The sequence below is a fragment of the Alosa sapidissima genome, chromosome 5 (genome assembly GCF_018492685.1).
Source record: "Alosa sapidissima isolate fAloSap1 chromosome 5, fAloSap1.pri, whole genome shotgun sequence".
Classification (NCBI taxonomy): Eukaryota; Metazoa; Chordata; class Actinopteri; order Clupeiformes; family Clupeidae; genus Alosa; species Alosa sapidissima.
This window is the reverse complement of record NC_055961.1, coordinates 30,788,703-31,077,060: the sequence shown is the minus strand read 5'-3', so window position 1 is coordinate 31,077,060 and position 288,358 is coordinate 30,788,703. Positions and strand designations below refer to the sequence as shown.

Sequence of the window (288,358 nt, the reverse complement as noted above, 5' to 3'; positions counted from 1 at the left end):
ATCTGCCAGAGTCAGCTGGGAGGAGCTCGTAACTCAGGCATAGGGACTCACGGCAGATATTGTGCAAAATTTTGGTTTATGGCTATGGTTTAAATGTCCTTCCTATTCATTAACATTAACATGATGACTGACGAAATACATTGCTATGATGTTCAATAAACCATTGTAGGCATACATTTAACAAGATATCATTATATCACATCAATCAAGTGTTTTCTGTAGGCTAGGCTACTGTGTGACATGCTTTACACTAGCATAAAAATCAACAATAGGCTATCAACACGTTTGCAGTATCACTGTTGCAGAAATCACATACAAGAAAGCATTCTCTTGATTGTACATTTTTGCACATTCCAACATAAGGAAGCAACATGAGGAAACTTGTCTTTTTTCTGCCTTATTTTACAAGCCTGCAGTATCACTGAGTACAGCTGTTACACGAGGGTCAGGTATCCCTTTATTATGACGCACTTCCTGCGATGGTCATTCCGTCTCAAAATAGACCTCTCCGGAATAAGTCCCGCATCCGAAACAGCCGTGTCCACCCAACTTCCGGGCGGCGAATGTCTATGGGAAATAACATGGCGTTTCGAAATATCATACCTGTCAAACATCTGTAGGTGGCGAAGTAGAAAAAAATGGTGGGCCAATTGGCCTACACATTTCTGCCATCAAGTTTCCACTGGATTTTTTGATTGTCGGTGCCGTTAAAGTAGAAATATATCAGTAAGAAGCACTAAGCTAACGCACGCTTCAGACGCCGCGACTCCCCGAGTCAAGGTTGCATAGCAACAGCAATGTTTCATAGTTTGTCTTCACCGAAATGGAGTTCGTGGCACCAGAGCCTGTCTACGGAGGTGGCACTAACCCTGCATGAAATCGTCATGTTTGATAGGTTGTTATACATTCTGAAAATGTTACTGTTCTGATAAAGGTCATGCAAAATAAAGCTATTGACTCAATACGACTCTTCCTCTGATTCCTAGACTGCTTATCATAATCTGTTTTTCATGAAAAAAAAAATCTTCTCATCATGTCTTTAGTGTCTTTGTCAGCGATTTCTTTCTTTTTCAAATATCTCAATAAGAGCCAACAAACTCTCATCACAGTCAAACCAAAGAGGTTGAACCTTGCAAACGATTTACTTTTATAGACCACTGAAATCACGCGTGAATCACACGTGAAAATGACCATCACGTTAGGTTGTGACTGGTTGTGAGCAAGATATAACGCCCTCCTCCGCCCGTGTACATCGGAACTAGCTCCCGGTTAGCATTAATAATCGTTTACTACTTTAAAAGCACCGACAATCAAAAATTCCAGTGGAAACTAGATGGCAGAAGTATGTAGGCAAATCGGCCCACCAGCTTTTTCTACTTTGCCACCTACAGTTTGACAGGTACGATATTTCAAAACGCCGAGACACGCCGCTCCGTCTGGCATCATGTTTTTGTATGTTTTTATGTAATGTTCGTAATTTTATGTAATGTCATGTTCATTTTTGTATTGATTTGTGTAGTTAAATGTATTCTCTCTTTATTTACATTATTTTTGATAGTTTTCGTGTTATTCTTAGTCCCTTTTAACGTTACTGCTTCCAAGTCCGGCTGATGTCGTTAACGTTGGTCCATTGGGAGCTTGCAATGGCTAACGTTAGCTTTTGCCCTGAACTGACATCCTTCCATCCATCCATCCATCCATCCGTGAGCGGTGCTGCACTTCACTGTCTGGTCGGGACAGCTGGACCTATGCTACTCTGCGAAAGATCTACCGCGGCCGCCGAACTGCTGCAGACCTGCAAGCTGCCATCTGCCTTGCCTGGAGTCTGGATTGTGCAGACTAGCTTCTAACGTTTGAAACTACGTTGAAGAACTGCAATCTCTCGGATTGAAACTCATCAAACTGTCGCTCTCTCATCAAACTCTCGCTGTCATAAGTCCACCGAGTTGCTGATCTGCAAGATCGCCCACGACTTCAGACGGTTATGCCAGAGAGGGTTAAAGCGGAGCATCAAGGATCTTTGGTTATGCTTCCAGTGATCTAGACTGTAGTCTAACTGTTACAAGTAGGGCCTACTAACGTCACTTACTGAAGGCCTGTTAACGTTAAATCCTCCGGGTTGGTCTGAAGACACAGCTGTAGCTACGCCATATCATTGCCATTGGACTGAGTTGGACTAAGTTAACATTGGCGCAAGGTAAAGCGACCTTGGGTGCTTTGAAAGGCGCTATGTAACAAATAAAATGTATTATTATTATTATTATTTCCCATAGACATTTGACGACCGGAAGTTGCGTGGACACGGATGTTTCGGAGGCGGGACTTATTCCGGAGAGGTCTATGACTTAAAGGAATACGCCACCCCTAGGTGAAATTGGGTCACTCCCCGCAGTCCCTAGAGTTGGATGAGTCGACCCAGCCATTGTCCTAATCTAGAAACGGCCCGGTTAGCTTTAGCTTAGTGTAGTCGCTGTAACGCGATATCAGATAGCATGTCATTGCAAAAGTGAATCAAATAACTCAAGATTTTTTATCATTATTTCTTGTAACCTGTACATTCACATCGAGTACAAATATCAATGCAAATTAACACGAAGGGATTTACTAGACCAATTTAGATTTGGAACTATTTTCGGGCATAGCACCGGCAAAGCACCGCTGCCAGGCGCAAAGACATCACGCAGCATCTGTAAACCCTCAACGTCCGGGCAATACACCAGCGTGACTACCAAGTTCTCTGCTACTAGGCTGACACTGACAGGTGGGCTTTCTCTAAGAGTTCTAATGGCGATGAATATGGAAGATTACACGATAGACGAAGATGATGACTTCGACTACCAAGATCCGAGACCCTACCTTTTCGAACCGGAGTTCACTGAAGAGGAGTTGCGAGCTTTGGATCTGGGAAGGGAGGACATTGCGGCTAGTCAAGGTGAGTCGGATGAGAGAACGGGAGCAAACACGAACTGGTGGTGTGAGTGTGGAGTGTGTGTGCCAACTAGGGCTGGGATAAACGATTATTTTTTAAACGATTAATCTAGCGATTATTTTTTCGATGCATCGATTAATCTAACAATTCATTTTTTCAGTCCGATTTGATTTCGATTCGATTATCGATTATCTCCCCATTAATTCACTAATAGCAACTTATACATGTTTATTTACATATCTGAATGAAAAAACATGAATTCTTTAACATTGCAATATATGTGTTTTGCTGTTAAGATTCCAAAATAAAAGACTATACAAGTGCAAAGTAATGCATTCTTAGTCAGAGGTAGCATTCAATAAAGTTCAGTAGTGTAGGCCTATGTCTAATTGAGTGCCTGTCATTTTAAGACGTTCGTGTGGGAATCCTTGCAATTAACATGAACACATAGTTAAAAGGCTGCTGATGTGTGGATGCAATTCATAACGTAGTTAGTTCAAATAAAGGTTCGTACTTCTCCTTTGGACAAGCACTTTTGAGTCTTGGAAAACACTTTTCCATTTACATTGGGATTTTGCAAACATTCAGAGTCAATAAAATGAGCCCTGCATGAATAACGAATACAAGCAGCTGCAAGTAAGCATGCTAAACTTGACATCCAAACAGTATTCTAACGTTAGCTCTGAGATACTGCTTGATTGCATACTGTAACTTAACTTAGTCTCCTCAATGTACTATGTTGCAGAGTTTACTTTAACTTTAATGCAGCAGTTTTGAACAAGCGCAGCATGGTCACGATGCTAAGCGGATTTAATAGCAATTTAGCCCACTGTGTTCTATGCAGTGCTTCTATGTGGTAACAACAATCGTGAATATTTTGTTAAATGCCCATGCAGAGGAGGAGCAGCGGGCTCGTTACGAGAGAGAGCGGGCGGGGCGAGGAAAGGCTGTGTGAGTAACAAGTGCAGCTCAATGAAATTATTTTATCTTATCTTTAATAAGAAAACACTGAAGGTGTAAAATTAAAAATATTTAGCACACGTTATGCTTGATGAATCGACGCTCATATTTTGCGTCGACGTATTTTTTGCGACGACGTCATCGATTACGTTGACGCGTTGTCCCAGCCCTAGTGCCAACCCATGCCGACTGAAATGGAGTGTTTATGCTGTGCAGAGTGGGATAAAATACTGCCATCGATGGTGGGCAACGCTCCCGAAGAGGAGCGTGACCGCACTTGTGTCACTGCTACCGACGACTTCTCAGCAATGATCCATCCTGCAGTCCTCAGTTTTTTTTTCCACATTCCACACTCACACCACCAGTTCGTGTTTGCTCTCGTTCTCTCATCCGACTCGCCTTGACTAGTCGCAATGTCCTCTCTTCCCAGATCCAAAGCTTGCAACTCCTCTTCAGTGAACTCAGGTTCGAAAAGGTAGGGTCTTGAATCTTGGTCATCATCTTCGTCTATCGTGTAATCTTCCATATTCATCGCCATTAGAACTCTCACGGCTCGTGTCCATTATCGCGGCAAAGCCCACCGCGCCGCACATAGCCCATTGATTTCCTATGGAGAGCGGCAAGGCGTGGTTTATGCTTCCGCAATGCACCTTGGGAAGGCGGCGCGTCAAGAAGTTGGGCTCGGCTGAACTTTATGCAAATGAGAGCGGTTAACGCGAGGCGGTTAGCCAATGAAAGTACATCTTCGGTAAACAAGTTCTGTCCTTTGCTCTAGTCTTCCGGTCCGGAACAATAGCCTGCCAGAAAGATTTGTTCCGCCTGATAATCGTGTAGGTTTTATGAAAATATATTAAGCTATATAGTGGCGAAGAAGTTAAGTTTAGAACAAGTTCGCTACTGCACCCTATCAAAAAGACCTTGTTGGCGACTTGAACCAAGACAGAATGTGCTTTGGAGGAACATGTCAGTGATATTTGTGAGTGTTTCAATAAAATATGTTAACAGTAGTAGGCTACCTCCACTTTAGTAGCCTAGGTTAGCTGGCATTGTGTAATTACAAAAAATAAAACATTACACCATACACTTTAGCCTATACACGCCCACAAGCGGCGACGGGCGGCGCCGCAATAATGGACACGAGCCGTTAGAGAAAGCCCACCTGTCAGTGTCAGCCTAGTAGCAGAGAACTTGGTAGTCACGCTGGTGTATTGCCCGGACGTTGAGGGTTTACAGATGCTGCGTGATGTCTTTGCGCCTGGCAGCGGTGCTTTGCCGGTGCTATGCCCGAAAATAGTTCCAAATCTAAATTGGTCTAGTAAATCCCTTTGTGTTAATTTGCATTGATATTTGTACTCAATGTGAATGTACAGGTTACAAGAAATAATTATAAAAAATCTTGAGTTATTTGATTCACTTTTGCAACGACATGCTAGCTGATATCGCCGGATTACAGCGACTACACTAAGCTAAAGCTAACCGGGTCGTTTCTAGATTAGGACAATGGCTGGGTCGGCTATAAAACGCTTTGGCTCACTCATCCAACTCTAGGGACTGCGGGGAGACTCAATTTCACCTAGGGGTGGCGTATTCCTTTAACTCCCTCTCGGGGATTGGGTGACCGCTGTTACGTCATCCGGAGAAATAATCTTTGGTCACCGCTATTGCCCGATTTCCGGCTCCCATTGACTTAAATTGAACACATATAAACAAAACAAAACGTCAATTATGTGCTCAAACTAACGCCGCTGACTTGCCAGCAACCATTCCATGTTGATAAGAAACTACATGTACAGCAAAAATAACAAAATTTGGATCAAGCAACGTGGAGAAATCTCAGGAGGAAGAAAATTGGTGTTGCGTGACGGGAAGTGCTTTGCATTTCCCCTTGTCCATGAGTCACGTATAACAGGTTACTCTGGTGGCCGTTATCCCTTACTTGTCCGAGTAATTACAGTACATTCAAAAACATACCTTCATATTACATCACAATTTATAAATGAACAAATTTAAAAAGACAAACACAATATATTAGACGGATTACACAAATAATTAGTAAGAAAAACAAGATTTCTACCATAATTTCCTGTTAAATTAAATATTTTATGGCGCTATTGCCCTGTACAGCCACCAGATGACGCCATTTCACTGCTAGGTTTTCCATTCAAAAAAGCCCCGAAGTGCAGTGAAATGCTGCCATCTAGTGGCCTGAAATATGTAATTTAGCCCATTACATTTATTAGAAAAGAAGCGACCGTCGAACTTCCTTGTCAATTATTCGTGTAATCCAGTGGTCCTCAAACTTTTTTTTTCCGAGGGCCAGCTCACTATGCCTGGCTTTAAGGGCCAGAGACTTGAAGTATATCAGTAACAATAAATAGCTTAGTGCTGTGAACAGCAGCAATCTACCTTAGTTGAATATTCCATTACATTTAATCATAGGCTACTGCAATTTAATACCATTGTTAGCTGTGTTTATATTGCCATCATGCCATATCAGTGTAAAATGTAGCTCAAATGAAATATAAAAAATGTGTAAACTCTGAACTCTGTGTCTTCGCATACACAGCTTAAGTTGTGAACAAGCAATATCCTACAAATAATTTAAAGTTCTCAAACTATGAGTTTTATGAAGTGCTGGCAAAAACATCTGAAATGACCACTTTCACTCACCCGATGAGAACTTTGTGAACAGTGAATTTGTACCATTTGAACAAGTGAATAAAAAATAGAAATAACTAGAAAATGTAATTTCGGGGAAATTACCAGTGCATGAAAGTATAAACATACTGTATATTAACATAAAATGCAAAACAAACTTTTATTTGGAAACAGTTGGCAGGAGTCATAGTTGATAACAACTGACAGTTAAAATGGCTGAACAGTTAAATAGTTGAGTAGTTTAAATAGTTATATTATTTAATAGTGAATTATTGTAGTGAGGACATTTATTTTGAAACAGTTGTGGGCAGAGGGAATAGTTGAACAGAATCTGTAGTCTTAAGAGAGCCAGATTGTATGCTTAAAGCCTGAGACAGAGTATATAGTTTAAAAGTTGAATGTAGATAGTGTAATGGATGTTGATAGACAGATTGTTTAATGGATGTAGATGGATGGGTGGATGAGTGAATGGTTTGAAGAGGATGAATGGATAAAAAGTTGAATGGAATGTGCCGTATATCCTTGTAGAATGGAGAGACACAGAGCGAGTTGGCCTAGTTGAGCAGAAAGCAGTTGATACAGGTGCAATCCGTTTAACTGGCCCTTTGATGGATCCTAGTTGAGCAGCTGGAAGTTGATACAGGTGCAAATCAAGTTAATTAGCCGATTATGATATCATAGTGCCAATGCAAAGTCTATGGGGAAAAATAAGCTTGTTGTTGAATGGTTGTTGTTTTTGTTGTGTGGTGGTTGTTTGTGGTTGTTGTTATTATTATTGTTGTTGTTGTTGTGTGGATGTTTGTAATTGTTGTTGTGTGGTGGTTTGTTATTGTTGTTGTGTGGATGTTTGTAGTTGTTGTTGTATGTCTGTTGTGCATGTTTGTGTGAATGTTTGTTGTTGTTTTGGTTGTTATGTGGTGGCGCTTGTTGTTGTTGTGTGGTGGTGGTGGTTGTTGTTGTGGAATTGTTGTTGTTTTTGTTGTATGGTTGTTGTTGTGTGGCGGTAGTTGTTGTTATTGTGTGGTGGTTGTTTGTTGTTGTGTGGTGGTTGTTTGTTATTGTTGTTGTGTGGTGGTTGTTGTTGTTGTTGTGGGATTGGTGTTGTTGTAATGCTGTTGTGTGGTGGTTGTTAATATTATTGTTGTTGTGTGGATGGTTTGTTGTTTTTGTTGTGCGGTGGTTGTTGTTGTGTGATGTTTGTTGTTGTTGTGTGGTGGTTAATCCTGTTTTCTAGTCCTATATTAAATCTGTCCCTTTACTTGTGTTTTACAGGGCCTTGCTCCTGACCTCAACAGAACACACACAAAAATAAGTGTTACTACATAAGCCATACTTATGTCAGCTTATCTGTGGTTTTCCTGACTGATGTTTGGAGAGCAAGGAATCCAATGTTTGACTGCTCTTCAGTTCCACCTTTAATCTGTGGGGAGAGGGCAGTGTGCAATAGAGTGGTGAAGTCCCGCCCCTTCTACTTCCGGTCCATGGGACCTATCTTTCAAAAAATTATGAACGGGAGTTAATGGAGAGATAACAATTTATTTTTTGGTCCAGTTTGAATTGTGCCACAAATTTCACATATGATGTGTGTGAATTTAAAAGATAATTTTTCACGTCAAGAAAGTACTGTTGTTCGATAGACTTCAAAAGTTATGTTGGTTTTGTGCGAATCCACTCAGTGGACTACATCTCTCATCTCGAACGATGTACGTCACCAACGTAATGAAACGATAAGAGCTGTTATGCTAGTTAACGGTTGCATCTTGCTGCCTGCTATGTCACTTAACAGTATGTAATGTACAGTCTATGGACGAATACAACTTACCTGATGTGTTTAATCCTCTGACTCATGGTATTTTCTTCGGCAAGGAAAGCCCAATTAAGACCAGTTACTGGTATGCTTGTACAATCTAGTGTGGCTGTGAATGAGCTAACGTCACTAGCGCGACTGATGGGTTTGTAGTCGTTGGAATTACGATCTTTCACAATGTTGTAATTCAATAGTTACGAAACAAACTGCAAATGTCTTTACATGAAAAATTGTCTTTAAAATTGACAAACATCATATGGGTAATTCAAGGCACAAGTCAACCGGGACCAGAAAATAATTTATTTTTCGCCATAGACTGCCGTTCAAATTTTTTTGAAAGATAGGTCCCATGGAGGCAAACGGAAGGGGCGGGACTTCACCACTCTTGTGTGTTGGAGAAGCTTCCTCATGAGACAATGTGCTGTGTATTGGGGGGGGGGGGGGGGGGGGGCAGTGAACTGCAAGTATGTAGAGGAGGCTTACTGTAGCAAGCAGAAAGGCTACAATCAAGGACATGGGTAGATAGATGGAGGAGAAAACAAAAATAATAAATAAAAAGTTCTATGGAGATGTGCAAAAGTTGGAGAAAGTCAGATATGTGTGTGTGTGTGTGTGTGTCAATTCAATTTCAATTTATTGTGCTTATATAGCGCCAAAACATTACACATGTATCATGGCGCTTTACAGAATGTAGGCAATCAGAGAAAAAGAAAAGAGGGAGAAAAGAAAAGGAAGAAAGAAAGAAGGAAGGAAGGAAGGCCCATGGGTAACAGGGGCGAGGAAAAACTCCCTAGAATTGGAGATACATATACACTGTGTGCAAAATTATTAGGCAAGTTGTATATCTGAGGATTAATCAGTCAATCAAAAATGTTAATAAACCTCAAACCTGAATATTTAAGAAAGGGAAAGGGAGAGTTTTGGCTTTCTCAGGAGAAAATATATGTGTGCAGAATTATTAGGCAACTATTGGTGTGCAGAATTATTATGCAACTAAATAAAAAACTAAAATTTTCCCACTCCACTTGTTTATTTTCATTTCCTAGAGTAAGAATAAAAAATAAACAACTCAAAATGTACAAATAAACACTTCATGAAATATTCAGTGACCAATATAGCCACCCTTCTTTTCAATAACTGTCATGAGCCTTCCATCCATGGAGTCTGTTAATTTCTTGATCTGTTGATGATGAACATTTTGTCCAGCAACAACCACAGCCTCCCAAATGCTGTTCAAAGGGGTGTATTGTCTTCCCTCACTGTAAATCTCACATTTAAGAAGGGTCTACAAGTTCTCAATGGGTTTAGGTCAGGTGAAGAAGGGGGCCATGTCATTATTCTGTCATCTTTAAAGCCTTTGCTGGCTAGCCATGCAGTGGAGTACTTGGATGCATGTGATGGAGAATTGTCCTGCATAAAAATCATGGCCTTCTTGAAGGATGTAGATTTTTCTGTACCACTGCTTGAAGAAAGTATCTTCTAAAAACTGGCAGTAGCTTTGGGAGTTGATTTTAAGTCCATCTTTAACCCGAAAAGGTCCAACTAGCTCATCCTTAACAATAGCAGCCCATACCAGTACCCCACCTCCACGTTGCTGGCGTCTGACTAAGTGGAGCTCTGTACCCATTAGTGATCCAGCCACGGGTCCATCCGTCTTGTCCGTCAAGAATCACTCTTATCTCATCTGTCTATAAAACCGTTGAAAAATCTGTCTTCAGATATTTCTTGGCCCAGTCTTGACGTTAAACTTATGAGTCTTAAGTGGTGGTCGTGTTTCAGCCTTCCTCACCTGGGCCATGTCTCTGAGCACTGAACACCTTGTACTTCTGGACACTCTAGGTAGGTTGCATTTCTGGAATAAGGCCGCACTGGATGTCAATGGGTTCCTGGTAACTTCATGTTTAATTATTCTCACGTCTCTAGCAGTTATTCTGCGCCTTTTTTTCTCCACATGTTTCTTGCAACCCTTTTGACTATTTGCAACAAAACGTTTGATTATTCGGTGATCACGCCTCAATATCTTTGCTTCTTCAAGAGTGCTGCATCCCTGTGAAAGGCATTTTAAGTTTTTTTGCTTTTCAGAGTCTGTTAAATCTCTTTTTTGGCCCATTTTGTCTGAGGTAAAGAAGCTGCCTAATAATTATGCACACCTTGATTGTAGGGTGTTGATCACTTTAGGCCACACCCTCCCTCATTACACAAATACACATCAACTGATAATGCATAAATCCAATTAGCAGTCAGGTTTATATAGGTTGGAGTTAGAAATATGCATAAAAATTATGATAAGGTAAAAATACTCACTTGCCTAATAATTGTGCACACGGTGTAGGAAGAAACCTCGAGCAGATCCACGACTCAAGGGCCTGGCCCATCTGCCTAGGGTCAATAAGGATAGTAAGGTCTATAAACAATGACAAATGCATATGACAGTCAGGTGTGGAGAGAAGGACATGGTGTTTAAAGCACCTGAGGTGAAGGTTACAGAAGGTGGGATGATTACGTGTCCGGTATGATAAAGCATAATCATGATTTAGTGAGAGAAAGTGCAATAGTCCGGCGTCGGAATTGTCCAGGAAAGAAAGTTGTGATGGGGCCAGTGGTGGGTCAGCAGACAGGCCAGAATCTGGGCAGAGTTGTCATAGGCAGGTGATGGGGCTGTACGGGCCAGGAATCCAGGTAGGGGGACAGTAATACAGCAGTCAAGGATGGGACTTCAGGTGGGATGGGTAAGAGGAGGGCCAGGCACACGGATGGTTGATGACTGGTGATGATATACCTCACAAGTGAGGTACAGTAAGGGAGAAGAAAGAGAAATGTAGAATGTGTTAGTATTACTTGAAATCAATGTGGTTAATGTCAAGAAGTGATCAGTAGTGCTATATATTGTTACAGTAAATCATAGTGAGAATGGGCAAGAGAGGGAGAGTTGAGAGAAAGAGGGTAGGAGAGAGAGGAGAGGGGAGGGGGTTGTACGGCATGGCACATGAGAAGTCCATGACAGCACTATGCTATAGCAGCATAACTAAGGCATGGTGAGGGGTAGTCAACACCAGCGCAGGTATGGTCAATGACCACCATCTCACGCGCGACTGGGGTGCCAGTCACACGAGGACTCAGCAGGGTGGTCCATTCCAAAATCCCCGAGATGGGTGAAGTTCCACACCGCACCATACCTAACTATGGGAGGCAGTAAAGAGGTATGGTTTAAGTCTAGACTTAAAAATAGGGAGGGTGTCAGCTAATCGAATTGAGGAGGGTAGATTATTCCAGAGGAGGGGTGCGCGATAGCTAAAAGCTCTGCCACCTACTGTCGTTTTTGAGATTCTTGGAATTACAAGAAGGCCAGTATTCTGTGATCGTAACGGTCTGGGTGGGTTATATGAGACTAGGAGATCTTTAATATATTCTGGTGCCTGGCCATTAATGGCTTTGTACGTTAGAAGTAATACTTTGAAGTCAATGCGACTTTTAACAGGCAGCCAATGTAGAGATGCCAGGATAGGGGAAATATGTTCATATTGTTTAGTTCTAGTGAGTGTGCGAGCAGCTGCATTTTGTATAAGCTGTAAGCTCTTTAGACAGGTGTTATTGCAGCCAGCATACAAAGCGTTGCAATAATCAATCCTTGAGGTTACAAAAGCATGGATTAATTTTTCAGCATCTGGTAAGGATAAGGACTTCCTTATCTTTGAAATGTTCCTTAAGTGATGGAATGAAGTTTTGGTAATCTGTTTTATGTGATTACTTAGTGATAGGTCTTGGTCAATGTAACTCCTAAATTTTTAACACTTGTGGATAAGGATAGTCGAAGATCAGTAAATGTAGCCTGTGATGAGGATAGGATGTCCCTCATCTTTTTAGGACCTACAACCATGACTTCTGTTTTATCGGAGTTCAAAAGCAGGAAATTATTTGTCATCCATGTCTTTATATCTCTTATACATGTGTCAAGTTTGGCTAACGGAGTTAATTCGTCAGGTTTTACGGAGAGGTATAGTTGTGTATCGTGTGTGTGTTTTGACGTGTGAGGAAATAAGAAAATAAAGTAAATAAAAGTAAATAAAACTTTTACGTCAATATAAAAATATATACAAAATAAATCGCCTAAACGAAAAATAAATAAATTACTGTTTGTGTAGTGTTCAATGTTGATATCTTTCTTATTAGTCTTTATAAATAGGGGAAAGACCAAACAGGATACAACAAGCTAATCGAGGATTTGAAAGTGCTTTATCCACAATATTGGCCATGTGACGCGCTGTTTGGGGAGAGAGAAGTTGAGACGCTCTGCCAGCAGTTTTGCATCGATAGCCCGCAAATGTCATCAGGGCTTTCAGGGAATACCACCTCTACCATCTCCTCCCTACTCTTCATTTGCCTTGTCGGCCCGCCACTTGCCCGGTTCAACCCCTTTCCTTACGTGAGGTCATGGATTTCTAAAGGACATAGGTGTAGAGAAAGAAGCAGGGTAATGGAGGCCGGGGGTCTGGATGCTGTATGGGCCACTTTGGACGATACGATAGGAAGAAATTGCGCTTCCACGCTACTTTAGCGCCGAGGCTATTAGCCCCTTGTTGGACTGTTTTGTTGGTTCCCCTGTATCTCCTGTTTTCCCGGTCTGTGTGTGTGTGTGTGTGCGCGTGAGTGTTTGTGTCTCCCGCTCCCTCTCTGTGTCATATTATGTGTCAGTTCCAATGTGTTTTGTTTGGGGGGAGGTGTCCGGGGGGAATAGGGGTTCAGATAGGTATTCAGATGTGTCAATCAGAAATTACTAATCATTCCACGCTGTATCTAGTTGATTATTGATTACTGTGTGGTCATCATTGCAATATATAGCGGTTACATGCAGCTATTCCGACATGCCGCTACTTAGACATTGGCGTCTAATTGTCGAAGTGGCGGCATTAACATTAATTTTCAAGCGTCCCACTACTGCGACAATTTTTTTTAGCCAATAACTTCAACCGAAAGGTGAGTCGCGTTTCAAGGAGTCCAAGAGTGCGCCTCACACACACCAGCTGTTGAACAGTGTATTTTTCGTGTTTAAGAGCTAAAAAAGTTGATTAGAGAGTCACATTTGAAATGTCGGGTAGCCTAAATTATAGTCTATAGCGCGTGCATCTCAGAGGAAGAGATTTTGGAGAGAGAGAGGATTTAACCTAGGTGATGATTATTTGTGTCTGGTGGTAATTAGACTTGAGTATGGATACCTACGAATTGTTTTGAATAAAAAAAGATAAGACAACAAATGAAATGTGACCCTGCAAGGCGAAACCAGTCGTTTTGGTAAAATTTACAAAATTAAGTTCACACGGCCATAAACTAAACTTTCCAATAATATGCATATCAAGGGTATTGCAAATAGTATTGGATAGTCGCCGACCCTCATTAGATGTGGATATTTGGAGGTTAGGATAGCCTTCAAGAAACAAGGTTATCGCAGTTGCTGTGAGACATAGTGCCCTTCTCCAGTCTCTCTCAAAATCAAAACACACCCAATTCACACTTGGACTTTTCGATTATGTTTCTAAATGTTGGGACTGATGGACACTGAACTCTGGGGGTTATTTGAACGTTCGTTGTGAAGTGGTTTACTGTAAAAGGAGCGTTGGATATCCCGCCTGTCTTTGCACAATTATAGGGCCATGATAATGCATGCGCTAGCCTAGAGCCGAGATAAAGAAGACTAAATAAATATGCAGACATGTTATGTGCAATTCAACAACTGCACGCATGACATAAAAAAGATATATTCCTAGCCTACATTATTGTGTAGTAAATTGAGTTTATTCAACCTGCTGGCAAGACAAAAAAAAGCGTTGCACATGGCTTTATCATTGTCCTCTAAAATGCAATATAAGCAACTTGAATATATCACACATCCAGTTTGAACACCCTGATGGACACTGAACTCTGGGGGTTATTTGAACGTTCGCTGAAGTGGTTTAGGCTACTGGAGCGTAAGAATTCTAACTTGACTCTCGCTAGGCGAAATGAAATTCATCTGGCGAGAGTCAGGTTGTAAGAATTCCGCCCATCTTTGCACAATTGGCCATTGATTGACGGCCATTAATTAATTAATATAGGTGGCCTGCACGCACAGAGTTTGTTTGATGCATGGAGTTTCTGACCGTTTTCCCCTGAGAGCTTAGAGAATAAAATGAGGAGAGCTACCTGTGTTTTACATAATGTGTAACATTTATTGACATGGCCAGTTCAAAATCAGCTGAGGTTTTGACTGAAATGTGTGCCGATATCAATTATTGGAAAAAACATTGTTTGGAGTGGATGGCGGGTGGATTGTTGATGTAGCTGCAGGTGCAGATGACATGACTAGCTCATCCATGCATCTAGGATGTTGGAATTTGATTGGATAGGCCTACAGGAACTGCAGAGATAAACTGAAAATGAGGATTGGTAATGTCGGAATAGCGGTACTAAAAAAAAGTAGGGGCGTGTCTAAATAGAGGCTAAAAAAAAGTAGGGGCATGTCTAAATAGAGGCATGTCGTAATAACGGTATGTCGTAATAGAGGGTTGTCGTAATAACGGGATGTCGTAATAAAGAGTGAACCCCATATATAGCATACTATAGCCTATATGTTTTTATTTCGGCCTATGCGTAGAGTGTTTGTCTAGTTTTTTTCGATAATTTGATAATGGATAATTGCTGTTTTTTTTTTTTACATTTTACACATGCAGTGCAGTGTGTTGCAAGTTCTGAAACATTGCCCTGGTGTACACACCGCGTTGTTTAGTTTTTTTAGTCAGAGCTATGTAGGCTACGCAGGTTTTTTTGTTGTTGGTCCGTAACCTCAAATCCCCGTTTTGAGTCGCTGGATCTACCCCGCCTTTGCGCTCCGGCACCTCCCATTTTACAAATTAAGCACTGAGTACTCCGTCTGGAATCGCTCTCGTTCACTTCATTTACTTCGGCAAGTTGTCTCTGAATCAACCAGCGAACAGAGGGCGTTCCTGAGAGCGATTACGTTTAAATTGCAAGCCTATCGTTATCATTGTGTCCCCCGTGGGTAACATACGTCATTACCAAACGTCAACAACGCCAACAACCAAGAAATAAACGTTTGCCAATGGATGCAAAGTCAGAGAGTCTGGTATCCAGGCTAGACTAACCTCACCTGGAGCAACAAAGCAGCCAGTATGTAAAGAAGGCTCACTAATGGCACTATTTGAGGAGGCTGAAGCCTGCTGGCCATGATGCCTCAGCCCTCTTCAAGTCCTTTTCATCAGTTATGAAGGAGCTTTCAAAGTGAGAAATGAGCATGAACTCATTTTTGTTTTGATTTATGATATCTGCAAGTGAGATTTTTGAGGTTTGAATAATTGTAATTACGATATCTACATGTGAGATTACAACAATAATAATGAATGTAGTTATACAAACTGAAATGACTTAAGTAACTATTTTCCAATTGTCCTCCTCTGTTTATGGTAGACCAAAACTATGTGCACAAAAGTTTGCAGGAAGGTGGGACATGTTAAATTTTATTTTTTTTGTTCATAATTAAAGGTTTGAGAAGAAAAAGGACCACAACTTGAAAACAACACAACTTGCATTGTTTAAACACTTTAATCTCTGTGTCAAAATAGGGACAACACAGTTTGTGTTGTTTCCAGCACATTTGTTTTAAGAGTATACTTGATTTTGTTCCCATCTATCAACATCTTATCATGTATCAATATGTTGACAATAAAGCATCTTTGATTTTGAAAAAGTCTCACTGATTTCCTTCTATGTTCTTGGGTCTTTATTATCTTTATTATCTGACCACTGACCTAACTGACTAACTGACTACACTCTGACTATATGGTCAGCACAAGGCCTTAATTAACCTTAGGTAAGTCTGTTTTCATCCAATGTATTATTATATGTGCAGTTATGAAATAACAGATATTGATAAACAAAAGTTCTTAAATCACAAATGTGCTGATAAAGCCAATTTCGGTTGCTATGGTGGTTGTATGGTGGATTTTCATGATTTAAAGGGATGTAATCATGGGTTTTCATGTTTTAGAAGAATGTACAGTAGTCATGAGTGTCATAAGTTTTTATGTCACTGCATTTGCTGTGAGCAGAGTGAGATCATTGTATCCTGTGTAGGCCAGACCAACTATCAGAGGAGTGGGGTGAGTGGAAAAGTACTGGGGGTACCAGGATGAGAGCATCTCCTTACATGGTCAAGGGAAGGGGGGTGTTATCCAGCTGGTGAGCACCGGACAGGACAGGGAGTAGGAGGCCGCTGTGTCTTATGATTTAGGGCCTGTTCAGCTAGGAAGAGAATTAGATAAGAAGGCCCTATTTCCCCAAACTGGAAAGAACTAGAAAACCACATTTTACATATGTCCTATGCATTAGACAGGTTTGCATATAGTTTTATGCATGATGGGAAGATGGTTTCCACCAATGTAAGTGACCCTGCTTAATGCTGATTGGTGAAAGGATGACGTGAGAGGGTGGCACTTCTTGAGGGCCAAGGGGTATAAAATATAGTGTATAGCCCTCCGTAGGCAGATTTCGTCGGGGGCCCCAGCTGATGACATCTCCTCCCTATTGCTTTGATGGTTGGTCTGGACTTTGGTTAGGCTGTACTATCATTGCAATATGGAGAATAAAGATCAACAGTCTTCAGAAAGTCTTCTGTCTACATTGTCTCCTTCGGACGCCTTGTTCCAGAGTGCTAAATTACTAAAAATAGTCAAGTGGTAATTGTTAATTGGAAAATTGGATTCGGAAGTGGACTTTTTCCACGACAGTTGCTAGTTTGACGTTATGGTGGTGGTTGTTAGGTTGTTGGTAGGTTAATGAAGATGTTTGCTAGGTTGTTGCTATGCTAAACATAGTGGTTGCTATGTTGCTAGGTTATTGCTAGGGTAACTGAGAAGGTTGCTAGGGAGTTGCTATGTTGGCATTGTAGTGGCGGTTGCTAGGTTGTTGCTAGGGTAACTGAGAAGGTTGCTATGGTGTTGCTAGGGTAGCTATGGTGGTTGTTATGCTAAATAAAGTGGTTGCTATGCTGGTTGCTAGGGCAGTTGGTTGACAATATCAAAGTGGTTGTTAGGTTGTTGCTAGGGTAATTGAGATGGTTGTTACCGTAAAACTTAAAATAATCGCCGAGTCCCAAAGAGACGCCTGTCTCTTTTAAACGCTTGGCGTGGCTACAGGTTTGGGTTAAAGGCCGGTCTCCAGTAGAGGCCTGGTCTGTTTTTTAGTTTTGGGTTGTATTTAATCTTCTAAAACCCGTCAGATCGTCTGTTTAAAGCCCAATTCACACCTAAGATTCGCAATGACACAAAACCGTTACAGAAAGGAGTGTGAATTAGATGTTGCACGTCGTTTCAAGCCGTTGCAAAGCATTCACCATGTCTGGTCACAGTTGCAAGGTTTTAGAATGTTGCATCAAGTTGCTGCTCATCTCGTCGCAAATCTTGGGTGTGATTTGGGCTTAAGTATGGCGCAGACTGCGCACATTATGATTAGATGGCATTGAAAGACTGCGGTGGGGAAAAGAGTTAGAGTTCCAAATTGTATAACTTTTTTTTCAATATGAACTATGCCTATATGTCCGACTTCGTCATCGTTCAATTCATCCCTTGTGTTTAAAATTTGCGGATAGGCCGATGGTAAGCTTGTTTTTATGCTGGCAACAAAACCAGAACGGTTCGCGAACGTTATTCTTTATTATTGTAAATGCCATGGCGATAAAGAGAAAGAAAGAAGTCAGAAAAGGAATTTACCTTAGACTAGGCTATATCAGAGCCCGTCTACGGACATTCTCTGGCTATACAGGTATACTGAAATAGGTTAATGATGTAAAGTCAAGTGCGACTTCTATGGCACAGTTTTTATTGATGAGTCGGAGTGGCAAGTGATGCGCATAGTTGCAGTGGAATGTGGCTGCCCAGGGCATTATAAAACTTCTCACTCTTAGACCTACTCATACACGGCGCTGAAATGGCGTATTTAGCTGTCTAAATTCGAATCATATGTTGGGGGAGAAATCGTCGGACTTCCATGATTATTTTGTTATTCAGCACCCCATGGTCAAAAAATATGTTCCCATGCGCCTGGAAATAGGCTAGGCTATGATTTGAATGTAGACAAATTTGGCAAATACAAAATGGGAGAAACGATATGGTTCATGCTCTCTCATGCTGCTTCATTCGTGCTGAAAAGAAGGGAGAATGAAACATTAAGCACGTTCCACTTTTGCACAAATAATTCCTGAACGGTTTTGGTCAGAGCTGACAATGCAACTGTATTTGACAAAGGACCGATATAGGCTATTTGCTAGTAGGGACAAAATATGAGCTTTCAGTGTGATACAATCTCTTTGTAAATTAAGTTTAATTAAAACGTGTTTCATCTGTTCTGGCTATCCCCACTATTTGGATCTTACTGTATCTCCCTCAACGATGAACAACATCTCAACACTAAATGAATGATGATCCGTAATTGTCATCAGATAACCTAGTCATATAGGTAGACATTCAGTGTGTTTGAAATAATTAATTCTATAATATTTTCCATCTTTGCAGAGGAAAAGTTTTGTGTAAAGGGAATTAAAGGCCTGTCTCATATAGACGCCTGTCTCTAATACTAGCTGGTACAGTTTGGCGATTTGGGAAAATAAAAGCCTGGGCTATTATTTAGAGCAGGGGTCCCCAACCTTTTATGTACCATGGACCGGTTTGATTCCTATTTTTTTTTTCACGGACCGGCGGGGGGGGGGGGGTCGGGGGTTCCATGTTCCATATGTGTTGTGCATGCATTACTTGAAAAGAACTAGCTCCAGTTATGTATGAACAGTGAAGGTAACGATCTCTTGTGAAAAACGTGAACTTGAAGAAGTGAAAATTGAACAATATGAACTATGAATATTGAACAACTTGAAGCTAAAGTGTGAACATGCTTAACAAAATATGGGAACTAAACGTGCATTACGAATATAATCAGTGTGAGCCCTGCTTGTTTCCCTGCAACAAGAAGCTTCCATCTGGGGGTGATGGAAGACAGTGACACCCTCAGTGTGTTTGAAACGTCCAGTCGATTGCGTAATTTGGTCTTAGTTGCAGTCATTGCCGAAAACCCGGCCTCGCATAGATACGTGGTGGGAAACGTTTTCAGCGCTTTTACGGCTATCTCGGGATATTCTGCTTTGGTTTTGATCCAAAAACCGGCCAGAGAGGTTTCCTTATACACACTCTTAAGACCACCGTCATTTGCAATTTCGATCAACTGCTCTTCCTCCTGCGCTGACAAGTTAGGACTATTCGGGATATTGACAAATGGGTTGCGGACCCACTCATTGGTTTGCCGTGGATCTTTGGAGGATGGGAAGTAACGCTCAAACTCATTTGAAAGCGCAACAAGGTGATCGCGCACCAGCTGCGAGAGAAAGGGCCCTGCCTCAGTCTCTCCCAAAACCCCCACTACTGTTTGGAACATATCAAATACACCCTGGTCCACTCGTTGTCCCCACAAATCAAGCTTGCTTTAAATGCAGCGACTTTATCTGCCAGTTTAAAGACAGTCGTCATTCTCCCCTGGAGTGACAGGTTGAGGTCATTAAGCAACCCGAATATGTCACACAGGTAAGCGAGTTTTGACACCCAGTCCTCATCAAAATGTGCAGCTAACGGTGACTTTTTTTTTCTGTAAGAAATCTCTGCAGCGGCTCTCGCAACTCAAACACTCTGGCCAGTGACCTGCTAAAGATGCTTGTTTTTTGTTGCTCATTCTAGCAGTTTAGCTAACTTCGTGTGACACTACCGTTCGCCAAGAACTGATCAAGTGAAGTGAGCTGACCTGAGGCTGCGCAGCGCTGAAGGCAATATGTAAAAGTGTTGAAGGCGGGACAGACAGACGTAAGAAAATAGACCTTGCAAAATGCAAACATGCGTGCAATCAAATAACTGCATATAGACCTATGCCATGTAAAAACGTGACATTATTGCGAATTAAATTTAGTTTAGTTTAGTTATGCATTTTTTTTAAACTCATGTCATAGGCTACGGCCCGGTTAGGAATGTCCTGCGGCCCGGTCGGGCCGTGGCCCGGTGGTTGGGGACCGCTGATTTAGAGTTTTACGGTAGGTCAATATGGTGGTTGCTATGGTAGTGGTTGCTAGGGTTGTTTTTAGGTTGTTGCTAGGTTGGCTATGCTGGTTGCTAGGGTAATCATGTTGGTTTCTATAGTGGTTGCTAGGTTGACATGATGGTGGTGGTTGTTGGTAGGGTAATTGAGATGGTTGCTGGGTTGTTGCTATGGTACATATGTTGGTTGCTGTGCTGAAAAAGCCTACAGTATAACCTCTAGATCTCAGTTAATATGAATTCAGACATGTCCCACCTTCCTACTTATTTTGGTGCATCATATGGCCTACATAGGCCCATATTGTAGATTGAGAAACCAACTGTACAGCTGATACATTTTGGCCTACACTATTGGGGGACAGCTGATTTAACCACTTAAACCATATATTTTCTGAAAGCCTATAGCCTGTAGATGTCAATTGATATGAATAAAAACATGTTCCACCTTCCTACTTACTTTTGTGCATCATATAGGCTTAAGCAATACTGCTATTTTTGCTCTTAGACTAAAAAAAATCCAGGAAAACTACAAAACTCTCATCACCACCCTGATGGGCACATAAAAATGCTTTGTCATCTCTGGGCCTCTCCCTACCTACAGAAAAGGTGCTGAGAGATGGTCCAGATTGTTCGATCTCCATACCTGGCTGAAACGCTACTGCACTTCCCTAGGCATCCCCTTTACATTAATACACAGGATTAGATGTTAAAATCCCTTGTGCCAAAATCCAAAGGAAAAACACATTCAGAAGCCCCTGCTCAAGTTTAACTTTAAAAAGCACACTACCCACAAATCCGCCAACAAATGGTCACAAACACAATACAAATGGCCCATCCAACAGCAGTATATAGTATGCGGCATGTCATTGGGGTTATCAAGTGGGCACCCTCATTCACCGATGTTTCGTTAAGTTAGGCCCACGACACCTCATGAAGGCTTAACAGTGAAACCAGCGTCCTGGAGACAGTCCCCTCCATGCTGCCACCATATTACCACATTGAAATATCCAATACCCAAAATACTCTTAACCAGCCCAGGCATGGTCAAGGTTGGCTAGGTTGGTCCGTCCCGTTGATACGGACTGAACCATAGCCATAAAAACGCTAGCCAACCAACCATCAACCTAGGCACAGCCCATCACAAACACAAAACAAATTAGCCAGTTAGCTTATGCCCCATGCTGCCACTACATTACCACAACATCCAAATACCCTTAACCAACCTAGGCATGGTCTAAGTTGGCTAGGTTGGTCCGTCCCGTCCCGTTGATGCGGACTGAACCATAAACCATAAAAAACCTTAGCCAAGTACCATCAACCTAGGCACAGTCCATCACAAACACAAAACAAGTGAGCCAGTTAGCTTACCTTAGCTTGCGCCCCAGGAAGGGTAACTTCTCCTTACCCACAACCATTCGCTTGCCCGTTCTGCTGCTAAAGACATGTTACTAACCACCTGCCTTAGACTTTGAACACAAATGCCTAATTCAGACAGCAAGCCAATAGCAGATCTGGCCACAAACCCACGTGCACCGATTTCAATAGGCCTTCATCGTGCACTCCAACCTCGCTTGGCTGCCTCCTCTGCTATTTCAGTTTATTTAGCTCTCTTCAGCTCATTGGCCTCTTCCACTCTGTCTTCCCAAGGAACAGTGAGTTCAATGAAGTAATGGGTGAGAGTAGGCTACCACACCATAGGCCTAGCGTTCTTACGCATTCAGTGTGGGGTCCTAAACAAGCTGAGAATTTAGCGGTGTTACGTCTGCCTGTCACAGACATGAGGAGTTCTTTGAAGCTTGGGGTAAGGAAAATAGCAATGAATCCAGCAAAAAAACAAAAGATGCATCACATCTTTTTTTCAGAAGGCAAACATAGTAAGTTGACATACTTTTACGAAATTACGATGTATTGCGACATCATGCAAGTCAAATTTGTAGTTTCTTATGTCTCATTCCATCGAACTACAGATCCGCTACCCGATCTGGCAAACTTACATAGTGCGGTTATAGCCGATAGAGGGCCGCGAAGCGAATGCAGAAGTGCCGTTCACCCTGTTACGAGTTGATGAACCACGGAAACAATTTTGGAAACATTATTTTAAGGTACAAAAAACTCTTTGGTGTTGCTTTAACTTTCACGAGTTGAGTCATACCTCTCCCGTGTCAGTACGTGCACTCAAACGCTCTGGTGCGCGGCGTGAATGTGTTAGCATGTTGCTATGCTAGCGGGCTTTGACGTAGCCAGCCGTAGAAGTAATCAAAAACATCCACGTTTTCCTGACTTAAATAAAGTTGCACGAGTAGTTGATAGAAATGTTTACGACCACACAACATGAAACGTGGCGATTTTCCAAGCGAATAAACAGGAGAACTACAATGTATGGCGCAATAGTACTTGGGAGTACTTCGACCTAGCAATATTGTTAACACCTAATTGTAGATCCTAGTTTAGAATCCATGCTTGATCGACCCATCAGCCTCCCCCTCCCCTCTGAGCGAGAGAGAGGCACACACACTAGAGATGCGCTGATGGGCTATTATTATGACCGCCGCGCAGCGAAGCGGCGGTCATATAGGTTTAGTCAGATTTTTTTTTTTTTTCTTTCTTTTTCGCATGCCCAAATTTCCGTCAATGAGTCCCGGGACACTGAAAGACCGGGGTACACGAAACTTGGTGGGCATGTAACCCCACATGGATAGCATGGAACCATCGTTTTTCGTTTTGATCTGTAGCCCCCCCGCTGGACTGGACCCCCCGAAAGGAGGGTAGGGCAGACTCAGTTTTCTGTGAATATCTCGAAAACCGTAGGGTTTAGGAGGACCATTTTTTTTTTGTATGTTGATCTCAAGGGGCCATGTCAACCCATTCCATAACCACTCATTTCATGTATAGCGCCACCTAGTTAAACACAAAAAAGTAAAAATGAGGTGTTGTAATTGAAGGTATCTGTGACCTAACATAGTCAAAACTGCACGAAATTGGAAGTGTAGGATCATTATGACACCCTCTGTATGCACGCCAAGTTTGGTGGAATTCCATTCATGGGGGGCCACACAATAAATTAATTTATGTTACTATACACCAACTGGCCTGTAGGTGGCCGGAGACAGTTTTCTGTGAATATCTCGAGAACCGTAGGGCCTAGGAGGTCCACCTTTTTTATGTATGTTGGTCTTAAGGGGGCATGTCAACCCATCCCATTACCACTTATTTCATGTATAGCGCCACCTAGTTAAAAATTAAAAAGCAAAAAATTAGGTGTTTTCATCACAATATCTCTGGCTGACAAGGTCAAAACTGCACGAAATTAAAAGTGTAGGATCATTATGACACCCTCCGAATGCATGCCAAGTTTTGTGTACTTTCGTTCATGGGGGGCCTTACAATAAAATAATTTATGTGTACATTTAGTGACGTACACCAACAAGGATTCCCGGGACACTGAAAGACCGGGGTACACAAAACTTGGTGGGCATGTACCCCCACATGGATAGCATGGAACCGTCATTCTTCGTTTTGATCTGTAGCCCTCCCCCGCTGGACTGGACCCCCCGAAAGGAGGGTAGGGCAGACACAGTTCTCTGTGAATATCTTAAGAACTGTAGGGCCTAGGATGACCAATTTTTTCCGTATGTTTGCCTCCAGGGGTCATGTTAACCCATTCCATGTGCACACATGTGCATAAACAGATACACACGCACACACATACATTTACAGTAATCATACGTATGACACATACTCACACAGTAGACATATGTACGCATGCATGCACATGCACAAACACACATACGCAGGCAAACACACAAGCACGCACATACACACACACACACACCCACACACATAAACACAAATTTGTACACGCACACATGCACACAATTCAAGAATTTTTCCCGTCATCTACTCCCTGAATTTTTGGTCATTGATACCCGGGACACCGAACCACCGGGGTACATGAAATTTGGTGGGTATGTAGCCCCACTAGACTTTTACGGAAAAATTTCATTTCGTCCTCGGGGACCACCACCACCCCCCACCCCCCGTGCTGGGCCCCCTGAACCGCAAAAAAAAAACAGTTTTTCCTAAATAACTACCTGAACCGTGGCACTGAGGATGAAGAATCTTTTATGGTATGTTGGTCTCAAGGGCCCACATCAACCTGGCTCATAATCACTCATTTGTGATTTGCACCCCCACCCCCCGGTAAAAAATGAAAATGCAATATTATTCTGCTTTAATCGCCCCTATCTTCAGTTAAGATGTTCAGAACTGCACCAAATTTTATTTGTATGATTGACCTGGCATTCTCTGGGGGTATGCCAAGTTTCATAGAATTTCATCCATGGGGGGGTCTAAAAAAATTAGGTTATGTGTACATTTAGTGACTGTACACTCATTGGCCTGTAAATGGCAGTGCACACATATACACATGTACACACACAGGCACCCACATACTATCGGTATTAGAACGGCCGATACATAATTACAAATTCAGTAGGATTAAAAGAAAGCCAAAATAAATATTCATCATCATCATCATGGCTGCATTTTCAGTATTGGCGAGAAGTAGTCGTTTGTCCACTAGATGGCGCATCGTTGCAGTGAGACGTAATTTTGTTGGAAGTTAAAAGTGGGTTGGAAAAAACAATGGACGCTTCCTACAAGGACTGTAATTTACCGCAGCGAACATCTAATAAGGATAGGACGATGTTCACATGAAGTGTAATTCCCATTTCTTCTTGAAGCCGAAATAAATCTGAGGATGTTTATCGGACATGCTTGGTTTTTACTGCAGGTACGTTAATCTTGTAATATCAATAAGGACCTAGGTAATGTTACCGTTAGCGTTGGTTGAGTGATGGAGGCATTTGATTGATTGCATTTGTAGAAAACTATAAATGCGGTTATACCAAGCAAATGTATAGCAGCACTGTTTGTATCTTTCGACTGTCATTTATTGCACGTACTACAAAATCATTCTGTGCAATGGAAGATTTACCAACGTTACACTACACCGGTCTGATACAGTTTTGCCTATACATGCGTGAGACTGAGACGCCTGTTTATTTTGTTTTAAGTGCGTGCAGGGTGTGAGAGGGGAATCGATGTGCTTTGATTACAGCTTGGTAGTTGTAGTCTGTGAAATTAAAAAGCACGTGTGTGTGAAGTATCCAAACAATGACACCTTCATTTCATTATGGCTGCTTTAGCAAAACACCTTAAGCTACTGTGTAGTGGGTCCCATTTAGAAGTGGCTACTTCATTCGCGCTTTCCTTGACTCATGGAGCTGCGTGAATGTTATTACAACTTTTCGCCACGATATGACAGTTTAAGTCCGCTTGATACTGTAAGGCGTAAGCCAAAGGAGATTTTATTTGTGTCGCCAGCATAGCCTATTGACAATTTATGTTGTAAATAGGCCTACCTTATAATCCTACCTGTAGCTTAGGGAAGCTAACAGCTTTCTATTAGGATCTAGTTTGTTAGTTACCGTTTTGTCATAACTCCCTGATGCATTTTTGCATTTAGAATAGCCAGAGCGTGTATATCTCAATCGGAAAATTAAACAATATCGGGTGCCTATGGACTAGGCTGGGTGAACCCAGCTTGATCTGCCCGCTATTTATTTTTTGATTTCTTAAAAGATTGAGCTTGGTCTGATGAAAGCCAGACTAGCCATGGACCTCAGTTAAACAATGCAAGGGAACATGAATCAGCCTATATTTGCACGAACAATAACGGACAAAAGCTCTTCAACTTTGGCCCGTTAAAATGTGTATGAACAGTCTAGCGACGCATTTCATCAAGGCCCATTTGGACATGTCAGTTATTTGCACCACTGGTTAGATGTAAAACAGCGTTTCGTTTCAGACTAGGCTACTGTTACTTAATTTGTGCATTAACAATAACGTTTCAGACTACTGTTACTTAATTTGTGCATTGACAATAAAGTATTACATGAACTAAAGATGACTAAAATCTTATGTAGAAGAAGAAACATTCACAAAAAATCCATCCATCCAAAAATGACCTTTGTTTTTGATAGCTGTTGAAAACGGCATGGAACTGACAGAGATGTTTTTGTTTATAAATACATAAAAAATAAATAAATAAATAACATTATGCTGATACCTTTTGCTTTTCCCAAATACAATGTAGCCTACAGATGTAAGTGACCTTTCATCAATCCAGTTGCAATGGATGAACTGTGATGAACTGCCCTACTTGTGATTGTTTAGAGATTTTAAAGGTTGTATAACAATGCTACATCTTCTTTGGCTATTCTACAATCTATTCACCTTTTCAGCACCAGTAGGCTACTTTCTGTGCAGCCGCACACACACACTCAGGCATGCCAAACAAGCATACACAAAAGTTTCAAGAGTGGGGGATGGAGTAAAATATGGAGACAAATTGAAGTGTGATTTATTTTCGCGGAACGGATGTACAGGACTGAGCGGCGGTCATATTTTGTACCGCTATGCGGTACATCTAGTTTCAACCATAACTGCATAGCAAAACTTATCTTCCATCAGCCATCCATCAGCACCAAAGTTTTTTGACCAATTTTCAAAACCGCACCCGCCCATCATCCGCTGGTTGTTTTAATGTAGGCCTAGGCTATATGGGTGATGCAGCGCTGCTGACGTGAGGCTAGAAAGCCCTTGCCTGTTCTAGAAAGACTGATCCAATGCAGCAAATATATTAAAAGGCTAAAGTCATACATCGGCTATGTTGTAGCCTATCCCCAGAATATCAGCAGCAAACTCAGTCTCTGTCTCGCAAAACAGTCTCTAAATAAAACGCACATCGGCCTGTTGCCTATTCTGCCATGACAATATATATATATATATATGACTCAACTCGTGAAAGTTAAGGTAAGAACATATATTACTACTGACATTGGGTGGCGTGTTCCTTTAATATAGGCCTTACTGGCAAATTTAAAATATGATGGCCGAAAGTGGGCCAGAGGTGGCGATCCAATTACTGGAAACCTGATCTCACTATGGGTTTGTGTTCACAATTTGGTCCCCCTCACTTTCAAAATATCTCCTGCGCCCCTGCCTGGCTGACTTCAGACAGCGAAGCTGTTCTTGTTGAAACCTGTCTCCCAAATTATTATTTCTTCCACTCAACTAGACAGGGTAATCAAGGGGGTGGAATTGCCGCCATTCTCTCAAACAAATATAGCTGCACTAGACTCAACTTTGGGGAATTCGCTTGCTTTGAATATATTGCCCTCACTCTGAAGGCTGACCCAGCTATACTCCTATTGACCTTATACCACCCTCCTAAACTATGGACTGGCTTTCTCGACCAGTTTTCTGAACTTACGTCGCTCATCATCACTAGCTATGATCGGATATGATCGGTAAATGGCATATTCATGTCAATAAGACAACTGATGCTAAAGCCAGTAAGTTCCTTAATGTTTTGGACAGTTTAGAGCTAAAGCAGCATGTTACAGGGCCCACCCACAACCTTGGCAACATCCCGAAATTACAATCAAATCGCGACTCTTGGACATTAAAGCAGAACAGCAGTTCATAGCTCTTACAGACTCCATAAATTCAGATATTTTAAATCATCCTATTGATCAAATGGTAGAGGCTCTCAATCGTGAACTAGGTGTCCTGCTTGACAGAGTGGCACCCTTAAAGACTAAAAAAAGGCCCTATAGCAAACTGACTCTTTCGATGAACGAAAATATCCATGACCTAAAAAGGTCCTGTAGAAAAGCTGAGAGAACATGGAGAAAAACTAAGTTACAGGTTCACCGTGCCAAAAAATAGCAAATTAAAATAGAGCTATTCGGAATGAGAGAAGGAACCACTTCTCTAAGGTAATTGCTGAAAATAGGGGAAACTCAGGGTGTTGTTCTCCACCATTGATAGGCTACTGCATCAAACACCTTTTGATACACTCAGTCAAGCATCCTCTCTAAGATGCGAAGAATTTGCAGACTTCTTCAAAAACAAAGTAATTTCTATAAGGGAGGCTACTGGTAACATAGGCAATATGTTTGGTAGGCCCCCCAAAATTAAGATTTTTTAGCACTATTACTCAATCTGAGCTTAGTAAAATTATAACTCAAACCAGCTCCTCAACATGTGCTTTGGATCCAATCCCTACTAGATTCCTCAAAAACGTATATAATAGAGCTCCCTTTATTCTCAAGATAATAAATACCACATTAGAAACAGGTATATTTCCAACTGCTTTTAAAACCGCTGTTGTGAAACCTTTACTTAAAAAGTCGAATTTTGACCTACCCTGAGCAACTACAGGCCTATATCAAACAAAAATTCCAATCAGGTTTTAGATCAAATCACAGCACAGAAACGGCTCTAGTAAAAATAGCCAATGATCTTAGACTGGCTACTGACTCAAACAAAGTCTCAATCCTTATTCTTCTAGATTTGAGTGCGGCATTTGACACCATTGATCATAGCATTCTTATTCATCGCCTTGCAAAGTGAGTGGGTCTCTCTGATAATGTTCTTAACTGGTTTCAAACCTACTGGCAGAGATTTTTATATCAGTCTAGGAGATAATGTGTCTGTAAAAAATGACTTGCCTTATGGTGTGGCCTTGGTCCCCTGCTCTTTTCCCTATACTGTATATGCTTCCGTTAGGAAACATCATAAGTCAGGATAATGTAAACTTCCACAGCTATGCAGATGATACCCAATTGTATATTTCTGTGGAGCCAACTAACCCAGATATGGCCTTTGCCCCCTCACTGCATGCCTAACCTCCATTAATCAGTGGATGAACAATTTTTTTTTTAAACTAAATGATGACAAAACAGGGTTACTTTTGGGTGGACCAAAACCAAAGCGAGACATTTTTCTTAGTAATCTGGGGAACTTGGCACACCAGGTCAAACCAAAAGTAACAAGCCTTGGTGTCATCTTATGGTGGCCTTACATTGTACGATTTTGATCTGTTTTCACAGTCGGCGACTAAATGTCCAAAGTCGGACAGAAATCATGGGAGTTGTGCTGGAATCGCAGCGCGCTCCCGTCAACTAGATCGTGAAGTGTAAGGTGCCAATCTTTAAGTCAGTGAGTCAGTCCTTTTCTAGTTTTGCCGTTACGACAATATCAAACATGCTGGCCATTCCTACATTTGCCTGTATCACGCTAGTCGATACATGTTTACATGTTTGATATCGCAAGTCTTTCTAGTCGTGGCTCATGCAAATAGTGACCTCTCTCCAACACCAAACAGGAAGGGGCAAAGTAGGCGACAGCTGTAGCCTATAATTATTTGTTATTCTTATAATATTTGTAATTTCTTATACATATTTAGTCGGCTCTTCCACGCGACAGAACAACTCCATATCGGTTGGAGATGTCACGCATGAAACAATGCTGCAGAAACACGAAAATATGACTCTGAGTTTAGTAGGCTATCATTTCAGTTCCTGTTGAAATCTATTGCACGATGGGTAATAATTTAAAGGAATCTAGTTGCAGTCTTGTAAATAGTGACCCTGCAAGATCCCTAGTCATTGCAAAATCATAGTCTGTGACTTAAAACTCTATTACTTGTCTTTAGATGTGAGAGGGTCTGAGACTGTAGTCTTTCAAAAATCTTTTCCAAATCTTTCCAAAGTCTGTCAGTGTAAGGAGGGCTTTAGATGCAGAGCTAAGTTTTAAGCCCCGTATCAGTTACTCAGACAGCCTATTTCCACCTGAGAAACATTGCCAAAGTGCGACACTTTTTTACGGAGCCCCGGATATGTCATGGGGAAAAAAAATAATAAGTTGTGGCCATGAAATAGCAATTCGTTCCCACAAAATAATAAGTTGTGGCCACAAAATAGCAATTCGTTCCCACAAAGTACTAATTTGTGGCCACGAAATATTAATTCGTTCCCACGAAATAGTAGCCTAATTTGTGGCCACGAAATAGGTAGGCCCAGAGCCATAGGGAGGGAAAGTGAAAACCAGCGCCCCAAGTGGTTGCGTTCCTATCGAAGAGCAGCTCCAATGTTATGTCCCATAGACCTGTTTTAAAAAAAATATTGTGAAGCCAAATCAGCAATGTTATCCACCAAAAATATTTTTCAGTGACTATACAGTAATAATATTCTAACTGTGAAAATATCAGACCCTATTTTGCCTTATTTAAGAAAATCGAAATTGCTCCTTTTGTTTCATAAACGAACTACAAAAGAAGTCACGTGACTTTACCCTTCAAGGTTACTCACTATGGTTACTCACGGTAGCATGGTTTGTTTATTAGCCTGGTTAGCATTGACACTTAACACTTACACATAGCTGCCAACTCTCACGCATTGGCCGTGAGACACACGCATTTGATTAGTTTCACACACTCACACGCCACACCCACGATTTCTCACGCTGAAGTGTCAACCCGGTCGGTCAGATGCCTGAAAAATGAGTTTAGCCTATAGATCTACCTGTTGAGCCACGGTTATGCTTTCAGAGACGGTGAGAGGGTTCAAGAGCACCCCCTGTCTGTGGAATTTTCTAAATTTTCTCTCATTTGCGATGCTACTTCAAAAGCCACCCTAGGCGCATTCCCCCGGCTTCAGGTAGGCCTATGCTTTGAGTATTTTTCACGCTGAAGTGTCAACGTGGTAGGTCAAATACCTGGCAGATGAGGTTCAACTAAACTAAACCTATACATGATATCACACATCATGTGAACGAGTGGAATCTAAGCTTTCCAATGATATTAGCGCCAAGTTGCTGTGATAAATGGTTCGCGAGAAAATTATCATTGAACCGACGTGCAATTTAGGCTAATCATATTTGCATTTTGCACACAGTGCACACCCATTACTCTCGGTTGTAATATCTCACTAACCCTTCACACAACATGTGGCAAACCTAATATCATAATAAACAGCAAACCGTACCGAATACGAGGATATAAAGCATGCCTCTGTTTTTGAAATCGCAACACATTTCTACATAGCCTCATTGGGGCGAAATTATAATGTATTCTAATGTAAACTATTTGTCAGTAGGCCTACATACATTTTTGTATATAATAATAAAATAATAATAATAATAATAAAAACCTGTTGACATCTAAAGTTACCCTACTACAATAGGCTAACCAAATGTGTTTTGTCTGAAATTCATTATTGACGTAGGAACATTATCTTTAAGCTAGCCTCTCTCCACATCAAGGTTTGCAGGCTAACTTTTGGCTTTAAAATTTCGGTCAACATTTAAGCAATAAATATCAGTTAAACAAGCAGCACAAAAACCTCAAAGAACAATACCAGTATCTACTAGTGCAATTGGTATAGGAAATGCATATGCCAATTGAAAAAACGTCGTACCTTCGTCTACTTACCACTGACAATATCAGGCAGAAAGCAATGGAAGTGAATGGGGCTAAAGCCGTGAATGTCAAAGTTTGGAACTTTTGAGCTCTGCATAACGCCGTAGTAGCCCTGAAAAAGCGCCGCCATTGTTTCCTATGGAAGTCTATGGGAGTGTCGCCACTCTGTTTTTCTACCGCTCTGGGTAGGCCTGTATACGACGGATTAGGGCCACACATGAAGAAAAAAAATATTTTTGCCATGGCGAGATTAAACTCGACATGTTGACTTTAAAGTCAGCATGTCGACATTAAATAATAATAATAGGCTGACACCAGACATCATTTCACTGCATTTCTTACTTCCAGTAACTATATGCATGTGACAATAAACTTCCTTGTATACTTACAACCGGACCCGCGTCACACAGAGCAGGTTGTTTGCGCCATGCCCCTTTTGAGGGGAAAACATTCCCTCAGAACAAGCCAGAGTGAACCGGTAGACATGTACCAACCACACAGCTAAGAACCCCTCCCTGAGTTTCTTTTGCCTACCATGTCCTCAAAAAAAATCCTGACAGAAGAAAATTATGGCTACAAGCCATAAGAAGAGAAGACCGTATGACACTTCTGGTCACTGAGTGGGGTTGTTGCACCACTTCGTAGGCTACTTGGGATACTGAAGAGACGTGTTTTTATATTAATTGAATTAAGCTTTTGTAGGTATCTTTCACGGTCAACGACCGGCAAATTGGTTATGTATTGAGTGGTCATATTGATTTGTGGTATTTTTTGTTATTATTTATTCCTGCGATTTCTGTACGAATTACGTTTATTGACCCTAATTTGCGTTGGAGTTAAAGGAGAATTCCGGTGTGATATTGACCTAAAGTGTATTGAAACATGATACCGAGTGTGAACGTATGTCTCATAGCCCATCTCGACTTGTCCCCTGCACTCCAAAATCTGGCGCTAGTTAGCCGATGCTACCAACAACTTTTTCAGTAGTGGTGCTTCGGCATCGGGCTAGCCATGCAAATAAATCACTGTTTTACACCCATTTACGAGGCTCAATGTATCTCCACACTTCATTGGTAGACTTCCTAGGGCCCTGACATTTAAAACGAGACATTGAGAACTATTCATATAATATTCTAAAAAATATTTAGAATATTATATTATATTATTCACTAGCCTAAAACCGTGAGACTGAAGGCTACAGTAATTACTCACGTATTTCTTAAAGTGACAAGCACTCAATTACACCTAGGCCTACACACCACATTAAAATTTGCCTAGGTGTAATAGTTTAAAAATAAATTTTAAGTATTCAAATTACTAAATATGTTTAGCAATTAAGAAGATTAATAGTAACTAGATGTACCGCATAGCGGTACAAAATATGACCGCCGCTCAGTCCTGTACATCCTTTCCGCGAAAATAAATCGCACTAATCAATTTGTCTCCATCTTTTACTCCATCCCCCACTCTTGAAACTTTTGTGTATGCTTGTTTGGCATGCCTGAGTGTGTGTGTGCGGCTGCACAGAAAGTAGCCTACTGGTGCTGAAAAGGTGAATAGATTGTAGAATAGCCAAAGAAGATGTAGCATTGTTATAAAACCTTTAAAATCTCTAAATCCATTGCAACTGGATTGATGAAAGGTCACTTACACCTGTAGGCTACATTGTATTTGGGAAACACAAAAGGTATCAGCATAATGTTTTTATTTATTTATTTATTTATTTATTTATTCATTAATTAATTAATAAACAAAAACATCTCTGTCAGTTCCATGCTATTTTCAACAGCTATCAAAAACAAAGGTCATTTTTGGATAGATAGATTTTTGGTGAATGTTTCTTCTTTTGCATAAGATTATAGTCATCTTTAGTTCATGTGATACTTTATTGTCAATGCACAAATTAAGCAACAGTAGTCTGAAACGAAATGCTGTTTTACATCTAACCAGTGGTGCAAAAAACTGACATGTCCAAATGGGCCTTGATGAAATGCGTCGCTAGACTGTGCATACACATTTTAACGGGCCAAAGTTGAAGAGCTGTTGTCCGTTGTTGTTTGTGCAAATATAGGCTGATTCATGTTCCCTTGCATTGTGTAACTGAGGTCCATGGCTTGTCTGGCTTTCACCAGACCAAGCATAATCTTTTAAGAAATCAAAAAATAAATAGCGGGCAGATCAGGCTGGGTTCACCCAGCCTAGTCCATAGGCGCCCGATATTGTTTAATTTTCCGATTGAGATATCCACACTCTGTTTATTCTAAATGCAAAAATGCATCAGGGAGTTATGACAAAACTGTAACTAACAAACTAGATCCTAATAGAAAGCTGTTAGCTTCCCTAAGCTACAGGTAGGCCTATAAGGTAGGCCTATTTACAACATAAATTGTCTATAGGCTATGCTGGCGACACAAATAAAATCTCTTTTGGAAAACAATGGCTTACGCCTTACAGTATCAAGCGGACTTAAACTGCCATATCGTGCGAAAAGTTGTAATAAAATTCACACAGCTCCATGAGTCAAGAAAAGCGCGAATGAAGTAGCCACTTCTAAATGGGACCCACTACACAGTAGCTTAAAGGAATTATCCGGAGTAAAATGCTCTTTAGATCAATTTACGGATTATTGGGAGTACATACGTTGAGTTGATGACCAGGGCAAGTCATTTCGCCGCTACAAAATGCTATTTTTATACCTCTTCTACAGTTCCAAACAACATTACACTTACGTGGTAGTGAGTAGAGGGTCCCTAAAGCCAAACCGAAGTTTCCCGAGGTCTTTATGTGGTCGGATAGAGAGTCCAGAATGAATTTCATCAAGCCAGTACCTTTCCGGAAATGTTGCTGCTGCAGCTGGCGTCGTTAGGGGAAAGTCCGTAGGAGTCGATTGCCGAGTGTGGAGTAACACGCTCTGGAAATTCACAATTTCGTTGCTGTTTTTTTTTTTTTTTTTCGAAATTGAAATGAAGTTGTATGGACTGGACTATGTTTTTAAAAAAAACAAAAAAAAAAACGGCGACGAAATTGTGAATTTCCAGAGCGTGTTACTCCACACTCGGCAATCTCATTTCATGTGAACATCGTCCTATCCTTATTAGACGTTCTCTGCTGTAAACTACAGTCCTTGTAGGAAGCGCCCATTGTTTTTCCAATCCACTTTTAACTTCCAACAAAATTATGTCTCACTGCAACGATGCGCCATCTAGTGGACAAACGACTACTTATCGCCAATACTGGAAATGCAGCCATGATGATGATGATGAATATTTGGCTTTCTTTTAATCCTACTGAATTTGTAATTATGTATCGGCCGTTCTAATACCAATAGTAGGTGCGTACCTGTGTGTGTGTGCATGTGTATATGTGTGCACCGCCATCTACAGGCCAATGAGTGTACAGTCACTAAATGTACACATAACCTACATTTTTTTAGACCCCCCCCCCATGGATGAATCCCCCCCCCCCCCCCCCCAGAGAATGCCAGGTCAATCATACACATAAAATTTGGTGCAGTTCTGAACATCTTAACTGAAGATAGGGGCGATTAAAGCAGAATGATATTGCATTTTCATTTTTTACCGGGGGGGTGCAAATCACAAATGAGTGATTATGGGCTAGGTTGATGTGGGCCCTTGAGACCAACATACCATAAAAATGTCTTCATCCTCGGTGCCACGGTTCAGGTAGTTAATTAGGAAAAACTGCATTTTTTGGGTTTCGGGGGGCCCAGCGCGGTGGGGGAGTGGCCCCCGGGGACCAAACAAAATTTTTCCGTAAAAGTCTAGTGGGGCTACATACCCACCAAATTTCATGTGCCCCGGTGGTTTGCTGTCACGGGTATCGTTGACCAAAAATTGGGGGGGGGGGGGGGACTTTGACAATCCCTATATGACCGCTTTGCTAGCGGCGGTCATAATAATGCAGATTAAAAAATACTATACATTAACAACTGGTTTTCGCACCGGCAGCAATGAATCAACATAATCAGTCGAAAGGAGAGGACAGCACATCATGGGGAAGTGTTGTTTTAATTGTCATTATGGATTTGATCTGGTGTTTTACAACCGCATAATGGGTGTGATGTAGGTCTTCATTTTCATGTAAGTGGTCTTAAAAAGGTCTAAAAAAGTCTTATTTGGGGTGGTCAAACCTGGGGAAACCCTGTAATGGAAAGAAGATACCGAAGGCTTTTTTGCCATATTGAGTCAGCTTTACTTCCTTGTCCATAACTTGTCTAGGTTATGACACATTTTATTATTCTTTGTCCTTTGGACAGTGCCTGGTGAGCTCGAACAACAAGGCTTTGAATCAGTTTACACCAGATTTGCCCTTCAATGAGACTGTGTGACATGTTCCAGCAATACTCATCACTTAAACCTCACAGATCACAGGAGAAATGTTCCTGTTCCTGTCAGAACTAAACAAGGCGACGCTGCATTTAGTTGTTATGCGTTCTGACTATGGAGCCAGCTCCCAGATGACAAAAAAGATGCCTATTTTGTTTTACACTGAATAGGCTTAGTCCAACAAAACAAGGTTTTGCCTAGCGGTAAGCTGGATAGGGGTTAATCCTAGCCTGACAATACAGTTTACTCACTTGATGAGGTGAGGGAATTCAACAAACTTGTTTAAGCTTGACAAATATATCAATAAAATCTGTTTTTCAATTGGGCAACATATAGCAAATGTGAGTAGGAGCTGTCACATCCTGTGTTTAAGTGATTAATAAGGTGTGTCTGATCTTTGTGCTGTATCAAAATTCCCACAGTTATGAAAGCAGACGGTCCAACAAATGTCTTACTTTGTATTTTTGAGTGGCTCACAAACTAAAAATGTTCTATTTTCTGCTCTTCTCTCCCTCCTCCCTTTGGTTGGTTCCACCACCAGGATAAAAGACGCAGATTGACCAGCCCACGCTTTCATCCACCATTGTACACAGTATGGCACGCTTTGGCACAAGTTCAGTTTGTTTATGTTATTGTTTATTAGTTTATTTCTCCATGTTGTATGATTTACAGATAGACTTAAATTGTCATTGTGCAGTTGGTCCGTACAATGCAATTTGCTTGTGCAGCTTTTAAAAACAATACTCACATACACACTCACACACAAAAAAATAAATAAGAATACACATTATAAAAAGAACATATCAAGGCATTAACATGGTTCCATTGATTGAAGTCCATTTTAAAGTGCAACTGTGCAAGCTCCCATTGCTTAAAGTCCATTTTTAAAGTACAACTGTTTTGCTTTGTTTTATAAAATAAAAGTTTGAAATGCTATGGAGTGCCCTATTTTTTGACCCTCAAACTGATATCTCAATTGTAACTCCTACTTCTCAACAGTTTCTCATTGCAATTTCTCCTCATTTGCTCTATTATTTCTCCTAAGGAGAAACAAGTTGTAAGTGATACTACACTCAAACATATAAGAGATCTCCTGTATTTCTCCTGCTTCTCAAACTAATATCTCTTATGTGACTCCTACTTGTCTTATTGCTATGTGTCTCATCTTTTGCTTGTTTTATTTCTCCTAAGGCAAAATTAGGAGAAATAACTGTGACAAAAGTAATACTTAAATGATCCTTAAAAGAGAATCACCATTTTGCCTCCTTAGCAACAGAAGGGATACAAATGAGAAGCAAAAGTTTCCTCTGGCCTAGTCAGCTAACTGCTACATGAGCACTGCCCGGCTCCCTGTAAACAGGCCCCATCTGGATTTAAGCTGGTCCCCTTGGAGCGGAAGCCTGTCCCTCACCACTAGCGCTTGCACAGCCAGTTGAATGTTGTATGCACACTCTGAACTCTGTGTGCCTTGTAACCGACTGCTAACTGGATTGAAGCTAATTGTCCTTCAGAGTACTGCTGATTGTGCCTTGTCCATAGCCTCTGCCCCAGCAAGTACACTGCCAAAGGAGCAATGTCCGCTCACCTGTAAACCGGCCTTATTTGGATTTAAGCTAACCGTTGTCCTCCTGGAGCGGAAGCCTGTCCCTCACTGCTGTCTTAGCCAGATCCTTGTTGTATGAATGCCCTGTGGCCCCATAACTTGCTAACTGGGTTTAAGCTAACTGTGGCCCCCTGGGACTGATAGCCTGCCCATTTCCGTTGAAGTTGGCCCAGCTGATCCAGTAGTTCATGAATAACATCTGCTTGTTCCCGATAGTCTGTCCTTACTCCCCACACTAACCCACGGAGCTTTGCATTACACCAGGCGCCCTAGCAAGCTAGTCCTGGACCTACCCATCGACCGCTTCTCCCCTGTGCCCCACCTGCCTCGGAACAGAACCGCTGACTCCAATGTGCCGCTAGCCCCTGGCCGCAGCCAGAAGACCGAAGACCCAGCCTGCCATATATTAGACGTGACTGAGAACCCAGTGTGCCGTGATGAACACAGTGTGACCTTTTCCCCCCATGTGTGCTGAGTGTGACTAGTGTGCGGTGTGGAACACAAAGAAAACCCTCCACGGTTGTAGTGAGTGACCCCTTGACTGCAGGCTGCGATCCAAGCCCTTCCTTTGGCGAAGCAGCTGCCAGGACTGCGCACGACTCGACCCAGAGGTAGGCAAACTTCGAATATGGGAAGTCTGACTGCAAATTGACCGACCTTGCCTAATTATCCCTCTGTCTCGCCTATAGTCCGGGCGGTGTGGGCGTTGAGTCAGGGAAGCGAGAGCAGAGCTGTACGGACCCCGGACTAGATCTTCAACCCTTGCGAGGACTCCCGTGCCCACCCATTACACTTTTTATAAATAAAATTGTATATTTTTCTACTTAACTCTGGCCTCTCCTCTGGTCTTATTGGTGGGCGTGATTGCATCTTGGGGTAGATCTTAATTGGGGTATCCAGTGCCCTAGTGGTCACACTAGGTCACTGATGGTGGACTGTATGAGCCGTTGAAATGATGTGGGCGCATCACACAACCCAAACGGCATTCTAAGGTACTCGTATAAATCAAAAGGTGTTGTGAATGCTGTCTTGGGTCTGTCTGTCTTCATGGACAGCCACCTGATGGTATCCACTCGCAAGGTTGATTGTTGAGAAGAATTTTGTGCCGCTCAACGCTCTAGACTCTCGTCAATGGGGGAATGGGGGAATGCATCACACCAGGTCTTTGAGTTTAGCTTCCTATTGTCAACACATAGCTTCAGGCTTCCATCAGACTTCCGCACCAAACCGATAGGTGAGGTGTATGAACTTGAGCTTTCTTTAATCACGCCTTTTTTAAGCAGTTTAGCGATGTGCTCACTATTGATTGGGTGGTACGCGCCGGTAGGATTGACATACAGGTGTTTCATCCACAAGAGGGATGTCATGCTTCACCCTATCAGTATACCCCAGGTCACTGTCACTCACTGCGTAAACATCTGCATACTGTATCAGAAGTGCCTCTAGCTGGTGTAGCCTACCTCCTAGGTATAGTTGGCTCAGTGCGTCCCTTAAAGCTACAACGTGAAATTACCCTGCCCTCTGTTCACCCGGTTACATGTAGTTTACCAGATGGAGTGAATGTTGTGAAAGATATAAAAGATTGAGGTAAGCTATTCAACAGACAAACAAGTGTGAGGAATAAGGGACATTTGGTTATGGAGGGCTATGCTTGCACGTGCAATGAAAAAGCAATGAAAAAAAATCTCACATCTGACAATATTGAAATAAAACATGTCATTCTGTTTGTCATCGATGCTGCATGACACTACACATTCATCCATAGTCATTATGATACATGAAAAATGGTTAATTACACATTTTCATGTTAATTACACTCTGATCGTTTCTCAAGGTCAAGGATGGGTCCTTCAAAGCCGCTCTTTCAAGGACGTTACTTCATCGAATCTCGCCAAGTACTGTTCCAATGTCAAGGGTGCTTTCAAATCCTACCAAGTACTGTGGTGTAAGCAGGTGGGAGAGCAGATTGTCTGTGTTTGCACAAGCCCCTTGCCATCTTCATCCAGCTGAATGTTTGCCGAAGTTTTGAGTGTTTGTTGAGGTCCAAGGTAAGACGCACAGATCTTTAAATGTAATGGTTTTGATATTATGGCGAGTCGAGCACCGGGTGATATCGCAATGTGCTTTATAGTTTATGCAGAGAGCTGTGGTGTTTATTGCGAACGGTGTGAGCGACATAGTGTGAGAAGCTGGGTGAGTTGGCATGGGCCTTGTTGCAATTTTAATTGATTTGTCTGCTGATTCCTGGTATGTGGTGAAGGCTGCTTGATGTGGTTGTGGGAAAATGATGTGTTTTATGTTTGTTTTAATTACAGGCATCGTGTACGCCACTGTTTATGTCTCCCGTTTCATAGTCTGCATTAAAGCTTACTGCGTTGTGTGCATCATATCGGTGTGCGGGTGGGTTATATTATTGTGAGGCCCGTCGGGCACTAGAGGGAACATTATTGTACTGGGTGGGTATTACTACTAATACGCAGTAGCCTATTTGTACCAACAGCAGTAGGTCTACATGTTGTAATTGTTCGGGAGCTTGTCGCTGTGTGTGCTACGTTGTCTGACCGAATGTTGTTGCGATCTGACGTGTCTCCGATTTTTAATAATGCACCAGCTTCCTGCACACTCGTTAGTCTGTTCCATTGTGTGTTTTCCATATGCTAAGAAGAAGCCTTGCCTCGTCTGTGAAGGATTCGACTCGGCAGGACTCGTTCTACCAAGCACAAATCCTTGACTTTGAGAAAAGCCCATTGCCTCCTTTTGTCATTATTTTCCATTCGGTTTCAAATAACACAAAATTGAAAAGCTTTATGTTTGCTTTGGGGTGAAATGTCAATAAGGCACAAATGTACAAAATTATCAGACTCCATAACCATTTGAAATGTAAACAATTGAAAAGATGTGTCTAAGCTGTACGTTTGGGTTTGTGTTGGTAAAGTTGTTAAACGGATATAAATCATGACTATTGACACAGGAAAATAGGCTGACAAATGATCATCGTAGTATAACAATGGTCATTGTCATGATCAGAAGGAAAAAAGGTGGATTGTCCGCACACTTGCTCCCATCAGGAATTTTTATTGACTTTCACCAGTGTGTAATGTTTCGAGCTTACTCTTCATCAGACTTGAATATCAGACAGACTGTCGCCATATTTAAACAAGTACAAAAGGTCACATGACCCATCAGAGTGATAGGCTATAATTACAGAGATTTACAAAACACTTATATACATAATACTTATACACATATATACACAACGTCATAATATCTACAAAATGCATGTACTTATAGAAAAACATTTATATAATATACTTTGTAAATGTAAGTAAATAAGTACAAGCTTCCACCCTATCAGAATACTTGGCTGTGTATCAGGCCGCATTAGGCCGTCATAATAAGTAAACATGATATTGGCGTCTATTCAGTCTACAGGTTACTAATATCATACACTTATATAAAGGAGAGTACATTCACATTTATAAAATATAACCATATCCAAATAGCAATTCACACAGTCGAGTCAAGACACAACATCACATAATCAGTTACAGAAAGGGCCTAATACGGAAGTCTTCATTTAACCCTTTAGGTGCCATTGTATGCAGTGTGTAAATCCAGTACAGTTCACGTTTAAGGAGTAGAGTGTCCCCCGCCCCCCTCCGGGGACTTAATAGATTCTATTCCGATGTATTGTCATGATCAGGAAAGGGAAGTCAACCCTTGTCCCAAAACACAACAATAAGCACTGTACTTATTATGACCGCCGCGCAGCGAAGCGGCGGTCATATAGGTTTAGTCAGATTTTTTTTTTTTTTTTTTTCTTTTTTTTTCTTTTTCGCATGCCCAAATTTCCGTCAATGATTCCCGGGACACTGAAAGACCGGGGTACACGAAACTTGGTGGGCATGTAACCCCACATGGATAGCATGGAACCATCGTTTTTCGTTTTGATCTGTAGCCCCCCCGCTGGACTGGACCCCCCGAAAGGAGGGTAGGGCAGACACAGTTTTCTGTGAATATCTCGAAAACCGTAGGGTTAAGGAGGACCATTTTTTTTTTGTATGTTGATCTCAAGGGGCCATGTCAACCCATTCCATAACCACTCATTTCATGTATAGCGCCACCTAGTTAAACACAAAAAAGTAAAAATGAGGTGTTGTAATTGAAGGTATCTGTGACCTAACATAGTCCAAACTGCACGAAATTGGAAGTGTAGGATCATTATGACACCCTCTGTATGCACGCCAAGTTTTGTGGAATTCCGTTCATGGGGGGCCACACAATAAATTAATTTATGTTACTATACACCAACTGGCCTGTAGGTGGCCGGAGACAGTTTTCTGTGAATATCTCGAGAACCGTAGGGCCTAGGAGGTCCACCTTTTTTATGTATGTTGGTCTTAAGGGGGCATGTTAACCCATCCCATTACCACTTATTTCATGTATAGCGCCACCTAGTTAAACACAAAAAAGTAAAAATGAGGTGTTGTAATTGAAGGTATCTGTGACCTAACATAGTCCAAACTGCACGAAATTGGAAGTGTAGGATCATTATGACACCCTCTGTATGCACGCCAAGTTTTGTGGAATTCCGTTCATGGGGGGCCACACAATAAATTAATTTATGTTACTATACACCAACTGGCCTGTAGGTGGCCGGAGACAGTTTTCTGTGAATATCTCGAGAACCGTAGGGCCTAGGAGGTCCACCTTTTTTATGTATGTTGGTCTTAAGGGGGCATGTTAACCCTAGTTAAAAATTAAAAAATTTAAAAAAAAATTAAAAATTAAAAAGCAAAAAATTAGGTGTTTTCATCACAATATCTCTGGCTGACAAGGTCAAAACTGCACGAAATTAAAAGTGTAGGATCATTATGACACCCTCCGAATGCATGCCAAGTTTTGTGTACTTTCGTTCATGGGGGGCCTTACAATAAAATAATTTATGTGTACATTTAGTGACGTACACCAACAAGGATTCCCGGGACACTGAAAGACCGGGGTACACAAAACTTGGTGGGCATGTACCCCCACATGGATAGCATGGAACCGTCATTTTTCGTTTTGATCTGTAGCCCCCCCGCTGGACTGGACCCCCCGAAAGGAGGGTAGGGCAGACACAGTTCTCTGTGAATATCTTGAGAACTGTAGGGCCTAGGATGACCAATTTTTTCCGTATGTTTGCCTCCAGGGGTCATGTTAACCCATTCCATGTGCACACATGTGCATAAACAGATACACACGCATACACATACATTTACAGTAATCATACGTATGACACATACTCACACAGTAGACATATGTACGCATGCATGCACATGCACAAACACACATACGCAGGCAAACACACAAGCACGCACATACACACACACACACACACACCCACACACATAAACATAAACTTGTACACGCACACATGCACACAATTCAAGAATTTTTCCCGTCATCTACTTCCTGAATTTTTGGTCATTGATACCCGGGACACCGAACCACCGGAGTACATGAAATTTGGTGGGTATGTAGCCCCACTAGACTTTTACGCAAAAATTTCATTTCGTCCCCATCCCCCCGGTAAAAAATGAAAATGCAATATTATTCTGCTTTAATCGCCCCTATCTTCAGTTAAGATGTTCAGAACTGCACCAAATTTTATGTGTATGATTGACCTGGCATTCTTTGGGGGTATGCCAAGTTTCGTAGAATTCATCCATGGGGGGGGTCTAAAAAAATTAGGTTATGTGTACATTTAGTGACTGTACACTCATTGGCCTGTAAATGGCGGTGCACACATATACACATGCACACACACAGGCACCCACATACTATCGGTATTAGAACGGCCGATACATAATTACAAATTCAGTAGGATTAAAAGAAAGCCAAAATAAATATTCATCATCATCATGGCTGTATTTTCAGTATTGGCGATAAGTAGTCGTTTGTCCACTAGATGGCGCATCGTTGCAGTGAGACGTAATTTTGTTGGAAGTTAAAAGTGGGTTGGAAGAACAATGGACGCTTCCTACAAGGACTGTAATTTACCGAAGCGAACATCTAATAAGGATAGGACGATGTTCACATGAAGTGTAATTCCCATTTCTTCTTGAAGCCGAAATAAATCTGAGGATGTTTATCGGACATGCTTGTTTTTTACTGCAGGTACGTTAATCTTGTAATATCAATAAGGACCTAGGTAATGTTACCGTTAGCGTTGGTTGAGTGATGGAGGCCCATTTGATTGATTGCATTTGTAGAAAACTATAAATGCGGTTATACCAAGCAAATTGATAGCAGCACTGTTTGTATCTTTCGACTGTCATTTATTGCATGTGCTACAAAATCATTCTGTGCAATGGAAGATTTACCAACGTTACACCGGTCTGATACAGTTTTGCCTATACATGCGTGAGACTGAGACGCCTGTTTATTTTGTTTTAAGTGCGTGCAGGGTGTGAGAGGGGAATCGATGTGCTTTGATTCCAGCTTGGCAGTTGTCGTCTGTGAAATTAAAAAGCACGTGTGTGTGAAGTATCCAAACAATGACACCTTCATTTCATTATGGCTGCTTTAGCAACACACCTTAAGCTACTGTGTAGTGGGTCCCATTTAGAAGTGGCTACTTCATTCGCGCTTTCCTTGACTAATGGAGCTGCGTGAATGTTATTACAACATTCGCCACGATATGGCAGTTTAAGTCCGCTTGATACTGTAAGGCGTAAGCCATTGGTTTCTAAAGGAGATTTTATTTGTGTCGCCAGCATAGCCTATTGACAATTTATGTTGTAAATAGGCCTACCTTATAATCCTACCTGTAGCTTAGGGAAGCTAACAGCTTTCTATTAGGATCTAGTTTGTTAGTTACCGTTTTGTCATAACTCCCTGATGCATTTTTGCATTTAGAATAGCCAGAGCGTGTATATCTCAATCGGAAAATTAAACAATATCGGCTGCCTATGGACTAGGCTGGGTGAACCCAGCCTGATCTGCCCGCTATTTATTTTTTGATTTCTTAAAAGATTGAGCTTGGTCTGATGAAAGCCAGACTAGCCATGGACCTCAGTTACACAATGCAAGGGAACATGAATCAGCCTATATTTGCACGAACAATAACGGACAATAGCTCTTCAACTTTGGCCCGTTAAAATGTGTATGAACTGTCTAGCGACGCATTTCATCAAGGCCCATTTGGACATGTCAGTTATTTGCACCACTGGTTAGATGTAAAACAGCATTTCGTTTCAGACTACTGTTACTTAATTTGTGCATTAACAATAACGTTTCAGACTACTGTTACTTAATTTGTGCACTGACAATAAAGTATTACATGAACTAAAGATGACTAAAATCTTATGTAGAAGAAGAAACATCCATCCATCCAAAAATGACCTTTGTTTTTGATAGCTGTTGAAAACGGCATGGAACTGACAGAGATGTTTTTGTTTATAAATACATAATAAATAAATAAATAAATAAATAAATAACATTATGCTGATACCTTTTGCTTTTCCCAAATACAATGTAGCCTACAGGTGTAAGTGACCTTTCATCAATCCAGTTGCAATGGATGAACTGTGATGAACTGCCCTACTTGTGATTGCTTAGAGATTTTAAAGGTTTTATAACAATGCTACATCTTCTTTGGCTATTCTACAATCTATTCACCTTTTCAGCACCAGTAGGCTACTTTCTGTGCAGCCGCACACACACACTCAGGCATGCCAAACAAGCATACACAAAAGTTTCAAGAGTGGGGGATGGAGTAAAATATGGAGACAAATTGAAGTGTGATTTATTTTCGCGGAACGGATGTCCAGGACTGAGCGGTGGTCATATTTTGTACCGCTATGCGGTACATCTAGTTAAATAGGCTTTAGTCTTTCTTTGACATACAACTTTAATGAGATTAGAGAGCAGCTGTAAGAGAATATTATGTCAAGTGAAATGACATGCTCTGCAAGGGATTCTTCAGTCACAGGTCAAGGCACATTAAAGGGATACCAGGCAAGCCTGATGCTTTTTCTCTACGAAGCTCCCCCTATAGTCTGTACGTGTCGATACGTGTGCGAGCCCTCGCTCGGTCTGAAGCGCTCTTTCTTTTTCTATGCATCTTCGCCGGCTCTGCCATTATACACACGTTTGCAACAATCGCTAGCGTTTCGTTAGCCTGCCTCTGTGCTGGGGATGCAGGATGTAAACTGATCCTGCTTCTCGTGATGTCTGAGACTTTGTGAGACTGAAGATCGGCGGGTAGGATACACCGAACTTGCAAGTGGGATATTCTTCAGGCAGTAGGGGCGGGCGAGAGAGTCTTCATTTGCCCTGTAATGAGTCATTTAACCATATACTGACTTACAAAGATGATTAATTAACACGAAAACGTTGCCTGGTGTCCCTTTAAATTACCTAACATGTTTGACCACTGAGACTTTGTTGGTAGGCTATATTCCAAAGCAGCAGCCAGAAGAATAAACATTCAATCAATAATCCAGTGGTCGAAGCAAGACAGGAGCATAACTCACGAGCATGTTGAAAGTTGGGTGTCATAAAAATGCACAATTCATTAGAAATAACACAATTGGCAGGGCTTCCATTGCGTTTTTCCCGTCTTTAGATAGTCTGAGCCAGAGCAACAGATGAGCTGGAGGGCTGAGGGGGAAGGTTTTCGTTCAGAGAATCAAACACTAGAGCATGTGGGGGGACAGCCTATTAGCAGCCTAGCCTGTAGACTGGACATTGGTGAGAAAATAGGGAGGAAAAGTCCCAAAAACATGAATACGTGCAGGCCTATTGAATGTAGGCTATAGAATAACAATTCAACTAATGGTGGCCTTACATTGTACGATTTTGGTCTGTTTTCACAGTCTGCGACTACATTTCCAAAGTCGGACAGACATCATGGGAGTACTGGAATCGCGGCGCGCTCCCGTCAACTAGATCGTTTAGTGTAAGGTGACAATCTTAGCTAGCCTAGAAATCTAGACGCACCCTAGCGGCGGCAAATTAATTTGCTCAGCCTGTACGTCTAGTATCAAACCATAGGGATTTCTATTGGCTGACGCCGTGGACTTCATCCAATCACAGCACTCTATTTTGTTAGAGAGTCTTAAGGCAGGCTTAACAGGATAACGACAGTCCTGCGACTGTGAACAACAAGGAAGGTGGCTATGGCGAACGAAGAGCGGTTGTTTGAATCGGCGTTGGCGTCAACTTTGGAGGAGTTGGACTTGTGCTTTTCTTTGAAAGTTGAGCAACACAATGCACTTAAGCCATTACTTTCGAAGAAGGATGTATTTGCCGTTTTGCCGACCGGATACGGATATGGTCGTAGCGCTGGCCTATTTCATGCGTAGGCAGTTTGAAAGACAATTCTCTGCCCGCCCCTTGGATTAAGCGAGGTGAATGGTTTGATTCCAGACTATACATTTCAATGATATAGGATGGCCCGCCAGGCTAAATCTTAGCGGTTTTAAGTGAGTTTTCTAGTTTTGCAATTACAATATCAAACATGTTTGATATTATCACAAGTCTTTTTTAGTCATGGCTCATGCAAATAAGTGAACAATATAAAAAACAATAGTGGCCTCTCTCCAACACCAAACAGGAAGGGGCAAAGTAGGTGACAGCTGTAGGCCTAGCCTATATTATTATGACCGCCGCGCAGCGAAGCGGCGGTCATATAGGTTTAGTCAGATTTTTTTTTTTTTTTTTTTTCGCATGCCCAAATTTCCGTCAATGATTCCCGGGACACTGAAAGACCGGGGTACACGAAACTTGGTGGACATGTAACCCCACATGGATAGCATGGAACCATCGTTTTTCGTTTTGATCTGTAGCCCCCCCGCTGAATTGGACCCCCCGAAAGGAGGGTAGGGCAGACACAGTTTTCTGTGAATATCTCGAGAACAGTAGGGCCTAGGAGGTCCACCTTTTTTTTGTATGTTGGTCTTAAGGGGGCATGTCAACCCATCCCATTACCACTTATTTCATGTATAGCGCCACCTAGTTAAAAATTAAAAAGCAAAAAATGAGGTGTTTTCATCTCAATATCTCTGGCTGACAAGGTCAAAACTGCACGAAATTAAAAGTGTAGGATCATTATGACACCCTCTGAATGCATGCCAAGTTTTGTGTACTTTCGTTCATGGGGGGCCTTACAATAAAATAATTTATGTGTACATTTAGTGACGTACACCAACAAGGATTCCCGGGACACTGAAAGACCGGGGTACACAAAACTTGGTGGGCATGTACCCCCACATGGATAGCATGGAACCGTTATTTTTCGTTTTCATCTGCAGCCCCCCCGCTGGACTGGACCCCCCGAAAGGAGGGTAGGGCAGACACAGTTCTCTGTGAATCTTTTATGGTATGTTGGTCTCAAGGGCCCACATCAACCTGGCTCATAATCACTCATTTGTGATTTGCCCCCCCCGCCCGCCCCGGTAAAAAATGAAAATGCAATATTATTCTGCTTTAATCGCCCCTATCTTCAGTTAAGATGTTCAGAACTGCACCAAATTTTATGTGTATGATTGACCTGGCATTCTCTGGGGGTCTGGGGGTATGCCAAGTTTCGTAGAATTTCATCCATGGGGGGGGCTAAAAAAATTAGGTTATGTGTACATTTAGTGACTGTACACTCATTGGCCTGTAAATGGCGGTGCACACATATAAACATGCACACACACAGGCACCCACATACTATCGGTATTAGAACGGCCGATACATAATTACAAATTCAATAGGATCAAAAGAAAGCCAAAATATTCATCATCATCATCATGGCTGCATTTTCAGTATTGGCGATAAGTAGTCGTTTGTCCACTAGATGGCGCATCGTTGCAGTGAGACATAATTTTTTTGGAAGTTAAAAGTGGGTTGAAAAAATAATGGACACTTCCTACAAGGACTGTAATTTACCGCAGCGAACATCTAATAAGGACAGGACGATGTTCACATGAAGTGTAAGTGAGGATGAAGTGAGGATGTTTATCGGACATGCTTGGTTTTTACTGCAGGTACGTTAATCTTGTAATATCAATAAGGACCTAGGTAATGTTACCGTTAGCGTTGGTTGAGTGATGGAGGCCCATTTGATTGATTGCATTTGTAGTAAACTATAAATGCGGTTATACCAAGCAAATTGATAGCAGCACTGTTTGTATCTTTCGACTGTCATTTATTGCACGTGCTACAAAATCATTCTGTGCAATGGAAGATTTACCAACGTTACACCGGTCTGATACAGTTGTGCCTATACATGCGTGAGACTGAGACGCCTGTTTATTTTGTTTTAAGTGCGTGCAGGGTGTGAGAGGGGAATCGATGTGCTTTGATTCCATCTTGGTAGTTGTAGTCTGTGAAATTAAAAAGCACGTGTGTGTGAAGTATCCAAACAATGACACCTTCATTTCATTATGGCTGCTTTAGCAACACACCTTAAGCTACTGTGTAGTGGGTCCCATTTAGAAGTGGCTACTTCATTCGCGCTTTCCTTGACTCATGGAACTGCGTGAATGTTATTACAACTTTTCGCCACGATATGGCAGTTTAAGTCCGCTTGATACTGTAAGTCGTAAGCCATTGGTTTCCAAAGGAGATTTTATTTGTGTCGCCAGCATAGCCTATTGACAATTTATGTTGTAAATAGGCCTACCTTATAATCCTACCTGTAGCTTAGGGAAGCTAACAGCTTTCTATTAGGATCTAGTTTGTTAGTTACAGTTTTGTCATAACTCCCTAATGCATTTTTGCATTTAGAATAGCCAGAGCGTGTATATCTCAATCTGAAAATTAAACAATATTGGGTGCCTATGGACTAGGCTGGGTGAACCCAGCCTGATCTGCCCGCTATTTATTTTTTGATTTCTTAAAAGATTGAGCTTGGTCTGATGAAAGCCAGACTAGCCATGGACCTCAGTTACACAATGCAAGGGAACATGAATCAGCCTATATTTGCACGAACAATAACGGACAAAAGCTCTTCAACTTTGGCCCGTTAAAATGTGTATGAACAGTCTAGCGACGCATTTCATCAAGGCCCATTTGGACATGTCAGTTATTTGCACCACTGGTTAGATGTAAAACAGCATTTCGTTTCAGACTACTGTTACTTAATTTGTGCATTAACAATAACGTTTCAGACTACTGTTACTTAATTTGTGCATTGACAATAAAGTATTACATGAACTAAAGATGACTAAAATCTTATGGAGAAGAAGAAACATTCACAAAAAATCCATCCATCCAAAAATGACCTTTGTTTTTGATAGCTGTTGAAAACGGCATGGAACTGACAGAGATGTTTTTGTTTATAAATACATAAAAAATAAATAAATAAATAAATAACATTATGCTGATACCTTTTGCTTTTCCCAAATACAATGTAGCCTACAGGTGTAAGTGACCTTTCATCAATCCAGTTGCAATGGATGAACTGTGATGACCTGCCCTACTTGTGATTGTTTAGAGATTTTAAAGGTTTTATAACAATGCTACATCTTCTTTGGCTATTCTACAATCTATTCACCTTTTCAGCACAAGTAGGCTACTTTCTGTGCAGCCGCACACACACACTCAGGCATGCCAAACAAGCATACACAAAAGTTTCAAGAGTGGGGGATGGAGTAAAAGATGGAGACAAATTGAAGTGTGATTTATTTTCGCGGAATGGATGTACAGGACTGAGCGGCGGTCATATTGTGTACCGCTATGCGGTACATCTAGTTATTTGTTATTTAATTTCTTATCAATTATTAGTCGGCTATTCCACGTGACAAAACTCTATATCTGTTAGGGATGTCACACATGAAACAATGCTGCAGAAACATGAAAAAATGACTGATATGAGCAGGCTATCATATGAGTTCTTGTTGATATGTAGGCCTAGAGCACGATGGAAATAATTTAAAGGAATCTAGTAGCAGTCTTGTAAATAGTGACCCTGCATGATCCCTAGCTGTTGCAAAATCATAGTCTGTGAATAGTTTGTGACTCAACAACACTTGTCTTTAGATGTGAGAGGGTCCGAGACTGTAGTCTTTCAAAAATATTTTCCAAATCTTTGCTAAGTCTGTCAGTGTAAGGGGGACTTAACATCTGATTGGCTTTCTATCTTTAATCGCCCATCCAAAAAAATTATCAATCTGTTTCCAGCAAAGTTGATTACTTGTGGGAAAATACGCCCTCTATCGTATTCCCTGTACCTACACGACTTGTCCCGGTTGTAACGGGTAAACTAGGGAGTGCGAGAGGCGAGTCCTCTCATGTTTCTCTGTAGGAACAATCTACATCAAACCGTGACGCCCCGAGCCTGGGTAAAGCAAAAGCTTGGACCGCGACACGAAGATTTACATATTAACCTCAACCGTCCCTATCAAGAAAACCCGTTGTTTATTCGGAGCAGCCCAAACGCGTGAGTAGCAGCAATTCTTGTTTGTATTAGTGAGGGACAGAGCTTTACCACTGTCTCTGGCTTTACCTAGCTGGCCATATATTGTAGCTAGCCAGCTAGCTAACGTTATCCTGCTACCGTTAGCGCGTACGGTGCATGGTTTAATGGTTGCTATCTGACTGTTTCTGCTACAGTCCTTGTGTCTCGCATAGTTCTAGGTGTGAGGTAAGTTTGGGGTCTGTGTCACGGACGCAAACAAATTAGCGAGTTGGTTAGGTGTTGCTTGGATGTTATGCAGACTATCGTTACCGTACATGTAACGGCTAGCCTCGGTAGCTGGATAGGCATGGTGATGGTGGCATGTCATGCTCTTGAAGATGCAGTTAGCAGTTAGCCAAACAAACGGCAAAGCGGAGAGCTCTTTGGATTGTAACGGGACGCTATTTCCACATGAAATGTACCTTCGTATACAACTTGCAACTAAGGTGCTGTGCAAGGCCTGTACTATTTTAATCGACTTCACCGGATACCTATTCGCTTACCTTTACGGGCAAGCTCGCCACAGTTAGGGTATCTATTCAGCCCACCGACCCATGAAATGCTAACGTATGGAAATGCTCTTATGAAAGGGGATAGTCTAGGAGAAAACTTGTAACGCTAGCTTGCTAGCTAGCCTCCTCGCATACACTAGTATTAGCCAGTTTGGTGCAATTTGGCCAGCGTCTTTTCTTTCTTTAAAAAAAAAAAATGATTTACGATTTTACACCTAAAAAGTACCACTTAAAATAAACTAGTAAGAATGAACGTGTCTTCTCTCGGAGGACAAATCCCGAGCTTATGACCACATTCCTGTCTTGCCTGCTCATGTGAACGACGCCAATGGAAGGAGCTGACATTATCTTCATTTTAAGTTTTTTGTTTTATTTACCCAGTCCCTCGCCCCTCTCAGTGCAGCGTTAGTCAATCATTACCATGGGTTAAACAAGATCATGGTAGATATTATTCCAGTATCTAAATGCTTATGCTGAATGTAATGTACATTGATGTCATGGTGAGTCGCTTTGGACGAAAGCATCTGCTGAGAACCATACACATAAATGCAAACTTCACTAATGACATTGTTATGTCAGTCGGTAGAGCATGAGATTCTTAATCTCATGGTCGTGGGTTCTTGAATTTCCCCTTGGGGATCAATAAAGTATCTATCTATCTATTATAGGGTTGAGATTGTGAATAGGTAAAGTGTCGAGCTCAATTAACTTAATGTCCAGACTTAAAGTAACGTTCATGCAGTATTCTATCACCTTTGTGACTATGCAGCAGATTGAGTTGAGTTCGCAAAAATCACACATTGGGATTGGTTTTCTCGAGTTGTGGAATGAAGTCGCTGTCTCGTGAGTCAGCTGATGGAATGATAAACGATGTGCTTCTTAAACTTGCTATGGCATTTAAACACCGTGCTGGAGGAGTTGTCTTCAGGTGGTGGTTTTCTTAGTGTAGAAAGTATTGGAGGTTGCAGGAGTGACACAATGGGCCTTCAAAACCCAACGTTTATTTATGTGTAAGGTCACCCTCTTTCTTTTGTTTTGTGTGTAAAGGGGGATCTTTGGGCATGTTTTAACAGATAGGACTTCTTGTGAGAAATTGTGTTCTACAGGCACATTCAATGCAAAACCATTAAATCAACCACAGAACAAGCCTGGGCAACTGAGAACACTAATAGTGTTTTATCTGAAGGATTTGTATAGAGGGCTTATGTGGCATTAGAGGTGCATATTGTTCAGAAAGGTTCTTTAATAATGATGGTCTGATTTTTTTTTTTAGGTAACTTTGAAGTGAGACAGTGCCCTTTTTTAAAATTGGCTTTATCTCCTTGAGAAAGTGACTGAGAGAAGGCACAGCAGCAGAATTACAGGGGCCTGAGGCTAGGAAGATAAATATCATATTAAATTTTTCAATAACAAAAAGCACAGACCACTTTCACAGTGTCAATAATGCAGAAGCAAACCTGTGTTTGACCTCGTCTGAACAAGGGATCCCTCTATACAGCCTCTAGACCCCCTTCCCTTTTTTTGGCCTGGGTTACATTTGGATGTGAATTCTGTGCTGTCAGAAGCTCCAGGACTTGCTTCACTTTATGCAAAGCTAGCTGCCTTTATCTCATCAGACATGCTTCCCCTGAAAAACTAGCCTAATTTTTGCAGAGCATTGCAGCAGATTTCTATATGCGGTGCCAGGCCCATTCAGTGCATTCGATGAAGCTAGAAGTACTGGAAACTGGCATTATTGCAAATTCAGAACATGTAGGCAATTTTAACAAACATTAACTATTGTCCTTTTAAATTGAGATACCCTTTTTGATTTTCCTCCTATGTCCGATCACAGTTGGCTTATAACAGTAATAGACTACCTGTCTATGTGTGTCATCCGTGGCGTGGGCACAGATGGACCACTGCAGAAGGTGAACCGTTGCCTGGTTGCGTGGCAGACATGGTGCTCACCGGGGGCTTCCGCTGAGGCGCCGAGTGTCATTGCCCTGCTTTCTCAGGTTAACCCGCTTTTAATGCTGGATTGAACCCAACCAACCCTCCAATCCCAAGACCCTCTAACCCTCTTCAGCTCTCGCTGTGCTGGGCTGCACCATAGGATACTCCCCCCCCCTTTATAAGGGTCAAGAGAGACATGGATTCCACCGCAAGCAATCAGGCAAATTGACTGGAGCGAAAGGGGGACAGAATGTGCTTATAGTTTTATTCCTGCTTGACTGTTTTCTTTTGACCTCCGCTCGTGTCAGTTTGAGAGGCAGTTTTCACTTCTTTTGCATAAAACCATAAGCTGAAAGAATGCAGTTGAAAACAAGTTTGGCACAATCTAATATAGAGAGAGAGGGTTTAATTTCATATTTTTTCCCCCCACATGAATCAGACTTGCGTATGTTTTGATGTTTTACATTGATTGAAATTGGGTTCGTCTGAGGTTGCCACTGATGGTAATTGAGGGCCTTACATAACTAGACATTTCCTCTGGCTTTTAGCCTAACAGAAAAACGGTGGAAATTGGAATGGAAAAGAAAAATCACATGAAAATGAGAAGTGAAATCAGTTGAAAAGGATTAGACAGAGATACAGACAACCAGGGAAGGCACAACCTACACAGTCAGATATCTTAACCTTTTGTACCCTTGTAGGACAGATTCTCATTCCGTCTTATGTCAGATTTGAGAGGATTGGTATTATAATGGCAAAAGTTTGGAAATGAAAACAAGAATATCACATGTTGGCATAGAATTGCAGTTATTGATGAAAACATCCATGAGGTTTTTGTTCTGCAGACCTGCATTAGATAAAGAGCTGAAAAGTGTATTTTGCATTTTTATTAGTCACAGTATGCTGTGCTTTTTTGAAAGCTATAATTGACATTTTTTTTCTTTTGTCAAACCACTCTCCATATTTGACATGGAACACTGATATAAGTAGCCTTAGCATAATTGCTTATTAGCAATTAAGAGCGTCATTGTGTGACATTTTGCACATTGCCTGCTCCTTTCTGGACCTTTCGGGTGCTAAAACACATCTATTGGCTACAGGCTTGTAGTTAATAGGCTACGTGTATGGAACGCTTGGAAAACGACAGACAATGTGATGCCTGAAAAGTGTTTTTGTTTTGGATTAGCACAGTCTTGTAACTGATATAAACCCATTCATGGGGAAAAAATAATCATTTTGCAAGTTAACGGTTAGCAAATGGAAATGGGGACTAATTAGTGTGCCGTGTTGCCAGAGCCATTTTTATTTCTTGCCGTGCCGGTATTCTTGGAGTGATATCACAGATAAAGGTCTCAGCAGGGAAAGGAAGTACACCGTAGGAGAAATTTAAGACGAGAGATATTTATCAGATAAGTTATTTTAATTTATTTTATTTATTTCGTTTTGTAGTTCCTCCATGTGTATTAATTCTGGTTTATTGTGAATGAAGTGAGACATTTAGAGTAATAGGCTACAGCAGATACCATATGTTAGTCTTGTTTTGCCAGAGATAAAAAAAAAAAATGTTATCCTATCCTTTGTTCACTATGTTTAGATGGTAGTTGTTGCCGTATATGTTATTATGATGTTATTTAAATTAAATTTAATTTTTAAATTCAGGTGAGGTTTAATTGCTGTGACAAATATTTGTTGCATTGCCGAAGTAGAATATTTAATAACAAGGCCTATTTCCTATTAACAAAAAGATGGTAGCCCTGGTATTGTGGCAATGTTGTGTGGGAGGCAATGAGAGGTCAGTGGTGCCAGCTGGTTGTCTGTATTTTCAGATGTGTGAAATGAGCAAGACTCTGACATAATGCTAGAAGTAGATAAGTTGGATTTGTTACAAACTGCAGTGCTTTTATGAGGCGTCACAGTTGTGCCTTTCTGAAGCTGTTCTGAATGTTCCCATTAATGGCAGCCGATCACTCATAATGGTTGGGAAAAACTTGCATGATTTCCCCCTAAATCCATCTCTTAAGATCTTTCAAATGTTTCAAATTAAGTCTGAAATAACCCTCTTTTGCTGTATGATCTGGCCTATGTAATGTATCCTTTGCAAGAAAGAGACCAGCTGTTTGTACACAGTAATCTGTTAATGCAGTGCATAAGATGCCTTTTTCTGTCTACCATATAGCCTTTGCTGGAAAGTGCCTAGTAACCTTCTTATACAACCACACAGCAATCATTAGGCCATATCTGTGGTGTACTCATGTGCTTTGAAACATGCTGATGATTGCTTGATAATCTTCAACAGCTGTGCGTAGGTTTCACCGACTGATGCCAGCCATTGATTTCTTGCTCCCATATTGCAGTGCTAAGTGATGGCCTAAACACTTAAGCTGATGCAGAGACAAAACAAAGCTATCAAGAGGTGCAAGAATGAGCAAAGACAAGAGACTTTTAGAACCTTAAGTGCATATTAAACATGTTTAAATGTGTGATAACAAAGTGCTTTGTTGAACTCGCATATAGAAGAAGTGCACCATAAAAAAAAAAACAGGTATTTTGTCTCTGACAAATGTGGCCTCAAATGTCTTGAGATGGCTTGCTGCCCAGAATCCTTGAGTCCCACACAGAGACGGCAACAAAAGCGATGGCATCTCGGCCGAGTTCAGTCCCCCCCTGTAAGTCCCACCTTATTATCCACGCTGCGATGGTTCACAAATTTTCTACTCCGCAGCCCTTGTTCTCTCGCTTCCTCACCTCACGGAGGGGTCAGTAGGGGCGGCTTTCCACTCCTTCCCCGACATGGCACAGCAGCCATTCCAACTTGCCTTGCGTGGCGTCGTCGAACTCCACTGGCGAAGGCTTGGTGTGTGGTGCTTGGTGCATCCCAGAAGTCCCCATTTGTTCCCAGGCTCTCGTTTTGCTAGACACAGAGGAAAGAGTAATTAATCTCTAGGAGCAGCGTGCCAGATCGGGGGACTGCATCACAATTTGTCTTCTTCGCAGGGGCACTGCCAAATTCTGCCTGGCCGCGGTCTCAGAGATTCTCTCCTCCTCTCCCTGCTGGAACTGACACTGAGCAAGCTGTCACTTTGCCTCTCCGTCAACACAAGAATGTTTGTGTTCGACTCGCCCAAGTATCAACCCCTTGTCATTTGAGAAGGAGTAGATCTATCGGTGGTTGGGTTTTTATGTTTTTGCCCACAACGAAGGTCCACTTTGTTATTATGATACTTGAGTAACATTTGGCCATGGTCAACGTGGGCCTGTGTGTGTTTGTGTGTGGTTGGACAGTGGGCATCGGTGGGAGTCGGTAGTCTGAGGTTTGTATTGGTGCTGTGCTCCTTTTTAATGTTTTAATTTTTTGACTTCAGTGCCCTTTTCTGGGGTTTTGCTCCATGTGTGCAGTGTGCACTGCTCTGTGCCCCAAAGCCTCACTCTGGATCTCGTTGTGAGGGCATGATGTCATGTCTATCTGGAGACCCAGTAGCCTGAGTAAATCATTAAACAGGGTCTAGTAAATGAGTGCAGAGTCCTCGGTAGGTTGAGCTTATTTCTGGGTCAAGTTCTGCTTGTTTGTCAGACAGTCCGGTTTCTTGCAGGCACAGTATTAAATGACACTGAAGTGTATTGTGTTCGCTTAGTTTGGAGGTCACGTTGTTGGAACAGAATTCAAATAAATATTTAAATGAACTCATATTGACAGAGACTTTTCTGAAAAATAGCACTAATAACCGTCTTAAGCATCCCACTAGGAACTTTCCCCAGCACAAAATACTCCAGATTGATGTCATTCATCAGAGATAACTGGAGAGCTACTTTGTTCTTTGTGATTTCACCAAAATGCTGTTGAAAGGATTTGTTCTTGTCGGAACTGGTAACATTTGGGGGACTGGCACATTCAGCTTTTTAAGCTGTGAATCTCATGCTGTTGGCATGCATGCAGGGAAGACCCACCGACCAGCCAGCCTCTAAGATGAGCTATTCGAAGCTAGTAATCTTAGCCAAGTCCAAACCATCATTGATTTTCCAAATGTGTTAGGATAATGAATGTACTGTCATAGTATGGTTTTGATGGCCATTAAATGTGTTTGTGAGCTATGACTGTATGACACCATTTAAGCAAATCCAGATTGTCCCAGTCAGAACTCCGCTTTGGTGATAGCCCTGATGGAAGTTAGTGTAGTATCAGTTCTCCCATCCACCAGAGTGTCAGGGATTTAGTCTGCTGTAATGCCCCCATACATGGGCTCAGCCACCAAAAAAAAGACATGACTATAAATGCTGTAATCTGTATGTGAGCCTGTAATCCGTCAGACAGCTCCTGGCCACTGCAGGTAGTCTCCACGGGCAATATTTACATTAGCGTTAGCTTCTGCATCAGTACTCACTGTTGCCGCGCGTCCGTCACGCTAAACAAATCTCTGTGGCCGGTGTGAAAGCGTGTAACCGAGTCGACTCCTCGCACTGCTATCGGTAAACTTGGCACACAACCACGACACACTGCCAGGTATGAGTCTGCAGGCCTCCGCACTGGTGGGCAGTCAGCCATGCATGGCGGTCGCTTTGTGGCAGAACAAAGACATGAGGGCACACACACTGGGAATAGCTCCGAGATATGCCTTTTATACTGGAATGGTTAATCCTGATGGGTCTTCCCCCCATTACATTGTGTTTATGATGTATGGGACCTGACTTTTTCACTTCTGTTTTTCTATAGACTACCTTGTGGCTCATTATAGCCCCATTACAGAACTGCAGAAAAAAATGTATGTGCTGCAGTCAGTAGCCTATATACTGTATGATAATTAGGACTGCTGACCTGTTGTGAGCACTGTTGGGTAGTGTGTTTTCTACCAGACATTCTCATGTTTCGTGTTTATGTTTTATAAACAGTATGTCACTCAGTTTATCTTGTAACATGTTCATACTGTACCAGATACCACCCTGGCTGACTTATACAATAGTGTTTGATTTCATTCTGTACAAGCCGCCACCACCAAGGTCTCTCCTTGCATTCCTCTGTATGCTTTACCTTCACAGTTGTTCAATCACGCCGTATCCATCTCATAAGCCATTCCATAATTTTCTTCACGCCTCAGGTGAAATGGTTGACTTTGGTATGCAGTGTTGTCTTGCTGGCTTCCAATGGACTCACCCATTCACATTGTTCCTGTGTTTAGTGCGTCCACTCATTTACTAGCGTACATAATGCACTATATAGGCGAGTGAACTAAATTGGCACCATATAGTTATTCAAGTGTATATTGTACTAGGCTTAGGCTATATAGTGAATGAGTGGATATTCTGAACGTAGGGCTTGCTTTCCGAGCAGAAAGTGTAGGATGAACAGCAGCAGACTTGCGTTTTAGCGAGCAGCTTAAGTCCACTGGCACGGACTCTTGTTTACATCTGTAATGATAAGCCAGTGAGGCGTCACTGAGTGCACGGACATTAGCTACAGGAGGCAGAGATGCTGCTCTGAATACCGTGCTCTGTCACTGAGCGCTATTTCTGTTGACGGAGGAACAGTGGAACAATTTGTCATGCTTTGGTTTGCATTGTGGTCGCATCACAATCGCTCTGTTGTACATTTTAATGAATCAATCCAGTTGCCGGGCACACTGTTCTTTATGTCTGCATGTTGTTTTCTGGCAGTACAAGCTGCCCTTGGTTGTGCTGGTAATAGGCACGAGACATTTTAAGTGAAGAGTCTCATGCTTTTTTCATGAAGTTGGAAGTTGTTTGATTGCTTTGGCTGTCGAATACAATTTAGTTTAATTTTGCCAATTGTCCATTGTCGTTGAATCTCTTAAGTCATCCTATGTAATGTCAAATAGGCTTGGTTGTTGATTGGCCCCTGGGAATGGGAATCCCATAGTGATAGCACAAAGAATTTAACACCTTTCCTGTGTATGTCTAAAATCAGACGTCAAGAGTAGTGGCAGAAAGGCTTTTCTCACTTGTCTGTGGGGTTTTGTGGAAGATCTGAAGTATGGTGGAGTTGTCATGGAGAGTGGCGATGACACATGGGGAAGAGACAATATGATGACAGCCGTTCAAGTCCAACAGCCTCATCAAGCAGGCACTCTTTCCCCATGATGTCATTCCTGTGCCCTGGCCTGAAGCCCACGACCTTGGGCTTACACTCCCCCCCCCCCCCCCCCCCCCCCCCAATCCCCTGCCCCGTAAATACCCCGAGCAAGTTTGAGCTCAATCTTGTAATCGTTCGATTACAGTCGTTTAAATGTTAGTGTTTGTCGTATAAGTCCTGTGCAATGCATGTTTCAGGAAAATGAATTCTACAGGAAGATCCTCACCCTTCCACCCCTTCTGCTCTAGCTCTCTTCACACACACAAGCACAGGCAAACATCTCTTGTTCATTAACAGTGCCTAATTATTTGTATCACCCTCTCCGGAGACCCTGTGTTGATGCAAACAGCAAGTTGATGAGCTCCTCTGTTCCCACATGCCTGCTTTCCAGTCGAATGAGCGCGCGGAGCCGGCTTGTGTGTATCATACACCTTAGCTGTTTCGCAGGGCTGCGCGCCGCGTAGGCCCTACCGTAGACATCCCTCCCCTTATCAAAATAAGCCATGGCTGTGGAGTCGATAGTTTACCCCCACCTTGATCTCTCCTTTTGTGCTGCATGCAGAATTGCTGACGTGAGGACTGTCCCCCCCCCCATTTCCCCCAATCTGAATTTCTAAGTGTCTGCCTTTGTTGTTCTAGTTTCCACTGGTCTGCACCCACAGGCACATCCGACGTGGGACAGCGCTGGGCGTGCATGTTTGATTTCTCTCTTCCTTTGTTGTCAGTATTTGTTTGGGGAAAAGAGTGAATGAGGCAGAAAGGGGGAAAAAAGAAACAAAGAAAAAAATGTTTTCCTGCCTTTGTTTTTTGTATTTGACCAGGATTTACAGGTGAGGCACAGCCAGTAACAGCTCGACCAATCACGCAGAAAGCTCGGGTACCTATTTAAGCCACATGATTAAATGCACTTGTTAGCACTTGTACCCTGGTAACTGATACAACAATGGAGTTCCACTCGCCAGACATGAAGTGCACCCATTTCTCGGAACCGTCACACAAACATTAAGGTGCAGGCCAGGGATTTAGGCTGTGTTAGGCCGTTAAGAGTCAAGTTAACTTTTAACAACCCCCGCTGAAGGACTCCGGGTGAGATGAATGACCACAGTCTCTGGAGTTTGCTCTGAAGAGCAGTCTTATCGTGAGAGACTGAGTGCTTCTCCTCCTGGTTTGCTATTAAGAACATTATTTGCTCTGACTCAAGGCCATGCAAAGAGCTGGGTTAACACTTTAGGATGCGCAGGTGGTGATAAGTTGAGAAGGCATTTGTGCTTCAAAAATAATACATTTATGAACATACATCTCACCTGTTTATTAAGCCGTGCACGTCTCAAGATGCGCTGGAGAGATTTAAGAGACATCTTTTCATTCACTGAGATCTTTTGAGCTCAGAGTGGACTCAAACAAACTGAAGCTATTCCATTGATAAGGTTATCTTCCTGAATTTCCATTAGGATAATGGAAACAGAAACCAACATTATTATTATTATTATTATTATTATTATCCTATTCTCTGTTTTACATGTTAGAATTTATAACCAGTCTATTTCTTTTTGTGCCTGTATTTCTCCTTTGGGGTTTCACAAGGTTGAAAGTAATGTCCAAGGCTGGCTCTTTCCAAGGCTCTCCTTATCGGAGCTGACCATGTTAAGTAGGAGAGATTAAGTTAACATTCGGCACCTCAAGGGAGTGTCATATATCTTGGTCTGATGGGGTCAGGCGGGAGCAGAGGATGTGTTATCTCTTTCTGCTCTAAAAAGCTTGCATTAAATCAAGATTGGACTGGAAATGTAAGGGGACGTGGAAAGAAAGACTAAAGAAGAACTTGAATAGCATGTGGCACTTTAAAAAAAAAAAGTTTGTTCTCAGTTGTACAGTGCAGTGAAGATGTTCAGTGTTTTAACCCTTGTTCATTGCAGATGATCAGAGCAGGTGTTTTCTTGTGTTGTGGGTAGATAGCAGCTTATACAACCAAAACACAACACACACACACATATCTCACATACATAAAAATCACTCACAGAAATGTAAGAAGTAAAGAGTAAAGGGCATGTGAAGTGATTACAAAGGTCTGGTTTGGACTGACCCTGTGATGCAATGACCATGATAAGGTGCTATGGTAGAGTGTGCAATGGTGGTAGTGCAAAAGTGCAGGTATTTGAACAGTGCAATAACTTTGATTGTTAGATATTAAAATAAGACTATGAATAGACAAGAATGTAAACATAATATAATTGCGTAACAAACAAGAAAAATAATATACTTTAAGAACAATAGAATAACAGGAAATGAAGTTATAAAGATAAAGATTGTAGAAGCAACAGGTGTAATATTATGAACGCAGTCCAGATTGTGTAGAAGGGCTAATATGGCCTGTAAAACAGTATGACGGACAGCAGACACAGTGATATGATGGTTTAACTCCTTTTAAGAAACCGACAATTCCAGTAGGCAACAGAGTTTTTATTTTATTTTAAAGGTCTTTGTCTGCAACATTTCATTTTTTGTGCTGCAAGTGTCTCTGCTGCATGCGCTTGTAAAAATCTGTGGCTTCGTATTTATGGCTCTGTGTAGAACTCCATGCCACGTGGCGTATGGAATATGCACAGCCCATTGTTCCTTGTTGTATCTGGCTGCAAGGCACAATCTGCAGTCTGACCGGAGACTTGAAGTGTCACCCCCCCACCCCCACCCCTGACCACCTGCACAAGCAAAGCGTGATGTCAGAGGCTGGGCCTGGCGCTCGAGTGACCTCAGGAGACACTGACGGAGTGCCAGGGAGAGTGCTACCGTCGCCGTGGCGTTGCGTTGCAGCAGCGCTCCGGAGTCTGGATCAGGCCAGGCCAACACGCCTGTAAACGGATGGCCTACTGGCCGAGCTCCAGCGGGGAACGGACCCCTTCTCCCCCCTCAGCCTCTGGCCGCGCTGCACTACTGCTGATCCCACCAGGCAGCTGGGAGTGGAATTCCTCCTGGACTTAGGGGAGGGGAAGACAGAGAAATCATAAGACCTGGCTTGATGTCATTTTGAAGAGAATGAGAGATGCATTGCTAAAATGGTTCTTTGATATAATTCATAGTTTTAGGATGAGGCCAGTGTTATGTAAATGAGCACCCTAGTTGTTGTTTTAGGGTGTTAGGATGTGGATTCTTTTGTTTGGGTTTGCTCTGGCTGATCTGAAGAATTAAAATTAGTTTGGCTAGGAATATGGATCTTTCATGTCTCTTAAATATGTGTCTACAAAGTCAAAGAAGTGAAGTGTCTTCCATGTGAATGTTATTTCTTTCAGGGTCTCACCAACATATTTTGGCAAATATCAGACATTGTCAATGATGTGTGAAATAATAGCCTCGGGTGGATTTTGCTGATGACATTTTGTGGTGGAAGTTTCACGTGACTATTTCTGCTTTCCTGTTTCTTGTGTCTTAGGTTTATCGAAGTAGATTTTGGATTTACTTGTTATTCATGAGGTAAATGGGAAAGGTGATTGGGCTAAGCAAATAAATTACTGCTTTTTCTAAAATATTAAAGAGGGTGATGGTGGTGGGAGGGTATTTTCAGAGCTTTTGGCATTCTGGTTTGCATTGATTTTTATTCTAAATATAAAACACTCCCCATCATTCTGAATTGTGAGATATTGATCGCAGTCGATAGATCAGACGCTCTCCTCAGTATGTTAATATCCCAGTGGTGCTTTCTGCTGCTTTGAGCCCTAGTGTGTCTGCGATTGCCATCTACTTCTTAAAGCCATATCATGTTTGTGTGCGTTCATGTGGAGCTCGCTGGTCTTGTGCGCTGAGGGATGGAGGGGGAAAAAGGGGGAAGATGGGGAGTTATGGCAGGGCTGGATTTTAGACATTCCGTCGCCCATGCTAAATGCCTTGCCATACATGCCTATAAACCACTGTCTGTAGTGGAGAAGTTGGATACCCCAGCCCCCTCTCTCCTTTCTCTGCTCTAGTTTTTGTTTTCAAAGTTTTTTTTTTTGGTATTATTAATGTCTGTGTCTCCCTAATACAGAGGACTATAAGATGCTTAGATAATTTTGGTCATTTCCGTGATTTTGTCTCACCCGAAGAGGAAATTAATTCATGGTTTTGTCTGCATGGAAAGGAAGTGTTCAGCATTTTCAAAAGATTATTTTTTTTTCATGCCCAAGTATTTCAAAGGAATTTGATAGAGTTGCCAGTCATCAACCTCAAGATATTCCCTCATAACCAACAGTTAAAGGAACTGATTTATTCTAAGAATTCAGACCGTAACATAGGACCTACTCATTGGGATTTTGAACCTTGTATTAGCACAAAATTGAAGCCTACATTTATATTAATTTACCTTAGATTTTATGGCCTACTTTATGCTGTTAAAATGCATTCTGGCTCTTTGTAAAGAGGTGTTTGTGTGTGTGTGTGTGTCTAGGCTAAATGTTCTCTTGCTAATACACTCCAATCCAAATTGCAGCAACTTTACCTTGCAACGTTGGAGGCGAAATAGAGCCAGCGCCCCCCACCCCCGATCTCACACCTTCAGCCTCTTGTGTAGACACAGGCCGGGCTCCTGTGGAGTGTTTTCTGGCCGTTCAGTCTGCTCGCAGAGAAGAGTGACTTTGTTATTGCTGGCTGCCCTCTTACCCCCTCAACTCAGCTGTGTTTCAATGCTCTTAAAATTACACATGCCAGCCAAATATACAGGGGCTCCCATCTCTTCAACAGCTGCAATAACTAGCTCAGCTGCCACTCTGTGCCGCTGACTGGTGCTGTGAAATTGTTGTCGGTGGTGGCAGCAGGTGATGTCACAGCGGCGTGATTGCATTCTGTCATTCCAAGTGCTTTTAGCAGGAACATTTTTGATAGAAAGAGCACGACTGAAGCCAAAAACACGAGGCTGTTTAATGAGAGCTGGGACCGGTAGACCTACAACAAGACGTCTACTTTTACCTCAGTTGGCTCTGTTGTAACCATGACCCATAGGGTCTGTCGACAGCAATAACATTTTACCTTAAGTGCAAAATAGCAGTGTGTACTGCCATTATTTAGGTTTTTACATTTTTGATTTTTTTGTTTTTACAGAAGTGCTCCTGCTATATCCTGTTTTCTGGCAGGCCTGACGTCAGTCCCAGTGGGTACGCTGGTGTATGCAGTTACTAAGGGAAGCTGGTAGGACTTAGTAAACAAAAGGTATGTATACAGATATCTGGCACACACTCACTAGGCAGTGCTATCAATCTTGTGGGAGCGAACATAGATCATGTTACAGTTTAGAGTACTACATCCTGGGGTAACCTTTGTAAAATGAGGGTGGAAATTGTTAGTTTGACCGTTCGAATTTTGTAAACGAACCCATTGTTTTTCGGAGTTGAATTGGTTCAAGGTGAAACGTTCAGTTTTCAGCTCATATTGATATGCTCCATGACACTAGATACATCACTTCACTGTTTTCATCCTGTTGTTGCAATCGGAACAGATACAAGGGCTCACACTATAAAAGTCAAACTCAGTAAAATTGTACAGCCTAGCACCCCCAAGGGGGTTTTGGCTGGTGTCAGCGAACGACCTTTTAAAGGGAGTATGAAAGCATGTGTATGATTAAAACATCAGCTAGATTGAAGGTGAATGGTAGAGCGAAAGTTTTTTTTAGGCGGAGTACAAAGACTCTCTTTACACTCACACAGGGGCCTGACCATGTTAGAGAGAACTCCAAATTCTGTGAAATTCAGTGTCCTTAAATCAATTCTAACTTGTCGGGAGGGGAAAAATCCTTCCTCTCGAAGAATTTGACCCCCCCGCCCCGAGACCATGCACGACGTGTGGGGAACACTTCATGGACCAGAAGGAACTCTACAAATTTCACTTGAGTCAGCAGTAGTCGGCATGCTGATTTAGTCGAACGGCTAAATTGAGTAGAACGTTGCAGGAGCTCTGGGGTTAATGCAGTGCGGCTCGGCGCTGTGGGAGAGGGGAGCTAATGCTGCGGATATGATTTGTTAACCGGCAAGAGAGCTCGTGGTGCTCTGGAGCATCATCAGATCCTGCCACCCTCTCTCTCTCTACCCCCCCCCCCTCCCCCCCACCCACTTGTCTCTCTTTTCCCTCTCCCTCCTCTCCACTCTCTTTTCACCTTACAGGAAGAAATTGTGGCTGAAGATGAATTATAAACTTACATGAATAATTGAAGGCAGTCGGCAATATTCAATTATTTATTGCAGGGAGAAAAGCCATCTCTCTCGGAGCTGGTTTACCAGCCGAGGAGGGAGTTGCTTATAGCAGGGTGTAACTTCACTTTACTGGGAAGAAGCCTATACACCTCCCCCCTACACCCCCCAGCCCCATTGCCATTTAGTAGTATTTGTTGAGTTTCAGTACCCTCTTGGAGACCCCTGTCTTGAAACAACTAACGTTATATCTAATAAAAACCATGCAGTGGAGACATGAGTGATGCATGAGTAACATATGTGTTTTGTCTGCATTTTTTTTGCTCAGCTGTGCTTTGAAAAATCCCTATATTAAGTCTCAAAAGTGAATACCACACTACAGTAACACACCAATAGTATGTACTGTGCATAGTACACTAGGTGTATCAGTACTTCCTTCTTGCCTGCACAGCACCTGGAGAACATGGCAAATAATCCTGCTGCTTTGCTCTAGCGCACACACACACACACAAACACACACACAACCCCTTCACAGCCCGGAGTTCTTCTGCCCAAGTGTCTCGCATTACTAATGTAGCAGACCCATCGTGGTGCACAGCCTGCGGTCTCTATCTAACACGGAGATCATAACGAGCTGTTTTGTGCTACAAGCAACGGAGCCACATTGTTTTAAAAGATGTTTAAATGTAAATGGCGGCAGACAGCTGGGATGGAGAAGGATGAATACATGCCTGTGAATACTAATGGCGGAGGGCTGAGGATGGAGCCGATTGTGTTTGTTTTATACTGTCCACAGGGGCTGACAGGTGCATGGGCTGCATTCAGACATGATTAATGCTAGGGGTTATTTTTTATTTTCTTAGCAAGGACCTCTGCTTAGAAGGTGGTTATATTTACGTTTTTTAATTGCTCGTCCTTTTCATCCTGACTGTTTTCATCTTCCTCATTTTTTTTCTTGGGTTCTTTGCCGTGTTTGTCCTCATTTTTTGGCTTCTTCATCCTCAGCAATTCCTTAATTTTGATTTGTTTTGTTTTTTTTAGCTTTAAGTATTGGGAAGGTTGTGACTCATCTTCACCTCTTTCGTTGTCATCACACCCACAAAGATGTTCTAGAAATATCTCTTCTGGTCGGTTTATGCAACATGCACAGGCTTTGTCAGTTTTCATGACCCTCGAAATAACTTGCCTTCCATCAACATGACATGTCGGTGAGTTATCGCAGAGTAGAGCCACTCAGCAGTCATGTCCCGGTTTGTCTTTTCATATTCAGTATTACAGAGAATGCATAAGGCGTGAGATCATTTCCTCTTGGGTTATCAGTTTATTTGATGGAATGTCTGTGTTCACAGTGAGAAAAGTACAAGCACATTCATCCACCATAGACCCCCACACATGCGTGAAGTTAAAATTGACAGAAACAGAAAATAATAACATATCCACCACAACAGGCTCAATTTATTATGACCGCCGCTAGAGAAGCTAGCCCTCAACCCCCCCACCCCCTCGCCCCTATCTTCAGTTAAGATGTTCAGAACTGTACCAAATAGAATTTCATCCATGGGGGGGTCTAAAAAAAATTAGGTTATGTGTACATTTAGTGACTGTACACTCATTGGCCTGTAGATGGCTGGATATCCGTGGATATCTCAATCGGAAAATTAAACAATATCGGGTGCCTATGGACTAGGCTGGGTGAAGCCAGCCTAATCTGCCCGCTATTTATTTTTTGATTTCTTAAAAGATTGAGCTTGGTCTGGTGAAAGCCAGACTAGCCATGGACCTGCAGTTACACAATGCAAGGGAATATGAATCAGCCTATATTAGCACGAACAATAACGGACAACAGCTCTTCAACTTTGGCCCGTTAAAATGTGTATCAACAGTCTAGCGACGCATTTCATCAAGGCCCATTTGGACATGTCAGTTATTTGCACCACTGGTTAGATGTAAAACAGCATTTCGTTTCAGACTACTGTTACTTAATTTGTGCATTAACAATAACGTTTCAGACTACTGTTACTTAATTTGTGCATTGACAATAAAGTATTACATGAACTAAAGATGACTAAAATCTTATGTAGAAGAAGAAACATTAACAAAAAATCCATCCATCCAAAAATTACCTTTGTTTTTGATAGCTGTTGAAAACGGCATGGAACTGACAGAGATGTTTTTGTTTATAAATAAATAAATAAATAACATTATGCTGATACCTTTTGCTTTTCCCAAATACAATGTAGCCTACAGGTGTAAGTGACCTTTCATCAATCCAGTTGCAATGGATGAACTGTGATGAACTGCCCTACTTGTGATTGTTTAGAGATTTTAAAGGTTTTATAACAATGCTACATCTTCTTTGGCTATTCTACAATCTATTCACCTTTTCAGCACCAGTAGGCTACTTTCTGTGCAGCCGCACACACACACTCAGGCATGCCAAACAAGCATACACAAAAGTTTCAAGAGTGGGGGATGGAGTAAAAGATGGGGACAAATTGAAGTGTGATTTATTTTCGCGGAACGGATGTACAGGACTGAGCGGCGGTCTTAATTTGTACCGCTATGCGGTACATCTAGTTGAGTATTGTTTGTGTCTTACTTTAGGAACACTTCTGCCTTACTTACTGTCTTGTCCATTGTGCTTAGTCACTATTGTCACTGATATTTAAATTCAAACATATTTCTGCTGCTAGGTATTTGTAATGTGTTTTGATGTAATATACATGGCATTTTGGTATCACAAGGCTATTACATTAGGGATTAGGCCATGCACTTAGCATGCATGTAGTTGATGTCAAAGACTTGAGCCTTAGAGATTTATGATTAGATTTGTCCTCTATGGCAATCCATATTATTTCAACTTTGAAAAGGGTAATCTTTACTCTCTTCTGCCAAGTAAGGTCATTTGAAAAAGAAAGCACTCTCTTTCTGTTATGGTTTTAAGATAGATAGATAGGTAGGTAGATAGATAGATAGATGGATACTTTATTGATCCCCAAGGGGGAAAAAAAAGTATCAGGACATGGTAAAATTATGTAAATGTAACAGATTCCACCTTGTCATTATTTATTTAACAAAAAATAAGCCAAATGCAAATGTCATGTAAAAATCTAAGTACACCCTGTGGTTCATTAGCTTGTAGAACCACCTTTAGCAGCAATAAGCTGAAGTAATTGTTTCTCACATCATTGTGGATGTATTTTAGCCCACTCTTCTCTACAACATTGCTTCAGTTCAATGATGTTTGAGGGCATTTGTTTATGGACAGCTCTCTCTTAACGTCCCGCCACAGCTTTTCAATCGTGTTGAGGTCTGGACTCCCACTTGGCCATCTTTTTCAGCCTTTCTGTTGTAGATGTGCTTGGGATCATTGTCCTCTTGCATGACTCATTTGCCACATTTGACTCTAGAATACTTTGGAGTTCATGGTTCATGACTGCAAGGTGCCCAGGTCCTGTTGGCTCCAAAACAAGCCCAAATCATCACCCCTCCACCAGCGTGCTTGATGGTTGGTATGAGGTGTTTGAGTTGATATGCTGTGTTTGGTTTTGACCAAATGTGGCGCTGTGCATTATGGTCAGATATCTCCACTTTGTTCTGGTCTGTCCAAAAGACGTTGTTCCAGAAGGCTTTTGGTTTGGTCATAATATGCAACTTTGCAAGCCTAAGGCGTGCTGCCATGATCTTTTTAGAGAGAAGAGGCTTTCTTTCTGGCAAATATTCTTTAGAACATCTTTACAGCGTAATCATATATATATATATAATATATATAGAGAGAGAGAGAGGCAGTCTTGTATAAATTCAAAGCATATGCACAGGCATGACCGGATGATTGCCAATTGAAAATGTATTTGACAGTTATAGATAGTATTTCTTAACTCATGATAAGATAGGACACTGCCATGAGTTTAGGAATTGCTTCTGTAATAGGATGTTAATCCTAGGTTTCAGTCCAGGGAATCCACACATTGCACTGGAAGAACTTCATTCTTTTTCACATGACTGCAGATGTTGCCAAGTAGAGGTTTGATGGCATGTTTATAGAGTTTCAAGCAGAAACTTCAAGTGTCCTTCTTTGTGGACACGCCAGAGAGGCTGTTTGTCTCAGAGTGCGGTGGCGTTCTTAAACCCAAGTGTGAGGAGAGTAGGAGTGTGTGAATTTGAACAGCGGAAAGAGAGACTGCCCCATGAGTGTTGCCAAGTACCAGACATGGTTGACACCAGAGTGTCTGACTGACTTGACTGTCATGGGGATAGCTGCTTCTTCCGCTACCTATGCCCCATCCCTCTCTGAGTTGTCAGTCCCCACCGCTCATCTCTCTTAATCCCCACATGCAGGCACAGTGGTAGAGATGGGCACAGACGGAAGCTTCGGCTCTACCACAGAGGACGGGGTGATGGAGCCATTTGTCCACTCCAGGCATTGGGGTGGCTCGCGTGGACAGACTTTGCCGTGCAAAACCTAATAGTGGAGGAAATGATAAGAGTTGTATACATTCCCCATACATGCACGATAGTCAAATCTAATCCACAGAGTTTTATGGATTAAGTGTACCTATTGCGTCGATAAATACTGGGTATGCCTAATGCCTAGTACATAAAACAAAGTGCAGATTATAGACAGAGGAGTTCAGATAGATTGGATTAAATGACTGTATGTTGAAATGTCTGTTGCATTAGTTGTTTTTCAACAGCATAACCGTTTGAAGAAGCGGCGGATCAGATTAAACATTATTGAGCCTTTTGATGAGGGTGGAAAGGCCTTCCTAGTCGAGGGAATCTGCATATTGCAGACTTGTGGACAGATTTGCCAGCTTCATTTGATAGCTTGGCTGTGTCAGTTACTTCTTCCAAGAAGAAAATATTAGAAACATTTTTGTCAGTTTTGTTGCAAACTCACAGCCTGGAATATCCAGACCCAAATTCACTTTGTGAATGGGCTCTGGTCTCACTCCATTGGGGACTGTTTCGAGTCATTGCATCCTGATAGTGATAGACTTCAGGTTCATTTTTAAACCATTGACACTAACCTTTCACCAATCTGCATTGACCACTATGGGATTGCTATACTCCCTACTTCGACACAAACAGTGCATGCTGTTATATCAAATGTTTTTTCCAAATGCCGTTGGCAATAAGGCAACAATGTCTTTGCCTTTGAATAATTTGACACATTCTTCTTGCTCTGGCTTCAATTCTTCGATGTTTGCTGGCATTGTGACTGCCGTTTGTTTTGCTTTGTGTAGCTCTAACACTGCTACAATTGTTGTACATTTCATACAAACGCTTCATTTTAATGTCATTGCACTTTGCCATCTCCACTGGTGGGCCCCTCAGAATGGAATCGTTTCATCGTGCGATCAGTTCCAGACAATAATCACAGCGAAAACTGAGTTGGGAAAAAATGGTCGGGTGGAGCCCGGCTAGGCTAGGCTCATAACCTTTTTAGAAATAAAATCAGAATGGCCTGTTCTGGGCGGACACAGACAATAGTGACAACGTGTCCGAGACTGCTCCTGAGAGTCCTTTGAAATTGCAGACAAACAGCTTTTGACAGACAATTACTGAAGTGAAATTTTACAGGATTTTCACAAAGACATTACTGTGTCGGGACAGACAGCACAATGACATTTGGCAAGTGGTGTTTTGAGAGCTTGTAGCAACGGTAGGGCAGAAAAAAAACAGCCATCAGAGCAGGTCATTACGGTCATCAGCATTCTGGAGATCACCAACCCCGCTGATAGAGTGTGTGTGTGTGTGTGTGTGTAGGGCTATTGTCTAGCCCCTCGGCTGGCACAAGTCTCTTGTCCCTTGTTTGTTCTGATTGATCGATTCTGTCCTCTCTGCCCTAGTTGTTTCTGCAGGTATGCAAGTGTGGAAGGTGTGATTTTGTGTGTGTGTGTACTGAGAGAATGAGAGTAATGCCTACAGGCAGCAGTTGACCTCCCTCTTTCCATACGCTGTGTGGAGAAGTCATTGCATGCATCATCTTGGCAGACTCCAAGGGGAGGCCTCCATTTCTCCCAGTTACCACTGTTCATTTGCAACTAGGCCATGACATGAATTGATTGGTCCAACTAGATCTGGCACACTTGTTTAGTTGAAATCCCCCCCCCCCCCCCCCCCCCCCCCCCCCCAAACTCTATCCTTTATGGCTTAGGGTGTTTTTTACATATATTTTGTAAACTGTGATATGCTGAGTTGCCTGTTCTGTATTAATAATTATTAATTAAATATTAACTAGATGTACCGCAGAGCGGTACAAAATATGACCGCCGCCCAGTCCAGCACATTTTTTCCACAAAAATAAATCACGCTGAAAGGCCTATATGATTCTAACTGTCTCACTAAATTGCATTATCCACACTCAATTCTCACTGGTATCTGCTAGACAACAAGTACCAAAACATGATTAGTTCATAGATTTCACATGTAAAATTCATTTTATACAACCCCACCCCCATCTTGCCTGTTCATAATTCTGAGAAATTCTTGAATTGTGTGCATGTGTGCGTGTACACGTTTATGTTTATGTGTGTGTGTGTGTGTGTGTGTGTGTGTGTGTGTGTGTGCGTGTGCGTGTGCGTGCTTGTGTGTTTGCCTGCGTATGTGTGTTTGTGCATGTGCATGCATGCTTACATATGTCTACTGTGTGCGCATGTGTCATACGTATGATTACTGTGAATGTATGTGTGTGCGTGTGTATCTGTTTATGCACATGTGTGCACATGGAATGGGTTAACATGACCCCTGGAGGCAAACATACGGAAACATTTGGTCATCCTAGGCCCTACGGTTCTCAAGATATTCACAGAAAACTGTGTCTGCCCTACCCTCCTTTCAGGGGGTCCAGTACCGCGGGGGGGCTACAGATCAAAACGAAAAACTATGGTTCCATGCTATCCATGTGGGGTTATATGCCCACCAAGTTCCATGTACCCCGGTCTTTCAGTGTCCCGGGAATCCTTGTTGGTGTACGGTCACTAAATGTACACATAAATTATTTGAACGAAAGTTCACAAAACTTGGCATGCATTCGGAGGGTGTCATAATGATCCTACACTTTCAATTTCGTGTAGTTTTGACCATGTCAGCCAGAGATATTGTGATGAAAACACCTAATTTTTTGCTTTTTAATTTTTAACTAGGTTGCGCTATACATGAAATAAGTGGTAATGGGATGGGTGGACATGCCCCCTTAAGACCAACATACAAAAAAAAGGTGGACCTCCTAGGCCCTACGGTTCTCGAGATATTCACAGAAAACTGTCTCCGGCCACCTACAGGCCAGTTGGTGTATAGTAACATAAATTAATTTATTGTGTGGCCCCCCATGAACGGAATTCCACGAAACTTGGCGTGCATTCAGAGGGTGTCATAATGATCCTACACTTCCAATTTCGTGCAGTTTTGACTATGTTAGGTCACAGATACCTGCGATTACAACACCTCATTTTTACTTTTTTGTGTTTAACTAGGTGGCGCTATACATGAAATAAGTGGTTATGGAATGGGTTGACATGGCCCCTTGAGATCAAAATACAAAAAAAAAATGGTCCTCCTAAACCTTACGGTTCTCGAGATATTCACAGAAAACTGTGTCTGCCCTACCCTCCTTTCGGGGGGTGCAGTCCAGCGGGGGGGCTAAAAAGAAAAGAAAAAAAAAGTCTGACTAAACCTATATGACCGCCGCTTCGCTGCACGGCGGTCATAATGACTGGTCTGACCATGCCGAAAGTTATGAAGAGACTCTATGTAAGGGATAACCGTGCCGAGGTGTCCTGTTATACGGAATTAATGGACGAGGGCCAGAGGCAAAGAACTCCCGACGCGCACCGCCCAAGTCCATTAATTCCGTATAACAAGATACCTCGAAGGCCGTTATCCCGCTTAAGGAAACACGCGGTTCCGTTTAAAAAGAAGCCCACTAGTTCAGCTTGTTGTACAACTTTCGTTGGCCCTATAACAGCGATAGCATGGACAGTTCGCTTGTTTACAGTTTATTCCATTGTTGCGAAGCCTGTCTCCAGGCTCAACCGTCGTCCAGAGCCTTGTAAATGGGGCTCTCCCGTTGTCCTACTATGGTTGTTATAGTTGCCATTCATAAGCATTGATATGAAACAGCGATTAATATCAATATATCAATTGATATAAAACAGCGATTAAACTTTTTTTACCAGATCTACTTCATAGGTGTCCCGTTATTCAGAATTAAAAGCCACCCCGCCAGCCAATCAGAAAAGAGTATTTCTTCAACTAGTTATAATACACTATGCATCCCTCACCTGAGGACAGAAAAGCTAAATGGGTCTACTCCACTATTTTCCTCTCTCTACCTGCTTTCACCCCCATCATCCAGCCCTTAATCACTCACAGTAGGCCTAATTAATTTAAGAGTCAACCCGTTGCTGCTTTTTGCTTGCGTTGCTTGCCGTTTGAGCACACATCGTGTCAGAGATCGCATTATGAGATGTTACAGTGACTGAGACATCTTGTCATATTCATTTCATGTATCACAGCTAAATAATTTATTTGTTCGGATTCGGTAGAAACGTGTGACACGCAGCTCCATCTAAGGTGGTGAAGTCGCTATGGCAAGGCATCGATTTTGGATCCTTCTTCTCGCTGTCTAGAAAATCTTTGGCCATTAGACTAGATCACAGCAGGGTTTACATCTGTGCCATCGCTCACCTGAAAACATAATATTTGAGTGGGTGAATGTAATTTTAGTCCACCACATTCTTTCTTCTTAGCAGAGTTTCCTCAAGAATATGACGGGAGTAGGCAATGATATTATAGAGAGCCACTGCTATTAAGGACTCTGGTTGGTTTGGCTACGTTTCTCATGGTCCAGGAAAATACTGAAATAATATCTTAACATCATGGATTTATGGAAAGGTAGGGAAATTATACTCACAAAATGGACCGTAGCCAGATAATATGTTGCATTAACAGCCTTGCTCCAGTTTATGCCTAAAACATTATTAGTTATTTTTCTGTACCATATTTTTGCATGGCCCTCCCTATCCTCCTAATTGAATTGTGTAGGTGTAGGGTTACTCTGTAGAGCTTGGTGTGTAGTTCAGGTGTGTTGATGCTTGTGGGAAAGTATACCACAAGATTGTAGAGAATGTGTAAGTATTAGCAAGCTTGCTATTGGAAATGTTTCATACATTTTAGATACTAGCTAGCTTGGACAAAACACCCTACTACTATGTCACACTTCCTTCAAAATATGCATTTGGTCAAAAGTCATTGAAAGACCTGGATGGCCGTATTCCTGTGAGATGCATTTTAGAAATAGGCTAGTTGAAAACACTATCATTTAGTGGTTCTTAAGATTACTATGGATCTTTTCTGGAAAGAATTTTCTCTGTAAATCTTTTGAGTGTGATTGTAACAGGATAGATGTGTTGACTGTTGCGAATGAGAAACCTGGAATGAATCAATGTCGCCTGAGGTGCTGCTAACGTATTATTTGTTGGAGTTCATTTGTGTAGTGGTGTGAGGCACAAATGGCATGGTTGGGCATGATTCTTGGATGAATAGACTTAATTTTCATCTGTGAAACCACGCTTTAAAGACCGCCAACACACAGTCAACTATGTCGGCTTTGGCGCTTTCATCGCTGCACTGCCCACCCCTTCTTTTTAGCCTCAAGGCGACAGTGAAAAAGAAGAAATGGAACTGAACATCTCTCTGGCTCTCGCCCAATCTCCTAATCTCTTTCTCCTCGCTATATGCCTCCCTGCACTTGTAGCTATACACACACAGCCGCCTCATGTGCATGTGCTCGCCTTCGCCTATATGTGTAGGGTTCTGCTCTGTCTCACCCAGTCTCTGATTGTGTGTGGAAATGTCCCGTGCCCCAAATGACTTGGGAGTTTTAGTTCAGTCATTTATTACCCTCTCTGCTGTGGCTCACACATTTTTACTTGGTCAGGTCAGACTGCACTGATGGGAATGGGACATTAGGCCTGAGAATATATATATTTTAAGTACCACTGCTGCTGTGGTTGTAAAACTCCCATGCAGCCTACTCAATAACCGCCCATGCCAGTGTTGGGCAGCACTCAATACTTAAACATAATTTTATAGGAATAACTTGTTATTATTATGCTTTGTACTGTAGAACAGTGCTAGAAATACACACACCAAGTTGTAATTAAATGTTAATTTATATTAGTCACATTTATATTACGCACATTTCTTCAAAATGGTTTCTGATTTTAATCCTATATCAAACTGCATGGCGAGTTGATATAGCCATCATTTCTTGAGAGGTGGGTAATTCATCATGAAGGCTGGGATTGTTCCGGGTGATGGAGCTGAAATAAATGGCGAACCAGCATTGGGTGGAGTAATTTGTTCCTGCAGTGGCAATGAAGGATGACTGTTTACTTCATGAATTAACTCACTTCTAGCTAGCCATGGAAAGATTGGTGCTGGATCATTGATTGCCAAGAACTGCTGCAGCATCGGCTGTAGGAAGCACTTTTTATTATTGTGTAACACGCTAGAGATGTCAATGTGGAGTGTGAGAGTGTGTGGTACAGGTTATTGCTGATATGAAATCTATCCCCAAGAAATACTGTCACTATTTCATAAACAGCTGATCTCAGCACGGTCCCCGTCGGGTAGGTGTGAGAGGATTACTGCTGATGGAGGACATTTTTACATGGTGCACCATGCAATCTAGTCGCTGGCGTACCCAATTATCTGATTATACCCCCACAAACAAAGGCCTCCTGATCCTGATCATCAATACATTCCTGTAATCTAATGATTTCTCAAGAGTCAGCCATGCCTAGGCAGGGTTTCATTTACTTAGTGTTCCACTAAGGGGTTACGAACAGCTAACGTTTAAGTTAACCATTTGTAGCACACTATAGGAATGTGAGCCTAGGCCTGTATGTTGCTGTGTGGGGTTTAGTATCTATTCTCATTATCTGTTTAGTATCTAGTAATTATTTTTCCCTTAGGTATAGGTCTTGGACAGAACTTGTTACTTACGGATTTGAAACGGCATTCTTCTCTGCCCACTCAGAAGGAACCATTGTTCAAGGTTAAATGAGTGGTTAGTTAGTAGTATTCTGTTTAGACCATGACACACCATTGTTCTGGAAAAACTCGGTTGCATGGGTGCCATGTCTCCATGGTGGTGCTCAGCTGTGCTGTTCTCAGTAGGAACACGGAACCATAATTTTTTGAACATCTGCTCGGGTGGCTCTTTTTTTTTGCTTCCTGGTGATGGAGCCTGGGCTTGTTGCAAGTTTGCTCAGCCATTGCCGTAAGCCTATAATAATCACTGGGCATGTTAATCCTGTAAGGTCTGTATTTGGATGTGAAAACAGAAATATGGGAGTGGTGTCTACCTGACGACTGTAAGAATGTATGGTATCTGACATTTAATATGGTATCTGTGTATTTTGGAAAAATTGCATAGGATGTTGCCAGCCCAACATTTACGTTCCTGCAGCCAGACAGCATTTTCCCAGCATTTTTTATTTTTTTTTTTTAAACGGGCTTAGCATAGATTGTATCAGTCACCTGAACCATCTGGTCAACCCAGCCAGCCTTGGCATTATTTGTAGGACATTGGAAATGCCAGTTGCCAGTGAAGCTAAGTGGGCAGCATGTCTCTGGTGTAGGAGGTCAGTTTCACAGGTGGCTGTTGCCAGGCACTGTTGGGGCAGACTCTCACCTTTCAGGGCTCATTGTGACCTCCATTCTATAGTCCTTTTTAGGCTTATTTGCTGGATTTGATCAAATTCAGCCAAGCCAACATTTGTGGTTTACAGAGGATTGGATAGGTTAATACGCATAGAAATTCTTGTAATGTAATTGATGTAATAGCAGGATCAACTTCCCTCTAGAATAAAACGTAACTGCCAGTTAATGGCCGTTTCACAAATAAAGGTGGTTTTTAAAATCTTCTGCAGTGCCTTACAATCTAAATTGTTAAGTGTATAGTGATGAATGACTACAGTGTGGCAATTTAGCTATACCATTTTCCATTTTATGACTGTTTGTTACCATGGACATAACATAGCAAAACAAATGTGCAGCTACAGGGTTGTGTCTGCATGAGTAACACAATTGTCAGGGGAATTCAGCTGTTGTGTATTGCAAATATATCAGCATCAATTAAGCTGTAATATCAGGTTTGTCCCGTAGGAGATCAATGACCGTAACAGGTCTTCTCACTTAATTGGCTCTCCTAGTGATAAATCCTCAAAATGGGCAACCCTATATATTTTCCCCTCTAAAACCCAATAGAGAATATTACCAATCTCTGTGCACCTCTGCTATTCTCCCATCTCATGTCAGCTTGATGTATCATGCTTGGCTTTTCTGTATCCAGCTCAGTGAAAAACAAAATTCCCCGGCTCCCTTGGTCACATAGCCCCCTTTCTCTTCCTTTGTTACTTTTCTCTGTGCCCTTGAGCAACAAGAATATCTCTGTTTACGGCACACACTGGATAATGTTATTTTGTAATAATTATCATTCATTTGTGGTCCAAAGTGAAATGGGGCATACTTATCTTTTTTATAGTGTAATTTTTTACATTTTCCTTCACCAGTTTTGTGCAGATGGGTTTCAACGGCATCTACCCATCTATGTGCTATTGGTAGATATTATTATTAGAATAGCGTAGACTTATTACAACTAACCAGCTTAGACATATTCGAGTAAACCAGCGGAATAGACTGTCAAAATAAGCCAAACTCTGAAGTGTCCACCAATCTGTTCTGCTGCGTGTTCTTAATCTCATATGTGTATGAGCTGTGAGAGAATGGACAGGAGGAGAGGAGGACCGACTTTAATAGGGTTTAATACACACATCCTATTATGGTCCCGCCCAGTGCTGGTCAGCAGTAGACATCTTTACGCCTGTGCAGCGAGCAATCTAGTTAGCCCCAATCATATTACTCCTAATCTGATCAACAGTAAGAAAAGCTATTGCTCATCCAGCCTTTTCCCCCTTTGCTCCCTTACAGGGAGAACGATGTCTCAAACTGTGTAGATCCCTCTTTCTGCTACCAACATTCTCTGTCTCTGTGGTGGTCAGTGACGGACATTGATTCGTTAGTCTGTTATTCGGCTGTTTGATTTTGGAGTCCAGCCCGCAGTGGCAAATGATGCATAAATTACTGGACAAAAGCTCGGAGAGGCTTCCATTTCTTCAATAGTTCATTTTGACTTCAATTGATCATTTGCATGTTATTTTAATAAGCACACAAATGTATGTGGTAAAGGAGAAAGATTTTCAGATTTTCTAATAGAAAAAGGGTCACATCAGAGAGGGTAAATCTGTTATGCATATAATTGTGTCATTTCCGAACACAGAGTATATGTTTTTTTAACTCAAACCAAGCCATTGTGGATTTTCTAAGCGCTGATGGAGAGAAAATGCCACTTCTTCAGAGCCACCTTGGTCGCTCTGTATCCATGTTGTGGCTGGAACTGAGAACAGTGCCTGCGTCCTCTAGAATAGAGGTGACATTTACTTTACTTTTTTTTTCTCTCTCTCTCCCCTCTTTGGGAGATTTCTGTGGTGGAGGGAGGCCGCTATAAATAGCCAGGGTTCTTGCCGTGTTTTCCAGGCTAATTAAGAGGAAAGGGACATAGGTGCTCCCAAGCATCTGGGCTATGCTGGCAATAGCCGCCCTTGTTCATGCTCACGAGTGGATGCATACTGCTGCCAATTATGTTGCTGTGGCATGACTGAAGAGGCCCTCTTTGCAACCCCCAATGCCCCTAATGGAACGCAACTCGTTTCTGTGTCTGGGCTCTTGCTGCTGCTTGTGTATGTGTACTGAAGGTGACCATCATGTGGTTAGTGGGCAACAGTACAATTAGTGCTACGCAAGTCAAGACGGTCTACTGCTGTAATGTTGTTGTGTTGTACAATCACATGCTGTAGGCTACAGGACTGCGATACTTAAAATATCATGCCCTGATACAGGTCATCACATACGAGTAATGGTGCATATCACAATATAGCACATCTGAAAATTCAATGAATGTATAGTTAGATAAAATGATAGATAAAATGACCACACGCAAAGGCCTGTTAATCGTTACATTTTAATCCCACAAACACTATAACAAAGACAATCAATAACAACGAGACAGAACAAACAAATTGGGTAACAAACCATTTAACAAAGTTGTGTACAAACTGTGGATATTAACTGTTTATGGTTATGAAGGAATATAAAACCACCCAGCCATATAAAACAAAATTACACACTGCACCAATATGCCTAATGCAGTAGCATTGATTTGCCTCTAGCCGTGAGTAAGTTCTGGAATAAGAGTCGCAGTGAAGTTCTGGTTGTCTGGAGTTCTGTCAGTCCTTGATGGCAAACATGGACAGATGGAGGTGGCATGCATCTAGAACTTCACTGCTTCACCGTCCAAGACTGTGGTTTCCACAGCTTCAGAACTCAAAGCAAATCTCAAATCTCTGATTCGCGAGAGCATGCTGACAAAATCAAATGTCTCTTCGCTGGATTTTGTTGCCGTTCCCTTTTCCCCAAAGCTAAATGGACGTATGTCCTAATTACCCGGCTCTATTTGTGTCAGGCATCTCTCTGCATTGTGCTTGATGGATGGAACTGTTTTGTTGCCTGCAGATTTGCTTAACTCGAATTTCTTTTGTCAAAGGCACTCTGTACTTAGGGGGGAGATGAAGAGTTGACAGGAGTGGATGAGTGAGCGAGTAAATGAGAACTGGAGAGGAGGGCCTGGGTGCAGATTTGATTCCTGGTGACCTGAATGCTGTGTGATGGCTGTTTGAGTGTGACTAAATGCAGGATTTTTTTACCTGCAGCATTAAAATGATGTCTGCTTCAACATGACACTGATAAACCCATTAGGATTTTACGACTTCGGCCTGTGTGTCTGATGAGGAGGATGGTGGTGATGTACGTTATGCTGAGCTATTCAGACCAACAGAGATGTTCCATTTCAAAAATAGTCAGAGACAAATATTTTTGATAAGCCGAAATTCTTCAAGTTGTTCTCTTTAGCCTATCCCACCATCCCCACCAGTTTCAGGAGACAAACAGGACACCTTCAATCCCCCCTCCCTAATCCGTACCCCTCATGCTGCAGAAGGCCCGCGGGGTGGTGCAGCTCGCTGGGTTAGCACCGTCCCACAGAAGCGGGAGATTAGCGCTCTGATGAAAGCAGCCGTTAGATAAGCAGTGCGGTGGGTAGAGCGCTCCTGCCGAGTGCTGCTGTCCATGTTGTGCGTGGGGGGGCCCCACCAGTTTGTGCCAGCAGCTAAAGCCTCTCCTCTCCGAGGTGATTGCTGGCAGAAGGAACCGAATGCAGCACCCAACAGACAGACAGACAGGCAGGCAGACCGGCCAAGGCACAGTGTGTTCGAGCCGGCAGGGCCCAGCCGGATGGCCCTCGGATGCATGTCGCCAGACTTGTTCAGATATGTGGATGAAGCTGAGCTCTTGAGTGAGTGTGTGTGTGTGTGTGTGTGTGTGTGTGTGTATACGTATGTGTGTGATACAGGCACACAGGCTGCCTGTGAAGTGGATGGAGCACAAAAAAAGCTGTCTGGTTTGCACAGACTGCGCAGGAGATGAGGCGAGATTTGATTTTTTTTTTTTCTCCTCCGCTCTCTCCAACCTCACTATACAACGAGCCAGGACATCCAACCTTATTACCGCAAGGTCGGCATAGCTGAAGGTTTTTTGATCCAACCAATCCAGTTACAGCTGATCAGTTGTAGGAAGTCTGAAATGAGAGTATAAACTGAGTGGTATCAGGTGTGCTGGTACACTGTTGTAATGAAAACCATTCAAGCCTTTGTGGAAATATCTACCACATTGTCGTGAAGTTGGTTCAGTAAGGGCATAAGGAATTTACAAGTTAGCTTTGAATAGTATTTTCAGTATTTCCAATGCAAGAGGTATCCATTATAATACTTGCTTTGCTCAATAGTGCAAAGTGATATATCTGGAAAGATATTAGTGATCAATGAGTCCACAGTTTATTAAAAGATCTAGAATAATCAAGATGTCTCTGTCTTTCACTAAAGCAAGGCTAAACTCTACTGGCAAGCGAGTGTTTAGATGACAGATCTGGTTCAGCTTCCGCCTTTAACATTGAGTGTTAAATAGAAAACACTTCCTGCCCCCAAGGTCGTACAAAATAGATTTGACCGACACTGCTGACCAGCATTTTGATCTCATTCTCACTCGCTCTCGTCATTGCAGGGGCTGACCATGATTGATTATGGTACTACTGTGTAAACTAGTAAATATTTCACATATGTAGGCTTGATGTTAGAGCGGGTAGTTAGCCAGTCCGTCCTGTGTTGCGGTCTCCTAGCTCAGGCATGGCGGTGTTACTGGATCTTAGGTGTCAGCTGGGCAGCTGTTGGTGTCAGCTGCCTCGGTTTCCCAACAGATTTTAACTCTCTGCTCTCTGCTAATGGTTTCCATGAAGTGAATGGTTTCCACTTTTCCAGGAATAGTGTGCTGTACTGCAAGACCTTGTCCTCAAACAGTATAGCCCAGAACAACGTTTAAGTGTTCTGTGTGTGTGTGTGTGTCTGTGTGTGTGTTTGTGTGAGGGTGTACATATTCTGTGGCTGGGTGTGCTCATCTGTCTCTCATTTGTGCATTTGGTCCAGCCCAGATAAACAGGATTACGGAATTAGGATTACACTTTCCTGACCTTCCCCAGATTGTGTGGCGTCTATGCCCCTTGGGTATCTAATGCTGTTTGTCAGTGTGCCATCTGAGGCCCAGTGGAATTTGCCAACTTGGGTCTTAGTGATTAAGTTTTCCCTGAGATTGTCAGGTGTTAGGCTAGCTCTGTGACATCAAGATTCACACTATCCAAACTGATAGGTTGAATGTGTTGATGGAATAAATTGATATTATTAATCCATTTGTGTTGGGCTAGTTACTTTCAGGGTGAGCTGGTGATTGTGTGAGTAGTATTGAATGAATTACACATAATGACAATGTAAAAGAAAACATAGCCATGGTTTGATCCTTCTTTGCATTGTCCCTAAAGCAGAGTGTGACATTTCATATGTGGTCTAGTATCGGGTGTTTACTTCAGGGAGAATAATACATTGTGATTTGCAATGATCTGCGTTGTTGTTCCCAAGCCAGTTAAAATACCACACAGAAGAGCCATCAGCACCTCCCGTGTATTTATACTTCGCTGAGCTAAAATAAATGCATAGCAGGTAGCCTAAATGGTACTTAGGAGTATTTATTTAATTGCAATGCTCTTGTTCCTTTAAGCCTAAAAATAAAAGCAAACTCCTATGGTTATTAAAAAAGTGAAAACTCTGGTTTATTCACTGCTTTATGGTAGTGAAGTATATATTACTAATATATAGTAATATGCTGTATATATACCTATATATATTTAGAGTGTAGACAAAACAAGGCATTTGTAGCCTGGGTTTTCCCTTGCTGCCTTGCGCGCGCGATTTTATTCACGCTGCTAGGCCGCCTGTATTCCATGGACTTCGTTTTCACCTCAACGAAGGAACCAATCACAGAACGGAGGGGGGACAGCAAGACGATGACGACACACCGAAGCTGTTATGAGCTACATACAGACGCATTTAATAGACATTCGTAGCGCCCAATAAACGGCTCTGGGCTTTCGTAAGCCACGAGAAAATACGAGAAAATTTATGTGTAGTTCCCAAACATCATCTCAATGAGATGAGGTTTGCCGTTAGCCAGGCTAAGACATTTGAGGATGTCATTTTAATTTTTGCAAAACACTGATCAATATTTAGTCACCTTTTTTGACACTGCTCAATAATAATGCTTTAAAGTACATTTGACATCTAATATATTTCATTCATGTCAGAAGTTAATTACAGCATTTTAACTACTCTGCTTCTCACTCGTTGTGGGAGCTTTGTATTTCAAGTTCAAAAGTGCCCACTCTGGGCAGATGGGTCCTAGCCTGTGTTCTTAACGCAGAAGTATGTGGGGCCTGGCAGGCACATTTAGCAAGTCGGTGAGACTTCTACTCTACTGTACATTTATTTTTATTCTTTTTTACCAATGTACCTTTCTCACTTACGTGATATAGATTAGGCCTACCTAGTCGTTTCCTTAACGGCTTCATGACTCACTGAATGGAATTATTCTGAGAATTTTGCAGCTTATAAATTGCACACTTGTCACTTTTAATCCTGAAGGAAATGTGCTACTAAAGTAATCTACAGCTATTTCATGTGTCCGAGTGTTAACCATTGTAAAGCAGCAGTGACGCAACTGAAGTGTTTCATTTAGCAAGCAAGATGTTAAGTGCTTTCTGTAGATGGTGACGTGCCTCAGAAAAGACTCATCCACTCTTTGAACCTTTGGGAGAATAAAAAACAGCTATGTGCCTTAACAGCGACCGAACATTGCTAAAGATGCATTCAAGCCTTTGATAAACCCTTAAAAACTCATGTTAGTTTCTAACAAATATGTATTCATACGTTTTTTTTTCTCATGAAAAAATCCCTTCATGGCCTTGAAACGGCTTGTATGAGTCTACTCTCTCTGCCTCACCTCCGATGTGGGGACTGGAGAGTACTGGGCTCCATCCGTTGTAAAGCAACAATGACAGCAGGTCAGATATGGCCTTCTAAAATGTAAACTAGTGCACTGCCCACCTGAACCAGAAATCGTGTTGTATACTGTTTATTTCGCTCTTTTATATATCTTCTAACAGATAAAAACCTCCAATGGACATCTTTTAATAAAAACCCTCATTTCTTAAGCATTTCTTTTGTTGTTTTTGATGTCTGCTTGGGAAAAATAACAGTGGCAATAGATGTTGTTATTCCACTATACATCCGTGCCTAAGCAATTATGGTTTTATACATTCTCCCCTCTAGCTAGAACGTAAGCTTTCCAGTTTCCTTTTTGAAGGTGGTGATATTACCTGCCTTGTTCCATTTGTCTCTCTGTCTCACTCATGGTGAATTGGCATGTCCAGCTCCGGCTCAGACCCAGTGCCTTCCCTGAGGTTTTGTTCTGGAGACTGAGCGAAAGCAGCGACTCGCCATGAAAGCTGCATTAGTCTCAGTCTAATGAGCTCTGATGCCTGAGAAGCACAACAGCCGTGTGTGTGTGTGTGTGTGTGTGCACAGAATAGTATGCGTCTTATGCAAGTTGGCACCAGCCCTGAATTTAGGAGCTAGTATGTGTTCAAAGAAGAGTAACTCTGCAGTCTGTCCACTGCTCTGTAAATCGACTATGTAAATGGTAAATATCTGCACTCCCTTCAAGTTTATGAGGCCCAGTGCAGCACTTGGAGATAAGTTGAAATGGCAGTGTTGTGTGTCTAATAAACCTGGGGCTGCTGCTTCTGAACAGTGTGTAGATATCCATTGGCGTGTTCCCCAACAATGGCCGCCATTGTGACTGTGGCAGTGCAGGAGCTGGGCTGGGCCGGGCGGGGCCAGACACAGCTCTCTGACTCGGCTCTGTCTGTCTGTCCGTCCGACGGTCAGGTCCTGGGTGAAGGCTGCCCAGCGGAGCGAGCCTTGCTGGCCTGCAACACGGCAGCCAGCCATTGTCCTTCTGCTGCCCTGGCACTAATTACCCACAGTGCTCTTCATAGGAAGTGTGACAGTGTCCCACTCAGTGCCGCACTGATGTTCATAGCCACTGAGGCATTTCTGTCACCTCCTCCCGCCCCCTCCCTTTCGCCCAGTATTCTTTTCATTTTGTTAGCCAGGCTGTCACATTATAAAAGCCCTGAAATGAAGAAGGAAGGAAGAGCGAAAAGTGGACCTTTTTTCAACCCCTCCTCAGCTTTCTGTAATTACAAACGCAGTCATCCAGTCAACCACCTCAAACAATCCAACGCTCAAGGTTTTAGTGTGTTGACATCCTCACCTTTTGAAAACTTTTTTTTATTATTGGTTCAGGCGCTTTATTTCAGCCCCTCAAGCTATGGTTTGTTGCGGTCGTGTTCCAGCTGAAGTTGGCGAGCGAGCCTTAGTTGTTCTGCGCCGCATTCACCCCATTTCATCCCACGATTACATACACCGTGTGTGGGACATTGGAGGAGATTGGTTCATCTTTTATGGGTGTCGTAATGAATGAATGATGAAGCCTGGATCGTAGTGTATGGCATTGAGGTATTCTGTACCTCCCAAAAGTCATCAACGTGACTCCCTGATGATTTGTGTTCTGGGTACTTGTCATGTAACCCCATTCTCACACACACACACACACACACACACACCTGAAAACCTGACCGCAGTGTGGCCTGCCCCGAGCAGTCTGGGTGTGTTTTGACAGTAATCCAGCAAGCTGGAAATGGCTTGTGTGTGCTGCAGAGAGACATTTTTCCCCCAGTGCAGCTCTGGATGACTTTGTGGCTGAAATTGAATGGAGGGGAAAAAGCAACATAAGATGTATCACAACACATTTCTAAATGTCAAGGTCTTTCACTGTGTCTCAACAGATTTGTTTTCTCACCTTTGTTGTTTTTTTTCCATTTCACAGCATTTTTGTCTGTCATTGCAGACAACTGTGATAGTAAAAAGGTCTGGGAAATTGCCTAACCTTTGAAACATGTAATGCCTTTTTGGAAGTTTGGTGCTTTTAGTTTGCGTGTATATATGTATGTGTGTGTGTGTGTGTGTTCGATATGTGCATATTTTTGTACTTATGCACTTTAAATGTCATGAAGCTTCAACTTCAATGAGAGGTAGGAACAGCAGACACTGCTGGCATTAACAGGGGAGGCAGTTTTAGAATCTTTCAAGTTTTTCTTGGTGAGATCTGGAAATCGTGCTATGAGGCTCTGTTTTTTGTTGTTGGAAGGCCGGTGTGGGGGGGGTGGGGGGGATCTGCGGTGTCGTGGGGTCTCTATCGATTCAGATGCGTACTCTAAAAATCAGTCTGGTCTTTTGTCTGTCGTCTGCCACATGGTCTCTGACTCACTCGGGTTTTTCCTTGGATTCTGACATGGAAAACAGATTCCTCGCTAACCGATTTAAGAAGGGAGGAATCCATGTATTCCCTCCCAAGTCTTTTCTCTCTCTCTCTCTCTCTCTCTCTCTCTCTCTCTCTCTCTCTCTCTCTCTCTCTCTCTCTCTCTCTCTCTCTCTCTCTCTCTCTCTCTCTCTCTCTCTCTCTCTCTCTCTCTCTCTCTCTCTCTCCTCTCTCTCTCTCTCTCTCTCTGGAAGACTCCTTCATCCCTAAGTGAAACCATTCAGGCAAGGCAGTACTGAGAAATAAACTCTTCGTGTTCTCAGTGTTTGCAGATTTGTTTCTTCTCCTGTCTCTGTTTGGCCTAATACTTTCATGGAGTCTCATTGCTGTGAAAGAAGATGCAAAGAGCTTTGACTTGTTGAAATAAGTTAGCATAGCACAACAAGGGAGTAAAGCGGCAAGTATCTTTCCTGTGTGATCCCACCCCATTTTAGAATGGAGGCACAGAGTGTGTCAGTATATGTATGTGTGTGTGTGTGTGTGCATGAGAGACCGAGCTTTCAGTAGAGGCACCTGCTTGTCATCTTCTGACTGCTCCTTCTGAAATTTCCGCTGGCTTTTGTGAACTACTTCTCCACACACACACACCACTGTAGCCCTCCAATCTCTCCCCCAGCCCCCTGAAAGTGAAATTCCTTTTGGGAATATTAGATCATGCTAAAAGGGCGAGAACACTAACAGCTGCAATTTGGGAGGGGACTGGAGGCGATAGAAGCGGTCAGCGTTCATAGGCTGCGTCCGCATTGCGCCCTCTCGAAAAGAGTACAACAGACCTCAGGGCCTTTTCGTCTCTGCCATTTTATTCCCCCCACTCTCTTGTGCACCCTTGTTTTTTGTCAGCTTTCAAAAATATTCGACTTTTTTTCAAGCTTTACTGTTAATGAATTGAATGCATTTATGCCCCTGCCTTTCCTTCCGGCCCCCTTTGATTCTTTGTCTTTGTTCTGTACACACAGTTCCATACATTCGGTGCTCTTGGTGTGCCTTTGAAAAAGTGCCCGGTGCAGACACGTCGTCTCTTGCTGCTGTCGCTACGCTCCCCGGCCTGCACTGAACGGCCCTCTGTGCCATTGTGGGATCCTCCCTATAGACAAACTTCCAGGCGTCCTGTGTGTGTGTGTGTGTGTGTGTGTGTGTGTGTCAGACTTCATTTGTAGTGTGTGTTTGTGTGCAGAATGAGGGCTTTATGAAGCGCGAACAAAAGTGACAAAACGAGCGTGTTCATTAAGAGAACAGGAGCCTGCTGGAGCTCTGTGTGGGGCTCCATACCTTTCTTTCACAGTCTGGAGCTCCAGCATCTGCCAACTTACAGCGTCACTCAAAAAAAACAAAAAAAAAAAAACACCTTTTGTGTGTCTGTCCACTAGGATTATGTGATTTGAGTCATTTTCACTTTAGAAAACGGAGGAAAAGGGAAATGAAAACAATGTTTTTCTTTTTACTTTTTTTGATGGGAGAAAATGGGAAAAGAAGGAAGGAAGGGAGTTTTTTTCCTGGAATTTGGCGCATTATCATGACATGCCGTGTTTATGGCTGAGCGCACTCCCTCCCTCACCCCTAGAGCCTGCTGGGTCTCACAGTTTATCAATCCACTCATGAAGGACACTCTCTTTTCAGGTGAAGGATTTTGGCAAGCTCTGCGTTTTGCCGAAAATCTTCCAAGGTCATTTACCTCCCAGTATAACTACACACACACACACACACACTCACTGACACACAGTATCACTAATTTGTGCAACTTTAGCTGAAACCCAGTGATATGTGAAAAGGCTTCTTCCCTTTTGCTAAACTATATGAAGAGCAGAGAACCATCTTTCAGTAGAAATAGATGCCACTCCTTTGTGCCCGACTAGATCCCCATGGTATTTTCTTAATGAAACACTTCTGCACACTACAGCTGTAGGTTTTCCACCACTTTCGCTGACAGTTCTCATGGGGAGATAGATGGCTCCCACGCAAGGCTTTACAGAGGGGTCTATCTTTTGTTGGATCTCAGATCTCTTCGTTCCGAGCTTCTGAAAAAAGAGTGTGGTGTTTCTTCCCACTGATGTCTTGATAGAATAAAAAGAAAAGGGAGTCAGTAAGTGTCGGAGATTATGGCAGGCTTATCACTTAGAATCTGTAAAACAATACAAACTGGGCCCCAGACAAAAACAATACATGTAGTAAACATTAAATCAGGTTTAGACATGAAAACCGAAACAGATGGAATGTTGGCATCCATGTTAGGCCACGTAGACTAGATTTGACATGGTGTTATATCTCATTTTGTCTTTCCTGTGGTCAGAGAAGCTTTGTTTTAACCCCCCTTTGTTTTACCCCCCTCCTCTGTTTCAGGTCAGTGGGACGCGTTGGCACACATGTATTGGTTATGAATCTTGGGTGGAGCGCCTTGCAGCTTGACGTCTGTAACCTCGGGGAGCCCGTCGCGTTCGGCCTCCTCTTTAGCGCGGGGTGGGTGGGCCGGAGGGGCAGGGGGCCTGTGGTGGACGGGTGAAACCTCCGCCACTGCGCCGCCAATCCGAAAGAGTTGCCCTCGCCCCAAATGATGTCCCCTGCCCACCCCAGTCCCCTGCCCTTCTGCCATGGTGACATGAGCCCCTGTGACGTCTCGAAGCCCGATATCAAGCCACCCCTTTGGTCTTTCTCTTTAAAGACAGAAGCAGCAGCAGAAGAAGAGCGTGTCGCTGGCATAGCCGCTGCCGCCTTGGTCGCGTGAACAGCAGCCGAGAGGTGGTCGCGAGGACTGGTGTCGAGCGGAGGGGTGATGATGCTGGCGTGCAGCCGGGTGCGGCGGCTCTACCGTCAGCTCACACTGCAGACCAGCCTCCTCCTGCTCTTCCTCTTCTGCATGGTCAGCGTCCTGGTGTCGGCCTACTTCCTGTACGGCGCCAAGCGGGAGCTGGAACCCGCGGCGGGCGGTGGCGGGGCGATGGCGGACGCCTTGGAACAGGGCACCGACTGGGACGACCTACGGGCCGCCACGCCGTCGGCCTCGTCGCGGCTGCTGCCCGCCCGCACTGCCCGGCCGGCGGACACGTCGCGCACCGACCCTGTGGTGCTGGTGTTCGTCGAGAGCCTCTACTCGCAGCTGGGCCAAGAGATAGTGGCCATCCTGGAGTCGGCCCGCTTCCGCTACCAGACGGAGATCGCGCCGGGCAAAGGGGACATGCCCACGCTGACGGACAAGAACCGGGGCCGCTTCACGCTAGTGATCTATGAGAACATCCTGAAGTACGTCAACCTGGACGCCTGGAACCGTGAGCTACTGGACAAATACTGTGTGGAGTACGGCGTGGGAATCATCGGCTTCTTCAAGGTGAGTGGCATGAAGTACAGTTGGCAGCTGCCCAGTCACATTGAGACCATCAAGCAAACACCTATGATGAGGGCTTTTTAAGTTCTCTTGAAGTTTGGTTAAAAGGTTAGTTTGGATGTTTTATTTGTCCATGAGAAGGACATTTATGAATAACAGTAATTGGCCTGTGTTAGTGATATCCATTATGCTGGGTAATGATAGTGGCGATGATGATGATGGCGGATGCACCATCAGGACGTGAATGCTCAGAACGTGAACGCTCCTTGTGCATTCTATTAAGCAACTCTCCCTGACCTCAACTAGGCCCGTCCAGAGGGATGATTAATCAGCCTAATCGCACCGCTTCCTTCCTGCACATTTTTTTCCTCTCTCCCGCTCTCTTTCTCTCTCTCGCCCCCCCTCCCTCTCCCCTGCCATCCCTGGCTGCGTCTGGTCTGTAATCAGCTCAGGAGAGGCTAGTGCGCTACGCTAAGCCTCTGCTGTCCAGGCAGGGTCACGCACTCAGGCTATAGCCCGGGGTCAGTCCGGGGCGGGGGCCTGTTTCAAATCAGCGCTGCGTGATTCGGCCAGAGGTATGATAATCACCGGCGGCTACAGCGGTACAGCGGCAGGTCAGAAGTTGATGAGCCTCAGTGCGGCTCTCCCTGGCCGGGAGAAGCGAGGGTGCGCACGCGTAGGTGGGGTGAGAGGAGTGTGGGTGTAGCACGCTGCACCATGTGCTGCTGCACCACATCTCAAGCGAAAGCAAGCTTGTGCTTGTGCTCACCAACTGTTAGTATTGTATAAAAGGCTTTGGTGTGTGTGTGTGTGTATATATATTTTATATATAAATTTATGTATATAAATTTCTTTTGCTGCTGTTTTTTTGAATAATGCATTTATTATGTTTGTTTTAATGTAGAATTCTATCAGACATTTAATTTACAGTAGGAGTTTAATTTTGTATCATTTTGTTTACCTTTCTGGATCTGTTTTATTCATTCTCTTCTGTTTAGCATTTTTCTATTTTTTATTTTTCCACTTCTCATTGTCACTATGAAAAGAGCCCTTGGTGCTGTTAGGGTGTGAATGCTTTGGGTGTTAGGGTGTGAATGCTTTGCCTAATTGCTAGGGCTGGGACAACGCGTCGACGTAATCGATGACGTCGACGCAAAATATGTGCTGCTAAATATTTTTAATTTTACACCTTCAGTGTTTTCCATACGTTGACTAATCTGTGGCTGGGCACCACGAAGTCAAAACCGGCCACCACACATTGATGTTCTATGTTGTAGGCATACTATTTAAATTAAAGATAAGATAATTTCATTGAGCTGCACTTTTCACTCACACAGCCTTTCCTCGCCCCGCCCACTCTCTCTCGTAACGAGCCCGCTGCTCCTCCTCTGCATGTGCATTTAACAAATTATTCACGATTGTTGAAGGATTGTTGTTGCCACATAGAAGTGCTGCATAGAACAAATTGCTATTAAATCCGCTTAGCATCGTGACCATGCTGTGCAAATTTGTTCAAAACTGCAGCATTAAAGTTAAGGTAAACTCTGCTAAGGTCTTATCACAACATAGTACATTGAGGAGACTAAACTAAGTTAAGTTACAGTATGCAATCAAGCAGTATCTCAAAGCTAACGTTAGAATACTGTTTGGATGTCAAGTTTAGCATGCTTACTTGCAGCTGCTTGTATTTGTTACTCAGGCTCATTTTATTGACTCTGAATGTTTGCAAAATCCCGATGTAAATGGAAAAGTGTTTTCCAAGACACAAAAGTGCTTGTCCAAAGGAGAAGTACGAACCGTTATTTGAACTAACTACGTTATGAATTGCATCCACACATCAGCAGCCTTTTAACTGTGTTAATGTTAATAGTAAGGATTCCCACACGAACGTCTTAAAATGACAGGCACTCAATTAGACATACACTACTGAACTTTATTGAATGCTACCTCTGACTAAGAACGCATTGCTTTGCACTTGTATAGTCTTTTATTTTGGAATCTTAAGAGCAATAAACATATATTGCAATGTTAAAGAATTCATGTTTTTTCATTCAGATATGTAAATAAACATGTATAAGTTGCTATTAGTGAATTAATTGGGAGATAATCGAATCGAAATCGAATTGGACTGAAAAAATGAATCGTTATGCATCGAAAAAATAATCGCTAGATTAATCGTTTATCCCAGCCCTACTAATTACTTAACCTAACTATCAGTGATTTATGAGGGCGAGTCGCCTCACGGATACCTTCAGGGTAATTGTTGTTCTCATCTCTCTCTCTTTCTCTCTCTCTCTCTCTCTCTCTCCCCCCTTTTTCTCTCTCATTTCTCTAACCCCCCATCTCTTTCTCTTTCCACCCTCTCTCTGTAGCAGAGTTCCTCTCCACCCTACCCAGCAACACACTAGGTCCATAAAAGCAGGGTTCAGCAAACGAACAGCAGCTCCCTCTGAGGAAAGCCTCTGTTTAGGATCCCCGTGTCTTCTGTCCTCTGTGACTTCCCCCTTCATTTATTTGCCCTTTGTCATTCCTTCACTCAGACCTCATATTGGTGCTGTGCAGTTGTACTGCTCTCAAAGGCACTGGAGAAGTCTCAAGGCTAGCAGAGCAATTGCTATCAGCAAAGCTAATGTATAGGTTTTAATTACGCTTGTGGGTATTAGCTCATTGAAGGGCTTCTCGGACTCCCATTAGACCTTGAGCCTAATCCCGTATCCATGTTACAGGAAGTGTAATTAGAATACAGCCTCCCGTCTCCCTATGTCCCCCCCAGTCTTAGTTCAGCATTTCGGGTTGATGATGTAGTCCGAGGAACAGTAGACATACAGTATAGTAAGAGCAGTTTAGACTCTCTATGCCTGAGCTGAATTTTTTAAACATTGCGGGATTGGATTTCCCATGATCCACTCGGGATTGAGTGACAAGTTTCATTTGTGCTATTGAACTGGAGGCATTGTTTCAGATCAGATGGAAGAGCGAGCTGCAAGTCAAATGATCTGTAACAAAAGACCAAAGTTCTCTTAAGAATGACTAACTGAAATGTATCACCCCACACACAATGACCAGAAAGTTCACCATACTTTCAAAAGACTAGTTTGCGTACATCATCATTATGCCCACTTCCCAACCAGTTTCCCTTGAATGATAGTCAATTTGTGCCAATGATCCAACCACTTTCTGAAGCACTGCTGGAGGTCTACAAATGATATGTGACTAAGCTGTTCCTTCATATTATGGATGACTGGAATGTCATCAAATCTCTTTTCTTTCAGCTCCATTTAAGTTTAGGAACAGAAGAACACACACACTTAGGCAGGGTGAAATGGGGTGAATAGACAGGGTGTGGTGATGCAGGAATGTCTCTTCCTGCCAAAAACTTGGGTAGAGACAGCAGTGTGTCACGAATGACTGATGACACATGCAGAGGTCTTGAGACCGAATCGCCTGATACGACTCCAAATTTCCAGTAAATTAGCAATTTCCTCGTATGGTTAGTTTTTGTTTTTTCTTTTGTTTGTCTTACAATTGTGTTTCACCTAAGCAAATATTTAATCAGGGAATGATGACGATCACCAGTTTGAACTACCTGAACAAAAACACACAGACAAATAACTCATTTTGCTTTCATTGTGTCTTCTGGTCTCAGGCCAACGAGAATAGTCTCCAGAGTGCGCAATTGAAAGGCTTCCCGCTGTTCCTGCACTCCAACCTGGGCCTGCGCGACTGCAGCATCAACCCCAAGTCGCCCTTGCTATTCATCACGAGAGCACGTGAGGTTGAACGAGGCCCGCTGCCCGGCGACGATTGGACCGTCTTCCAGTCCAACCACTCCACTTATGAGCCCGTGCTACTAGCGCGTAGTCGGACCGCGGAGGTTGGCGCCCCCCCGGGGCTGGGCGGTGGCGGTGGCAGCGCCGGTCTCCTCCACGCGGCCGTGGTTCAGGATCTGGGCCTCCACGACGGCATCCAGCGGGTGCTCTTTGGAAACAACCTCAACTTCTGGCTGCACAAGCTGGTGCTGGTGGATGCTGTGTCCTTCCTGACGGGCAAGCGACTGTCGCTCGGGCTGGAGCGCTACGTGCTGGTGGACATCGACGACATTTTTGTGGGCAAGGAGGGCACCCGCATGAAGGTGTCTGATGTTAAGGTAAATGCAGTGGGCATTGCATTTGCACACAAATATTATTGCACACAAATAAACTAATTTAGTTGGTTCCTAAGCTTATCCTCTCATTTAACTTGCTTAAAATGACTTCAGTTATTATGACCGCCGCACAGCGAAGCGGCGGTCATATAGGTTTAGTCAGATTTTTTTTAAATTTATTTATTTTATTTTATTTTTTTTCTTTTTCGCATGCCCAAATTTCCGTCAATGATTCCCGGGACACTGAAAGACCGGGGTACACGAAACTTGGTGGACATGTAACCCCACATGGATAGCATGGAACCATCGTTTTTCGTTTTGATCTGTAGCCCCCCCGCTGAATTGGACCCCCCGAAAGGAGGGTAGGGCAGACACAGTTTTCTGTGAATATCTCGAAAACCGTAGGGTTTAGGAGGACCATTTTTTTTTTGTATGTTGATCTCAAGGGGCCATGTCAACCCATTCCATAACCACTCATTTCATGTATAGCGCCACCTAGTTAAACACAAAAAAGTAAAAATGAGGTGGTGTAATTGAAGGTATCTGTGACCTAACATAGTCAAAACTGCACGAAATTGGAAGTGTAGGATCATTATGACACCCTCTGTATGCACGCCAAGTTTTGTGGAATTCCGTTCATGGGGGGCCACACAATAAATTAATTTATGTTACTATACACCAACTGGCCTGTAGGTGGCCGGAGACAGTTTTCTGTGAATATCTCGAGAACCGTAGGGCCTAGGAGGTCCACCTTTTTTTTGTATGTTGGTCTTAAGGGGGCATGTCAACCCATCCCATTACCACTTATTTCATGTATAGCGCCACCTAGTTAAAAATTAAAAAGCAAAAAATTAGGTGTTTTCATCTCAATATCTCTGGCTGACAAGGTCAAAACTACACGAAATTAAAAGTGTAGGATCATTATGACACCCTCTGAATGCATGCCAAGTTTTGTGTACTTTCGTTCATGGGGGGCCTTACAATAAAATAATTTATGTGTACATTTAGTGACGTACACCAACAAGGATTCCCGGGACACTGAAAGACCGGGGTACACAAAACTTGGTGGGCATGTACCCCCACATGGATAGCATGGAACCGTCATTTTTCGTTTTCATCTGCAGCCCCCCCGCTGGACTGGACCCCCCGAAAGGAGGGTAGGGCAGACACAGTTCTCTGTGAATCTTTTATGGTATGTTGGTCTCAAGGGCCCACATCAACCTGGCTCATAATCACTCATTTGTGATTTGCCCCCCGGTAAAAAATGAAAATCAGTAGGATTAAAAGAAAGCCAAAATAAATATTCATCATCATCATCATGGCTGCATTTTCAGTATTGGCGAGAAGTAGTCGTTTGTCCACTAGATGGCGCATCGTTGCAGTGAGACGTAATTTTGTTGGAAGTTAAAAGTGGGTTGGAAAAAACAATGGACGCTTCATACAAGGACTGTAATTTACCGCAGTGAACATCTAATAAGGATAGGACGATGTTCACATGAAGTGTAATTCCCATTTCTTCTTGAAGCCGAAATAAATCTGAGGATGTTTATCGGACATGCTTGGTTTTTACTGCAGGTACGTTAATCTTGTAATATCAATAAGGACCTAGGTAATGTTACCGTTAACGTTGGTTGAGTGATGGAGGCATTTGATTTATTGCATTTGTAGAAAACTATAAATGCGGTTATACCAAGCAAATGTATAGCAGCACTGTTTGTATCTTTCGACTGTCATTTATTGCACGTGCTACAAAATCATTCTGTGCAATGGAAGATTTACCAACGTTACACCGGTCTGATACAGTTTTGCCTATACATGCGTGAGACTGAGACGCCTGTTTATTTTGTTTTAAGTGCGTGCAGGGTGTGAGGGGGGAATCGATGTGCTTTGATTACAGCTTGGTAGTTGTAGTCTGTGAAATTAAAAAGCACGTGTGTGTGAAGTATCCAAACAATGACACCTTCATTTCATTATGGCTGCTTTAGCAAAACACCTTAAGCTACTGTGTAGTGGGTCCCATTTAGAAGTGGCTACTTCATTCGCGCTTTCCTTGACTCATGGAGCTGCGTGAATGTTATTACAACTTTTCGCCACGATATGACAGTTTAAGTCCGCTTGATACTGTAAGGCGTAAGCCATTGGTTTCCAAAGGAGATTTTATTTGTGTCGCCAGCATAGCCTATTGACAATTTATGTTGTCAATAGGCCTACCTTATAATCCTACCTGTAGTTTAGGGAAGCTAACAGCTTTCTATTAGGATCTAGTTTGTTAGTTACCGTTTTGTCATAACTCCCTGATGCATTTTTGCATTTAGAATAGCCAGAGCGTGTATAACTCAATCGGAAAATTAAACAATATCGGGTGCCTATGGACTAGGCTGGGTGAACCCAGCCTGATCTGCCCGCTATTTATTTTTTGATTTCTTAAAAGATTGAGCTTGGTCTGATGAAAGCCAGACTAGCCATGGACCTCAGTTAAACAATGCAAGGGAACATGAATCAGCCTATATTTGCACTAACAATAACGGACAAAAGCTCTTCAACTTTGGCCCGTTAAAATGTGTATGAACAGTCTAGCGACGCATTTCATCAAGGCCCATTTGGACATGTCAGTTATTTGCACCACTGGTTAGATGTAAAACAGCATTTCGTTTCAGACTAGGCTACTGTTACTTAATTTGTGCATTAACAATAACGTTTCAGACTACTGTTACTTAATTTGTGCATTGACAATAAAGTATTACATGAACTAAAGATGAGTAAAATCTTATGTAGACGAAGAAACATTCACAAAAAATCCATCCATCCAAAAATGACCTTTGTTTTTGATAGCTGTTGAAAACGGCATGGAACAGAGATGTTTTTGTTTAAAAATACATAAAAAATAAATAAATAACATTATGCTGATACCTTTTGCTTTTCCCAAATACAATGTAGCCTACAGGTGTAAGTGACCTTTCATCAATCCAGTTGCAATGGATGAACTGTGATGAACTGCCCTACTTGTGATTGTTTAGAGATTTTAAAGGTTTTATAATAATTCTACATCTTCTTTGGCTATTCTACAATCTATTCACCTTTTCAGCACCAGTAGGGTACTTTCTGTGCAGCCGCACACACACACTCAGGCATGCCAAACAAGCATACACAAAAGTTTCAAGAGTGGGGGATGGAGTAAAATATGGAGACAAATTGAAGTGTGATTTATTTTCGCGGAACGGATGTACAGGACTGAGCAGCGGTCATATTTTGTACCGCTATGCGGTACATCTAGTTTAGTATAGCAACAGCACTGCATTGTTCCCCTTCTTGAAACAGACTGCATTTTACAGAGCTAAGTTACAGTCAGTTTCAGTTTAGTATTTTTAGCACAGTTGTCATTATCTCTGCCAGTTTTTGATGATTTTCAGACAGATGCTACTCCCTTTAGAGTTCCTTCCTGATTAGACTCTGCCTCAGGCATCAGACACGTAAATCAGTCAAATCAGTGGCAGAAAATGACAAAAGACATACCACATTAACCTCTCTTCCGTCAGGACTAGTTTTTATACATGCAATTACTTGCAGAAGATGTTTTTATAAGCATCAAATCATTTTGGTATTTTTTCTTGCAAGAGAAGACAGCTTGCAGGACTTGACCTTTGTTGTCTCTAGTAGCGACCTGGTTAATCTCTGTCCTCTGATAAGAGGAGTGTTGAAATGGCACCAGAGTTCAGACTCCGGAGACTCCTTGTGATAAACAGTGAGATTGGCCAGGTAACCCTGAGGGCTCTCCGGGAGAGACTAACCCAAACATCGACAGGTGTGAAGGAGTCGCAGGTGGCAGGGATGGGCACCAAGGCGACGTGCGTGACCCTGGGAAAGGGTAAAGGGGACGTGAGGGGCAGAGTCCAGCAGACGTGGTTTCCCCAGGGGGGACAGATGCCCCGCAGTGCTCTCAATCAGAGGTGGGGTCACTCTGGGACGCAGGTGGCCTCACACCGGTACTGTCAGTATGTCCGCCACCACCAGCTACGTCTGCTGGCTTTCATCCAGACACATGGAGGGGATGGAGAGTGGGGAAGGTGTGGGGCGTCAGGGTGACACAGGAGCTTGGGCATTAGAGTTTTGCTCCATTCGGCTTCAATAGAAAAGGGAAAAAAGAAGACACAAAAGAGCTGGAAAGGCAGCAGCACACTGATGCGTCTCCGTACATCAAAGTGTGTTCCTAGCCGCTGCCTTTATCTGTCACGACCACTCAAGCCAGACTAGTCTCCAGTCCAGAACTGCTCAAAAAAACATTGCCTGCTTTTCTGCCTTAGGCGAAGCTGTTTGAAATTTGTCAACAACCTTCCCCTAATATATAAACTTTTCAGACATCCTCCACTCTCCCCCTATTTCATATTGTTCTTGTTTCGGTTGCTGTATTGTTGTTGTCGTCGTTCGTTGTTTTTCTGTGTCGTTCACACAGAGCCTCAAAGAGACACAAAATGTTGAGCAGCATTCAATTTTAGGAGCCCTCTCTTTATATGTGCAGACCTCCTCTCTGTTTAATATGAGTCAGACTTTTGATTGAGCTTGAGAAAAGTAAGTGTGTGTGTGTGTGGAGCAGACACTACTAAAGCAGTAAACAAGTGGCTAAAGCAGACAGAACAGAGAGGACTGGGTACGAAGTGCACTGGGAAAGAGGGCGGGGCGTGGCCGGGGCCTGTGTTTGTTTGCCTACAGCACAGTGCCGTCTTGCACAGCTGTGTCACAAATGTGTAGCCTGTTCCTTTGTCTACATTTGAACGTTGTGTGTTCTGTTGTCTGAATTGGCGGAGTAGAGCTCTGGCACTAAGGATGGCTTTCCTGCACATGGATTAAGCCTAGTCTTAGACCAAAAGAAAACTTTAATAAAGATCTCCATTTTAAGCAAAAAGGTTTGTAATCTAAGACTAGGCTCAAACTATTACGGCCGTAATTATGTCACATGTCTATCCAATGTCTGTCTCATCAGTCGAGTCAAAAGGTCATTTGGACCTTTTCAGTATAAGTTTACACTGTTGTTGCCATTGCTCATTGTGACTCAACTGATCCAGGGACCATTTGCATGCTGGTGACTCTCCACTGAAGAGCAGTCATATGATTATTTGGCCACATAAAAAATTCAATTGGATTAGTCAAGTAAAGTTTTTTTTTTATTTGTCACCAAGGTAACTTGTTAAATCGGGCCCTTGTGTTTTTGCTGGTTCCCTTATTAATGGCGTAATTGATAATGGTTCTCCCTCAGGCTCTACTGGAAACCCAAAATGAGCTGCGTTCTCACGTCCCCAACTTCACCTTTAACCTTGGCTTCTCAGGGAAGTTTTTCCATGCTGGTAAGTTCAGTCATCATGACCCATCGTTTTATATTCTTCAAAGGGCATGTTTTGAAATAATGAGTAGTAAATCTGCAAATCTACTTTCTTTTCTTTTTTACTTTACAATGTAGTGTTATTCTTGCTTGTATAATTGTGTGTGTGCGCTGTGTGTGTGTGTGTGTGCGCGCTATGTGTGTGTTTCTGCACCCTCCCACAGGTACTGATGAGGAGGATCTGGGAGACGACCTGCTTCTCTCCTACAGCAAAGAGTTCTGGTGGTTTCCTCACATGTGGAGCCACATGCAGCCTCATCTCTTCCACAACCAGTCGGTGCTCGCCGAACAGATGCTGCTCAACCGCCGCTTCGCTGAGGTGAGACCACAACCGACAGCCTTCAAAAGCCCCGAGTCTGTACAGTGGGACAACTACCCGAAGTGCTCCGTTAAAAAGAGTTTGATCTGTGCTTGCAGTGGCATCCCTGTACGCCATGAGCTTTTAATTAGACTCAAAGCAGTCACAGAGAGTTCATGAAAGTGCTGAAATCTCATCATGTAAAGCATGACTTCCTTAAGTGTGATATCTTCCATGCCCTGAAGTAGAGAGGGAGAGTGAGCGACGGAGAGAGAGAATTAACGCTGATGATGACATTTCTGTATATTCCTCTTGATGTTGCTCATCTCATCTCTTACCATTCAAAACCTGGTGTTTTCTTTTTGTGTACATTTCTGCCATGTTCCTTTGCTTGTAAATGTTGTAAGTTCAATTTTATTGCGCAAAACGGGTTTCTGTGGTATTTTTTGCTCTATTGGCCCTTTCCTAGTTAATATGGTTTTGTAACACTGTACCTCTGTGTATCTCAGGAGCACGGCATCCCCACTAACATGGGCTACGCAGTGGCGCCGCATCACTCCGGGGTCTACCCCATCCACATGCAGCTGTACGAGGCCTGGAAGAAGGTGTGGGGCATCAAGGTGACCAGCACAGAGGAGTACCCCCACCTGAAGCCTGCCCGCTTCCGACGGGGCTTCGCACACAGTGGCATCAGCGTAAGGCTCCAGTGTATCCCTCTCTCTAACGTGGAAGTTAAAGTGGACTGGTGTTCAGCAGCCATTTTTATCCAAAGCGACACACCTGCAACGGCAGGTTCGGGGATTGAACCCCGGGTGACCGATTGTCAGGTGGTGACTGTTAACGCTGCTCCACCACGTCTACACCATTTGCCCTCATGCCTCCACCCCCCCCCCCTCTCTCTCTTTCTCCTCTCTGCCTCTGAGTACACTCTTGCATCAGACCTTCACTGTGATGCCTGTCCGAAGCATTGTGATGCCAAGTTTCCAAGCATCTTGATTGTATGAAAACAAAACAGAAAAAAATGGATAGAGGTTGTTGTGACAGCCATTATTTATGACGCGTGCTGATTGAGCCGGGTAGCTAAGGGCTCGTCAAAGGAATTCCTCACCGCCCTGACACTCTGGTGTGGTTTGTTTGAACGCGGCGAGCTCCGCTCTTGGGATCAAAACTCCGAAAGTTGAAACGCGCCATTGAATAATCCATGGCTGAGCTTTTTTCTCAGATGTTTGCTGGCAAGTCATGCATTCTCAGCCCCTTGTCTAGGAAAGAGGAGGGGAAGGGCACTGTGATGGATGCCTCTGCTTTTGGTACTTAGAACGCATCTATCTGCAGAGCTGTCCTTTTTCATTTTTCCATCCTGGTATTTCTTCCTTGCACAGGATCATTTTTGAATCAAGGCTCTACCCTGTGCAGGGTACAATGAGTTGCTAAATGGTTTACAGGGAATCCAGAGCACCATTCAAATTTCCCTTCAATACAAAATGTCTCTGCAGTCAACGCAGGGGATAATAAGTGACATGTTTTGTGACATTTTAGAGGAGACAGTTTTCTTGGATATGTATACAGCTCTGGATAAAAATTGGAGACCACTGCACATTTTTCTGATATCATCCTACGGTTGCTGAGTGACATTCAAATGATTTGATGGTCATATTCAAATTTGCAGTGGTCTCTTAATTTTGAATATGATCGTCAACTCATTTGAATGGGATTCATTAGAATGCCAAATGAGTAATGTTAAACAACCTGTAGTCACGCCATGGGCACATAATGTAATGTCTTGCATGTCTTATCTGTCAAATTGTTGTTGGTCAGAACACAGCTGCTATGTAAAGCATGTGTTCCATGTCCAGTCTATTCTGTTTTATTTATTTGCCTCTTGTCTGGCGGTCTAGTGAGATGTTGTCACGGCGATGTTAATTCCGACCTTACCAAGTCCATGCGAAATATTCAGCCACAACCTGCCAGCCATGTCTCTGGTGTAAATATGGCTCCCAACTATTCTGTCCTGCTTTTCCCCTCTTTCCCTCAGACATTAGAGAACGCCTGACCAAGGCCCCTTTGAGGCCGTTTCCTTTCTATCCTGAATGCATTTGACCATGGATATCAAGTCCTGAAGTAGCTGTATTAATATTCAGGCCAGACAGGAGCCATATCGAGACAGATTTACTGACTGCTCCTCAGGAGTGGTGAATGTGTCGATTCTGCTGAGGATTTCCTTTGAAGTCGAAACTGACCCCAATTGGAGTGCAATAGTGTGTTTTGGGCACAAGAAGACTGATGATGCATCGTTATTTTTAAATAGAAGATTTGTCTCTTGTGGTCTAAAGCACAGCCTCATCTCCACTGTGTTGCTTCCTTTTGCAGGTTTTGCCCCGCCAGACTTGTGGTCTCTTCACTCATACGATCTTCTATAACGAGTATCCCGGAGGGCCCAAAGAACTGGATAAACTCATCAACGGAGGAGAGCTCTTCCTCACTGTGCTCCTAAACCCTGTGAGTCACCCACAGAACCACTTTGTGTGCTTTTTTTGTATTGCACCTCATTTACCTAGAACACCATTTTAGTTTTATTCTTTTGGATTTCACCAACAGAACCATACACAATAATTCTGTTTTACCTCTCTACCGCACAGGGCACAGATAATAAAAAATATCTTGCAGCCAGCTTTGGTTGCTTTGCTTGGTTAGTTTGTAGCAGTCTGCTTCATTGGCACTGTTATAATAGCCTGAGTCTGAGTTCTTCAACTGCAAAATGTTTGCTTGAGCTACGGTGAATGGTAAATGGACTGCATTTGTTTAGTGCTTTTCTCCTATTACCACAACTCTGTTGCATGGTGGTGATGTGTCATTTTTCGTTTGCTGTTGTCCACAGATCAGCATCTTCATGACCCACCTGTCGAACTACGGGAATGACCGGCTAGGCTTGTACACTTTCAAGAACCTGGTGAAGTTTCTGGAGACATGGACCAACCTGAAGCTCCAGACGCTGCCGCCGGTGCCACTGGCCCAGCGCTATTTCCAGATCTTTCCTGAGGAGAGAGACCCCATCTGGCAGGTAAGACAGGAATACTGAGAGAGAGATGGAGAGAGATGGAGACCGAGAACAGCACAAGGAAAACACAGGCCAAGCATCCAGTCTGGTCATTGGATAAGGGCAAATCTGTGATATTCGTCTGTCTGTCACTGTTTATTTTTGGTTTACATGTTTGTATTTTGACAGCATGGTCTTTCACCAGAACATGTGTCCTCTGTTTGCACGCTGTGTGTGTGTGCGTGTGTGCGTGCTCACACATATAGATGTGTGAAAAGGGAAGGGGGGCGCTCAGACTCCCGACTTGGCCCGATACATTCACAGTACTGTAAAGATGAGTGGCCATGCTGTTTGTCAGAACTGTTTGTGACTATTTTTGAAATTGTATCATCGAGCACCTCCACTCTTATAAGTGTAGAACCCAAAGCTGTCATTCCCAGATCTGGTTTAAGAGCACACATAGTGTTGTCACGATACTGAAATATTGACTTTCCATTGCCTAAGTATCATAATACCAATACTGAAACGATAACACGTCAGTAATAGGCGTAGGAATAGGCCTAGATGACAACACAGAACTTTTTTTTTTTTTTTTTTTTTATAACTGGAAACAAATATGGCATTATGAAAACCTGATTAAAATGCCATTCTGAAAGTTTCACTTCTAATAAAAGTAAAATGTACAATAAAAGAGTATTATAACATTTTTAATATCAAAATATCACCATACTTTACTATTATTGAAGCATTGCGCAACACTTAATCACACATTTTTTCATCTCTTTCTGTCATACGTTTCCGATTAGGGCTTTTCACATAATATGTGCCTGCCTCAAAAACATCATTGTCCAATTCTCTGTAATTGATTTTTGTTTATTTACGAGGGATTGTGTAGTGCCTGGGTTATTAAGCAGCAGTTGATTAGTATAGTGTGTGGTCACCATCTGATGGCGTGGTCTACTCATTACTGTCAGCAGATGGTAGAGGTGAGGGCGGCTGGCACGGGCACAGTTGGCACGCTGGCATGGCACACGGATTGACCCCTCAGGCTGTGCGCTCGTCTGCGCAGATCTGCACCCAGATGTGTTGGACACAGCCCACTAACATGTTAATATAAAATATATATACACACACACACACACACACACACACACACACACACACACACACACACACACACACACACACACCACACACTCCGGTGACACACACATGCACACACTCTCTCTCTCTCTCTCTCTCACTCACTCACTCACTCACTCACTCACTCACTCACACTCTCTCTCTCACACACACACACACACAGGCCAGTCACAAAACCTTCAGCATGGCTCAGAGGAGCAGCTCAGAGGCCAGGCACAGGGAGTGTTGACCTGGATGGCTGACAAGTCTCCACATCCATTCATTTGCTTTAGCACAGAAGGAGGAGCAGATAATGGCATAATAATGTATGTTGTTAGAATATCCCAGGAAGGGTGCCTCTTCAACAACAGGCTGGCTTGTTTCAAAGGTTTGTCGGGTCGCACAAGCTTTATGAAAATGCAATGGGAGTTAGGTGGGGTGGGGTGGGGTGTGTGTTTCATCTGCAGTGATAATGGACACTTGTGTACTGCATCGGCTCCTCTGCACTCACTACTCTGTTAATTACAGACCGCAGGCCGATTAGTTATTGGCAACACGAGGCACACTGTGTGTGTGTGTGTTTGTGTGTGAGTTCCTGTGTGTGTGTGTTTGTGCCCGCATGCACGTGCACTTGCTTTTGTATGACTAATTCTCAATATTGGTTTAATGACCCCGTTTATGAAGGCTCTGGCTGTGTTCCCTGGGGCAGCAGCCCACGGTCTGCTGCATGTGCTCGGTGCCTTAACACTTCCTGTCTCCCTACAGGACCCCTGTGAGGACAAAAGGCACAAAGACATTTGGTCAAAAGAGAAGACATGTGACCGCTTCCCCAAGCTGCTCATTATCGGCCCACAGAAGACAGGTGAGTGGACAGAGATTAGTTCGGCCCTAACAGACCCCCATCCTCCACTTAAGGACCGACAGCCTCTGTATGATTCCTGTGGTGTCACGTGACCATAGAGTCCAGTGAAGCAAACACATAAAATAACATTCAGCTGTAATAGCAGAAGATCCTTGCTGTTGTCAAGTGGTGAGCATTCTAACCATGTTTAATGGACGTTCTCAATCTGTTTTCAATTTGTTTTGTTGTTGTCATTTATCTGTGAACAGCTTTTTGTGTGTAATAAACTGAGATGAGAGAGTGAGGAATGTGTGGCCACAGCTCTGGGTCAGATGGTTGTCTGATCAGAGCAGTGTTTGATCTGTTGCTGCATGGCCCGCCGGCCCTCTGTGGGCTCCAGAACAGCTTAGCCTCCAGCTAACGGGACGGCGCGATGGTCATTTACCGGCTGCCGCCTCACTTCATTTATGGGACCACCGTCGGAAAAGAAACCTGGCCGTTCTGTAACTTTTATAGCCGACTTGACTGCAGGTTTACAACACTGCTCTAATTGAACTAGTCAAAGATGTCTTAAGGAAAAAGCCATTTCTCGTCTACCTGACGGGTGCGCAGCCTTGGGAGTGGTTTGGAAGAAAGCCAAGTCTGTTAATCTTTTCAATAAAACAAGATGAGGGGGTCGGGTCCACCAAGGGGTGAATTTACACATCCTGCTGTGTAATTACTTCTGCTTGTCTGAAACACACACACACACACACACACACACACACACACACACACACCTACTCCGTTAGAGCCATCCTCAGTAGCTTTACTCACTGCAGGCTACCATGTCATACTACTCAAGATAAAAGGTATAACATACACAAGCGGTAACACACACAAGCACTACTGCATTGTTTGTGTGTTTGGGATGGTGTCTACTTGCATGTTGAATAGCGAGTCATGCCCCCCACCCCCCTTGTTACCTGTCCCTCCAGGCACTACTGCACTCTATCTCTTCCTGGGTATGCACCCTGACCTGACCAGTAACTACCCCAGCAAGGAGACCTTTGAGGAGATCCAGTTCTTCAATGGGCGCAACTACCACAAAGGCATCGACTGGTGAGTGGCTCCGCGCACTCCGTAGCACTGCCATCCGGGCCGTCCCCTGGCTCGCCTCCCTTCCTCATTTTCAGCCTTCACTTTTTTTGCGAAGCACGCTTGAATTAAGACAAAGCACTCCTGCAAAGCACCATCTATTTCGCAGATAGAGAAAACTTTGGTATGCGTTTGAATTTGCGAGCAGTAAATTAAATTGCTGGCAATTTTCTCCATCATTGAAAGAGATTATGCGGCTGTTCAAGGTTTGCTTAGGCATCAGCTGAAACGCAGACTTAACGAAGGCCAGATCTCTTGTGTATCGTAGACATCTCATGCTTGCTCGCTCTCTCTCTCTCTCTCTCTCTCTCTCTCTCTCTCTCTCTCTCTCTCTCTCTCTCTCTCTCTCTCTCTCTCTCTCTCTCTCTCTCTCTCTCTCTCTCTCATACTTCTGCCTTCTCTCTCATTCTTTCTCCTCTCTTATCACTGCCCCTTTCTCCCTCACTCTCTTTTCTCTCTTATCTCGGTTGTGCGAAAATAAACCATACCACCCTCTTAGAACTTACAATACAGACACTTACACCAACAGTACAGGGTCTTATAAGGTCATGGGGTAGTATCTTTTTTACCATTTAGCTTAAGAATTCTTCCCTCCTGTCAATACTTCTGAGGCAGATGGACCCTCTCTACCGCACAGCATGTCCGAGGTCCATTTGAGGTCATCAGTATCAATATTTAAGTGATGACAAAATATCTGCTTCTGGTCTTTTCTGAAAAGAACGATACACTTAATATTAACTAATACGATGAGCAGAAGTCCTATTTGACTAAACCGCTCTACAATTTATAAGTATTGAGAAGCATCTCACGGTTATCTTTGAAGTTTTGCCAGACGAGAGTGTCCCTGACTGAACTGATGTGACTGGCGCTCATCCTGTGTTTTCCGTCGCAGGTACATGGAGTACTTCCCTCTCCCCTCCAACACCAGCTCGGACTTCTACTTCGAGAAGAGCGCCAACTACTTTGACTCGGAAGTGGCGGCGCGCCGAGCCGCAGCTCTGTTGCCCAAAGCCAAAATCATCACCATCCTCATCAACCCTGCGGACCGGGCCTACTCCTGGTACCAGGTGAGCGAGCGCCGGCAGGGCAACCCGGAGCGCGAAGAGCCCATCCTCATTACAGGGATCCACACCTCAACATTCTTAGATACAGCGCTTAAAGTTCTCAGACACCATGCCAGAATTCAGGTGTCGGCAGGGTTGTTTAGGATTTGAAATGGCTTTAAACATTTCTAATTGCTTCAGGCATAGAAATGTGTTCCTTGCTTTAACTCAGTGGTCCCCAAACTACGGCCCGCCACCTAATTTTGTGTGTCCCCCCCCCCTAAACAAGTCCGTGGTATATAGCATCCGGCCCGCACAGGAGTACGACACTGTCAAACTATAACCTCCTTCATTTTCCCCATTCATTCTCTATGGTGAGTCTTAACAGCACACATGTAATACTTTTTATGTCCACTGGTGGTTATTTTGGCACTGTTTCGAGTTTGCCATTGAAAACGGAATGAAAGGCCTACCTGCAAACAATGTAAGATAGGCCTATGCTGCTCAAAGTATTATAAAAGTTTATCAATTAATTGTTAATAGGCCTAACTTCTATTCAAGTCATATTTCTGGGACTTTCTGGCATAATTATTTATTTTTTATTCACTTGTTCAAATCTTCATACAAAGACCGCAGAGTTCACACAGTTCTCACCTGTTGAGTGAAAGTTAGTATGGTGGTCAGATATTTTTTCCAGCACTCTCATAGTTTGATAACTTCAAATTATTTGTACGATATTGCTTGTTCACAACTTGAGCTGTGTATGCAAAGACACAGAGTTTGGAGTTCACAAATATACTTTTGGGAATGCTAAAGTCTTTTTATTAGTAGGCTATTATTTCATTTGCGCTATCTCCATGTTGAACTACATTTGATATTGATATGGCATGATGGCAATATAAAATAAGCACAGCTAACAATGGTATTAGATTGCAATAGCCTGATTGAATGTAATGGATTAATATTTAACTAAGGTAGACTGCTGTTGTTAACAGCACTAAGCTAAAAGTCTTGAACTGTCTTTATTGAAGTCTCCAAACCTATCCACAACAAACCAACCACCGTAAGAACTTATTCCTCTTCGGAGGGTGCTAATCGCATGCATCATTCACTTGTTTTTTTTTTCTAGTGTAACTTACTAGAGTGCCGTTCGTTCAAAATAAGTCCCTCAGTTGACTTTCAAACAAAACGGAGAGCTAGCTCGCTACTTCCTCCCCCTCTCTCCCGTGCTGCTCCCGTGCAATTGAAACTCTCCTAAACGCGCATCTCGTCTGTGATTTGCTGGAACAGTTTGTTAGTTGTTTGTTATATTGGCTACACTGTAGGTTTGCCCAGGTTGTTTTTGCTGCCGTTTTTGTAGCCTGGACTGTCCACAGAGATCACGTTTTTTTACAGTGTATTCAGGACAGGCTAGCGGATGGTTAGGCGATGTTTGCAGTAAGTTACATAAAATGTTTTAGCCTAAAAAACGCGTGGCATTGCTTAGAGCACCTTTAAACTTAAATTGGGGATGTTGCAGACATACTCCAAGTCACTGGCTCTCTCTTAGAGCCAGGCATAGTGAGTTGGCCCTCTGAAGAAAAAGTTTGGGCACCACTGCTTTTACCACTGCTTAGATACCCTCCTTGGATATCGCACTTTGCTTTTCGCACTCGACCCTTTCTAAGTATAAAGATGATACACATGGAAGTTGAGCAGTGTTGCTAGGCAATGCTCCTGAGTGTTGTTGTTCATGCACATTCCCATTTTTGTTTTTGTGGAGACATTGAATCATCAGTAGGCAAATGGTCATGACCATCCAATCAGAACACATGGAACTGGTTATGTGATTGGCTGGCCAGCAACATTGCTCTAAAAATCCTCCCCATGTACCCTGACCATTAGAGTATGTGCTGTTGTTGCAAGTTAATTGTGTTATTAAATCTGCGGTGAGTCTGTGACAACACTGCTTTATCTTCTCGACCACAGCACCAGCGGGCACACGATGACCCAGTTGCGCAGAGGTACACCTTCCATGATGTCATCACAGCTGGACACGACGCCCCAGCCAGGCTGCAGGTGCTGCAGAACCGCTGCCTGGTGCCGGGCCTCTACGCAACCCATCTGCAGCGCTGGCTCAGCCACTACCACCCCAGCCAGGTGTGTGTGCGTGCGCGTGTGTGTGCTGGTGTGTGTGCGTGCGTGTGTGCGCGTGTGTGTGTATAGTGGGAAGGTTTGTGGAAGTGTAACATCACTTGCCCTCCTCTTCCCTACTGCTTTCCTGTTCTAGGTCACCTGTATGACCTGTAGGTGACATGCACTTTAGGTTTGGCCAGATTTATTGCCAGTTCAGAAAACTGACCGTGTGTGTATGTGTCATTCATGGAATTCAGAAAGGATGTCCGTTTAATCAATCTGATATTTTGCGACCCTGGACTATATCAACGTCATCTGAACTGTTATTGATTCTCTACTTGGATTTAGAAAGTGAAGCCTGTGATTAATCAACCTCTCAAAACCACCTAATTTCCCCCACTACAAGTATGCATCTCTGTGGTATTGTTTTGGGACGGGCTTTGTGAGTCAAGGATGGATGTTGGAGGAGGTCCAGCAATGCAGTGCTGACTGGCCCTGTTTTGTCAGATCCTGGTGTTGGACGGGCAGATGCTCCGGACCGAGCCTGCGGCAGTCATGGACAAGATCCAGAAGTTCCTCGGGCTCACAAACCTCCTCAACTATCACAAGATCCTCGCGTAAGCTTTGTTCTTTTTATCTGTGGCTTGACCCCTGGTATATTACCTGTTTGTTTTGTCTGTAGTTTCTCTCCGCAGTCTGCGCTCGCGCTTTCTCCCTCTCTGCTTCTCCTTCTCTCTCTCTGACTCTATCTCTCTTTCTCCCTCTTTGTCTATCTATCTATCTGCTCCCTCTCTCTCTGTCTGTCTGTCTGTCTCTCCTTCTGTTTGGCTTTGATGAGTGACGGCGAAATTGAGATGCTGCAGTAGCGGAGAGTCAAGAGTCTCTATTGACTAGTGCTCGAGTCTGGGCCGCCTCCGGGCCCAGCCCACTCCGCCGGCCCCCGCCACCGTCCGCGGAAGCGGCTGTCAGCACTCAGCCGGGCCCACCCTGCCAGCGTGCATATGTCTTTCGGGTCCATTACCACCGCCGACGCCTCTTTTTCCCCCTGCCTGTCTGTTCAACTCCTTTCTCATAACACCCCGTTTTTTCCCCTCCCCTTGATCTCTTCCCCCTGTCTGCTCCTGGCCTGGGCTCTCTCTCTCTCTCTCTCTCTCTCTCTCTCTCTCTCTCTCTCTCTCTCTCTCTCTCTCTCTCTCTCTCTCCTCTTCCTCCCTTCTCCAGTGCTGGACCACATAATCGCTAACCCAGGCACATAAACAGCAACATCTGTTAGTCACATCCCCCAGTGGACAATGGGAATGTTTTGTCCCGTGTCAGCTCTTTAAACAGCGAAAGCTGTGTGCCATCTGCTCTCAAATCGCTTTCCATTAGACTGACATGGAAAGATCTGCCGGCTTATTTATTTATTTACTTATTTACATCATCCCCCTCTCCTGTCTTTTATTTGAACGTGCACTGTCTTTCCACGTCTCTCTTCCTTGTTCAGGTTCGATCCGAAGAAAGGGTTCTGGTGTCAGCTGATGGACGGGGGAAAGACCAAATGCCTGGGCAAGAGTAAGGGCCGCAGATACCCGGACATGGATGCAGATGTGAGTTTTGGATCTATGTACCACAAGCATTAGATATATCTTTACAGTTAGTCATCCAAATGTCTGTCTTGCTATTTTGTAGAGACTGGTGCGCACATCCAAAATATCTTGTAACAGGTGCCAGACAAAACGTGTCGGAGAGAGAAGGAGATGGTCTGCACACTGTATGGGCTCCAAGAGATACTTTATTTATTCTTAAAGGCAACGTTTCGATCTCAACAGATCTTCATCAGGCAAATAAGAACTCTTAATTGAATCATCAGTATTCTTATTTGCCTGATAAAGATCTGTTGAGATGGAAACGTTGCCTTTTAAGAATAAATAAAGTATCTCTTGGAGCCCATACAGTGTGCAGACCATCTCCTTCTCTCTGTCTTGCTATTTTGAAAATGAGTCCCAGAAAGGAGTCTGCTCCAAGTTAGAGCCCCTGTAGGCGCTGTATTGAATTGCGCCGCTGAAAGTTGAGACAGGGCTGGTTTAGTGTCACCCTCAGCAGAAGTGACAGGTCCTTGTCGGCTCAGATTCTTCTGGAACATCAGCAGCAGGGCCTGCAGCACTGTCCTCAACAGACCGAGGCAGTGAGGGAGGGGAGGGGGGGGGGACAACAGGAGGGAAAAAAAGTGAGAGGAGTCCTGATACTGACTCCCAGTCCTTGGCGTTACCTTGAGGCTTCTTGGCAGTCACATCAAAGTTAATTAGCGGGGAAGGACCGGGGTCACGTGACTGACTCGCGTGACTCCTCCGCATGCGAGAGGGGAAGGCGCTGCTGCTGCTGCTGCTGCTGCTGATGATGATGATGATGATTCCGAGACCCCTGGCGGCACTGCGGGAAGCTAGGACGGGCTAACTCCCTGAGAGAGCCTGGCGGCACTGTGGGAAGCTAGGGCGGGCTAACTCCCTGAGAGAGCCTGGTGGCGGAGGGCACGGCTGGAAGCTGGCCCCCCCCAAACACAGATGGAGCCTCCTCTGTGTGTGAATGTGTTCCTGTCGGAGTCGCCAGCCTCTGTGCCCTCTGTCAGTTCACACCTGCGTGAGGAAGTGAAAATATACATATATACATACATACATAAATAGAGAAGAGGGCATTCACAGTGGGAACAACTTGAATGTTTGTATATGTATCATTCGCCAAGCGTCATTCATGCCAATAGCAATAGCACAATCCCTTAATACAGCACGGAGAATTGCAGTGTACACACGAAGGGGGATTAAATTGACTTGGTAATAGGATTTAGGTTAGATTGAGTATCAGTGAATAATAGAGTGGTAAGGTAAAAATTTGACCTGAAGCCTAGAATATGTATTTGTCTGCAAATTCTCTCTCTAAATATATATAGAAGTTTGTAATCTGTCTGGATTTCTCTCCTCCCACCATGGCAGTCTCGTAACTTCCTGCGGGACCAGTACCGGGAGCCCAACATCGAGCTGTCCAAGCTGCTCTACAAGATGGGACAGCCCCTGCCCAGCTGGCTCCGAGAGGAACTGCTCCACATCAGGTAGCAAGAGCCCCGGCTGGCCACACCGCTCAGTGTGACCGCCCACCACCCTCCCCCTGAGGAATGTCTGGCTTTGTGCGTAAAGGGGCACGGCTTCTGCTCACACTGCCCCCCAGAGGCAGGAAGACTGCATCCGACCCCTCCCTTACCCCTCCTCTCCCTTGCTCGAACCCACAGCCAGCACCCTGTCGGCAGCCCAGTCAGGTGGGCTGTTGAGGGGTGTTGGGGAGGGAGCTGGAACGAGCCTCCTCAGTCCACTACCGAGGCCATGAGGAGACAGTTTGGGGTTACAGGCCTCATGGTGGGCTGGGGTTGTGGAGGACAAGAGAAATGAACATGGGGAGAGGAGGAGACCCTGCTTCGGAGCGCACGTGTACATGAAGCTATTTTTTATGGCTGCTGGACAAGAAGGTCCAGAGGGCCCACACAGAGGAACGACGAAACACTGGGGGGGAAAACGAGAGACTTTCTTATCCCCCCTCGACGTGTCAAAAGTTCATCTCCCAATCTCTTTCAGCCCTCTGTTTTGAGAGAGATGTGTGCACATATACACTACTCCCCACCCCACCCACCTTCACAATGAAAGAGATAGTCATTTGAAATTGTGCCAGTTTTTAATGAACACGCTAGCCAATTCTTCAAGACTTAAGTGCCAGGGTTGAACACTCATGTCAGACCTTTATTTTGTAACCCCCCCCCACCCCCCTTCTCATCAACACTCATTTATCACTGCTGACCACAGGCTCAGTGTGGCAGCTTGGCTTCATGTCGGAGGGGAACCCGAGAGAACTGGAGCGTGGTGCTGTCGTTATTCGATTGCTCACCACTACATCGTCTGTACACAGGAATTAATCCCCCAGTCACTTAATCTCTCTCCTCTCTCCAAGGGTATATGGTATAATATTCAACAGCCAGGGAATGTAGACCAGCCAGAGTGCTCTGTTTGTAAGAGACATATCAGAGGACCCCCTGCCGGTCCTCCTCCTCCTCATTCTCCTCCTCTTCTTTTTCCACTCTGTAGATTGTCCCCTTAATAAGATCCAGTGGTTCTCACAATGGGTGGCCATAGAACACTAGCAGAAGACGAGGAAGACCTGTGTTGAGTCCGCTCCCTGTAAGCAGAGCAAAAGAAAGAGAGCAGTCATTTTGTTGAGTTGTTTGCCTGTGTCTGTTACAGACTAAGACACACACATTTGTTTTTTTGGCTAAACCGTTTAGTGAGACTACAGGGGAATTTTTTTTTTTTTTTTTACAGGGATTTTTTTCTGGAGCATGTCACCATAGCTGACACCACACCTAACGTGAGTTCCCTCTAGAGGATCAGATCACTGGCAACAATCCCCTAACGCATATCTACACTATCCACACGTATCTACACATTTATTCTGCAAAAACACCAATAGGCATACAGAAATTATGTACTCACAGTACAACCCCCACACCCCCTACGCAACCTCCCAAAAAATCCAAGAAAATCACGAGTTTGGAACGGGTTTAAACTTTGTCAGTATAGTTCTCTCAAATCCTTCTTTTCTATAGCTTGCAACATTGTAACATTTGCACAAAGTTATATTGATGCTGAGGCATCATTTTTGTTCATTCTGTGTCACATTTGTTAGTTTTTACATTTTTTTTAAGATGGAGAACTGATTAAACGGTCAGCAAACACTAAGGTCTTTAGTGTTTACTAAGGTTTTTTTCTAAACCACAGACCAGGCTTAGACATCATGGCATTTGGGGGTGAGATTGCAAAATTTGACTTTTAGTGTCTATGTAAATAAAATTTTATGGGAGTTTTTAATGAATGATGCATTGTGGTACTACAAAGAAAGATAAGCTACACCCATGTCAAATGTGAAAATCCCAAATATTAATTCAAAGGTGTTGCGTTATGGTCCATATCATGTTTTGCTGCCTTAACTGAATTAACCAAACTAGTTATTTAAATAAAAAAGACAACTGAAACATCAATATCATTTCAGTGGGAAGCCTTAAGAGGAGATCTTTTTCAGTACAGTGTTGAAATACGAATGTGAAAAATAAACTGATCTTCAAACTGTTGTTACTCAGCCTCCTGCCGTGTCCAGCTATCTTTGACTGGCACAGAGGCAGGTTCACAGAACCAGGTCTGACATCGGACAGCCACCCGTCTGACAAGCAATGTATTATAATGTTTGTTATTGCACCGACTCTGGTTTCATTGTATCTCTGGAACTTGGACCGCTGTAACCTTGTTACCACTTTGCAATGACTGTGTTAGTTCAGCAAATTTAATTGTACCACAGTTTTCCAGGAAAGGCCAATCCATGATGAGAGCCATCCAAAGGCGATCTAATGGAATGTCTGACTATTGTTCTGTCATTGTTGTGTAATGCTCAACAAACTACAAATGATAAGATCCAGCGCATTGCCTGAACTCTGACCCAAGGACTCAAACCAGTCTTTGCAAATGAAGAAGGCTGCAGGGAAAAGATTTACTAACAGATCTTCATAATGCCAGTCTCACTAAATGTATGGAAATGAATAAACCAGAGCCCCGTTTTATTTTTTTTGTTTGACTTGACTTTTTTTTTTTATCTGACTCTTCTGCTGTTTTAACTCTAGAATTAATGAGGATGTCTTCTAGCGCAATGCAATACGATCCTACCTTTTCCTGTGAAGCACAAGCATGTGGGAGCTGTGTTCATGTGTTACACCCCACCACCATCAGACCTAGTTTGCTGAAAGTGCACGGCAGCTTTTTGAGTCTCTCAGTCCACATGAGAGCAGCCGGGCGGAGAAGAGATTTTGTATGCCATTTGAACGTACACCCACGTGGTGAAGCTGGAGTCTTGAAGACCTGACAGTGAGATTTGTTCCTTATCTGTCTCTATAGAATGGCTTTTTTTTTGCATTTCAGTGTCCCATGTCTGTGGCATGCATTATTCATGAGCGCAGCTTGTGGTCCTACCATGTTTCAAAGCATCCAATTAAAGAAGCACTGTGCGTTCAGTGCAGACTTTGAAAAAAAAAATGAGGGGTTTTAATTGGATTTCACCCTGTGTGATGTTAAAGACTGTTAATCCTCTCTGAAAGTGATGGAGGCTGTGTGTAGGGGAAGCGTTGTGATTGCAGTTTCTGCTGTTGCTTTCTTTTTTTTTTTTTTTCCTTATCCAAGGTTGGAATGTAAGCTGGCAATATTTTCTAATTTCTCCTGTTACCGTGAAAACAGATTCAAAAACTATTAATTGGTTATATTGACAAACTGAACTGTACGAGTCATTATTACACATTTTCTCCTACCATGGAGACGTGATTAGCTGCATATCTTTTGTGATTTGACAATGTCTTTGTTGGAGGGATTTCATCTTGGTTCATCATTTCAGGTTATGCATTTCTTTTGAAATTGGTATTATCGGTTGTCTGAGAGGAAACTGGCTAATCCTATTTAAGGTACTGAATTGTGCACCTTACATGGAACACTGTTTGGACTCCAAGTTGAACTACAAACCAGTGGTCAAGCTGCTCTCATTTCACTTTTTCCCCCCACGTTCCCCAACATGGCCATGCTGACAATGCAATAGTTAATTGGTCACCTGCACCAAGCACAAAATCCTTTGGTTGAGAACAGGGGGAGGTCAGGGGTTGAATGGTTATTTGTATGCTCCAGCCGAAGGAACCATGGCAACAGAATGCAAGTTGTTTCTCTTTTGGCCCCCGTCTATTATTGAAAGATCCCAGTGAATCTCACACTGCCAACATTGTGCTTTCTGTATGATAATGTAGGTTATTAATTAACAGTGATCATAATGAAATAACTGTAAGGAAATAATAATAATAATAATCACCTGGACTGTACAATCAAACATATTGTTGTTAATATTTTTTATTGTTGGTAGCTAATATTTTTGTGATTAATTTACAAATAAAGAAACCACTGTCTTTTTATCCTGTGTTTTTTTCTCATTTTTCTCTTAATGACGTGTTAAGCATGCTTCATCATAACCAAGCCACCGTGACCAAATGCACTAGTCCAACAGATGGTGGTGGTAATGCACTCCGTTTGCAAACTGCCAACAAAAAAAAAAACTTACTGAAGAAGAACAGGCCAGTGAACCCTTCTTTTTGGTGAGCTTTTTTTTGCCAGTTTGCAAACGTGCCAGGTGTAATGGCAAGTGTAGCCTACCCTTTAGCCTTGTTCTGGCCGCCGGGTGAATCCAATAAGGCGAATTGCATATGATTTAGCAGAATAGCTGAGGTAGAACATGCATTACTATCATTTGTCCAGGAGGTGGAGCTATTAACATTAATGGTGGTTCTTGAGACCCATAGGCTTTGAATATTGACAGAATAAGGCATCGCTCTTTCATTCATTTAGAGAATAGTTTTGTAGCTCAGCATAAGTTCTGTCACATTACTTAAGATCTACTCATATGCAACCACACTTTGCAAAACCAGGTCAGAGCCTTGAGGCAATAATGAGTCTAGCAGTAAGCCAGGCCCCAGAGTAGGAATACATAGGCTATGTCAGACTACAATATGTATAATTATAATATGTATATAAAAGTTAAGGGTTCACATTAGTGTTTTTGATATAGGCTCTCCAAATAGCATTGCCTCGAAATAATTAATTTGAATGGCATTAGTGAGGGTATGAGAAACTCCCTGAACCAGTAGGCCATTATATGCTTTTCTGCATTGATTTGACCTAGTTGATTTCAGTTTATTTAAATTTTTGTTATTTTCTTTTGACAAGCTTTTTCTTTTACAAGAAATATTATGGTGTATTGCATTGCAGAGAGGTTTAACAAGTTTACTGATTATACAGTAGCCTTTTCCTCATCTCCAACAACAATGAGACTGCTTTCTTGGAGGAGGTTACCTGCATGCATGTGAGTTGAATTGTGTCCAACTAATGAGCTAGTTATGCAGCAGACTTAAACCCCACTCATGTTCAGTTTTTCTGAAATCAGACAAGTGCTTCAGTGGTTTGATGGACAAAACTGGGATTAAAAAAAACTCAGGACTTAATAGATGTGGATGTTCCCATTGTTGACCATTGCATTCAGTAACCTACATACACTTTGTACTTTTCAGTGTTATCCTTGTGTAATAATATTATTAGTAGTATATATTGCCTACTTTATACGGTAACTATTATTATTATTATTATTATTATTATTATTATTATTATTATTATTTCCTCTGTCTTAAGATTCAGGTATACATTCCACTGCTAGATGTATGTTATAAGTGTAGTAAATGTATATGTATATGCGACATATAAATCTCTCTTGAATCTTGAAGTAAGCCTGGATATTGTCAAATTACTGCTAGAACTCTTTCCCACCATATATTTGCTTCCATATTTTCTTTTTAATTTTCACTTTTTTTATATTTGCTTCCCATTTTCATAACGTATACATGGGCGGTAGATCTTTATCAAAGTGTAATAAAATGTTATTCCTCATCACATTTAATGTAACCTTCCAAGCGTACAAATGAGACTTTTATTCTAAAACAGATATACCCCCCCGCACCCTATGTGTCTTCCGGTCGCAAAGACTGAATGGTGACCCGGTAGCACTAACTCCTTCCTTTCCTGTTTCAGCCTCACACCGAGACGTACATAGAAGTAGGTGCTTACATTACAATCGGTTTAAATCTGATTATTTTGAAAAACGTAAACTCTTCAATTTCATCGAAATACTAGTTATGAAAAGTGCTTAATGCCAACCAAAGCTGTATTTTAACGTTATGTGCATTTACGGATGTAATGTTGATGGTTTTCTGTCGTCTATCTGTGCTAGCGTAGGCTAACCACTACATTTGGGCCTTCGTGTGCGACCGGCTTAACTATGTTTAATATAAAGTTTTTTTTTAAAAGAGCTGCATCTTTCTAAGTCGTGCTGTCACTAAAGCAATGTTAAAATATGGTTCAGGTGCTTTGTATCGCGAATGTTTTTAATGAACCTAAACAAGAGACATAAGTTATATACCTAGCTGACGCGCTAGCCGTTTCGAGTCGACGCCACATTGCCCTATCTAAATCTACACATTTGCATGTAGCTAACAGTGACCATGGTGTTATATTGTTTAATGTTAACCACCAATTAATGATTGTTATGTAATGAATTGTCTTCAGCGACCTTGCAAGTCCCGGTCAATGCATGCCTTAATGAGTAACAACGTATCGCCATCACTTTCTCCTGTCATGTAAAGTTAGTCAACACACGTCTTACGATATCTGCGTGAGGGTTTCCTTAGCCGAGATCACTCCTGGAGTTGCTGTCTGTTCAAAGTCGATATGTATTGTTCTTCACAATGTTAACTATCTAAACGCATGGCTTCTTCTAGCAATGGCACCGCGTAAGGGTAAGGAGAAGAAGGAGGAGCAGGTCATCAGCCTGGGTCCTCAGGTCGCTGAAGGCGAGAATGTTTTCGGTGTTTGCCACATCTTCGCATCCTTCAACGATACCTTCGTGCACGTGACTGACCTCTCTGGCAAGTAAGTATCTAAACAAACGAGACGAGCATCGTTTGTAATTATTCAATATTTAGTACTGCGGCACATGTTGTACTTTGGGAAATGTAGTTCATGAGACCTTGGTTTGATTATGTCAGTAAGCCTACTTGCTTAAAATCTCTCAACCTTTTGTGGTCCAACCTTCATCCACAGGGAAACAATCTGCCGTGTGACTGGTGGCATGAAGGTCAAGGCTGACAGAGATGAGTCTTCTCCATACGCTGCTATGCTTGCTGCCCAGGATGTTGCTCAGAGGTGCAAGGAGCTTGGTATCACTGCTCTGCACATCAAGTTGAGGGCCACTGGCGGAAACAGGTCAGCATTCATGGGCTGATATCAAACACTTGTCAGGAATTCTGCATGTGTAAAATAATGATGATGAATAATCTGATGTTTTCTGAAGGCTTAATTGGCATAATTCCCCTAAATTCTGTGATTCCTGGCTGGTTGATGTTAATGCATTCTGTGTTCGGTTCTATGGCCAGTGTTTCTGCAGAGAAACCTTTCATTTACATGTAATCTAGGTGGTTTTCCTCTGCACATTTGATTTGGATGGGTTTTTAAAGAAACACAACTGCTCATCAAGAGTAGGAGTGGAAATCATGGAATAATTTGACCTCAATCAAACACAACACTTAAATATGTCTAAGGGGATGTTGTACAGCGATTCTTCAAGTCAAGTACATTACTAGACAATTATCCATAATATCGTTTCATATCGGAAACTACCTTGAGCATATCGTAAGCAGAAATAACAGTTTTAATATTGTGGCCAACGCCTATTTCAGAATGTAAATATTACATCTTTTTTTTTAGTAGCAAGTTGCTTTGTCTTGGATGTCTACAGATTCTTAGCTGGTAACCTGTACATTTTGAAAAGTATGGCTTCGATCCACTCCCATTTGTTTTGATCTTGTAGCCCTTACTAGTATAACTGTTTGTCTGAAGTCTGAAAAGCTATGAATATTTAGGTACTACTTGCTAACTTACGATATGAAACACAATTAGATATAGGCAGTTACCTAGACCTTATCAGCGGCATTTCCTGAAATGCATCCTCTCACTAGAATGAGAACTCTTTAAGGGTTTACCAAAGTTTTTCCATTAAACTTTTCTTACTGTGATTACAATATCAGCTGGGGTAATACAGGCCTATGTTTTAAGAGACTTACATTTACTGTGTTGAAATAATGATTCCTCCCTTGGACTAATGTGGAACTACTAGTACTTGAGGGGCCTAGATGTGTGTTGTAAAGTTTTTCTAGACTTCCAATGAATGTCTTGATCAAATTATGTACAGCTCTATCCTGATTTTGATTTGTTTTATTTATGCCTTGATGTGCATTTAGCAAGGGTAGGAATGTATGCAGTCTTGATTACACCACTGGAAGCCTAGTAGCATTTCGATGTTTGAGAAGATTCAAAAACCAACATCAGCAATAATGGTGTTTTGGCTTTATTGTAAAATGAGGTTGGTGAATGACACTGATGTTGGCATCTTTTGCAGAACCAAGACTCCTGGACCTGGTGCACAGTCAGCTCTGAGAGCCCTGGCCCGTTCAGGCATGAAAATTGGACGTATCGGTAAGTGTGAAGCTTGGGGTCTCCTGTTCTCCCTCCATTTATGTCTTGTTTTTAGTAGAGCACAAAAGGGAGCAAAGATGTTACACATTGGGCAGAAGTCACATGGTTGTGTGCAGCTATTTTTCTTTCAATTGCTGGGATCCAGTTGTCTTGGCTTTATAATTTTATGTTGGTGCCCCTGGGCTGTTATAGCCCCATGTGTGCCTTTACCCTGATGCCTGGTGGCCCACGCATGTTTGCTGGGTGTCCGCCAGCATTAGAGATGGGCATACAAACCATTCATGTTGTGTTTTCCAGTTTTCTGTACGGAGTACTTCACTGGTGTAACTAGAGGAGGCATATGTCTTAATGGGAACTTATTTAAGAGAATTAAAACTTGGCACCTGATTTAACTTCTAAAATTAGATTGTTTTCTTTCTGACGGAGCTAACCACTACAGCAAGTTTGCAGGTGAACCTCAGCAGTCTTGTCAGCAATGGGTCAAATTGAATGTAGATTGACGGAGGAAGTTTTCTTGAAGTGCTTAATTCTGTTTTGGGAATGAATGGGCTTTAAAACCATCTTTGTTCTACATCAAGGTGATCTTATAGGTTACCCATGCAGCACAACAGCAGCCTTAGTTGAAATGAATGTCTCTCTCTTTCTATCTTTCTTTCCTTTCTTTCTGTCTCTCTCTGTGAAAATGCACATCTGGTCATGTTCTTTTCTGTAACCACTAAAGAGCTGTCAATGTTTTGCTTGTTGCAGAGGATGTCACCCCTATTCCATCAGACAGCACTCGGAGAAAGGGAGGTCGTCGTGGACGTCGTCTGTAAATGATCTGGGTTTTTCACTCAATAAAAAGTCGAATAACATTTATTGTCTTTGTCCTGTGTCCTAAACACACATCTTCCTACACCAGTTAGCAGGCTTTTCAGGAGCTTAGTTCTTTTGCACATCAAAGTACACGGTACGACTTTTTACTTAAAGGAACCGTATGTAAGAAATGTAATTCAATTAATCATAAAATGGCCCTGATTTGTCAGTAGACATTAGGAAATCATGTTAATTTCAAATACTTATATCACTGACAACAGTAGTCCGGCCAGGATATCGTCATTTAAAAAAGTGAAGTTGCAGCCCTCAACTCATGTTGATGTTTACATATTTGTGTTTTAGCCTGATCCGCCACCCTCCACCTATCTAGTAATCACAAAGTCAGTAGTGTTTCGGCATCTGGGTTGCCAGCTCTGCTCTAGTTACCACATCTGCGGTGTACACCGCTCTACAGTATTTTGAAAGTGATTGTAGTACCAGTTTTGGCCAAAATCCTACATACGGTTCCTTTAAATCTATTATATTGGAGTTATGTTTGTACTTTGTTGCAAAAGACGCTTTTTTAATTTGTTTATTGCGCTTCTCAACCTCATCTTGTTAAGGGTACCTTTTAAGGGATGGCCTGCACACATGGCAGACAGCAGATCTCCATAAGCCTTTGTCTACTGTAGGCTATATTTAGGTGAATTAAATATGTTGATATAACATGAGTGATGGATGTATTGCAAAGGTAGCCTGGAGACCATTTTCGCCTGAGATAGGGAACCAATCACAGAACAGGTGGGAAAGCAAGACGATGATGAGCAATGCACAGACGCATTTGATAGACATCCGTGGCACCCAATAAATGGATCTGGGCATTTTTTTCAAATACGAGAAAAATGAACGTTTGCTTCCCAGACCACGTCTCATTGAGAAGTGGTGGCGCTAGCCAGGCTATTGCAAAGGGGTAATAGACCAAACATGATTGAATAGAGAGCTGACAGCGGATAACATACATCAGTCCCCATCAACATGTGTTTCGTAGGTCAGGATTATTATGACCGCCGCGCAGCAAGCTTTTTTTTCACATGCCCAAATTTCCGTCAATGATTCCCGGGACACTGAAAGACCGGGGTACACGAAACTTGGTGGGCATGTAACCTCACATGGATAGCATGGAACCATCGTTTTTCGTTTTGATCTGTAGCCCCCCCGCTGGACTGGACCCCCGGAAAGGAGGGTAGGGCAGACACAGTTTTCTGTGAATATCTCGAAAACCGTAGGGTTTAGGAGGACCATTTTTTTTTTTTATGTTGATCTCAAGGGGCCATGTCAACCCATTCCATAACCACTCATTTCATGTATAGAGCCACCTAGTTGAACACAAAAAAGTAAAAATGAGGTGTTGTAATTGAAGGTATCTGTGACCTTACATAGTCAAAACTGCACGAAATTGGAAGTGTAGGATCATTATGACACCCTCTGTATGCACACCAAGTTTTGTGGAATTCCGTTCATGGGGGGCCACACAATAAATTAATTTATGTTACTATACACCAACTGGCCTGTAGGTGGCCGGAGACAGTTTTCTGTGAATATCTCGAGAACCGTAGGGCCTAGGAGGTCCACCTTTTTTATGTATGTTGTTCTTAAGGGGGCATGTCAACCCATCCCATTACCACTTATTTCATGTATAGCGCCACCTAGTTAAAAATTAAAAAGCAAAAAATTAGGTGTTTTCATCACAATATCTCTGGCTGACAAGGTCAAAACTGCACGAAATTAAAAGTGTAGGATCATTATGACACCCTCCGAATGCATGCCAAGTTTTGTGTACTTTCGTTCATGGGGGGCCTTACAATAAAATAATTTATGTGTACATTTAGTGACGTACACCAACAAGGATTCCCGGGACACTGAAAGACCGGGGTACACAAAACTTGGTGGGCATGTACCCCCACATGGATAGCATGGAACCGTCATTCGTTTTGATCTGTAGCCCCCCCGCTGGACTGGACCCCCCGAAAGGAGGGTAGGGCAGACACAGTTCTCTGTGAATATCTTGAGAACTGTAGGGCCTAGGATGACCATTTTTTTCCGTATGTTTGCCTCCAGGGGTCATGTTAACCCATTTCATGTGCACACATGTGCACAAACAGATACACACACACACATACATTCACAGTAATCCTACGTATGACACATACTCACACAGTAGACATATGTACGCTTGCATGCACAGGCACATACGCAGGCACGCACACACACACACACACTCACACACACACACCCACACACATAACATAAACATAACACAAACAATCAAGAATTTCTCAGAATTATGAACAGGCAAGATGGAGGTGGGGTTGTATAAAATGTTTTTTACATGTGAAATCTATGAACTAATCATGTTTTGGTACTTGTTGTCTAGCAGATACCAGTGAGAATTGAGTGTGGATAATGCAATTTAGTGAGACAGAATCATATAGGCCTTTCAGCGTGATTTCTTTTTGTGGAAAAAATGTGCTGGACTGGGCGGCGGTCATATTTTGTACCGCTCTGCGGTACATCTAGTTACAATCTAAAACAGATTGTCGAAATGATAGCTACTGTAAAAGATTCAGTTTGTATGTTCAGTAACACCTTGGATAAAATTTAGATTGATCTGCGACATTAAAGATGGGTTGCTGTCCAAGATATATCTTACGTGTGGTTTTGTCTGTTTTGGGCTGCATGCATGAAGGCCCATGTTGATTTTCTCTTGACCAATATGTTCTGACTGAAAATGACACTGCCACATGTCAAAAGGTTGTAAGACAATGTGGTAGAAACATGGAATAAAAAAAAAAGCATAAAAAATGGTGTGTCCAAAATTATTCATACCCTTTGTAAATAATCAATGGAAATATCTTTATTTGCTCTCAAAATGGTTCTTATAATACCTACCAAGCATCCATGTCTCCACAATGATTCTAGACCGCACCTTTTTAACAGCAATCTGGGTTTTGAGTCAAGAGCGATTATTTGCCATCACTCTGGCCTGGCTCCCTTTTTTGATGGATTGAGGTCTGGACTATGGCTGGGCCACTCTAAAATGTTGATATTGTTCTCTGTTATCCATTTCTTGCCTTGTTTAGCTGTATGGTTTGGATCGTGTAGTTTAATGGTCCAATGCCGTCTATTGGGGCAGGTCTCGGCAGACAGCCTGGTCTTCTTCAAAATTCTCAATTTGCCCCTTGTTTTAGTGTTACTGTTTACTTTGAGAAGTTCACCAGGTTCCCATTGTCTGAAAAACACCCAAAACTAATACATTTCTAAAGCTATTCTCCACATTGTGGATGGTGTTTTGGTGGTTGAAATGTTCACTCCATCTCAAAATGGATCACTTGGTCATCTTGGATTGCTGATCATGGATCACTCTTCTCCAAACATGCTCAACTCAGCTAAACCTTTATAAGGGCACACCTGGACAAAGAATTTCGCTTTTGATTTTTTTTTTACCCAGGCAGGGACATGGCCTGAGATTGGCATAAAAAAGAAGTATTAAATTCCAATGACACCATGTGCATTTCAATTGTGGGGGTTAGAAAAGTATTCTTTTGGGATGTTTTTTAACCAGGGGGACCTGGTGACCTTCTCAAAGTAAATGGTAAGACTAAAGCAAGAGGCTACACTAAGATTCTGGAGAAAAAGATCAGGCAGTGTGCAAAGAGACCTGCCCCAATAGGCATCATTGGACCATTAAACCATACAATGATCCACAACATAGAGCCAAACAAGTCAAGAAATGGTTAATAGAGGACAATGTCATATTTTAGAGTGGTCCAGCCAGAGTCCAGACCTCTATCCGTCAAAAGAGTACAAGGCCAGAGTCATGGCAAATAATCGTTCCTTTCTCAAAACCCGGATTGCTGCTAAAAAGGTGCGGTCTACAGTCCTTGTGGAGACAATGAGTGGCTTGGTACGTATTATAAGAACCATTTTGGGAGCTTTGATTGCAAATAAAGATGTTTCCAGTGATTATTTTAAAAGGGTATGAATATTTTTTTCATAAAAAAAGATAAGGCTTATTTTTTTTTTGATTCCATGTTTCTACCACATTGTCTTACAACCTATTGGCATGTGGCAGTGTCATTTTCAGTCAGAACAAACATATTGGTCAAGAGAAAATCAACATTAAATCAATATTTGCCAGGGGTATGAATAATTTTGTTCTTAACTGTATATACATTAATAGACGTGCACACACAAATGTGTTTCAGCTGTAAACTAAATTATGCAACTACTGTGATGAAACAGTGATGGTGTTGAATAACTGAAAATTGTACAAATGCTTTGTGGTTTAAATCAGACCTGGCCTCTTATTATTTTCATCATTCATTTGAATTCATCAAGAAAGTAAATTGGGATATCATTATGAGTCAATAAGGAAAATTCTTTGAACATGAGTTACTTTAAAACTAACCTTTATTTTGGTGACCATAAGGTTATTGGGATGTCAGTAACAGGGGGGGTCAGCATATTTGATTATGGAATGCCTTGTAAGGTAGAAAGTGCTTGATGGTGTTTTAAGCCCGCACCGTCGACTTTAAGGCAGACGACATTGGGGGTTTAAAACACCAAACACCAGAAAACACCATTGTAACCCAAAACGAGGCTACAGGGTACACAAACCATGGGATTGTTGTGTTCTGCATTCGCCAGCAGGTGGCGAAAATGTATTAATGGTATAGTCGGTGTACCCTGTAGCCTCTTTGGTTTACACAATGGCCGCCACATGAATAAGGCAAATAGGTAAGGGGTTTCCCACAGGGGCAAATCAACAAAGAAGCCTGTTTAGCATTGGTCAACATGACGCAACAATGCACAGTGGGTTGGTAGTTTCAAAAGCACTGCACGTTGTACCCAGGATCCATGAAGGCCGTCCTTTGCTGTAGAACATCAGAGCAGCCTTCATGAGCATGTCACCAGTGTTTGCAGGCAGGCACTTTCCTCCTTTGGTACTTTGTTGAGGGCTTGTGACTTTTCCACAAAAAACAAATAAAAATCAAAACTCTCAATGTAAACAATACTCCATACTCAACCTCACAGCAAGTTGGCACTCTCCAGAGTCCAGACTCAAGACTTTCCTTCCTCGACTCTCACTAGCAAAACATTTCTGATGTTTTCAAACCGGAATTGTGCATTCGTCATGGTTAAAATCGTATCAGAATCTCAGAAATAATCACGTTATGCAGTCAGCTTAAGACGGCTGCGGGCGGCTACATTAAGGCGAATCCCCCTATTGTCATTACAGACATTGAAACATAATTTAGACGTTCATTAGAACCATTAATGATAATGAGCATGTATCCCTGTGGAGCATCAGGATATTTCGGGATAGAATGCATGATTCTGTACATGCTTGCCAAATCCACTAGCCAGTTGTATAATGAGGTGTTAAGTCCCAGGTCCTGTAAATTGGCAATACGCTGGACTGGAGTGCTATAAATAAGGAAAAAAAGAACAGGAGCTTTTTTTTTTAGTGTCTCCTTTCTCCCTCCATTTATGTCTGGTTTTTAGTAGAGCACAAAAGGGAGCAAAGAGATGTTACAGACAAGCAGAAGTCACATGATTGTGTGCGCAGTATATACAGTCTATGGTTAGCCCCATGAGTGCCTTTACCCTGATGCCTGGTGGCCCAAGCACATTTGCTGGGTGTCCGCCAGCATTGGAGATGGGCATACAAACCGTTCATGTTGTGTTTTCCAGTTTTCTGTACGGAGTACTTCACTGGTGTAACTAGAGGAGGCATATATCTCAATAGGAACTTATTTAAAGAAAATTAAAATTATTTAACTTCTAAAATTAGACTTTTCTTTTTGGTTTGAATGAGCCTCTCTCTCTCTCTCATTCTGCTTTGAAAATAGTTAAAATATACATTTGTTAATTTGCCTTTCTGTAACCACTATAGAGCAATGTGTATCCATTGTTTTATTTTGCTTATTGCAGAGGATGTCACCCCTATTGCATCAGACAGTATTCTGAGAAAGGGAAGTCATCGCAAACGTCGTCTGCAAATCATCTGGGTTTTCACTCAATAAAAAGTCAAATAAAAGTTTTGTCTTTGTCCTGTGCCCTTTGTGTACTTTAAAAAAAATATTAATCGATTTATACCCAACCCCTGACCAACTGTGGTTTGATGTCAGTTGAACTGTTGAACCAACTTTACCATTGTGTGAACCTTTCTGTTCTCCATTGCCTTTCCATTTGCTGTATGTTGAGTGGGGTGTGGTCGTGTCCGTTTGACTTGGATGCCACGTCCTGGTCTTCTTGATACTCAGGGCCGTGTTGTGACTGCCGGACTCATTATTGTTTGAGACAAGGCTGAGCACTGTCAGGAAGCAGTCAAGCGTAAAAGGGTGCAAAATAATGGACTGAGCCCTGTGGAGCATCAGTGTTTAGGGATAATCCACTACCCAGCTGTATAATGAGGTGTTAAGTCCCAGGTCCTGTAATTTGGTAATACACTGTACTGGAGTTGTATAAATAGAGAAGAAACATGTCTCAACAGGAGCTTATTTATTTTAAAGTAAAAGAAAGCCTGGCTCCTGACTGAACATCTAGAATTAGATTGCTTTCTCTTTCTGAATGAGCTAACCACTACAGCAACAAAGGTTTGCAGCAGGTCGTAGAGCTTATGAGTTATATAGCCTGTTATGGTTGTGAATGCTCCTGTTAGCTTCAGAAGACTATTGAGCCCAAATACATTTCATAAGTCAAGTGTATTTGATCATCCTGTAGGCCTATAGAATACATCATAGATGTAAGGTGTGTCTTGGATTTAGCCTTTCTGTTTATCATTTGAATGTATGTGTGTCTTAAATGTTTTATTTGGCTTGTTGCAGAGAATGTCACCTTTAGTCAATCAGACACCACTTCCTCTGGTAACGATTGATGCCGTATTCATCCCCACCATCAACTCTGCACTGTATCTTGAATGGTATTACTCATCTTTTGTTTTTGGATAAAAGTGTCTTTGCCCTTGTGGATCCAAAATAAGGGGTGCCATAACTTGGCCTGTGGGCCCTACTTTCTAAGAAAAGAAAAATATAGTGTGTTCCAGTGGAAAGTGGAAACAGGTTTCTGTCTAGAGATAAAGAGGAAGTGATTCGTTGTCCACCATAACATTTTACCAACAGTACAGCCAATCACAGCTTGTGTGGAGACTTCTGTAATGGGTTGCTAGGTAGAACTTTCCTTCAAACTTCTTCACTAGTGAACTTTTGGGAGCAATGATTCATTTGTTCATTGAGCTTTTCATCTGTCTCATCCTTGTTATAATTAAATCATTTGTTAATTATGAAATTAACTATTAGTTAATTTGGATCAATTAAGAATAGGCTACAGGTTCACATTTTACCTATTGCAAGGCATATCATCATCATCATCATCATTACGTTTTGAGGATTTATTATTTTGTGTGGAAAAAACCTATAGTCTATGAGCCTAACAGGATGCTGAAAATATCAAAGGACACCAAAAGAAATGACAGTGTTTTTTTGTTTTTTTTACATTTAAATTTTTCTTTTTATCTTCTCCTGAAAAGGATTTTTACTTTTCTTCGGAGAAAGGATATACAGTTGTCCCCAGAATTATTTCCACCTTGATTTGCATTGAGCTTAATGAGCATCAAACCAGCTAATAGGCTAACTGAAATAACATCATGCCAATCTCTAGGTATGGTGAAGGGTATGTGATGATGTGGGGCTATTTCAATTCCAAAGGCCAATAGAATCCTATCAGGATGCATAGTGTCCTGGATCCATGAAATAACTGGCCTTTAAAAATAAAATTCTGCCTGCCTCTATGGGAATTTACCATAAGGGTGCCAATACTTATGACCCCTGTATTTTAAGGAAGAGCATTTATGTATGATATTCATTCACAAAGAAAATTGGTGTCCTTAAAGGTTGGATATTTCCTATTTTTTTAAGGCATTAAGATCAATTTCCAAAAGATGATTATATTCCTCTTTTTAGTCAACTTTAGCAGAGGTGCCAATGATTCTGGAGACAACTGTGAGTGCTGCTAACTCACCTTCAGTCGTATTTATGATCATTCATTCGTATAGTATCATTCGAGTGAGGGGAGGTCAATTAAAAGAAATCGGATGAGCATTTGATATGTAACCTCCATCGCTGATGCTGACAAACAGGTCAGGAGTTTGAACATTTGAAAAGAGTTGTTCTCTATCAACAGATGATGCTTTGCCCTAGCAGCCAATGAGAAACGTCCGCACTCCAAAACAAGCGAAAGCAGAAATGTGCCTATGGGACTTTCCACGCAATCTTTTGGTCATTATTAGTTCGTCTGCAAGTTTAACTAAGTGAACATCTCAACTCTGTGTGTGAATTTATTGTTCTAAAGGGTTTTGATTTCTCGCAAAAATGCCTGAATCTGAGGCACCTCTAGTGACCACCGAGACTCCTTCAGGGTAAGATTTCAATTTTAATCAAAACAATACAGGATCTATAAAACTAACACTTACGAATACGTATTAGTTAGTTTATATCCTGTATTGTTTTGTATCTATAGTTCTAATGTTTTACACTTCAAGATCACTTGTGATTAAAGGAAAAATATATAAATATAAAGAATGGATCATTTAGAGTTAGAGAGAATTTGTGATGTGTAGAGTAGACTAAAGCCATTTTCAAGATTGTTTTGTTCACAAGTAATTTTAGCATGCAATTTCAGCAGATATAAGTATTTATGGCAATGAATAAATACTATTCACGTAGTGAAAATACACTTTGTAATCTAGACACTATGGCAGAGTTGTTGTCGCCGTCCATTTTTTTTCTCAGTTTTTGATCAGTCACCTTTCAAGCTCTTGTTCTACATCACAGTAATCTGAATTGGTGTCTCTTGCTTTGCCATTATTGTATACTTATTGTTCCTAGGTTCCTAGGATGAAGAGAAAATAGATTTAAATCTGAATGGGATAAAATAAACGATAAATGAAAATGAAAAAAGGAATCTCCTTTACAGGGGCTCTAACAAGAAGGCGCTGAAGGCTGCAGGTCTGACCCTGCTGGCCTGCATGCTGCTGGCTGGCCAGTGTATCACTGCATACCTGGTCGTGGGTCAGAAGGGGCAACTCCAGGACCTGGACATGCGTATGCACAGGCTGAAGGAGATCAGCAGCCGCTCAATCGGTGAGGCAGAGACCATAGTCATGTTATTGTTTTATGTAGAACTGCAACAATTCATCGATTGATCGATGAGTTGTCAACTATGAAATTGAACTATTTTGGTAATTAATTGCGTTGTGAGTCATTTTTAAGGAAACTTTAAAACTAAAGAAATTTGCTGATTCCAGCTCAACTTTATGACAGTCAACTTTGGTGTAGGGGGCAAAACAAGACATTTGTTGATGTCATCATAGGCTTTGGGAAACACTTTGGAGAACACATTTTTTCCCCCATTTTCTGACACTTTATAGACCGAGCATTTAATTGATCAATAGAGAAAATTATTTTAAAAACAATATATTGATTATGAATATGTTAGTTACAGCCCTAGTCTTTGTTTGGTATGTTGAAATCAGACGGCATAGGGGCAGGCTTTAAGGAGCATAAGGAGGCTATTCTGATTGTCAATCTTGTCAAAAGTTAAACGTGAATATTGTCAAGTCATTGAAATTCAAAATTCCCATACTTGTGTCGACGTGGGGAAACATTATTTGATGTACGTTATATATTAACTGAGCTTTCTCCATTTTATTTCTAGGCTCAGGTGTCCCCATGAAGATGCGCCTTCCCATGGCCTCTATGCCTCTTCTGAAACTGCATGAAGACCCTGCTGATAAGAAGGTACTGCTTGTGTTGCCAGTAGAGGCCATTCTTTACCGGCCATTGCCCCAACGCTCCCCATTTGAAAGTTGATCTGATCTGAAAGTATGTTTCGATTTGTGCTTGCTGGCTTAAGTGCACTGTACAGCCTGATCATGTTACCTGTGTGATCTGTCTTTCAGGACGCTGCAACCCAAGCACCCAATGATGGTGAGCAGGAAGCACCTCCTTAATTTTCATTTTTCACACACACACACACACACACACACACACACACACACATCCTAGGATATTTAGTTTACCATGCCTGATTTTTGTTTACCATGTGTGATTTTGCACTTTATACCTATAACATAGCATAATAACAAAGCCTTCCATAGGCAAGGCACTACAGGTGAATAGGGTAAAATGCACTAACTAAAATGTAAACAGTAGTTTTCCAGTAACTATATGAATGTGACAATAAACTTCCTTGTATCCTTGTATGTACTAATTTATATCACCATGAATTTCCTCAAGTTGATTACTTACTTAAGGACAATATTTTTTGTATAGCAAGATTTTTTAAAATGTTATGTTTGAATGTAAATGAGGCAGTATCATTGTATCATTTGTATACATTTCAAGTACATAACTCTGAACGTGGGAGAAGGTCAGGTTCAACATTTTTGTTTTATTTTGTTGCCAGATGAAAATGAAATGTATTTCCTGGGGGAATTTTGGATATCTCTTTTTTTGTATCATTTGCCGCGTAGTCTAGTTAGTGAACAGATGTATTTCCTGCAACAGGATCCAGCTCCCTCACCCAGTGTCAGCAGGAGGCCCTGGGACTGACCGACACCAAGCTGCCCTCCTTCCGCCCTCAGTGTGACCGGGCTGGTGGCTATCTGCCCAAGCAGTGCTGGCAGGAGGTGTGCTGGTGTGTGGACGCAAACGGAAAGGAGATGCCCAACTCCCTGGGGAATGCAAACTGCGCCAATGGCAACATGAGGGTTGCACAAGGTATGATGAGTGACAGTGATCTATCAAGCCCGCTGACTCCTGAAGAGATTTCTCATGATCGTACCCTGAATATTATAAGCCTGGATTCATGCGTGTGAATGAGAAAAACTCACACTGTTTGGGTTGTGCTCTCTCTCTAGCTTTTGCTGTCCCTGGCTTACTGCTCCAGCCCCAGGTGGAGGAGACTAAGGGTGAGTGATTTCGTTGCATCCAAGACGAGACCAACCTTAACTGATAATAATGATAATAATACATGTTATTTATGTGCACCCGTTCAAGTCACCCAAGGACACTGTACAATTAAAAGGTTAAGGATGTTAAACAGTACAGAAAGACATTACAAACGCAGAGGACATTGTACAATTCAAAGGTTAAGGATGTTAAACAGTACATACAGAAAGACATTGCAAACGCAGAGGACATTGTACAATTCAAAGGTTAAGGATGTTAAACAGTACAGAAAGACATTACAAACGCAGAGGACATTGTACAATTCAAAGGTTAAGGATGTTAAACAGTACATACAGAAAGACATTGCAAACGCAGAGGACATTGTACAATTCAAAGTTGAAGACGCTACACACTACATATAGACACAGATGGCAGATACAAATGACACTGCACAACAGAGAACACGAATACACAGACACATGACATAGTGGAAAGAAGACTTTGTGATAAATAAAATGAAAATAAGATAATATGAAGAACCAAGATAAAAACAGTTATGAGACAGTGGGATGGGTTAGGAGGCAGATATAGGAACTGGAACTAGGCGAAACTAGGAACTAGGATTTGGAACTGAGTATCTTTGTGTTCTTTTTTCTTTGTGTTTCAGATAACTGAGGCTTGAGAGAGGAAACGAAAGTGGTTGTCTATTAAACTTCTAAAAGTTTTTCTAAGCTGTTTTTACAACAAAGAGAAAATGTTAAAGACTCTGTTCCTGATATATGTTAGGTGTTGTGTGTCCCAATTATCATAATTCTGAAAGAATTTGCAGACTAAAAAGGCACTTTTACTGTGAGACGATTTCGTAATGGCCTAGTGCCTAATTGAGGAAGTGCTGTGAGTTATTGGCATGCTTTTGGAGGCTTTTTTGTCTGTTTATCATATGGCTGCACTGATTGTTGTGGGACTTTAGGTAAGAATTTACTACTTTAAGTAGAAGTTTTGTGTATTATTGGTTCACTGAATTTTCTACAATTTATTTTCTGATCTATATCTATATCTAATATAACTAATTAATTTGTAATGAACAGAAATGAGACAACAATGAACAATTAAAACAACCACTGTAAAACATGTCCGCATTTCTCTTTGAACACCTTTAATGTTGCAATGTGTTTGCCTACACTTCAGGTCATACATCAACACCATAAGAGACTTGCATTGACATTTTACTGTTTTAAAAATATTTTCTGTCACCCCGTGTATTGCAATAATGTAATTTAATTAAACTTAAGAGAAATTAACTCCACTGATGTGTGTTTTGGAAAGGACATGCATACACTCACCTGGTTTTATTGAGTGGACTAACTGGCTAAGTAACTAATACATACTGGCTAACACTAATACATTGGGATCATAAGAGCCTTCAGGTTCAGTTCAATTAAATTTGGCTGTAGAATTTTATTAGCCTGGGAGAATCCAGACGAACTTTTGGTAAATATGAATTTGCTCTGCAGGTCCGTCTGGTAAAAAGGCCATTCACTCCCATTTCAAATGTTTTTAAAACCCGGGTACCAATCACAACCGTTGACACATGCTTACATGATGACATTGAAGACGCTCCTTTGATGAGATGTTTTTGTTCCCTTGCTCTGCATGTCATCGCCTTCATTGCTGTGATTGGCTTTAGCTCTATCCAATTGCGTCCAGAGGCATTTTTATCGGTGTCCGTTGTGACGCCCTTGGAAATGGGAGGTGAATGAACCTAATGTCCAGACCCAATCTCAATTTCAATTGAGATAAGGTCTGGTGCTAATCAGCAAGAATTATATCTTACTACTATAGACACATGAGCAGCGGAGTAACATGTGCCCTTTAGGGTTGGTTGTAGACCAGGCGTCGAGAGTCAGGTTAGACCAGGCGCACCGCCACGTTCTGGACCATCTGAAGGGGTTTCACTGTGCAGGCTGGGAGACCTGAGATGACTATTGCCTGAACCAGGAGTTGGGTAGCATTCATCACTGGGTAGCATTCATCACTAAATATCACAAAATACTGTATCATGTATGTAGACAGTAGAAATGTTGTGCAAGAGTATACTCCTTTGTAGGCTATATGATGTTCGACCTATCCATAATGGAGCCAAAAGGAATTAAATTGATTTGAGATAAATTGTTCCTTTGAGCCTGCTGGGAACTACTAAGAGCCATTGCTACACTACAGGTTGTTTTATTCTACAACTAAAGCAGAAAACAAACCAGCAAGTCATCACCTCATCTCTTAGGCCTATATGGAAAAGAGCCCATTGGCCCATGTTGCACTGGGCGAAAATGAGGCTTTGGTTGTAGAAAGTTCGAAAAGTTGTGAATGGAGTAATAGCTTATTGCTCTGTATTTCTTAACTACGACGGAACTAAAAGTATTTTTTTCATTGTTTTCCAAGAGACACAGACATCCATCAGCAGTAGATTGCATAAAGCGTGATGTTGGACCGTACTTTGACATTTAGCCGAGGTAGCACACCAATACAGCCCTCTATTCTATTAATAAATGCATTTTTTGTCCATCCATTAGGATTGATTTCAAAGCAGCTGAAATTGTGGATGAGACTGTAAGTGAATGTAGTGCGACAGCAGGTTTACCACCTCACCCTCGTTGAAAATGTTTAAAATGCCGCTCACGTGACATAAGCATATTAACGTTGGTTTCCAAATCACCAAAAACCCAGGGACATAATTCTCTTTCAAATGGAGTAAACAACTGCATCAGCATCAGCTTCTTGGTAATGTACCAATTTAAATTTAATTTCACTGTTTCTTATGCCCCTGGAAATCGTAAAACAGGAAGTTCAAAAACGGGCGTCAATGGGATCCTTTCCAGACGGACCTGCAGAGCAAATTCAAATTTGCTAACAAGTTCGTCTGGGTTCACCCAGGCTACTCATCTCTCCTACTACATGCACCCCCCTTTTCAAGTGGCTCACACTGGAGCAGTACTAGCACACAACAGACGAGTAGTCTACAAATGCTTAGAAAGTACATTTATATGCAAATTGAAAAAAAAAAATGGTTCCAGTTTCCAGGTTGTGTGTTAAAAAAAGAGTACAAGTCCATCCACATGCATGCCATTTAACTTAAATCAAAGATGACATTTCAATAGAAAAACTACATGGCATTTTCCTTATAGAGGAGTGTAACAGCCTAGCCCAAACCAACCCAGCACCCAGAACATGAAGTAATCTACTAGACAGGCAGTACATGCATAATGGTTTATATGTAAGGCTGTTTAGAGAATGATATACATTGAGTCCCAGGTTAACTGCACAGCAGTCAAGATATGTCATCCTTCTTGTGTATGTCAGAAGGCTACAGAGGGGGAAGTATATACTTGAATGGCACCAGTGGTCTGCTGGCACAGTAGAAGCACAATGGCTGTCAGCTTTACTGGTTATACCACATTATCAAAGATCAAAGCAGGAACTATTCTTGACAATTTACACTTTCTCTGAGTATGGAGATGGTCTAAAATATCCCTGTAAATGAAGGTACTTAGCACCTAAAAGAATCAAGGGCCAAAAAGTGTCACTGCCTAAAAAGTGTCACCGAGTTATATCAGTACATATCTGGTTTCAACACCAACGCAGTCATAAATATGACAGAAAAGGGTCAGACTTAGCCTAACAGTGTGCGTTTAGACAATACTAATGGCTAAAGGAACAAAATAAATCGTGTGTGTGTGTGTGTGTGTGTGTGTGTGTGTGTGTGTGTGTGTGTGTGTGAGGACGTAAAAAAATATTCCAGGCTGGAGACTTGAGACACTCTGAGTGAGGGTCCACAAAGAATATCCCAGAAAATGTTCATCACACATGAACAAAAACACACTTCCAATTAAATTGACAGCAAACGATAAAATACAAAGTGCCACTGCATATGCAAGGATATGTTCCACCATGATGCCCTAACTGATGGAAACTCTTTGTGTGACTTTGTCAGCAAGCCTTCATTCATGGCTTTCAGGTTTAGGGCAACCAGAGAACAATTCACTTGGATCCTTTCTTAAAGAAACTGAAATCTTTGATTGTTTTCTCAATGTTAGGCACGCTGTAGTTTTGTGCTGCAAAAATGCCAGTGCATGTCCCTACAGCCACACCCAGGATAGCAGAGGAACGCAGCTTTGCTATCACGTAGCCTGCGAGAAAGCCCTTGAGGAAGGGAGAGGAAAGGAAACTGCCTCCCTGCAAAAGAAAGACAACATAATGACTTCTCTGTAACCAATAAACCACTTTCATAAACAAGACCAAATTTCTCTGTAACCATCTTAACACGTTGATGATGCACTGTCATAAAAAATATAAACAGTGGCCTACATTTGGATGTAATTTCTACACAGTCACAATCAATCACAGTCAAAACTCAATAAAGTATCTATCCCCTAGGGATCAATAAAGTATCTATCTATCTATCTATCTATCTAACTAACTATCTAAACTAGCCGACACAAGCTTACCTGAGGCATGCCCACTTGAACCTCATTCTCCAAGCGCTCCTGGATGTCCTCCAACTGGCCTTTCAGCGATGCAAGATCTCTCAACTGTTTGAAAGGATCCTGAATAAAATAAATAAATAATAAATAAAAAAACCAGCCAAACTTACGTTAAGTAGCCAGCACTTAAATACAACAGGCCTGCATAGTTTTAATATGTCTACTTAGAGAGGGTTACATCAATGAGTCATGGGGTGTGCCCTGGAAACCCACAAAAATGTCCACTGAAAATGTGAATGAGGCTGCCTAGATACATTTAGTTTAGTCTACAAAGGCTATACTTGGTTTAATAATATTACTGTATTATTCTAAATATTCCTTTGCAATTTAATGTAGGCTAATGTCCTTCCGCGTGTGGCAACGATCGCTACCCTAACTTAGGCTAGACTTAAAACTTAGGCTACTCTGGATGCCGAAAAACGGCAGGAAAAACTGGCAACGGTGGCTCTCAAGCGACTTAACAAAGAACACATAAACAAGTTCATGGATCGGATATTAACAGTTGAATTTCCATAGACTGAACTGAGACCCGCAGGCTTTTCCAAAACGTTATGAAATTGTACTAACCTTGTCATTCGCCATGTTTAGAAAGCGAACGAATAGTGCCGGCAACGATTACAATGCCTGAAAGGGCGTGTGGTTAAATCTGCCTGCGATTGATATGGACTAGTTTAAGTGTCCAAGACGTAGCGACAGAGGGCGGTATATACCCATAATTTTCAGGTCTCTGATCTATTCCAGGGACATTTACATTAACTCTGGTATGGCTACCTGTTTTATTTTTATTTATTTTTTTGAGTCAGTATTTGTATGGGCTGCTGCTACACTATAGTGGCAAATAGGATGCAATCTGCTCTGCCTTCCACCCAGCCCTCACCCACCTGGAAAAAAGAGACTCATATATGAGATTGCTGTTTATAGACTTCAGTTCTGCATTAAACACCATAATACCACAACAACTCATCTGCAAACTTGACAAACTGGGACTCAGTACCTACCTCTGCAACTGGCTACTGGACTTCCTCTGTCAGAGGCCTCAAGTAGTACGTGTTGGCAACAATATCTCAAGCAGCATCACACTGAGCACGGGGGCCCCCCAAGGCTGCGTGCTCAGTCCGCTGCTCTTCACCCTGCTGACGCATGACTGCACTGCAACCTACAGCAACAACCACATAGTGAAATTTGCTGACGACACAACTCTGATGGGTCTCATCACCAAGGGCGACGAGACTCAATACAGGTTGGAGGTCGACCTTCTGACCACGTGGTGCAGGGACAACAACCTCCTGCTGAACGTCAGCAAGACCAAGGAGATTGTTGTTGACTTCCGTAGAGGTCACACCCAACACCTGCCACTGACCATCGACGGTGCTGTGGTGGAGAGAGTGAGCAGCACCAAATTCCTGGGGGTGCACATCAGTAAAGACCTCTCCTGGACCACCAACACTGCATCACTGGCGAAGAAAGCTCAGCGCCGCCTGTACTTCCTGCGGAAACTCAGGCGAGCAAGTGCTCCACCAGCCATCATGACCACATTCTACCGAGGCACCATTGAGAGCATCCTCTCCAGCTGTATCGCTGTGTGGGGCGGAAGCTGCACTGAATACAACAGGAAAGCCCTGCAGCGCATAGTGAACACAGCTGGAAGGATTATTGGTGCTTCACTCCCCTCCCTGAAGGACATTTACACCTCCCACCTCACCCGCAAGGCGACCACAATTGTGAGTGATGCAAGTCACCCCGCTCACAATTAGTTTGATCTACTGCCCTCTGGGAAGAGGTACAGAAGCCTGCGCTCCCGCACCACCAGACTCACCAACAGCTTCATACACCAGGCTGTTAGGATCCTGAACTCTCTCCCCCCTCTCCCCCCTCCACCCTTAGCTACATAACATCCTGGACTTTTAGACCCACAATGGCTGCCTTGCACTACTCCATGTGTTTTCAATTCTATTAATGGTAGGATACTTAAAACTGCTGAAATAGTTACTAGGGAGAAAAAACAGTGATCTGTTATTACAGGGGCGCAGCCATCTTGAGCTTCAATGATCTGTGATGTCATTGGCATGGTACGCTAAGTTGACTGCTACTTGGAATGCATATGTTGTGGTTGTGAACTTGCAATATCACCATAATCCACCTGTGTGTGCATGGTTATAATTCTGAAGTACAAAATAGTTTAGGCTACAGCACAAATATTTCCATGAAAATAAGCAAGTCTGACCTCTGAATTTATTTTGAAAGGGCTTAAATTGATGCATTTAAAAGTTAAAATATACAAACATTTCTTAAATTCTTACAAAACACCCAGGACGACACAGCATCAGATGAACGCAGGTTCAGGCCGAGGTTCTATAGTAGATCCCTTTGATACCAATGTTAATTTAACTCTGGGACCCTGGTCCCTAGCCTACACCTGAGAACCACTGATGTTTTTTTGTTTGCTTTTTTTTGCTGTATGGTAATAATGCTGAATAAGCCAAACAAAAATGTCCTATGTAGCCTAGCCTACGCACCAAATGTCACTCCAAGGCTTTTTGAAAAGTTGGCAGCCCTGGCTTCACACCTTTGTGATCGGTAGGTCTACTGTTTATTTTAATATACGGTTTTACATTGTGTTCGTGAGAAATTCCTCCGAGACTAATGAGTGTACAGATGAAGGCACTCAAGACAGAGCTATATGAAGAATGTGGCGTGATTATGTCTTGGTAATTTTCTCACAAACTGCGAATCACAGCAACTCATGGCTAGCACCATTTAAAAGCTGGCATTGAGATCTTCCACGTGGTGTACATGTGACATCTGTGTGATGCATACTTCGGGAGTATTTCAACAGAGAAGAATAGTGTTCTCTATATAAAGTCAATAGGTTATGTTAACCATACAGTGACGTAATCGAACATCGCTGCGCTTGATAACAACAAACGTAAAGTTCAGTGCGTGGAGGGAAATGTGATATATGTTGTGCTTTTATTATTATTAGATTAATTTGTTTACAACATTAATAACCAACATGTTATCAACTTAAATTCTGTCCGTTTCAGTTCATCTTTAAGGGGTAGTGTAACGGAGGCGAACTGAGCTAGCATGCTAGTTGCCTGTGTAAATCCTCACACCCCTAACCTTAAGAACGCTTCTAACCGCTGAGTTGGAAGCCTGGGCTTTTAGCTCAGTGGTTAGAGCGTTCGACTCCCATGCCGGTGTATGTGTTGAGGGGTGCGGGTTCGAGGGCCGTGAGCGGCGGACGAATCACGACCTTGGTTACAGTGGTGCCGTGACCCGGATGGGAGTGAGGATTTAGGGAGGTGAGTGTAACGGAGGCGAACTGAGCTAGCATGCTAGTTGCCTGTGTAAATCCTCACACCCCTAACCTTAAAGAAGTCCTCGGCGTCCGTTTTGCAGTCTTCTTAGAAACTACAATCTGACTACATTTTCGAGGCGCGATTGGGTACTTCCGCTGAGTCACGTCCGGATTTCCTCGGACCGGGAACAGAAGTGATAGGGGGGAAAGTGATAGGGGGAGACAAAGCACCCACCAAACGACCCAGAAAGTGTTTTTTTGCTAAAATTGTTGCATAGTGCTCACACCCGGTGTGTGTTCAGGTGTGCGGGTTCGAGGGCCGTGAGCGGCGGACAAATCAAGACCTCGGTTACAGTAGGCTACATTCAAGGGACAACATGCTGAACACTCGTTAAAGGCACACTATGCAATATTCTTACCTTAATATGACATTTACGAAGCCAATTTGATGGTAAACAAACTTGTAATAGGCAAATCGTTCACTATACACATAGTGAGTCGCTACCGAGAAAAGCAGTCATCCAACTTAAAGAACGGCGGTCCGACAAATCTTGCGAGAATCGTGAAACGTTACTAGTAGAAAATTAAACATTAGTCAGTAAATATAGCTCTTTGGAGAGATAGTTTACTTTTTGCCTGTTGTTAATCCTTCACCACAACAAAAGCATTTTCATTGTGTAGGCCTACTGGGTAGACTACAAGTCACAAGAAGTTTGCTATTTACAACAGCAGAGTAAAATATAAATATACCAATACAAAAATACCTCAACCTGCATAGTGTAGGCTACCTTTAAAATGCTCCCTGATATACGCAAGACGGGCCAAAAAACAGCCCACATAGGCTAACACAATAGAGGCATATATTGAGCTAATGAATGTGATTATAGATGTTGATGTCGTAGTTTGTCATTTCAGTTTAACAATTATAAGCCTAAAATAAGGATGTATTAGATAGGCCTATTTGAAAAAGTAGAAGAAGTAGGGCAATGAGAATGGACTATGTAGCCTACTTTACAGGGGTAGTCCACTAGGCAGCTAGCAACAATTGTTTGCATTTCCCTACTCAATATCCTCATTTGCCTTTGAGTTTGGGCCATGAAGCAAAAAGGGCACATGACAAACACTTATAGGCTACTCATATCAGGCAAACATGGACACAGTGCTGCTCAGAGATAACAAGGGTAGGGACTCTTGTCAAACAACTGCCTGAGTGTGTGTGTGTGTGTGTGTGTGTACTGTACGTGCGTGCGTGTGTTTGTGTATGTGCATGCATGCGTGTACGTGTGTGCGTGCATGTGTGTTAATTGTATGTTTTTCCAATCATGAAACAATAAATTGTCTCTGTTCCTCCTACCCTCACTTGCCAAGTTAGCTGGCTGCTACTTCACCTGTGATGTAATGGTTTCTAAGAACGCACTATTCTGTGTTGAACAACTGAGGGAATTTATCTGTGTGTCATCTCATATTCACAAACCAGTGAAGCATGAAATTGGTGTTAGTGTTTTTGGTGTTATTGGGTTTTTAGCCTCATTTGGACATTACCTAGTTCTATGATGATGAGCCACACAAACACACACACACACACACAAGCATGCATACAAACACACACACAAACATGCATAAAAACACACACATATCTACTACTATACTGTATGTGTAAATGTGTACATTTATTTTGGCAGACATATTTTCCTGTTTCAATCAGCCTTTACATTATCATCAACCACATGCAGTAGCATTTAATCTCAGACAATGAGAACAGTCTGTTGTTGTCTGTGTCTTGTTTAGCTGCTCTGCTGAAGGTGTCTCAGCTCTCAGTGCATATACAGCTCCTGCATGAACCACAGTGCACCTCATCCCAGGCAGTCTGATGCAGCCAGACACACACAGGAACTGGACTGTGGTTGCCATGGCAACGCAATGATGTAGTTGAGCAAAGGATGATGCACACGGAGGCTGGACGATGACGGCTGCTGGAAGACGTCAGGTTGTGGCTCTCTGTTAAGGTGGACTGGCTTTCACTGAGACAAAAAGTCATTTAAATGTCAACTTCGTCCCAATGTCAGCTCTGTGAGTAATATACTCCCACTGATGAGAGTGGTATTGCATGATTTTGAGAGACTGACCAATTAAAAGAAGAAATGGCTTTTTTTTCCAAGGAAATAAAAAGACACCTCAGTATTTCTGCTTTTTATTAATAGTTATTCATTCACAATCATTTCATTTTTAAATTAATTGTCTGCTTGTTAAAGTGAAAAATTAACTTGCACTCCTGTCCTGCACAATATATATATATACAATATCTATTCTTGATTCATCACTTTTTCAAACATCTGTACAAGATCATGTAATCATAAAAGAGTAATTTCCTTTTTGTTTGTGTTTTATCAACAGTTTTATCTCGGACAGCAATGCCGTGATTATGATCACGCTCAGGTGCTTCATTGTGTCCCTTTTCCTCTTGTTCTACACAGAGGCTCTTCTTATCCACGCTCAGCCATCCTTAAGGCGGCTCCTTGGAGGAGGAGAGGGTATTGGGTGGGGTTGGGGGGGGGGCTGCAGGTCTGACCGAATGCAATCCCAACGCAGGGGTGAAGAGAGGCGGCATCGCATCCTCACGTCCAGCATCTACATCCGCACAGGCTGAGCTAAATAAAGGGAAAAAGAGAGAGAGAGAGAGAAAGAGAGGGAGAGAAAACAGAAAGAAAATCCAGACAAAGGAAAGGGATAGGGTTGTTTTGAATGTTGTTATTGAATCAGTTGTAGCGCTCAGAGGGAAGAACTTGGAGAGAAAAAGAGAGAAAAAAACAAGAGAGTGTGTGTGTATGTGAGAGAGAGAGAGAAAGAGGGAGGAGGGACAGAGGATAGTAGATTTTAATCCTCTTGGCATGTGAGAGAGTCCCTGGCTTCTTGGCACTGTGTGCAGTTGTTACGGGTGTGCAGAGCTCGTTGTTGGTCTTGGTGGCATCTGGAAATCTTGGACTGGAATGTGTCACAGCTAACCCAGGGGGGCCAAGACGGAACACTGCTCACTATGCTGGGGAAGGATTATATGCTCGCGATCATCATAGTCAATTATGATGGTAAGTACGCAAGCACACACACACACACACACACCATTCTGTTTGACCAGACCTCTACCTATGCACCCATACTTGTTACCCCAGGCATGTATAAAGGGGAGAAACAGTCGAGTTCTCTGTACCGGTCCGAGGTCACAGACAGTTTTTTGCTGTACTATATAACGCAGACTACAGGTGCTGTGTCATGTAGAGATTGGTGGCTTCCTAACTTCTCTTTCAGGAGATGTGTGATGTTGTGGCTGGGAAAAAAGAAAGTTCACTGGCTGCTTTAGATGATGTTAGATTAATTATTCCTATATAAGGTGCCTTTCTTTGTTTGAAAACAGAATATTTCTACTGGTTTGTACATTATTAACTTCCCTATTCCAGTGCATTTATACATGGACACACAGATGGTAGATTGTATTGGTGAGACCGGGTATTATTCGAATACCATTCGTCTTGGTAACTGTTGCATGTTGGTGAAACGTAATAACTTAACAGAACATATTATTTCTTATTTCACATTTTTGGCAGCTATTTCCTTGTTGATGATTATTTGTACTGTGTCTGACAAACTTCAAAGTGTCAATTTTATTGTGAATTTCTGAAGATACCTTCCCTGGGGTTACATCTGCCTTTCTACGTCACCACTCCAAAAATAGCTTTCTCTCTGCCCCCCCCCCCCCCCCCCCACACACACACACACACTAACCATCACATACTGCACCTGATTTTCTGCACCTGATCAGTTGACATGTATGTGGGATATACTGTGAATTCAGATTTATTGTCATATACCACAACTGCTTTGCAAAAACAAGTACATATTTGGGACAATGAAACAGAGAGAGAGAAAAAAAGAGAGAGAGAGAGAAAGTTGGTGGCCGTTGGCGTCCACACCAGTGGAAAAAAGATCACATAAACACAGTGTAATGAGGTAGTTACAGCAGAGAGAAGCACATGTGCAGATGGTTCCAAATGAGCGGTGGACTTGGTAACTGTGTAACTGGATAGAACTGGATATTCACTGATTACATGTACATGCTGACCACAGGTGCAGGATTAAATGGACAAAGGCAAAACAGAACAAAAACACACACGCACATTAGATTTGGAAAGGCATGTTGGACCACGCAACTCATGTTTTGCTATTGCACTGTACCTAAAAAAAAAAAAGAATCTTGGGAGCTCTGAATAACGGTTGCTGAGTTTTGGATCTTCCGTGATGGCTGATTGGAGCCAGGCTCCAGATTGGTTTTATGATCCCCCTGGTCTCTAATCCCCCTGACGAGGTCCAGCAGACCATCTGACCCTCTACAGACAGCATGCACCACTAGGATTACCCTCCTCCAGATGTTGCCAGAGACTCACACACAATTACACACTCACAACCTCTCTCTCTCTCTCTCTCTCTCTCTCTCTCTCTTGTTCTGTCTCTCTGTCCCTCTCTATCTCTACCTCTCCCTCAAATATATATGGATAGACACGTGCGCACACAAACACAATAACAACAACATCAACAACAACATATTCTTGTTTTCCTTGTACTGTACTTAGCCCTCTCACATGTTCTTCAATCTTCATACATTTGAGTCTCTTGGTTTTCCTCTCTGTGTGTCCTCAACACTCTATAGGGCTGTGTTGACCTTGGCTTGCACTGGTGCACTTGCTTTCCCACTCCTGCTTTGCCTTTTATTTCATGAGCTCTACAACAAAGGCTTTAGAATAAAGATGATTGGGATTATCAGGACAGCCACCTCACCTCAAAAGCAACCTGGTTCCTAACTCTCTAAAGGGAGCTGTTAGGCCCACGATTGGCTACTTGAGAGCTGTTAGATAATGAGCACAATCACAGAGAGAGAGAGAGAGACTGGGACAGATGACTGGATAAAGTGGCCTCAGTCTCTGTCATCCGTCAGCAGACCTTTTTGCTCTTCCCCTCTCCACAGCCCTGCTCTAGAGCGTAGACGGAGCGGAATGTTGCAGGAGATTGGCAAAATCAATGCAATAAGGAGCACAGCCTGTGGTACACATCAGCAATTGCATGGACAGAGTCTAGTCGAGAGAGGAGATGGTGACGCTGGATGAGACAACTGCTTGACACACACACACACACACACACACACACACACACACACACACACACATACACACACACACACACACATATGACTCAGATATCCAAGCTCCCCGCTGGTAGGCTGACGTTGCCATAGGGACTGGCTACATACAGTATTGCAGGCTCCCTGTAGGGTTCATCAATAATTCACAAACAACCCCTCCAGTCTCCACCACTGTTACACTCGCTGTTGTCTGTGCTCCTTACTTACCTCTGACCAAGGCTCTTTTACAGAGCGAGAGACCATGAAAAACACACAGTGGCAGCACATCTCCTAGAACATACACGCATACACGCATAGTGCTCTAAATGGAAAAGGCATACTACTCAAAAGAGTCAGAACAGAACAGAATTTTACAAAAATTATTGATTTTATATTATAGTCTATCACGTGCAGGTTCTAGTAGAACTGACACATGAGAATGAATGTGGCTTCATTGATGACATCAACTGTTAGTATTTTGAAAGCTGCTGTGATTGATTACATGTTCAGCGATAGTAAAAAACTGTAATAATCTATGAAGGTTATAAGGTTTGAAATACAATGAACAATGATTATGTTTAAAAATATGCCATTATGCAGTACTTATCACTATTTCCAGGTTAACTTTCAGCTTAATGTGTGAGCCTGTGAGCATTATTTGATGGTTATGGAGATAATCTGTCTTTAGGTGCTGTGTGCTGCCACCAGTAGCGTCCCTATTGGTCTGCCTGTCCTGTGTAAAGTGAATAGATGGTCCTGTCTGGCCAGATGGCTCCCCATCTGCTCTCTGTCACACCACGTTTTACCGGCAGCGGCGCAGCAAGGCGGCCTGAAATACTCACCGCGTCTCAGTGGTGTGGTGTGATTGTTACAGGCCTCTTAACTCTTCAACCGCCGCATTGGTTGGACATGGCTGTGATTGATGATCCAGGGGAGAGAGAGATCCTGTCTGAGTGAGTTTCTGTACGTGTGTGCATGTGTGTGTGTGTGTGTGTGTGTGTGTGTGTGTGTGTGTTTAGAATTAGCTCTGGGGAATGTCTCAGAGTGTTATGATTAATGGCTTTTAGTTTTTCCTGATAGAAAGTGGGGAGATTAGGAGTAGTCATTAAGAGCCTCTTGAAGGGCAGCTACCTGATCCTCCTGAAAACACTTAAAGACTTATTTTTAATCATCCATTCACACACTATAAAACACAGGCCTCAGAATTACATTCATACATTCATCATAATTTCCCTGGAAATACTCAAGAAACTTTGGAGGTGTATAACACAGTATATGAAGTAGAGTCAGCACATGATTTATGACGAAATTCCTGAATTGTTTCATTTACAGCATTATCTGGTTGTTTCGTAGTTTTTAGTGCAATTCAGGGGTAAGGATTACATTTGCAAGGCTTAACCTTGTTATACTAAAAAATCTGTAGTCTTACTAAAATCTAATTAATAGTCTCCTAAAATTGACTAAAAGTCCAAAATTACAGGATTTAGTCTCTCAGTTAGGATTGTTTGTCTATTAAGGATTTAGCAATTCTTTGTCATTTTGTAAAGGTTAAGTTTGTACATACCATTGACCTGAATACTGACACAGAAAGCGATATCACTTCACTACAGCACACTGTCAACTCAACCATGCGATTCTACAAGTTAGATTGAAGCACTGTAACAGTTTTAAAACAGGTTGTTGTGTTTAGAGAGCAGTGAGCATGCTGTCCTGATATGCAGTTTTGAATCCTATGAGCTATGACTTGATTTCACCCAGGGGGTACTTCTGCTGTGATATTCCACATGCTCCTGCCAGATCAAATCCTTTACAAAGCAGAAATATTTCCTATCTGAGCTAAAATAGATGAATTAAAGCAAAAATGAGACATCTACAGCTGGGTCAAAAAAGCCACTGCAAGCATTTGCAAGGGCATAGAGACCAGCAGGGCGGCAGACAGACAGGATCTACTATTATGAGTAATGTGAGACGTGAAACACTTACAGTGAGATCTAATTGTTATTACCAAATTTACTGTAGATCGATGTTATATTTATAATTTATGGCAAAATTGCGCTCATTTTCCTTCAGAATTCAGACTTTTTAACCCAAAGAAATGACAAGAGGTGAACAACGGAGGCAATTGTAGCTCAGTTCAACCAGAGACTTTCTAATGAGGAGACACAGCACTCAAAAATTCCTCCATAGAAATGCATGGGGCTAGTTTGTAACGCCAATATGGCCGTTGTCTACACATATCCCACCCCTTCCTCGGCAAAACGTTGACATGTGAATACACTGAGCCAATCATGTGGTGTGATGTGAATACATTGAGCCAATCATATGATGTGTTGTGAAGACATCGTGCCAATCATGTGTTGTGAACTCGCCGCTGGAGCATAATTGGTGTCGTGAAGCCTTGCGCACGCGCATTTCTGTTGAATAGGATGCCCTATGAGTGCCCAAAAAGCGTTGCAATATGACCGCCGAGTGGAGGGACTTGCCTAAAAGGACTTTGGTTCAACTCAATAAGGGAAAAGCCAGAAATATTTGCAGTCAACCAAATGAAAATGGAAATCCCTCCTCTTTTAATCAAACTCTCTGTGATGTGCATCAGTAGGGTGAAAATGGTCACAGAAGAGCCCCCTGGACAGCAGCCCTGTCCTTGAAGAGCGATTCATTTTTATTCATGACTGAACTCTCTGACTCACAGTTCAATCAATCAACAACATGTGCAGGACAGCACTGTGTAATCTGCCAGAGTCATCGCCTCCCATGGGCAACTGGGTTGAATATGAAACTCACGGTCAGACGCGGCATTGATCCCTGCAAGCTCTCGCTCTCTCTCTACATGTGTGCAGCTTACTTGCACAGGCTGATGCATTAGCCTGCGCTTCAAAGGACTTGCCAGCTGACCCATCCATTTTCATGAGTATGTCAGCACTCACATTTCTAACATTATTATGACCGCCACTAGCACCAGCACAGCGTGGTCATGTAGGTATATATATATACAGTATATATATATATATATATATATATATTTATTTATTTTTTTTATTTTTTTTCACCGATTGTTGGTCGACAATTCCCGGGATACCGAAACACCCGAGCACGTGAAACTTAGTGGCCATGTAGCCCACTAGGCTGGAAAGGAATCGACGCTTATTCTGCCCTGGGCCACTATAAAAACAGCTGGAGGCACTTGAAGTCCTGACCATAGCTGCAATAAACGTTCTGTATCTCAAAAACTGGTTAAAGGAATGATCCGGAGTAAAATCCTAAAGTCTATTTGTGGATGATAACAAGTTCAAACTTTAGGGAGCAAATATATGTTAATTGTAGTAGTTTTGAGCTAGACCGTTTTTTGCATTAACAACAAAATGACTGATAGAGCTTATAGCTTGTAGCGCAAGGGGCATTGCACCACGTTAAAACAAATCTCTATTTTTCAACCACTGACAAGGCTCAGAATAGCATTACACTTCGTTGGTGGTGTGGAGAGGATCCCTACTGACAAATCTATTATAAAGTAAACATTGTAAGTGTAGAGAGGTTATAATAACCTGTTTATGAAGTCAGTTATAAACCAGCTTGAGGTAAGGTACGTACAAGTCATTGACAACTCAAGATGACAGCGGCCTGAAAACAACTTGAAGTGAAGTCATTTTGTTGTTAATGCAAAAAACAGTCTAGCTCAAAACTACTCCAATTAACATATTTTTGCTCCCAAACGTAAATAACTTATTAAATTCCATAAATAGCCTAGACCCTAGGTTGTTTTTACTCCGGATCATTCCTTTAAGCTACAATTTTGAAGTTTGGTATGTTTACTCTTGGTCGCATTTGTTAATTTTGCTCACTCAACAAAATGGTTGCCAGCAGACAATCAGAACAAAAGTCAGTATACTATTTTGTGCTAGTATCTTGTGAAGTAAAGGTTAGCGAGATTTGACATGCTGCCGCACTACCACAATCTGTACAAGATGTATGCCACACACATGCACAAGCACACATGCATGTGCACGCGCGCGCGCGCGCGCGCACGCACACACACACACACACACACACACACACACACACACACACACACACACACACACACACACACACACACACACACACACACACACACACACAAGCAAACTGGCAATGCACATAAGTTTGTACAGACACTCACACACACACACACACTGGTGCACATATGTTTATGTACCAAACTGAATTTGACATACATAAGCAGAAATTTTGAGTTGCAACAATCATCGAGCAACCAAAGGCAGAGCATGTAAGACTGTGGTTAACGAGAAGTTGCAGGAGTAGGGGATGGAGAGAAGTTGAGAAGCATTTTTAACTTTTATAAATACACCATATATATATATGATATTTTTAGCTTCCATTCCTGTTTGTGAGGTCATTAGAGTGTTTCAAACAGATTGTTCAGGGGTTTAAGTAGAGTGCTAATGCGCACTCATAAATCACAAATGTAACCCCCCCTTTCTGTCCTGTCCTGGATACTCTTACACTCCTCTCTCTCATTCTCTCTCTCACTCTCTCACCTTCCCCCACCAAGCGTGTTTCCCCCTCTGTGCCCTCACATTTAGGCGGATGGTACATGAGTACAATGTCCTGCTGCTGGGACTGGAGGCATCTCTCTCTCTCTCCTTCTCTCTCTCTCTCTCTCTTTCTCTCTTTCTCTCACTTGTGCTGAGCCTCACTCATGTCACTACTGACCCACTTCTGTCTTGTGCACACCCCCCTCTCCTCTCCTCTCCTCTCCACACACCTTCTCTTCTTTTTGCTCTAACTTGCATGCGTATGAACACACACAGACACACACACACACACACACAAATAAGCATATTAAATGAACTAATGTGACCTCTTTCGCTGCTTGCCATCAGGCAGAGAAAACTATTATTTTTGGAATGAGACCACTAGGACTTCCTTGACCAAGAACAAATGTAGCTCAGGTTTACATCCATTGGATACTGACTGACCATGCCTGGCGTCGAGGCGCTGGAGCTTGGCACGCGGCAGCCCAATCCCACTCTAATGCCGCCCGCACAGCATTTTGACCTGATATCAGTCTGACACACATGTGAATGGAGGATCATATTTCATCTGCTGGGTTAGTCACGTGTACAGCATTTGGAGGCAAAACAAGGTCAGCTCAGTGCCATAGATTCCCCTCAAACTCACAAAAAAAGGAAAAGTGTGTGTGTGTGTGTGTGTGATGCCTCTGGAATGTTGAAAAAGCAGTAGAGGAAATGGTGTGTTTGTGGTCCCAGTGCAAAACACAAGACTTGTTGCAAGACTTACTGACAATTAATGAAACTAGATGTACCGCAGAGCGGTACAAAATATGACCGCCGCCCAGTCCAGCACATTTTTTCCACAAAAATAAATCACGCTGAAAGGCCTATATGATTCTAACTGTCTCACTAAATTGCATTATCCACACTCAATTCTCACTGGTATCTGCTAGACAACAAGTACCAAAACATGATTAGTTCATAGATTTCACATGTAAAATTAATTTTATACAACCCCACCCCCCATCTTGCCTGTTCATAATTCTGAGAAATTCGTGAATTGTGTGCATGTGTGCGTGTACACGTTTATGTTTATGTGTGTGGGTGTGTGTGTGTGTGTGTGTGCGTGCTTGTGTGTTTGCCTGCATATGTGTGTTTGTGCATGTGCATGCATGCGTGCATATGTCTACTGTGTGAGTATGTGTCATACGTATGATTACTGTGAATGTATGCTGGAGGCAAACATACAGAAAAATTGGTCATCCTAGGCCCTACGGTTCTCAAGATATTCACAGAAAACTGTGTCTGCCCTACCCTCCTTTCGGGGGGTCCAGTACAGCGGGGGGGGGGGGGCTACAGATCAAAACGAAAAACGATGGTTCCATGCTATCCATGTGGGGTTACATGCCCACCAAGTTTCGTGTACCCCGGTCTTTCAGTGTCCCGGGAATCCTTGTTGGTGTATGGTCACTAAATGTACACATAAATTATTTTATTGTAAGGCCCCCCATGAACGAAAGTTCACAAAACTTGGCATGCATTCGGAGGGTGTCATAATGATCCTACACTTTCAATTTCGTGCAGTTTTGACCATGTCAGCCAGAGATATTGTGATGAAAACACCTAATTTTTTGCTTTTTAATTTTTAACTAGGTGGCGCTATACATGAAATAAGTGGTAATGGGATGGGTTGACATGCCCCCTTAAGACCAACATACAAAAAAAAGGTGGACCTCCTAGGCCCTACGGTTCTCGAGATATTCACAGAAAACTGTCTCCGGCCACCTACAGGCCAGTTGGTGTATAGTAACATAAATTAATTTATTGTGTGGCCCCCCATGAACGGAATTCCACGAAACTTGGCGTGCATTCAGAGGGTGTCATAATGATCCTACACTTCCAATTTCCATAGCAGTTTTGACTATGTTAGGTCACAGATACCTGCGATTACAACACCTAATTTTTACTTTTTTGTGTTTAACTAGGTGGCGCTATACATGAAATGAGTGGTTATGGAATGGGTTGACATGGCCCCTTGAGATCAACATACAAAAAAATTGGTCATCCTAGGCCCTACGGTTCTCAAGATATTCACAGAAAACTGTGTCTGCCCTACCCTCCTTTCGGGGGGGTGCAGTCCAGCGGGGGGGCTACAGATCAAAACGAAAAACGATGGTTCCATGCTATCCATATGGGGTTACATGCTGACCAAGTTTCGTCTACCCCGGTCTTTCAGTGTCCCGGGAATCCTTGACAGAAATTTGGACATGCGAAAAAAAATAAAAATAAATAAAATTTGACTAAGCTTCGCTGCGCGGCGGTCATAATAATAACGCAACTCTCTGAGGTGGCAAGAGAGAGAGAGAGAGAGAGAGAGCAACCTGATTACATACACACTTGGCCCAGGTGACTTAGTCACAATCTGCTGTGTTTTGGACAGATAATATCTGGGCAGACCAGAATTTGGAGTTGGACTCCAACCTACCTCCAGGATGGCGCACCATACGGGACAGTACGGGCACCTACTACTGGCACGTGCCCACTGGCACCACGCAGTGGCAACATCCGTCATACAGCGCCGAGGATGAACAGAACACCATCAACGGTATCACTGCCAGCAATCTCAAGGTAAACACCTCTAAGCATTCCACTGTGCCAGAGGACAATGGATTTACATGCTGTTTTTGCAATATAGATTATAGGCTGCTTTTATAATTGCTCTTTTCTTGATTGGATTATACAGACTAACCCTAGCTAGGCATGCCAGTGTGACAGATGGTCATCTCTTCTGTGTCCATATTTTGCTCTCCAGAGTATCGGTGCTGTCGAACAAAATGAGTCTTCATCCAGGCAGAACCCTGGAGGCCCCAGCAATGACAGGTCAGCTATACCCCTTCCCCCACCACATTGCACACAGACTGCACAGAGTAGTGTTATCCTATAGCGCTATCCAGTTTACTACACACTATACATTGTGGCATCATGCTGCCTTGTAATAACTGATGAACATTGTGGCATCATGCTGCCTTGTAATAATTGATGAATAATAGTCCCATACTATATTACTCATTGCCAGGGCCGCTGTTGGCCATTTAGGTGCTCAACGCAGAACTGTGTTTCAATCGGCATATGTGCTTCAGGTAAATGCTTAGTTTAAGGGAAACTAATTATTGAAGACTTCAAGATTCACCAGTTCCATTACACAAAGGCAAAGACCACTCTTCATATTCTTGTCCATTTTCCAAATCACAGTAGGTGCAGCCTATGTCAAAGTGCCCTCTCACAGTTTAGAAATGGTCAGTAGTGGGAACCGGATAACTCCGCAAATTCCTCTAGCCTCATCATTGTTGCCTTCATGATTTCATTTTAAAAGCTTCTTATATTAAAAAAGAGATATCAATTATCAACAGTGACAAGCCAGCTGAAACCTGCCACTCTCATTCTCCCTCTTGTGCGTGCTCAGATGCGTTCCCAATTAAATGGAGTAGCATATTGGTCAAGTTACATCTGCTGCATAATGGAGATTGAGAGAGAAGTATCATCCTTATGTAATATGCTGTTGGTGCATTTTGACATTGCAAACATTCTCTAAGAAGAGTGAAAAGCAGTTTGCAGTAAAGCTACTCCTATTTGTTGGCTTGATGTAGGAAGTGATGTGTGTGGTAATAGCGGCGGCACTGCTCATTGCCCTAATAATTTGCACATCACAATCTGGCTGCAACACAGGCTCAGTTAAAGAGTGAAATTGCAAACTAGGCAGATCTCTTTTCCTCATTTGAGTATCCTTGATGGCTTAATTTACTGGACGAAAGCACATTTCCTTTCCCCCGGGAGACGAATGTCCAACTGTCTGTTTTTCTGCCTGAGCAGATGCTGTCTCCACTAGATGGCAATTGAGCAGGGGCAGAAAGAGAGAGAGAGAGAGAGAGAGAGAGAGAGAGAGAGAGAGAGAGAGAGAGAGAGAGAGAGAGAGAGAGAGAGAGAGAGAGATGCTGAAGCGAAGGAAGGACAGTTTCTAAACAGGGCCACAATGCCCTGGCTGAGCTCCAGACTCACTTAGTCTCACCCACAGGACTCTTTACCATGTCACGTCCGATGTGACCCATAGGAGGCACCTCCATAGGAAGCAAGATTAATTGAGACCATTTCAGTTTATTAATCCTCCAGGGAGTGCTGGAGTGGAGGAGGCTGAAATGCCTTAGCCAAGGTTTTCTGCTGGCACCAAGGAGAGACGTAGTACCTCCTGCTTGTAAGATTCCTTGCATGTATGTTTTCTGACCTGATCAGAGGGCAATTACCATCACAATACTAACTACAAATAAGAGAGAGAAAGAGAGAGAAAGAGAGAAAGAGAGAGAGAGAGTGTGTGTGTGTGTGTGTGTGTGTGTGTGTTTACTGAAAAACAATTCTAACTAATTTTTCTGGGGTGGGAATATGAGAATACATAGTTGAGAGGAAATGGATTGAACTTTGACTCAAAGGAAAAGGTAAGAGATCCCAAGTGAATGTCTTTGTCATGGTGGAGTCTGGACAGAACACTAACCACTGCCATCTCCAGTTCTGTATTTTGCATCATTGAACAGTACAGAGGAGCAAGTGGAGAGCAATGGGAGATGAGTCAGTTAGTGGATTAGAGGAGGGCGGAAAATGTCTGTTGTTTTTGTTCTCTTTCTTCCGTTTGGGGTGCTCTGATTTTGGGATGCTTTTTTTGGATGTTCCTAAACAGCTGTATCAGCTGTAACAGCTGTTCCCGAGACTACATTGTAATGATCATTTTGTACCAGGGATATCAGCGATATCAGCAGCAGTCTCAGAATATTTGGCTGAGGTACTGGCTACTTTGTGTCCCTGGTACAGAATAATACATGACATACAGACAGACAGACAGACAGACACACACACACACACAAACACACACACACACACACACACACACACACACATACACACACACACACACAAACAATCATACCTTATCAAATGTATATTTTGTAATTTCTATGATTAGATTCACAGAGGATTAATCACCTTTCTTTGTGCCCTAGGGAGTCCTGGCAGGAGGAATACTTCTATGCCAACATGGATCCTGACTCTAAGGTAAGGATGTTTAAATATGAAAGCAATCTCAAATCTTAACATTATCTTTGAGCACAAAATATGCTTCTTTTTCTGCAACCCTCCTTTCTCTGAATAATGATTATGTTTCAAATATATGATTGAATGATTAAATCGCAGTCATCATCTTCAGTAGTTATGTTGAGAGGTCCTTTTGGGCAGTGTGCCCTCTAAACAAAGCGACCTCATTCAGACATTCCACTGACTGTGTGAAAGAGGATCCATGTTCCACTGCTGACAGACTGAAAAGCATGAAATGACAACACCAGCCCCCCAGACCTTGCTCCAGTTCATTCTACATCCATTTCTCTGTGGACCGAAGCCTCACCCAAAATGTCATCGCTTTAGAAGTTCCGGAACTTCCTGAGTGCTCGGTCCACCATTCTGGGTCCTCAGGGTCCCCTCTCGTCACACTAACAACCTCTGTTTGGATAGTTTAGGTTACAAAGCACTGAGGTCACTACCTGTGGCTAATGAGGTAAAAGCACACCTGTCCTGGTTTTTTGGGCTAAACAGGATGGGCTCGATGGGTGCCGAGGCCTGTTGCCCTCATTCTTCCTTTTGTCACAACTTGTGGTGTGTAGGAATCAAGGTCTTGATGTGGTTTGCATTGCTGTAGCAGGCAGCTCACTGCTCCGGGTTAGTGTGTGCTTCACCTCACTGTGTGCTGTTTCTGTTTTACTAATTCATGGATTGGGATAAATGTAGAGACCCAATTTCCCTCACAGGATCAAAAGAGTATATATACTTATACAGTACTTTCTTATACTTATATGGGGTCAGTTCCTGACTAACCTCTCTGTGTTCCCCCTTGGCATCTGTGTGCAGTGCTTTGCCGTCCGCTCGCTGGGCTGGGTGGAGATCCCGGAGGAAGAGCTGACCCCGGGCAAGAGCAGTCTGGCCGTGAACAACTGCATCCAGCAGCTTTCCCACAGCAAGGTGGAGGGCCGCGACGCGGTCGGGGCCTGGGGGGAGGTGAGCTGAACACAGGCAGGCCGTGTCGCATCGCAAGGGGCAACTGAGCTGATGTCTGATAGGGTTTCACTAGCAGCATTTATGCAAACAATGACACTGTCTGTGGGAATAGAGGTCATTGAATACAGTTTTTAATAAAAAGAACATTTTTTTGAGTGGGAGAAATTGAGCTGGCCGTCTTATCAGTTCCTGTGCTTTTTCCCCTTTGAATTCTAAACCTATTTCTGTAAGCCCCAGGTAATATTCCACATTTGTGGAGAACATAGTATTTTATAGCTAATTCATTGAGGGAATGACCCCATCTGTGGCCGATTTAGAACACAGAATTGGAGCGCATCCAGTCTCACTCTCCTGTGTGTCCTGAAAGGGCCAGGATATGATGATGGTTCTGAAGAAAGACACCCTGAGCCTGATGGACCCAGTGGACCACAGTCTGATCCACTGTCAGCCCATCATCAACATCCGTGTGTGGGGAGTGGGATGCAACAACGGCAGGTGAGCCACTCTGCTCCACTCTGTCTCTCTCTCTCTCTCTATTTTTTTTTTAAAAAAAGCTCTTTGACAGTATTTTTTCTGTTTCTTTTTTGACAACCTTAACTCTATCAGAATTCTAGAAAAAAAAAAAAGAAAAAAAAAAACCTTTCTGGCAAGTTACACCACACTGGCCATAACTCAGGGAAACATAAAAACCATTTAGTCCGCTGAATGAGACCTTGACCGTCCAAAGTTTGTTATTTATGGTAGGCACACAGCCTTGGGCGAGACTAGCATTGAAGGCCACGGTCTGAGTGATTGGACGTGTACATTTTAGCGCTTGCTGAATGTGAGTCTAAGGGCAGCTATTTACAGGTACTCTAGGGAAATCTTCTGGGACAAGGGTGGGGTGGGGTGGTGGTGGTGGGGGGAGTCAGCTCCTCATCCAATGTCGCTGTCCGTGGTAATGCAATATCAGAATACAGGCTGCCTAGCAGGCTGTGGACACATCATTGAATGAGATCAGGCTGAAACTGTGTCTGATAGTGATGTGCATAAGAGTGTGTTGTGCTGCAGACACTCTGTTGTCCAGCACCAACACCAGAAGCACAGCTGCATATCAGTAACTCTCTATCAGGCGTTTTTAACAGATGACTTTCTTTCTTTTTTTTAACTGCAACTCATGAATACAGAGACAGGTAATCCCTTTTTCCTTTTTATGAAAACAAAAATCGGAGTATTATTTTGGTGCCAATATCATTCATGGGTTTGCCAGCTTGCAACCACATCATGGTCCTTAGCATTGACTGTCTGCTCATAAATGATCATTGTGTACTGCGGGGTTAGTCTCTGTAGATGCTGTATGTCTTTTTCCATTGCTTCTGGTGAACCTGCTTTCCTCTCATTCAATAGACTTTGTACATTTGCTATGTTAAGCAAGACCTTACAAGTACCTATTTGAGATGTAGTATGCTCTCTTCCTTCTATTTTCCATGCATGTCTGGTGATGGGGGTGACACTTTTCTTTGCAACGCACACAGAATCCAGAACATTCCTCTGAATGTTTATGTCCATGTTGCCAACATACTGTAGCTCTTTCTAGACTTATTTAGATTGACTGTTTTTCAGTGTCACCACCAGTTGGTTGCAATGAATTGAATATTATCTCATTGAAATTCCACACCCTGTAGTTCCAGCAGTCATTTCTGATGTGGTGTGTTCATCATCCCTTAAGAGATACTATAGTATCAACAGATGAACATACTCAGTTCACTTCAACTCACTGAACTGTGAATTAAAATCAAGTTAACTCTCAGTTAGGAACAAGAGACCTGGTTTATTGTATCCTTCTAGTTTTGTTTGAATATGTAATGAATCAGAAAAATCTCAACAGCCAAAATGACAGGGTCAACTCCTTTTCTAAAGTGACTCATTATTCATTCCTAGAAGACAGACATAGAACTAAAATATGTTCCTTTTTACACAAACAGTCATGATCCATTCAATTATTTGAACTCGGAAAGTTTAGACAGAACATACTGGATTTATGACAGACATACACCCACACCAAAACACCACCTCTGGGCCGTTTTTCACACCCACTGTTGAATAACACAGAGGAGAACGATTGAAGCTGAACATGAAAAAGAGTGGCTGAAACACAGCGATTTAACTCTCTGTTGGCATTCACTTACTGGGTGTTTTCCCTCAAGTTAGCGCGCAAGAGCGTCCCCAAGCCTGAGTCTCTTCAAGATAAACTCATCCACAATTCCTTTTGACTCCCACATTTGTCATTAAATAATTTAAAGGCTGCAAAAGCTAGGAGGCATTTTAGGGATATCATCACACGCATAGTGACTGGAGCCCTGACCTATATAAAGAGAAGGCAACTCTATGTGTTGGAATGTATACAAGACAGACAATAGAATTTACTCATGATAAATAGTTCCATCTCAGCAATACAAAAACAAAGCAATGGATTCTGCTTGTACGATACATAAGACTAGACTGTATGAGTTATCTGTGTTTTATGTTAAAGACTGACTATTGAACTGTAATGCATGCCAAAAGACACGGTTAATAGGAAATTATATGCAACTGATAAATTATTATTACTGATATAAATGCATTATAACCAGGCAGTTGCTGCTCCTGGACATACATGCGTTTCATACGTCTCTGGCGTGCTGTAGTGTTGTGAGTGCTAGCTCTGGAGCTGTGAGGAATCTCTGGTTCAGAGAGATTCTGGTGCCACTTCTCCTCAGGCCAATCTCAACTTAGAGACAATGCATTGCATCCCGCCAGCTCCTCCCCCCTGACCCCCCCCCCCCCCCCCCCCCCCGCTCCCTCCCTCCCACTTCCCCTTCCTTCTGACTGTCTGCCTGCATAAGATCTCATGTCTGACCTCAGGAGGAAGGCCATGGCCGCGGGTGGCCCAGGAGGGTTCTTTTCAGGGAAATTGGACATGAAAACAGTCACAGTTGGGTGAAAATGGAGATGTGTCTGTGCCTCTCTAATGCCAGTGTCTGTGTCACAGAATGCCAAGAGGCCAAAGCGCTAATGTCCCACATGATTGAGCAGTAATCTGCTCTCTACTGCTTTGCATCTGTCAGCCCTGCATGCTAAGGCTTTGAAAATGACCATCAGATCCTGGTAACGACTTTCAAAAGGATATTTCACTATTTCAAAAGGATGATGGCACCAGACACTGTTTTCCTGTCTGTCTGTCCGTCCGTCTGTGCCTGATATGACAGGATGAGAAAAGTTAATAATACACCATGTCAGTAATGAAAAGATGTGTGGATGTGCGGACACATCACTTCTTTGTGTGGCTTCAAAACTTCTGACTGATGAGAGCCATCAGACAGAAAGAAGTAAACATGCTGTACATCGTCATGACTACAGTTTTATGTTTTATGCTGTTGTCATTTTCCCATTCATTGTGTTGGTGTCGCTGTCGCCACATCAACACTCATGACAAAGAACAGTGCCCACATTCCAAGCAAAGTCCACAATGGTCTTTTTCTCTCTCTCTCTTTCTTACCATAACCAGTGTCTTCCCTTTCCCCATGTTTTGTTTCATACTGGCTGTTGGATTCTGCTCCCCTGCAGGGACTTTGCCTTCGTAGCAAATGATAAGGACACCTGCATGCTGAAGTGCCATGTGTTCCGCTGCAATGCTCCAGCCAAGACCATTGCCACCGCGCTGCACGAAATGTGCTCAAAGGTGACCACGAACCCCTGCAAACTCACGCAGCTCTCTCAGGCTTCGCAGAGTCTTCTCTACTTGCTAATCAGGATGTAATTCATTGTTCTGCAGATCTAAACCCTAACCCTGACCATAAAACTCCCCAAAAAGTTGGGGTGTTCTTTTAGAGATGTACAGTAGTGTTTGTAGAGATGTAGTGTAAGAAGTTGTGTGTTTGTAAGCATTTCTGTCTCTGTGTGTTGCCAGATCATGTCAGAGAAAGCAGCCATGCACCCATCCATGGCAAGGTCTCTAACAATGGAGAGCATCTCTCCAGAGGACCTGCCCAGACAAGGTAGACCGAGCAGCACACAATTAACAACCATGAAGGACACTGAAACTATGACACAGTCTGTGTAAAAACTAGATGTACCGCAGAGCGGTACAAAATATGACCGCCGCCAGTCCAGCACATTTTTTCCACAAAAATAAATCACGCTGAAAGGCCTATATGGTTCTAACTGTCTCACTAAATTGCATTATCCACACTCAGTTCTCACTGGTATCTGCTAGACAACAAGTACCAAAACATGATTAGTTTATAGATTTCACATGTAAAATTCATTTTATACAACCCCACCTCCATCTTGCCTGTTAATAATTCTGAGAAATTCTTGATTGTTTGTGTTATGTTTATGTTATGTGAGTGTGTGTGTGTGTGTGTGTGTGTGTGTGTGTGTATGCGTGCGTGCTTGTGTTTGTGCCTGCGTATGTGCCTGTGCATGCAAGCGTACATATATCTACTGTGTGAGTATGTGTCATACGTACTGTATGATTACTGTGAATGTATGTGTGTGTGTGTGTGTATCTGTTTGTGCACATGTGTGCACATGAAATGGGTTAACATGACCCCTGGAGGCAAACATACGGAAAAAAATGGTCATCCTAGGCCCTACAGCTTTCGGGGGGTCCAGTCCAGCGGGGGGGCTACAGATCAAAACGAAAAATGACGGTTCCATGCTATCCATGTGGGGGTACATGCCCACCAAGTTTCGTGTACCCCGGTCTTTCAGTGTCCCGGGAATCCTTGTTGGTGTACGTCACTAAATGTACACATAAATTATTTTATTGTAAGGCCACCCATGAACGAAAGTACACAAAACTTGGCATGCATTCGGAGGGTGTCATAATGATCCTACACTTTTAATTTCGTGTAGTTTTGACCTTGTCAGCCAGAGATATTGTGATGAAAACACCTAATTTTTTGCTTTTTAATTTTTAACTAGGTGGCGCTATACATGAAATAAGTGGTAATGGGATGGGTTGACATGCCCCCTTAAGACCAACATACATAAAAAAGATGGACCTCCTAGGCCCTACGGTTCTCGAGATATTCACAGAAAACTGTCTCCGGCCAGTTGGTGTATAGTAACATAAATTAATTTATTGTGTGGCCCCCCATGAATGGAATTCCACAAAACTTGGCATGCATACAGAGGGTGTCATAATAATCATACACTTCCAATTTCGTGCAGTTTTGACTATGTTAGGTCACAGATACCTTCAATTACAACACCTCATTTTTACTTTTTTGTGTTTAACTAGGTGGCGCTATACATGAAATGAGTGGTTATGGAATGGGTTGACATGGCCCCTTGAGATCAACATACAAAAAAAATGGTCCTCCTAAACCCCACGGTTTTCGAGATATTCACAGAAAACTGTGTCTGCCCTACCCTCCTTTCGGGGGTCCAGTCAAGCGGGGGGGTTACAGATAAAAAAAAACGATGGTTCCATGCTATCCATGTGGGGTTACATGCCCACCAAGTTTCGTGTACCCCGGTCTTTCAGTGTCCCGGGACTCATTGACGGAAATTTGGGCATGAGAAAAAGAAAAAAAAAAATCTGACTAAACCTATATGACCGCCGCTTCGCTGCGCGGCGGTCATAATAACTAACTACAAATACAGAACTAAACCTGACACAGCATAAAAACTAAATTAAAAGCCTAGTCTCAACTAGACGCAGGTCCCTCTTACTGGCCTGGTATGGTTGCAGATTTGGATAAATAAAAGCAGAAGCCCGGTCATGGAAGTTTTTACCCCATAAAGCCCACCAGATCACTCGCTTGAGCTAGTTCTATGCTGTTTAGATCATGTACACAAAAGTTAGAGGGCAGTGTTTCAATTTCTCTCAATTTGGACATGCTATACATCTTTAGATCGGTTAGATTGTCCACAATTCAACCGTTCAGTTGATTTTACGGAAACAATGAGCACCGAAGTAGGCTACAGTCAAGATTTACCAACATGGTAAACAGGCAAAAGGAAAAAAAACACAGTAAAATTGATACATCTTTTTTTTTTATTCACTCACTGTCTTCCATTTAGTTTAATGCAGTTTCTTTTCACATGTGCACTTTGTACAAGCACTATGTCCAAAAGAAACTAGAGGAGTTAGATTAGTGGAATCCAACACAGTCTTACACGCCATCTTATCACTATGTTGGAAGTGAATCATGGCCCTGTTCTGTGTGTCTTAGTGGACTTCCTGGATGCGGTGAGGCAAAGGGTGCAGAAGTTCGAAGTGGAGTACATTGGCAACCTGCCCGTGTCCAGGGCAATGGGTGAGTCACTTTGGCAAACAGCCTAATGCTACTTTGTTCGTGACCTCGGGGTTATAGCTCAGGTTACAGCTTGTGTTGCACGTTTCGTGAACAGCTATGCACAGTCACGCTTGCATAGAACCTGAAAGTAATGTGAGTTAGATGCAAAAATACTTGGGTGGACAGTCCTTTTTGCTGTGCGGACAGTTTGACCTTTGTTCCTTTTTGTGATTGTATTGCATTGTCTCATTTTGATGGAAGAGATCAAACAGAAATAGTGTGTGATCTTTGCAGAGCTACTGATTGGAAATAGATCAAATGGCCCAGCGTTCTTCCTGCTGAGTTGAGAGGAACCCTAGATAAATCAATGATCATAGCACACCCCAATCTGAGGTCACAAATAATTATGCAATTATCATCACTAATTACTATATTTGCAAAGTTACAAGGGTCTAATCAGTCTCATTACAGTATTTGGCGCTCTGTCTCCACAAGATAATCAAGACTGAAATACATTTAAATATTTAAATATAAAGTATTTCAAGCATGTGCAGCTATCTTGTTTCTACCAACCACTATGACAAACACTATGCCAACACAGTACATACAGTAGTACAACTTTTTTTTTATTTAGAAAAAGAGATTTACATTAGCCTTGCTCCAATTATAAAACAAAATGGTATGAAAGAAACTTGCATTGAACGTGCAGCCATCTTGTTTCTACCAATCATTATGACAAACATCTGGGGAGTGAAATGTTTGTGTTGACTAACTGAAGATGTCTAACAGCGCGTGTGGCAGCAGAGGGCTGTGAGGCCTAATCCTCAGTAGGAAAGCCCTGGACATATTCTGTCATTCTCAGTCCGTCAGGGTCAGCATGGCATTGCCCTTTTGCCTGATATTTCTTTAAAAACATCAGTGGATCCCTCTCCAGACGCTAAACGGATACATCCATCATTGTGTCTCAGAGAAGGAACACTGAGTTCAGACATTTAACCTTCAACTCAATGCAGAAGTAACAGAGGCACAAAAGGGGAACAGAATGCAGTTTGCTGTTGCTTGAGGTGTGTGGCTGGAGGCAATTTATTTGTGTCATTCTACTTTTCCCCTTTTTTACAAGTATGCATTCCCATTCCGGTAACACTGTACAAAACTGCAGTATTCATGAAACATTATAAACATAATTATAAATGTTCATAAAGTATACATAATGCATTATAGTAACGGGCATAAATTAACTTCTATTATGAATATAAAAAAACATTTGTTGAATAAAGTAAGCATCTAACATAAGGCAAAGATGCTGTCATTATAAGGAGGTTAAAGAAACATTCTGATACATTCAGACAGAGGTGGGACCAAGTCACTGTTTGGCAAGTCACAAGTAAGTCTCAAGTCTAAGCAGTCAAGTCCAAGTCAAGTCCCAAGTAAATACAGAGAAGGGCAAGTCGAGTCCAAGTCCAAGTCACCTCAAAGCCAAGTCGAGTCTAAGTCCAAGTCCCAATCTTTTTCAAGTCCTGAACAAGTCATCAGGTGCTCTTCACTTAATAATGCCATTATTAGACTATCGATCATAATTTTAACACATCAATCTAATCTACAGTAAAAATGTTTTATAAATACAGATTAAAATATGTTCAATGGTTTTGTCTTGAAATCTTTTACGATATATGCATGCGCATACCTGTGTAATATACGCATGAGCATACCTGAGTAATCTGTACGAAACGGATAGCTACAAGACACTCATAGCAGCAAATATATATTGTTTTTCCAAATTGCGGTGTCCACTGTAAGGATGAGTAATAATTTGACTGATTGCATTTCACTGTGCTAGGCCACAGATTTGCCTGCAATCAATTTATTAGGCTGTCTGCCAGTGGCGACTCATAAGAGAAGCCAAGGTCATGGTTAATGATTACAATAAATGGTGACGAGAAGAATCGTCACATAGGCTACATTAGTAAATTGCTGCGGTTAAATATTTTACGTTTTTATTAGGGCTGTCAAACGATTAAAAAAAGAACTAATTAATCTCATATTTTGAAATGAATTAATCTATATTAATTGCGATTAAAAAGTACATTTTCTCACTAAAGCTTCTTATATGGCATATTAAATAGAGCATAAATCACAATATTACTGAGTAACCACAAAGGTAAAAGTAAAACACTTCTATTTATTTAAAGGATAATAATGACAAAGTAATTTTGTTTTAAAGTATTCATTTCTTACATACTATACATGTGATGCTGTTTAACTCATTTGTAAAAGGTGCACTGTCACTTTAAGCCCATTGTGTGCCACTGTCCACACGTTCTCCTAATGATGTTTTTTTACCAGCTCCATTCAAATATAGCTATGGCTAGTCCACAAACTCAAACATTGTTTGTGCCACATGTATAGCACAATATTAACAACGATACGCATGATATTAAGTTGGCACAAACAGCTTTCATTCATTTGGAAATAAAAGCATGTAATGACATGATGCTTGCTAGACATTTTCTGTTTGCAATTAAAAGTGAATTATGAGCCTGGTATAGCCAGTAGCCACCTAGCTACGTGGAATGTGTTTCAATCGGCATAATATCATGTGCTTCATGTAAACGAATTATTGAAGACTTCAAGACTCACCAGTTCCATTACACAAAAGCAAAGACAACTCTTCATATTCTTGTCCATTTGCAGCCTGTCAAAGTGCCCTGGCTCTCACAGTTTATAACAGTAGTGAGTACCAGATAAATCCGCAATTTCCTCTAATCTAGTCTTTGTTTCCTTCATGATTTCCCTTCATAGGCCCACGTTTCTATCCCTTTTGTGCGCGCTGAGACGCGTTCTCAATTAAATGGAGTAGGCCGCTAGCATACGTTCAAGTTGGATCATCGTTATGTAACATGCTGTTGATACATGTTGACATTGTAAACGTTCTCTAACAAAAATGCAAATCAGTTTGCAGTAAAGCTAATATTTATTTATTATTGGTCCTTCCTCTGTCTCTTGGTGCCCTACACACAGTGCGTGATGCGTGGTGGTAACAGCAGCACTGATCACTGTGCTCTGCCTGTTTGTGTCCACTATGTGTATTTTGTTTTTTTCGTTGCGAGGTGAAAGCATCTCTGGGGTGACTGGTCCACGATCAGGAAATTCATTTTTTGACTCGAGACCTGTCAAGTCATTACAAGTTAAAGAGGCAAAGTCCGAGTCAAGTCTCGAGTGAATAGTATTCAAGTCCAAGTCGAGTCGCAAGTCATGCCGAATTTTATCAAGTCGAGTCTGAAGTCATTAAAATCATGACTCGAGTCTGACTCGAGTCCAAGTCATGTGACTCGAGTCCACATGTCTGCATTCAGATATGTGAGATTCTGAATGAATTCAGTCATAACGATGTGTGAATAATTATATAGACTTGTGGCAACCATTATGAGGCATTATGAAGACTCGTAACTCTAAGAATGTGTTTAAAATGATGATACTGGGTACTTAAGTACTGTTACCCAAATTCCTGTAGAGGTGTATTAGAATGTGGTTAGTGTGAACATTATTTGATGTGTGTATGTGTGTGTGTGTGTGTGTGTGTGTGTGTGTGTGTGTGTGTATTCACAAGGTATGGAGGTTTTAAACCGGGCCATAGAGAGCATCCTGCACTCCAGAGACCGAGACGAGTGGGAGCCCATTGTGATCCATGTGTCAGACACCATGATGTCCTTGTGGAAGGGAGAGGTGAGGCCAGGACCTACTTTACACTGCAGTTGAAGGACACAGTCCATGTGCACCAGAAATTGTCCTTGTGCTGCTTTGGATACAAACATGCTTTCATATACAAGGACATTAACATTGTTTTCCGTTACATTTAACGGTTTACGTTCTGTTATGTTCTAGATTTCTGTTCTATGTTCTCTGTCTCAGGATGGAGACGAGCCTTTCTGGGAGTCTCAGGTGAGGTACCTCACCTTCCTGGGCGTGGGTCACGACATGCACACCTTCGCCATAATCGTGGACGCCGGGACGCAGCGCTTTGAGTGCCATGTGTTCTGGTGTGAACCCGACGCCGGCTACATCTCCGAGGCGGTGCAGGCAGCCTGCATGGTATGCTGAGTCAGGGGTCGCCTTCGCTCCCCGTAGCGTTTAGAGGGCACTGCAGCATCGTCGACCTCTGAATCTAATATTCTCTTCACAGATGTTGGAAACGTCAGGCTACTCAGTTTAACACTGGCATCACTGTGGTTGGCTCGATAATGCCACTTCGAATGCCATATTTAACCTAATGTCTAATTTTAGTTAACAAACTATAAAATAGCTTAGTGTAGTCTTGGAAAACACACTGGGTCGGTTTCCCATACATGGATTAAGCCTAGTCCATGACTAAAAGACTTCAGTGAAAATCTTCAGTGAAAAAAAAATCTTAATCTAGGACAAGGTTTAATCCATGTACGGAAGACAAGGACACATTGTAGGCCTACTCATCAAGTGATTTCTGAATACACTTGCACTGAGCAGGTTTGAACATTACACTGACCATAGTGGCAGACCAAGCAGAGAGTGTTGTGGCTGAAAATCAGAGACATGCTGTAACTGTGTGTGTGTGTGTGTGTGTGTGTGTGTGTGTGTGTGTGTGTGTGTGTTTATGTGTGTGTACACTGTGCAGGTGCAATACCAAAAGTGCTTGGTGGCTCAGACTCCTCCTCCAAGGTCGAAGATGTGGCGCGCGGGCTCCAAGGTCAAACGCGCCAACTCAATGGACGGCTCCACCTTCCCACCGCGCTGCCAAGGACACTCGCCTCCAAAGATGGCCTCCTCTGGTGTCAAAAAGGGAATGCTGGCCTTCTTTGAGACGTTTCGAAACAAACAGCCGGTGATGCCCACACCATAGCACCTGGGGTGGGGTGGGGTGGGGTGGGGGGGGGGGGTGGAACCATAGGCCAGGAGAGGGGAGTACTAGAACACTGTAGCTGCTGACGATGTAAAAGTATAGCATGATGAAAAGAAGAGGGACCAGACAGGATATTAAAAAAGACTATGAGAGATAAAATGTTCAAATTCATACCAGCTTGTCCAGAAATCACTTTCCAAGGATTACTCAGCCCTTATAATAAAAATACAAACAATTAGGATTACAACAATTACAACAATAAGCTTACAAAACTACACTAACTACAGTACATGTCTGGTCTCCTGCTACTAGTGCTTTGTCTCTGTGGATATACATATCTTAATTGAGCTGGTGTGTGGTATACTTGGGTGCTGTGCTCTCACATTCCACAGCCTGGAACTCCTTAGTGTCACCAATAGGAATGTATCTCGACGACACACAGGTTTTCGACTTAACATTAGGACATCACTCCCACAGTTGTGGAAGTATAGCCAAGGAACAAAAGAACACTGCAATAAAATGACCATTGACCAACAACCACAAAACATTTTTTTCAATACATAGGAAAACAGTATATATTTTAAAAACGTAGCGTGGTCCTTGTATACTCAATGTGTGTAGAAGATGTACTCATTTTATTTGGGTCACTTTTAACTTCCAAAGTAAACTGTAGAGATCTTAAGCAATTCACACTATTACCGAAAGTCAATCTCGTAACTGTATCTGTAATCCCTGAAAACTGTGGCTGTTTTGTGTTCAATATGAAAATTGAGGCTAGCATCTTTTTGCATAGCATCCTTTGGAATTAAAATTCCTGACACATAATAATTCAGATCAAAATGAACTGAACTCGCTCACACTCAACCCATATGCTACTTTAGAATCTCATGACAATACACAGCAAGACTGCACCAACACAATAAAATAAACACCAGTTCATTGTTAAAATACAGACAACCTGAGCACATGACTGACAAAATGCATCGTAGTGAACTGCTCAACAAGTCAACTGGCTGCAGCCAGCACAGTACATAGTACAACATTTTTCCATTTATAAAAAGAGATTAACATTTACCTTGCCGAGATTATAAAGAAAATGGTATGAAAGAAACTTTGAACATGACAAAATGACTGCATCTGGATGGTTATATTTAGACATTTTTTGCTGACTGCCCCCTACAGCTTACTGGCATCACTGCATGAGTTTGCACAAACCTTGGAATGCACATTCTAAATGGTATTTGAGATTTTAAATATATATTTTCTATTGCAACAGGCATTAAATCAAATTAATCAGAGATCCAATCAGAAGCGTTATCCAAATTGATCTATGATTAAAAGAACCTGAAAAGCTAAAAAGTTAGCTCTAGCTCTGGCTCTGGCGTACTTGAATGGCAAGTGGGTTGCATTGACATCTGTAGGTAATTCCACCAAATACAGGCATTTGCTTTTGGCTGTTGTTTGTTTTTATGTATACAAATCCTGAAAGTTCTCTGCTCATCAACACAAATGGACGCCAGTGCTATATGTTGGCCCCTGAAACCTAAAGCATGCTTCTTTGAGAGGCTGTGAAATCTGTGTGCATACATGTGAATGGCACTAAAGAACACTGATGTGAACCTACACATTATATATGCAACTGCTCCTTATCCTAGACTTTGAATACAGTGTGTGTTATATAACAAATCAATCAACTCAGGTCTTCTTGTTGCTTAAAATTGGTTAAATGATACATAGATGGTGAAGCCATCCGATATTGTAAGTGAGGACAACGTCACTACAGCATGTAAGACCAATGTATGGAGAAAGCATTGTGTAGGAAAATTAGTCTGGACTACTGTTACAAAGTGGTTATGTAGCACCTTGTGTTTATCAATTACTCTATTTTGCTATTTATACTATCAGAATGACGTCTTTCTCTTTCTTTCTCTCTTGCTCTCTGTTCTCTAGCACAAGACTAGATCATGTATATGGAGCTGTTTTTTAATGGAGAGTTCTCATTCTCACTGTTGTACCAGACTGGATCCACACAGTGGCAATCTATGTTTGACTATTAAACTGCTTGATTATCTTTGTTGTTCCTGTCTGATCGGTATTTGATTAACACATCAAAAGTCAATAATTCTCACTATTGTAAATACAAACTGCGTCAACTGAACTGTAATTAAACAAGTGTATGGACAGCATCCATGTTCAGCTGGAATTGGCTCAGAGGTGCAAATAGAAGTTACAGTGTTTTAAATTTACTAAGAACACTGTACTAAGACAATTTTGCCATAAAAAACATGTAATGACCAGGTTTTACTCTTTTCATTAGATTAACTGTTTCCAAAAATCTGCCCAAGCTATTTGTTTTATTATTAGCATAGGGTTCATATCTTGTATAATCAAAGAAAGGTTAGCTTACCTTGCAAATATTATATTGTAATGAATCTGCAGATAGCACAACATGAGTTGATAGTCCTCTCTTCCTCATGTATGAAGATTATATGATACTATTATATTGCCTACTCATGACACAAATTCTATGATATGGCAGCATTATTGCTAAAATTATCCTACCACACAAATCAAAGCTTTGGGGTATAAATTACTAATTCATGACATTTAAAGGAAGTGTTGGTCATGCAACTCTCCGGAGACTACATTTCACATCTCATTTTAATTTTCCCTCAGTAATTCATAAAGACCCACGGTAACATATACATGGATACTTTGTGCATTTTAAAAAGCCTTCTCCAATAAAATAAAATGCATTATAGCATACCCTAGCAATTAAGCCCACATTCAGGGGATAGGATGTCATCAATTTCCATTAGGCTACTATTAATCATGATACAATTTAAGTAAAATAATCAAGGATTAACCATAGCTTTTGAATTTGACGTAATAAAGCTAGCAAATTCTTTAAAACATGATTATTAGTGGTATTTGTTTTCTGGGTTCTTGGCGCGCGCAAGCGCGCTTGGTGCACAATGGAGATGTTTGCGTGTGTGACAGAGCAACCGGATATCCGTGACCTGGCTTGAAAAAAAAGGGAAAATGTGCTCACGTGTCCCGGATATACAAGAATTTAATGTATTGAGATAGGTGAAATCGCAATGGCAGACATGTATATCAAACCGGGTAAGTATTTACACACTGTATAAGTAGCCTAAGTTACCGTAGCCTATTTTCTCAAAGAGAACTGTGACCATATAAATTAAGGCCATGTCCGAATCGGCTACGTGGCCTTACTGTATTGTTTACATGCGGCGAGTGTCCATCAGCTGATGGAATGTAGCCTGATCATAGAAATCCGAGCTAACCACTAACAGTGCTTTTTAATTCCAAATAAGTATGTTGTAGCATAACAAGGTAATGTTGTATTTCATCTTATCAAAATCAGTAGTCTACTGTCAACTTATGGCAAGATCTGATAAATGGGTTTAGTGTCTAAAGTTAGTGTCGCTTTAGCATACTTTTTAAGAGTTATATGTTGTGGCATAATCACTGTTTTGAACTTGTTTGTGTTCATGGATAGGTAATCAGGAGCGTGGATGGAACGACCCCCCACAATTTTCTTACGGTTTACAAACGGCTCAAGGCAGTGGCCCCAAACGTCTACTCAATAAGAGAGTGCCACCTCCTCAACTCTCTGGACCTCAGAGTATGTAAAAAGAAAAAGAAAAACTTGTCTATGATGGACTATATTTTCTGTGGCTGCCACTTGTCTGTGCTGTGTCTAACCTCATCCTATATAGCACTTGAGGTGACTACCACTTGAAGGATTGACTGATTTATTTCTCCAAATAGAAATAACAAACCACAACAGATTTGTATATTTATTCTTGTAATTAGCTGGTATGGGATCCGTTATCCACTATATCTATGACCTTATCTATGATTCCCCTGTGTCATCCATGTCCATCTGCATCCACTATGACTTTAACAAGATGACAAAAATTGATAATGAATACACTAATGATACACTAATGATAGTTTTTAAGCAAAATATTGTAGATTGCTATTGGGTCATGTCAATTCAACCAGGGCCCACACACTTAGGTCTCAAAAAATTCTGAAAAAATTAGGTGTACCTATGGTACTCAGGAGACACACTGTAAAATAACTTTTATGTAAGATCAATACTTTCCAAGATAAAGCCAGTTTTACGGGGGGAGGGGGGTGTCGATTTTGTTCAGCCTCTTTTTTTTTGTCAAAGTTCACAAGCTAATAACACAAGAACTAAATCATGTAGGAGGCTCAAATTTTACATGCTGGTTCATAAATAGGAATAGTATCCTGCGTGGTCATAGCTGTCCCTCAAAGTGTTCCTCTGTTTAGGCCTTCATAAGACATATTTGTACTCAACATAGGCTCTTAATTTATTTTCCTTATTGAGATAAGTAGAAACACTCTCATAAAAAGCAGTGAACAGAAAATAAATTCCTTCAGGGTCTGAACAGCAGACCTCACAAGTCTGAAAAATCATTTTGGATCTCATTTTCAGAGCACATTAACACCTTGTGGGAATGTACGAAGATTTTTAAAAATATTTTTTCTGTAATCTCCATGATCCCTTCTTTTTAAAAACACCAATTTGACCTGTCTTATGCAAATCTTTCTTTTTTATTTCCCACCTTTAACATGGGCAAAATGCACCATTGAGATCTATATGTTTTGTATAGAGTATCCACAGGTAGCACTAAAATCACTGAAATTGAAAAGGATATCCCCACCCTTGCTCAGGTACTCTCGGGTGATCCCGTCAGAGCAAAATTTGCCTTTGGTTATTTACTTATCAATGCTATACAAAACATATTGATCTCTGGTGCATTTTGTGTTGTTTTGAATAGCATTGATGGAAAGAATAAATAACCACATTTTGCTCTGACGTGATCACCTGAGAGTACCTTAGCAGGGGTGGGGATATCCTTTTCAATTTCAGTTATTCAGTGATTTTAGTGCCACCTGTGGTTGAAACGTCAGTACGTATTTCACCCGCTGTATACTTTATTTATTTGCTAATTTGAATACAAGACAGGACAATGAAATGGCCAGAATGACCAAATAGGAGACGTGGCTCCAAAACAACATAGAGCCCTGAACCACTTAACGAGAGCATCCATCACATTAATTATGTCCACAGCAGTGCAGCAGAACATCAGTGCAAATTTTTTTTTTTTATATATATAATTTAGTTTAATTATTTTCACCAGGCCCGTCTCCAGGGATACCCCCTCCACCGAGTCTCTCCACTCCTCCCGCAAATCCAACACCGCCACCGAGTTGTGGAATGACCCCACCACCCCTGTGTATGACCGCATCACTGGCCCCGCCATCACGGCCGTCTCCTGGGGTAGCACAGACAGAGTCTCCCATCACAGACTCAGAAGGGGAGCCCAGTGTAGATGAGGTTGTCGCCCTCCTTCAGTGGGCACTTACAGCCTGTAGGAAATCTGTTAAGGTAAATAACATGAATTACTCCTCAGTCCTCAATCTGAAGTAGGCTAGTTACTGAGCTTATCCATTCCCATTTCTTCATTATTCATGCAAAGCAGCTAGGCCTAAATTCAGTGAATTGTACAACTTTAACACTAAAGTAATATTGAGTAGATGAGTTTTCCTCTGTAGATCAGTAATGCAGTGCCAACAGGTGAGCACATTCTCAGAAAAACTACAGAAAGAGTGCTTATGTCTTACATGTATAGTTTGTGATTCTGATATAATGGACTTTTCTGTCAAATTCAGCAAATTGCTTCTCAAAGGCCTCTAGCTTTCTGCTCATTGTGTGCACTCAAAAGATGCGTTTGTGCACAGTTCTATCAATGTAAACTCATAGCTCGGACTAGGCTAAGCCATAAACAATTCCAAGAAATCAACATGTTGCTTCAGGAGCGTGGAAGGGAGAAGTGCAATTTGATTGGCTGTTGAGCTCAAATATGAAGAATCTTAATTTTGACAGAATTGCAGACTTGGCCAGAGCCTGTAAAGAATCATAGAATTGGTCAGATTATGCCATCCCTGATAGCTGAGTAGTATGCTGGATATATGAATGTAATTTAGGTCAGTCATTTCTTTTATGTCTTCAGATCTTTGATTAAACTGAAGGATAGAACATTTCAATCTTGCTTTTGAGGAACTAAGCCCTTTGAATTCTTTTAGAACTTATACTTACAGTTCTGATGTTAACACCTATTAATGTTCATGTACACATGGTAACTTTAAAAATATGTATAGTCTGTCAAGAGTATAAATGCTATATTTTTTATGAGTTTTAAATTGTTATGTTTTTCTTTGTCACCTATAGAAGCAAGTGTGTGATGATGTTGACAAACGTCTGAAGGTGTTTGAGGATATGTGGAAGAGTGGGAAGCTTTCACTTCCTGTCAAGAAGAGGATGAATCTTCTGGTTCAAGGTCAGTGGTCTAACCTTTAGAGAAAGAGAGGAAAGAGAACAATCATTTTTAGAATTTGGGTGCATATGTTAACTCCTGAATTCACATGATGGATAGGAACATTATTTTTCAATGTGCCCTTCACTGCATGGATGAAACGACCAACAGGCAGTGCACAGTGACCATATTTACATGCACAATAATAATCTTAATGTTAGGATTTAGTCTATCATTAATATTATTGTTTGTATTATTATTAAGGCTATATCATTTTAATTGTTATGTTAATGTCATGTTTATTGATGTGTTCTTTGCTTAGAACCATGAACATAAACATAATCTGATATTGGCCTTACCAATATATGATCCAGTGGATCCAATTTCCATTCTTTGAATATGGTCAAAAACCTTAGTTTGACCAAGGGGAACCATACTTTGAAATGGTATGACTGTTTGAACTGAACACTTGAATCTCTCCACACATCCTAGCACATTTTCCTACTTGTTGGGTTTAGTACACGACTACACGTACACAGGGATGGTAATATTATTTTTTACAGCTCACAAAAATACCTTGGGCTCTAATTTGTACGTCACGGTAGGTAATGCGCTAAATCCCGTTAATACTAGGCAAGATCATGTTGCTAATTAAATGCAGAGAACGATCCTACATGCAAACTTGGGTGAGTCAGCTCAGGTGTGTTCCTGCACAAACAAGGAAGTTCTTTTGAATGGGAATTTCTTCAAAGCCACACAATGTTGGTAAAACTTTAAAAAAAGGACTGTACAGTCAACATATTCTTATATGTTAAATTAAATTGCTACTGATCTCTGAACTCATTTATGCTTGATTCCGCATTGTATCTGCAAGTATTGGTAACACCACATGGGATGAAGTGTGTCCATGTGCTGAAGTGTGTCCAAGGTGTGCATTGTGGTTTCAGATTGAAGTCCTCTGTGTTAAATCTTATTTCTTAGCTAAATGAACACCTTTTGAAGGCTGTGTTGTCAATGTAGAAACTCAGTCACTTAAGTAATTTTGTTCCTCAATGCAGAGATAAAAAGCCACAATTGGAATGCAGCTGATGAAATCCATCGATCTTTAATTGTTGACCACGTGAATGAGGTCAGCCAGTGGATGGTCGGGGTCAAGCGCTTAATTGCAGAGACCCGAAACCTTCAGCCTGAACACCTGTGTGCTGCAGACGCCGAGCAGACTCCGAGCTGCACATCTGACGATCCCAATCCTGAGTAGTCTCGTTTGGACTTGTGCTTAAGCCATCTGAAAAGGTTGTGGGAATCATGTGGCTGAAGGGCTTCCTTTGCATACCTCTTGAGACTGAACTTTCTCCCCAGACAGTGTGGAATGATGGGGGAACTTCAAAGCTGCTGACTCATCAAGCTCGACTCATTGACTGCATTCTCCTCCATCCTTCTACTGTCTATCTGCCTTATCTTATTCTAGCTGTACACGACAGACAGAGAGACACAGTCAAAGAGAGACAACTACACCGCAAAAGAAAGTTAATGCTATATGGACTTGCTAAGACCTTGGAATTATGCATGAAATCTGTGTGATTAAGTCAATGCTATGTATCTCTCATTTGTCTTCAGGAATCATACCTCTCGAATCAGAAGTCAACCTTCAAGTTTATTTAAGGCCATTCTGCCATAATCTATGTCAAGCTTGTTGTCAAGCATTTTCACTGTGTAATATCCATTAAGTATACAATTTTCTGTGTATTTGATTGGATTCTCCATTTTCTTCAGTTGTTCAGATCATGGTTGTTATCAGTAACCATGGTTTGTGTTTCTGTGAGGGAATACAGTGCTGGTGCTTTGGGATCTGAAATTTCTAAATAATTTTTCCACTTTTGACACCTCTCTGTTTCCATTTTACCTGTTTTGCACATTTAAAAGACAACAAAGGGAAAGAAAATAATACTCATTGTTATTGACAGTTAATTGTTACTGGACAAAATTCTTTGTTACAATAATCTACAATATAAATAATCTGAAAATAATCTTCCGAATGAATAATTATCATAAATGACCATACATTGGTAACTTTTTTGTTAGTTTTTCTTCATGTCTGCACACACCAAACTAAATATCCACTGTGATTCATCCATTTAAAACATAATCTATTCTTTAACATTAAAGGCGTCCTATGCAAGTTTTTTTTACCTGAACAGCTTTTACGGCAATTGTTCAATATCCTACTATTTGTATTAAACAGTGTAATATTGCCATGTCAATCCACATGTCCGGTCTGAGATTATCTAGCCCAGTGTTTCTTAACTGGTGGGTTGGAACCCAAAAGTGTGTCACGGAACTGTTCTGGGTGAATTGCGGAGCTTGTGGTTAATAAATAAATAAAATGGTACCTTATTAGATCTAATATTGGACCTTTAATTTAACAGACTTTATTTGTGGGCAATTTCAGTCATTACCATGTACATAGGCAATGTTAATGTGACAGGTCATGTTAGACATAATTAGTAGGCTGTGATCCTGAATATTTGAAGTAGGCTAGGATATGGATTCCCATAAATTGAGGACAAAATAGGACAGAAACCCCAGAATAATGTGCAGTGAATTGCTGGCACAAGAAAGCATGGAACCATTAAAACTAAAATGCCACATGGAAACAAGGCACCCCTGTCAAAGTCAAACCTGTCCTACTTTGAAAGGTGACATCAGGAGTTGAAGACTTCACAAATGTAATGCCAAACATCCGCATGTTCCAAACAAGTAGGTCTACAGACACTTTGTGTGTCTTACCATGTAGCTCACCATATCCGTTGGCTTGAACGCTAAAAAAATATATGGGTTGTGACTTTATGAACATGGGAAATTGTGGGTCCCAAAGCCAGACCAGTTAAGAACCACTGCTCTAGCCGATAAACATCCACCTGCACGGTGTCCAGATAGAAGGGTACAAGCCATGAGTGGTATTTACGACAGTGTAAAATACAAAAATACTCGACAACTTAAGGGGGAGCCTACATTGGATACCTTTAATATCCATATGTGTGTTTTTGTGCTTTGCTCATTGACGGTCAAAGCTGCACAATGAGCAATTGACCTGGGAACAAATACTTTTTTAGTCACTTTTAATACTGTAATACCTTTAAATACTTTAATACTTTTAATACTTTATTAAGTTATACACTTGTACCCACAAGGTCATGAACAGAACAGAAATGGTTGATATTGTCATTGGATTTGACATGCTTATTGCTGCACTACTCACCTTACACCACTGGGCGGCAGTGTGTATATGTCTAACTCTAGAGGAACTACAAAACAGTGGAATAGTCCCTTGGTAATGACTATAATAGAACAGCAACAGCAGAATAATGCACACACAGGACTGGTTATTGCTTAAAGAATAACAAATCTGTTTGATAAAAATTAAATTAGCACTACCTGAATCTACCTACCTGACACGCCGATGGTTCTGGAGTCTGTAGTGGAATCCTGAATCCAGAGGGCAGAACCGATACAGACAGAGCCATCCCTGCATGGCTAGGTACAGGTAGTCTAGGGACCGATAAAGAACACTTAGGTTCCACAGCACAGAATGAGTTTTAATCCGTGGACATCTGCTTTACATGATCATGATTCAGTGCAGTGTCACTTCTATTAGACTGTGTCTGAACTAATGACATCTTTTTACCATCCACTTTCATGTCTGCAAATACTCCCTGGAGGTCCCACTTATTTAAAAAAAAAAAAAAACAGAATTCTGAGTACTTTCAGTTCTGTTTGTTGCTGTATCAACAGTAGAGCGTCACAGAACATTTGTGTTTGGTCCCAGTGTTTGGACATCTCATTGGTGATCGGGTGATTCATTCAACATGAGCATCACAGATGAGCATTTTCATTACTGTTAAACGCTGCCTCAATGTTGTAGGCCACTCCCAAGCCTGGCCAACAAGCTGTCACCGGGAATGTGTGTGTTTGATAAAAAAGCTTTCAAGTTGTGCAGGCACTCTTTTTCTGCAAGTGTCTGCAATGAAAGGAATTAGGTTATAGGCATGTACTGTACCAGCAATAAAAAAATCTGATGTTTGTCCAAGAAGGAAAACTACATAAATTTCACTGGCTGAACATAACATAGTAGAGAGTTACTGAACTGTGTTGACTCATAATTAAGTATTTATGGCTGGCCATGACATAGTGCCAAAAGAAACAGAGATATTGCCATGGAGTTTTGCACTTTTAACAGTATGTTGGAGAAAGAATGGAACTTCCCATTATTTAAACAAAACAAGAACGAGAATTGTAAACACTATCTTCTAATCATTTGTTTTTAGCCCAGCTTTATGGATTAGTCCAAAGCAAGATGTAACTAGTTTTGAGGAGTATTCGTGACAACTGGATAGCATCCCAGAATGCAGCGGCAACCTCCGTAATGTGAGCAGGAATGCTGGGAAACAGAGCAGATCCTAATCTTTCTTTCTCGCAAACTGGTAAGACTTTTTAGAACATCAACCATTGGCTGATATTTATTTCTTGTCAGTCATGCCTGTTGCTAAAGATTATTTTACTGCCGTGTTGGTATGGCTTAGACTCTTCCTCATCATGTGTCCATCATGTGCCCTTGGAAACGTGACACAGTTCACACCCAACTTTGTCACACCCATCTATGAATAATCCTGGGAACAGTCTATTAGGTAAATATATTTTGTCTATTTTTAATATGTCTCTATATTTTAATTAATTATTTACCATCTACTGTAACATTTACAGTACATGTCCAGTAATTCTTTACAGTAAGGGTACATGAATTATCATGAATTCATGCATAAATTAATTCATGAGTTATGCATTACTTCATTCCTTTATATCTTATGAATTATCAGGAATTGACATGAGTTCATAGTCTCTCATTCATCACCTCATGCATGAACAACACGTCAACTAAAGCATTAGGTAGGGTGGGTACATCATTATGATTTATGATTTCTTAAGCATGATCATCATGAATACATGATTACAACTTAATTGAGTTCATCATGTCTGTGGCCCCTCAACTAAAGTGGTGAATAATGACATGTGTTTAGAGAACTGCAAAGTTGTGTTCAAATGAGAATTTGAGCAGCGATGACCATTTTTGGCAGAAAAAGAAATAATCATGATCATGCTTAATAAATCATAATTCATAATGATGTGCCCACCATACATAATTCTTTAGGTGATGTGCTGTTCATGTATGAGGTCACGATTGACAGACTATGAACTCATGTTCCTGATGATTCATGAGATATTAAGGAATAAAGTAATACATAAATCATGAATTAATTCATTCATGGATTCATGATAATTCATATACCCTTACCGTTTATTGTTACTACATTTCCTATTAAGTATATCTAATGTAACATGTTTGTACAACTGTACATAACTTCACATTTGGGTTGGCACTGCTTGTTATTTTTGAACATCCTTGAGACAGTCCTCTGCATTAATCTGATTTGTTGTCCAGAAAATTGTTTCTCAATCCACCTCCACACTGATATGATCAAATGTGTGCCCTGAAACCAAACTGTTTTGTTTCATAAACCACTGAAATCATGCACAGCGACTGCCAACACCAAAACCCTTGCAGTTAGCATTGTTGCATTGAGCAATGTCAAAAGCCACTCGCTGGCAGTTCCTCTTGAAACACAATGAAACCCACTTCCATCCTGAGGGCTTCAGACGCGGGGGAGATGACGCAACACTTTCCAAGTCTTGTGTACTCAGGCCTTAACACAACAGACATAACCAAACTTCCACACACTGTGAGACAAATTCACACAGTTCAAGACACGCTGTTTAGAGTGACTGGGTTTGTTTTTCAATATTATAATTGTGCTCTTTCTTTTAGGTCATGCGTACAGTAAAGTTAGAGAGTTAACTGTGAAATGAAAATTCTTTGTTAAAGTGAAAGTCCTTGACCATCCTTAATATAAACATTTTTACAAAACAACCAAATGTTTGGGATTTGAAGTAAAACCTAAACAGAGAAATGGAAGAGACTGGGTGATCATCTAAATACAATGAAAAGAATTTGCCTCTGTGGTTTTGCCGATCTCATGGCGTATGGCAAGCAAGCAGGTACATGCCCGTGATGGGAAAAGAGGTTTAGCTGTATTTATGCATGCTACGTCATCCCAGACCATGGTATTACGATCACAGTTCTCATTTCTGAATGGTTGAATCTCCTTGGCTGTTCGTGGCATGTTGTTGTGTTACAGGTCGATAACCTCCTCCAGACACCTTTTTTTCTTTTTCTTGGAATGGCTTCAGAGCTTCCTGGTATGTCCCAAAATGGTGCAGAATGTTTTCATTCCAGACAATACGCTTGCGTGACAGATTCCAACTCCTCTGCCTGTGAGAATCAAGCTTTTTCATGTCTCATATATATATATATATATGTGGTTCTGTTGAATGTATTTCAAAATTACACAAGTAAGGCATTTCCAAACACATTTATTACAACGGAACTGACACATTGGACTATTAAATGGAACAGACCAAAATGTTAACCTCACTTTGCATGACTGGGCTTTGATTACACCATGAAATTACTCAATATGGTGACATTACAGTGACTATGAAGTAGCCAGTGTAATGTCACCATAGTTCGGGACATCACATCAGTACAGCCTTAATTACCTCAAGATGTGGGAAGGTATGAGACACTTAATTGTTCTCTTTATTTGACAATATAAGAAAATGGTCACATTGGTCAAGACATTTTTTTCTTCTTTCCAGCAGGATTGAATTTAGCAGAGGTTTGACCTTTCATATATAATTGTAACTCCAGTGTTATAAATTATAAGTATATCATATACTTTTCCCAAAACTTGTCTTGTTTACTTGTGTCCACGTACTTTATAAAAGCCTAAGCTTTATGTGAGTTAATTTTATTCAAATTAGCAGACTTTTTAGCATGTGATACTGTGCCACCTCCTGTCATTGGAAATGTCTGAACAGACAAACACAGTTTACCTTTAGATGTTTCTTTGACGCTTACTTATATACTGTAGGAGTGCATGCCTGTAAACAGGGAGAAGGACACTTACTGAGAGGCACAAGAATGCAGAAATTATGCTAAATAAAATAAAAATGTCTCCCCTCACACACTCGAGGAGAGTAATCCACAAAAGCTTTGCCAGATTTATGACACAAGGAAATGATTTGACAGTGGACCAGTAGCCACAGTCGTCAAAGAGAGACAAAAATGGACAGCTGCAGGAAAACAAAATTCGTATTCTATGGCAAAACTCTGAACAGTTGCTGACAGACATGTCACAGGGTTTCTGACCCAGTTGTATTCTTAAAGCAACACTATTGAACAGAATTGATATTTGGGCCCTTTGGTGTCAATATTCAACGCTATTTAGTCCTAAGGCAGTACCCAGTTAATCAAAAAATGACTAAAAGGGTCATGATTCTACCCGATAATGTTCTGGGTGTGCATGGGCAATGTTAGAGACTTAATTTCCAATATTGTGAGTCAGTGTAGCTCCAAAATGAGTTTGAAGCTTTTATTTTTAAAGTAAAATAAATGCATTGTGTTGCTTTAACAGTTAGGAACAAGCAAGGTCATGTTATTACTGATAATATTGTGGCTGTGGTGATCCATATCCAGGCTCCATATTCACCACTGGTTCGTGCTAGTGACCTGATCAAAGCCTTAATGTTATCCTTTATAGATTATTCCCGTATTTTTCCCATGACGTTGTCCAAATTGATGTAATGACTATCTTGATGTTACTCTTGATAAAACTCTTAAATGTATTATTACCAAAAAAGTAGTCATAGTAAAGTTGCCAACTCTCCTACTGACTGAAGTAGCAGAAAGCATAGAATCCTCAACTCTCAGGTCCCAACGGTTCATTTGTCAGTGAGGCAAAGCAGTCAGAATAAAGGGCTACATGGTTGTGGACAGCTGGCGACATGCTTGACAAAACACCCGTTTTGAAGATAGTGGAGTGATGCATTTAGTTACTCATAGATGAAATTAGCTATAAAGATACTTCATTCACAATTTGAGTTTACGAAGACAATTAGCCTTGTTGTGATCTCATGTCTGAAGGAACTGTATTTAGACCAGTGTGTGGGTTTAGCCAACTGCTTGTGCTCATAAAAAATGCTGGTGTGGGTAAATTGGTTGGACAATGGATTATAAAGGACTAACAAATGGATTGTAATTACAGAGATAAAGCCAGGCTTGTGTTTTCACCTGGTTGAAGAAAAACAATGGAAAAATAATCTATTCCAAGAGAGATAATATTTTGATAGGTGAAATATGTAAGGCCACAAGAGGTTCTTTACCTTGCTCTTATGTTTTGGTACTGTTATTCTTGCATTCAGAGGATTCCTGTTCTGCCATTTCATGCAGAAAATTACATTTTGCTTTCTCAGGCTTGCGTGGATAACGGATGTCCTTCTGGGCGGCTTCCACTTGGCCCTATCCAATGGTTGTCGGCAGTCCTCCAGTACTCTTTTTGTCTCTCTCATAGTTTAAGGATTGGCTGTAGCTACTGTCAGGTCTACATGCAAGTCTTCTGTCAAATCATTTCCTCATGCCATAAATGTTAGACATCGCACAGCTTAGACAATTAGACATTAAAGAATTTGACTGAATTTTGCAGTTACTGCACTTGACACCGCTATTCTTTCCCAAATATAGAACCTTTGAAAAAAGTATCATAACTGCTAACATACTACATTTGCTTTGATGACAGCTGCTCTGAAACATATTCACCATGTAGGTGAGGCCTTTAAAAGGATCACTTTGCCCTAGTGGTTTCAGCATGTGTGCTCCATCTATGTGAAGTCCATCATGTTTGAACAGGTGGGGAAGGAAATTGCCCTCCTAGCTGACAGGATATCGGCAATTCTACTCAGTCTTGGTCTGTGTTTGATTGTGCAGGAACATTTCAATCCAAAAAGTAGTTTAAGCGTTGCTAACCACTGATGTCGTGCCGAGGTTAAAGGGAGAAACCATTTTCAATCAGGCTAAGCCTGCCTCTGGACTGGAATGCACCACACTCATGCAGACTTGCAGGCACTCTCACAAAGCCACTTTTGTTTCGTTCTATTCCTGTTCCTATGGCCCTACATCCCCATTGATGGCGAGCTTCATGCGGGGAGCTGAAACCTGAACTGCAGCTATAAGAAGCGTTTCCTCTAGCCATGGGCCTGTGGCAAGCTGTGCCTGTTTGATTTAAGATTCAAGACCAATCAGTGCTTTTATGGGTATGCATATAAAACACACATTGATTTAAACAAGTGAGTGCACACTTCACACAACATTATACATTATATGCCTATGCAAAAAGGCTGCATGAGCCATTATTTACACTGCTGTAAATCAGTGACAGTAACAATTCATATTGAAAGTATGAATGAAATGTGTTCAAGGACATAATTCTGGTAAGTTATTTGTTATTGATTTACCATTCTTGCTTGTTTTCACTGTTTTATGAATGTAAACAACAACACATTTTTTAAGTAATTGAATAACCTCAACTGAGTCCTCAATTCCTCTTTATCCAAATGCATGTTCTGTCTGAAGCAGTCACTGACTATGACCCTTAACTAACAAAAACAACAAAAATGCAAGCATCCAAAAGGAGTTCAACAAGCATAATAATGACTACTACGCATCACAAATATCGGGCAGATTCAAGCTTGTCTGGAAAATGCAACTTTAGAAGCATGGAATTAGCTTGGATGTCATAACAAAGACTTTGAATTGTCATAAATGGCATATTGGGATGCTGTAGGAAAGAGATGAGATAATTATAGGAATCATTTGTTTATAGAACGCGTGACTGAGAGAGTCTTTATTGTGGATTCCTGTGCCTTTTTATACCATTTTACCTGTTAAAGCACAGATGTAGAAAAATGCATTGCTGTGTTAAGAGACCTGTAGGGTGTTGAGAGGGCATGTTTGAACAAAGAGATTTTGCTGTTATGCTTTGACTTATTCAGAACATTTATATTTCAATCAAGATATATGTCTTAAAGTAACACTATGTAACAATTTTACCTTACAGCTTTCAAATCCTTTTGATGGTACACTGACTCATAATGGGGAGAGTGGCGTCTCCCGGACCTCCTGTTGCACCATAGAACTTTGTACCAGGCTAGAGAATGGACCCTTTTAGTCACTTTTTGACAGACCAGGTAACCTCTTTAACCTAATTACTCGACATGCAGTGCAGAGCGATAGACTTTCATGAAGCCTTGGATGTTGAAAAATTATGCTAAAGGCTAAAAGTTATGCTTATGTTGAAAAGCGATGGCAATAAATTCCTATTCTCACACAATGGAGTGTTAGACATCATCACACAACTGTGAAAAGTTGATCCTCAGACCATAACAAACCAATTTAGCCAAGCAAGGAAAGCCAGAGAGGTCAGTGTTGTCATTTCCCTATTTGATTGATTGGGAATTAAAAAAACAACACTTTAAAGGTGCTCTAAAAGATGCCATGCGTTTTTTAGGCTAAAACACTTACACTTACACTTTCTTGTCACTTACAGCAAACATCACCTCACCATCCACTAGCTGCCTGTGTCCTGAATACACTGTAAAAAAATGCGATCTCTGTGGACAGCCCAGGCTCCAAAAACGGCAACAAAAACAACCTGGGCAAACCTACCCCATAAAAACGTAACAAACTGTTCCAGCAAATCGTGTTGCGAGCTAGCTCTCTGTTTTGTTTGAATGTCAACAGAAGTGACGTTACCCAGCATCGCTTAGAACACCTTTAATTCATTTTAATTTCTGCAGCTGAAGCTTGTCATAGATTACGTGATGATAGAGTTAAGGAGGTCACACTAATAAGCATATGCTGTTATCAGATCAGTTATCAGATATTATTCTTTTCAAGTATTACTGACAACATTAGTTCCAGTTATGAGCATGAGCATCAATATATTTCTACAACCCTGATTTCAGAAAAGTTGGTGCGTTGTGTGCGTAAAATGTAAATAAAAACTAAATATCATGCTCATTCTTGAATTCGATACCAGCCTGATACAAGTCTCCAAAAAGTTGTTACAGGAGCAGCAAAAGGGTTGGAAGGGTTGAGTAATGCTAAAGAAAACACACGTTAACTGGCACCATAACTGGCTATAAAAAGAGCATCCCAGAGAGCCAGAGAGTCTCTCAGAAGTATTAGCTGCCCAGGTATTCATCACTCTGTGAGAACCTGTGTAGGCAAATAATGCAACAAGGCAATGCTCCTCAACGTGAAATTGCAAATAACTTTTTTTTTGTGATTTGATTGTGAAACTAAGATAAAAATAAACATGTCTTTTTATATCTCTTTTTACTCATCTCTACCAGGGGTGCCAATAAATGAGGAGGGTACTCGAAAAGGAAAAAGTCAGCAATTGTGCTCTATGACAGTGAGAGTTGCCAATTCGTAGCCTGGACCACAGACTGCAGAAATATGGAGTACCTTGTGTCTGTATACTAACATTCAATGCATGTTTGTGGTCTTCTTTAATGACTGATAGGCCTACTATTAGTTAGTGCAAGTTACTCTTTGATTATGACCCACATGATGGCAATGATATGAAAAAGAAGATGAAATTATCCGCAAAACTACCTTATGTAAGTAATGGAGCAGTTCTGAATATGATTAAATATTAATCTGTTTATTTAGGTTCAGGAATTACAAAAATAAATCTGTGCATCTGTAGAAATTATCTGAAAAGAAAAATATGTTGTTGATAAAAGTTAAACTTAATTTATTACACATAAAAATCAGTCATTTTTTATTTTGAGATATTATTACATGTAAAATAAAGACTAAAGAATACACAATCGTGTTGATTCATTGAGTACAGTGGAAAGCTATACCGTACACCAACCTTTTGATAGTGGTCACAGACAAAACCAAGCAAGCAAAGGTTTCACCTCTCCCTTCAATTGACCTCAATAAATTTTGTTTATTATCTAGAACACATATGTTCCGAATGAGGAATCTGAGACACAATTTGAAGACGCGTTTCTCACAGAGGGAGGGTGTTTCCCCCAGTGCCTTTGCGATTCAACACTGCTCTGAGAACACAGTACGCGCCTTATGGCACAGCAGCAGCTCTGCAAGTCTGCTTTCCCATACACATGCCGACCTGCTGTTCGCCTGCTCTCTACCTTTTCCCATAATCAGATACACCCTTTGAGAGAAAGAGCTAGAGGAGCAGAGGCCAAACGAACTCAATCATGACGGCCTACGCTCCACAGATGAGCCCATCTCCACAGCAACAACATCAATCAGAGACACATTTGGAGTTACACCCAGGCCCAACCAGAGCACATTTTGCGCATTATGGCGCGATGTTATTGAATTTTCCCATGGCTTTCTCCTCTTCAAACACTCTGCCTGGGCGGTTGCTCTCTAATGACATCAACACAATGCCATCCAGAAGGCTGGGCTGGCTCTGCCCACAGCGAGAAAACAGCTGATGCTAAAATAATAATACGCTGTCTGTCTTATACACTCATGATGTTAATGTGAATCATATCCTGTTACAGCCCACACTGATTGTTTGGTTCTCCGCCTTAATTAAATTAAATACACGTGATAAATGTTCATTTAAAAAAAAAAAAACGAAAGTCCTCATTACGCACAAGTGTTTACTGTAGTGGTTATGATTTATCTGTTATGTCACCAGCTCACTCAACATTTATTAACATCTTATAATTTATAGACATAATATGCTTCAGCTCTCTTACCCACTGGCCACAGATTACAAACTAGATGCACGACTGTTGGTTATGAAACCACCTGAAATGACTCCCCATAAATAAATAATGTTTTGCTAATGCAACAAGTTTGGTTAATGTCTTTCTTTACATAGGAAACAGCAGCATTCATAAATTCAGTTCCTTCAAGTTCAACAAAGGGTACCAGTTGATAAATATATTCAGAACGAGCAGCTTGGGAAAGTTTGCTCCATGGCTGTTTATGTAACAGTTCAGTATATCTCAGTTCAGTCCAGTTCAGTGCTCCTTTGTCCATGCAAACTCCCTCGGTAGGATTCTTGCACATCCCGTAATGGCGGTCACTGGCTTGAGTCTGTTGGGACGGTGAAGAATTTCTCTGGACCAGTCTCCAAAAAGTGTGTAATCCTCTCCATTCATGGTGTAGGGCTCACAACAGCTGAACATTGTACTATGTCAGTTCCCTTTCATTTGACCTCAGAAAGTTGGGAATGCACTGGCAGACTAAATGACTGTAGTAGGAGCCACTCGGGCACTTCCTGTGAGGATCTTTGCATGGCAGCCGATAACAGCTTCATAGAAAGGGAAATACAGAGGCAGTTGTTAGTGTAAACCACAGACACAGTCAAGAACTTATGTATCTGAGGTTAAAAGGTTATCGATGTGGGTTGCGAAAGGGCGGTTCAGTGGTTAGCCAATGGCCGTCAGGGAAAAGAAAATCATCTGGCTTTAACATAAAGTGTGTCTCCTCTGGGAGGCATGTGGGGGGAAACAGTAAATCTCCCAAGTCACGTCAATATCATAATTCAGTACACAGTGGAGCAGAAAAGACATGAAAGACACACACAGACAACACAGACATGAAATGTCTTCTCTGATATACATGTTCATGTCTTCTCTGATATACAGTCACAGAAGACATGAACAATGTCTTCTCTGACTGTACATGCAGTGTGTGGTGTAGTCTTGGAGTCTTTTGTGGTGTAGTGATACTGTGAAACACCCTGTGAACTACTCTCGCCGTGTAGACTCACCTGCAGTTGTCAGCTTTGAACTTTTTGCCCAGTAGCATGCAGGTCTGCTCGCTCTTCTTGCACTGGCAGAGGCAAGTCTCCGGGTCCAGCGGCTGGCTAGCAGGACACTGGACCTGGCACAAGCTGCCACACTCAGGGTCCCAGCGCCTGTTGGGTGGGCAGGAGGGTGCCTCGGTGCCTGGCGGGACCTCGCACTCACAAGTGTCCTCGTCCAGCCGCCACCCAGGACCGCAGCTGGCAGCGGTCAGCCCGTTCTGGCACACGCAGCCACACTGCTCAGGGTCCCAGCGCCTGTTGGGTGGGCAGGGGGGCGTCTCGGGGCCTGCCGGGACCTCGCACACGCACTCGCAAGCGTCCTCGTCCAGCCGCCACCCAGGGCCGCAGCTGGCCACGGTCAGCCCGTTCTGGCACACGCAGTCGCAGCTCTCCTCGTCCAGCAGTTTATTTGGCCCGCACAACTCCAGCAGGGCGGAGTCCCCGGGCTCTATTCCAGATGGACAAAATGAGAGAATGACATTATTCTTATTTTATTTATTATTCAAGTTTTTTTTCCTCTTTTCTTTTTGCACTAAGTTACTCCTCACATGTGTGTGTAGCCTGTGCTGCAGAGAAGGCTTGGCTGTCCTCGCCCTGGCTGGAACGAGTTGCTGTGCCGCTTCGTGCTAAGCACAACAGCTTGTGCGCAACGGCAGTTCACTCACCCAGCTCTTGTTCTGACAAGGACAGTAGATCCGCTGGAACACACTTGCAGCCCAGCTCGTCCCACACGAAGCCAGCACTGCAGGCCTCCTCCGGCTGGGGACACCTGGGAGAGAACCAAGGGGTTCGAGAAAGGGTCAAGAAAGATTGTGACCTCACAGAGCAAAACATGCCATGGAGTGTGTTCTGGGCAGGGGGGATTGGGGGGTGGTGGCAGCAGGTGGTTTTAGTTCACAGCTGGAGAGCAATCCAGAAACTGCCCCCCCATACACCCCACCCTGCCCTGGCTCACGGCCCACTCACAGCGGTCTGATGCCTGCCAGTGAGTGAGCTGGCCCAGGGTTTTTGGGGCTGAGAGGCAGAAGGAGATTCTGGGCCTCTGCTCAACGATTCTTCCTTGAAATAACATTTATCAGACCCTCCTTCACACACACACACACACACACACACACACACACACACACACACACACACACACACACACACACACACACACACACAAACATGAGACACACCATATCCATTCACCACAGGAACAGACATTCAGTTTTCCTTTGGAGTTATGTAAGCATCTGGCATTTCCTACCAGGTATCTTTATCTTAACATTGCACACTGCTTTCATTGTGCAATGCATTTACACATTGATTTGAGGAGGGGGAGACTCACAGTGTTGGCTGCTCATCAAGAGACCTCCTGATGATTGAGTGTCTCGGCCTCTTTGCCAGACATTCACAGGAGGTGTGGTTGACTACGGACACCATGACCACGGTCCGCTCCATCCGTGGAGGAGACAACTCCAGGAGCTGTGACAAGAAAAACCCAGCGGAGAACAAAAATAGGTGGAGGGAAGATTACAAGAATTTCCTTGCTAAACACCAACATGAAACAAATAGTTAACTTATAGTTAAAAGGTTCATTTATAGTCATGAGGAAAACAAGTGACATCATATAATATTATAGATGTAAATACTTATTCAGTGTGGTATACACTGCAAACATTCTTAGTCAATGCACAGCAGTATTTAAGCTTATGCGTGTCATAAGGGTATTGTAAAAAATGTATGCTCAGTTCCATATGTATGTGTGCTGCATTCTGGTGCTCTTACTGTTTTGTTTACCAGTGTATAACTGGTGTTGGTACAGTGGAAGGCCTCACTGGGACAGCACCCTCCACATCGATGGACGCCCACACACCGGGGAAGGTAAAATCGACTGGTGCTGTCCGGAAATTCCTTAGACACTTCCAGACACACCTCTCGTGGACGGCATATTGTTCGCTGGATCTCCTCCAAAATGACTAAGTAAATTAAGGATGTTGCATAATGTCCTGTTAGAATTTTCCAGTAGTTTGGTCATTTTTGTGTTTCTTATTGAAATCTAGGCCTATTAAATTCCAAGGGCTCTGAGTCTGCAGTGCTTTATATGTTTCACAAAGGGTACCATTGTTGACCATTACCAGAGGGGTCTAAAGGCATATCTTTTAGCATGCACTTAGTTTATTAAGCGTTTCTTATGTGTTATGGTTTGTATATTATAATATTTGCTTATTTTAATTAGGCTTTTGATTGAATTCACATTGTTATTATTGTTGAATATTGCTATTCTCCTTAATGTAGTCTTACCAACATTTTAAATGGTTCACTGTTAAATTTAACTATTGTATTGTTTTTATTTGTATGTCCCTTTGGACAAAAGCGCCTGCCAAATCCCATAACCATAGCCATAACCCTTACCACCTACAGCACTGGAGTTAGATTTGCCTAAGATACATTAAAACCAACGCCCTGTCGTTAAAACTTTGCTTAACAATTTAGCTTCCTTGAAAGACCCACCGGCACCAATTGTAGCTTCCCTCACCTCACATGGCCGTTACTTTACAAATACCTAACTATACAGTCATTGTTCCTAGAGGTACATTCCTGCAATGGGATTGACCTGCTGCCAGAGGCATGAGAGGCTAACTTGCTAACAAAAAAGGGTGCTAACATTAGTCCGCATGTCACCTGAGGCATTGCGCAATGTGATTTACACCTCATAAAGCATACAGCTACCAGTATCAGGTAGTATCAGGAGAAAGGAGGAAAATGTGATCCGTTCTGGATCCTGTACCTGTACACAGACATACTCTTCCTCTACCCATGCGCTTCAATATACCTGACTGAAGTCGGTATAATTAAGAAGCTGTTGACTGATTTGCTAAACACTGCCACTGATGAGTTCATGCATGCCGACCAGGAGAGGCTGGCAGCCAAGGAGGGAAGAGGGACAGGATTGAAAATAATCCCTGCTCTGGTCTAAGACTTTGGTGCACCATACTGCAAGGTATTCTGGCATAGTGCTACATAAATTGATCCACATCTGTGCAAGTAAGGCCAGATCGGCCACTGAATAAGTGTTTGAGAAATCAGCAGCACTTACTGGTTCATGGACCACTACCACCACATACATTTTTGTGGAAGTAATTTTATGAGTGCTGGGAATTCCATCTCTCTGGACTGTGCTAAACATTCACACTAACCTCCCTTCTTAGATGTGCCATGTTGCAGGAAGTCTCAGTGTTGCTTTGCTGGCATATCTCAAAATATTTAAATCACTGAATTCAATTCAGGACTTGCAATTGCAGGGTAATATTGTTTAACAAATGCCTAATTTTGTGAATCTGATCATTTGTTTTTGTCTGGAGGCAACCTTCAGGACATTTGGAGTAAACAAGATAATTTTTAAAAGAGCCTGTAATTTAAACAGAAGAGAGCATGGTGCTCTTGCCAGATTGGCCCTGGGTTTTTTAAAAGAAAAGCCTACTATCCTACTATCCTACTCTCTGTGCCTCCAAGGTTTTCTCAACCTCATGTTCAAAGTTACATCTCCCTTCACTAGAATATAATGGACCTAAAATAAGATATAGACTTAAATCCTAGCTGACTTTATGTACAGTGTTTTCGGGGATGTATCTGAAGCTGAGGGACATTTTAAAATCTAACCATCAAAAGTGCCATCATCCTTGAACAGAGCCAGTTGCCGTGGCGTCCTCCACATGTCTTCATCAGCGTACTGGGGAGATGCTGTGCGCTCCGATCTCCTCTGCAAGCAGCGCTGCCTCAACCTGTATGCTGGATACAGTACTTCTAACAACTCATCCAAGCTGGATACCCCAAGTGTTAAGTCCTCAACTGTAGTAACCTATGGTAAGGGAAGAGATTCTTGTTATTGTTAGATCAACATTACATTAATGATTACACGTAGGGGAAATGCATCAACAACATCACATACATACAAGCCCACATACACATGCATACATGGAATCAACATTATGCAGCTATTTCCAATATAACTCTATACACTATACCAGGGCTACTCAACTTCATTACCATGTAGGCGAGACAGGAAAACCACTGGGTCTTCACGGGCCGCCCAAAATATGGTGTTGCTAAAATTATTCCTATTGTGACTAGTCAAGAGACATGCGTTCATGAGTACCCAGCTACATTTAAAAAGTTCAGTAAAAGATATTCACAAACACTGGATGGGGTGGACATTCCTTTATTCTGAGATGTATCAAAAAGCTCTAAAAACTATTCCAAACAGACATAAGGTGCTTATAGAGCAGGTCCATAAAGATTATTTGTAAAATAAACCTGTTAGACAGTATCCTGACTATTTTATTGATTATATTATAGTCATGGTAGCCAGATTTGAAGTCGAATAGGCCTGCGCTTTACATACTCACATTAAAACCTACAGCATGCATGTCCCTATATGCACATCAATGTACATCGTCACTGAATCACTCATATAATCACTCATACATATTTTCACAAACATAGTTAAGCTTCAGGTAACGCTTTAGGTAAGGGAACACACATTAACCATTAAGACAGAAGTAGTAGGTGCATATCAGTGTTCAGCAAGGTTGTATTAAGCATCATTGCACATTTATTAGGCGTTTATTGAGCAACCTCTTATTCATACTAAATAGATATTTTACTCTTGGTAAACCTTTAATAAGCAACTAGTTAAAGCAACACCAAAGCACTTTTCCTCTGTCGCACACACGCTATTTGTTTATCCAGCACTGGCTTTGCAAATAACAATGTCCACAGACAAAGTATGTTGCATGATTTTATGAAAGTATGATGTATTGTGACATCAGAAGCAAGTCAAATTTGTAGTCTCTTATGTCTCATTCCATTGAACTACAGATTCGCTACCCGATCTGGCACACTTGTTTAGTGCGGTTATAGCCGATAGAGGGTCGCGAAGCGAATGCAGAAGTGCCGTTCACCTTGTTACGAGTTGATGAACCACTGAAGCGATTTTGGAAACATTATTTTAAGGTACAAAAAACTTGTAAGTGTTGCTTTAATCTGGATCCGTGCTTGCTGGTATGCTTGCAATGTAATAGAAGGCTATAATGTTTATATTTTGATCCATACTATATATCAATAACCTCAGAATAAGACCAACTAATTGCTTTTTATGGATTTAAAAGAATAAATCACCTATTTGGCAAGAATAAGAAATTGCTGAATAAAGCAAATGTGTAATGACATTTAATACACACCTTATTGAGCAGTAAACATACACATATTACCTATGAATTAATGGCTAACATGTGTTCCCTAAATTAAATAGTTCCCAAACTTAATTTTTTGTTTCTTTCTTTTTATTATGCTATGATTGACTATGCTGGTGACTACACTGATATGGTATCTACACCTGGTAGGCTGTCCCATAATACAGTAAAGGTACTGTAAAATTGTCAAAGAACATTTTGGGAGGCTGCAGTCCTGGCAGAAGAACTGGACATTACTACACGCTGTTCCTGAAAACCTCTGTTCTCATTTCATGGTTCTATTGTCACAAGGTAACTTTATAACCAAGGTGGACATTCTGGCAGCATATCAATGGAAGTGGAGTTGAGACAAAGCGCTCCGTCTGGACCATAAGAAAACAATGCACAGGGAGCTCATGTTTTTCCACTGGGTTCAGCCAAGTTCCTCTCAGAGATAAGAAGCCAGGTTGTCCCATTTGTTATGGTGGCCAGTACAGCCTGGTGTATGCTATTATACAGACTTTGGACATGGGCCAGTGTTGATACTGTAGGCAATGTCTTTCATAGCCGGCTGTTTTATGTAACGAGCGTATTGGTTGATCTAATATTTCACTAAATCCTTCTTGGATCGCGTAACATGATGTCATGCCTTTGGACCGGAATGAAATGGCTTATCTGCCACCTGCCACCTGCTGTGACCACAGCATGTCTGCGTGCGGTCCTCATCCAATGGAAACATGGCCTTTGCCAAAGGATTCTTGGGTTGTTCCCCAGAAGCACCAATCCAGACATCCAGAGGTACAGTTGAGGATTACAGGAAGATAGTCAACTGGTCTGTGCAGCCAGCCTCTTTACAATTATAATTAATGCCCAGTGGGTTAAAGGCATCATATCACCAAATGTGATTAAGTGAGTTTTTTAAAATCACAAAGATGTGAAATGGAATTTGTGATCTAGATAATTCATATGGCTATATCTTTTCTTTACACATCTGTGATGCTATAGAAATGACACTGAGGTCATACATGTTATTGTTGACCCAAAGTAATATCTGCCATCTGTAGCATTCCTGGCTCTAGTTGTATACTCATTACTCTGACCTTGTTTATAAATAATGTAAACAATTACAGTGCATCTACTTGTGCCCGCAATCTTCAAACTAGGTGTAAAATCATGTGAATCCTGACATTATTGAGCAAGAACATTTCTTGGAGAGCCAGACCAATCTGTCTGAGAGTTTCACAAATGTTGTTGCATATTTTAATAATGTTTAGGGAAATTAACATTTGTACTCACTTACCAATGTAGCAACGTATCTGGTTAAATTGATAGAGACAATTAACATCAAGAGATATATAATTCCACTGTTTTCAAAAGCTTGTCCTATTCTCATGTCATGTCTTACCTCTGTTTCCTCCTTGCCTGGATAGTAATCCCCATATTCATATCCACAGACACAGGTAATACTGAGAATCCTTAGGAACAGAACAAGCATCCACATAGTGTGTCCGTGATGGGAGGGAGGGAAGGGAAAGATAAGGATCTGCCGATGCCCCCGGAGATCGCACTGGAACTATCTCATCCCGGTACTCCAGTCCTCCCGCTCCCAAGTGCGGCACATTCCTCTCCAGGCTGAAGTCAGTCCACTGTGTGGTGCCTCCCAGCCTTGCATTCTTCCTGTGAAGCGTTCACTCTCTATCTCTCTCTCCTTTCACTCTCTCTCTCCCTCTCTCTCTCTCTCTCTCTCTCTCTCTCTGTCTCTCTTCTGTATCTCTCTGATCTAAGTCACTATGTGCCATGAACCACATTTACTTCCTCCAAAAGTATCTGGCTTCTCAATGATTACCAAGGTAAAGAGTGCGGTGAGGGAAATTTCCAGTATGAACTGATTTTCAGGCAGTTGCCGTGAGTCATGGGAAACGCTGGGTTCGGTCAATTGCCCTGGAGGCAGAGAGAGAGTGTACAGGACAGGCAGACAGACCACCGTGTTGCATGAGTCCAGCCTGATCGGTGGCTAAATAATATCCCGGTCAAGAGGGGAGCGGCGCGCAGACAGGGCTGAGTTGTCAGTGTGGGCTGATCCCTTTCACTCCTTTTCTCTCTGGCGCTCTCTTTCTCCTTTTCTCTCTGGCGCTCTCTTTCTCTTTCTCTCTCTGGCGCTCTCTTTCTCCTTTTCTCTCTGGCGCTCTCTTTCTCTTTCTCTCGCTCACTGCCTGCTTTTGGGAGGAGCAGCCACTGGCTTCTTGGAACGTTTAGTGTGATGTGTGTGTGTACGAATGTGTATACATGTATGTGTGTGTTTCTATCTGTGTGTGTGTGTGTGTGTGTGTGTGTACATTATAGAGTAGGTGGGCGGGTGTATGTTTATCTGTGTGTATCTGTGTGTGTGTGTGTGTGTGTGTGTGTGTGTGTGTGTGTGTGTGTGTGTGTGTGGGAACATGTCTTCACATCTGTGTCTGGCTTAAAGTAATTAGGAGAGGTGATGGGTAGGATGGCTGGTTGGGCTGAAGAGCATGTAAATCATCCCCCCCCCCCCCCCCCCCCCTATTCTCGCTGCCATTTCCTCCTGAACATGTTGGGGCTGTTCGTCGCCTCTCTGCTGATACACCACTTCTCTTCTCTCTCCCCACTCATCAGCATGGCCCTCTCCAATCTGGGTGGTCTGCTGTGAAGGTGACGTGGAGGACCTCAAGCACTTCTGCTGCTGCTGCTGCTGCTACTGCCGCTGCTGTGATTGAGCACTATAAAAGCGCTGCATACCTGAACGAATGACCTCCCTGAGGGCTAGTGCGCCGTGGCCCCTCCACGTCCTCAACCTCCCCTTGACCCTTGACCCTTGACCCTTTCGCTGCCAGCACGGCCAATTTGGCATTAATCTGAAGTGTCAAACTGGAATCACGTGTTCTTGGTCTTATCTTTGGCGGTGTTGTTCTCTGTGTTGCCTGGGGTGTCGGGGCAGTGATTGTGGGGGTGGTGTGTGTGTGTGTGTGTGTGTGTGTGTGTGTGTGTGTGTGTGTGTGTGTGTGTGTGTTTGTGTGTGTGTGTGTGTGTGTGTGTGTGTGTGTGTGTGTGTGTGTGTGGGTGGGTGGGGGTCCGTGGTAATGAATGAGTTAAGGGTGTCGTGTTTGAAGTGGGCTCTCAGTGGTTCAGCTCCAGGTGAGGCAGTAAAAATGTAGTCAGGTGTCACAGGAGAGGGGAAGGGAAATAATAGAGGTAGTATAAATGTGAAAGGAAACACATTTTACTTTAAAAAGGAAAGAAAAAGATTTATCGTCTTGATTGGTGAGTGTGTGTGTGTGTGTGTGTGTGTGTGTGTATGTGTCTCTGTGTGTGTGTGTGTGTGTCTGTTTGTGTGTGTGTGTGTGTCTGTGTGTCTGCATGCGTGCATTCTCTCTCACCACATGAATGTGTGTGTGTGTGTGTGTGTGTGTGTGTGTGTGTGTATGGGTGTGAGAGAAAGATCACAGGCCACAACCTCACATGCACTCAAAACTCAAACTTGTCAGCACAGTCTTCAATCAGCCTCCTCCCTTCTCTCTGGATTAATCCCAGATTTAGTGGCCCTGAAGCCATAATGTAATGACAGTTTATTTCTGCCAATATCTCATTGTTCACAATATCTCCCCAATGTCTCTCAACGATGGTGAAAGTGACAGCATAAACTTGATTATGCATTTGTTTATGCCCATAACCATTACCTTAATTAAGATGTCAATTTCACAGCATGGAAAGTCAAATTAAAGACATCTCAAAGGGACACATTTTTCATTCCTCTAAAGTTATAATCCCAAGTTTATGTAGAGAAGTATCAGAAGCTTCAGGATGACTGGAGAATTAACTCCAACTCTGCGAGCTCAGAGGAATGTGGAATTCCACCATCAATTTACTAAGAACAGATCGCCTTTCAGCCATGCCTGTAGCCATGTTTCCTTTTTCATCCTTTATACTGATTGATTCAAGATACGGTGGTGAGTTATAACACGTCGTGTTCTGTTTTCTGAAATGATTTGCACCGAACTACAGTTTTCTGCAGAAATACCATTGTGCACAGTAGCGTGTCTCGTCAGTGAATCGCTGAAATAACAGAGAAATCTGTCCAGATGCAGTGAATCTGCGAAAATGGAGACGTGCCCATGCATGCCTTAAAGTTATGAGGAACTAGATCCTGTGTTGACGAAAATTCTTTGTTGGGGGGGTGAACGGGAGATGGAGCCTTGATGAAAAGGTGAGGGTTATCACCATACAGCACGTAGGCCTGCAGTCTTGTCTGTGTGGTGACACTGATCCCCTGAGTTACACAGAATTCCATTTTGGTGAATTTCAGTATAATTCGGTTTCCTCCCACACAACCTACGTCAATGTCATGGTCAGACGTTTCGACGTCTTCTCCATCATACATTAAAAGTACGCAACACACATTCATAGTCAGCAAGTCAGGAATCAGACACGTAGACATTCGTTTGGCCAGGAGGAAATGACATACTAAACCATCCTGACAGCCAGGGATTTTCCGCCTCTTTGACTTGAAAGGCAGGCAACTACAAGACAGTAACGCTACTTTTTCCACTCGCAGATAGACCATGCCCTCCAGGTCCAGCATTGACTGCATGGCATTAGTCTAATATTAACCCACATACCTGTTAGTTTAGCTGTCATAAAGAGCAACATAAACATGTCTCGTATAATCACAGCAATATCAAAGTTGTATTTTGCCTTGAGGTGACTTTATGATTGCACTATGTAAAAAAATAAAAAAAAGATATGCAAAGAATACAAAGAACTAAGTCTCTGCATTTATCCCATCCGTGAATTAGTGAGCACATAGAGCACACAGCGGCACTCTGGGAGCAGTGAGGGATTAGGGGACTTGCTTAAGGGCACTTTAGCCGTTCCTACTAGTCGGGGATCAAACCGGCAACCCTCCGGTTACAAGCCCAAGACCCTTACCAGTACCGTAAGATGTGGTGCACACAAGACGTTTGATCATCTCTGAGTCACAACATGCAACTCACTCCGGTTTGATTTTCACCCTGTTTTTAACAAAATCACACCGTAATAATGGCTGGTGTATGATGAGTTGAGCTCTCTCCCTTGCTCTCTCTCTCTCTTTCTCTCTCTCTTTCTCTCTCAATTTTCAATTTAATTGAGCTTTATTGGCATGAACTTTAGTAACAGTATTGGCAGAGTTCAATTACACACATACTTACATTAGAAAATGACAATTATGTTGAGAAGTGAAATCAGACACATCTCTATCTATCTATCTATCTATCTATCTCTCTCTCTCTCTCTCTCTGTATGTGTGTGTGTGTGGGTTCAGTCATATGGAGTCCAACAGTGCCACCTGGTGTAAGTTTCTTATGCCATTGAAAGTGCATGCTGAATGTCAATAACGTTCTTTGTCAGCAGCCACCATAGACATCATAACAATGTCATTAAAATAGCATCACTGCACCAAACTGGTATTTTATAGGACTTCTGTGTCTTTTGAATGATCAACCTGCTTTATATATGTCTGTGCATATTTGCTTAACTTGAATAGTTCATGTTGATAAATTCTGTTTTCTCGCTCTTCTAAATGGGCCAAACTGACAAGTCTTGTGGTTTATAAGGTGCGCCTGTCCGTTTCTGGGTAAAAAGCGTTTGAAAGATTGCACAACAGATGGTTTCAAAAGAGAAGTAGCTGTTGATGCAATGTCTGACTTTTTTTGATGGCATCTCTTAGAAATGTTACTTCCTGCTAATAAAAATAAAATGCATTTCTGCTGTTCCTGTCAGAATTTGAAATAAATCTGACATAAATGTTATTTTGCCCAGTTGCGCAACTTATCTGTCCTGGTTATTGCATGAATATGAAATTATCCACAAGAATGAATCACAAGAACTATGGATGCAAGCAATTGGCTAATAGAAACACTTTCATTTTTAAGTTGGATACAACAGCTTAGATCCAGCAACTAATTAACTGGATCATCTGCCACCTTATTCAGACGAGATATCCCTATGATGTGCAAACAGGTTTCAAGAGAAAGCTTTCAAACTGTTGTAATGTTTTATGCAAACAGCCAGCTTAAAATCTCAATAGGGTGACTATTCAGACTCATTTTGATGCCACACTGACAAAGACAGAGAATTGTCAATATAACATTAACATATAACGTTGCTGTTGCAGGTATACCTTTTTCATTGGTTTATAGGCTAATTTGGGTACCCCTTTAGTAGAAAATGAATATCAAGTGCGTTGAAAATTTACGAAAAGGAAAATCCTAAATTGTGCTACTTTAATAAAAAAAATATACAATGCCAAATGGTTAATTATGCATGTATAAGTCTTTACAAGACATTATTTATCATTGATAGATCATTTAATAGGCAATTCATGCTTAAACTTTATTACTGTAATGTAAGTCCAAAGCAAAAAGATGTTAAAAATATACATATTTGTAATAATGAATATTTTAAGATGAAACTTTCTTTATTTCAAAACACAAGATCACATGTTGGAACATAGCCACAATTTCCAGTGTTTTGTTTTCTTGTTGCATTCATATTTTTTATTTATTTTACATTATATTTAGTGATTATTTGTTGCCAATTAATGTTTATTCAGCATTTGTGAAAAAAATAACAAACTGATATAAAAAGTCATAGAATATGTATCATTTAATCATTTTACAGTGGTATATGGCATTTCTTCTAACCTATCATAATAATAAAGGTCAATAAAAGTTGTTGACCCTGCAATTTGATAAAAAAACTGCTTTGAACTTGGTTGAGTTTATATATTTTTTTCATGTGTCTATTCACTTGGTGATGTTCATTATAAGGTTCATAAGTCCTGGATTTGCAGCAAGGCTGTTGCAATTCCAACCAATGCACGTTTCATCCATCTCACAGGGCCATAAGGTCAATTCAAATATACAAGTTTATACACTTGTTTAATACAAAAGTTAATTTTTCATCACTTTGCAGCAAAGTCCCAGAGTTGTGCTATTTTACTATTGTATTGGTCTGGCTACTCTACCCAGTAATGGTGATTTACACATATAGTTTAATGATTAACCCTTCAGTACTAGCTCCTGTTAGCATTCAATTGGCATCCTGATACTGAGCAGACTACATATAAGAGGTGGCTCTTGGAAGTCTGCAGCAAAGAGGTCTTTTCAAAAGAAAAGCTTTCATTGGCCAATTTCTCAAATATCTTTGTGGATACAAGCAGTGTTGTGTGTGGATGCAAATACTTTATGCATAGCATACAAGTATCAATGAATCATTGTTCTGTGACAAAAGTGGGATTTCTCCCAGCTCTCTTGGCTCATGGAACCAAACCCACTTCTCCTTGCATACTCTTCCCATGTCCTCTGACCCTCTCCCTCCAATACATTGCATCACGCCTAACAAGTGGCCACGAGGTGAATTATGTTACCACTACTAACTCTACTTACTTACAGAAAAAAACTTATGGTTCCTTAGGTGTTATACCAGTGTGCCTTTTCACTTCAATTTTCAAATTATTCCACCATTTCACAAATGCCATAGTTGAACTGTAAATAGGTTTAGTGTCATAAGTAGGGCTGTCAAGCGATTAATTTTTTTCTTAATTGCGATTAATCCCTGAATTTCTATAGTTAATCGTGATTAATCGCATATTTTATCACATGATTAAAAGTCTATTATTTTGCATTTCAGAACTTTCCAGAAGTCCATATTAAAAATGTAAAACAATTATTAGCATTGTATCTTGATTGGTAATCAAATGAATGCATAGAAAGTGACTCTATGAATTAACTTTAAGACATATTTGATTATTTTTTATTCTTGAATTTCCCCTGGGGATCAATAAAGTATCTATCTATCTATCTATCTATCTAAATTTGAAGAGATGTGCAGCGGGCCTGAGGCAACACAATGTCTTCTTCAGAAATATAGCTGAATAAACTGAAATAAATGCTACAGCAGAAGTGCATGCAGAGTGTGAGTGAGTACAGAAGTGTAAGACACATAATAAAGGTCATAATACAGTTTTTTTCAACTGCTTACACACAAAATCTTTTCTCGTCACACAATTTTCTAAACATGTCATCCAAACATCATAACCTCACACCAAATCTGCAAAACCATACACTAATTCTCAATGTTTGACTCAGTTTTCAATGTACTAAAACACATTTTGCAAAACACCACACTCAATTTTCTACTTAACACACAAAAATCTAACAGGAAGTAACTTGATTTAGTTTTTCAAACACAACCTATCAAAATGCCACACTAAATCACCAGTGCTTCACTCCCACTCGTCACATGTGCAAACACTCATCACTTTATTGAACACCAACGAATCATTGGCTTAGTATAGGCCTATAAATAGGTCAAATGTCAAGATGTCTGTTTTGAACAATGGATGACAACGCAGAAAGAGCCAGGAGAGGTGGAGGTAGAGGCAGAGGACGAGCACGAGGTGTTCGGGTTCGAGGAGGAGGAGTTGGAAGAGGAGGAAGGGGAGGAAGAGGAGGAAGAGGACGAGCTGGACGAGTTGGACATGGAAGAGGACGAGGGCAAAGAAGGGAAATAAGGAGAGCCGTCTCAGATGAGATTAGGGCTACATTGATTGATCATGTGATCAACCATGGGTTGACCATGAGGGAGGCTGGACTGAGGGTCCAGCCAAATGTAAATCGATTTACGGTGGCAGGCATTATCCGAACATATCGAAATGAGAACAGGTATGCAACGACTATATCTACAGTAATATACTGTACACATAATAGTTATTTCAGCACAACTGAAAAATGCATACAATAGTAGTTCTTACTGTACTGTATCATGTTACTGTACTGCATTTCATGAATCATGAATGGCCAGTGTGGTGTGTTACAGTATCATATACTATGGTACAGCTTACTGCAGGAAGACATTTTTGACTATATGACATAGCACACATTCACTATGTTTATGAATCTTCTACAGAGTGGAAAGGCAAAGGAATCGTGGAGGGCGAGGGCGCAAATTCACCGACGAGCAAGAGACCGAAATCATAAATATGGTTCTGGCAAATAATGTGATTAGAATCCATCAGATCCAACACCATATTATAAATGATGCAACTGTTTTCAATAACATTGTTACAGTAAGCTTGTCCACAATTCATCGTGTCCTCCAGAAGAATCAGTTGCGCATGAAACAGCTATACAGGGTCCCATTTGAAAGGAACTGCGACCGAGTGAAGAACCTACGTCATGACTTTGTGGATGTATGTATGCAAAACCACTTCCAGTACATTTAGAATTGCACCTACCGAGCCAGATTACATGTAGTGTCTTGGTTTTTGCACATGTGTGTGTCTATATATCTGTATATATACTTTTGTCTCTTACAGAGAATTTTGGAGATGGATGCAGATGGAGATGTCCTCCATGAATATATATATATATAGATGAGGTGGGCTTCAACTTGACAAAAACTAGAAGAAGGGGGAGAAATATCATTGGACAAAGGGCCATTTTGAATGTCCCTGGGCAACGTGGGGGAAACATTACAATGTGTGCTGCCATCACAAATAATGGTGTCCTGCATCACCATGCAACACTTGGCCCCTACAACACTGCTCACATCATAACTTTTCTGGATGCAATTCATCGCATACTTGTTCCAGGTCAGCAGAATCAAGATCAGCAAAGATTTGTGGTCATATGGGACAATGTCAGCTTTCATCGGGCCCATCTGGTCCAGAACTGGTTTTTCACCCATCCTCATTTCTCTGTTCTGTACCTGCCTCCTTATTCTCCATTTCTCAATCCAATTGAGATTTTGGAGAATTTTTCTCCACATGGCGCTGGCGAGTATATGATCGTCGTCCCTATGCCCGCATTCCACTTCTCCAGGCAATGGAGGAAGCATGTGGCGACATTGACGCTGTCTCTATTCAAGGATGGATGCGCCATGCAAGAAGGTTCTTTCCTCGGTGTTTAGCGAGAGAGAACATAGCATGCGACGTGGACGAAGTATTGTGGCCAGACCCAGCCCGGAGGAGAGATGAAGCCTAGACACACACCCAACCCCCCAACTCCTACCCTCTGCCCAAGCAACACACACACACACACACACACACAAATACAGTAATAATTTTGTTTACAGTATAAGTATTTGTTTGAAATCAGCTTTTTCCTGGATGTGTTTGGTTTCTGTCCAACTACATGTGGTAGTTGGATTTGTTTTATGTGCTGTACAAATATTGTATTCAATGCAGCAAATGATTTGGAAAAAATAAATATTTTTGGTTTCAATTCTGCTTATGTGTGTTGTGAGTATATTTCACCTTTTCTCTGCAGTTTTATATAGAAATAAACATAGAATTCCATGAAAGACAGAAGTGCTTTAGGTTTTGAACAACAGTGTGTACATGATGTATCCAAAATGTCATATTATGACAAAAGTGTTTGTAATGTGAGGCGAATGTTTGCTTTAAACATGTGTTTTTGACATTTTGAATGTTGTGTGTCATTTTGCTGGAGATTTGAGGCATTTGGCATTTTGTGTGAGCAATTGTTGATTTTGTGTGTGGAGTTTTGAGAAATAGACACAGAGTTTTGAAAACGTGTGTAAACAATTGTAAAAAACTGTAAACTAAAAATGCTCCATATGTTCATTATCTTTGAGTTCAGTGGAAAATAAGGAAGTTTTCATATTGAGAAATATGCAAGTGCATGTGCAAAATGTAGCCCAGGCCTACAGTACTTTTCAATGAAGTGCATAACAAATAGAAATAGCCTAGTCCATCTCCATTAACTATGTTCAGTTCAGTTAACTAGTTCTGTTGAAAACGTGTAACAGTGGAGTGTAAACAATGTTTAGCTCGTAGATCAGGAGTTGGCAAGTAGCCTAACTTTGGCCGCGGGCCAATAGTTGGCGGGCCAGAGTATAGGCTAAATGCAGCTCGGGTGGATGGTCTTAGTCCACACACGCATTCAACCGGAGAATGGATAAAAAAACTTGTGAAAAGAAATAAACCATGAAACACGGTCAAACACCCCCAATTATCACCACTTTTGTTCAGAAATTCTAAAACAACGATGTTTTTAACACTTCAAAATAACATTTACTAAATGAACCTTACATTTTTCAGTAGCCATAGATGTGTAGATTTGAACAAAATCTGGTTTGGTTCTTAACGGGAGCATTTACTGCCTGAAATATCCGATTTTGTTTACCACGCTCGGAGTTATAGTGCTGGCCTGATGGGTCGCCTATTTACACCGTTTCAACGGCACATGAACGACCGAGAATTCTCGACATGAAATTAAAATTCCACTGGAGCTCCAAGCGGTTGTGTACACGCAGCCTTACAACACTGTTTACAGCTCTTCGAGTCACGGTAAAATGTCATTTTTGGTACATACCTAATTTAGATACACCTATGGTGTGGGTGGTTGCGTTTCTTTAGGAGTCCGCTGCCTTGGTTTGTATAGAAATGGATATTAAGTGACACATACACGCAAGACGGTGGAAATACGGGACCGACGGTAATAGGGGGAGTTCCGATATGGGCCCATTGACGGTATACTTCTGTAATTAATTTCTCTTGATGATCTCTGTTTCATCTTCCCTTTCAGTAGGCCTATTGTGAATAGTAAAGGTGGGCACTTCTACACTCAGGCGCAAATCAATGCGCTAGATATGTCTGCAACCTAAGGGCCCCACGTGTTCCAGCCTGCCAGGGGGGGCCCCATTGGCAATTGTTAGACACCTTTAGAAAATGTCAGAAGGAGATATGAGAGCGGGGCTTAAAAGCAAAAGGCTGTAGTGTAAGATCTAAAGAACAGGAAGACCAACATATCCTGCAAAAAAAGTTGAGTAGCCTAAACCACATGAGAAAAACATAGAGAACTGTCACGCAAGGGATGCTAACAATGCCCATAAACCACATAATCGCAATATCGTCTTATTCTGAACAAAATCAATAGTCGGAACATTAATGTCCATGTAAACGTAGTGTCACGGTTGATGGACCGCGACCTTTCCACGCTAATGCAGAGTGCTCTTTTTCAAAACTGGGATTCGTTTAAAATAGAGATCCAATGAGCCAACGCAGATTGAAACAACTGTCTCTGATGTCCATTGATATTCTGCGCCAATTGGATTTGACCAAACAATAAAGAAAAACTTCTAAAGGTAGGAATATGTTGGCTAGTTCATAACTGGCATTAGGCTATTGCATTTGTTGTCAATTAACTGTGCTTGTGTAGCAAATAGTAGGCTATGGTTTTTGTTTTGTGTTGGTTGTTAATGTAAGGAAGTTGTCAACAAGGATGTGAGAGAGAGTGGAATAGAACATTATGTCCAATATTCCAATATGTGGTTTAATGTTCTGCATTTCTGATTAGTGGGTCACTTTGATACTAAAAGTATGATTCTATGTAATGACTGTATGATATATGTACTGTCCCTGTGTATATCTGTGTGTGACTATGTATTTAGATAATTATATTAAGAATATTATTATGTCTATGAATATTATGACTCTGCAGTGTTTCACTGTTCTGCATGGCTGCGTCAGTATCTGCTCCGGATTGCCAGGTTGCCCCTAACCAGAGTCTGATTCAGTGTAGTCCACGTGAGATGGGATGACCAACGCCATCTCCCGTCAGCCTGGAAGGACCCTAACTATTTCCTTGTCTAGCAGCTGATGGATCTTTAGGTGAAGTCATGCTGTCTCTCCCTTGATGCGCATCATTGTAAATAAACTCTGTTCCTAATTTTTCATACTATTGGTCTGACTGGGTCTCTATTAGTCTATCTATCTGTGGTATCAAAATTACCATCAGATGTCTTGTCTGTGAGTATTTTGCTGCATTTTAAGGATGCTGCCTGACGTGAGTAGGTCAGTTGTTGCTGTAAGGAAGTTGAATGCTGTCTGGCAGTATTATTAGTGGAACGTCTTAAGGGGGCCCTCTTCCCCATACAGCCTGATCGTATACAGTAGTGTGTGCCAATTCCATCAAGACACTCCACAATTTCATACTTGGTTAGACACCCATGTATCTTGGATTTTGTGGCGACCGTGAAAATGGTTCTTGCAAAAGAGCTTACATGCACATTATATTTAGCAGACACTTCTTGACCAAAGTCACTTACATACTGTATGTCAGCTATATTACAAGGGATCACATTTTCCCTGGAGCAACTTGGGGTTAAGTACCTTGCTCAAGGGCATAACCGTGAAAGCCGGGAATTGAACCGACAACAACTTTCAGACTACTGCACACTAGCCCAGCTCCTTAACCACTACACTACCACTGCCCACTAGAAAAAGACTAGAGTGCCAGGTGGTAATATGGGTACAGTGTCAGGACCGCACACTGCAATCTCCCAGAAGAACTACATTTATTGAGTTAAAAACATAACGCAACGTTTCGACCCACCAGGGTCTTCATCAGGCCTGATGAGGCGAAACGTTGCGTTATGTGTTATGATTGCAGTGTGCGGACAACTACTCTTCTTTCCTTGATAAGCTTTTTTGTCCTGCACCTGGCCTCAGTGAGGTGGGATGTGCATACAACCACTTTGAAGTGGACTACAGTGTTAGGACCACCATGCCTACGATATGCCGCAGCCTCTTCTAAGTGTCTCCTAGCACTAGCATAGACAGAAGTCAGGTACTCTTGATGTTGCACCACCCAATCAGTCGGTGGACTGTCCCTGTGGTCACCTCCAGTATTTCCAAGTAGGTGGTCGACTGGTAACTGTGGCTTCTGACCGAACATAAGCTCGTATGGGGAGTGCTGTGTGGACTGGTACACAATGGTATTATAGGCGAACAGGAGCTGAGGGAGCAACTGGGGCCATTTACGCTTCTTTTCAGGGGGTAAGGTCCAGAGCAAGTCTTGAAGTGTCCTGTTGAAACGTTCACATTGACCATTCCCCTCTAGAGGATAAGTGGTGGTTCTAGTCTTTGTTATGATGTAGGTTTCACACTGGTGCTTTAACACCCTCCCTTCAAAGCTGCGCCCCTGATCAGAGTGGATTTTCCTTGGCACGCCATAGAATCATCTCTCAGTTAGAATCTTAGCTACGTTGGAAGCTCTCTGATCAGGGTTGAGAAAGGCCTGGGTAAACTTTGAGAAAACATTTGTGACTACCAGAACATTCGCTTGTCCTGTGCTAGCCCAATCCAAGAGAGTAAAGTCAATGGAGATTATCTACAAAGGCTTAGTGACTAACATATTTCCCAAAAAGGTTCTGGCTTGGGTTGTCTTGCTTTAGCAACCACACAGTGCTCACACTCAGAACACCACTTTTGCACCTCATGCCACATCTGGGGCCAGTAGCACCTCTGTCACATCAAATCTGTGGTCCTGTCCACCCCCAGATGGCCGTGGTTGTTGTGTAGGCTAGTGAGCACTTCGACTCGCAACACCTTTGGCAGTAAAAGCTGCAGCACTGGATCCCTGGAAGGAGGAGCCTGGATCGCTCGGTGCAAGGTCCCATCCATTTCCTGTATCTGGGACCACTGCTTTATCAGCTGCTGGACTTCCCTTGGTTCACTCCACTCGTCTTAACGGGTATGTGGTCGTCCCTGTCACCAAAACCACAGGTATCTGGAAATACAGGGAACAGTCCCTTGCAGGACTTTCAGGTCTCTTTTGGTTCGACCAGGGATGGTGTCCACCATACAAGATTCTGTCATCCAAGAGTCTTGGATGTTGGCATCAGATCAGCTCGAGATAATATAGAGATAGTTGTAATATAGAGGGCAAGCTGAGAAACCCAGCAATGTTCCAGAGCGCCCAGTTTCACTGAATGCAGGTATTGGAGGGGATTGTTGCAATTTTTACAAGAAAATCCAGCGGAATTACACAAGACACCGAGTTGGTGATTCAACTGCTGCTCTGTAAGGATGCTGCTGGTGTGAGTAGGCCTGTTTGGTGTTCAGCTGTTGTTGTACCAATGTTGCAGTGATGATGTATAAGGGGGCAGCCGTGGCCTACTGGTTAGCACTTGTAACCAGAGGGTTGCCGGTTCGAACCCTGACCAGTCGGCACGGCTTAAGTGCCCTTGAGCAAGGCACCTAACCCCTCACTGCTCCCCGAGCACCGCTGTTGTTGCAGGCAGCTCACTGCGCCGGGATTAGTGTGTGCTTCACCTCACTGTGTGTTCACTGTGTGCACTGAGTGTGTTTCACTAATTCACGGATTTGCAGAGACCAAATTTCCCTCACAGGATCAAAAGAGTATATATACTTATACTTATAAGTAGGCCTATCTGGTGGTTCAATTGTATGTTGCCTGGGAGGGGGGCCCCACAGAAAATGGGGGCCCATGACCACCTTAATCCACCCCTGACTACACTATAGGCTACAATAATTTTGGCATTGATGGACAGTTTAACACAGAGCCTGACTTATTCTAATTACCGGATAAAGTCCTTTTATTCTTAAATAGGCTACTTGAATGACCCATCTTCTGACAATGTTACAGTGTTTATTGTTTGCCCACAAGAAATATTATCATGCAGAGTGAGGAGCGAAATACAGGAGTTAGCAGGGAGAAAATATATATATATGTATATATATATATAGTTGGGCCTATAAAGAGGAATGGAAAGAAAATTCTGCATTCATCTTACCCAGTTTCACAAATGCAAAGCCTGTGTATCTGATATGCAACAACGCTGTCGCTGTTTGAAAAGAATGTCATACCACACTACGAAACGGTGGCCTATCCACTCCAAACAGAGGCACAAACGCGCAATATTGAAGCGCTGGCCGAGGGCTGTTTTTGTTTTTAAGTAAAACGCCCATTCAACCAACCGTGAGTTTAGAACTGCGTTGGTGTTTGTTACATCTTCATGACTACAGGAGGAGGGCCTACTAGGAAGTGTCTGTGGCAGTTTGAGGACAAGAAACGGTGCATCACAGGGTCAAAATAATAGCAGCCAAAGAGGATTATTGATAACAGAAAAGGTGACAGTGTAAAATTAAAAATCTTTGGCGGCACATGATTAATGCGATTAAAATAACGCGTTATGCTTGGTCCTTAATCGCATCGCGATTAACGTGTAACGCTGACAGCCCTAGTTATAAGGTAATGCAATGGGTTATATATTTCATCAGTATTCGCCTCCTTTCCTGTTCACCATCAACTATTTCTTTACACTGTTATGAAATATAATGGCAAATAATATGCTACTGCACTGTGCTGCACAGACGTGGCAATGACTGGCCAATATTATTGTGCCATTGTCTTATTAATGCATATTATCTGATATAAATTACTTAAATGAACTGATATGAATTGCAGCAAATGTACAATTTATTCTACAGCTCTGGAAAAATTGATAGATCATTGCACATTTTTCTGATGCATTCAAATGACTTGACAGTCATTTTCAAATTTGCTGCTTTGCTGCAACTGCTTTGAAAAGGGCCCACTTTCTGTCCCAGAGAGTTTGTCATGCAGTTGTCCAAAATGTCAATTTTTGCTGTGAGATTGTTTACTTTTTAATTGTAAAGATATTTTGTATTATAATGTAGACCTATTGATGTTTAACCAGCTCTGCAATTTAATAGCTGAAAAACAATAAACACTAATACATTTTCTGATATCACACAAAAAGAGTGTTTAATATGATATTTAACTTCAACAGGTAAAAAATAATATGCATGAAACTAAAAACGTTTACAAAAACATACACAATACAATTATACTAGGCTACTGCAATATTTGGATACATAATGATGCAATGGCTATCTATATTACAGTAAACGAATGTGAATAGTATCCTGGAGAAGAGGCACACTGGAATGGGAAATTCATATAGAAAGGCTACATTCAACATTTGCATGTAGCCAATATACAGTATATTGTATAAGTTAGCACCAGTAAAATCAAACACAAAACAGGCTACATTCAGTACCAACTAAGGTCAACTTTATTTAATGGCTCGTTTCCACTGAGCGGCTTGGTACAGTACAGTTAGCTAACCGTAATAGAAACCTATTGTTTCTAGTCAGTTTTTTACTATCAACTAACATTAGCTAGCCAAAATAGCAGTATTTGTAATACTTATGAAAGCTGTTGTCTCATTATATTAACAAAATATAACATGGACATGTATTCATTGACTAAATTGTTACTAAATTGTTTAGGCTAATGAATTTGTTTTATTCTCAGTTGGCCAGCTGAAGCAAAAGGTAACAATACCAAAACCACTGAACCGTACGCAACGCAACATACACCCCGCCTACCAAGTAAGGGTACTGTTACTAGTCGAAATGCAAGCCAGGTCAGGGTTTACTGTACCAAACCGTGCCATACTGTACCAAACTGAACCGTACCACCCTGTGGAAACGAGCCATAAGACCAACTAGATTCAACTGGGGAAAAAAACAGTGTTTGTGTGTTTGTGTTTGCTTGTGTGTGTGTGTGTGTGTGTGTGTGTGTGTGTGTGTGTATGTGTGTATGTTTGCATTTGTATGTACAGTATATGCATATGTGTGTGCAGTTTGTGTGTGTGCAGTCCCCTGTACAGTATATGGATTAAATCTTTCTTTCCCATCAGCATATTTGGTAGTTATTTTTCATCAGTGGCTCTCCTTCCGCATCCTGGTCGGTGTCTGGCTCAGGGGCCCCCTCACAAGCCACAGTGGTCTCACACTGCTCCTCGCACTCCGCCTCCTCAAGAGCTTGCTCTAAGTTCCTGTACTGCTGGGGAGGAGCCAAGTGAGGTTAAGAAGCCAGTAGAATGTTCAGTATTCAGTTACTGAATCTACATTCTTCAAACGAATTTGTTGAAAATAACACAACTTGTGTTGTTTTTAGCACATCTATGTCCAGATAGGGACAACACAAATTGTTTTGTTTCTAATACATTGCTTTTGTTATGCTGTGTACACTCTTACAACAAATGTGTTGAAAATAACACAGTTTGTGTTGTTTTTTTAACACATCTATGTCCAGATAGGGACAACACAGTTTGTGTTGTTTTTAACACATTCGTTTTAAGAGTGTAATAGTGCACTGGATCAATATAATTTGTTAGCCAAATTGTGCTATAGTCAGCATCAATTTTTTTTTGTTAGTCATGTTGTAGCCTGAATTAATATTAGTACAGTATATATGATATCCATATAGGGATTAAGGCTTTAGGTACATGAATATATGCATAGATATGGTGTTAGGTACATGAATATATGCATAGATAGTTTTATTCTTACTTGATGAGGTTGGCCTGAGTGTAATCGTTCAATACGTTCTCCAATTGTACTGAACGTTGGACGCTGTGTTGGTTCCAGACTCCAGCACATTTTCATAATTGTATACCTAAAGGCAAGTGGGTGATTTTGAACATTATTCTACTACAGCATTGTGCAAAAACATAGTTGTATTTTTTCTTCTGCATTTAGAGTTTCAAAAAGATTCTTTTGTATGCACTTGTACTGTATGCAGTTCATTGATCAAAGCCTTTTTTCAAAGCCTTGTACATGGAAGAGAGAGTGATAAAAAAATGTGGGTGATTAAAAAATGTGGGTGTAGGTGTTGTTTAAATGGAAAATCCCCACAGAATCCCCTTTATGAAGTGCAATATCACTTACATCTCTGGTGGTGCAAAGTCTGGCTTAGACATCTGATATCCATCTTGAATCAATTTATAGAATCTGGAATTCACCATTATATCAGGGTATGGGCTTTTACCTAATTAAATGAATTAAAAGAAGATTTTTTTTTGCATTGCTCAACCAGTTTCAAGTTTCAGTTCAGGTATACAGTAATACAACTGAATGTTCCAGAAGAAAGTGACATTTAATGAAAAAGTATCTGCAGGCCCACCTAGAGAGAAGATCTCCCACAGCAGGATACCATAGGACCACACATCACTCTGGACCGTGTAGACGCAGTCAAAGATGCTCTCAGGGGACATCCACTTCACTGGCAAGCGGGCCTGCAGCAAACACACAACAGAGACACAACAGCTGTTCATCTGTATGCACATCATCCTCATCTCATCACAACAACCTGCTGTGTCTGCACACGATTCATCCACAGCCAATAGCTGACTACACAGACACAGTAAAGGATCAAAGGCAGAGAGACTGAAGATAATAAACAATAATAAGAGAATTTCCATGTGGTTAACAAATGCAATGGTCTTGAGAAATGTGTATGGATTAAATACAATGCACACACTGCATCAGAGTGCATTCACCTACGCAACCATGTTAATTTATGATGGATAAATAAATTAATTAATTAATGATAAAAATGGGTAATAATGTGTCTTGGAGATGCAGCCGACTAAACTCACATTTCCTTTGACCACATAGTTGGAGTCGTTCATTATATCTCTGGCAAGCCCAAAGTCACAGATCTTGGCTACACAGGAGTCGGTCAGGAGAACATTCCGGGCAGCCACATCTCTGTGAATGCACTACAAAACAAAACACACACTCACTCACTCACTCACTCACAGAGCTAATGACAGCAGAGGTCATGAAGAGTTGTTGCTGGAGAGCAATGCCCAGTCTACTGCAACTACAACACTTGGTGATATATGAATGTGTTTAATTACATTACGAGACGCAAGGAAGTCCATGCCCTGAGCCACATCAAAGGAGAACCGTAGCAAGTCCTCTATGCCAAAGAGTCCGGAGTCTGTTTCTGGGTGGCAACCTGAAAGCATTCCAGGGAGCACAGATATGTTGGCTTTGGCACAGCACTGCAATTCTCTGCACATAAAATGGATTTACACCTCAGGTTCACACTGAAAGGCAAACTATACATGACTTCTGGTTTTGAGAATTTTTGAAGAACAAACTAGGTTTTGGTAAACCTCTGCCAAGGTATCCAGGTCTCCAATGAAAGCTCTGTGCATTTCTATTTGTGTGTGTGTGTCTATGTGTGTGTGTCTGTGTGTGTGTGAGTGTTTGTGTGAGTGTGTGTGTGTGTGTGTGTGTGTGTGTGTGTATGTGTGTGTGTGTGTGTGAGTGAGTGTTTGTGTGAGTGAGTGTGTGTGTGTGTGTGTGTATGTGTGTGTGTGTGAGTGTGTGTGTGTGTGTGTGTGTGTGTGTGTGTGTGTGTGTGTGTGTATGTGTGTGAGTGTGTGTGTGTGTGTGTGTGTGTGTGTATGTGTGTGTGTGTGTGTGTGTGTGTGTGTGTGTGTGTGAGTGTGTGTGTGTGTGTGTGTGTGTGTGCACATTTGGACTGAGCCGCCTCTGTCTCGCCACACTGGGCCTCTTTCTTTCTGTGGAGCACAGCACAGCTCTTCAGCTCTCCACTGTTTGCCTACCCAGTGACTGGTGCCTTGGCTTCAGCGTCGATAGCATTTCCTGGTAGTCAGAGCCAGAGCAGGAGATGCCGCTGTCGCTGTTCACACGCAGACGGGGCGTAGGGGGTGGGGGTGGGGGTGGGGGTGGTTGGGGGGGGGTGTTGGTTGGGGGTTGAGACAGAAGTGTGAAAGAATTAGAATGAAAAAAGTTCTTGTTTCCATGGCTTCAAAATGTTATGGCCACGAGTTATGGTGCTAAACTGTCAGAGTATCACTGAGACGGTGGGCTTCTGTGAGGTAAGTTAATTAATAAATCACATTTCTGTGCTCGTTGAAGACCAGCCACATGAGGTCATCTAATTTGAGGAAAGGCGTGTCTCGGATGTGCCACTACAGTATTCAGGCTATTGTTTCAGTTTTGGACTTATGTGTCAAAATGAAAGGTACATCTGCCCACACAAGTTCCTATTTTAATCAGGAGTTTTTTTTTTAGTTTTGTTGTTTTTTTATTTATAGACCAAAACCAACCTCCGGAACCGGTGGTCTTCGGTAATGTTCTTGTAGAGAGTGGTCTCACTGGAGATGCTGGCCACACTCCACACAGAGGTCACAAACATCTCTGCCCTGCTGCGCAAGAAGTTCAGCAGGTCCCCGTGGCCACAATACTCTGTGATCATCAGCATCGGCCCTGACATGGGAATAAAATGCAATGATCTGAATTGTGGCGTTATGATGTGATAATACATGTCTACTTATCAATACATTTCCACAAAAGAGAGAGACACACAAGACATGTAATATACTAATGGGAATAGAAAATTGAAAATGAGCAATGTGATACTATATAAATGTCTTGGCTACTCATGTTATGGGAGTATTAAGACCTACCTCCCTGTGTACAAGCACCCAGCAGGTTGACTATGTTGCTGTGGGATCCTAAGTGACTCAGAATCTTCAGCTCTGACATCAGAGCCTCTCTCTCCTCTGAATGGGCTCTGGCTATAGAGAAGATCACATACAGGTTTTTAAATTTGATGCTCTAATGTTACAATTAGTGAAGTCAGCACAACATTCTGGTGTTTTATCATCATGAACAACAACAACAACAACAAGAACAATAACAACAACAGACTAAATTTACGTTTGAGCATCTTCACCGCCACACGGATGATGTTTCCATCTGTCCCTAGGCCATCAGCAGTTGCCTCCACCACTTTCCCAAAAGCCCCGGTACCCAACACTTGACCTGGTACATGTAAGAAATTCCCATTTTAAAAGATTGCCATGAACAGCTCTGTAAAAACATTCAAAATAATTTTGACTCCAATTTGAAGAGTAACCAACCAAGCCTTAGCCTTTCACGTGGAAATTCCCACTTCTCATTGTACGGAAGCTGAGTTGGGTCAATAAATGTGTAGTTGTTCCCATCATTGACCTCAATTATTTTCCATCTGATTTCAAATTTAGGTTTCTGCAAAAGGTAACGATTTTGATGTTTTCCGTTAGACCTAATTTCTGTGAAGCAAAGACAGACTATGACAGAAGATGTATGTTTGACATGAAGACATACCTGTTGGTACTTGTAGAAAACTATTGCAAGCAGGATTATCAGTGTTCCTACTAAACTTGATGCACCAATAAGGGTTGGTGTGAAAATAGTGGATGCTACAAAATCTGGATTGGTAACATCTAAAAAAGATGTCCACAGTGGCATGATGTTAAAAATTTTAAACTTAAAATTCAATTGAAGAGCACAATCGATTATATAGATGACAAATAAGAAATTATTTGTTTTGCATGTTTACATACATATTAGATGTAGACTTAGATATAAACGTATGTATAGCAACAGATTGTCTTACAGTGGCTAAAAGCCATTGCGGCCCGGTCCTCCCCAGCAAGGTTTACTGCTATACATTCAATATTCATTCTGACATTTGAGTGGTTCACATGGAGAACACTCTCCACCAGGTCCTGCCTAGATTCACTTCCCTTCACCACAGAGGCCTGGGAAAAATAGCTTTCTCCCACTAGACTGGAGTTTGTGTCACATCTGTAAAGTCAAGTCAACATTATTGCTGTTTTGTTAGTGGACGTTGGATCACATGTTGTTATTGCAGAAGACTACAGTCCAAGGTGTTCCACTTTGCCATGTGATTCTGTGTACATGGAGAGTTTTACTCACGTGGTTCGGGCCCCAGGGCACTGGGACCAGTAAATGAGGGGCAGAGGGTAACCAGTGGCAACACAGGTCAGTGAACCATTATCCCATCTAACCAGAGCACTTGGTTTGTCTATTTAAAAGAAAGGAAAGAAGGGAAAGAAAGGGTTAAAAAAAGACATTTAGAAATAATTTTATTTAACCATAGTATTATATCTGTTAGCACTCACACCAGACAGAGATGTTGAAACTGAGGGAGGCGTTGACTTGGTCACTCCTGGCGTGGAGGGTGTACAGGCCTCCTTCCTCCGCAGTCACACTTCTCAGAAGCAACACACTTTTGTTTCTACCACACATACACACATGAGACAGAAGGCGCCAAAGCCAGCAGTTAAGGACCTACTTTGAAACTCACTTTGAAAAAAACTATTTCAAAGAAGAAGATAGATAGATAGATAGATAGATAGATAGATAGATAGATAGATAGATACTTTATTGATCCCCAAGGGGGAATTCAAGATCACACTTGCTTAAATAAGGTGCCTACAGTACATTACAAATCTGTTACCCATTTTCGATTTGGAGAAAGGTTATCTCCTGGTCTGTTGCATTGCCCAGTGCAGGTGTATCCCACCAGAATCTTTCAATCTTTGGGTATGCAGTGATTTGGACACCCAGGTCAATACTCCCCCCCTCTATTAGGGTAATATCCACACCATCACTGTCCAACTTTGAGGAGAGCAAAGGGATGAGTTTGATGAATGGCTCCTCTGTTGGCGCAACAAATGACAAAATGGGCATCAGGGTGACGTCAGATTGGCACCATGTTGATGTAACATTGTCCTAAGATTGACGTCAGATTGACACCATATTGATATAACATTGTCCTGAGATTGATGTCCGATTGGCATGATACTGATATAACATTGACATGAGGTTCACTTCCTGTTGTGTACTAATGGAATGAAAACACTTGCCTACAACTTGAAGGTGCATGGTGGAGGAGTTTGCTCCTGCCTCGTTGGCGCCAGTGCAGGTGATGTTGCCTGAGTCAGACAGACTCACGGAGGAAATGGTCAGGACGCTGGTTTTCCACACTTCTTTACCTGACCGGGTAGACCCCTCGCCTCGCATTTTCTAGGAAAAATAATTAATTAACTAAAGTCAAGGTCAAACAGCAAAGCAATAAATAGATGATACGGCATTATCATTTAGAATTGATCAAACATGTAAACTGATAAAAAGTATGGTGTGACATTATAGAGTTCCATAACAACAACTTAAATGAAAGAGATCATACTTGACCAGAAGTATGTGTCCAGGTGATGTTGGCATCATAGTTGGGGTTAGTGCAAACACATTCGATCTGCAGCTTCTCCCCAACAACCAGAATGGATTGGAATTCTTGACTGGGCTGCAGGACTCTAATCAGCACGCCTGGTGGGGAGCGTAGTTCTGACAGAGACAACACATCAAGACAACATGAGGACACAGAAGTGTGACACAACACATACTATATTAAACTTGGGCCATTAGTAAACATTCTAAAGACAGAGACATAGACTCGTGACGTCGGGTTCTGGAATCAAACCCAATTTTCAGGCAGCAATAATAGTATACATACAAAGTATGATATGTTGTAGATATAGTGTATTCTGGTGATAGTCTTACTTGCTTCGACCTTAATGGGGTATTCCTCAGAGTCTTTTCTGATGCCATGGAGGGTTGCGCTGCAGACGTACTTCCCGCTGTGACTGGGCAGGAGGCCTCGCATCAGAATCCCTCTCTTTGGGTCCATGGTGTAGTTCAGGTCATGGGGTAAAGCACTGCCATTAACCAGACGGAGAGAAAAGTCTGTCGCTTGGGGGTCCGTCAGTAAACAGTCGAGGAGATAATCAGAACCCTCTTTTTTGGAACCAGCGTCTTGAAACTTCGGTGGCGTAAACATGTCACCATCTGTGGATAGAAATAATGAGATAAAGTGCAAAGAAGTCATTATTAAGAATGCAGGCAATAGATAGCAGATATACCATATAGCATATACTAGATATACCATATACTGTATATACAGCTCTGGAAAAAAATAAGAAACCATTGCAATGTAAATTTGAATATGACTGTCAAATCATTCAAATGCCACTCAGCAACTGTAGGATGACATTAGAAACATTTTCAGTGGTCTCTTAATTTTTTCCAGAGCTGTATATATAGAGGTTGTTACTGTATGCCTACTTTGTAGATGACTTCTATACTCATAGTGGATTATTTCTAGCCTAGTAGGCCTTTATAGAATGTGTATTGCTCTGTTAATTGCTTTGGAGTGTGTGTAAATTCAGAGGGAGGTAGGCAGCGTACTGGTGATGTAGATGTACACTTCTGAGTACAGCTCTGGACGTTCATCATAGAAACACCTGTATCTTCCAGTATAGGTAATGGTTGCCACCTTGACTTTGATCAAGTTCTTGGAACGCCTGTGAGATAGTGGTGAAGTCTTCAAGGACACACTGTTAATGCCATCTCCATGACAACTCAGGGTGAAACGAGTACCCACGGGCAAAGTCATTTCAGTCGTCTTTATGGTTGTGTAGTTCAGTCCAATATCAGGTGGTCTCCAGTCTAGTAATACAACAAATAAATACATTATTATGATAATATCATTAGTAATAGGATATAGTGTTGATGAGGATACTACCAAAATATACTGCTCAAAAAAATTAAGGGAACACTTCAATCATACACTGGATCGGTAATCTGACACTGTTTGGCTCTGAGCACAACTTTTGAGACGAGTGTTTTATTTTGCAAGAACTGTCAGACATTCTGTGAATGTAGTTTGAGAATGGAGAAAAGGGTGGGAGGTTTCAAAAAATGTGTTTTAACTAGGGCTGTCAATCGGTTAAAAAATGATTTTACTTACATAATTAATTATAATAATAATAATACATATATATAATACATATATAATTTTTGTTGTGAAAGTATTTTAAATATTTAAATTCAAATGAATCATTGAATAATCAGCATTAGTGACATTAAAGTTCAAAAACTCTTTCATTATTATTTTCACTGTTCAAATAATGGCCATAATAATCTATGATATGACCTAATATGCTGAGGAAATAAATTCAAAACTGCTTCGGGAAGGAGTTTTTTTTTTCACATACAAGGCATTTCAGGCCACAGATATAACCTAGAGGACACAATGAAAATAAATTAATACTCCCCTCAATGTCAACACTATTTCTTTGCATTGATGTGCGACTTTAGAGTTGACGAACTCCGGTTATATGCAAATTCCTTGCTGCAGACATTGCAGAGGACTTTATTTTAATCAACACTTTATTTTTTATCAACACCATCAGGCCATTTTTTAAAAGCAAATGTTCCAATCAACGATCTAGGCAGCACATTTTCTTCTCTCTCCTTCATTTTACAGTCTATTGATTACTGACTAGAATGGCTCGGGGTCAAAGGTCATACAGAATCGATTAATCTGCGCTATTTTTTTTATCAGTTATTTTTTCTCAAATTAATTAATCAAAATGAATCAGTTATTTTGACAGCCCTAGTTTTAACAATTGTGGAAAACTGTATTGTTCCCTTATTTTTTTGAGCAGTATAATGCTTGTGGATTATTACATTATTCCTTTTGAATAAAATTGATTGTACTCCAGCTGCAAAATTCTTCAAGAGACACTTCAAGCTGTAAAGGCTTATACAGTAGCATAATTCTTTATGAAAGCAGTCACGAGTATGTAACGTTTATACATAATATCATGACAATTATGAGGCTTTATGAATAGTTTATAACCATTTATGAATGTATTTAAAATGCTTTCATAGTATTTATAGGTTGTTTCATTTACTGTATTTTGTAACCTATAGCAACTTCAACCAATACAGTATATGTGTTCATATTTTGTATTCAACTCTTTTGTAATCAAAAAATAATTTTCATTGCTTGAATTGTCATGTTTTATCTCAATTTGTATTGCCCTAAAGTCCATCGACCCAAAGCTATCTTAGAAAAGAGTGCAACAAATGTTTTTTTTTTTCTCAATTTCACTGCTGTTTGTTTTTTCTGTAAACACTGCTGTTTGTTTTCCAAGTAAAGTGTGACCCTTCTATTTACTTAGGCTACTCCAGTGACATTGTGAAGTTTAAATGCATTCATCATTTCATCAAATGAGGTACCCATCAAATAATAAAACCCACTAACTGCTAAATAAAATGAGAAAAAAAAACATGGTGGAATGATGCTCAATGATTTATTGTTATATTTCATGTCAACAATTTCTTATGATCATACAGTGATTAAGCATTTAGAGTTTGCAGAACAGAATTAGTGTATTAATGTACAAATAAAGCATCTTAAAACCTCTTTCAGCTGATTCACAGCAAAGACATACCGGTAGATTGTTAACAGTTTTGCATACTTCTGATTCATAGCTTATCTCATTAATTTTGGCCAACATTTCATCAAAGTGATTTCATTGTGCTGATTACTTGATTACTGATTACTGATTACTGATTACTACTACATGGCACAAGTGACAGGATTGCCACAATCCTGGAAGCATAATCAAGTAAAATAGTAAAAAGTTGCTGATCCATGTTCCACTGGTCGAAGCGTCTTCACAGGCAAAGGAGACTAGACATCTGATTCGGAGGGGACTCAACGCTTGTTGATCTTCTTGCTCAGGTCCTGTAGCTCGTTGCCTATCCGGGACACCTGCAGGAGCAGGGCCTGGTGGTTCTCCACGAGCAGGCTCTGGTGTCGGGCCAGGTTTTGCATGTGGGTCAACTGCTGACCGCCGTGCTCCCGGACGTCACGCAGCAGCTTGACCGCCTCGGCCTGGCTGCTGGCCACCTCCTTGTGCTCCTGGATGAGCTGGGTGAGCCCTGAGAGGACCTCTGCCCGCCAGCTTGTGGCCGACTGCAGCTCCTGGACCAGCTGGCTCAGGGTGCGGCCCAGTTCCTGACCATCACAGCAAGGCCCGGCGCTGGTCTCGGCCGAGGAGCCTACAAAGGCCCCAGGATTTGACTGACTGGCCTCTGAGCCCATTGTCATGGCCGCCGGCTCGCTGTCTGAAAGGAGCGAAACACAATGTTTTACCCTGACGCATCTTCAATTGAGGTGATTCAGAATTAATTTGTGAGCAGTGGATGTTGCTGTTATAGGCAAGCAAATTCAAGTGGTGAACTTACTTGTGATCAAAATGAGGTACCGTGTTGTGCTTGTCCTCTGACGCACACACATGGAATGACATCCACAGGCTTTGCCATGTGAACTATTCTTTCATTAAGTCACAACATCCCAGTATATATAAAATGTGCCCTGATGATTTGTGTTGAGTGGAATTGATCAGTTCTGTAAAAGTGAATAATGAATGAGGATTGCATGGTGTATTTCTGCATGAGCTCAGATTCAGAAATTCAGATTCAGATTCAGATTCAGAAATTCCTGTTGGGATGCGTGAGTCAGACAGTTCAAATAATTTTGAAATACGACGGACGCGTGCTGTCACATTTTCAGGGATGTTGCTGCTGTTCGTTGTATTTTCGTCAGGGGGAAAGAGGAAATGAGAGTGGTCTTGACATGGGCTTTGCATGCGAGGAGGGGGGAAACGTCTGAAATCGTGCAGCTCTTGCCCACTACGCCAGGAAACACATTGCGCTAAGAGGTAAGGGGCAGAGGAGGCTAACCGGAGGAGGTGGATGGGGGTGGACGAGGGGGGGGCACGCTCCAGAGCCAGGTCTCGAGGGTCTGTTTCCCATCCTTGCTCTCACTTCTCTTTCACCTCGCGTGGGACACACACACACACACACACACACACACACACACGCACACACACTGGCTGAGTCGACTTCTCACAGACACTGAGCTACCCCACCACACACTCCTCACGACCCCCCACCCCGTTTTTCACACAAAACCACAAGCGCCATCACCTGTCTTCTGAACGGCTGAACTCTTGCTCTCTTGTTACCTGACAGCACCTCTATTGTTGTTGTTTTGAAATGCATTGTTTAGTTTGGCTGTTGCAGTGTCTTCAGCGAGAACATTTTAAGTGGTCGTTTTTTCAGATATACTTAGAAAGTAGTTTTTTGTGAGTAGTCATTTTTATCCACTTATTTTTTGTAGTATCTCAATGACCATTGAATATGAGTGCATGAGACCATAATGAGTACTGATAAGCATAGAAGGTAAGCCCAGACTTATGCTTACTCCTACACAAAGATGTGCATACAGTGCATCAATTATAAGTGATGAACTTACTTGTGATCAAAATGAGGTATTCCATGTATATATTAAACCAATCTGACCTAGATGTCTTATACATAATCTTAGACTTATGTATGATACTGAATACTGAATGTTTGTCATTTATGCTTCATTAGGATGTGCACATTTTTTTAAACATAAAATACCTTACTGATATATATGGCTTAGTGTTAATTTGCAGTGAGGAGCTGAGAAGAGAGCCCATGGTGAGCTTACCTTGGGCTGCACAAGGCATCACCGCACCCAGGAGGAGAACCAGATAGAGTATCATCTCCCTTCACTCTGCCAACTCTCGAGCTGAGGACGCACTAGCGGAGGATACGGCAATCTACTTCAGCGGCACGAGCAGAGGATACAGCAAACACAACTGACTGGTGAAGGTGGTGGCGAAACAGTTTTTAAGTCCCTTAACCATCGAACTTCCTCTTCCGCAATTTAAGCCAATGACACATTTACTAGAGAAAGTGCTTTGTTTTCCTGAAGTTTTTTTTCTTTGTTGATTTTAATAGATTAAACAGAATGTATGTACAATTAATTTGGATTATTAAACAAAATAAAATGTAAATAAAATATATTTACTTTTGTGTATACCCAAGTACATTTAAAAAAGTACAAATTCATATATTCCTTTTTTCCTGAGTGGATATCTTTATTGTTCACTCATTATGCTGTTGTTGTATTTTGGAATAAAAATATACAGTAATATACATCTATACAGGTGTATAAAAGTTGTATTTAACAGGTGACTACATATTACGGAAGTTACATTCTATATATATATGACTAATTGGTAACTGATTGGTAAGACTTAACTCTATAGATTTAGTATGTCTTCAAGCAGGAGGATTATGCTGGTGAAACCCATGTAGTACCATGTCAAATTTGATAAAAAGGATAATTGAAATCCAATGTATATAAGTTGAACATATAACAATATTTTGCATTTGCATAAAGCAGAGCACTGAAAAATCCCTTCTGTTAGCCATTACATTTGGACCAGTGTAATACCTTACTTAAGATACTTGAGCAAGATACTACTTAAAACTAAGTCTTTGTGCCTTCCTACACAGCACACTTCACAATTACTCACAAACCGCAAGTAGTAAGTAAACATCCATCCAATGCAGGTATTTCCTCTACATTTATGAGGTACCAAACGCTAATACAACTCAAATTTCTAAAGTGCACATTTACAAATAACTCTGAAAAACTGACAAAACACTGTAGAACTAAGGCACTGCATCAGCTGCTGTTGGTCAGAATAAGACATGATACGTTTTTTTTTCCTAAAACGGCAAAAATGCTGAGTCCTCTAAATATGACTATACTATGCAGCATCACTTATGCAAAGATAACAGGCTAAATCCAAGTGCCTCCAGGGCCACTTGGTTTCTGGGTAAAAACTCTAACATTGTCAAGCAGTAGTACTCTGTGTAAAGGTATTTTCCAGCTGCAACTGTAAGACCAATGTGGATCTCATAATGTTGCAGAAAACCTGAAAGGAAACCAAGTATCTGTATCTCATCTGGTGACTGCAGATGTTCATTCATAAGAGTGTATATAAAAAAGCATATTATAAACCTGAAAAAATATCATGCCCGTATATGAGTGCAATTATATCAGGTTATATATGTTTTTGCTTGTTTGATTTTGTATGCTATAGGTTGAATGTGGGACACATAGCACATACAAGAACAGATCATGGGCAGAGACCCACATTATGAAGCACCTTGCCATTTTCCTTGTCAAAAATGTATTTGCCTTATTTATCATACACAACTTTTCACTGAATCGGCACAATTGTTTCCATGACGTTACAGAAAACTTTCTTCAATTTCAGGTGTGTCCGAGGCTTCCTCCTGTTGCCCTTCTTGTCCTGCACTCATTCCATCCTCTGTGTTGGGAATACATGGTTCCTCTGCCACGTTGGGAATCCAGGGTTCCTCTGCCACGTTGGGAATCCAGGGTTCCTCTGCAGCGTTGGGAGGACAAGGTTCCCCAATTGGTTCTTCATTTTGAGGATTTTGTACGGGTGAGGGAACTTGTTCCACTTCCTCTGAAGGGATTGCATTATCATGGACAGCTGGCTCCTCTGGGGCAAGGCACACTTCCACAACAATGGCCTCAGGCAAACTCACGGACGCGGTGCTGGTGTTGTCCTCAGGAGTCTGGGGGCTGGTGAAAGAGGACATGGTGAGGAAGTGGGCAGATGACACTGAAGGCCACTGAATGACTGTTTTTTCAGAACAACCAATGCCTCCACATATCAACACATTTTCCAAAGAATTTCCTCAATAATTGACCTGTATATTTTCTTTGAAAATCAATCAAGGCGAGACCTCTCCGGTGCAGTGAAATTGAATAAACCAATCACATGCAACCAGTGTTAAATTCTGATCTATCTATCTATCTTTTTTATTAATTAACTTTGGCCTGACTCTGTGCGCATGCACTGTCGGCAAAATATGCTGTCAAACTTGCACCCTTAGTCTCTGCTTTATGACTATGGCTTGATGTATTAGACACAGCAAAACAAGTTACACTGGAAAAACATGAGATATTTGCGATGAGTAATTCTCTGACATATTTATATTTTAAATATTACATTTGTGTCTATATATATATATGTGTGTGTGTGTGTGTGTGTGTGTGTGTGTGTGTGTGTGTGTGTGTGTATTATATACATATTATCATGCTAGACAAAAAACAGTAAAAATAAAGGGAGCAAAACAGAAGAAGAGAGTGTCACTCTGTTGTCATGACAGCCCTTTACCTTGAGGTGCTCTGCGTGGCGGTATCCTCTAGCTCACAGGCTCCATCACTGTTGATGTCGGGGATGGGGACGATGTACTCGCTGAAGACTTTAGTGCCCGCCTGGCCCGTCTCCTCCTCCCCGTGCGGTTCAAGCCTTGGAGCGCCCCCATCTGCAGAGTTCGCCACAGGCTGTGCCGGTTTGCTGCGCAGCACAGCAGGGTGGTCGCTCTTCAAAAAGTTTTCGTTCACCTGATAGTACCTCTGCAAGAGTGGTTCATGTTCGCTCGTGTTAATCAAAGAGGGTATTTTGCAATGTGATTTGCAACTCAGTCCAAATGTAATTTAAATGTGATTCATATTACATTTGTTGACACTTTTATCCAAAAGCAACTTACAAATGAGGAGTAACATTCAAGCTACTGTGCCATAAGAGACCTTAGATTAACAACAAATAATATTACCTTGTAAATGTAAAAGTGTTGTGTCTTGTATGGAATCATAAGGTGAACACTGTACCTTTTTGTAACTGTCCGCTACCATGTTTCCCAAAGAGTGTCCAAGAAGAGAGAATGGGGGTCTTTTCTCAAACTTCTCATTCCAGCACTTGCACATAATCTCATATCTGTCAAATAAAACATACCCCCGTGATAAATAACAGACCATTTATCATTCATTTCAATGTAATTTAAGAGGAAATGCCTTGTGCACATGATCTCTTTAAGGAGTGACTAAACCCAAATCCATAACTACTCTCTCACCCAAAACGTCCTACTGTCAGGTCAAAACTAAGCTTTTCACTCAAAACCATTAAATCTTGCTGAAAAAAAGATTTGCCTTCAGACATGGCACACGTAGGCTACAAACATTCAAACACATACAACAGAGTTCCCCAAATGGCGGCCCGCAAGAAAGTGGCCCGCGCAGACATGTGTGTGTATGTTTGGCACGCGCGGACAAGAATGACAGTGTATTACAGTAATAGAGAATCCTCACTGCCTACTGTTGTGGAGCATTGAATCTGTCCACATTGATTCCGTTAAATACGTCATATTTCTCATTCAAAATAGCAGAGTAACGTGAGTGACAGAACTAAAATGGAAATGGGGCATCCGACAAAGGGTCTGCTCTCGCATTGCATCACGCTGCACACACCACAGCACACCACCACCTTCTTCACGTCACATATTCCAATTGAAAACAATGTAGCCTAGCCGGATTTTATCGCAAATGCGTGCTCCCATCGCATGAAGGACTTGGTGAAAAAATCACTGTCAGATTTTAACGAGGTAAATGATAAGGCATTTAATTTTGCTTTAGCAATGTGGCAAACACCGTTACACAAATGCAGCACACTGGCAACATTACAGTAACTTTACTGTAACATGCAAGCTGTAAAACAACGTATTCAAATCAACAACGCTAGAATTGATACTTCTCTTTTAATGGCAGGCCTTAGCCTAGAAATCTAAACGCACCCTAGCGGCAGCAAATTAGCCTACATTTGCTGCCAGGGTTAGTCTAGCAACTCTCCGTTGGCTTGTGAGCTCAAAAAATTAAACTTCTATCAGGCCAATCAAATCGAGAGTCGTTAGGCGGGCTTAACATAATGATTGATGGCAGAGTTGCAACGGTTTGGCTTGAATTCCCTGCTACTTGAAAACAAATAAGATAATATTGCTGTTGGCGAACAGTGTGACACGAATTAAGCTTTTATTATAAGTTGCCAAAAGTTTGAACTAGCCAACTAGCTTCGCTGGTGGGAAACACATGGGACTAGCGCTGTCCTATTGCATGCAGAGGGAATTTGAAAGACAACCGATTATCCCGCCCCTCGGACTGAGTACTGCAAACGGTGAGTGCCCAGACCCTACATTTTAATGTGGGTCTGGCTCGTCAGGCTAGGCAGGCCTATCATTTACATATAATCATGGCAGGTGTGTAAGGATTTATCTTAGCCTACCTTTTATTTGAACAACCAGTGAATTCCAGCTGATTGTAATGGTGCCCTTTTATAGCAGCTACATGTATGTTTGTGTATAAAAGTCAAGCAAGATAAATAATGAATAAAATAAAACGTGACATGGTTAAATAACTTGTGATCTAACACAATCTAGCAAGGTAACAAGTGCAGAATCACATAAAGCTAAAGGATTTGGGTATGGCAACAATGAAATCTACTGTAACCAAACTATTCAACAGTATCCATTCTGAAATCTTTATTAATATCATTATCTCTGAACGCACTATGGCACAGTCCTTTTTTATGGGTTGTTTTCACATCCATTATCTTACATATTTTGAAGAGATGGAGATATTTTGATTGAGATATTTTGGAGATTTTTGCTGAAATTTTAACAACTTAAGATTCTGATACCATCCTTGCAACATTCTGGACACTGTCCCCTTGCAAAATCCTGGATACCATCCTCACAAAATCTTGCTAGGATGGAATCAGAATCATAAGTTGTTGAAATTGCACCATGTAAAGGGTTTCCTAGATCCCATCACACATAAAGTTGGTCCTTTGAAGGAGAGATGTTAACTAATGGCGAGTCATCTCCGCAAGACGTCATTGATCTGAATGTTTTTTGTGGGCCATAGACTATGATGGCGCAATGTGATGAACTAGCCCTCTTTAGACATTTCTGAGGTTACTAACTTGGGCCTGGCCAAGTTCAGGGAGTCAATGAGGCTAGAGAGGGTCAATGTCTTGGCTGAACGTACACAAACGCACCCATTCCCAGCGGCGGGTCATCGTTGTGAATCGAGAACCACAGTTGGCAGTGGGTAGTTTCCCCTCGATGCCGACAGGTCCACTTGCAGCACACCTGTCCTATACTTCCCCCACAACCTGGGCATTCAGGTGCCATTCTGACTGGTGCGGGCGGCCTGTAGACAGCAAGTCCACACCAGTGATCTGCGCACCTGGTAAATGTATTGCTCATATCAATAACAGATGTGTGCACATCCATAACAGCAATCTCCTCGCCAGGTGACAGAGCCATGGAGAGCATAATCCACCTTCGTGGTTGATGTATGCTACCATCGCTGTGCATTTAAAGCATTCTAGAGCATTTATGTGGAAGCATCTTTGTCCTTTCCTCCACACTTATGAAGCGAGATGTCTGTGGTCACAACGCGTCTGCAACTGTTCTCTGTGAATACTTGGCAACTGTCGCAATGAGGGCTGTGGTATACGTGTTCCAACTGGTTAACTGCAAGTGAACTTGACTGAAAGAGAGTGTAAGGTTATGAATATAACCTTGGTTCTCGGAAAAAGAATAAGAGAAGTTAACCCTTTCTAGCCTTATTGATTCCGTAAACTTGGCCAGAATGTCTAAAAGAGGAATAGTTTATTGCGGTGCACCCTCATAGGGCCTGTTTACATTTGTTTTTAGAAGGCGTCTTGGGTGGTACGATCACAAGTGGTCAGCTGAGACACAAAGCTGTTTACACATATCCAAGGTGTTCAGCCAAAGACGTTTGCTCTCCACTAGATTTCACTATTGCCATCGTCACATTCATTACAACTCCCATTGTCCGGGACACATCACAACACATTAGCATTTACAATAAAAAATATATGTGGTCAAATGCTTTTGAGACCACCTCGGTAAGTGGTTTGACTGGTCGAATCATAATGTAACTTTGTATTTGTTTACACTAAGTCTTGTATTTAGAACTGACCACTTGTGATTGAATTGTGAGACGGGTAATTGGAGATTGGATCAGACCGATGATGTCCCATTGGTTAACATCTCGTGTTCTTCTTCAGATATTCATACACTAATACATTGCACTTTTTTTACCTAACCTGAGGTTCTGATTGGTGTGTGAACAATTCTGACTTGTAGTGTTTCCAGCAGGAGAATTGTGTGCTGATTAGATTAGAGAGTTGTGAATAATGACATTGAATGGCAGTGCTTTCTAAATGAGAATATAGTGCAGGAACATATTTTTGCTGCAAACGTTCAAAACATTTGAATCATGTGTGAAAACAGTGTTTATATTTTGGGAAAATGTGTCTGTCTTTTGGTAAATGCTTTTGATTTTTTAGTTCATAATAATGCTAATAGTATTTAAACTGTCAAGAAAACCTGTAATGCAAAGGGTAAAGTGTGATGAATATGAAAGCAAAGCCCATGATGACAACCTTCAAGATCATATTTAACATCATGACTAATGTAAAAGGTGCTGAAAATTAATGGACTCCTGCTGGAGAAAAATAAATAAAAATGAAGTTGTTGGGGTCTTACATTTCATCAGTAGCATGCGTGGGTCGGGTCATTCTGTAGCCCCTCTTTAAGGCGTTGTAGAATTGCTCATTCATCGGGATGTCAGGGTAAGGTGTTCCTCCTTGAGTAAAGCAGTGCAACACAACAGAGTGTCATGAACAACATGAGTGACATGAAATGTGTCCAGGCATCGAATGGAAATAGTACACGTGACAACATTTTCTTTACAAGTCAAGCCTTGCTATCAAATACAGTTATGAGATTTACTGTAAGTTGGGAGAAACAGAAGAGAAACTTTGAATAATGCAGAAACTGAAAGCATGTAGTCAAACATTCAAAGCATGTTAAAGGAAGTGCAAGCAATAACTTGCTGTCTCGCTTCATGCTTTCTGCAGGGTGATCTCACATTGTGAATAGCTAACTTAATCAAGCATCTTGATGTCTATTTGAAAAAAAGTGGCAAATAAACATATAGGCCTACATGTAAAATAAAAAAGGCATACATAAGCAGGGACGTGCCTTCTCAACTCACGTTGCCCTTCTGCAGAGGTGGAAAGTAACAAAATACATTTACTCACGTTACTGTATTGAGTAGTTTTTCTGTGTATTTTGTATTTTTTAAGTAGTTTATAAAATCGGTATTTTAAATTTTACTTGATTACATTTTGAGTGAAGTATTGTACTTCGCTACATCAAAAATCCCATCTGTTACATGAGTAAAAAAAAAAAGTTAAGACTAACGAAAACAGAAAGGGAGAGAAAAGAAATTGCGCCCTAAACCACTAGCCTAGTGATAATGAACAGCATGTAGGCTAGCCTACAACAGGACATGAATCAAGCTGGCGCCATGCAGTCTTTCTGAAAGTGATGGAGATGGAGCTGGATCACGAGATGCATCAGATTACATGTGTATGTATTTTCCGCTATTTCAATGAGTTGTCTCAGTTCGTTTTAGCGCTAATGATTGCGGAGATATTCAAGCAAACACCATGGAATTTCGTGTTTTGACGTTTGTGCTCACCTTTCTTTGGAAATAAGTTTATTACCAGTTGTTTCCCCTAATTTTAATGTCTCTCTCTTTTTCCTGTTTTGGCCTTTGTTTTTGGTAACCTGACTTGGCTTTCTTGGAGAAAGGCATTGCACCAGCAGAACAACAATTAGCGGTCCACTAGGCCTACTAGCGATGCTCACCTTAATAAACAAAAGATAGACTACCTTATGAATCGTGCAGGCGGACTAAACCATTTAGCTCTTTAGCAAGGGAGAGTGAGTGACCTTAGACAGTTTTCACTATGTTGTATTCAAAATCCAGTCAGTCAAACTTTAAATTTCGTCTGACATTCATTTTGACATTTAATTTGGAAGTTAAAATATTCAGGTAAAATAAATATAGGTGGAAATAAGTATTGAACGCTTAAATGTTTTTTCAGTAATTAGCCTAAACTTCCGGTGAGTCTATTTGAAAATTTCACCACACATTATATCAACACATATAAAAAATCCAAACATAAGAGTTATGTGTAATAAAGTGGAATGACACAGGAAAAAAGTATTGAACATGCCTAGTGAAATTTCTTCAATACTTTGTGGAAAAGCCTTTGTTTGTAATGACAGCTTCAAGACATTTCCTGTATGACAAAACGTATTAGTCGCAGTATCAGGTGTGATTTTGGCCCATTGTTCTAAACAGATTCCAGGGGTCCCTCTTGTGAATCCTGATCTTTAGTTTTTTCCAGAACTGTTTAATTGAATTGAATTGAATTGGCTGCCTTCAAGTCTTTCTGGAGCTTTCTCTGAGTGGTCCTTGGCTCTTGGAATTGACTATCCTTCTGACTCCCTGGTCAGAAATATTGCGAGGAGATCCTATGCATGGCCGGTTGATGATGCAGTGATGTTCCTTCCACTTGCAGATAATGGCTCCCATGCTGCTTACTGGAAGATTCTGAAGTTTTGAAATGCATCTGTAACCAGTTTCATTGATATGTTTTGCAACAATAAGGTTGCAAAGGTCTTGGGAGAGCTTTTTGCTTTTATCCATCATGAAATGTTTCTTGTGTGACACCTTGGTAATGAAAAACCTTTTTATAGCCCATCAATATGTAGGCTACTAACCAAGCTTATATTAATTTGCACAGATAGAAAGGATAACTACTCTCTAACTACTTACAGATTCCAGCTCGTTCCTTCCCTTTCCTTGCCTTAGTGCTTTTTCTTAGCGTGTTCAATACTTTTTCCCTGTGTTATTCCACTTCATTACACATGACTCTACTTATGGAGTTGTTTGGATTTTTTATGTGTGGATTACGTATTATTGGGGCCCTATACTTCCCACTTTCCCCGCCAGTTCGATGGCCTTTAATCTGCTGAACCTTCTGCTCGTTTCCAAATATAAAAAAACTCCATTGGCCTGCCTGCCTCAGCTGCCTGTGTGGGGCTTTTCAGTTGTGCTGGATTACTGTTCACTGCAAAGTGACCAAGGATGAGTGCAACTAACTTTGAAAATCAACTACTGCTCAAACTTAAAGGAGAATTCCGGTGATTTTTCACATTTTTCACATTTCTCAACGTCACCGAGTACTGTCGGTATGAACAAAACTGAAACAATCGGTTTTACCTAGCTGGAGTTGCTGCAGCTACAGCGCTACACACTGGGAGCATGAACATGGCTGCCGTAGCTGCTGGCTGCAGCAACTTGAGCTAGGACCAAAGTCCTTTTAGGCAAGTACTTCCACTCGGCGGCCATATTGCACCGCTTTTTGAGCACTTATCGGGCATCTATTTCGTCAGAAATGCGTGTGCGCAAGGCTTCACAACACCAATCTTGCTCCAGCGGCGAGATCACAACAGATGATTGTCACGATGTCTTCACAGCACACCACATGATTGGCTCAATGTATTCACAACACACCACATGATTGGCTCAATGTATTCACATGTCGACGTTTGGCCGCGGAAGGGTTGTGATATGTGTAGACAAACCAACCCCATGCATTACTATGGAGGATTTTTTGAGTGCTGTATCTCCTCATTAGAAAGTCTCTGGTAAAACTGGTTGTTCTGGTACCCCACCCCCCCCCCCCCCCAAAAAAAAAAAAAAAACTTTTATTTTTGTATTAAATACTTTTACTTAAAGTACATTTTAAATGAACTACTTTTTACTTTTACTTGAGTGCATTTTCAGATCGGTATTTTAACTTGTACTTGAGTAATATTTCATCAAAGTATTGGTACTTTTACTTGAGTACAATATTTTCGTACTTTTTCCACCTCTGCCCTTCTGAGGGGAAAGAAAAATAGGCCTAAATAAATAAATGTAGGCCTAGAAAAAAAAAAATCGCAAAGCCTCACTCACTTCCATTCGAGCACCGAAAGTCAGTAGCCTAGGGGAAGGGCAAACTCTGTTTATGTGGGCACCTGAGCTGAGCCTGCATGAGCGGCAGCGGCCCTAGAAGGAGATTGTCGCGGTTGTCGGGTGAGACGACTCAACGTTGTCGGAAAAGGTGAGTTTGTAACGAACGAACGATCATCATCATCAAGTTTATGAAATAAATTAAAATCTTCATAAATCCAGACTGAGTTTGTCACTTTTAGCCTAAATAATCAGACAGATAGTTTGCAGACAAGCAGCACGTTATCACATAGCCTAGGCTAGGCCTACTATTTTTTTCGTAGGCATTAGACAAACTAAGCTACATGTCTGCTGATAGTTAGTTTCTCACATATAGTTTTAGCAAGAAGAATGAATGATGGATGTAATGCATCACATTAATTATTTTATTCAAAATAGTTAAATGCCTAAATCCTATCACTATTTTAGTAGGCTATTGTTTGAAGGCAAGATGCCCACTGAAAAGAGGCGGATTCAGGAGAGGGAGAGGGAGAGACAATTCAGGGAGGCAGCAAAGGGCAGCACATCACTGCAGGGTTGGCTGCGAAAAAGCCAACCAGCAGGTGAGACAGAGACTTTGCACTCAGTAGTTAAGGTGATTGAGTGCTGTATTTCAGTGTTTTACTTCTTTGTGTATATATATTAATAAAGACCCTGTTATTCTCAGTCCTTCATATAGGCCTACGTGGATTTCTATGCAACGTCACGAAAACATGCGTGCGCAACTTAGAGGCAGAAAGCACCATAGAACAGCACAGAGCAGTGCTGTCCATGAAAAGAATAAAATGAGTTTTTGTGTTGAAAACTGCACCAATTCGAAATCACGATGGTTAGAGAATGTTAAATATGTTCAATACCCCTAACGGAATGCATGTCTTCGCCAAAAATGACAAAATACGATGTTATATTAAAATGCAAATGAACGGCAAACTCTGAATTATAGTCTGAAATGAGATGTTATTATCATTGAGACAACAAGGGTATACAAAAAATCTGATTGTAGCTTACAGCAGCGCGCGCATCGAGTTTTGCTAGTTTTGTTGGTAAATGTATGCCGTGTATAGCCTGTGAGTTTTTTTTGTTTTGTTCGGGGGGCTTTTTTCAGGTCAGAGCAACTGCCCCTCAAAATTCCTGTGCACGTCCCTGTACATAAGAAATAACTGAAGATGACTCTAGCCATTGATGTTATATTAATGATAGAAGAGGCCTGCATAGAGGTCTTTTTACGTGCCTAGTGTGAAGATTTCCCACAGCAGGATGCCAAAAGACCAAACGTCACTCATCCCAGTGTACAAGTTCTGGAAGATGCTCTCCGGAGCCATCCACTTCAGGGGCAGGAACGTCTGCAGCCATAAAGACACCAACAACACAATTACTGAGAATCACACAGAGCACAGAATGTAAACAAGGGCTAAGACAGCCTCTACCCTTCTTCAGCCCCTGGTCCGTTAAGTCCAGGGTGTAGTTTCATATCCCCTTCTTCCCCACCACAAACACCAAACCCTAGAAACCTCTGTGGAAAGGGAATCTGCTGGCCAGGCCAGACCTCCTCCATCTCACCACATCTCTGGCAGCAGAGGACCGGAAATGCAGCCATTGAAATGCGTCATAACTGAACCAGTCCAACATAAACATTTCTCTATTTATATTCCAAAAATATTCAAAGGCAAAGAACAGCACATTTGAGAAAAAGGATGGGATGGTGTTGTCTACGAAGTTAGCTGTTGTTTTTCAACAATAGATACCTTGAGGTTGAGTAGCCTTTAACTACTACTGAGGATTAACTTTGTGGAAAAGCCATATGTTATACTAGGATTATGGACTCACATTGCCTTTAGAGACGTAGTTGGAATCATTCATGACGTCTCTCGCTAGCCCAAAGTCACAGATCTTCACAAGCTTCCCTTCACAGATCAACACGTTTCTGGCAGCAAGGTCACGGTGAACACACTGCTCACACACACACAGGGACATAAACAACACTGTTACACTCCAGCACACACTCATAGCAGAAAGGATAGGATGCACATCATTCTCAATCCAAATCCAGGTCCATTTGTCTCGCTCAGTATGGTGAGTATGCATTTGACACAAAATGTTGAAAGTGAAAGTAGCTTGGGATTTACTGTTTCAAGTACATTTTTGGATGCCAGGAATTCCATTCCTTTGACCACTTGGAAGCCAAAGCCCACCAGGTCCATGTAAGTCAGAATGGGTGAATCACTGATCGCCAGGGACCTCTCTTGGCCTACACAGAAAGAGATTAATAAATCATGATTAAAAAATAAATTCATTCATTAATTTTTGAGAAAACAAAAAACATCCAAAAATGTATCTTGGCATCTTCTGCATCTCACAGCACTAACCACACTCCAAATTCTTGTTATTATTTCTTTTCATGACCCAGAACAGCTGTGCAAGTTATATGGTGCATTACTTGTTGACATTAGAAATATTACAGATACGTGTCAAAAAGAAAAAAAAAAGAAAAAACATCTCTTTTGGTGTAAGCCAAGTTGTCTTTCAAAATCATAAAGAGGAATATGGTCAGCATCTGGTCCGTCTGAGTGTTGAAATTCACCCAATGACTTCAAGACACAGTAGGTCTGGGCTGTGGCTTTGTAAAGGTTTGCCATCTCTTCCACACTGTTTATTACTAGTTGCTACAGGGAGGTGAAGAAGGGGAAGTATCATGAGACTGTTCTCCAAATGAAACGCAACATTAGACTGTTTGCACACTACATTTTTCTGTCACCTTGTCCAGTAATTGTTCTGTCCTGTTATTACTATGTAGCTTTTAATTTCATTTTTTGTGGGAGATTAAAAGAAGATCAAATATAGAGAAGGCTTGTAATGCTGCATGAATAGATGCACTTTCACTCAAATTCACCCATACAGTTTACCTTGCCCCTGGTAGTTGTCTTGTTGGTAGGGTGTTTCATAAACTGACGGTTCAATGTCTGCATATTTGATATTATCACTTAGTTCTTGCATAGGCACATATTCCAGTGAGTCCTCCTTGGTCATGTCCATGTAGCCCCCATCAGACTCACTACAGGACACATACAGAAACATACAGCAGCATACAGATCAGTCCTCTGACTCTAGGTACGCTGGCTTTTTGATACTAGTTCAGCCGTGTAAATGCTCAGGACAAACATCTTTACAGTAAATTGTGATTTTAACATCTTTAAAGAAGCATGTAAGCTATACTTCATATAGACAAACACTAGTATGCAAGATACACTGATGTAAAGTAATATCATATTTCACTTTGAACTCAGTCTACAAAAAGCTGGTGTTTATTTAAAACTAGAAACTCATATAGCTTCTCTTGCCTTTTGCCCTGAGTGTTGCCGGCACTATCGGCATTCTCTCGGCACATTTCGGTGTCCCTGCGGTTCTTGTCGGTGTAGTACTGTAGGAAGGTGTGCTTGTTACGGTGAAGGTAGTCCACCAGGTCACCATAGCGACAGTACTCAGTTATGAGGTAGATAGGACCTTGGATGCAAACAAGAGAACCAAGAGAACTATTCAGGATGCACATTTAGGAGCAAACCCATTGTAAACCTAGATTGATTATGCTAGGTTATTATTACAACAGGCCATTGGCACATAGTATTACATAAAATGTTTTCTATTTTTCTAAAATTTTGAGGAACATATATATATATATATATGTGTGTGTGTGTGTGTGTCTGTGTGTGTGTGTGTGTGTGTGTGTGTGTCTGTGTGTGTGACTTGTGTTGGTTTATGCCCACCTCGCTTTGTGCATGCACCCAGCAGATTGACAATATTTACATGGGGCCCCAAGTGACTCATAATCTTGAGTTCAGAAATCAGAGCCTGAGTCTCACTTCTCCTTGCTGTAGCTGTGAGTGGAACACAGAAACAACAGGAAGAGGGGTGTCATTATCTGATGTCAAAGCCATTCCGTGTCATAGGCAAGACATGCAGAGATTGGAGATGTGCTCAGGGCCAGGTTGAACACTCACACTTCAGCATCTTCACGGCCACTTTAGTGCTGGACTGGGAGTGGCCCAGGCCGTACGCAGTGGCCTCAACAACCCTGCCGAAGGCCCCGGACCCCAGAGTGTGACCTGAAATAACAACGCATGATAGCGCACCACAATCCAGTTTATCAGTAACACACAAGCATTTTGTAGTTGTCCAATTATGGGAAAACACTTTGTTTGTTGGCCCAATATTAATCAATACAAATACAAAATACAAATTCTAAAAATATGTACTTGAAATGAATTACTTGCTCAAATTCAAAGTTATGAAACTGTTGTAGACGTATTCTTACCCAGCACAAGGCTGTCACGGGGTATTTCCCAAACGGAATCATAAGGTAGAGCCATAGGGTCCATGTATTTGTACTCATGGCCATCGGAACTCACAGACTCAATCACCTTCCATCGGATCTCATAGCGAGGTTTCTGAGTGCAAATATGTGCTTTTAGGCACTGTGTGCACCATGCAATAACATGATCTATAACCTACAGTATGACCTATAACCTATGTTTATCACATAGTATTAATGTCTATTAGGCACATATTAGCCAAAGGGGTTCATATTCACATACTAATTTATCACATAATCATTTATCATTTTTTAAAAAAAAAACACAGAGCAGTCTGATAAAATCACAATTTTCCATCACATTACATTACAAAGTGATTCTGAAATATTCCGTAAGGGGGTCATCGTCTGTAAACATTCCTTGACCTTACAAAAACATTCCAGCCCACTTATCAAAATGTGGAGCTGATGATGGATATCTGGCATGCAATATGAAGGAACGCCAGCCATGAAGTCTGTCAGGGGGCTGAGATCTGTGTAAGATAAGGATGAATGGATCATTACCTTCCTCCAAACAGCAATTAAGATGATAAGGAAAATGACTGCAATGACCACCAAGGCCAGAACTGCAGCCATCACAGCTACTTGAGAGGAAAGAGCTGCAGACACACAGACGACAGCTGGAGTTACATGTATGTACAGGAAATATAAACACATAAACATATACATATACATATAAAACATATATATAACATCTAAACATACAGTACTGTATGCAGACACAAACACAGTATATAACATAACATGTAGCTATGTACCTGTTACCATTCATCCAATCGGAAGATATAACCAAGTTTGTTATATGTTAACCAAGTTTATGTGATAATGAAGGGAATGCACAGCACACTTACAGTTAGACACTAGTTTGATGTCCCAGGCTCTGCGGCCTCGGTCGTTTCGAGCCTCACACCGCACTGACATGATGTCGCCCAAGCGCTGGAATGTCACCACGCTGCGCACACGGCTCTTGCCACGGCCGGTCACCTCGGTGACGTTCGTCTGGATGTCGACGTTTTCAGGGTCATGGATAAGAATCTGCCAAGGGGTTGTTTTATTGCTGCACCTGGAGCAAGCATTGCAAATATGACAGCCATGTAACTAAAACAAACACATGCAACTTCATATATTTCTAAAATTGTTTTAGAAAACACTATTCACATAAATAATAACTATCTGAGCTTTATTTTAAAACATAAACTAGGCTACATACTGTATACTATACTATGTGAAACAGGGTCTTGCGGCTATCTTGCTTCATCAGTATTACCCAAATCTGTTTACTGGTGACATGCATGCTGTGCTGACCTCTAGAGGAGCCCATTTGAAGTTTGGATATTTGTGTTCAACGTAAAAGCCCCAGTCAGATTCCTGTGCTGTGCTGTGCTGTGCTGTGCTGTGCTGTGCTGTGTTGTTCTGTGCTGTGCTGTGCTGTGCTGTGCTGTGCTGTGTTGTTCTGTGCTGTGCTGTGCTGTGCTGTGCTGTGCTGTGCTGTGTTGTTCTGTGCTGTGCTGTGCTGTGCTGTGCTGTGTTGTTCTGTGTTGTGCTGTGCTGTGCTGTGTTGTTCTGTGCTGTGCTGTGCTGTGCTGTGCTGTGCTGTGCTGTGTTGTTCTGTGCTGTGCTGTGCTGTGCTGTGTTGTGCTGTGCTGTGCTGTGCTGTGTTGTTCTGTGCTGTGCTGTGCTGTGCTGTGCTGTGCTGTGCTGTGTTGTTCTGTGCTGTGCTGTGCTGTGCTGTGCTGTGCTGTGTTGTTCTGTGCTGTGCTGTGCTGTGCTGTGTTGTTCTGTGCTGTGCTGTGCTGTGCTGTGCTGTGCTGTGCTGTGCTGTGTTGTTCTGTGCTGTGCTGTGCTGTGCTGTACTGTGCTGTGCTGTACTGTGCTGTGCTGTGCTGTACTGTGCTGTGCTTACCTCTGTGAGCTGTGACAGCTGTACCAGTGGATGGTGGGCGTGGGGACCCCCTCGGCGGAGCATAGCACCCCGTGCCCTTTGTCCATGTTAATGTCTGACAGTTCCTTGATCTGGGGCGGTGCTGCAGACACGCAGAACACACAGAAAGAACGGGCTTTTACTTTCAAGCCATAAGGACACATCTTACTGCGATCACTGTATTTGACTATTTTCTTCACCTGCCCAGGGGGAAAGCAGATGGAAATTAGCTGGTAGCTAAAACTGGTACAAACCATTTGTACTTTTTCAGTGATTACTGCATCTTGTACATGGTCCCTGAACATGGTCCCTGAACAATATCCACTATAGGCCTATGAACATTAATTTTACATTAATTACATATGTCTTTTCAGTGCAATCAGTCATCATTCGGTGACTTTACTTCATTTGAATATCTGTGTGCATGCATTAAGTCTTCTCCTCAGATTTTATTACTGACAATTTACAGGCCTCCAAAACATTCAGCTAAAGTTTTTCTTGAAGAGCTAGGTGAACTGCTATCAGTTGTTTGCATAGAGTATGACTGTCTTATTATATCAGGGGATCTAAACTTGCATGTGGATAATCCTGAAAACAATTATGCCAAGGAATTCATTGCACTAATCGATACTTTCTCCCTAACACAGCATGTACAGGGGCCAACACACTCCCTCGGCCATACCCTCGACCTTGTTATCACAAAGGGTCTCGATGTCTCTACAGCTGTTAAAGACCTGGCCTTATCTGATCATTTTTGCGTGTTCTTTGATGTGTCTATGTCCCCACACACTCAAAACACAGCTATGATGGTAAAAAGGAGAATCATAAATGATCAGACAAGTGCTCTCTTTGAGCAAGCACTTTCACTAAAGTCAAGTCAACTGTCAGACTCTGAAGACTTATTTGATCACTTTAATGCAAAAATGGCAAACATTATGGATGACATTGCTCCATTACAATTCAAGAAAGTTAAGGACAAACAGAAAGCACCATGGAGGCAAAATCCAGCAGTTAAACTTCTAAAAAGAGAGTGTAGGAAGACTGAAAGAAAATGGCGTAAATACAAACTTCAGATCCACTATGAAATCCATAAAGAGATGCTCCGCACATATAACTCTGAAATATGCAAAGCAAGACAGTCTTTCTTTTCTAACATTATCAATAGTTCAAATAACACTCGTATTCTATTTTCAACTGTTGATAAGTTAACAAATCCCCCCTCACAATTAGCGCCTGAACTTCTCTCAACTAATAAATGCAATGAGTTTTCATCTTTTTTTAAAGGTAAAATTGACAAAATCAGACTCAACATATCTGCTCAATTACAAATTCAACAACCTGAACTTCCAGCAACAAACAGAGGGAAACTAAACTTGATGTCAGAGTTCAGCTTGATAGACTACGAAACACTTGAAAAAACGGTACAGAATCTCAGCCCTTCCACATGTGTCTTAGACACTCTGCCTACCAATTTCTTCAAAACTGTTTTTCACCTCATAGCGGCGGATGTCCTTCAAATTGTAAATGTATCATTGCTGTCTGGCACTTTTCCTAAGTCACTGAAAACAGCTGTTGTAAAGCCACTTCTCAAGAAGAATAACCTGGATGCCTCCATGCTAAACAATTACAGGCCCATATCCAATCTACCTTTTATTGGCAAAATTATTGAAAAAGTAGTCTTTAATCAATTAACCACCTTCCTAACATCAAATGGGTATTTTGATTACTTTCAGTCTGGTTTTCGGGCAAATCACAGCACTGAAACAGCTCTCATTAAAGTTTCCAATGACATACGCCTCAACACAGATTCAGGTAAAACATCAGTCCTAGTGCTACTGGACCTTAGTGCAGCATTTGACACTGTTGATCACAATATTTTACTACACAGACTAGAACACTGGGTTGGATTTACAGGCATAGTTATCAGCTGGCTAAAATCATATCTACAAGAAAGGAGCTTCTTTGTTGCCATCGGAAACTGTACCTCAACACCAACGTCCTTGACCTGTGGTGTTCCCCAGGGGTCGATCTTGGGGCCACTATTATTCAACCTCTATATGCTCCCACTTGGACAAATCATTCAAAATAATTTGATTTCATATCATAGCTATGCAGATGACACACAAATTTACTTAGCTCTATCACCAAACAACTATGGTCCTCTTGAATCTATGTGTCAGTGTATAGAACAAATCAACACCTGGATGTCTCAAAATTTTCTTCAGCTGAACAAAGAAAAAACTGAAGTAATTATATTTGGTAAAAATGAGGAAAGACTTAGGGTTGCCACTCTCCTTGACACAAAAGGGTTGAAGGCAAAGGATACTGTTAAAAACCTTGGTGTATTAATTGACAGTGATCTAAATTTCAACAGCCACATGAAAGCGATAACTAAATCAGCTTTTTACCACCTCAAAAATATTGTCAAACTCAGAGGGCTGATGTCAAAACATGACTTAGAAAAACTCATTCATGCATTTATCTCCAGCAGGGTTGATTACTGCAATGGACTGTTCACAGGCCTTCCTAAAAAGACTATTAAACAGCTTCAGGTGATACAAAATGCAGCAGCTAGGACTCTAACAAAAACTAAAAGAACTGACCACATTACTCCAATTCTTAAGTCCTTGCACTGGCTTCCAGTAAGTCACAGAATTGACTTTAAAGCACTATTGCTTGTTTATAAATCAGTAAATGGAGCAGGACCTAAATACTTGTCAGACATGCTTCAGCAGTACACACCTTCTCGTCCTCTCAGGTCCCAGGTGAAAAACCTGCTAGTAAAACCTACAGTTAGAACTAAACATGGTGAAGCAGCTTTTAGCTAACTGCGGCTAACTGTGCCGAGTTACAAATTCTGAATCTGCCTCGATAATTATTCTACTTTGTCTTTTATTAGTTTTTTTACTACTTTTGCCTTTGTTTTTGCTTACTAATTATTCTTTATTTTTAAATGATTTTACCTTGTGTTTTATGTTTTCTTTTTATTATGATCTTTACCTTTTAACTATTCTTTGACTATATTGCCCTTCTATGCTTTTATTTGTTATTATCGTTTGGTTTTGTTTATGTAAAGCACATTGAATGACCTCTGTGTATGAAATGTGCTATATAAATAAACTTGACTTGACTTGACTTGACTTGACATATAACATTCATGTGGACTGGTTGTGCAAATACAGTGCATTAAAGCTCACCTTTGACCTGCACTTCAAAGGTTACCTCCTTGGAATCATCCTCATTTGTGACACTGACTTTGTAGAGGCCATTCTGCTCCATTCGGACTCTCACTAGAGTCAGAACACTCACATAACTGCCCAGAGAAACCACAAAACATATGCTAATCAATCACTCTCTTTGTTAGAACAAGTTAAAAGCAAAAACTTTTAACTGATGACCACAGCAAGTTTTTGCTCCACCATCAAAGAAAGGGAAATGAAGTTACCTGGTGCCATGCACTTTCCTTGTGTCGACTGTCACAGAGTCTGAGAGTGTGAGAGTCTCGTTGTCTTTGGTCCAGATCACTTGAGGATCTGGGTACGCCTCAATGGGCACGTAGAGTTCCACATTCTCATTGAGCTGGGCTGAGATGTTTACCTCAAGATCTACATCCAGTCGAACATAGCCTCTGTCTAAAGAGCAAGACAACTCAGATCAAGTACACGTACAGCATAGATCATCGTAGATCATCATCATCTATATGTGTGTCAGAGCTCATACTCTACTACTATATTGTTTCATGTATTCTCTCTGTGTTATATATTGTTTTATTTTTTTAATGATTTAATTATTGTACTATCTTACTGATGTGAATGCAAGAAAAGAAAGAAAAGACACAGTAACTAAAAAAGAGAAGAGTATGCTAATTAAAAAAGAAATCCCTGAAAGAGGTTTTCTGGTACTTAATGACTAGGCATCAGAGCTCACGTAATACTGTGATGGTAATGTTGTCCGTTCCTGTGTGACCCTCCATGGTGTCCTGGACACGGCACACGTAGTTGCCCGAGTCCTGAAGAGTGACGTTGGGGATGGTCAGGCAGGAACGTAGACTGTCTCGACTGGGCAGGAAATCCGTCAGTGGCTCAAGTGTTTTCTGTCAGAGGTTGAAGAAACAATGAACAAGTTAAGTACACCTCAGCTGTTCTCTAACTACTGTACACACTCACACTCAGTGTGTTTTGACCTCTAACCAGAGCATGTGTGCAATCATATAGGGCACTGGCCATCTGATGTGCATCTCTTTTATTGGCCGATTTTGTTGTTTACTGTAATTTGTTTGTTCATCTGTCTGTGCTAGGCTTGGGTACGTTGGTGAGTCACGCCGCTCCAGGCCAGCACATAATTGTTTTTGTTTTTCTTTGTTTGTCAACTCAGGGCATTGCTGTAAATGAGCTTAATGCTCAGTCAATTTCCCCTGAATAAACAACGGTTGATGATAGTGAGGATATATTTGTATATGGAAACAAACTACAGCTCTGGAAAGAATTAAGAGGCCACTGCAAAATTCTTCTCTGATGTTACTATTTATAGCTATGTGTTTGAGTAAAATGAAGAAATTAATTAAGTTTTGTTTTATTCTATCAACTACTGACAACGTTTCTCCCAAATTCCCCCCAAAAATATTGTCATTGAGAGCATTTATTTGCAGAAAATTACAAATGGTGCGTTTTCAGACCTCAAATAATGCAAAGAAAACAAGTTCATATTCATTTCTAAATAACACAATACTAATGTTTTAACTTACCGGTAGTCAGAAATCAATATTTGGTGGAATAACCCTGATTGTCAATCACAGCTTTCATGCTTGGCATGCTCTCCACCAGTCTTTAACATTGCTGTTGGGTGACTTTATGCCACTCCTGGTGCAAAAACTTTAGCAGCTCAGCTTTGTTTGATGACTTGTGACCATCCATCTTCCTCTTGATCACATTCCAGAGGTTTTCAATGGGGTTCAGGTCTGGAGATTGGGCTGGCCATGACAGGGTCTTGATCTGGTAGTCCTTCATCCACACCTTGATTGACTTAGCTGTGAGGCATGGATCATTGTCCTGAGGATTGTTTTTTTCCAGCAGAGTTGGGGAACATTGTCAGAGCAGAAGTTTTCTTCAAGGATAACCTTGTACGTAGCTTGATTCATGCGTCCTTCGCAAAGATGAATCTGCCTGATTCCAGCCTTGCTGAAGCACCCCCAGATCATCACCGTTTTCCCACTAAATTTCACAGTGAGTGCGAGACACTGTGACTTGTAGGCCTCTTCAGGTCTCCGTCTAACCATTGGATGACCAGGTGTCGGTCAAAATTGAAAATTGACTCATCAGAGAAGATGACCTTACTCCAGTCCCCAATGGCCCAATCCTTTTGGTCTTTTGCAAACCTCAGCCTGGCTCTTTTTTGCTTCTCCATTGATGAAGGGCTTTTTTCTAGCTTTACACGACTTGAGCCCTGCCCCTAGCCTTTTTCGAACCGTTCTCGCCTTGCACTTTACCCCAGCTTCTTCTTACCATTCTTTTTGTAGATCACTTGATGTCATCCTACGGATGCTAAGTGACATTCGAATGAGTTGACGGTCATCCCGGTCAGTGGAGTGTTTTTTGCCCTCGGCCGTTATGTTTCTTTGTTGTCCCCAATGTCTGCTGCTTGACCTTGTTCTTATGAACCACCGTCTTAGACATTTTAAGGATGGAAGCAACCGGAAGCTCACTGTATCCCTCTGCCAGTAAAGCCACTTTTCCTCAACTCTTTTGGCATGGTCAATAGTTATTTAAACGTATTTTCCTTTTGAGGTACTACTAGCACTATTTTTGCCATCCAGCTGGACCTATTGCAAGAGGATAGTGATGACCACAGCAGTATTATTTTTTCTACTTTTCCTTGTTAAATAACATTTGGCTCAGGTGATCACCTAATCAGTACCTCATTAATAGAATGAGGTGTGCTTATGTTGGAATTCAACAGACACTGGAATGGAATGGCTGTCATGTAGAGAAAAAGCTGCAGTGGTCTCTTAATTTTTTCCAGAGCTGTATATGTTAACATATACGGAAACTACTATCTATCTATTAACTGACTTACACAAGGCCAATAAACACATATTTTTGTTAGTAATGATTTTGTACTGTAAGCACTGTGCAACATTATGTTTGTTTACCAACCTCCTCTCGCGGATAGTCCCACACAAAGAACACGATCTCTGCTCCTTTCACTGTGCAGTTCACCATGAGTGCCTCGCCTTCTTTTACCACAGTCTTAGAAGCCGTTATGTAGGCCTCCATGCTCTGTGGAACTAGAATAAAATTTTAAAGAGGCTTCTTATTTCTAATACAAACATATAAATACAGCAATATCAATGTTCTTTGTAGATGCATTATGTGATATGTTGTAATGTGGTCATGAGTGTTGTTATGTTGACATGAATGCTGTTATGAAGTCATGAATGTGCCTCACTCCAGTACTTCACCGACCTACGATGCTGAAGACGTAGAAGACGCGGGACTCCTTCTCCTGGCCGTCCAGATGCCCTCTGCAGATGTAGGAGGAGTCGTTGAGGGCGGCGGTGAAGCCCTCGCTAGGCCGGTAGCGCCCCTGGACCACCGTCTGGCTGGTCTTCTCGTACAGGGTGACGCTGATGCGAGGGTCCGTGACCACGCAGGGGATGGTGCCCTCCTCGCCCTCCTTCATCACCAGCGATGACGCCATGGAACCGAACCATACCTCAGGGTCTACGGCAAGCAGGATGAGGCAACGGAGGGGTTCACACCGTTCAATGGAGCTACTGAACTCATTTTGCATGTAGTCGTTTATTTAGATGTATTGAATGCTATGGTCTGTCTGAAGCTATAGGCTTACAACACAACATTTCTGTTTAACAGTAATGGTAAAAGCAATGTGTTTGTGTGTGTGTGTGTGTGTGTGTGTGTGTGTGTGTCCTAAAAACACTGTACATATATACTTTTCATTTCCGTCTGGCCGTGCGTGTATGTACTACCTGGCACAAACACAGAGACCTCCTTGGCCTCGTGTGCGGCCTGCTCCTCACACACATACAGCCCTGTGTGCATCCACGTGACGTTGGTCAGCCGCAGCACGCTGGACGTGCCCTGGTCCTCCACCTCCACGCCATCCAGCTCTAGGGTGAAGTCGTACGGCATCCTCCACGTCACCTCGGTCCAGCCGGAGCACACCACCTCCAGGGACGAGTTAGCAGCCAGGATCACCTCCGCATTACTGGGGGAGATCTCAAGGGGCCATCCACCTGGGCAGAACTGCAATAACACTGATGAAGAGAGAGAGTGAGAGAGAGAGAGAGAGAGAGAGAGAGAGAGAATGAACATTGAACCTATTTTAAGTCAAACAACATTAAGGGTTTCATTTTAACTTTTAATTGCTTTCCTACAGGAGATGAGGAAGCCGGTGATCACCTATTTATTTCATGCACCAATTTAGTTAATTGAGGCAGCATTTTAATATGAAGTGTCTTCACTTCACTTGTACGCAGACCTTACCTGCAAAGAAGAGCCCAAACACCTTGTCTCTGTAGCTCCTCATTGTGCAGAGTTGATTGATAAAGGATTATCCTGTAACAACAAACTATGTTGTCAATGTTGTTGTTACACATGCTTACCTATTTAAGAATGCCTGGAAAAAACCAAGAGATTCTGTTAAAATGGGTTTGCAATGGCCATGGCAGTAGTCATGCAATAAGGACAATGTTTTGCATTCTTTCAAAAAAGATGGATGGGCAATAAAAATGCAGACTTCGCTTCCAGCGCATTCTGTGGCCATCTTTCCAGCTCCGAGGTTTGATGAGCCATTCGACACCCAGAGCAAAAGATGGGCCCTTTGAATTATACGGAACTCTGTGTGTGATGTTTTTAAAGGGGAGAGGAGGGGGGCAGAGAGAACCCCAGCTCTGGAAGCAATTAAAGCAGATCAAAGAACACAAAGCACAAAGAGAGAGGGAGAGAGAGAAAGAGAAGAGATAAAGAGAGAGGGAGAGAGAGTGAGCAAGAGAAGAGACAATGGTGGTGGTGTAGGAACATGGAGTGGTTCGGTCAGCGCTCAAAGAGCATTTGGTGTTTGGAGCATCTAAGATACTGTCTGGCCGCCAACTCCACCACTCAAAGGCATCTGGGTAAAGGCCGCCCCAGCTGGGGCTTGTCTCTGCATTCATAACACACATATTGAATTGCCTGGAACTCTTTAGCATTCCGTGTGAGTATCTCCAAAAACCTGAGGAGAATGCTGGTGGACACTGACTGGACACTACAGCCTGCTATTCATTTCACTGCATGCTGTTTTAAATCTCCATTGCCTCCACTGAACAAGTAGACAGTAGAATTCAAGTTCACACCACAATTAGTGTTTTTCAAATATTCAGAGAAGTAAATCTGTAAAGACTATTTAGAAAAGGTACTCTTTGTGAGGATTTCTGTCCCAATGTGGACCATTATTCTTTCCCCTACCTTTTAGTTCATGAGTAAAACTGTGGTCCTGCATTCTTTTTATTTTGCTGGAAAAAAGGGGGGGGCCTGGCTCCTTTGGCTTCTTTGAAACTGGTATAATCCAGACCGGACAGCTAACAGTGTGTGGAGCCAAAGATGTCAGGGATGCCGTCCAGCGTTTCATGAAAGCTCTCCGAGCAGACGGGGCACTAGTGGGAGGACCTGCAGACAAAACCTCACCACTTTCACTGCTGTGTGACTGTTTTGTAAATCTATGGAAGCTCCTGGCTGCCTCCTCACAAAATGTTTTACTAGGGAACAGTTGACATCCGAGCCTCCGGCCTTTTGTGCCAGCAGGAGAAGTGCGTCTATGCACATGACATTTTCCCTGGCATACTCTGATAGATTCAGTTAATTCTGAAGAGCTCTTCTTTGATATACTAAAACACCAGAAGACTGCAGTATGGCACATGAAGCTGCTTTTGCAGCCAAATCGTTTGTCTAAGAACACTTTCAGTCTGCAAACGAAATGAGACCGATTACTCCAGTGGTCGACACCACCAAACATTTGGAATGTAGCAAAACTGCAAATAAACACTTAGTTATTCAGTGCAGAGCAAAAGTTCACTCTAACGAACCCTTCATTTCCTGATATGACATAAAGAAACAAGGCATATGTTATTGAAATGGCATGAAAAAAAAATAAAACACACACACAAACACACACACACACGCAAACACACACGCACACACACACGCACACTCATACGCACACACAAACGCACACACACACACACACACACACACACACACACACACACACACACACACACACACACACACAAACACACACACACACACACACACACACACACACACACACACACACAAACACACACACACACAAACACACACATCCTGCCCCAAATACATGCAAGTGAGGATTAGCTCACAGTCCAAATAAAGCGCACTCTCTCAGGCACATAACAAAAACAAACATTTGGGCCAAGATCACTTTGAAATATTGTAGAAGACTGTGTGGGACCAACATATTAATTCAAAAACATTCCCACAGCAAATTGCTGTCATGTCTGGTGTGATGCTTTAGATGGGAAAAACCCTGAGTTGGTACAGGTTTTCACAAGTTCAGGGAACTTGACCAAATAGGCAAGCTGGTGTTGTTTTTATGTGGGCGTACAAATGACTAACTAGATTGAAAAGCAGACCACTGACCTAGCATGCCCCGGCACGTTATGACAGCCTGAAGTAAGCAAAACTATGCTCGACTTCAGCTGCTGGACAGGCCAGCTTCAGGCAGACCGGCGGCAGATGCTTTTGTTTGATGACTCAGGCATGTTCCTCATCACTATCTGGCCATGACTCAATGGGGACTTTTCAGCAGAGCTTTGTTTTGCTTTATTCTGGGTAAATTATGCTTAGTAATGGCATTCTCTATGTCTCCCCCAGAGAAGCAGGCGGCTGTCCTGAGGCTGAGATCAACTTAGTTCACGAACGTTCCATAGCGGCCAGGATACAGCGTATCACCATAGAGGACTTGCAATCAGTTTAGTCTATATATGGATGCTGTCAGCATCACTAACAGGTAGCACTTGCTAGAGCTCCCATGTGAATGATACAGTAACGACATTCACTGCATTGCTATATCCTCTAGGATCTACACCAGCCACACCAACACTGAGAACAGACACACCTACTAAAAGACAAACGTAAATTGGTGCAGCAAACAAATCGCCTGTTATGTAACTGTATGGCAAATTCGAATCATGTCACAACCTCTGGTGTTTTCAGTGGTCAGACTCAAAAGCTAACTGTGGTAGGCTCTTACAGCAGCCATCTGTTTTTACACTCCAACACAAAGCATTTGAAGGCATTTTGGATGTGGTTTCCATAAAAAAAAAGTCACAGACTGCATAAGCGCCTCAATGGTCTTGCCAGAAAGTCCCTGCTCTGAAAATAAAATACAAGGGGCAGGTTTTTTTTTTTATTATTATTATTCTTTCTATTTACACAACTTTCCAATTTCATTTCCACAAAGAAGCCTGTACGTCCTGTGATGGAGAAGTTGGATCTTTGTGTAAACATGGAGCCAGCAGGAGCCTGAAACCCCAGCGCTCCCAATCTGTTAGTGCAATTAAAAATGTCACTGGTCATGGCAGCGACCAGCCCCAGCGAGTGAGAAGGAAGACGCACTCTTCTGCCCTGGCACTGGTAGCAATCACACACTCTTCGCGTAGACACTCAATGCTTTGCATTGACTGGTCTTGCAACCTTTTACAATTTGGTCTGCATACAGTATGTGCGTGAAACAACAGTTCTTCCATCAAATCACAACAATGAATAACATGAGAGATTATATAGATGGGAGGGAGAGAGAGAGAGAGAAAGAAAGAGAGAGAGAAAGAGGTAAAGAGGGAAAATAAGATTTAACACACCTCTTGCATGAAGTACCTCAAAATCTGGTCTGCAGGGCTGCAAAAGTGAGCTCTGCAAGTCGCAAGTCGGTTTAGTGTCTTCCTGTTCACTGCAGGGACCGTCTGGAAATCTCAACAGTGCGAAGAATCACCAAAGTTCTCAGAATGCGGACAAAGGTGTGAGCACAAAACGGACAAAGGTGTGAGCACAAAAGCAACAAAGCTACATTTTCCACCAAACTAACCATACATGCTTCCTTCAAAAACAAACAAAAAAATACAAATACAAATAGGTCACAAACAGATGGACGTGTCTCAGTTGAATGCAAGTCTCCTGTAACTCTCACAAATGAGATTGCTTTGCCCCAGTTTGATAGGGAGAGGCAGACATACGTCTTGCTTTCAGGGTGTGCAGCTCTGCTGAAAAAGCTCTCTCTCTCTCTCTCTCTCTCTCTCTCTTGCAGAGACTGCCTGCATCTGTTTTCAATCTTGGCTTCCCCCCCTTATTTTTCCTTTCCCGACTCAGGATGTGAGTGGATGGCTAGAAAATTCATGGCTCTCGCCAGCAGCTGAGTTAGGGCTTTCTATTTATTTGTGGGATTTTTGGGGGCAGAAAGGGGCAGAAAAGGGAGACTGAGAAGGGGGAGGATGAAGAAGAAGTAGGAGGGAGAGAAGCTGTATAAGTAAAAGGAGGCACTGGAGGAATCTAAATGGATTTCCAATCAAATAAATCCGTTTGTCTCATCTGCAGACTCGTGAGGCATTGGTGGAAATAGGCACATTGCTACAGGAAATGCACAGACAGAAATGCTGGTGCTGGAGATAAGGTTTATCAGGGAATGTTGCACAGAATGTTGTACAACATCAGGGAATGTTGTACAGAACAGATCACAATTCCAGCAGGGAAATCTGGACACCAAGGCTCAGTATGTGCTTTACAGAGGAAATACCGACAAAATATCTGCGCTTGTGACAGAGAGTCTCTATTGATTTAAACAAGTCCTCAAGGACCTATCAATCCTATGAACATTTGCTGTATTCTTCATTATGCTCAAACTGAATGTGCCTCCAAAATGGCCACGCTAAATCAACAGTTCAAAGCAAGCTGCAAGCTGAGGTAATGTGCCTGCAGGTTTACAAGAAAAACATTGTGCTCATCTTCAGGGTGAAACAGTATGCTCATCAAAATGGAGTAGGTCAAGTCAAGTCAAGTTTATTTATATAGCGCATTTCATACACAGAGGTCATTCAATGTGCTTTACATAAACAAAAGCAAACAGTAATAACAAATAAAAGCATAAAAGGGCAATAGTCAAAGAATAGTTTACTAAAAGGTAAATATCATAATAAAAACATAAAACGCACGGTAAAATCATTTAAAAATAAAGAATAATTACGTAAAAAGACAAAATAAAAGACACAAGGTAGAATCATTTTCAAGGCAGATTCAGAATTTGTAGCTCAGTGCAGTTAGCAGAAAGCATCTGAGAACAGTTTGGTCTTACGTAAGTCATATTTAGGCTGATTCTATCCTTGAACCATAAATTCTGACCAAGGATTTTTTGAATTCACAGAATTGTTTTCCAGTAATAAATGATGCTGGTATATGCATCTCAGTCAGTCTGTCTGTCTGTCTGTCTCAGTTGGCTACATATAGACAATCCAGGATAATGTAATTCTTAGAACAAAGGTAAAATTTCCCAAATACAGTGGCAGTTCTCACTTGTCTGACCTGACTTGGCTGAAATAAAAATAGAGATTGTGTGTATGAAATATGTCAAATACAAATATTCTTATGGTTTACATGTAAATAGGAAACCCATTCCACAAACACTAGACAAGCATAAGCTTTTCTGCAGGGTCATACTAAATGCCTTTCATTAGCTGCCTAGTCAACATATCTGCCACTGTGTGGGATTCCACAGACCATATGGCCCTGCGGAAGTGCAGTAGTAGGCCTACTACAGGCAGTTTTGGAGCATACAAACATTGGCCTCTTTCAGCTGTGTGTGTGTGTGTGTGTGTTTATGTGTGTGTGTGTTTGTGTGTGTGTGTGTGTGTGTGCGTGTGTGTGTGTGCGTGTGTGTGTGCGTGTGTGTGTGTGTGTGTGTGTGTGTGTGAGAGAGAGAGAGAGAGAGAGAGAGAGAGAGAGAGAGAGTGTGTGTGTGTGTCTGTGTGTGTGTGTGTGTGTGTGTGTGTATGTGTGTGTGTGAGAGAGAGAGAGAGAGAGGAGAGAGAGAGTGTGTGTGTGTGTGTGTGTGTGTGTGTGTGTGTGTGTGTTTTCCTGCCTGCCCGCTGTATGTCTGTATGTGTATGGTATGTATGATGTGTGATTCTGAGTTTACGGTGATGAGACCAAAAAAACATCTGATAATGGAGTATTTTTTTTGTCTGAGGCAGATCTTCTTTGACATCACCAGATTGCTACACAATAATATTGGAATATATTTTTGAATGTACACTGCTGCACAGAAAAAAAAGTCTAACCAAAAATACACCACACCTCTAACAATGGAACATTGCAACTTTCTTTGGACCTCTAGATGGGGCTAGATTGTAGCACTCTCTGTGTGAACGCTGCAAGCAATAGCAGATAGACCCCTTATCAGCACTGAAGTTAGAGCAAAATTGGGATGGTCAGGGGTGGGCAAAAATACATCAAAATGTTTTTTTAAATAAAAATATCAAATACCCTAATTTAAGTGTATCAAAATAACCTACACAATACAGTAGCCAGCCACACTACGTATCAAAATAAAATACTTTTTGAAAAAAAAATTGTATTTTGAAAATACTATAAATATGATTATTTTCATCGTGTTACTAAGTGATACATGGGGGAATTTTTTGAGCAATGTTGCAGGGCAACCACATAAACAGTTCCGTTCCGATTGGATGATTAAAGTTCTCAAGGAACTGATGATTAAAGTTCTCAAGAAACTTGAGGTTGGTAGAGTGTATTGTCTGTGTGAGCAACCAACACGTTACTCATCTTACACCGGATTATTATCCTGAATCTCAATATTCTGATCACAACTAAGACAAAAGTTTATTAAGCTACTAAAATTAGGCTACTAAGTCCGCACCAGTCAGAGGCTACATTCATTGTTTTTACATATTTGTATTTGTAATATAGCCAACTGGCTAGAAACCTTTTATGTAACACATCTACAGACATTGTTATGGCATTGACTGTGATAGCTATGTATGTAATAATGTGCGCTGCATTGTCCCTGACAAATAAACGAATAAATAAAATAAATAAAAAATTAAAACGATGTAGGCCATAACAAGCCTACTGCCCATCCCTGGGTATGGTCTGTCTCTATAATTTACCGTAATTAACAGCATATTAGCATACCATATTGATGCTATGAGGGCCGTCGTGGCCAATTTAGGGCAGTTGTGGCTACTGGTTAGGACTTCGACTTGGAACCGAAGGGTTGCCGGTTCAATCCCCCACCAGTGTTCACTAATTCACAGATGGGATAAATGCAGAGACGAAATTCCTTGTATACGCAAATATACTTGGCCTAGAAACCTATTTACATTGATGATAACATGCAGTGCGTGCAAATGCCAAGTACTGTCAACAGGTGTTTTTTCAACTAACCTATGTCTCTAAGTGAATAGGGTACTTTATTGTGGTCTGTCTGTTTCTCACTGTTTTGGAAAATAGATCCATAATATTTTACTCATGGTAGAGTTTAGTCTATCTTATCCATGACAGAGCAAACGAGCCTATAGGGCCTACGTGTCACCTACAGGCAGATTAACATTTCTGCCACATGATGGCGAAAGCGAGTCAGGCCACGACTGGCCTACCCTGAATGCAAAATGACCTGCATCAACGGGATATTCCATTATTACTGATAAAAACGTGGTTTAGGCCTACGGCATCTATGTTGTAAACCATCAGGGGGAACTAGACAGGACATGTAGGCCTAGGCTTACGCAAACGATATGTGGCTTATGGTGCCTTATCCGATTAAAGCTCTGGGTCAGCAGTTTTCAGCATGGGCCTAACGTCCTAAATAGGCCTACATAGTTATGTTATTTCGCGCTGTGCAATTACACATAGGCCTAGCACCTACAAATATTAGACTAGCCTACACATATTTGGGCGCTGACATTACACGTGTAGCATACGTAGGCTATAATACAATCGACCATTTAGTATTTTGTTTAATTGTAGACTGCATTGTAAAGTGACACCTAATTTTACCCTCTAGTATTCTAGAATTCACGGCGATTTTATTGTGCCAAAGCGAGTTGTGGGTTATATGATTAGACCCAGAGTCTATTAGATAATTTGGATTTATTAAAAGACTGTAATAAAATTGGTGATCCGTGCTGGTGCTGTTGCAACGATTTTATCTGATTGAACACTGAAAAATAATTATTATTATTATGTATAGGCCTACGTAGGTCTAATAGCATGTCATTAAAATCGTTTTGGTCGACCAGGCTCGCCAAAAATATTCAAGATCGAGGCTGGGAATCATGGGATAAACTAGCCTAAACTGTTATGAAGAAGGTAATAAAAGCCTACACGAATTTTGATTGTCTATGTAAGTCAGACAATGTAACATTAGAGTAAGAACACGAATCAGGCTTTGGCGCACTTGAAACTAGACTCAAGAAGAATTCGACCACATCGTTCGATTCTCTGAGTTTGCAAACGGTCGGCACAGCATTATGGAGATGTTACAGGAGAAGAGCAATAGTCCTAATGTGGCATTTCACGACAATATAGCATACATAACTTGCAACTCGTCAAGAACGCTCAGCGCTAATGCGTGGCGAGGTGGGGTGTCATGGATATGACAATTTTGGGCAAGTTGTGCGTGGAGCACAGAATATTTAAAATCCAAGATAATAATGGCCTATATAAAGGCCATTATTATCTTGTATATATATATATATATGGCCTAATAAAGTGTCTTATATAGATTGTTGATAATAGGTCAAATGGCGTCTCTTAAAAATAACAATCCGCTTGCATTTATGCTATTTAAGCAAGTCTTGCGCACCTTAACTTTGGTACTCCCCTATTCTGGACTTAGTTCATTCTCCTCGAGTAGATGTCCAAGTTCAGTTCATCTGTTGAACAGAAATCTAATGACATGTTCGCAAAGCATGGAAATAAAGGATGCGGTGAGGCAAATCCTAACCTGACAAAATGGTCATGACCCCCCGCAGCACAAGTTTAAATGCCATAAAATTAAAGACCTATTCAATTACTCCTGTCAATCGTTATTAATCAGTAATACAATTATTATTATTATTATTATTATTATTATTATTATTATTATAGTTGTTGTTGTTGTTGTTGTTTCTTAGCTTTTGGTCACTGTGCACTAGAGTATTTTCTCTTTGCTCAAAATCTTCAATAAAAGATCATAATAGCCTTCCTCCTAAAAATGTTTTACCAATATTATTCTGACAAACATACAGGCTGCACATTGCATAATCTAATAGTGATATTGCTATTGATCTGTCAACATAGAGCTCCCATATCTCATCTGATGCAAAGCACTTCTTACTTCCTCTACAGAGGAGAATAACTGACATCACCACTGCCCCTACAACACAGGTCATCCCAGTGTCTCCGTGGCACCCTGCATTGACTAGGAAGTCGCACATGGCTGTGAAGTGTGACTTGACACTTCCATGTCTCCTTCAGCTACTTTGAACTCCCCCTCTTATTTCTCATGTAGAAAATTCTCTCACACATTTCTGCTATCTTGGAATAGTCTGTGCAGGACTGGTGTTGAGATCATATGATTCAGCACAGGTTGAGGCATGTTCCTCATGCAGCTGGAATTGATCATTTGTTATTTTCATAATCTAAAAAATATCATCAGTGTGTTTCACAAGATTGGTGTCCAATATATAATGCCTCTGTTTGAAGAAAACATTGCATAACATGTAAGTATCAATAAGTATCAACACCAGTCTATTTCCTTGTCTGAAATAATTTCTACAATTTGTTGAGATATTCACGAATAAAGTTGTTCATGATTTCTTCTATAGCCTTGCTTGGTGTATGAGCTTTACGACAACTTCTTGGTTAAGTTGGGTTTCAATGATAAATTTGAACATTAGTGAGTGCAATTGACCTTTAATTATATGGTGAGGTAATTACAGCTTGTAGGTGCGTTACGGCGTCTCTAGCGTGCTACAAAGACTCGAAAGTCTAACTTATCAAAGTGGTTTATTTTTTTAGTGAATCCCAAAACGGAGTCGCTTCCAGTAAAGTTAATCCATGTTTCTGTGATCGATTCTTGTAGGCTATGTTTGATCCTAAATTAAGTACCCTAGCCTAAAATTTTTGTCAGATTGTGGCACAGGTGATCAAGCCTATTACAATGAACATGAACAGAAAATAGCCTCCAATACATCAAAATTATAAACGCATTTATTTAATTGTACAAAATGTAATGTAACACATTCCAAGTCATTGCTGTCAACTTAAATGTCTCGAAACAGGTTTAGGCTCTAAAGGACAAAATAGCCTAGCTGTGGTGAATACCTTATGGATGAATCCCATAGAATAGCCATAGGTAGCCTACATCAAATGTGTCCTTTTATTTCGTGAATGGAATGAATATGAGATAGTGGATAACCTAATTTATCAAAATTGATTAAACATAGAAACGTTGAAAATCAAGCAAATTGGACACTGATCCCAGCCAAAAATATGATCCATCATTTGACAGACTGTAAAATGATTTGATGAACAAAAACACAATGCATTCGAATTTATTGAACTGTTACACAGTCCTGTATTTTAAAACAATAAAATAGAATAAATAAATATTTTATTCTATGTTAGCTTATCGTGTTCTAGTAATGTTTTTATTTGTTTATTTTGCACAACTGGTCATTCTAATTTCTTCATAATAACTGATTTTAAAAACGACTTTTCGGAACTACATGCAATCCTTTCACTGCATTGTTGGGGGCTATAAAATTCCATTCATCCATTAGCTCAAATGAAGTCCGATTCAGCGCTGTCTTACAAGGTGTGAGAAGGTGGTCACCGGGTGGGTTTGGGATATCGTCTGCCAGATCTTTTTGAAATGCCTTTTTCAGAGCACCCTCAAAGCAACTTTGGAGCCGCGTTGTCGCCTGAAAAATTGCAACCGAGAGTTTTGTAATAGGCCTACGTGCAGGATACCTCATTCAATTGAGACTTGTGTTTTAGCCAATGTCGTGTAGGCTAATTCAGCGTTAATCAACAATTTTGGATAACTAAACTAAATGTCACTAAAACTAACTTCTTAATAAAGTATGCATTAACTAGCCTATAACAAAATATTAATTAAATAACTAGCAAGTTGTTTAAAATGAGTATCCTCAAACTAACGACAGCTCCAGGTGTGTGTGTTTATTTTAATCAAAATTCCTGATGAGAAAATTGACAAAATTGAAAATCTCTTTTCAGTGACAGTTTGTTTCATGAATTCACAGTTCAGAAAATGAATATACCCTTCTTCCATCCTGAGACTGTCTGACAGAGCCCGAGACAACTTTGGCGCTTGTTCGCCTTTGAAATGCAGAACTGTCTCCAATGCAAATTCTTTCTTGATGGACAGAAGTCGAGGGAGGGAGGTGAGAGCTGTAAAGCTGACGTCAGAGACGCACCAATTAACTGGCAGCGAGCTTGGCGAACTACAGCCTTCAGAATTCAGACGGACGGCTCAGGTAAAGGCTGGGCTACTCCTCGTTAAAGACAGCCCTGAGGGTATAGTGACAGGAATATAACGGTGTAGATGCAGCATGAGCCGGAGCCGCAATACTGAAAGATGTACGTGAGCTATCTTTTGGACAAGGACCCCAGTATGTACTCTAATACTGTCAGACATCCCAGTCTAAATTTGAACCATCAGAACTTCGTACCAGCACCTCCACAGTACACGGACTTTACAGGATACCATCACGTCCCGGGAATTAACAATGACCTTCATCACAGTCAGGCTGGAACTTGGAACCCGGCGTACGCACCGCCGCGGGAAGAGTGGCCACCGTATGGCGCAGGGACGACTCCGTCTACTTCCAACCCGGGACAAATAAGTTTCACTCCCCCCGACTTTTCCCCCGTTCAGCCACCTGGCCTTCTGCCACCTTCCATCAACGCAAGTGTTGGCCAGCTCTCGCCGAATTCGCAACGCAGAAATCCTTACGACTGGATGAGGCGAAGCGCACCGCCGTCCAACCCAGGTAACTTTGTTACAGACTTCTCGTGTCAGCTATTGCACCTGTAGGCTACTCTTGACATAAAACAAACTGCAACGTCCCATTCTGTCAATTGAAATAGAACACCTGGTCTAAAATTTCTCAAGATCAAGTAGTCCTATATGCTCTTGTACGAAAGCGCATGCATGCACCTGTCAGGTGACCGACCAGGTTTGGCGTTGTGCACATAGACATTATGTTTAATTTTCCAACGTTTCTTTTTCAAGAGTGCAGTGAAGACTGGTTGATGTAACTACCTAAAACGTAGGCTATTGGCTATACATTTAAGACCAATAGTATAACCTAAGTGATGCCTGATTTGATCCACTGTAACTTCAGCCCGATTAACAATTCCAGGTGGCCAAACTTTCTATTCAGGTTTATAGCTGTGATACAACGTTTACATTGGGTGCTGAATTTACAGCAGAGACGCTGGAGAAACTTCTTGGTTATCATTTATGGTAGCTTTATGTATTTGTCTGGGAATATTATTGCAATAGCCTGTGTGCAATCCATTAACACCCCGGAATGGCCTAACGGAACATCATCACTCAGTGATGCTCACTACGGATTAAAAACTTAAACTGACGCTTAAAATATATGCCTATATCACGTAAAAAATATATGTCATAGGTTGATGCTTGTTAGCACCGTTTAGCCACCCAACTTATTCTCTCAGCTACGAAGTAACCTATTTTCAGGTTAAAGGGAAGATGTTTGAAGGCGTTTTATCGTTTAGGCCTTAGAGTGAGTGGGACAGACATGACTTGAAAAGCGTTGTCATGTAAATCAGAGATTTGTTCTTGTGTATTTTGTGTATTCCGCCAATAAGGTGGTATAGGATTTTATACTTCGGCATCAGCGCAGGGAACCAGGGACGTGCAATACAATTGTTTTGCGTGCATTTTTCTGATGTCAATACCTCCTTTGTCAAGCAAGGCCGGTTAGGATGACTGTGGCTGATTAATAAAGCATTTTAGTTCTTGCATATTGCTAATTCAGGGGCATTCATATCATTTTTAAAGGCAATAACTATTATACAAATGTATCATTATTAGTTGTTAATTAACTTGCTAATCATTAGAGTGCTGATTGAATATTATGCATAACATGGACATTTAGTGATAGGAAATGAATTACAAAATATGGTGGACCAATCAAATCACTTCAAGAGTAGAGGGAAACTCAGAAAAAACATTTTAACCCAAATCTGCCTTTCCACTTTGTTATCTTGTCCCAGACAGGTGATTTTATGGCCTGTGTTATAGATTAACCTATAAGACAAGAGCTCGTATCAGCCTACCTACATTTGTTCTCATGAACATCTCATTAGCTCCAACAGTACTACCATTTATCTTCAACCGTGGTGATGTCTTGGACAGAAATCTGGGTGCATCTTCAAGACAATATGTTTGTTTTTAATTAAAGATATCCCTTCACTCCCATGATTAATGGTGGGGGGTGGTTATGGTTCTGTGTATGTGCTTGTGTGCCTATGTCCGTGTGAAAGAGAGAGATAGAGTGTGTGCGGTGTAGGTGTGTGTGTGTGTGTGTGTGTGTGTGTGTGTGTGTGTGTGTGTGTGTGTGTGTGTGTGTGTGTGTGTGTGTGTGTTTGTGTGTGTGTGTGTGTGTCAATGGATATTAATTTAAGCATATCTACTGCTCTAAGTTCAATGCCACAGGATACAGACATATGGCATCACACAACCCATAACCATAAACTGGAGATTTCCCTGATTACGCCCAACTATCAAACACAATGCTGACTGTGTAATCATCCAAAGACCCAGACTTGACCAGGGCCACCCCATGTCCTTCTCCCCGTGGGATTCACATCAGAACATACTCATGCTGTACTTACAGGACATTAAGGGGTGGCCAGCTTGAACAAACATATCATTTTGTAAAAAGCGACCCTCAAAACTGACACCTGGATAAATGAATCATAAACGGGGTAGATTAAAAGGGTTAATTAGTGAACGGAACGCTGCCGGTGCTGTCTGAAAGCCTAATGGCCTGGATATCCTCTCAGCATGGTTGGCGCCCTTGCAAGGCGTGCCTCCCCTGTCCTACTCAGATATGTTTTAATCGTTAACTTGGCCGCTGTTGACACGTATGTTCCCGATGCACTAAAGACAGAATAAGTGACTTTTGACATAGAGTGCCATGTCACAAGGGCTCGTCATTTTGGATGAAAAAAGCTCTGTGTGTGTACCTTTTTAAGAGAGGTGGTGTAAGACATGGAGCAGAAAGAGTTTAGTGCTCATCCCTGGACTTTATGAAAAAGAGGGAAGCTGCCATCTCAGTTATATGCAAATTTGAAGTCAGATCTATAGTGCATTTGAATTGCAAACAACTATAGTAGCTGGACACATTAGTTAAAATATACCTGAGGATGGGCTTGACAAGTTAAGGCCTGCATATAGTAAAATACTAATACCTTTAATTAACAATGGCATGTTTGGTTCTGATGTTGATGGTACAGGGGGTAAGACGAGGACAAAAGACAAGTATCGGGTGGTGTATACAGATCACCAGCGGCTGGAGCTGGAGAAGGAGTTCCACTACAGCCGCTACATCACCATCAGGAGGAAGGCAGAGCTGGCCACCTCACTCAGCCTCTCCGAACGACAGGTCAGTAAGTCTCCTCTAATGTGTACTTCCGTCCCTCTCTCAGTCTCTCTGTCTCTCTGTCAAAAAAGAGTCTCTATTATCTCTCTCTCTCTCTCTCTCACTCTCTCTCTCTCTCTCACTCTCTCTCTCTCTCTCTCCTTGTCTTTCTCTAATAAACACCTACAAACATACTTCAATCACACATACTGATTGAAATAACTATATAACTTATAAATGAAGGTCCAATGTTTTCCACACAAATATTATTACATTATTTATGACACTATCTGTCATTTAGCTGATGCTCTTGTTCAGAGAAACTTGCAGTGAACAGTCCCCTTGCAACTTGGGGTTGAGTGCCTAGCGCAAAGGTGCAACTCTGAACATGCTGGTGTTAATATTGGGAGGGCAGCTCCCTAACTGCTAGACCCCCACTACACAGATAATCATGCAAATATGCAAACTGTACTTAATATGGTTGTGTCATGCATGGCCTGCTATAAACTGTGTGTCATCATTTTTCCACATAGGTAAAAATATGGTTCCAGAATCGGCGAGCTAAAGAGAGGAAGGTGAATAAGAAGAAGATGCAGCAATCTCAGCCGGCCTCCACCACAACGCCCACTCCACCCGGCTCCACCATGCCGGGGAACGTCGCCATGGTGACCAGCAGTAGTGGAGGCCTAGTGTCACCACCCATGCCAATCAAACAGGAATACTGAGACGCTGAAAAGAAGGAGATGATAAAAAATGGCCGACTGTTAGTCTTTTGACCAGAGCCACCCAACAACAGAGACTCTAACCGAGGCCAAAAGCTGGAACAGGGTACTTCAAATCAACACCCATGAGGACTGCTTGTGTCAAAAGATATTTGAAGAGTTGCTGCTTTCTGCGCTTTTGTAAAAAGGAAACTTAAAAAAATTGAATGAAGAGTGAATGAAGAGATTAAAAAGATATGAATATATATAAATATTAACCTGTGTTGTTCTGTAATGTTATGGCTGTGTTTGTTTTTAATGTGGATACCACTTGCCCTGCTAACACTACAAAGTCTGATAGAGTAGGCTTGAAATATTTGTAAATGGTTTTAATTTGAAGTGTGAAGATAAATATGTGTATATTTGCAATGGAATTTGTATTAAAAGCTTTATTGTCAACTTTTCTTATCACATTAATTTCACCAAACTGCATACCAGCTGCATACCAGTATGCAACCTGTCATATTATATTATACACTTTATCCAGGGCCACATTCAATGCTGTTGATTAAAAAAAAAAAAAGACAAGACCTCAAGTGTTGATATGAACTTGGAGCAAGACTGTTGAAACTCATCAAAAAACAGTGTGTGTATTTAGCAAGCCATTAATGTAGTTTGAAAGGACTGCCTGTGATTAGTGGTGAAAGGATTTCCCACTTTTATATGGCACCAAAATCAGAGTGCAAGGTTCTATGTCAATAAGATGATAGTGTAAGTTATTGCCATTGCATAGGACAGCACAAGCGTGTATGTCATAGTCACTGGGCGAGTCTCAGCAGTGATGCGCTGTGGAGAGGTTGTTTGCGCACCATAACGGAATTGTAGGATAAGGAACAATGGCGTGCTGAAAAACAGAGAAGTAATTTCTCTGGCCTACACATCCACACCCGCCCCATGCCAACCTTATCAGAGCACTGCTCGGAAGAGACCTGGTATTGGGAGAACGAGCGGTATCTCTGCCGCCGCGTATGCGCACACGGACATATTTGCCAATCTTGTTAACAGAGTCAGGGAGCGGCGGCCAAAGGGCAGGACGAGGAGGAGGGAGCGGAGAAAGCAAACAGAGCGGGAGGATCCATCTGCCAGGCCTCATCTCTCCCACGGAGACACAGACAGGCAGGCAGAGGAACTGGACACAGCCACGCCACGCCACGCTACGCCATGCGTCCACTGAGTGCACGCAAGAGCAGCCCCACGTCAAGAGACACACCTGATCATGTGGTCATGTGGTCAGCATCAGCATGAGAAGGGATGTTAGGTAGTTGTAAAGTTGTTAGTTGAAAGCAAGTGATCAACAATGGCCAACAAAAGGACAAGGCCATTGTTTGGTACTGACGGTGTGTATTAACTGAGTGTGTATTTACTGGCTAAGTGTGTGGCTTCAGATTTTTCATTGAGTTACATTACATAACACAATAAAACTATGATCATATATAAAGAAGCTCCACATCTAATCAACGCCTCTCTTCCTGTTTTGCCCACAACTGTTTTGTTGCCAGAGACTCGAATGATGATGCCTTTAACCTTTGTACATAAACCCAGAGGCAAACACCAGTGGTATCATGGCGATACCAATGCCATCCAGAGGCTTTCATAATTAAACCAGGAAGTCACTCCATAAAGTGCGATCCTCAAGTTGAGTACGTGCACCCATTCAGGACAACAACCTGATGAAACCCTTGCCCACACTGACGTGTTGCCAACTCCTTACAGTCACTGACTGTTCACCAGTGCGATGCGTGACCATGCCCTACAAGGTGAAACAGGACCATGTATAATATATGATTCTTTATAACCCACTCATGGTCATTACTCATCTTATTCATCTGTAGCCAGTTAATTCCATGCTCCAGTTCAAATGTGTCCACATGCTTGGCCAAAAAAAATCTGTTACTGATTCTGATTTATTCTAAATAACAAAGTTTTTTTTTTTATCTGTGTGACATAATACTCCTCTGACCATCAATAACGTGGTTGTCAATTACAAGTCATAACATACCATAAATTACATGGAACCTCAAAAGTCTAAATGGCATGAATATGTTTTGAATTTGACATTAAATTAGAATGAGGTAGACATGATTATAAGTGGTTTTGAATAGTCAGAAAGAAATATAAAAGAGCAGGTTCTCCTCTGGATTAATCTGACAACCAGAAATTAGCACAGTAATATACACTGGCAAATCCCTCAAAGTAAATGTTCATAGGTTTACAGATGCAATTATCCTTTTTCCTGAAAAGTATCTCAGAATATAGTCTTTGCTTTTATTTTATGACTATATGATCTAGTAATAGCTATTGCACTTGGTGAAGTATAATCTAAGCCGTTAGAGTACTATCCAGTGCAGTAACAACCCACATAACATACAGTATATTACTCATAAATTACCATATGATGGATATGCTACTTTATGGCTCAAATAACACCAGATAATTAAAAAAGCCTAAATCAATGGCCTAGCACATCATGATGCTGAAATAAAATGCCCAAAAATCGCAGGAATTTATGTGAAACTGGGGACATATTTTACCAAAGTATCACTAGGTTTCCTCTTCTTTCTCTGTTGTCTAGAAGCGCTGAATAAACAAGCGGACATGTGCTCTGGGTACTCCAGGAGTCGTAAATTTTATTGAAGGAGGTATTGCAGTAAAAACATCTGCACCACAGTAACAGGAATATGTTTGCTGGGAGACAGCAAAACGTTTTTTTGCCGGGAGACAGCAAAACGCTACCAGGAAACCCACTAGTGAAAAACTATGGGGAGGGCATGCTTTTGACATTTTAGATTCTTGTGGATCTTAAAGAAACTGATTGATTAATGGCTAATCACAGATTTAATGTATGGTACATGTGTGGCAATGAATATTGTAAGAATAACTATTTTTTTATATTGATCAGACATTATATTAAAATAGTATATTCACATTCCTAAAAAACACATTTGTCATAATGCATAAGATGGTACAAAAACACATGCAAGACTAAATGACACAAAACTATAATTAACATTGATTTATTGCGTACGTACAGACATTCAAATTCACTTGAAGTGCTAACAAATTATGCATTTATCTTCTGTGTAAACAGACAATTAATTACAGCAAATAAAAAGAAACCACAAAACTTTTGCCTCCTTCCATAAAAGCCAGTGACCTCTCCTGCTCTAGTATCCATTATACAGCCACATGTTTATGGGGCAGTTTTACCATAAAGACTCATTTACAATATACTTACTGCCCCCTAATATCCTCTGTATTGGTGAGATTTATTCTGAATAAACACTGGAGCTGTAAAGCAATAGCGATTGAAATGGTGTCAATGCAGTAGCTGTCTATAAATGTCAGATATGGTTAAGTACCCATGGCATGTAAACTGACTAATTGACACTACTGGTATTCCGCATGTATTGTCACAAATGCCAGCATGGTCTGGTGTCTTATGTATTATACAGAGCTTTGAAATGAACTGTTCAAGTTGAAAGAATGAATAATATGAAGGATTTAGAGCTAATCAACGGCTCAAACAAAAGCAAAAAACTTACACAGCATTACATTTTCAGATCAGGATTATTCTGGTTTTTAATCAAAAGAAAAAAGATAAATCAGTTACCAAGAGTACCGTAGATACTGTAGCAACCCACAAGCAATTGGATTAAATGAATAAATATGTAATAAAAATATAGTTAACATGAAGCCTTTCAAATCATTGTCAGTGTCATTATATCATCTTATCAGTGATTGCTGTCTGTCAGATGCTTAGGGAGCATGACAGGAAAGTACCGTCGATATCAGGGGTCTATTTGGCTATATCAGCTCAACTTGGCAGGTAATCAATCAAAATTGCTAACACAGAAAATCCCACTCCTATCTGTGCAAATAGAGACACAGTTCACAGCACCCTTTCTGACAATGTTGTACTACAAACAAATAATTTTGAAATGATTGACTGAACCCTGCATTTTGGATCCTGAGTGTGTCTTGACACTTTAGATCCATGCATAAATACATTGCCATATGTGTCACATTTCCAGTGCAAAGGTAGATTGTAAAGTATCAAAGTAGATTGTAAAAATGAAAGACATGATAGGGGCAGATGTGGCCTACTGGTTAGCGCTCCAGAGGGTTGCCGGTTCGAACCCTGACTAGTCGGCACGGCTGAAGTGCCCTTGAGCAAGGCACCTAACCCCTCATTGCTCCCCGAGCGCTGCTGTTGTTGCAGGCAGCTCACTGCACCGGGATTAGTGTGTGCTTAACATCACTGTGTGTTCACTGTGTGCTGAGTGTGTTTTATTAATTCACGGATTGGGATAAATGCAGAGACCAAATTTCCCTCTCGGAATCAAAAGAGTATATATACTTACTTACTTACTTATGAAGTGTTGGAGCGCTTCAAAATATGTCTATGCATTTGGTGGATTTGCCGATGAATCCCTCCTTATAGTTAGGCAGAGGTGTTCTGGGGGTTGAAGGGAGAGGCTTAACCTTGCACGCACAGGTGTTGCTTTCCAGGTGTTTATTTTTGGTCATTACCTTTGGCCTCTGTCGTTAACCTTTGGCATGGTGATAATTTAGAATGCATTTCAACATGACACTGCAGAATACACACGCCAAACCAAGTTCATGTTTGGCAATCCCACAAAGATATCAGGACCACAAGACAAACCCCTCCTTCTCCTGTGTAGGTAAGAAGGTGAATGTTTAACACGCGGGGCATCTCAGTGCCACGCAACTCAAGTGGCAATAAAAATTTAATTTGATTTTACGGTAAGGTCATTGCCATTGAGTGAATGAAAACACAATACATAACTTTGTTTATCTGACACCACTCCTTGAGGGCACTTTTACGACTTACGACACAACACCTGATTTGAGAAATACTATTGGCATAAGCTTTGTCAATGTTAATTCTTTTAATGATCGTATTTCAAATTTTCTAAATGAAAATGTTGTGCAATTGTGTTATAAGTGTGGTGTCTCCACCTTACCAAGTTCTTGATAAAGGTCCTGGACCTCTGACAAAAACAGTACGTGAATAGGCCCTATAATGTGACTTGTCAGCTGGAGGACAGAAAATGTTCTGCAGACTGGGAAGAGTTAGATTGGGGACAGACAGATATGGTGGTGGTGAAGACCCACACACTGTAGTGGAGAAGACATCACAGGCCACTTTTCTATAGGCCCCTATAAAACACAGATAACAAAAGAGGCAAACGTTGACGTTGAGACAGGATTTCCCTTCTGCTCCTTTCATCAGAGCCAGTGTCTCCAGGCCAACAGAAGAACCCTCAGGAGGTCATAAAGATAGGTCATCCAGCTTAGCATTGAAGTGGTAGGAGTCAACACATGTACATAGTGCACCCCTCTATTCCCACTACAGACACCCACAGAGTTTCATCAACAAGACCTGAAGTGAAATGTTTCAGCCAATGGAAATCTTGCTACTTTTTTCTGGATAAGCCAAATGTATAAAAAAATGAATTGTCATGAATTTTACATAATTCAAATTCTTTAAAAAAGGAATACAAACTGTTATACCTACAACCATGTTTACTTCAAGCACACACAGCAAATACTGGTTCCTATATGTTTGATTGCCTACATGGCCCAGTAGCTAAGCTTCACTGGCCTGAGTGACTGGCTCACGTCCTCTGTTTGGAGGAGAACCTTCCTGTCAGCTGGTGTCAAACTTCACACCAAATGAACGGCAGCCCCTGCGGATGACAATGGGCCTACAGGTGCAGCGCCGCAGACAATAGAGGCCAATGGGGCTGTGAATGGAGCTGAATGATGCACATTAGAATTGGCAACGTGTTGCCCACAAGGACCCCAGTTTCTCGCCACATCTCCCAGACCTGTGGGAAAAAATGACGTCCCAGGCCAGGCTCCGGGGAGAGGTACTGTAGTCCTCTAGCAGCACTAAACCCTGCTCCGACAGTTAGGAGGGCTGGTTGTCACCTCATTGTGTTTGCGTTGAGACATGATAAGGATACAAGGATACAAGGAAGTTTATTGTCACATGCATATAGTTACTGGAAGTAAGAAATGCAGTGAAATTATAAGTGGAATGGAGCAACATGATGTTCGTGAGGAGAACTCCTGACTGACTTAATAAAACACTAAGTGACTTTTAAATGATTTGCTCTTACTTTTTTTGTGCATACTTGCGCATACTTTGCTCTTACTTTGTCAACCCAGAGTGTCTGATAAGTTTTTTTTGAGGTCATTGTGATGTTGTCATGTTTTATTGCCTGTTGCTAATCTATCCCAGGACAGCAACAATAGGCTACCGGCACTTTTGATTTCACTGAAGGAGCCTTACGGCAAACTCCAGCCCACCTGAGGTCAAGGCCCGAGTAGTCTCCCTCTGTTTATGGCAGTAAAATAGAAAACAGTGCACACAGTTGTAAAACATGGGCCGTTTTCATAATCGACGTGACACGCCATATCTGCTTCTGTAAATAAAGCTGCGCATAGTAACAAGCCACATGGGAGCCATGTGTCATTTGAAGAGGAGTGTTGTGCTGTTTCCAAAATTGTTCAAATGTAGATGATGATAAACATTTATGTTAAGGGCATCACACCTCTCTGCGTAACCCACTGTATCTCTCTAGTATACAACTTGTGTTCGTTTCCCCCCACCCCCCAAATCATTCTCCATGTTTTCAGATGGACCTACAGTACAATGTCTCTTCCCTGTCTTCTCTATGCACATGTGTTTGGAGTACAACGATTTACTTTTATCTTAACTGTATCCAAGCTTCAGAGTTAAACATGTATGCAGCAGGAAGACTTTAGACAGAGAAACCCTGGACTATTACCTGTTTGTGTGAGATAAAAGTAGATTCTCCTCAAAACAGGAGGGGACCTTTTTGTGTTGCCTCGTACCCACTTCACCTGCTTGCATGGTAACAGATGAACAGACTGCAGCCAGCAGATGTGATGGCTGTGTGGGTTTACCAGCCTGCTGCGTTTTATGGCCCGTGCTCTACTAATTAGGCACATCAACACGGCTTTAATTGTGGGCCCCGGCCCGGACACTGTCACTGAGCGCGGCGCTAACCCAGGCATAAAGCTGAGTCGCTCCCGCGCCACGCTTCATTTACAGCCCAATTACCCACACATGTTATGGTGCTTTAAAGATATACCACAGTATCTCAGACAGATTATTTCCACTGCTATTGTTGTTATTATTAGCATTATTTACTACCTAACTACTGTTACTGCCTTAGTTCCAATGATGTCATTCATTTCCTCACAGGTCATAGTCAGGAAGTGTCTTCAGGTGCATTATGTGACAATAAAAGGTAAATCCTTCTTGAGTTTAACAAAATATAATTGGTTGTTGCTGAATGTTTCTGAACTTGTCCCCAAAAACGAATCATTCTTTAATCATAACTGGAGGTTTGGCTAATTTTAGTGACCGCACCTGAGTCAGTAAAACAACAACTACTTGAGGATTCCTTTTTTTACAGCTTTTATGAGTGTATACAACAGCGACTGAGTAAACGTGTATCTGTTTGATTCACCACAATTACATATAAAACACTGATATTGGCATAATTAAGTTGACTGTTAAAAGACTAAGAGGATGTTTTTATTTTATTTACAGAGGATGACCATAAAGACAAGGCTGCAATCTTTGGGACTCAAATAATAGTATAGTATAAGTATATAATACAAATAATAGTATAGTATATATACTTTTTTGATCCCGTGAGGGAAATTTGGTCTCTGCATTTAACCCAATCGGTGAATTAGTCATTAGTCAAACACAAACAGCACACAGTGAACACACAGTGAGGTGAAGCACACACTAATCCCAGCACAGTGAGCTGCCTGCTACAATGGCGGCACTCGGGGAGCAGTGAGGGGTTAGGTGCCTTGCTCAAGGGCACTTCAGCCGCGGCCCACTGGTCGGGGCTCAAACCGGCAACCCTTCAGTTATAAGTCCAGAGTGCTAACCAGTGGGCCACGCCTCCCCCCAATACTGTATTATATCCCCCATAATACTGTATACTTAAACCTGAATACATGAACAGTAATTGATTTAGCTATGCTAAAAAGTTTTAACTTGTTCATCAGATTGTTATTCTTCTAAAAACGTTAAAACTAACTAATCTTATGTTAAGAGTGAGAATGTCAGAGATATCACTAAAATTGATGTACTTCAGCCACCTATTTTGGCAAAAGCAAATTACAGAATTCTCTGGATGGCGGTGGCATCAGCATTGGGAACACAACACTGCAAAGAAAGATGAGCGAACACAACCCAGTCAAGTCACCTTGCACCTACTATAACACATAAACTTGACACTACACATTTACATAATTTAACTCACACAAAGCAACAAGGTGACTTGACTGGGATATGTTGCGAGTGCTAATTATCTTCTTTACAGGCTATAGGCCAAAGTGAATGCGAAAGTCGGGTGCAAATGAAGAGATGGCTTTATGGCAGGGTGAGAGAAACATACCTGGAGGGCATACAGCCTCATAAAAGTTAATCATTCTACAGTGCATGTGGAAAGCAAAGACAGCAGGATTTTCACACTGCACCCCAGCAGTTAAGGTCGTGGGGCGGTATGATCTTCCCCACTGATTAATACATGTATGCTGGATACATATACACTGAATAAGACTATGGCATTTTGAAATTACATGGCACTGGATTTTATTTATTTTTTTTTTAGATCAAAGGCAGGGGTTGAACGTGGAGGTGATGTTCTTGTGTGACAATAGGCGGATGAGCCATGACATGAGCCATTTGTAGGACTAAGTAGACAAGTCAGAATCGATCCGCAAACTGTGACATTCCAAAGGCCTGCTGCTCACCAGGTCACTTGTGATATGATGCTATAGCCAGATTACAATAGGACTGTAGTCGGGTGACCTTTGCATGATTCCTGTGTCATTTCCTCCCAGGCTCAGAGGCCCTTCAAATGCAGAGATCAAAGCCCTTCCTAGCCCTTAAGACAGTATAAACGGCCTGAGCCCTATCCCCTTCCACTGCTTCCCAGCACAAAAGAAAGCATCACCCACCCTGCATTTTACAACCTCTGCATACAAAGACAAGGCACAGAAGAGTGGGTGACGACTGAGTACCTGACCTTTATCAAAACCTTACTCATAAACTTTATCAACATGCACCACAGGGGTGGAACGTATAAAACAGATATGCCTATGGATTTACCAGTGTTGATAAGCTTGTATTTGTAACACTGCTAAATATGTTCAAATTAAGAAACAATATAACATGCAAACAGCTACAAGTTGCAAATGTTCTGTTTAGTATGTTCTTTTCTGATTGGTGACAATGCAATTAAGAATAGCAGCTACTGAAAAAGCAATCCAGTGCAAAACATGTCAAATGATTGTGATCACAAATGCATTTCTTCTTCATTCTTTACACATTAATGTACCAAATATTCCCATGTGAGGAATGCCCCCAGTACTCTGTGTATTATGTATTATTATGCAATGTGCTGTGTATGTCTATATCTATCTACATCCAGAAAAAGGAAATGGGTATATAACTGGTTCAAGAGTCTAAATTATACGGTAAGCATCTAAATCACAGTCTCTGGAGATTATCATTCTTTATGGATTTATGGTAGATTTAATTGTTTTACTATGAGGAGCATTTTATTTGGTCTTAAATGAGACTCTAAAATTAAGATATAGTTTGACCATCACTAGGTCCAGCCCCATTGTAAAACAATGATTTATAGATGCAGCATAACTCAGTGAAGTCATCTTGTTGCTTTGAGTTATGTTATGTCAATGTGTAATATCAAGTTTAAACAATATGAAGTTGACACTATTCACAACTCACAAAGACGACTTGACTGCGTTATTATTATTATTATTATTGTTGTTGTTGTTGTTGTTGATGTTTTTGTTGTTTGTTGTTGTTGTTGTTATCATCAGCATTGTGCATTCTGTAACATTTTTATCTGCTGGGTGACTGTTTTCATCCATTCATCCATTCTAAACAACACAAGTACTGTTGTTTTCAATGCAATTGTGTTATTTTCAACACATGTTGTGTAACAAATAAAAAAGGAAACAACACAAACTGTGTTGTCCCAGTCTGGATACAGAGATGTGTAAAAAACAATGCAATACAATGCATTCGTTGCACATTTACAGTCCATCCCCCTGTCTGTCTGTCTGTCTGTCTGTTCGTCTGTCTGTCCTAATAACTGCTCTCACAGTCACTTTGGTCTGTCCCTTGAAAGCATGTTATGCTGAGACCGTGTTTATGGCCTGTTGCAGTATTAAAAGCACTCTGCTTGCACAGCTGATGAAAAGCCAAAATGTCCCCATACAGTCTTCATGAACCTGACGTACTGCACTGGGAACGTCTCCTACCTCTACTTGACCTCAGTGCAGTATGGTAGCTCTCAAAATGTCATCGCTACATTTTAGTTTGATACATGGTTAAGGTATATGTGGGATTTTTTTCAGGCTTTGCAAAAGTATATGAAGAGTTTAGCTTTGAAACTAAAGCTATATACTCCATTTTCATGAATAATTTTTTTTAAATGTTTGTAAATGTTATGTAATTTAAAAGGCCATTTCAGTGGAACTGTAATTTGTTTTTTGTTATTTGTTTTATCTTTACTAAATCAAAACAACCCAGCTGCAATAGTGTTGATATTACCTGAGACACACAATTAAATAACATGACTTATTACTGTTAAAATGGATATATAGCGAACCAAACTTCATATCTACATTTAATTGTTTTTATTAAAAGTATGAAGAGTAAAGTATGGTGTACCTATATGGGCTATGTATGATGTAAACCTATGCAATCCAAGGGGCAAACATGAGGTTATTAACATTTGGGTGGAAAATAGAATTTGTATGCCCTATAGTTGATTTATTATGCCCATATTATGTCGTATGTATTTGAATTCAATTTAATTAAAAATCCTTTTGTGCTTTCATATACATATATTTACGAATTTGTCCTTTATGGTTTCACTTATCATAGTTTGCTATTCTCTACATCTGTCTGTGTAAAGCAAATTGAATTGCCTTGATGTATGATGTGTTATATAAATATAGTCTTGCCTAGCTTATAAGGCATTCCATAGGTGAATTTCAGACCTATAGGGTTAGGTCTGTTCAGAGTAAGAGAAAGCCATAGATTATAGAAGCAATAGAAGATATAGAAGCAAATTGCTCAAGCCAGGGTCTCTTAGCAAGCTATGCATAATGTGCTGATATTTATAAAACAGCATTTTCCCCGGACTTAAAGGAACAGTCTATAATGCGCACCAGAAACTTTTACATGTGCACCAGAACTTGTTTGTGCTCACCAGAAACTGAAAGCCCAAAACATGTATTTTTGTACGTTTCTGGTGTGCACCAGATTGTTCCTCTTGCTCACCAGAAACGTTTGTGTGTGTATCAGAAACTTATTCATGTTCACCAGAAATTTCCAAATGTGCATCAGATTCTTAGCCTACAAAAATATATAATTTTTGCACACATCCCTTTAGGGGCTCCAAAGACAACAGTGCACAACTGTATTGAATTTTCGTTGGTTAAGTAGCAACAGCCATTGTGTGGGACACTGCGTCTGCACAGTAGGCTTTAAATTCATGTCGGTGGTTAGTTGCACCAAAACCTAAACATAGTTGGCTCACCTTTCCTCTTTACTGTTTCATTACCCTCAGTTTAGAATATTTCTCAAACGCACTTGACTTTACTGATCATTCATTCTTTTCCCATACACACCACTTTCTCCAATGGCCATCACCAGCAGTGTTCACATCCTACTGGCGACTTTGCAAAAACGACAACAGAATTTTTGCTAGTCCTCTGTTTAAATGATCTGTCTCTCAAAATCAGTAAAGCTAAATATCAAGACAGAAAACGTAAGACACAAACGTAAAACATTGCCTAATGTAATATATTTACTAAAACATAGAAAACATAGTTGTAGCCTATACTGTTTCAGGGGAAAGGAAGGTCTGCCTTCAGTTTACTTTCATTATGTTTCTATAATTTTGGGCCAAAAAACTGAAACTACCCATCCTCTGAAGTACAATGTATGCTTATATTCAGAGTGAAGTGCACAAAGAGAAATGTATTTTTGTTATATCTGTCTCAAGCCATAATACCAATTCATCTATCTTGTGCACTGTATCTAAAGAAAAATAATTATGCATATTACAAGGAGAGGGAGAGGTTTAGATTAACTGTACAGGATAGGGAAATAAAACAACAACCTCTTCTTTCAGTCATGTAGTACATTGAATGAATGAGGAAAAGGAGGTGAGAGAAGATGTGAGAGACTTTAACCATGTGCATTCAGTGGATCTTTGTCACCTGTCATGTGAATCATTAACAGATGCAGTCATAAACCTGTAGATTATGGAAAGTTTGATCATGGTGGGTCATAAAGATTTAGAGGCCATTTATGACCCACAGGCCCTTTGCATGGGCTTACCTTGACACAATTTGCATGTGGTCCTGAGACTCTCTACCTTCTACCCCTGACCTGCTCTCACAAAGCGCCTGAGCCAGAGAATCCACATAGGTTTTATTGCCTGGACACATGACTTTATTATATGTGTTGATTGATATTAAAAGGATACAAGTGTGTTACTGTATGCATTAATTCATTTTTATATCTATACTTCTTTTTATAATTTGATAAAAAAAAGTTTCAGTCATAAGCACCGTGCAGCGTTGTATAATATTCTGCTTGTGGAACTTACAGTAACGAGTTCCCTTTTATGTGGTAATTTCTGGACACAACTTCTTATGTTCCATTAAACATGTTAAATAAATGTTTCATTAACAAAACATAAGTGGCACAGCTTCCGCCTCTGTGGCAGTAACGATACTTGCCTATGTGACAGGATTACATAACCACGGGTTTGTGGAGAAACTGCTACTGCAACCTGATAAACTGAATAATGTACGTTTCTTGCCCACATAAACACATAAATGCTGGCCTTTACCTGAAAAACTGTATATGGATTGTTAATTGAGTTGTTACTACTTTTCATTATTTATATGGTTTACATTATTATTATTATTATTATTTATTATTTATTATTATTATTATTATTATTATTATTATTATTATTATTATTATTATTATTATTATATTATTTATGTTGTTATTATTATTATAGGTCTAGCACTGTGGCAATAATTGTAAAATAAAAATAAAACCAGTAGCAAAGAAAGAAACATTTCAGTTTGAAATAAATTACTTCATTCATAAATTATACTGGACATTGTCTGTATAAAATTGTGCTAAAGATACAGTGCATGTCATGAAATGGATATTTGTAATCCAATTTTTCCTTTCCTAATATTTGTATTGTTATGAGGTCTTAACTCAATTAAAACCATTCTGATTCATGTCAACTGGTTCCTCTGTCGTAATGTTACCTGATCCACATGATTTCCCCATAAGAGCTTTTACTTACCTCAACAAAACGCTTTCTTTGGTATGTTACACATCGGTTTTATTTCTACAAAACATCTTATCTTTCCATAATTTTCAGTTCTAATGCAACTTATAGTTTTATTGAAATAACAAAAATGTTGTTATTACATCAGATAAGTGGGTGAATTTATGACATTTTAAAAATGGCATTTGTTATTATTTTTATTTTAAACATGTTTTAATTCAGATTTTACATTTTCAATTTTAGATTTTAAAATGTACAACATTAAGGCTTAGACAAATTAGGATGAATCCATGTTGCTAGCTGGATATTACATACTCAAGACTCCTATGAATATCTCAAAACATCTGATATGTGTAAACTGTCATCATTTAAAAATTAAAATTAGAATCCCTACTAAACTTACCATAAAGCTGAAAAAAAAAAAAAACACAAGCTCATAGTTCATCATTTAATAATATAGTATACTGAAAGTAGACTGAAGACTGCTGCTTCAGTCAGCTGCTGAATGTCTAGCACTTGCATATACCTAAGGTGACATAGTGCTGCCACCTAGTGGTTATAGAAGAGGAGAGCGACAGTTATATCGACGGTTATAACAAAACATGATGCCTACATTTATTCTTTATGGTTGCTTATCTGGACACTGAAGTGTCATGCATGAAGATGATGAAGATGCCAATTATGATGACAATGATGGCGATGATGCCAATTATGATGATGATGATGATGATGATGACGATGATGATGATGACTGTTATACGTACACGTTGTCATCAAACTCGGCAGTCTGTCTCTTTGTGCTTCTTTTTTTTCTTCAGAAATCTCATTGGGATCTAGTGGGAAGAAGAGGAAGACAAGTCAAGCTGTTTTTAAAAGGAGTTATTAAGAACATTGTGTGTGTGTGTGTGTGTGTGTGTGTGTGTGTGTGTGTGTGTGTGTGTGTACATGTGCATATGTGTTTGTGTGTGTGCAGTTGCTTTCATACATGGACTGAACCCCTGAAATGTTCTTGATGTTACCCCATGATGTTATCCCATTTGTAACTGTATTCCATATGCACCATACAACTGAACTTACCATAATGTGAGGAATTTGGATCTAAAGCGGTGTTCTCTGCTGTCGGAGTCTTTCTCAGTAGGTTACCTCTCTTGGTATATATTCTCATTAGCATCTGTTACACATGACCAAGACATTTGAGTAAAACATCAACCGAGAAAAGAGGAAACTAGCAAAATTATAAAAATGCTCACCTTCTTTCCTTGTTGATGGAGTTTTCTTCATTGATTTCACAAACACAACTAGGACATTTAATTGTTTTTATTAAAAGTATGAAGAGTAAAGTATGGTGTACCTATGGGCTATGCACTGTATGATGTAAATCCAAGGGGCAAACATGAGGTTATTAACATTTGGGTGGAAAATAGACAACAGCATTTGTATGCCCTATAGTTGATTTATTATGCCCATATTATGTCGTATGTATTTGAATTCAATTTAATTAAAAATCCTTTTGTGCTTTCATATACATATATTTATGAATTTGTCCTTTATGGTTTCACTTATCATAGTTTGCTATTCTCTACATTTGTCTGTGTAAAGCAAATTGAATTGCCTTGATGTATGAAATGTGTTATATAAATATAGTGTTGCCTAGCTTATAAGGCATTCCATAGGTACATTTCAGACCTATAGGGTTAGGTCTGTTCAGAGTAAGAGAAAGACAATAGTTACCAATACAAAGGATGACAGGACTACAATGGTTGACAAGTGTCCTGGTAAACAAGACACATATCGTGAAATCAATATCTTCACATTTTTGAAGATATGCCATTAAAAGTAAATGTATTATGTTGGATTTGCTTTGAAATTTTTTAATTTTATTTTCTATTACCTCGTCTAGTGGTTTGCTCACATGTCACATGTTCACATGTCACATGTTCACTTCCATTAACGTTGTTGCAAGGCTTGGTCTCACAAAGGTTTAAGGGATCACCTGAAATCACTGAAATGAAGCCTGAGATGAGGTTTGAAATAATTTTGAAGACATTTTCTGGTTAAACAAAAATTCAGTGCTGCTTGAAAGTATGTGAACCCATTGAACTGAACAATTTGGAGTTTTCTGTTGTTTTATCACATTTTTCTTATTTTATCATGACCAGTTTTTATATATGAACTGTCAGGTCAGGTGTGTATATTTATTAATGCATGTAATTGTTTAGAGGGAATTGCATGATAAAACAAAATATCTTGAAACATCATTTATGTATGTAGCCTACAAAAGTAAGTGAATTCTCAGCTGCATTGGTAAAGACAAGTAGGCAATTGATTAATGTAAAACATATTTGGGTGCTGAAATTATCAATTAAGCATACTAATCAAACAGACTTCGGTTGGAAAGGGTTTGAGCAGCCATGATTAAAAGAGAGAGGAAAGCACTGCAGTACCAAGGCATACCAACAGGGATCATCAATGCCAAGAGGAAAGGAGATATCTGAGGACATAAGGAAGAGAGTAGTGACAGCCCATCAGTCTGGGGAAAGCTACAAGACCCTCTCTAAAAGATTGCAGCTCCATGTATCCACTGTAAGACAAATTATTTGCAAATGGAGGGCATTCAACATCACAGTAACATTTCCTAGAGGTGGATGCCCATCAAAAGTATGACCAAGATGCACCAGAAAGATAATAAATTGGGTAAAAGCCAACCCACACATCCCAAGCCATCACCTCTAGAGAGTTACAGACCTAGCATCTGGAATAAATCTACTGTGTGTCTACAATCAGACGGAACTGGCCAATTCAACTTTCAGAGGCCTTCTGGAAGTCCATTATCTGGACTGGTGAGTCCAAAATAGAATTATCTGGTCACAATCCAAAATGTCATGCTCGGAGGAAAGCCAACACTGTATACCAAGAAAAGACCTCCTCTCAACAGTGAAGCATGGTGGTGGAAATGTGGAGGCTGTTTTTCTGCCTCTGGACCTGGACAACTCTATATCATCCAGGAAACCATGAATTCTCCAGCCTATCGACAATTTCTTGAGATGAAGCTAGGGAGGAAATATATTTTACAACAGGACAATGACCCTATAAGCATTCAAGCAAAATTACCAAGGAATGGCTTAAGATAAAGATAATTCATACTCTGGATTAGCCTAGTCCAGACCTCAATTCAATAGAAATGTTTTGGCTAGATCTGAAGCGGGCAGTACATGCCAGTTGACCCTCCAACCTCTCAACTGGCTGAGTTCTGCAAGGAGGAGTAGGCAAAAATCCGCATAACCAGATGTGAGACACTGGTTAATGGGTACAGAAGATGTTTGGTTGAAGTAGTGGTTAGAAAAGGAGGTGCTACAAGAAATTAACTACATGGGTTCACATACCTTCGCAAATGTCATATTTTGGGATTTTGTGAACTAAACCACTTTTGTTGAATACATAATGAAAATATATAACTTTATTTTGTTTCTGTCTATTATTTGAAAGGTCAGCATTACAAATTGGGGTTTGGATGTGCATTAAATAAGGTCATTATTATTTTATTTTTTTGTAAAAAATATTTGACTGAGGGTTCACGAACATTCAAGCAGCACTGTATATATATTTGTTTTTTGTTTTTTATTAATTTTGTGTGTGTGTGTGTGTGTGAAAAAGGGCTGCATTTTCAGAAATCTGGTAAATTGTCACATGTCAGAATAGTAACATCACTCAAGTATGAAAACATAAAAAAAGAATGTTTTGCATAACTTACCTTTGATCGTGAGATTGATTGTTCGCTGTTTTCTCCGTGTTTCTGATCTCTTGAATATCTCAACCTTGTATGAACCAGAATCACTTTTGTGTCCTCTGCATATAATCAGGTCTCCGTGCACTGATCTCACATACTTTCTTGGATTATTTGTCATATTATCTTTTATCAGCAGTTTATCATTAAATGACCACCTCACGCTGTCATCGCCTTTAACACTGATGTTGGGCTGAAGGAATACTGTGTCTCCTAATTCACATTTGATACGTTCTCTGCAATAGCTACAATGGTAAGAGAGAGAGAAAGAGAAGTGTGAACACATAAATCAGCTTACGTGGTTAAGTTATGAAACAAGTGAAAGAGTTTATCATACTGTACCATGATGCACACCGAGATGGAGATATATAATCCACACTGGAGACCAGAACCAAGCTGTCATTGCTCTATATGCTCTGGGGGGAAAGCATGCCAGTATTAAGAACTGGGCTCACGCCGTGTTTCGTCCAAATAGGTAGGACCTCTTCAGATCTCTCTCTCTCTCTCTCTCGCTCTCTTTCTCTCTCTCTCTCTCTCATTACCTTTTTTTGTCTCAGGAAATAACGGTGACGCACATCCTTAAATCAGCCGTAGTGTTAGATATAAAAGTGTCAGTGAACTACAAGGAGGAGGATGACCATCAGTGGTGTAGTCTAGTTAGCTGTGATCAACCCCAAATGTTAATACCTATCCTTGCCTATTTTAAGTGGGTATACTGAGATGGTGATGTTTTTTAAGTGGGTATACTGCGTAGTCCTGCGTATCACGTAGACTACACCACTGATGACCATGATAATGACCATCAGGGTGAAATTGGTGATGATTTATCAAAGCAAAACAAATTTACAGTTTCACAACTTTATATTTATAAGCAAACCACACAAAACACTGACTCTTTCTATTACCTAATGTTAATGTGATTATTAAAGTAAAAAATACAAGCTTACCTTTACATATAAATGTGAACAAACATATATTTGATCTAGTTTATACGAGAGGTGCATGCAGGCATGAAGGAGCTCACTCTTCAAAATACCACATTGTGGTCTCCTGGTGCTGGCCATAGCAGACATGATCAGACTGAACACACAGCACGTTTCCTATACCACTCATGTGCATAACAATAACTATAAGTGCATGAGATCGAAAGAAGCACAGTGCAATGGTTTTCCGTTTTCTTTCTTGTAGCCGGGTATAAATGGTCAGCAGGTTACGAGGTCGTTTCGTCTCTGCTGATGGTGTTAGTGTATCTTTATGACACCCACTCACTTTGGTTGTATGCATTCTGTTTAGTACATATAGTTTTTCCACTTTTGGTGCAGGTACCCGAGTAAAGAGCCTTTCAGTTCCCATCTCTAGAACCGGCAGAAAAGTAGCAAAGCACTCACGATGCTTTTACAGCAAAAGTGTGTTTAACTGAAAGAAGACAGTACAATTTAATAGCATGTAATAACCATTATTATCAGAATGGTTGATTGGCTAGAACAATGTAGAGGTCTGTTTTTGACTCTCACAGTATGCTGTAAGTTCTGTCAAAGGAAGGTGTGTGGTTTCCAGAGATGGGTAATATGGTTTATTCTTGTATGCCAATGTTGTAACATCTGCATAGACTAAGTAGGTGAGATGTGCGGACTGCTTTGTTGTTTCCAATTGCATGCATGTGTACAGCCAAAACAGGATGTGTACACTTCACTCAAATGTATGTTCTTTCCCAACTACAGTCATTTTAACAGAATAAATCATTACTTGCCATCCTCACTGGCTTGTGTGACTACTACTACAACTTCTACAACTTTTGCTGTTTCAGATTCATTGTGGGCACAGCTGTTTCACATCCTTACAGGAGTGCATCTCTACTGCATCTCTCTAGGTATGTATCCCAGGGCCACTTCACAATAATGAAAGCAAGCATGAGGCACTGCCTCTCAGGTAAATCTTCTTTTCATGATCATTTTTATTACGGCTGCCTCATTCTGTCTTTTTTGGGGAGGTGGGCGTGGGGAGGGTGGGGTGGGGTTGAAAGTGTATGGGAACGAAGCTTTGTTTCGGTCAATTTCCCCATCTGCAGTAGGAAGAGTAAACCCACAAACAGTTTCACTTCTACTTCACTTCTTATGATCAATGATGCACTAACCAGAAAACACAGCACTGATGCAAATGCACCTGTTAAACCTCTGAGGAGTTTGTTTATTTGTTTGTTTGTGTGTGTGTGTGTGTGTGTGTGTGTGTGAACAGATAACAATTACAAGCAGTATTCTAACCACCTTTTATTTAAACTGATTTGCGCTCTTTACCAATCATGGGACATATATCACCAGCTGAACTGGTGTAACTCTCTACACAGGAAGTACGACTGAAAATGCAGAGAAAACAAGATGATCCACTTTGAATTGTGGTGGGCGGCACAATGACAAAAGTCAATCAAATTCAACTGAGAAAAGTTGAGAAGTCAACAAATCCAAAGTAATAATTCTAGAAGCACTGAAGTGATGTCTAATTCCGAAGAAAGTCAACATTTAAGGAACACTCACTGATCAAAGAGGAAGGAAGAGACTAGTCCTATCATATACTGTACTTACATCTAGCACAAACATTACACAGCAGGACACCAGTACATTAACCATACAGATTCTTTAGGTTAATACCGAGAGCCATAGGCAGCATTTTGTCATGCAGTGTATCAAATAACACGTCTAAAACCTGAGGAGAGAGTCACACATTCAGGAGTTATTTGTTATCTCAGAGACCCTTCACATAGACAGAAATACTTTTTTTCTGTACAGTATATCAAAGTTTACAGCTCATATAGCAGGCAAAAAAACATATTTTAATTATATGTATATTCCTAAATTATGACAAACACAAACAGAAGCCACGCCAGCTAGATTTTCTACAATGGTCAGTCACACGTGAAAGTGTGTGAAAGCGTAGTAAATGTGGAGCGTCGGGGCCATGCCCAGAATCCGATTTGGCAAGGAAAGAGAGCATGCTTTGCCGTACAGAATGTGAAGTGCCATCGACAGTAAGCAAAGAGCACATGCTCCCATCACCAAGGGAGTGCACAGTCTCTTACACACAAATACACACACAGTCTCTCTCTCTCTCTCTCTCTAACACACACACAGAAATGCACGTATGCACGCACTCAACGCGTGCGCGCACTCACACACACACACACAAATTGCCCTTTCAATAAAAATAAAAAAAGTCACTTTCTCACAAGTCATAGTGTCTCCTATTCTTTCAACTCAACCCTAAACACACACAAACACACACACACACACACACACACACACATAGGCATTAAGGGCTGTAATGACATCATTCAGCTTGTGGTAAGCCATTTTGGTACATGTTCTGTTCCTAATGTGTAACTATAGCAGTTCACATGTTGTCTTCATGGGCAAAGCAGATAACAGATAACGCTTGTAGCAAGTAACTCAGTCTAAGGTGTATAGCTTGTTGGAGTTCAGCCACAATGCTGGAGTTCAGTATTTATTTGATTCACTGGCTTAAAACTAAAGGTAGCTTCTGAAGCTGGTAGCTGATTGATACTGGCCCCATTGAGATCATTATCAACTACTCTTGCTATATGTTCAATTAAAAAATCAATTAAATAAATTATACAGAAAAGTCCTACTTTCAGGCCATAAGTTTATCACAAAATTCATCACAAAATCTCCATAAAAGAGTATGTCCACACAATACATTAGGCAGTGCTTTTATCTACAAATCCTTGCTCAAACAAGACTGAAGTTTCAACTCAGTGAAAGAAAACCACACACCCAAACAGACACACATGCACACACCCACACACACATTTTTAGCCTACAATACAAGATCAACTTCAGCACATGAAAATTGCATGCCTCAACGGGGAGAAAAGGTTACAGTACTTATTTGAGTAAAATATCAAAATGTGTGTTATATACCATGTTCTTAAAGTACAGGAGGTACCTAGGAGTCTAGAGGGGCTACCCACTATGCCCAACTCTGCAAGACATACAAAAAGAAATGATGTAACAGATACTTTTTTGCTGGAAGCTCCAATATTATACAGAGGCAGAAGCTATTTTCACCATGAGGATAAAAAACAAGTATACAATCTTTACTTCAAGTCTTCAAAAGTGGCGTTGGATTCTTTAGTAGTCATTTGCTTCATGTTTCATTGTTGATTGCAATTGTTTACAATGATCAGCTAAGACATTTACTGATTCAACATTGCATGATGTGTCAAGTACATGTGTGCCAAGTTATTTCAAATCCACAAAGTTTTATTTCAAATAAAAACATGTTTCTAGTGAGGGACAATAGTTAAATACTGCAACTCAATGTACAACCTAGAGTTAATTCTAAACACAATATGCCCTGTGGGTTCCTCGCTTTTCTCATACATTCAAAGAAAAAAAAAGATAAATACTATATTTCTCAGATCTTGGTCAACGTCTATATTTTCTATTGTCCACAACCAAGAGAATGAGAACCTAGGGTGTGAACATAATGTTTCACATTCATGCAATATACTGTGGTACTACAAACACAAGGTCAACATATGTATGAATATAGAAATATGGAACTACAAATACCAAAATGAGGCAACACAAGTAGGCAATAGGCAATATAATTTCAAACATCATTTCCAGAGAGTCTACATTTGAAATGACTGAAATCGACTGAAACGTCCTCTGAACAAAAGCACACCTTTATTGCAGAAACCCCGGGAGCAGTGTTGAGCTCAGGAAGTTAAAGCTGCAGTTGGCAAGTCTGACAAATTGAGGGGACTTGGCCAAAATTTTGAATGTTTCAACTCTCATGGCCCTCCCCCACTACCACCGAGCACCCTCTCATCGAGTTTGTGCTCGTCAGTGCGCACCAGACTGCACCAGACTGTGATTGACAGTCAGATCTCACACAGCCCTGCTCTGATTGGACCAGAAGAACCGGGAGCTGTGGATTTTTGCAAAACAAATAACAGGCTCTAGGTGGAGGTAGAAGTGCAGTTTTTTTCTAAAACTGGCTGATTTATGTTGTCGGAGCATAGTGTCGGTTTCAGTGAATATGATCAAAAAGATCTTGCCAACTGCAGCTTTAAATGTGGATCTGGTATCATGTTCACTTTAACCTCCACAAGGCTTCAACCTTTTCTTTTCCCCTTTCAGCAAGGGCTCACCAACTGGGTAAACTGGAAGATCTAAAACAAAGTGCCATGACTTAGAGCCACATTTACACCATATACTGTTTTCAGAAAGCTATGAAGTTACAGTGAGGGCTGAGGTGCATCAAGAGGGCTTGTATTACTCTGAGATAAAATCTTTTTTTTTGTAAGGCTGTTCTGACCGTCTGATAATACAGTGGCTGTGACCCAAGGATAAATAATGTGGTTGTACACAGGCAATTCCACCAAAACGGTCACGTCCATAACGCCAACACAATGCCATGGTATGGTATGGTATGATGTGAATGATGATTACTTGAAATTTGAGCATTCATTCTTCTTGGTTGTAGAACTTACATGAAAAACTTTCACATAATCATTCGCATCATACAAATACCATGGCATTTAGTTGGCGTTATGGACGTGACAGTTTTGCGTGGAATTGCCCACATGTAGGTCATATCAGGTTTTGTGTCAGTGGAAATTCCTCTAAGAAATACTGTATTAGCTTATTAGGGATTTGCTATAGTATAAAACAACTTTATAGTAAAATTCAAAAAATACATTCATTTAAATTTTTTGTTTAATTTCACTGGATACTTATAAGATATTTAATGTGAAGAAAGCTGTACTGGCAGTAATACTACTGATAATATCAAAGTTTTTTTTTTCCATGCTGAGCAGTTATTTGCTTTAAGTAACAAAATGTTGCACCATGTTCCTGCATTCAGAAGACAGCATTTTAAATTCAGCTCTCCGAAAGACCCCAACTGGCAACTCAGCCGTTCCGTTCAAAAAGCTTGTCGTACAGATAGAAAAAGCTTGTCTAGTACATTTCACCTCATGAAATCTCTACCGTGAAAAACAAAAGTAAAATAAAAAAAAAGACATACTTGTCACTGAGACAGCTAGACGCAGACAGATGGGGGGTGCACTGTGCGAGCTGAACTGAGCTGGAGTGGTAGCATGTGTAAACGAGTGCCAGACAGGAGGGATGCAATGCGTGGACGGATGGAGGAATGGAGGAATGGAGGGAGGGTTGGGGGGGGGGGGGGGGGGGCAGGCTTGTCTCTCGTGAGGTGGGCTCCTCTCTTCAGGGGTCCACACACACAGCCAGCAAATCAGCAGCGTCATGAGTCATGGCTCATTCAGGCCCTCCCACAGAGAGGCTGATAGCAGCAGAGAGCGAAAAAAAGAGTTGGATAGAGAGAGAGAGAGTGGGAGGGAGGGAGAGAGAGTGGGAGAGAGAGAGAGAGAGAGAGAGAGAGAGAGAGAGAGTGGGAGGGAGGGAGAGAGAGTGGGAGAGAGAGTGGGAGGGAGGGAGAGAGAGTGGGAGAGAGAGAGAGAGAGAGAGTGGGAGAGAGAGAGAGAGAGAGAGTGGGAGAGAGTGGGAGGGGGAGAGAGAGAGAGAGAGTGGGAGGGAGGGAGAGAGAGTGGGAGAGAGAGAGAGAGAGAGAGAGTGGGAGAGAGTGGGAGGGGGAGAGAGAGAGAGAGAGTGGGAGGGGGAGAGAGAGAGAGATGAGTGATGGGGTGGAGAAAGAAAACAAAGCATTAGTGAGGAACATATAATTGCAATTAGAGAGAAAGAAAATATTTCACTTATATATATATATCAATAATACACGATATTGCATTTCCAATTCCTTGCCACTAGATGGCGCTACGTCGCCATCTCAGGAGTGGCATCAGCGGGCTGAGATGGTCGACGCTTCTCACCTCGTTTGCTTACTTGGTGATGGCGGAGGGTGCCCCTGAGCGGTGGAAGTGGACGATCTGCCATTTGCCGTCCCGGCGGTGCCAGATGCGCGTTTCCTCCGACTGGGCAGTGCGCGGCATGCCGTTGGTATCGATGTACTGGGTGATGCGGATGTAGGCGATGCAGGCGGCCTCCTCCCCGATCAGGTGGATGTGCGGGTTGAGGATGGTGGTGTGCACAGGCTTGCTGTTCTTAGACCACACTACCAAAGAGAGAGAAAAATGACGCAGGTTATTTCATACTTGGCTATGTAACAGGGCTATGAAACACAAAATGGTTCAAAATGGTTAATTCTTCACATTCTGATGCTATTTCTAGGTCATTTTCAACATTATCACAAATTATTTACAGCACTATTCATGCCTGACATTAGGCCTGGCTCCCCTCGATGCAAATTCTTGCTACTGTATAATCAGTCATGATCAATAAGATTATATTATATAAGATTATATCCCCCTTGTGATGGGAGTTCCCACCACCCCCAGTGGTCCCCGTAGGCCCCATTATGCCTGTCCTCACTGCCAGATCACAGAGAGGAACAGAGGCACAGTTCAAACATGGCTGCTAATAAATGACCCAATGAGCCGGAGAGCAGCTGGGCAAATGAGTCCGAAGATGTCTGCGGTCATGGATAACTGGAATCAGAGCTCCCACTAATGAGGCCTGCGGTAAGTCCAGCTCCGTCGCCATCCGCCTCTTCCGCTTCTTCAAGCCACTTTGTTTGTTATCGGACTCTGTCTTATCAATCAGATCGGCCACGGCAGAGATGCACGAGAAAGGCCGGGGACAGATGTCTGATCTCGTTTGACAATATGAAGACAAGATGAGCACAGCGCATAATAATGATATTTCAGTTCAGGGACGCTAATGTGATTGTCTTCGCTCTCTGGGGGGTATAGGGAGGGCTGCTGGAGGGGGGGGTGGGGGCTGGGTGGCCGGCTTACAGTTCTCAAAGTAGAAGCGATGGAAGTCCAGGCCCTCCACCAGGTTTCCCAGAGCCTCTGGCTCGAACGCGGTAACACTGGGATCGCACATCTTCCTGCAGGACAACAGAGGAGAAAGAATGAATTTGACACGGTAGAGAATGCACACGATGCATTTACATACATACATAGGATTTCACATTTACTATGAATTAACATTCAGTATACTAACCTACCGTATAAGTACAACGCAAACAGGATGGCAAATTTGCATTTCACTAATGATGGGAACATTTGCATAAAAGTGCATAACGCTACAAAGACATTCCACAAACGGCAATGTGAGGCGACACACAGCTTTAGAAGTATCATCTCCATCTCCATCAGAAACGAGACTGTATGAGTGAGAGTCTCATGCCGTGTTCAGAACAGACACTCAAGCCCTACATAGCACACTACATTGTGGAAAACTATATAGTGGTCCTACATACAGTAGCACACTACATTGTGGATAACTATATAGTTGCCCTACATAGCACACTACATTGTGGATAACTATATAGTGGTCCTACATAGCACACTACAATGTGGATAACTATACAGTGGTCCTACATAGCACACTACATTGTGGATAACTATATAGTTGCCCTACATAGCACACTACATTGTGGATAACTATATAGTGGTCCTACATAGCACACTACAATGTGGATAACTATACAGTGGTTATTCACTATACTTTACAGTGCACTATGCAGTGAACAAGGGGATGTTGTGAACGCGGCACAGACAGAGAAAAGAGATGGCAGCAAAGGAGCCAGAGGGTTATCTTTGGAGCAGGGACTCACTGACGCAGAGAGCCACAGGCTGACATGGAGGGATGTGTGCAACAGGAGCTCATGTCATATTTTAGGGCTTGTGACTAAGCAGAAGTTTCCATGGCCATGATGGTGGTGGTGGCCACAAAAAAATACTGAGATTCTTTCCAGAGGAACGAAAATGTATCACAATGACTGTAGAAGAATTAACACTCACTTAAACTACGAACCCTGACACATATACACACACACACACACACGCACACACACACATGCTGTACACACATATGCACGCACATGCACACACACACACACACACACACACACACATACACATACACGTGCACACACGTGCACACACACACACAAACACACACACATACACATACACACACACACAGAGAGAGAGACCCAGTGGCCCTGAGGTGGAGGGCTACATTACATTTCCATCTCAGATTTCACTACGAGGCCAAGTCTGTGACAGGACCACCTCAGACTTAACCTATAGAGCAAAGCACACCCAAATGTAAGATGAACCCCTCGAGCAGTGGGCTTTTTTGGAAGGCAGAAATGTGAAGGCACATCAATCCTCTCACACTCCTACACTTCACTAACTTATACTGTGTTATTTGCTTGTGCCAGGAGAAAGTAAATCTCAATGGGTTGGAATTAGAACTAGAACCCTCTGTGACCATTATCGCCGTAAAACTCTCTTGGCAGTATCAGCTTTTGAACTTTTCACACTTGAGGTTTTTTTTTGAGGAGAGAAAGTCCTAAGAGTTCAGAACGTAACCTTTTTAAGAGGACGCCTTTCTGCAGGCAAAATGAGCCAGAGAGGGTTCTTGCATGCTCCCATGGTCCCTGAAATATAGCAGCAACAGCCTTTTGTTAATGGACCCCTGACTGCTCCCATCAGTGCACTTTAAAACTAACTGTCTGGATGTGCCTATCCCCTGTTCTCTCATTCCTCAACAAAAAGACTTTGGGGGCTGGCGGAATATGTGGGACTTGTGACCTCACCATAACCCATTGCCAATCAGCAGAAGGGATGCAGCTGGTAACACACTGTGTGCTAACGAGCAAGCTATCTGAGGTTCTGACCAAAAGGAGAAATCAGCGATTGTGTCCAACTGTGTGGACAAGCCAACACCTAAGCCGGATCTAAAACAGGCTCTGGTTATAGATTAGGCTACAGAACCTCCATGTTGTCTGTTCTTTATCTAGTCTATTCTAACGGGGATATTTTAACACAACAAGCAGTGTCACAAATCACCACCCAGCGTATTACCAGATGACTGACGGCTATGACAGCCTCTCTGCTGAGCGGGTAAATGGTATTAGCAGGAGGGATTTCAGAGGCATTTCCACCATTCCTACGGTCCTCTGAGGGCCCTATATCATGCTTAAGTCCACTCCCTCCTCCACCGAGCGGAATATTCTTGGGCCTTTACACAAAGGCATGCAAGATGTTAAGAGGTTTTCAAAAGAGCACTTGAGAGTCCCCCCCGACCCCACCCCTGGGTATTTCTCCTTGCCATCTGCGATTGAAATGTAAATTGTGCAGATCTAAAGGACCATTACATCAGACTTTTCCTCCATTAGTGGAATGTGTCACCAAGCTGACTCGAGGAGAATTACCAAAATGAGGCAGGTAAAGAAGCGATTCAATTCAATTGCACATCAGTCAAGAGCAGAAGCAAGTAAAATCCATTAGGCTTGGCTGGTGAGGGGGAATAAAATAGGGGCATTCTAATCCACCTGAGATTTGCAATGGGGAAGTGTAAAAAGTACTAGGAATCTATTACTGGAAAAAGAACAAGACTTTGCCACTTACGTGTAGCTCTCAAAGTCCCCATTGCTGATGGCTTCGATGAGCTGCTCCGTCACCTTGATGATCTCCTGTTTCCTCACTAGAACACACACACACACACACACACACACACACACACACACACACACACACACACACACACACACACACACACACACACACACACACACACAATGCTCCTCTAATGAGAGCTAAACTATGACAATGACGAATGCTACTGCAGTGAAATTCATTAGCCTCTAAATATTGTGTGCAAAAGCACACACACTGGGATACTTATTGCTTTAACCACACCAAGGCACCCCACAGACATTTATTCAGCTTGTGAATCGATAGGCTTGATTCCTGCAAATGACATTTCAC

General features: G+C 41.6%; 11 protein-coding genes and 3 long non-coding RNA genes across 23 annotated transcripts in view; 8 read left to right on the top strand and 6 right to left on the bottom strand.

The window, feature by feature from the left end:
- The first annotated feature begins 50,962 nt into the window (after positions 1-50,962).
- On the top strand, positions 50,963-116,303 carry ndst1b (N-deacetylase/N-sulfotransferase (heparan glucosaminyl) 1b). The gene is made up of 16 exons (XM_042091843.1): positions 50,963-51,162; positions 64,777-64,884; positions 89,205-90,186; positions 93,830-94,330; positions 99,579-99,666; positions 99,866-100,020; positions 100,509-100,694; positions 102,367-102,495; positions 102,875-103,057; positions 104,921-105,017; positions 105,974-106,097; positions 107,026-107,200; positions 109,145-109,315; positions 109,799-109,908; positions 110,778-110,880; positions 112,261-116,303. The coding sequence occupies exons 3-16, from the start codon at positions 89,635-89,637 to the stop codon at positions 112,378-112,380; spliced, it is 2,694 nt and encodes an 897-aa protein (XP_041947777.1). The 5' UTR covers positions 50,963-51,162; positions 64,777-64,884; positions 89,205-89,634; the 3' UTR covers positions 112,381-116,303.
- A 1,565-nt stretch (positions 116,304-117,868) lies between these two features.
- Positions 117,869-121,319, top strand: rps14 (ribosomal protein S14). The gene is made up of 5 exons (XM_042091844.1): positions 117,869-117,990; positions 118,713-118,863; positions 119,035-119,196; positions 120,389-120,465; positions 121,213-121,319. Exons 2-5 carry the CDS (start codon positions 118,715-118,717, stop codon positions 121,278-121,280), a joined length of 456 nt encoding a protein of 151 aa, XP_041947778.1. The 5' UTR covers positions 117,869-117,990; positions 118,713-118,714; the 3' UTR covers positions 121,281-121,319.
- Positions 121,320-129,559: 8,240 nt separating this feature from the next.
- cd74b (CD74 molecule, major histocompatibility complex, class II invariant chain b) lies at positions 129,560-133,573 on the top strand. Of its 2 annotated transcripts, none has more exons than XM_042092914.1 (7): positions 129,560-129,739; positions 130,297-130,463; positions 131,038-131,120; positions 131,282-131,309; positions 131,889-132,101; positions 132,248-132,292; positions 132,940-133,573. In XM_042092914.1, the coding sequence occupies exons 1-7, from the start codon at positions 129,693-129,695 to the stop codon at positions 132,945-132,947; spliced, it is 591 nt and encodes a 196-aa protein (XP_041948848.1). In that variant the 5' UTR covers positions 129,560-129,692; the 3' UTR covers positions 132,948-133,573. The 2 variants fall into 2 exon arrangements, with proteins under 2 accessions (XP_041948848.1, XP_041948847.1); XM_042092913.1 differs by having other exon boundaries at positions 132,242-132,292.
- Positions 133,574-135,293: 1,720 nt separating this feature from the next.
- On the bottom strand, positions 135,294-137,473 carry LOC121709936 (SLC35A4 upstream open reading frame protein). The gene is made up of 3 exons (XM_042093674.1): positions 137,378-137,473; positions 136,775-136,873; positions 135,294-136,502 (listed from the first exon to the last, which is right to left on the bottom strand). The coding sequence occupies exons 1-3, from the start codon at positions 137,390-137,392 to the stop codon at positions 136,308-136,310; spliced, it is 309 nt and encodes a 102-aa protein (XP_041949608.1). The 5' UTR covers positions 137,393-137,473; the 3' UTR covers positions 135,294-136,307.
- Positions 137,474-138,507: 1,034 nt separating this feature from the next.
- apbb3 (amyloid beta (A4) precursor protein-binding, family B, member 3) lies at positions 138,508-167,032 on the top strand. Of its 3 annotated transcripts, XM_042092297.1 has the most exons (16): positions 138,508-138,531; positions 138,833-138,879; positions 141,900-142,181; positions 142,506-143,194; positions 152,233-152,420; positions 152,605-152,672; positions 154,838-154,889; positions 155,736-155,882; positions 156,250-156,377; positions 157,049-157,054; positions 159,468-159,582; positions 159,811-159,898; positions 162,086-162,169; positions 165,756-165,871; positions 166,058-166,237; positions 166,797-167,032. In XM_042092297.1, exons 4-16 carry the CDS (start codon positions 143,146-143,148, stop codon positions 167,019-167,021), a joined length of 1,446 nt encoding a protein of 481 aa, XP_041948231.1. In that variant the 5' UTR covers positions 138,508-138,531; positions 138,833-138,879; positions 141,900-142,181; positions 142,506-143,145; the 3' UTR covers positions 167,022-167,032. The 3 variants fall into 3 exon arrangements, with proteins under 3 accessions (XP_041948231.1, XP_041948232.1, XP_041948233.1); XM_042092298.1 differs by lacking the exons at positions 138,508-138,531; positions 157,049-157,054 and having other exon boundaries at positions 138,677-138,879; XM_042092299.1 differs by lacking the exons at positions 138,508-138,531; positions 138,833-138,879; positions 141,900-142,181; positions 142,506-143,194 and adding an exon at positions 147,723-148,189.
- sra1 (steroid receptor RNA activator 1) lies at positions 151,038-175,661 on the top strand. Its single transcript, XM_042092300.1, has 6 exons — positions 151,038-151,050; positions 167,309-170,147; positions 170,545-170,670; positions 172,223-172,470; positions 173,314-173,422; positions 174,457-175,661. The coding sequence occupies exons 2-6, from the start codon at positions 170,123-170,125 to the stop codon at positions 174,654-174,656; spliced, it is 708 nt and encodes a 235-aa protein (XP_041948234.1). The 5' UTR covers positions 151,038-151,050; positions 167,309-170,122; the 3' UTR covers positions 174,657-175,661.
- Positions 167,067-178,198, top strand: LOC121709158. The gene is made up of 3 exons (XR_006031854.1): positions 167,067-167,313; positions 175,985-175,990; positions 178,188-178,198. It is a non-coding gene; the product is annotated as an uncharacterized LOC121709158 (long non-coding RNA).
- Positions 178,199-185,172: 6,974 nt separating this feature from the next.
- LOC121709568 (vascular endothelial growth factor C-like) lies at positions 185,173-194,567 on the bottom strand. Its single transcript, XM_042093042.1, has 7 exons — positions 193,837-194,567; positions 190,861-191,059; positions 188,986-189,176; positions 188,546-188,682; positions 187,881-187,984; positions 187,180-187,663; positions 185,173-186,717 (listed from the first exon to the last, which is right to left on the bottom strand). Exons 1-7 carry the CDS (start codon positions 193,930-193,932, stop codon positions 186,597-186,599), a joined length of 1,332 nt encoding a protein of 443 aa, XP_041948976.1. The 5' UTR covers positions 193,933-194,567; the 3' UTR covers positions 185,173-186,596.
- Positions 194,568-208,838: 14,271 nt separating this feature from the next.
- csf1rb (colony stimulating factor 1 receptor, b) lies at positions 208,839-221,539 on the bottom strand. 2 transcript variants are annotated; one of them, XM_042092846.1, is made up of 21 exons: positions 221,354-221,539; positions 217,207-217,467; positions 216,523-216,807; positions 216,152-216,306; positions 215,829-215,988; positions 215,420-215,621; positions 215,082-215,197; positions 214,876-214,984; positions 214,553-214,743; positions 214,261-214,379; positions 214,035-214,161; positions 213,832-213,936; positions 213,579-213,689; positions 213,219-213,378; positions 212,712-212,788; positions 211,995-212,095; positions 211,731-211,853; positions 211,256-211,367; positions 211,021-211,120; positions 210,643-210,748; positions 208,839-210,133 (listed from the first exon to the last, which is right to left on the bottom strand). In XM_042092846.1, exons 1-21 carry the CDS (start codon positions 221,406-221,408, stop codon positions 209,984-209,986), a joined length of 2,925 nt encoding a protein of 974 aa, XP_041948780.1. In that variant the 5' UTR covers positions 221,409-221,539; the 3' UTR covers positions 208,839-209,983. The 2 variants fall into 2 exon arrangements, with proteins under 2 accessions (XP_041948780.1, XP_041948781.1); XM_042092847.1 differs by having other exon boundaries at positions 208,839-210,130.
- A 222-nt stretch (positions 221,540-221,761) lies between these two features.
- LOC121709602 (platelet-derived growth factor receptor beta-like) lies at positions 221,762-249,145 on the bottom strand. Its single transcript, XM_042093109.1, has 23 exons — positions 248,696-249,145; positions 245,304-245,375; positions 244,787-245,074; positions 244,263-244,520; positions 243,954-244,084; positions 241,729-241,894; positions 241,247-241,433; positions 240,999-241,114; positions 237,784-237,904; positions 236,732-236,943; positions 236,385-236,479; positions 235,824-235,956; positions 235,510-235,614; positions 235,276-235,386; positions 234,853-235,015; positions 234,418-234,566; positions 233,653-233,762; positions 233,342-233,464; positions 232,746-232,857; positions 228,148-228,247; positions 224,408-224,513; positions 223,911-224,152; positions 221,762-223,312 (listed from the first exon to the last, which is right to left on the bottom strand). The coding sequence occupies exons 2-23, from the start codon at positions 245,344-245,346 to the stop codon at positions 222,952-222,954; spliced, it is 3,432 nt and encodes a 1,143-aa protein (XP_041949043.1). The 5' UTR covers positions 245,347-245,375; positions 248,696-249,145; the 3' UTR covers positions 221,762-222,951.
- Positions 231,438-244,541, top strand: LOC121709603. Its single transcript, XR_006031994.1, has 3 exons — positions 231,438-231,630; positions 238,185-238,194; positions 244,531-244,541. It is a non-coding gene; the product is annotated as an uncharacterized LOC121709603 (long non-coding RNA).
- A 7,234-nt stretch (positions 249,146-256,379) lies between the features above and the next one.
- cdx1b (caudal type homeobox 1 b) lies at positions 256,380-260,685 on the top strand. 2 transcript variants are annotated; one of them, XM_042092475.1, is made up of 3 exons: positions 256,380-256,900; positions 259,401-259,549; positions 260,059-260,685. In XM_042092475.1, the coding sequence occupies exons 1-3, from the start codon at positions 256,486-256,488 to the stop codon at positions 260,248-260,250; spliced, it is 756 nt and encodes a 251-aa protein (XP_041948409.1). In that variant the 5' UTR covers positions 256,380-256,485; the 3' UTR covers positions 260,251-260,685. The 2 variants fall into 2 exon arrangements, with proteins under 2 accessions (XP_041948409.1, XP_041948408.1); XM_042092474.1 differs by having other exon boundaries at positions 259,392-259,549.
- A 14,123-nt stretch (positions 260,686-274,808) lies between these two features.
- LOC121709271 lies at positions 274,809-278,011 on the bottom strand. Of its 2 annotated transcripts, none has more exons than XR_006031887.1 (6): positions 277,855-278,011; positions 277,480-277,757; positions 275,620-275,742; positions 275,460-275,500; positions 274,979-275,026; positions 274,809-274,899 (listed from the first exon to the last, which is right to left on the bottom strand). It is a non-coding gene; the product is annotated as an uncharacterized LOC121709271 (long non-coding RNA). The 2 variants fall into 2 exon arrangements; XR_006031886.1 differs by having other exon boundaries at positions 275,620-275,730.
- Positions 278,012-282,834: 4,823 nt separating this feature from the next.
- The window catches only part of camk2a (calcium/calmodulin-dependent protein kinase II alpha), a 38,820-nt gene continuing 33,296 nt past the window's right edge, over positions 282,835-288,358 (bottom strand). For 2 of the 4 annotated variants that reach the window (XM_042092366.1, XM_042092368.1), the window contains 4 exons: positions 287,999-288,074; positions 285,368-285,462; positions 284,384-284,625; positions 282,835-283,836 (listed from right to left, as the gene is read on the bottom strand). In XM_042092366.1, coding sequence (XP_041948300.1) covers positions 284,393-284,625; positions 285,368-285,462; positions 287,999-288,074 — 404 coding nt within the window. In that variant the 3' untranslated portion in view covers positions 282,835-283,836; positions 284,384-284,392. The remainder of the gene's footprint in view (positions 283,837-284,383; positions 284,626-285,367; positions 285,463-287,998; positions 288,075-288,358) is intronic. The other 2 variants (XM_042092365.1, XM_042092367.1) reach the window with 1 other exon arrangement.

What these genes read in the sequence shown, in the direction of transcription:
- ndst1b (XM_042091843.1), top strand. Translation starts at nt 89,635, where the DNA reads ATGATGCTGGCGTGCAGCCGGGTGCGGCGGCTCTACCGTCAGCTCACA. An exon ending in AGAGAGACCCCATCTGGCAG is followed by an intron (nt 103,058 to 104,920) that starts GTAAGACAGGAA and finishes GTCTCCCTACAG; the next exon opens with GACCCCTGTGAGGACAAAAG. An exon ending in AACTATCACAAGATCCTCGC is followed by an intron (nt 109,909 to 110,777) that starts GTAAGCTTTGTT and finishes TTCCTTGTTCAG; the next exon opens with GTTCGATCCGAAGAAAGGGT.
- rps14 (XM_042091844.1), top strand. Translation starts at nt 118,715, where the DNA reads ATGGCACCGCGTAAGGGTAAGGAGAAGAAGGAGGAGCAGGTCATCAGC. An exon ending in GTGACTGACCTCTCTGGCAA is followed by an intron (nt 118,864 to 119,034) that starts GTAAGTATCTAA and finishes CTTCATCCACAG; the next exon opens with GGAAACAATCTGCCGTGTGA. An exon ending in AGGGCCACTGGCGGAAACAG is followed by an intron (nt 119,197 to 120,388) that starts GTCAGCATTCAT and finishes CATCTTTTGCAG; the next exon opens with AACCAAGACTCCTGGACCTG.
- cd74b (XM_042092913.1), top strand. Translation starts at nt 129,693, where the DNA reads ATGCCTGAATCTGAGGCACCTCTAGTGACCACCGAGACTCCTTCAGG. An exon ending in AAGACCCTGCTGATAAGAAG is followed by an intron (nt 131,121 to 131,281) that starts GTACTGCTTGTG and finishes TCTGTCTTTCAG; the next exon opens with GACGCTGCAACCCAAGCACC. An exon ending in AACCCAAGCACCCAATGATG is followed by an intron (nt 131,310 to 131,888) that starts GTGAGCAGGAAG and finishes TTCCTGCAACAG; the next exon opens with GATCCAGCTCCCTCACCCAG.
- LOC121709936 (XM_042093674.1), bottom strand. An exon ending in TTCAAGTGGGCATGCCTCAG is followed by an intron (nt 136,503 to 136,774) that starts GTAAGCTTGTGT and finishes TTTCTTTTGCAG; the next exon opens with GGAGGCAGTTTCCTTTCCTC.
- apbb3 (XM_042092297.1), top strand. Translation starts at nt 143,146, where the DNA reads ATGCTGGGGAAGGATTATATGCTCGCGATCATCATAGTCAATTATGAT. An exon ending in CGGTCGGGGCCTGGGGGGAG is followed by an intron (nt 155,883 to 156,249) that starts GTGAGCTGAACA and finishes GTGTCCTGAAAG; the next exon opens with GGCCAGGATATGATGATGGT. An exon ending in TGCACGAAATGTGCTCAAAG is followed by an intron (nt 159,583 to 159,810) that starts GTGACCACGAAC and finishes GTGTGTTGCCAG; the next exon opens with ATCATGTCAGAGAAAGCAGC.
- sra1 (XM_042092300.1), top strand. Translation starts at nt 170,123, where the DNA reads ATGGCAGACATGTATATCAAACCGG. An exon ending in TCAACTCTCTGGACCTCAGA is followed by an intron (nt 170,671 to 172,222) that starts GTATGTAAAAAG and finishes TATTTTCACCAG; the next exon opens with GCCCGTCTCCAGGGATACCC. An exon ending in CCTGTAGGAAATCTGTTAAG is followed by an intron (nt 172,471 to 173,313) that starts GTAAATAACATG and finishes TGTCACCTATAG; the next exon opens with AAGCAAGTGTGTGATGATGT.
- LOC121709568 (XM_042093042.1), bottom strand. Translation starts at nt 193,932, where the DNA reads ATGTGGATGCTTGTTCTGTTCCTAAGGATTCTCAGTATTACCTGTGTC. An exon ending in CTTGTCAGAACAAGAGCTGG is followed by an intron (nt 187,664 to 187,880) that starts GTGAGTGAACTG and finishes CATCTGGAATAG; the next exon opens with AGCCCGGGGACTCCGCCCTG. An exon ending in TTCAAAGCTGACAACTGCAG is followed by an intron (nt 186,718 to 187,179) that starts GTGAGTCTACAC and finishes CTTTCTATGAAG; the next exon opens with CTGTTATCGGCTGCCATGCA.
- csf1rb (XM_042092846.1), bottom strand. Translation starts at nt 221,408, where the DNA reads ATGATACTCTATCTGGTTCTCCTCCTGGGTGCGGTGATGCCTTGTGCA. An exon ending in TGCCCTGGGGCCCGAACCAC is followed by an intron (nt 214,744 to 214,875) that starts GTGAGTAAAACT and finishes TTGACTTTACAG; the next exon opens with ATGTGACACAAACTCCAGTC. An exon ending in GAAGACCACCGGTTCCGGAG is followed by an intron (nt 212,789 to 213,218) that starts GTTGGTTTTGGT and finishes GCGTGTGAACAG; the next exon opens with CGACAGCGGCATCTCCTGCT.
- LOC121709602 (XM_042093109.1), bottom strand. Translation starts at nt 245,346, where the DNA reads ATGAGGAGCTACAGAGACAAGGTGTTTGGGCTCTTCTTTGCAG. An exon ending in GGGACTATCCGCGAGAGGAG is followed by an intron (nt 241,895 to 243,953) that starts GTTGGTAAACAA and finishes AACCTCTGACAG; the next exon opens with AAAACACTTGAGCCACTGAC. An exon ending in CATCAAACTAGTGTCTAACT is followed by an intron (nt 236,480 to 236,731) that starts GTAAGTGTGCTG and finishes GTGTGTCTGCAG; the next exon opens with CTCTTTCCTCTCAAGTAGCT.
- cdx1b (XM_042092474.1), top strand. Translation starts at nt 256,486, where the DNA reads ATGTACGTGAGCTATCTTTTGGACAAGGACCCCAGTATGTACTCTAAT. An exon ending in CGCACCGCCGTCCAACCCAG is followed by an intron (nt 256,901 to 259,391) that starts GTAACTTTGTTA and finishes GTTCTGATGTTG; the next exon opens with ATGGTACAGGGGGTAAGACG. An exon ending in TCAGCCTCTCCGAACGACAG is followed by an intron (nt 259,550 to 260,058) that starts GTCAGTAAGTCT and finishes TTTTCCACATAG; the next exon opens with GTAAAAATATGGTTCCAGAA.